Consider the following 288358-nt stretch of genomic DNA (forward strand, 5'->3'; position numbering starts at 1 on the left):
TCTTCTGAAATGGGCCGAGATTTTCCTTGCCTGCCGCAAGATGTCCTGGACCCCAGGGTATTTGACAAGGAATCGCTGCACGACCAAGTTTAAGACGTGTGCCATGCACGGCACGTGCGTGATTTTGCCCTGTTTCAATGCGCTAAGCAGATTGGCACCGTTGTCACACACCACTTTACCAACTGTCAAATTGAGCGGTGTTAGCCACTCATCTGCCTGTGAACGCAAAGCTGAAAGGAGTGCCGGGCCAGTGTGGCTCTTTGCTTCCAGGCACAACAGACGCAGCACGGCATGGCAACGTCTCACCTGGCATGTGGAATAGGTTCTGGGGAGCTTGGGCGGTGCAGTGGAAGAGACGCTAGCAGCGGAAAAGGAGGAGGCAGCTGAGGAGGAGAGGGAGGAGGATGGAGTAGGAGGAGGAGAAGAAGAGTCAGGCCTGCATGCAATCCGTGGCGGTAAAACCAAATCTACACGGGTGCCACGGGTTACATGCTTGACGGCCGTCAGAAGGTTCACCCAGTGGGCAGTAAAACTGATATACCTTCCCTGCCCGTGTTTGCTAGACCACGTGTCTGTGGTCAGATGTATCTTGGCACCGACACTGTGTGCCAGAGATACATTCACTTGCCGCTGAACATGGCCATATAGCTCTGGGATGCCCTTCTCTGAGAAATACTTCCTTCCTGGGACCTTCCATTGTGGTGTTCCAATGGCCACAAATTTGCGAAAGGCCTCCGAGTCCACCAGTTTATATGGCAGTAGTTGGCGGGCTATGAGTTCTGACAAGCCAGCCGCCAACCGTTGGGCAAGAGGGTTATCCGGCGTCATCATTTTTTTACGCTCAAACATTAGGCCCACGGAAGCCTGCCTTTTTGCAGAAAAATGTGAGCTTGGCGTGATGGAAGGTGGAGTGGAGGACAATTGTGAGGAGAGAGGAGAAGGAGAAGTAGAAGACGAGGCTGGACGGTGAGAGCCTGCAGTGTGGCTTTGTGTGTTCCGTTGCTCCCACTGGGCTCGGTGATGGCTGCTCATGTGCCTTCTTAAGGCGGTCGTCCCTAGGTGAGTATTGGGCTTACCGCGACTAACGCGTTGACTGCAAAGATTGCAGATGGCAACGCTATTGTCAGCAGCGGACACGTTAAAAAAAGCCCACACTGCGGAGCCATGTGCCGGTGTCCTGGGAGCGCCAGATGTGACCGTACATGGTCGATGACTCGCTCCTGATACATTTGCAGTCTGCTTTGTCCCTGCTGTGCAATGTAAGTCATTGCTGCTTCTCCTCCCTATCTGCTGGTCCATATCTCCCTCTGAACTCCCCTCCTCTTCCTCTCTTGTGGGCACCCACGTGACATCACTAGACACGTCATCATCAACGTCACCTTCCCCACCGCTATAAGTAGAGTAGGCAGCAACACCGGGGACCAACCTCCTCCTTGGGCTGATCTGGGTACTGGCGTCAGACTGCTGAGTAGCGCTTGTTGCTACCTCCTCTTCCTGATCCAATACCAAGAGTGGCTGCGCATCAGAAATGTCCTCTTGATATGGATCGGAAAATAATTCCAGTGACTCAAGCGGAAGGTATGTGGTGGTGGTGGTGGTGGTCGTGTTGTTGGTGGTAGTGTCTTTGGGGGTGCACATAGCAGAGAGTGAAGAAGAGGGTGCAGATCGAGAGGATGAGGAGGGTGCAGAAGAGTAAGGCTGAGCGAGCCACTCAACCAAGTCTGGTGCATCCTTTAAAGTAATTGAACGCACCTTCTGCAACTTCCCACTTTGGCTCAAGCCTGTTGCTCCTGCCCTACCCCTACCACCCCTGCGGAAGGGCCTGCCTCTTCCTCTGCATGTCATTTTTTAAATGACCCTGTGACAAAACTCTTAGTCCCTATACCGCTGAAGGACTGCTGCAGTATAGGTGAGCGGTCAGCAGTGGTGCACGTCAACCCTATCTATTGTGGACCTATAGCGGTCCTTACAGAACAGCAGACTGTACCGCACTCAAGCCTATGTACCGTAGCACCCTATACCAAGTTACCAGTCCTTATAAGAACTTTTGTGGACCAAGCAGGTTGTGTATTAGTGTTTAGCAGACTGTACGTCAGTCCCTATACCGCTGAAGGACTGCTGCAGTATAGGGCAGCGGTCAGCAGTGGTGCACGTCAACCCTATCTATTGTGGACCGATAGCGGTCCTTACAGAACAGCAGACTGTACCGCACTCAAGCCTATGTACCGTAGCACCCTATACCAAGTTACCAGTCCTTATAAGAACTTTTGTGGACCAAGCAGGTTGTGTGTTAGTGTTTAGCAGACTGTGCGTCAGTCCCTATACCGCTGAAGGACTGCTGCAGTATAGGGCAGCGGTCAGCAGTAGTGCACGGCAACCCTATGTATTGTGGACCGATAGCGGTCCTTACAGAACAGCAGACTGTAACGCACTCAGGCCTATGTACCGTAGCACCCTATACCAAGTTACCAGTCCTTATAAGAACTTTTGTGGACCAAGCAGGTTGTGTGTTAGTGATTAGCAGACTGTACGTCAGTCCCTATACCAATGAAGGACTGCTGCAGTATAGGGCAGCGGTCAGCAGTAGTGCACGGCAACCCTATGTATTGTGGACCGATAGCGGTCCTTACAGAACAGCAGACTGTAACGCACTCAGGCCTATGTACCGTAGCACCCTATACCAAGTTACCAGTCCTTATAAAAACTTTTGTGGACCAAGCAGGTTGTGTGTTAGTGTTTAGCAGACTGTGCGTCAGTCCCTATACCGCTGAAGGACTGCTGCAGTATAGGGCAGCGGTCAGCAGTGGTGCACGTCAACCCTATCTATTGTGGACCGATAGCGGTCCTTACAGAACAGCAGACTGTACCGCACTCAAGCCTATGTACCGTAGCACCCTATACCAAGTTACCAGTCCTTATAAGAACTTTTGTGGACCAAGCAGGTTGTGTATTAGTGTTTAGCAGACTGTACGTCAGTCCCTATACCGCTGAAGGACTGCTGCAGTATAGGGCAGCGGTCAGCAGTGGTGCACGTCAACCCTATCTATTGTGGACCGATAGCGGTCCTTACAGAACAGCAGACTGTACCGCACTCAAGCCTATGTACCGTAGCACCCTATACCAAGTTACCAGTCCTTATAAGAACTTTTGTGGACCAAGCAGGTTGTGTGTTAGTGTTTAGCAGACTGTGCGTCAGTCCCTATACCGCTGAAGGACTGCTGCAGTATAGGGCAGCGGTCAGCAGTAGTGCACGGCAACCCTATGTATTGTGGACCGATAGCGGTCCTTACAGAACAGCAGACTGTAACGCACTCAGGCCTATGTACCGTAGCACCCTATACCAAGTTACCAGTCCTTATAAGAACTTTTGTGGACCAAGCAGGTTGTGTGTTAGTGATTAGCAGACTGTACGTCAGTCCCTATACCAATGAAGGACTGCTGCAGTATAGGGCAGCGGTCAGCAGTAGTGCACGGCAACCCTATGTATTGTGGACCGATAGCGGTCCTTACAGAACAGCAGACTGTACTGCACTCAGGCCTATGTACCGTAGCACCCTATACCAAGTTACCAGTCCTTATAAAAACTTTTGTGGACCAAGCAGGTTGTGTGTTAGTGTTTAGCAGACTGTGCGTCAGTCCCTATACCGCTGAAGGACTGCTGCAGTATAGGGCAGCGGTCAGCAGTGGTGCACGTCAACCCTATCTATTGTGGACCGATAGCGGTCCTTACAGAACAGCAGACTGTACCGCACTCAAGCCTATGTACCGTAGCACCCTATACCAAGTTACCAGTCCTTATAAGAACTTTTGTGGACCAAGCAGGTTGTGTATTAGTGTTTAGCAGACTGTACGTCAGTCCCTATACCGCTGAAGGACTGCTGCAGTATAGGGCAGCGGTCAGCAGTGGTGCACGTCAACCCTATCTATTGTGGACCGATAGCGGTCCTTACAGAACAGCAGACTGTACCGCACTCAAGCCTATGTACCGTAGCACCCTATACCAAGTTACCAGTCCTTATAAGAACTTTTGTGGAACAAGCAGGTTGTGTGTTAGTGATTAGCAGACTGTACGTCAGTCCCTATACCAATGAAGGACTGCTGCAGTATAGGGCAGCGGTCAGCAGTAGTGCACGGCAACCCTATGTATTGTGGACCGATAGCGGTCCTTACAGAACAGCAGACTGTACTGCACTCAGGCCTATGTACCGTAGCACCCTATACCAAGTTACCAGTCCTTATAAAAACTTTTGTGGACCAAGCAGGTTGTGTGTTAGTGTTTAGCAGACTGTGCGTCAGTCCCTATACCGCTGAAGGACTGCTGCAGTATAGGGCAGCGGTCAGCAGTAGTGCACGGCAACCCTATGTATTGTGGACCGATAGCGGTCCTTACAGAACAGCAGACTGTAACGCACTCAGGCCTATGTACCGTAGCACCCTATACCAAGTTACCAGTCCTTATAAGAACTTTTGTGGACCAAGCAGGTTGTGTGTTAGTGATTAGCAGACTGTACGTCAGTCCCTATACCAATGAAGGACTGCTGCAGTATAGGGCAGCGGTCAGCAGTAGTGCACGGCAACCCTATGTATTGTGGACCGATAGCGGTCCTTACAGAACAGCAGACTGTAACGCACTCAGGCCTATGTACCGTAGCACCCTATACCAAGTTACCAGTCCTTATAAAAACTTTTGTGGACCAAGCAGGTTGTGTGTTAGTGTTTAGCAGACTGTGCGTCAGTCCCTATACCGCTGAAGGACTGCTGCAGTATAGGGCAGCGGTCAGCAGTGGTGCACGTCAACCCTATCTATTGTGGACCGATAGCGGTCCTTACAGAACAGCAGACTGTACCGCACTCAAGCCTATGTACCGTAGCACCCTATACCAAGTTACCAGTCCTTATAAGAACTTTTGTGGACCAAGCAGGTTGTGTATTAGTGTTTAGCAGACTGTACGTCAGTCCCTATACCGCTGAAGGACTGCTGCAGTATAGGGCAGCGGTCAGCAGTGGTGCACGTCAACCCTATCTATTGTGGACCGATAGCGGTCCTTACAGAACAGCAGACTGTACCGCACTCAAGCCTATGTACCGTAGCACCCTATACCAAGTTACCAGTCCTTATAAGAACTTTTGTGGAACAAGCAGGTTGTGTGTTAGTGATTAGCAGACTGTACGTCAGTCCCTATACCAATGAAGGACTGCTGCAGTATAGGGCAGCGGTCAGCAGTAGTGCACGGCAACCCTATGTATTGTGGACCGATAGCGGTCCTTACAGAACAGCAGACTGTAACGCACTCAGGCCTATGTACCGTAGCACCCTATACCAAGTTACCAGTCCTTATAAGAACTTTTGTGGAACAAGCAGGTTGTGTGTTAGTGATTAGCAGACTGTACGTCAGTCCCTATACCAATGAAGGACTGCTGCAGTATAGGGCAGCGGTCAGCAGTAGTGCACGGCAACCCTATGTATTGTGGACCGATAGCGGTCCTTACAGAACAGCAGACTGTAACGCACTCAGGCCTATGTACCGTAGCACCCTATACCAAGTTACCAGTCCTTATAAGAACTTTTGTGGACCAAGCAGGTTGTGTGTTAGTGATTAGCAGACTGTACGTCAGTCCCTATACCAATGAAGGACTGCTGCAGTATAGGGCAGCGGTCAGCAGTAGTGCACGGCAACCCTATGTATTGTGGACCGATAGCGGTCCTTACAGAACAGCAGACTGTACTGCACTCAGGCCTATGTACCGTAGCACCCTATACCAAGTTACCAGTCCTTATAAGAACTTTTGTGGACCAAGCAGGTTGTGTGTTAGTGTTTAGCAGACTGTGCGTCAGTCCCTATACCGCTGAAGGACTGCTGCAGTATAGGGCAGCGGTCAGCAGTAGTGCACGGCAACCCTATGTATTGTGGACCGATAGCGGTCCTTACAGAACAGCAGACTGTAACGCACTCAGGCCTATGTACCGTAGCACCCTATACCAAGTTACCAGTCCTTATAAGAACTTTTGTGGACCAAGCAGGTTGTGTGTTAGTGATTAGCAGACTGTACGTCAGTCCCTATACCAATGAAGGACTGCTGCAGTATAGGGCAGCGGTCAGCAGTAGTGCACGGCAACCCTATGTATTGTGGACCGATAGCGGTCCTTACAGAACAGCAGACTGTAACGCACTCAGGCCTATGTACCGTAGCACCCTATACCAAGTTACCAGTCCTTATAAAAACTTTTGTGGACCAAGCAGGTTGTGTGTTAGTGTTTAGCAGACTGTGCGTCAGTCCCTATACCGCTGAAGGACTGCTGCAGTATAGGGCAGCGGTCAGCAGTAGTGCACGGCAACCCTATGTATTGTGGACCGATAGCGGTCCTTACAGAACAGCAGACTGTAACGCACTCAGGCCTATGTACCGTAGCACCCTATACCAAGTTACCAGTCCTTATAAGAACTTTTGTGGACCAAGCAGGTTGTGTGTTAGTGATTAGCAGACTGTACGTCAGTCCCTATACCAATGAAGGACTGCTGCAGTATAGGGCAGCGGTCAGCAGTAGTGCACGGCAACCCTATGTATTGTGGACCGATAGCGGTCCTTACAGAACAGCAGACTGTAACGCACTCAGGCCTATGTACCGTAGCACCCTATACCAAGTTACCAGTCCTTATAAGAACTTTTGTGGAACAAGCAGGTTGTGTGTTAGTGATTAGCAGACTGTACGTCAGTCCCTATACCAATGAAGGACTGCTGCAGTATAGGGCAGCGGTCAGCAGTAGTGCACGGCAACCCTATGTATTGTGGACCGATAGCGGTCCTTACAGAACAGCAGACTGTAACGCACTCAGGCCTATGTACCGTAGCACCCTATACCAAGTTACCAGTCCTTATAAGAACTTTTGTGGACCAAGCAGGTTGTGTGTTAGTGATTAGCAGACTGTACGTCAGTCCCTATACCAATGAAGGACTGCTGCAGTATAGGGCAGCGGTCAGCAGTAGTGCACGGCAACCCTATGTATTGTGGACCGATAGCGGTCCTTACAGAACAGCAGACTGTACTGCACTCAGGCCTATGTACCGTAGCACCCTATACCAAGTTACCAGTCCTTATAAAAACTTTTGTGGACCAAGCAGGTTGTGTGTTAGTGTTTAGCAGACTGTGCGTCAGTCCCTATACCGCTGAAGGACTGCTGCAGTATAGGGCAGCGGTCAGCAGTAGTGCACGGCAACCCTATGTATTGTGGACCGATAGCGGTCCTTACAGAACAGCAGACTGTAACGCACTCAGGCCTATGTACCGTAGCACCCTATACCAAGTTACCAGTCCTTATAAGAACTTTTGTGGACCAAGCAGGTTGTGTGTTAGTGATTAGCAGACTGTACGTCAGTCCCTATACCAATGAAGGACTGCTGCAGTATAGGGCAGCGGTCAGCAGTAGTGCACGGCAACCCTATGTATTGTGGACCGATAGCGGTCCTTACAGAACAGCAGACTGTACCGCACCCAAGCCTATGTACCGTAGCACCCTAGACAGACCAAGTTACCAGTCCTGATAAAGAGCTTTGTGGAACAAGTGAGTTGTGAATGATTAGCAGACTGCAGCAGAAGGGCAGCAGTCAAGTATAATATTCTTTCTATATTTGGAAGAAAGAATATTATACGTGTACAAGCCTATTACCGTACCACTGATACCAGTCCTGAAAAGAACCTTTGTGGAACTAATAGTAACAGCAAGTCTTTAAAATTATCCTCACTGCCTGACACACTGCTTCCTGCCTGTCCCTATACAAATTGGCAAAAAAGAGTAGGCTGGAACGATTAGCTGGAACAGCTCTTTTGTGGACCTGATAGTAACAGCTAATGATGATGATGATGATGATGATGAAGAAAGACTAATCTGGCTGAGCTGTCCCTAAAATAGCAGCATACAGCGCTCTGTCCCTTTATCTAAACTGACAAAAGAAACTCAGGCTGCTGACCTAACACCTATACCAGTCCTGAAAAGAACTTTTGTGTACCAAATAGCTAGCGTTTTCTCTGTCCCTACTCCACACAGGATCCTTTCCCTACAGTGACAGAAGAAAGAATGTAAAATGGCCACCGGATCGGGTGTATTTATAGGTTAGGGGGAATGTCCAAGTGTCCATGAGCTGTCATGTCTCAATTGGTTGTCCTGTAACACATGATAAACGTGTCACGAAAGGTTAAAGTTCTTGTATACATTAAACACGTAAGTCCGCCGGGGCGAACGACGGAAAAAGGCGTTCGAACCCGCGGACGGCGAAAGTCGGAAATTCGCCGCGAAACGACCGCCGGGCGAACCGTTCGGCCATCACTACACTCGGGCACTGCCCGAGGGCCCCGTGCCACTAGGGGGCCCCATCAGGGTTGCCAGCCTCAGTAAAACCAGGGAAAGTATGTAAAAATCTGTGTTTTTTTTTTAACATCTGTCTCTGAAATGTCCCTTACCGACATCATTTTGGTCTAAAAATCCCGAGATTATAGCTGCCCCACCTCTCCAGTACCTTCTCAGCCAATATTATTATTATTATTATTATTCAGGATTTATATAGCGCCAGCAATTTACGCAGCGCTTTACAATATAAAAGGGAGACAATACAGTTACAATACAATGAAATACAAGAGGATTAAGAGGACCCTGCTCAGAAGAGCTTACAATCTAAAAGGGTGGGGCAGGTGGTACAGAAGGTTATAATTGTTGGGAATGAGTTTATGGAAGTGGTAGGAGATTAGTTTGAGACGTGATAGGCTTCCCTGAATAGATGAGTTTTCAGGGATCGTCTGAAGGTAGCAAGAGTAGGGGATAGCCGGACCGGTGGAGGTAGCGAGTTCCAGAGGATTGGAGAGGCTCTGGAGAAATCCTGGAGACGAGTGTGGGAGGAGGAGACAAGAGAGCTTGAGAGTAGGAGGTCTTGAGAAGAACGGAGAGGACGGTTTGGGTGATATTTGGAGACAAGATTGGTGATGTAGCTCGGGGCAGAGTTGTGAATGGCTTTGTATGTGGTGGTTAGTATTTTGAATTTAATTCGCTGGGTGATTGGGAGCCAGTGTAGGGATTGGAGGAGAGGGTCGGCAGACACTGAGGGGTTGGTAAGGTGGTCGGCAGACACTGAGGGGTTGGTAAGGTAACATGTCTGTGTATACTGCGTGATTGTATAGTGTGTGTGTGTGTGTGTTTGTGTATACTGTATGGCCCCATAATGTCTGATTGCCTGGGGGCCCCACAATCTCCTATTGCCCGGGGGCCCCATGAGTTGTCACTCCGCCTCTGAGTATAGTGCAGCTTTCTGCTGTCGGAAAGCACAACAAGCATAAACGGGTTAAATAAGTCAATAAGGCCATTAGAAATCATGGGCCCCTATACAGACTGTGTGACAGTCCTCCCCACAATATCTCACTATACACTTTAAAACCTCTCCTTGCCCAATGTCCCCCTCATTACCTAAATCTTCAAATTCTACATTGCGTTTCTCTCACCCAGGATCCAGATTATAAGTACTTGGAACCTCCTTTGTTCCACCGCCTACTCTTCTTTGCTTTGTGGGCATTGAACTCAGGGCCACCGATAGGTGAGGTAAAAATGGGGTCTGTAGAGGTAGATCTGGGTAGTTGACCACTGGCCAGTGCCATCAGCTCTGGATGGTGATTTTTAAGAGATCAGCCCTGTTTTATTAGGGGGCTGTCCTCTACAAGGTGAAAGACATGTACTGTAGGTTGGTACGGGCAGGACAATGGGCCAGCATCGCTTGTAACCCTCCAGTCATGGCAATACAGACCCATATGCATGGTGTGCTGGTATTTTTGGTAGATTGAATTAAAAAGTAATTGATGTTGTTTAAGAGGATCTGTCACTTTGCCCATGTTTTCTTGGAAACGCCCTCTAGCTGCAGATTATCACCTTTGCTGTAACCCCCCGCAGCTTTGATGCTCCATCAGATTGGTCAGTATAGGTAATAACGTGACCTTCTCATTGGTTGCAGTGCTCAAGCCTGTGTGGCCAATCACCAGGCCTAGACACTGTCACCTGACAAGAAGGAAATTAAAGTGAAAGCTCTAACTCCAGCGATAGGATGAGGACTTCCGAAAGGAGGAAGAGAGTGGCGGAGGAATTATAAGCTGTGGTAAGGAGGTTCCTTCAAGATAACCTGTTGATTTTCCCTGAATGGGCACAGTGATAAGAATATCTTATAATGATATAAATACTAGAATGACTCCCTTGCCAGATCCGTAGATTTGATTTGAAACAAAATAAAGAGGAACCACTGGGTCGGACTTTAGAGGCAAACTGGACCGCGATATTTATATTAATAAAGTCCATATTTTATTCATGGAAATGAACATGTTTAGTGGTTAATTTTATTCCTTTTTATTTTTTAAGTCTTTTTCTCTCTCCCCCCTCTCTATTTCTCTATCTACACTATATTGTCAAAAGTATTGAGACCCCTGCCTTTACACATACATGAACTTTAATGGCATCCCAGTCTTAGTCCGTAGGGTTCAATATTGAGTTGGCCCACCCTTTGCAGCTATAACGGCTTCAACTCTTCTGGGAAGGCCGTCCACAAGGTTTAGGAGTGTGTCTGTGGGGATGTTTGATCATCCTTCCAGAAGCACATTTGTGAGGTCAGGCACTGATGTTGGCCGAGAAAACCTGGCTTCCAGTTTCCACTCCCAAAGGTGTTTTATTGGGTTGAGGTCAGGACTCTGTGGATGCCAGTCTCCCCAAACTTAGTCATCCATTTCTTTATGGACGTTGCTTTATGCACTGGTCCAAATCATGTGGTGGAGAGGGGATTATGGCTTGGGGTTGTTTTTCAGGGGTTGGGTTTGGCCCCTTAGTTCCAGTGAAGGGAACTCTTAAGGCGTCGGCATACCAAGACATTTTGGACAATTTTATGCTCCCAACATTGTGGGAACAGTTTGGGGATGGCCCCTTCCTGTTCCAACATGACTGCGCACCAGGGCACAAAACAAGGTCCATAAAGACAAGGATGAGCGAGTTTGGGGTTGAGGAACTTGACTGGCCTACACAGAGTCCTGACCTCAACCCGATAGAACACCTTTGGGATGAATTAGAGTGGAGACTGCGAGCCAGGCCTTTTTGTCCAACATCACTGCCTGACCTCACAAATGCACTTCTGGAAGAATGGTCAAACATTCCCTTAGACACACTCCTAAACCTTGTGGAAGGCCTTCCCAGAAGAGTTAAAGCTGTTATAGCTGCAAAGGGTGGGCCAACTCAATATTGAACCCTACGGGCTAAAGCCCCATACACACAGTCGGAAATTCAGACGCAAAAAGTCCTATTGGATTATGTTGTCGGAAAATCTGATTGTGTGTGGGCTCTATCGGATTTTTTCTGTCGGAATTTCCGATGGAAAAAGTTTGAGAGCTGGATCTAAAATTTTCCGACAACAAAATCTGATCCGACTTTTTAGGATCGTGTGTAGAGAATTCCGACGCACAAAGTGCCACACATGCTCAGAAAAAATTTGGAGACAAAAGCTATTACTACGTAGTCCCGCCGTATGTTTTGTACGTCACCTCGCTCCAAATGATCGGATTTTCCAACAAATTTGTGCGACCGTGTGTATGCAAGACAAGTTTCGGCCAAAATCCGTTGGAAAAAATCTCATGCATTTTGTGGTTGGAATGTCCGACCGTGTGTATGGGGCATAAGACTGGGATGCCATTAAAGTTCATGTGCGTGTAAAGGCAGACTTCCCAATACTTTTGACAATATAGTGTACCGTATATACTCGAGTATAAGCCGAGATTTTCAGCCTCTTTTTTTAGGCTGAAAGTGCCCCCCTCGGCTTATACTCAAGTCACCGCCGTCTGTCTACCCGATCAGTGTGTCGAGCAGACAGACGGCGGCCATTCCACTATTCAAAAGCCGCGCCTCCCTGTCTGTGATAGGCGGAACACTCAATTTCCCAGCAGTCAGTGGTCCGCCTATCACGGACATCCGCTCATCCTCATACTACGGACGAGGATGAGAGGATGTCCGTGATAGGCGGAACACAGACTGCTGGGAAATTGAGTGTTCCGCCTATCACAGACGGAGGCGCGGCTTTTGAACAGTGGAATGGCCGCCATCTGTCACAGACGAGAAGAGGTGCGGCGATCCTGGCATGGCCGCCGTATGTGCAGAAGGACACAAGCTCAGGACACAGGCTCTGGACACAGGCTCAGGACACAGGCTCAGGACACAGGCTCAGGACACAGGTAGGCTGGACACACAGGGATGGACACACAGGGCTGGACACACAGGGATGGACACACAGGGATGGACACACAGGGATGGACACACAGGGCTGGACACACAGGGATGGACACACAGGGATGGACACACAGGGCTGGACACACAGGGATGGACACACAGGGCTGGACACACAGGGATGGACACACAGGGCTGGACACACAGGGATGGACACACAGGGATGGACACACAGGGATGGATACAGTGATGGACACAGGGATGGACAGGCATGTCTCACCCTCGGCTTATACACGAGTCAATAAGTTTTCCCATTTTTTTTGTGGTAAATTAGGGGCCTCGGCTTATATTTGGATCGACCTATACTCGAGTATATACGGTATATATAATATTTGTTTTACAAATAAACATGTAATATACGAGAAATGATTCTCAGAGCACTGTGGGCTAGATAATAAAACAACAGATCAGAAGTATTTTGCTTTGAGGCTTCCATTCTCTGATTGAAACGTCAGCCCTGTTGCCAGGAGCATGTAGTGCTCTTGATCCTTCACAGCTGCTGGTCTCATTCCAGCATCCTGGTTTTGGTTGCGATACATTCTCTGTCAGTCCACCTGCAAGGGGATTGATGTGGCCAGTCTTTGGGTGGAGACCAAACCTGATTTAAGCCAGCCAAGCCTGCAGTCTCATGCTTGTGATATTGCATTTGGAACACATGCTCCAAGCTCTCTGCCTGTCTGTCCTGCTCTGCTGTTTAGATTCCCTCATTGGTGACCTCAGATTGGATATCGACTACTCTCTGAACTCTGCCTGCCTTTTGACTACAAATTTGACCCTGACTATTCTCTGAACGGTGCCTACCTTTTACCTGTACTGTCAATGAACCATCCTGCCTGTCTGCCAACCGGTGTGGTAGTTGGGCACTATAGCATCGTGTATAAGTCCTGGGGGCAACCAAGTACCGGTGGCCTGTTTGCCTTATAGGAAAGGGGGCTGCTATAGATGAAGACCACAAGAGCTGGCTATAGTGTCTGACCAGGGGTAAGTATGATACCTGTGATATGGGAGGAGTCACTACTGTGACACTGTATATCTTTTTGCACAGCTAAGAGTGATACACTGCTTCACATGTGAAAAGAAGACTAAAGCACCACCTACTGGATGGATAGAAGATTGCATTATATCAATATGCAATGATTCATGTTTAACTTTAAAAAAAAAAGGAAAGCAAATTTAAAGTTTTTTTTATTTTTTTATTCTGTCCATGACAAAAAATATAGAGCTTGGTCCATCGTGTTTTTTTGTCTACAGGTTTCACTTTCTTGCAAATTGCCTTTGGAAACATGGGCTGAGATTTTGGAACTTATTAGGTCTCCCGGAGTCATCTGACAGTGACATAAAACGTAGCCGAATTTTTCTGTTCCAGATCGGTGCAGTTTCCATAGAGCGGCTCTGTGCGCCTGCCAGAACGGAGAGGTTATAAATGTGCTGGGATACATAACAAAGCGCGCGCGCCGCGGTGCGTGCCGGGGTAATCTGGTGTTCCTGCCCCCAGTGACACCTCTCGGCTCTGATCTAACAGTCAGCCTTTAAAAACTCCATATAAATCATTTCAAAATGTTTAAATGGATCTACGAAGCCGGCATCCACTTACCAATTAGATTTTATAGGCGGTGGAAACCTATAATATGTCAGATCCATTAAATGGTCGTTTGGTGGAGCAGCTTTTTCTTTCTTTTTTTCAGATAAACGGAAAGTGTTTTTTTTTTCAGAAACTCACTTTATGGGCCTTGATATTATAAAGCGCTGTTGGCACTAGATAAATCCTGTATTATAATAATAATAATCATAATGATAATTATTAACTTCAGTAAATTTGCAGGTCATTAAGAATAAAATCACATGACATATCACATTATACTGCAGTGGTCTCTAAATTGCAGCCCATGGGCCGAATGTGCCCCTTTGCTGGCCTTTAGCCAATCCTTGGTGCACTATTCCTCCCACTGACACCAACTATGGGGCAATATTCCTCCCACTGACACCAACTATGGGGCACTATTCCTCCCACTGACTCCAACTATGAGGCACTATTCCTCCCACTGACTCCAACTTTGGGGCACTATTCCTCCCACTGACACCAACTATGGGGCACTATTCCTCCCACTGACTCCAACTATGGGGCACTATTCCTCCCACTGACACCAACTATGGGGCACTATTCCTCCCACTGACACCAACTATCGGACACTATTCCTCCCACTGACACCAACTATCGGACACTATTCCTTCCATTGACACCAGTGATGGGGTACTATTCCTCCCACTGACACCAACTATCGAAAACTATTCCTCCCACTGACACCAATGATGGGGCACTATTCCCCCCACTGACTGCAGTGATGGGGTACTATTCCTCCCACTGACACCAATGATGGGGCACTGTTCCTCTCACTGACACCAACTATGGGGCACTATTCCTCCCACTGACACCAATGATGGGGAACTAGTCCTCCAATTGATATCAATAATGGGGCACTAGTCCTCCCATTGATACCAATGTTGGGGCACTAGTCCTTCCACTGACACCAATGATGGGGCACTATTCCTTCCCTTTGATACCAATGATGGGGCACTAGTCCTCCCATTGATACCAATAATGGGGCACGAGTCCTCCCATTGATACCAATGATGGGGCACTAGTACTTCCACTGACACCAATGATGGGGCACTATTCCTTCCCTTTGATACCAATGATGGGGCACTATTCCTTCTCTTTGATACCAATGATGGGGCACTATTCCTCCCACTGACACCAACTATGGGGCACTATTCCTCCCACTGACACCAGTGATGGGGCATTGTTACTGTCACCAGGACATTTTCTTCTCTGACTGGCTACAGCCCGACCCCTATAATGTCTGAACGATAGTAAACTGGCCCCTTTGCTTAAAAGGTTTGGAGACCCCTTCGGACTCAGCTGATCACAGATTGGGGTAAAGGGCCAGTCATAGCAGCCCTTTACCATGTGATCAGCTGTGTCCAATGACAGCTGATTACGGAATAAAACACAAGCCGGTTATTGGCTTTTCTTTGCTCATGCTGACAGCATGAGGAGGGGAGAGGAGAGCCGATAATCGGCTTGTGCTAAAGGGACATTGGCACTGATTATCAGCTCAGTCCCAACAGTGCCAACCAGTGCGGACAATCAGTGCCCGTCAGTGTCACCTATCAGTGCAGCCTATCGTGCCCTTCAGTACCGCCTATCAGTACCCAACAGTGCTGCCTATGAGTGCTCATCAGTGCCACCCACCAGTGCCTATCAGTGTCGCCTACCAGTGCCTCTTTATCAGTGCCCATCAGCGCTGCCTCATCAGTGCCCATCAGTGCTGCCTCATTAGTGCTCATCAGTGCAGTCTATCAGTGCCCATCAGTGCAGCCTAATCAGTGCAGCAGTGAAGGAGAAACATTTTATGTTTGCAAAATTTTATAACAAACTATAATTAAAGGGGTTTTTTTCAGAAAATTTCGGTCTTTTTTAGTTAATTTAGCAAAAAAATAAATACCACCAAAAGAAAGCTCTACTTGTGTGAAAAATTATAAAAGTTTCATATGGATACAGTGTCACAGAAACTGTCATTCAAAACACTGAAAGCTGAAAATTGGCCTGGGCAGGAAGAGGGTGAAAGTGCCCGGTAGGCAAGAGGTTAAAGCGGAGGTCCACCGGAAAAAAAAAAATATTAAAAGCCAGCAGCTACAAATACTGCAGCTGCTGACTTTAATATATGGACACTCACCTGTCCAGGGAGCCCGCAATGTCGGCAGCTGAAGCCGATCTGTCCGTTGGCTCTCGGCTACTGCCGCCACCTTCCTCTGTAAGGGAATCAGGAAGTGAAGCCACGTGGCTTCACTTCCTGGTTCCCTACTGGGAATGCGAGAGTCGCACTGCGTGTCCTCACTGGTCCCTGCTGTGTTCCGGGACCTGTATGTCTCCCTGAATACAGCGGGGGAAGACAAAGTAGGCGCCGGAAGTGGCGTAGGTCACCGCGAACGCCACGTGATCTATGCCAGGAAGTGGGAGCAAATACCTGTATTAGACAGATATCTGCTCTCTCCTCCCCCCCCTTGAAAGGTGCCAAATGTGACACCGGAGGGGGGGGGGGGGGGATTCCAAAAGTGGAAGTTCCATTTTTGGGTGGAACTCCACTTTAAATAGCGTTTTCAGTTTGTGGTTCTCAGATACGGTTTCCTTCCGCTTTAAGAGAGCCGACGTGGTTAATAAGTAATTCAGCTAGTGATATTTTTTCTTTAAGCCTCCAGCTTATTGTTGAAGGGAGGTCCGTGGTCATCACACCCGGCCTCACGTGGTGACAGGTCCACTTTAAGCTGAGTGGTTGCCGAATGCGAAAAAAAAAAAACGCGAGAAAAACGAACGGCGGCTGAAAGCAGAGACACATGTTGAGCTCTTTCAGCTTGGAAACTCAGCAGGAGCCAAAATCCCAATTGCCGTGCCGTGGAAATTAGCAGATAAAATTAGTGCCTCTAGGATTTGGCAGGAAGGCTGGAAAAAGGCGAGAGAGGTCTGGAGCGCCTTCAAAGCTTCCGAGCTTTATTAACGCCAACGCTAAAAGTTTGTACAAAAAAAATAAATAAATAAAGGAAGTGCTTTAAAAAAATAAGGCGCATTAAAGGCACAATAAGGCGCTGCTGTTTATGCAGGGAATTGTAGCGTGTATGTTCTCCTTCAATGACTTTCCCGTATATTGGCGGCGGAACGTATAGAGACATCATGGAAGGGTTTCTTCATGGCACAATAACTTCATAATTTCCTGCTTATGGGAGAAGTGTGAAAGAAAACTCCCCCCCCCCCTCCCCGGCTGGAATGTGGAATCTACAATTTGTATTGGATCGTATTATAAGCTTGCAATTGCGGTCGATCTATAAAACGCGTTGATATGTGTAGAATGGTATGTAAGCCGGTGATGTGAGTTTGTTCTGCAAATTGGAAATAAAGCAAAGAGTTTCATCGTCTTCCGAATGTTGGAATAATAGAAAACGTCTTTATATTTTTCAGATTTTTAGGCCTCATGCACACAGGACATCAAAAAACACACTTTTATTCTGGCCAATAGAATGTGTTTACTCCAAACGGGGCATAAACGCGCATAAGTTGTGTTCTCCTTCCCTGGAGCCAAAGGTGTCCGGGGGAAGAAAAATAAGGATCTTGCGTGCGTAAGGCCTTGGGGTCCATGAACTTCCTTGGGGTCCTTTGGTTTGAAGATGTCTCACTTATTAGCCCTACAAATAGGCAGAAATGGATAACTGGATTCACCGCAACTTCAAACTCGAACCAAACCCGGGATAATTCGTTCATCTTTCCTGATCACAAATCAACCCATTGGGTGCTGTACGCCCTGGGGAGCAGGCTTGGTGGCTTGGTGGAATTAAGATGGAACTTAACTCCCAAAATGTTAGTTTGCTCCAGTTAACCCCCCCCCCCCCAGCAGAATTGTGTGTTTATTTTTTTTGTTAAACATTTATTTTTCCGAAAATAATAAACATGTTATACTTGGCATTGTACAGAGCAGCCCCAAACCTCCTCTACTGGAGTCCTCCGCTAGAGCTCTTTGCTCCTCCTCCTCTTCTCAGCGTATCTCCATAGGAAGCCACTTTCTAAGGGGAGCGCTCATGCAGGCTCGTTCCTGAGCTGTGTGTCCATAAACACACACAGCATGATTTGGTCCCTCCCCCTACTCTCTCTCTTGTCTAAAAATTTTCCTAGCCATTTATTATCATTTCATTATTATAATTTTTTTTTGTATAATTTATGCATTTTTATGTATAGCCATATTTATTCGAATTTATTCTAGCAATTAAAAAAAATGTATTTATATTATTTCTGCATTATTATTATGTATAGGCATTTTCTATTAGAATTTATAATCCAACAGAAAAAGTCAGATAGAGCCCACACACGATCGGATTTTCCGACAACATAATCCGATCGGACTTTTTCCATCAGAATTTCCAAACGTGTGTACAGGGCATAAGAATGCATTCACGTATTCACATATAAAAAGTGCATATCCGCTTCTCCAGGAACTTTGGGCCAAATTGTTAACGTCCCTTCTTATATTTTATTATTATTATTATCTTATTTTTTATTATTATTATTATGTACAGCCATTTTTTAATTACAATGTATTCTAGCCATTTTTTATTAATATTATTTATATGTATTTATTTTTATTATGTGTGTATTATCTTTATTTATAGCCATTATGCACTATTATTATGTATAGCCATATTTATTAGAATATATTCTAGCTATTTATTATTATTTGTATTTATTTGGTATTATTTATGCCTTTGTATTATTATTATTATTATTATTATTATTATTATTATTATTATATTGTAGTATTGTTATTATTATTTGTATTATTATTATTATTATTATTATTATTATGATTATTATATTGTATTATTATTATTATAGCCATTTTTTTATTATATTTTTTTAGTCATTTATTATTATTATTATTATTATTATTATTATTTATATTTATTTATTTTTATTATATATTTATTATCTTTATTTATAGACATTTATTTATTAGAATTTATTCTAGCCATGTATTTTCATTATATATTTATTATCTTTATTTATAGACATTTATTTATTAGAATTTATTCTAGCCATGTATTATCATTTATTATTATTGTTATTTTTTTATATATATTTATGCATTATCATAATAGTATGGCCATTTATTTATTAGAATTTATTCTAGATATAAGAATGCATTCACGTGCATTTTATGCGCTGCAACACATAAAAAGTACATATCCACTTCTCCGGGAACTTTGGGCCAAATTGTTAAAGCCCCTTCTTATATTTTATTATTATCTTATATTTTATTTTTGTTATTATTATGTATAGCCATTTTTTTAATTAGAATGTATTCTAGTCATTTCTTATTAATATTATTATTTATATGTATTTATTTTTATTATGTGTGTATTATCTTTATTTATAGCCATTATGTACTATTATTATGTATAACCATATTTATTAGAATATATTCTAGCTGTTTATTATTATTTATTTGTATTTATTTTGTATTATTTATGCCTTATTATTATTATTAATAATATTATTTTTATTTTATTTTTATTTTTATTATATATGTATTATCTTTATAGCCATTTATTTATTCAAATTTATTCTAGCCATGTATTATCATGTATTATTATTATTATTTTTTTTTTTTTTTATATATATTTATTTTTATTATATATTTATTATCATTATAGTAAAGCCATTTATTTATTCGAATTTATTCTAGCTATAAGAATGCATTCACATGCATTTTATGCACTCCAACACATAAAAAGTGCATATCCACTTCTTCAGGAACTTTGGGCCAAATTGTTAACGCCCCTGAACGCACCATGCAGATACATTTATGTGAATGCGTAGATGCACATGGGTACATTAGCTAACATGCAGGTGCGTTCACAGGAATAAAAAGATGGCGGGCACCTCTGAAAGCGGCATTTTCTATGCCCATGAGCATGAGACTAAACGTGCGCTCCCTGACCGTACAATGCGTCGGTGGCATATCTGGAGAATATCTCGTTCCCTTCTATATCACACTATTTAGCAGACATGGGCCGCACTGCAGAGACACATCTGCTGCTCACACCAACAACGATGTTGCAATAAACAACGAATAAAAAAAAAGAGAAAAAAAAAAAAAACATTCCTTGAATGCTTTTTTGGAGAGATCATGGGGGAATTGTTTTAATAAACATCAAACGCTATTATTTAGAAAAGTGAGGATTCTTCCTCTGCGGCCTCAGCGGCGAGTCGTTGCGTAAATTAGGGCGTTTCTGCGGTTTTGGCGGAAGTTATAATTCAGCGTTATTGTGGGTGGTGATGGAGGAGAACAACGCTTCCACCTACGACCCGATGGAATAAAGGGAGAAATAAAACATAACTGCACAGCGGGCCGCCTTCTGCTGGGATTATCCCGGCACTTGATGTCCAACGGAACCCGTCGATCGTCGGTAAAACACACAGAATGGAGATCTGTCAACAAGGCCGATCTCTCCCCTCTGATGGGGGGGGGGGGATGTAAGGAAAAAAAATCCAGCACTTCTCTTAGTAAAAGCAGAACACACAGTACACATAAACACTGGCTAGGCACACATTTAACCCTTTGATCACCCTTAGACATTTAAAGTGGTTGTAAACCCTTACAACCAACTTTGACCTACAGGTAAGCCTAGATTAAGGCTTACCTGTAGGTCCAAGAAATATCTCCTAAACCTACACAGTTTAGGAGATATTGGCCGAAAGACAGGCACCGCTGTCTACGGCGCATGCGCCGCAGACAGCGGCGCGCAGGCGCACTGAGCGCGCTGCGGTCAACGGCGATATGCCGCGAGTGTCGGCTCCCGTGCGCATGCGCGGGAGTGACGTCATCGCGGCTTTGCCGAATGACAGCGGCGGAGCAGCGAGACTCACCAAGAAGATGGATGCTCCAGACTACAGGGGACTTCGCTGGCTCCTGTGTCAGGTAAGTGACACATAATGGACTACTATGCGCTGCGATGCATAGTAGTCAATTATGCTTTACTTTTGCAGGGAATCAAAGAGGAAGTAACACTCATCAGGGTTTACTTCCTCTTGAACCTCTTGCTTACCGGGCACTTAAACCCCCCTCCTGTCCAGACCCATTTTCAGCTTTCAGCGCTGTCGCACTTTGAATGACAATTGCGCGGTCATACAACACTGTACCCGAATTAAATATTTATCATTTTTTTCCCCACAAATAGAGCTTTCTTTTAGTGGTATTTGATCACTTCTGCGGTTTTTATTTTTGTTAAAAAATTTTTTTAAAAAGCCCAAATATTTTTAATTTTTTTTTTATATTTTATTATAAAATTTTGCAAACAGGTAATTTTTCTCCTTCGTTGATGTACGTTGATGAGGTGGCAGTGATGGGCACCGATAGGTGGCAGTGATGGGCACTGATGGGTGCCAATAATGGGCACTGATGGGTGACAATAATGGCCACTGATCGGCACTGGTTGGTTACACTGATAGGCAAGCACTGCTAGATGGCACTGATTGTCACCACTGGTGTGTATTGATAGGTGGCACTTGTGGGCATTGATAGGTGTCACTCATAGGCATTGATAGGTGGCACTGGTGGGCACTGTGGGCACTGGCAGGTGGCACTGGCAGGGGGTACTGGTGGCACAGATGAGGCAGAATTGCCTCTTCCTCTTCAGGTTCGATGTCCTTTGCAGATAAGCCGTTGAGCTCAGCTGTTATTGGCTGACAGCTGATCACGTGGTAAGGGGTCGGGACCAGCCACTTACTCGGATCTGTGATCACCCGAGTCTCAGTGACTCGGTGATCACAGCGTGTGCCCTGCAGGGGGCGCGCGATGCCCATGCAAAGGGGAGGCCATCATATGACGGCCTCCCGGAAATTCAGGTCCGCGCTGTGGCCGTCATTTGGCTATAGCACAAACGGTAAGAGGTTAATCCCTTCGCTGCCAGTAGGGATGGGCCGAGCGACCCCCCCCCCCCCGTTCTGTTCGCACCAGAACTTTCGAACATTCGCAAAAGTTCAGAACCGGATAACAAATCCCATTGAAGTCTATGGGACCCGAACGTGAAAAATCAGTGTTTATTTTGAAGTCTTGTATGCCTGTAGTCAGGCATACAATGGTTATGGGGGTCCGGGTCCTGCCCTGGGGGACATGTATCAATAAAAACAAAGTTTGTAAAATACGTAATTTTTAAATGAGCAGTGATTTATTGATGCTTAAAGTGAAAGTATAAAAATGAAAAAATCCTTTCAATATGGTAGTGCCTGGGGGAGGGGGGGGGGGGGGTCCACTTAGTCCACCTGTAAAGTGGCACATCTGTACTGTGTATAGAAGCTGCTGCAGAAATAATTGCATTTATAAAGCCCAAAAAAATTAAATTTTCCCTGCAAGCTGCCTTTATTTTGTAAGTGGTTTGGGGATCCCGTGTGTATGATGAGGCCACAATGTAGTGCACGGGGAACAAGATTAGAGATTTTTTGGATAAATTCTGGTGCCTCTACCACAGACTTTGGATTTCTACTTCTGTATCGGGTGCGGAAAAAATGTTCTTTGGGTGTCGTGGAGCCTTCACACCGGTACCCCTATACAGCAGTGGCCTCCAAACTGTGGCCTGGGGGGCCAGATTTGTCCTGTGCATGCCTTTATCTGGCCCTTGGGGCACTATTTCACCAACTGACACCAATGATGGAGCACCATTCCCCCTACTGACACCATTAATGGTGCACTATTCTTATTGATGTCACCAATGGGGCGCTTTTTCCTCCCATTAAAACCAATGAAGGGGCATTGATACCGGGGCCTTTTCTACTCCCACTGGCCACAGTTTGAACCCCCTAAAGCCTGAAGGACAGTAAACTGGACCTTTGCTTAAAAAGTTTGGAGACCCCTGCTATAGCAGTACTCTTGATGAAAGCAAGAATTGGCCTTGCTGTCAAAAATTGCAATGATATGAAAAAATTGGTCTTTTGGGTGTTAATTGTGCCCATGAAACCTACACCAAAAACATTTTTCCATATGGTATTAACCCCAGCCAGCCTAGAAGTCCTGCAGAGATTCCACATCCCAAAAACACTAGTGGACAGTGTAGTGTAGTGGACAGTATAGTGGTGAGCGTAGTGTAGTGGTCAGTGTAGTGTAGTAGACAAAGTATTGGTCAATGTAGTGTAGTGGTCAGTGTAGTGTAGTGGTCAGTATAAGAATATTGTAGGTAGGTCACTGTAGTGTGAAGTGTAGTAGACAGTGTAGTAGTCAATGTAGTGTAGTGGTCAGCGTAGTGTAGTGGACAGTGTAGTGTAGTGGACAGTGCAGTGGTCAGTGTAGTGTAGTGGTCAGTGTAGTGTACATGAGTGTAGTGCAGTGGTAAGTATAAGAATGTTGTAGGTAGGTCACTGTAGTGCATAGTGTAGTGGACAGTGTAGTAGTCAATGTAGTGTAGTGGTCAGTGTAGTGTAGTGGACAGTGCAGTGGTCAATGTAGGGTAGTGGTCAATGTAGTGCAGTGGTCAGTGTAGTGTAGTGGTCAGTATAAGAATATTGTAGGTAGGTCACTGTAGTGTGTAGTGTAGTAGACAGTGTAGTAGTCAATGTAGTGTAGTGTAGTGGTCAGTGTAGTGTAGTGGTCAGTGTAGTGGACAGTGTAGTGTAGTGTAGTGGACAGTGTAGTGGTCAATGTAGTGTAGTGTAGTGGTCAGTGTAGTGTAGTGGACAGTGCAGTGGTCAATGTAGTGTAGTGTAGTGGTCAGTTTAGTGTAGTGGTCAGTGTAGTGGACAGTGTAGTGTAGTGTAGTGGTTAGTGTAGTGGACAGTCTAGTGGTCAGTGTAGTGGTCAGTGTAGTGGACAGTATAGTGTAGTGGTCAGTGTAGTGGACAGTGCAGTGGACAGTGTAGTGGTCAGTGTAGTGTAGTGGACAGTGTAGTGTAGTGGTCAGTGTAATGTAGTGGCAGTGTAGTGGTCAGTGTAGTGTAGTGGTCAATGTAGTGGACAGTGGAGTGTAGTGAACAGTGTAGTGGTCAGTGTAGTGGTCAGTGTAGTGGACAGTGTAGTGGTCAGTGTAGTGTAGTGGTCAATGTAGTGGACAGTGGAGTGTAGTGAACAGTGTAGTGGTCAGTGTAGTGGTCAGTGTAGTGGACAGTGTAGTGGTCAGTGTAGTGTAGTGGACAGTGTAGTGGACAGTGTAGTGTAGTGTAGTGGTTAGTGTAGTGGACAGTCTAGTGGTCAGTGTAGTGGTCAGTGTAGTGGACAGTATAGTGTAGTGGTCAGTGTAGTGGTCAGTGTAGTGTAGTGGACAGTGTAGTGTAGTGGTCAGTGTAATGTAGTGGCAGTGTAGTGGTCAGTGTAGTGTAGTGGTCAGTGTAGTGGACAGTGGAGTGTAGTGAACAGTGTAGTGGTCAGTGTAGTGGTCAGTGTAGTGGACAGTGTAGTGGTCAGTGTAGTGTAGTGGTCAATGTAGTGGACAGTGGAGTGTAGTGAACAGTGTAGTGGTCAGTGTAGTGGTCAGTGTAGTGGACAGTGTAGTGGTCAGTGTAGTGTAGTGGACAGTGTAGTGTAGTGTAGTGGTCAGTGTAATGTAGTGGCAGTGTAGTGGTCAGTGTAGTGTAGTGGTCAATGTAGTGGACAGTGGAGTGTAGTGAACAGTGTAGTGGTCAGTGTAGTGGTCAGTGTAGTGGACAGTGTAGTGGACAGTGTAGTGTAGTGGTCAGTGTAGTGGACAGTGTAGTGGTCAGTGTAGTGTAGTGGACAGTGTAGTGTAGTGGACAGTGTAGTGTAGTGTAGTGGACAGTGTAGTGTAGTGTAGTGGTCAGTGTAATGTAGTGACAGTGTAGTGGTCATTGTAGTGTAGTGGTCAATGTAGTGGACAGTGGAGTGTAGTGAACAGTGTAGTAGTCAGTGTAGGAATCAGGTAGGTCAATGTAGTGGTCAGTGTATTGGACAATGTAGGAATCAGGTAGTGTAGTGCTCATTATAGGAATCAGGTAGGTCAGTGCAGTATTCAGTGCAGTGTTCAGTGTAGTGGTCAGTGTAGTGGTCAGTGTAGGGATCAGGTAGGTTAGTGTAGTGGCCAGTGTAGGAATCAGGTGGTCAGTACTATTGTAGGAAGGGAAGGCACTCGGGGAGTGATAAAAGTCTGCAGATTAGGGGGAGCAAATTAATTGCCTTGCCCCCGGGCGCTGACAACCCACGCTGGGCCACTGGGTTGAATGGCAATGGCCATCAAAGTGATGACATCCAGCGCAGATAAAAGTACGGCGGGGGAAATCTCTGGATTAAGGCCCAGTTCACACTGATGCGAATCTGATGCGATCTGAAAGGCATAGATTCACATGTCATCTGAAAATACATTGTTTTCTATAAAGGCCCTTCACATCGATGAGGACCACTCGCAGACCCGGCTTTTTCTGGAACTTTTTTTTACAAGTTTAAATCTGTATTTTTTGCTAGAAAATTGCTTATAACCCCCAAACATTATATATATATTTTTTATAGCTGACAGCCTAGGGAATAAATTGGCGATCGTTGCAATTAGGGATGGGCCAAACGGAGCCCTGTTCGGTTCGCACCAGAACTTTCGAACACAGCGAAAGTTCAGACTCGAATATCGAACCCCTATAAATTGAATGGGACCCGAATGTCAAAAATCAACCCATTTTGAAGGATTATATGCAAGTAATTGGGCATCCGATGGTTATGGGGGTCCGGGTCCTGCCCTGGGGGACATGTATCAATAAGAAAAACATTTGTGAAAAACGTCATTTTTAAATCAGCAGTGATTTTTGGATTTTTAAAGTGAAAGCAATAAAAAATGAAAAAAATCCTTCCAATATAGTGCCTGGGGGGTCCTCTTAGTCTACCTGTATAGTGGCAGATCTGTACCATGTGTAGAATCTGCTGAATAATTGCATTTATAAAGCAAAAAAAAGAAATTTTCCCTGCAAGCTGCTTTATTTTGCTCAGCAACAGCTGGGGATCCAGTGTGTATGATGGGGCCACAATGTAGTGCACTGGGAACAAGAGTAGAGATTTTTTGGATACACTCTGGTGTCACTTTGACTTTGGATAGAAGTAATGGGTGCGTAAAAATTGGTCTTTGGGTGTCAGTGGGGCCTTCCCACCATAACCCTATAGAATAGAGGTACTCTTGATGAAAGCAAGAATTGGCCTTGCTGTAAAAAATTACAATCATATGCACCTGTCAAACAGGTGCAGAAAAATTACTCTTTGGGTGTCGGGGACGCCTTCCCACTGTAACCCTATAGAGGTGCTCTTGATGAAGACAAAAAAAAATGCAACGATATGCACCTGCCAAACAGGTGCTGAAAAATTGGTCTTTGGGTGTTAATTGTGCTTATGAAACCTATACCAAAAACATTCTTCCAGATGAAATGATTGAACACCCTCAAAGCTAGGCAGCCTCGATATCCTGCAGAGATTCCACATCCCAAAAAGACTTAATCAGTGACATCAGCATTAGGGGCTTCATAGCTGTTAATCCAGGACTGATTCGTTTTTATAAAAGTCAAACGGTCCACGGAGTCTGTGGACAGACGCGTTCTATGATCAGTAACGAAACCTCCTACAGCACTGAAAGCCTTTTCTGAAAGCACGCAGGATGCAGGGCAACCCAACAACTCAATAGCATGCTGGGAAAGTTCTGGCCAGTGGTCTATTCTCATGACCCAGTAAGTCAGTGGAAAGTTCTCCATCTCTGTTTTGGCCCCGTGATAATCGTTCACCATGTGATGCAGACACTGCCAACAGGATGTGGAAGCTGATGGCCCTGGGCGGCGAGTGACTAAAAAAAAATCCGAAATGCCTCACTTAGGTGGATGCCTTCTCCAATGCTCCTCTCTTGACCAACAGAAGACTCAAAACTATGTTTTCCACGACACTGTAACCTACTGGAGTCAGGAAAAACGTTCAATAAGATCCTCTTTATCGTGTCCTCAAGAGATTTTATCTTCTGCACTCTCTGTGGGGATGGGATGAGTTCTAAGACCTTCCCCTTATAACGGTGGTCAAAAAGGGTTGCCAACCAGTAATCATCCTTCTCCTTTATGCCACGTATTCTTTGGTCTTTTTGCAGGCTCTGAAGCATGAGGTTGCCCATGCACCTCAAATTGCCGAGGCTTGAGAAGCAGACTCCTCTGGGTCACTCAGGATGGCAGCATCTGGAACTTCCTCCTCCCAGCCACATACTACTCCTAAGGATCCTGGGGTTGGAATGTCATTGCTTACAGATTGATGCATGTCTTCCTCTTCTTCAAAGCCTATGAAAGTGCCAGAATCCTCCTCCTCATCCTCCTCCCCTCTCTCCTCCTGTGTGTTCTGTGACATAGGAATGATGGTGTCTGGATAAAGTGGGCCTTTAGAGGAAAGGAAGTCCTCCTCTTCCTCCTGCTGCTCTGCCTCCGGCGCCCTGTCCATAATGCCATGCAGAGTCTGCTCCAGCACGAACACAACAGGGATTATGTCACTGATGCATGCACTGTCACTGCTCACCATCCTTGTGGCCTCCTCAAATGGTGACAGTACAGTACATGCATTCTTAATGATCATCCAGTAGCCTGGGGAAAAAAAGCCGAGGCGGCCTGAGCCTTTTGTCGTGCCGTATTCGCACAGGTACTCGTTGACGGCCCTCTGCTGCAAGATAGCCGCTGCAGCACTGACAAAGTCGAGTTCCACCTGGTGGTCATGTCACAAATCAGGCGGTTTACAGGCAGATGGATTTCCGCTGAATTTCAGCCAACCGAGCACTGGCTGTGTATGACCACCTGAAATGGCTACAGACTCTTCTGGACAGGTTTAGCACATCTTACAACCCTGGGTACGTATTTAGGAAACTCTGCACCACCAAATTGAGGACATGTGCTAGGCATGGCACATGTGTCAACTTTCCCTGTCTAAGGGCGGACAGGAGGTTTGAGCCATTATCGCACACCACCATTCCTGGCTACAGCTGGTGTGGTGTGAACCACCTCTGGGCCTGTCCCTGCAGAGCTGCAAGAATCTCTTCTCCGGTGTGGTTCCTGTCCCCAAAATACACCAGCTGAAAGCACTGTATGGCACCCTTTAGCCTGACTCTGGGAGTAGCTCTTTGAACGCTTAGGGGGTACCTGATGTTCATAGGACAATTCTGCAGAGGAGGGCATGGAGGTGGTGGCGGAGGAGGAGGGGGTAGAGCTCACAGGTCTGGCATCATCATCACCACCACCAGCTGTATGGGGATGTGGGGGCACAACAAGCTGCAGCACCAAGCCCTGTCCTGCATCCTTTTGAGTTGCAAGTAGCGTTAACCAGTGTGCTGTAAACAAAATATATCGTACCTGCCCATGCTTGCTGGACCACGTGTCAGCAGTAAGGTGGATTTTACGTCTGACTGTCTTGCCCAACGGTGCCAGAACATTCTCTTCAATGTGATAGTAGAGAGATAGAACGGCCTTACGTGAAAAGTAGTAGTGTCTGGGACTCTGCCATTGTGGTACAGCACATTCATGGAATTCACACTAAACTAATATTCTAAACTGACAATTGAAGCAAAACAGCACAGTATAGCACACTAACTAATAGCACTGAACAGAGCCCTGTTCTATGTTCTATGTCGCGAAATCACACTGAAAATGGCTGCCATTGAAAGAATACTTTTATACTGTGGGGCGGGAATGAGCCATGATTGGATAAAGTCATGATGACAGTGTCCAATCATGACTCTGACTGTTCTCTGTGCCCTGATTAGTTGACGCTTTCACTGCTTTCACCCAATCAGGGCTTACAATGCACTGTTCAGCGCCACAATGCATTGTGGTCGGTTTGGGCCGTTTGTTTGGCTGTTCGCCAAATGTCCGAACAATGAAAGTTCCGCCCAAATGCTCGGGCCCAACCATTCACCCAACCCTAGTTGCAATCTTTTATGTCGCATGGTATATGTGTAGCGGTTTTGCACACGCATTTTTTTGGGGAAAAAATACTCTATTGAATTAACCACTTAAAGCGGGATTCCACCCTAAAGTGGAACCTCCGCTGATCGGATCCCTCCCCCCCTCCGGTTTCACAATTGACACCTTTCAGGGGGGAGGGGGGTGGAGATACCTGTCAAAGACAGGTATTTTCACCCACTTCCGGGCATAGACTCCCGTGGGAGTCTACGCCATTTCCTGCCCCGCCGCGCTGTCTGCTGGGACACACACTTGTCCCAGTGACAGCGCGGAGATTTCCTATTGCGCGGCGCGGCTCACGCATGCGCAGTAGGGAACCGGGAAGTGAAGCCGATTCACTTCACTTCCTGATTCCCTCACCTAGAATGGTGACTGCAGCAGCCGAGGCCCGAGCGATCGATCGGCCTCGGCTGCCGGCATCGCTGGAACCCGGGACAGGTGAGTGTCCATTTATTAAAAGTCAGCAGCTGTAGTATTTATAGCTGCTGGCTTTTAATATTTTTCTTTTTGGTGGAATCCCTCTTTAAAGACCGCCTCCCGCAGATATACTGTGGCAAGGCGGCACTATTGCGCAAAACAAAGTACCTGTCCATCATTTTGTGCAATTGATACTGGGGGCGCATGCTGATTGGACATGGCGGGAGCCAATCAGCGGGTCTAGCGGACCCCATGTCCACCGGCCACCCACAATCGCTCCCCAGAGAGGCAGAGCACCGATTTGCCTATGTAAACAAGGCAGATCGCCGTTCTGACAGGGGTGAAGATAGAGATCTTCCTGCTAAGCAGGCACACTGGATCTCTGTCTTTCCCCAGTCAGTTCATCCCCCACACAGTTAGCAAGCACCTTCCAGGGACACAGTTAACCCTATGATCGCCCCTGATGTTAACCCCTTCCCTGCCAGTGTCATTAGTACAGTGACAGTGCATATTTTTAGCACAGTTCACTGTAATAATGCCTAGACATGTGCATAACAAAAAAAAAAAAAAAAATGTGTTTAGTTTTGTTTAGTTTTGATTTGTTAATCTAGTTATTTTGTTTAGTTCAATTCGGTTGATTCCTATTCGGAATTTTTCGAATTTTCTTTGAATTTATTGATTTTTTTCGATTTGAATCGATAAATTTTAGAATTGGTCGAAATGAAAATGTTATATTTTTTGGGCATTTGAATGCAGCAAAGTGAACAAACAAAAGGAAAATCTTCATCAAATGATTACAATGACTCTTTAAATCACCTTTAGCTTAACAAAAACAGTATTGTTTCGAAATGGTACTCTAATAACACACAGTCTTTTATTTCAGCATTAGGTATAGTTAGAATTGGACTGGAGTTCAATGTAAAATTCGATACAAATTTCAGTCCGAATTTCCGAAATGCGGATGAATTTCGTTACGTTATTTGGAGCATTCGGTAAAATTTGTTTATATTGTAATTCGGGTATTCGGATATATACAAATCTCCAAGTAACAAAAAATTTGTCCGAATAATTATTTGGGAACGAAATGAGCCTCACATGTCTAATAACATCACTGGTCCCCAAAAAGTGTCAAAAGTGTCACTTAGTGTCAGAGTTGTCTGCCGCAATGTCGCAGTCCTGCTATAAATCGCTGATCGCCACCATTTCTCGTAAAAAAAATAATAGTCTAAAACTATCCCCTATTTTGTAGACGCAATAACTTTTGTGCAAACCAATCAATATAAGCTTATTGTGATTTTTTTTTTCTTACCAAAAACATGTAGCAGAATACATATTGGCCTAAATTGATGAAGAAATTCGATTTTTTTTACATTTTTTTTTATATTGGATATTTTATAGCAGAAAGTAAAAAATATAGTTTTTTCTTCAAAACTGTCGCTCATTTTTTTTTTGTTTATAGCGCAGATAATAAAAACCGTAGAGGTGATCAAATACCACCAAAAAAATCTCTATTTGTGGGAAAAAAAGAACATACGTATGCATTTGCTTCTGCGCGTGAGCATGGAGGGATGGGGTGCTTTAAAAAATTTTTTATTATCATTTCTTTTACTTTTTAATTTTTACACTGTCCATTTATTTATTTTTTTAGTATTTTTTTTTTTTTCCCTATTACACGGAATGTGAACATCCCTTGTAATAGAAATAAGGGATGACAGACCCACAAAAAGACCCCAGATGTCTCATTTACCTTTAAAAGCAAAAGATCCCAAAAAATTTTTTTTTTGATCTTTCGCTTTAATTTTCTTTTTTTTTCCTCTTCCTGCCTGGACCAGGCATGACGTCATGATGTCACTCCGGTCCTCCAAGGCCATAGGTTTGATGAAAGAGTGTTAACTCTTTGATCGCCTATGGGAGCAGACTGGTCCAAATCATTCGGTGGAGGGGGGATTACGGTGTGGGGGTTGCTTTTCAGGGGTTGGGCTTGGCCCCTTAGTTCCAGTGAAGAGAACTCTTAAGGCATAAGCATACCAAGACATTTTGGACAATTTCATGTTCCCAACTTTTGTGGGAACAGCAGGCATGTACTGGCCATCGGGACTACCGGGAGATTCCCGGTGGGCCGATGGCTCAGTGGGCCGGTCTGGTGCAGTCTTGGAGCCGCTCCGCTCTGACAGTGAGTGATCTCGATTTCACTCCTGTCAGGAGGAGCAGTTTCTGTGATATGCTGGAGAGAGCATTAAGCTTTCTGCTCCCTCCAGCCTGCAGGGGGAGATAGACACTGTCAGCAGACTTTCCTTCCTCTCTCCCCTATCACTTGTTATCACATGACTGGAGAGGGGAAGAAGAGAGGCTGCCTTTAGAACTGTGAGTACATGTGGGAGGGGGACACTCTGATGTAAGGGGGCTGGTGGTGGGACTCTGATGTAAGGAGCTGGTGGTGGGACTCTGATGTAAGGGGGCTGGTGGTGGGACTCTGATGTAAGGGGCTGGTGATGGGACTCTGATGTAAGGGGCTGGTGATGGGACTCGGATGTAAGGGGCTGGTGGTGGGACTCTGATGTAAGGAGCTGGTGATGGGACTCTGATGTAAAGAGCTGGTGATGGGACTCTGATGTAAAGAGCTGGTGATGGGACTCTGATGTAAGGAGCTGGTGATGGGACTCTGATGTAAAGAGCTGGTGATGGGACTCTGATGTAAAGAGCTGGTGATGGGACTCTGATGTAAAGAGCTGGTGATGGGACTCTGATGTAAAGAGCTGGTGATGGGACTCTGATGTAAGGGGGCTGCTGATGAGAATCTGATGTAAAGGGGCTGCTGATGAGAATCTGAAGTAAAGGGGCTGCTGATGAGAATCTGATGTAAGGGGGCTGCTGATGAGAATCTGATGTAAGGGGGCTGCTGATGAGAATCTGATGTAAGGGGGCTGGTGATGGGACTCTGATGTAAGTGGGGCTGGTGATGGGACTCTGATGTAAGGGGCTGGTGATGGGACTCTGATGTAAGGGGGTGCTGATGGGACTCTGATGTAAGGGGGTGCTGATGGGACTCTGATGTAAAGGGGTGCTGATGGGACTCTGATGTAAAGGGGGTGCTGATGGGACTCTGATGTAAAGGGGCTGGTGATGGGACTCTGATGTAAGGGGGCTGCTGATGAGAATCTGATGTAAAGGGGCTGGTGATGAAAATCTGATGTAAGGGGCTGGTGATGGGACTCTGATGTAAAGGGGCTGGTGATGGGACTCTGATGTAAAGGGGCTGGTGATAGGACTCGGATGTAAGGGGGTGCTGATGGGACACTCAAAACGTAAGTGGGCCGGTCTGGATGACGTCCAGGGCCGAATTTCTGTCCCAGTCTACCGCCTGTAAAAGAGCTAGAAGAAGGCGCGGTGGCCCGGCAGAAGAACCGAAGAGGGGGACAAGACGTCAGAAGTCAGAAGAAGAGAGCGGCGGCGGGGAGGAAGAAAGCCGGGCTCCTCCGCTAGCAAAAGAGCTAGCAGAAGATAGCGGAGGAGTCCGGCGAGAAGACCCCCAAAGATGGAAGACCCCCGGAGCTGTGCAATAAACTATTTTAACCCTGTGTTGTGTTTTTTTTTACTTTATTTTACAGGTGAATGGGTAGGGGTACATTGTACCCCATACTCATTCACATAGGGTGGGGGGGCGGTATCCGGGGGCCCCCTTATTAAAGGGGGCTCCCGGATTCCGATAAGCCCCCCGCCCACAGACCCTGACAACCAACGGCCAGGGTTGATGGGAAGAGGCCCTTGTCCTCATCAACATGGGGGCAAGGTGCTTTGGGGTGGGGGGGCCACGCGGCCCCCTTCCCCAAGGCACCCCCCATGTTGAGGGCACGCGGCCTGGTACGGCTCAGGAGGGGGGGGGGGGCGCTCGCTTGTCCCCCCTTTCCTGGCTGGCCGGGTAGCGTGCTCGGACAAGGGTCTGATGTGGACCTGGGGGGACCCCACGCCGATTTTTTCGGCGTCGGGGTTCCCCTTTAAGTCCATACCAGGTTAGCTGGACCAGCGACGTCTCCTTCGTGGGCCCCGTCTACCTGGAGACGCACTCAAAATGAGCGGACTTTCCTCCGCGTGTGTGGGCGAGTCCGTTCATTTAAAAAGTACGGCGGATAGTACGGCGGACTTAGTACGCCGTATTAGTCCGCTGAAAAAGTGCCGTGTGTGGGTAAGTAGCCCGTTCGGAAAGTCCGACGGACAGTCCGGCGGGAAGTCCGCTGGATAGTCGGCTACGTGTGTACGCGGCATAATGCTGGAGGTGTGTTACTGGCCAGATCACCAGGTGAAAACAGAGGGGATAAAAGCCTAAAAAAAAAAGAAAAAAAAGAAAACGAATGCAGCCACCACATCTAATGATTGGTAAGCTGGTAATATATTACATTTTTGGTTTTAGGTTTAATATCGCTTTAAGGATGGGGACCTCCTCCGATTACCCTTTTCGTATGATGAAATCAGCTTCACTTTCCCGACTTACTCATTGTGGAGAAAGTCCATCTGTCACAAGAGCAACTTTCACCGGCTGAGTAACCATTTCATTATTTAAGTGGAGAAGCTCTCAGCTCCCTATTCCGGGGATTTCTCGGGAATTGGTTGGAAAATTCCGGATGAAAGAATGTGGATTATCAGTAGAGGAATCGGGAAATGTGGGGGGAGGGGGGGGGGGTTTACAGTAAGCAGCATCCCAACTCCGTGCAATCTTCTTTCTACTTGAGAAATTCATTATTGGCGGTTCTCCCCGAGGCGCACACATGAGAGTGATTCCAAAGCGAGGGAAAGTGCCCCTGACCTCGGAGGGCCAAGCAACAATTAGAAGTGGAAATTAAGATCGCTGGAATCCCGAGCATTCCCCTGAAGAAATCTAAAATTCTACGCCGCGCTTTGATGGTTGGCGTTTCCCAAAGATGTGACGTCAGCAGGCCATGGGATTGCTGTAAGATCTCGCATGCAATGTTCCCAAACTTATCATTGCTGCTGCACGTCAGCAAGGCTGGATAACTCAATTAAATAAACTAGAGCAGGAATAAATCACGATTGTACGGTTGGATCACCGGACCACCTGCAAGCACAGATATTTCTGCAATCGCTCAACTGACACTTATAAACCTCTCTAGCTGATGGTCCCAATGCCTGTGGTGTGGTAGAGAGAGCTTTACACCACCGAGCAGTCTTTTCTATCTCTCAGGAACTCTATTAGTGACATCCATGCACAGAGTTTCCAGGTCTCCACCCCTGCTGTGCCCATAATGAGGGGTTCCCACCATCCCTCTGCTGAGCTCCCGGGTCTGCACACCTTCTGTGCCCATTATGAGGGGTTCCCACCATCCCTGTGCTGAGCTCAGAGGTCTGTACTCCTGCTGTGCCCATTATGAGGGATCCCTGTGCTGAGTTCCTTGGTCTGCACACCCGCTGTGCCCATTATGAGGGGTTAATTTTGTTTATTGAAAATCTTACAAACAACTTATATACAATAAAACCATAATAAATAAATAAAACATATTTACAAAATAATTGAATATGACTATACAAACCAGAAAGAACAAGAACAAAATAAATGGTGCAAACTAAATTGCGCACAACATAATCCCTACGGGAGAGCCAGACTAAGGAACATCACCGTCACCATGCATGGAGCCTTTTATCAAAATTGTATTTGATCTGAAAATCTAGGGGAGTGAAAGAAGAATACAAAGAAAGCCGCACACCCCGAGATCAACAGGCAGCAGCTACAGAGTCCTGATATTCCTCCACGCCCTTATCCAGGCCTCCTGCTGCCACCTGTCTTTCTCCAGACCCCGAATCTTCCCAACCTCACCCAGAATGTTCTGTATCACCACTTCCACAGGGAGGATTTTACCCCGTAAGTGTACCTGACACCGTGCACTCCACGTGAAATAACGGACTACTAAACTAACTTAAAAAAGTGTTTCCAAATAATTATCCAGACGAGTCTGGAAAGCCCCATACACCCACTCTGCATAACTCATATGGGGGAGGAAGGGTATACTCAGAGCCCTCCCCACATTCTTGTACACCGCAATATTAAAAGGGCACTGAAGTAGAAAGTGATCCATGGACTCCACCACTCCTCCACACTCCTCTCTCGGGCAGCCCGATCACTCATGGAAAGAAACTTCAAGTTGCCCTTCACATATAGTTTTCCATGAAAGGCAAGCCAAGCCTGATCCCTAAACTTCATTGGGATTCTCTCCAAATTAATCAACCGCAAACCCACCCCCAAAACCAGGCTTGGGCAATCCCTCAAGGCCAGTGGCTCACAAAAAGCAGAGCTCATGATCCGCTTCTCAAGAAGTTTCCTTGGAAGAGATCTGACTTCTCCTGCTGTTACTTGCCACTGTCGGAGTACTTTCAAACACGGGGCAACATAAGCCGGGAGCTTATCATGCTTGACCCTCAGGCTTTTCACTTGTCCACCATTTTCGAAGTCTCGCAGAAAGGGCCTAAACCAGGACTGAAAAATACCAACCCACCCAGGCAGTCTCTCTGCCAACATGTTACCAAGATTGTACTTCACAAACATCAGAGAGAAAAAGACTACAGGGTTGATCATCCCTAGACCACCCTCCCACCTAGAAAAGTAAGTCACATTCCTTTTGACAAGGTTTATTCTGTTCCCCCATAACAGCTGGAAGAAACAACTACAGACCCTGGTGTAGAGAGAAACTGGCAAAACGCAAACAAAACTGACATATAGAAAAATCGGAATCAGGTAAGTCTTGATCAGATCAACCTTTTCCCTCAAGGAAAGCTGCCAACCTTTCCAGCTTGCCACCTTGGCATCGGCATTTTCCAGCCTGTTCACCCAATTTGCGTGACCATTGTCACCTCTGCCAAATTTAATGCCTAGAACTCAAATTTTTTGCTGGGGCTCCGGGAAGTCATCCGGGAGAACAAAGCTCTCACCTTCCACGCCCATCCAGAAAACTTCACACTTGTCCTGGTTGACCTTTGAATCTGATGCCTCTGTATACTGCCTTATCACTGAGACCACCTCCTGCGCCTCCCCAGTGCCAGAGACAAAAACAGAAACATCATCAGCATAGGCCACAACCTTCAAAGGAGGCTCACCAGCGATGCTCAAAGGTACCCCACACAATGATCCATTCTCTAGCCTTCTAATGAAGGGGTCGATTGCAAACACATATAACAGAGGACTCAATGGTACCCCTGACGCGCACCCGAGCCAACCACAAAGGGTTGCCCGACCCAAACATTAACCAGAGGAAAGCTTTTAGCCCCTTTGTACAGAATCTTGAGCCAATCAATGAAACCCCCCTCCAGGCCATATCTGCCAAGAAGGAGCCATAAGTACTCATGATTAACCCGATCAAAGGCCTTAGCCTGATCCAATGTCAGCAAAAATGTACCCCAACCAGTAGCCCTACAACGGTCCAAGGCCTCCCGGACAGCTAACACTGCTGAGAAAGTGCTTCTACCTTGGACTGAACAGTGCTGGTGGTGGGATAACAAACTGCCTGTGTCTTTGCCAGTATCTTTCTATCAACATTAAGAAGGCTAATGGGGCGCCAATTCTCAATCATCGAAGGATCTTTACCCTTTGACAGATGGATCACTGCAGATTGCCTCATGGAGAACCCTCATACAAACAGTCATTAAAAACCTCTGCAAGGTAGGGAGCCAGGATCGTCTTAAAACATTTATAAAATTCAGCTGTCAAACCATCTGGCCCAGTTTATCAATAGCCTGGACTACCTCATCTGCAGTGATTTCATCTGTCAAATTCATCAAAGGAACATTACTTTCAAGTCCTGATGTAGAGTCCAAAAAACCCAACCCAAAAAACCCAACATCCTTGTCCGATCAAGGTTCCTTCCTCCCAGGAGATCGGCATAGTATGACCTGACAACCTCCAGGATCCCTGACCTAGACTTCGTCAGAGAGCCCGTACTGTCCTTCAGGCCATTGACCGTCTTAACTGCTACGCTTTGTTTGTAGTTCTGGTAAGGGTCGGGTGAATGGTATTTCCCATAATTCCTCTCCTGAACCAAAGAGGCGTGCCGGTCATATTCATGTCTCCTAAGGAGGAGCTTCACCTCAAAGATCGCCCCAGAATCTCCTCCATTTGAAACAAGGCGATCAAGTTTCCTCTGCAAACGCTGGTAGGTGATATACTTATCTTGCTGCTTCTTTTCTTCCTATGGCCTTGAAAAGCCTTGAAAAAACAGTCTGCTGTTTTACAAGCTCCCACCATTCTGACTTGCTGTTGCAAAAGTCTAGGATTGTTACCTGTGCTTGAAAAAAATCCTCAAAGGATTGTCTTACTCTCTCGTCTTCCAGGAGGGCCGCTGTGCCTGGTCCAGGCAAAGTCTCTGTATTGTACATGGACCTCTCTGCAGACTGAAGCTGACAGTTCTTAGCAGATGTTATTGCTTGCTGTATATTGTCTATGGGTCTGGGCTGACTGTCTGTAGTACTACAATCCTCAGCAGGCCCATTGTCATTAAAGTTCCCACCATCCTGCACACATACTGTACCTGCACCTGCTCTCTCCACAGGTCTTTCTTCCACAGGGCTAGGAACGGTGTCCATCTTCTCCTCACCATCCTGGGAAACTGTATCCGGACTGGACTCCAGTTTATTGATGAAATCCAGCATTCCAGAACCTTCAACCTCCTGCTCAGATGTTCCACATTGCTGGGAAGGGAAGGGGACAGAGGTCTCCGCCATTGAGGGCTCAGCAGATGTCTGAGGTGTTGAAGAGCTGGGCTCATCCTCCGGGCCCACTTTCTCACTCTCTGATGTCTGTACCTGCATCTCCTCACCCTCCATGCAGGAAGAGGCTCCTCTTCTCATTTGGCTAAATCTTTCTTCATTTCTGTATTTTTCCTTAAAGTGGTTGTAAACCCTTACGAAACACTTTGACCTACAGGTAAGCCTAGATTAAGGCTTACCTGTAGGTCCAAGAAATATCTCCTAAACCTACACGGTTTAGGAGATATTTACTAAAAGACCGTGACAGCTGTCAGGCGCACTGAGCATGGCACCGTCAACGGCGAATATGCCACGTGTGGCGGCTCCCGTGTGCATGCGCGGGAGTGACGTCATTGCGGCTTCGCCGAATGACAGTGGCGGAGCAACGAGACCCACGAGAAGATGGATGCGCCGGACTACAGGGGACAGCGGTGACATCGCTGGCTCCTGTGTCAGGTAAGTGACACATAATGGCCTACTATGCGATGCATAGTAGTCCATTATGCTTTACCTTTGCAGGGAATGAAAGAGGAAGTAAACTCATCAGGGTTTACTTCCTCTTTAAATTCTCCACTATTCTCCTTCAGAGAACTCACCAATTCTTTCTGCTTCTGCAGAGCTTGTTCCAGATCTTTTAATCCAGGCCTCAGAGCCGGTCTCTTCTTGCTGAAGACTTTAGCACAAATCTGCTTTTTCTTTTTAAATTCGGCTTTCAAAGCTACCGACTTCTCCTCTTCCTTCTCAATCCGCTTCAGCGTTTCCACAATCCTCCGTCTAAAGGCAGACAGAGATTCATCTTTCCTTGGGCCAGGCCTAGAATCTTCCACAGGCTGAGGCCTAACCAGGGGGCCACTGCCAGGGTCCTCCCCAGGATCCAGCATCCTTCCTGAGGCAGAGAAGTAACTCTAGCCCCTGGTCTCTGGAAGCACAGGAGCAAAGGAACTAGCAACCTCACACCTCGCTGTCAAGGAGAGGAATGGCAGTTTCCCACCATCCCTGTGCTGAGTTCCCGTGTCTGTACACCCGCTGTGCTCATTATGAGGGGTTAATTTTGTTTATTGAAAATCTTGCAAACAACAACTTATATACAATAAAACCATAATAAATAAATAAAACATATTTACAAAATAATTAAATATGACTATACAAACCAGAAAGAACAAGAACAAAATAAACGGTGCAAACTAAATTGCGCACAACATAATCCCTTGCGGGAGAGCCAGACTAAGAAACATCACCGTCACCATGCATGGAGCCTTTTATCAAAATTATATTGGAAAATCTAGGGGAGTGAAAGAAGAATACAAAGAAAGCTGAACACCCCGAGATCAACAGGCAGCAGCTACAGAGTTCTGATATTCCTCAACGCCCTTATCCAGGCCTCCTGCTGGCACCTGTCTTTCTCAACTACCCCGAATCTTCCCAACCAAACCCAGAATGTTCTGCATCACCACTTCCACAGGGAGGACTTTAGGATTATGAGGGGTTCCCACCATCCCTGTGCAGTGTTCCTGGGTCTGAACACCTTCTGTGCCCATTATGAGGGGTTCCCACCATCCCTGTGCTGAGTTCCCGCGTCTGTAGACCTGCTGTGCCCATTATGAGGGGTTCTCACCATCCCTGCGCTGAGTTTCCGGGTCTGTAGCCCTGCTGTGCCCATTATGAGGGGTTCCCATCATCCCTGTGCTGAGTTCCCAGGTCTGCGCACCTGCTGTGCCCATTATGAGGGGTTCCCACCATCTCTGTGCTGAGTACCCGGGTCTGTACACCTGCTGCGCCCATTATGAGGGGTTTCCACCATCCCTGTGCTGAGTTCCCAGGTCTGCGCACCTGCTGTGCCCATTATGAGGGGTTCCCACCATCTCTGTGCTGAGTACCCGGGTCTGTACACCTGCTGCGCCCATTATGAGGGGTTTCCACCATCCCTGTGCTGAGCTCCCAGGTCTGTACACCTGCTGTGCCCATTATGAGGGATCCCTGTGCTGAGTTTCTGGGTATGCACATTTGCTGTGCCCCATTATGATGGGTTACCACCCTCCCTGTGTTGAGGTCTTGGGTCAGTACAGCTGATGAGCCCACTATGATAGGCTTCCACCATCCCTGTGCTGAGGTCTTGGGTCAGTACAGCTGATGATCCCACTATGATAGGCTTCCACCATCCCTGTGCTGAGGTCTTGGGTCAGTACACCTGATGAGCCCACTATGATAGGCTTCCACCATCCCTGTGCTGAGGTCTTGGGTCAGTACACCTGATGAGCCCACTATGATAGGCTTCCACCATCCCTGTGCTGAGGTCTTGGGTCAGTACACCTGATGAGTCCACTGTGATAGGCTCCCACCATCCCTGTGATGAGTTCCCAGATCTTCACACCTTCTTTGTCAATTACCGGGGGGGCTTCAGCTATCCCTGTGCTGAGTTCCCGTGTCTGCACACCTGCTGTGCCCATTATGAGGGGCTCCCACCATCCATACATTGAGTTTAAGACTCTGCACACCTGTTGTGCCCATTATGAGGGGACACCCACAATCCCTCCACTGAGTTTCTAGCTCAGTAGTTATATCATTGGTGGGTGCCTAATGGGCAAAGCAAGAAAATTTGAGATCCCGGGAGAGGAGAAGGTGGTGTCGGTCAGGTGGGGAGCTCTGACTTAGCACCGCATGGACCTCGCACAACCCTCTGAGAAAAGCCATAATTTGCAACTATGCTGTCCATACAGCTAATGCTGGCCTTTCTCCTTGTACTTTAATTTGGCTTTACCACCAAACACAACAGTGAGGCCTATATATTATTATTATCATTATTGTTCCTATATTTACTGCTACTATTATTTTATCCAGAGGAATGGAAAGTCAACCTCTCATCTGTGAAATGCCCCCCAGGCCAAAGGTGACACTCTGCATTTCAAAAGTGCCACCTTGCTGCCAGCCTAATCCTGATCTCATCAAAGCCACCTCCTCCCCCCATTCTACTGATTTATCGTTCTTATGTAAACCATGGACACCCATTACCGGGCTTCCTGCTCCAGGCTCTGTAGCCTTTTGATCCACCTGTAGAAAGGTGAAAGGGCGGAGGAACCCGGGAACAGGAGAGGTGAGGAATGCGGGAGGATGGACGGCTAGACAGATGGAAGGCATGATGAGTGGGAAATTACTCATTAATCAGTCAGTACTAAATATGTGCAACCTCATCTAACTGTGGCATGGCCTCATTTATTAAATGTGACAGGAAGAGCAGATGTCCACCTAACGTGAACCTGTCACAAGTATGCAGATCAAGAAAGACCTTATACTTGTTCTAGGTCAGTGACTCAAATCATTGAAGCCTGTTACCTATGAAAAGTAATTAGAGTAGCCTTTCTTAGCCTTTTTAACCCCAGAGGAACCCCTGAAAAATGAATTCATTGGGGAGGAGGGAAGAATGGCTCCCTTAGACTGGTGGTCAATGGAAAGAATGATCCTTAGATTGGAGGTCAGGCGGAACAATGCTCCTTACATTAGTGCTCAGTGGGAAGAAGGAGGAGGAGGACACACCAAAGGAGCCCTCTCTGAGAACCAGCCTTTTTCAAGCCTGGGCCTTGCCTGCTAGCTTGGCCCAGGAATGATGCCTGATCCTGGGGAAGGCCCTGGGAGGGATCCCCCTGATGACACGGGGCCCAGTGAGGAGGAAGTGGAGGATCTGACTTTGGGTCCAGGCCCTGGTGTGGATGCAAATGTCTTCAGTCAGAAGATTATGAATCGTTTTAGGGCGATTGGAAGTTCTGAAGAAAAACTTTAAGTTTTGAAGGCTAAACACAAATCCTTCAGAGCCACATACTGCCAGATCTGGAGTAAAAATCGTTTGGCCATGAAGTCTGTGTTGTAGGAATTGGAAGAAAAGGTGAAGAAACAATCTTTATTATTGGAAAAGCTGAAAGACAGAAGTGGAGCGTTTAAAGAAAAGTTTGATAATGAGAGGAAATTTGCCAGCCAGGCCTCAGCAAGTTCCATGGATCAGAAGCCTCAGGTAATGGATGACCCGGGTCCACCTGCCTCTGCATCTCTCCCCCCATGTCAGGGCTTGGAATCGCCAGTGGCAACCAGCCAAGGGGTTGAGAGTGAGCATGGCACCCTGACCTTCATCCAGCAGATGGAGTCACCCCTGAGAGCAGAAAAACTTGCTTTTTCTGATGATCCATCAGAAGTCTCTGAAGATGAGCAGAGGAAATACAAACCAGCAAAGCCAGTACAGTAGAAGAGATCCCAGTACAGCACGCTGCCTTCCACTTCCAACATGTCTGCCTCACTTGCTGTGGTGAGGGGTGGGAGAAGTTTAAGAGGAAGAAAAAGAAGAAGAGGAAGACAAGTAAAGTGGTAATTTTTTCCTCAGAGTCGGACCCAGGAGGGGTTCCTCTTGGTAATACTTTTTCAGTTTTGTCAGGTGATGGGATGTCTGATATATCCTTCTCTTTATCATCCATGCATGAGGGGGAGTCACGTAGTCTGAAGAGAGTTTCTGGTGATGATAGTGTGGTAAAGGTTAAGAAACGACTACCCCAATCATCCTGATGGCAGTTCCCACTCCGATAAAGGTGGCGACCATTAATGTCGCCAGCATTAAATCTGCAAGAGCTCATGATATTGCCTTATTTTTGCTCAGTAAGTTTGATGCCGAGATTTTATTTTTGCAAGAAACCTGGCTCAATACTTTGGCCGATGTCCATCTAGCAAAAAGGGAGTGGAGATGCGGTCCCTCCTTTCGGTATCTTGCGGCTGAGCCCTACAGTGGTGTTGCGGTTCTGTTTAAAACCGATATGGTAACGTGCCGGCGGTAATTGAGGTAGAGATTTGGAGATGCATGGTCTTGGACGTCTCTGTTGGGGGGCAGGACCTGCGCCTGATTAATATCTATGGACCGCAGTCAAAATGGGGCAGGAAATGCCTCCTCACAGAGATCAAGCCCTTCCTTTTTACGTCCCAGCAGGTTGTCTTTGGAGGTGACTTTAACACCATAATTAGGCCTGAAGACAGGCGAGGCTCCATAGACAGGCTGGCGTATGATAGCGTTTTTCTTAGAGATATGGTGAGACAAGCAGGCCTGGTAGATGTGCATATTAAGCACTGCCCTGGCAGCACGGGATTCACATTTCAGAGAGGGAATAGTCAGAGTAGGATAGATAGTTTTTTTTAAAGGAGAACTCTGCTTTCTCGGCTCCTGAGTTGAGGGCGGTGGAGTTCTCTGACCACTGTATGCTCTCTGTGACTCTGAATGCCTCGGACACTCCACCCAAGGGAAGGGGTACCTGGAAACTGAATTCGGCTCTCCTGGAAGATGTAGAGGTAAGACAATCCTTTGAGGATTTTTTTTCAGGCACAGGTTTCTATTCTGGACTTTTGCAGCAAGTCAGAGTGGTGGGAACTTGTGAAACAAAGGGCGATTGGACTTTTCAAGGCCATAAGTAAGAAGAAGCAGCTTGGTATGTACATTGCCTACCAGCATTTGCGGAGGAAGCTTGATCATCTTGTCTCGTATAGAGGAGATCCAGGGGAGATCTCTGAGGTGAAGTTTCTTCTTAGAAAGTGTCAATACGACAGGCATGCCTCCTTGGTTCTGGAGAGGGATTATGGAAAATATTACTCGACTGATCCTTACCAGAACTGTAAGTAAGGCATAGCAGTTAAGACGGTCATAGGCCTGAGGGATAGTACGGGTTCCCTGGTGAAGTCCAGATCAGGGATCCTGGAGATCTTCAGATCATATTAGGCAGACCTTCTAGGAAGAAAGGACCTTTGTCGGGACAGGATGGAAAGCTTTCTGGATTCTACTCCAGGATTGCAAAATGGTACGTTGTCTTTGATAACTGTTATGGGGAAATAGGCTGAACCTGATCAACTTACCTTTCTAGGCGGGAGGGTGGCCTAGGAATGGTCAACCCAATAGTTTTCTTTTCTCTGCTGTTTTTAAAGTACAATCTTGGTAACATGCTAGCAGAGAACCCGCCGGGATGGGTGGGTATTTTTCAATCTTGTTTTAGGCCTTTTATGCAATGCTGGGAAGATGGCGGGCTAGTGAAAAGTCTGAGAGTCCGACATGGCAAGCTCCCGCCTTATGTTGCCCCGTGTCTGAAAATACTTCAGCAGTGGCAGGTGACAGTGGAGGATATCAAGTCCCTCCCCAGGAAGCTTCTGGAGAAGAGGATTTTGAGCTCTGCTTTCAGTGTGTCACTGGCCTTAAGGGATTGCCCAGGCTCTGTAATGAGGGAGGGGTTGCGTTTTAATCAATTTAGAAAGAATCCCCTTGAAATTTAGGGATTAAGCCTGGCTCACTTTCCATGGAAGGCTCTATGTGAGAGGGAACCTGAAGCATCATCCTGTGGATGATCGGGATTGTCCTAGAGTAGAGTGGTATTGGTACAGTGGAGTCTATGGACCTCTCTTTGCTGCAGTGTCCCTTTAACATAGAGGTGTATAAAAGGGTGGGGAGGGCTCTAGGCATCCCCTTTTTCTATCGCATGAGTTATGCGGAGTGGGTGTATGGAGCATTCCCGCCTCGCTGGGATTTTGATTTCGATACACACAGTTAGTATAGCTGTCAGTTACTTCACATGGAATGCACGGTGCCAGATTACCCTGCGGAAGAAAGTCCCCTCTGTTGAGGTGGTGGTGCACGATATTCTGGGTGAGGTTGGGAAAATGTGGGTTCTTAAGGGCAGGGAGCCTCGGATGGTCTGGAAAAGGGTGTGGAGGAATGTCAGACCTGCCTTTGGGGAACTGCCCATCTCTGGGTGAGGAGCTCTTTTCTTTTTCTGTTTCTTTCACTCCCTTAGCTTTTGTTGGTTAGTATCTTCTTTTTGAAGAAGGGCTGCGAGCATAATGGGTGCGGGTTTGTTTCTTGAACTCACAAGTTTGATGTCTGGTGTAATGGTGTGAGTCGTAATGATATTTTATCTTCCCCAGTAATCCAGTAATGACATGATTGTTTGAGATTTTTTTGCTTTTGCTGCATAATCTTTCTTTGTTTGAGAGCAGATTTGTTATATTAATTTTAATTTTTATGTAAATATGTATATATCTCAAAAAAAAAATATATATACATATATATACATATATATATTTGGTGATCAGTGAGAAGAATGTTCCTTACATTGGTGATTAGTGAGAAGAATGTCCCTTACATTGGTGATCAGTGGGAAGAATGTTCCTTACATTGGTGATCAGTGGGAAGAATGCTCCTTACATTGGTGATCGGTGAGAAGAATGTTCCTTACATTGGTGATCAGTGAGAAGAATGTTCCTTACATTGGTGATCAGTGAGAAGAATGTTCCTTACATTGGTGATCAGTGGGAAGAATGTTCCTTACATTGGTGATCAGTGAGAAGAATGTTCCTTACATTGGTGATCAGTGGGAAGAATGTTCCTTACATTGGTGATCAGTGAGAAGAATGTTCCTTACTAGTGATGGCCGAACAGTTCGCCCGGCGGTCGTTTCGCAGCGAATTTCGGCTGTTCGCGGTCCGCCAGTTCGGCGGACTATTGGCGTTGTTCGCCCGGCGGACTTCCGTGTTTTTACTGTGTAAAGGAACTTTGACCTTATGACACATCCATCATGGGGTACAGGACAGCCAATTGAGACATGACAGCACATGGACACTTGGACATTCCCCCTAACTTATAAATACACCCGATCCGGCAGCCATTTTACATTCTTTCTTCTGTCACTATAGGGAAAGGTTGCTGTTTGGAGCAGGGACAGATAAAACGCTTGCTATTTGGTACACAAAAGTTCTTTTCAGGACTGGTATAGGTGTTAGGTGTATATAGGTTTGCTGTGCTACTGATTGTTGCAGCAGCCTGAGTGTCTTTTGTCAGTTTAGATAAAGGGACAGAGCGCTGTGTCTGCTGCTATTTTAGGGACAGCCAGATTAGTCATCATCATCATCATCATCATTAGCTGTTACTATCAGGTCCACAAAAGAGCTATTCGAGTAACCAGTAATTGTTCCAGTCTCCTCTTTTTTGCCAGTTTGTATAGGGACAGGAAGGAAGCAGTGTGTCAGGCAGTGAGGGTCAGTTTAAACAGTTGCTCTTACTATTAGTTCCACAAAGGTTCTTTTCAGGACTGGTATCAGTGGTATGGTAATAGGCTTGTACACGTATAATATTCTTTGTTCCAAATATAGAAAGAATATTATACTTGACTGCTGCCCTTCTGCTGCAGTCTGCTAATCATTCACAACTCACTTGTTCCACAAAGCTCTTTATCAGGACTGGTAACTTGGTCTGTGTAGCGGTCCTTACAGAACAGCAGACTGTACCTCACTCAGGGACAGGAAGGAAGCACACAACCTACTTGGTCCACAAAAGTCCTTGTAAGGGCTGGTCTGTAGCACCCTACACAGACCAAGTTATCAGTCCTGATAAAGAGCTTTGTGGAACAAGTGAGTTGTGAATGATTAGCAGACTGCAGCAGAAGGGCAGCAGTCAAGTATAATATTCTTTCTATATTTGGAAGAAAGAATATTATACGTGTACAAGCCTATTACCATACCACTGATACCAGTCCTGAAAAGAACCTTTGTGGAACTAATAGTAACAGCAACTGTTTAAACTGACCCTCACTGCCTGACACACTGCTTCCTTCCTGTCCCTGAGTGAGGTACAGTCTGCTGTTCTGTAAGGACCGCTATCGGTCCACAATAGATAGGGTTGAGGTGCACCACTGCTGACCGCTGCCCTATACTGCAGCAGTCCTTCAGCAGTATAGGGACTGATGTAAAGTCTGCTAATTACTCACACACAACCTACTTGGTCCACAAGAGTCCTTGTAAGGGCTGGTAAGGTATATAGGGTGCTACAGTACATAGGGTTGAGTGCGGTACAGTCTGCTGTTCTGTAAGGACCGCTATCGGTCCACAATAGATAGGGTTGAGGTGCACCACTGCTGACCGCTGCCCTATACTGCAGCAGTCCTTCATTGGTATAGGGACTGACGTACAGTCTGCTAATCACTAACACACAACCTGCTTGGTCCACAAAAGTTCTTATAAGGACTGGTAACTTGGTCTAGGGTGCTACAGTACATAGGGTTGAGTGAGGTACAGTCTGCTATTCTATAAGGACTGTTATCGGTCCACAATACATAGGGTTGAGGTGCACTACTGCTGACCGCTGCCCTATACTGCAGCAGTCCTTCATTGGTATAGGGACTGACGTAAAGTCTTCTAATCAGTCACACACAACCTGCTTGGTCCACAAAAGTTCTTATAAGGACTGGTAACTTGGTCTAGGGTGCTACAGTACATAGGGTTGAGTGAGGTACAGTCTGCTATTCTATAAGGACTGTTATCGGTCCACAATAGATAGGGTTGAGGTGCACTACTGCTGACCGCTGCCCTATACTGCAGCAGTCCTTCATTGGTATAGGGACTGACGTAAAGTCTGCTAATCAGTCACACACAACCTGCTTGGTCCACAAAAGTTCTTATAAGGACTGGTAACTTGGTCTAGGGTGCTACAGTACATAGGGTTGAGTGAGGTACAGTCTGCTATTCTATAAGGACTGTTATCGGTCCACAATACATAGGGTTGAGGTGCACTACTGCTGACCGCTGCCCTATACTGCAGCAGTCCTTCATTGGTAGGAGAATGAAGAGGACGACATTATCCTGGATGATGAGCAGGAGCCAGGCCACCACACCGCTTCCACTTTAGTGCAAATGGGGGCCTTCATGCTCCAGTGTTTTAATAGGGACCCCCGTATAAAAAGCATAAGGGTCAAGGACCAGTACTGGCTGGCAACGTACTTAGACCCCCGGTACAAACACAAAATGGCGGAAATGTTACCGCCGTCGCAGAGGGCTGTCAGAATGCAGCACTTCCAGGCCTTGCTTCGAGAAATGCTGCATTCTGCTTTTGCGTGCGCTGGCAGAGGAGCAATTCCCACTCCCAGAGAAGGAGTTGCGGGTACCAATCCAACAGCGCCTGCAAGAAGAGGCCGGTTTGAAGATGTGTTGGTGACTTCGGATATGAGGTCATTCTTTCAGCTGACCCATCGACAGGTGTCATCCGGATCCAGCATCAGGGAACGCCTAGACCATCAGGTGTCCGACTACATTGGGTTAACGGCCGATGTGGACGCTCTGAGGAGTGATGAACCCCTGGACTACTGGGTGGGCAGGCTTGACCTCTGGCCAGAGCTTGCCCAATTTGCAATCAAACTGTTGGCTTGCCCCTCGTCCAGTGTCCTGTCCGAAAGGACGTTCAGCGCAGCAGGGGGTATCGTGACCGATAAGCGTACTCGCCTAGCTCACGACAGTGTTAACTACCTCACATTTCTAAAAATGAATTAGGCATGGATCTCGGAGGAATTCAACACATGTGACCAGTAGACCATGTATATGTCTATAAACTATTTTTTTAATCAAGCACACAGACCTTCTTTCTTCATTTGGCTCACTTACTTGTCCCAAAAAAGCACACCGTACTATATGCCCCTACCCTCCTCTTTGAAGAGGTTGAGTGGTGTCATATTTCTACTGGGGCTGCTTATGAGGGGATCACACCATCCCTGTGCTGTGCTGACTTCCTCCTGGGGGTTCTTATTATGAGGGGATCACACCATCCCTGTGCTGTGCTGACTTACTCCTGGGGGTTCTTATTATGAGGGGATCACACCATCCCTGTGCTGTGCTGAGTTTCTCCTGGGCCTGCTTATTATGAGGGGATCACACCATCCCTGTGCTGTGCTGACTTCCTCCTGGGGGTTCTTATTATGAGGGGATCACACCATCCCTGTGCTGTGCTGAGTTTCTCCTGGGGGTTCTTATTATGAGGGGATCACACCATCCCTGTGCTGTGCTGACTTACTCCTGGGGGTTCTTATTATGAGGGGATCACACCATTCCTGTGCTGTGCTGAGTTTCTCCTGGGCCTGCTTATTATGAGGGGATCACACCATCCCTGTGCTGTGCTGACTTACTCCTGGGGGTTCTTATTATGAGGGGATCACACCATCCCTGTGCTGTTCTGAGTTTCTCCTGGGCCTGCTTATTATGAGGGGATCACACCATCCCTGTGCTGTGCTGACTTCCTCCTGGGGGTTCTTATTATGAGGGGATCACACCATCCCTGTGCTGTGCTGACTTACTCCTGGGGGTTCTTATTATGAGGGGATCACACCATCCCTGTGCTGTGCTGAGTTTCTCCTGGGCCTGCTTATTATGAGGGGATCACACCATCCCTGTGCTGTGCTGACTTCCTCCTGGGGGTTCTTATTATGAGGGGATCACACCATCCCTGTGCTGTGCTGAGTTTCTCCTGGGGGTTCTTATTATGAGGGGATCACACCATCCCTGTGCTGTGCTGACTTACTCCTGGGGGTTCTTATTATGAGGGGATCACACCATCCCTGTGCTGTGCTGAGTTTCTCCTGGGCCTGCTTATTATGAGGGGATCACACCATCCCTGTGCTGTGCTGACTTACTCCTGGGGGTTCTTATTATGAGGGGATCACACCATCCCTGTGCTGTGCTGAGTTTCTCCTGGGCCTGCTTATTATGAGGGGATCACACCATCCCTGTGCTGTGCTGACTTCCTCCTGGGGGTTCTTATTATGAGGGGATCACACCATCCCTGTGCTGTGCTGACTTACTCCTGGGGGTTCTTATTATGAGGGGATCACACCATCCCTGTGCTGTGCTGACTTACTCCTGGGGCTGCTTACGGTGCTGCTGTCAGTGCTGTATATCACGGTGCTGGTGTGAGTGCTTAATGTCACGCTGCTGCTGTTAGTGCTGTATATCACGGTGCTGATGTCAGTGCTTAATGTCACGCTTCTGATGTCAGTGCTCTCTATCACGCTGCTGCTGTCAGTGCTGTATATCACGGTGCTGATGTCAGTGCTTAATGTCACGCTTCTGATGTCAGTGCTCTCTATCACGGTGCTGCTGTCAGTGCTGTATATCACGGTGCTGATGTCAGTGCTTAATGTCACGCTTCTGATGTCAGTGCTCTCTATCACGGTGCTGCTATCAGTGCTGTATATCACGGTGCTGATGTCAGTGCTTAATGTCACGCTTCTGATGTCAGTGCTCTCTATCACGGTGCTGCTGTCAGTGCTGTATATCACGGTGCTGATGTCAGTGCTTAATGTCACGCTTCTGATGTCAGTGCTCTCTATCACGGTGCTGCTGTCAGTGCTGTATATCACGGTGCCGATGTCAGTGCTTAATGTCACGCTTCTGATGTCAGTGCTCTCTATCACGGTGCTGTTGTCAGATGACTCTATCACGGTGCAGGTGTCATTGCTGTATGTCACGCTGCTGGTGATCATCTCCTGCACCCTCTTCTTTGCCTACTCTGGTCCCTGACCTTCCGTCTCCTCCATTGCCTTCATGTGCTCCACAGTCCTGAATTGTCAGAACAATTTCCCATATAAAAAAAGAATGCTTGTAGTTATCGATCCCAAATTCACCTCATACATGTGTTATGTCATTGGCCAGGTGGTGGGACTATGTTTGCCCAGCTAATAATTATTTTGTGGCTGCAAATTTGGCCTAAAGGTTTGCGAAGTTCGCCTCCCATTGAAGTCAATGGGGCCCGCCGCGAACTTTACGTTTCGCGAACTATCGGCCGCGTTCGCGGTCCGCATTCGCGAAACGTCCCGTCGGAAGTTCGTCCATCACTATTCCTTACATTGGTGATCAGTGAGAAGAATGTTCATTACATTGGTGATCAGTGAGAAGAATGTTCCTTACATTGATGATCAGTTAGAAGAATGTTCCTTACATTGGTGATCAGTGAGAAGAATGCTCCTTACATTGATGATCAGTTAGAAGAATGTTCATTACATTGGTGATCAGTGAGAAGAATGCTCCTTACATTGGTGATCAGTGAGAAGAATGTTCCTTACATTGGTGATCAGTGAGAAGAATGTTCCTTACATTGATGATCAGTTAGAAGAATGTTCCTTACATTGGTGATCAGTGGGAAGAATGTTCCTTACATTGGTGATCAGTGGGAAGAATGTTCCTTACATTGATGGTCAGTGAGAAGAATGTTCCTTACATTGATGGTCAGTGAGAAGAAAGGGTTTGTACAGCACAGAATGACCAATCTATATGCCCACCCAGGAAGAGCTCCCGTCCCATCTACCTGACGGGGACCTTTAAGAATCCTTTATAACTATAATATTTATATGAATTGAGTGGGCTCTCTGGCTCTCTGTACTCAGCACAGCTGCAGCTTTTCTGCATAGCGCAGAGGATTTTGCGTGCTGCCTGATGTTGCTTTTTAAGTATGCTGACTCAGGAATACTTCTAGGGGTCCTCTGGAACTGGGAGGTGAACGTGCTCCTGCCAGTAAGTGGGATGAGCTCCAAGTCCTTTGCCAGAACAGCGAAATCGCAACTAATGAAAACTAAACAAACAGTGCCAAGGGAAGGGATACATCATTTCATGCACAGAACATTACAGGGTCCCGGAGGAGGGGGAGGAGGGTGTACATTAGGGAGTCTTTGATCTTACACAGAGCGCAGCCCTTGTTAGCGAGGCAACAACATCTTTCCAAAAAAAAAATGCATTTCATGAGGCGGATAAAACTTATGGCTCTGCTGGGGAGCTACATCAACTTTTGGTGAAAAATGTGAATTTGATTGGTTGCTGGGAGGTAATACAGACAGTGGACGTGATTTACTAAGGCAACGATCAATCATTATGGTACCCGTGCATCGCAGGACCGCATATCCGCAAAGAAAGCAATGGCAGCCCCGGAAGGCTCATATATAACGAGACACTCCCAAAAAAAGGCATCTTATAAAATAAAATAAAAAAAACAAGAAGCAAAAAGAGCACCTCACTAATGAGCAAAGCGTCTGCAATTACTGTATATTTTATTCAATAATCATAGTGACACAAACGCGTTTTTGACACTCCTTCATTAGAGGCTGGTATACTGAATTAAACTGGTAGCGGCAGATTTACATGGTATATGTTTACAACCATTACCTTTCATTTTAAACAAGTCCAGCCATATCAGAAATGAGAAATACACAAGCCCTGATGAAGGGGGAGTCCACCCCCGAAACACGTTGGCTGTTTTTCTAATTTTACTGAACAATGTATTTTTTTGGCTCTTTGACCATTAGTGTGGTATAGTAAATACAGTGCTGAAGCTGTGCATGCACTGGTGTTTATCATCGGAATCTCTATTCTGAACACCAGTGAATAAAATCGTGTATTCATCCCATACACTTTTCTATGATTTCCTGAAGTACCTCAATATTTAGTAAAATAAAATAGTAATAAAATCTGTTTTCCCTTTAATTTTTTTTTTTTTTTTAATCTTTTTTTTAAAGACTTCTGTGAAGTGTGTGGCTGACGTTGGCTTTTGTCAGTTTGATGGAATAACATGGTGTATGTTTACAGCCATTCCCTTGCAATTTAATTAAGTCCAGCCATATCAGAAATACACAAGCCCTGATGAAGGGGGAGTCCGCCCCCGAAACATGTTGGCTGTTTTTCTAATTTTACTGAACAATATAATTTTTGGCTCTTTGACCTTTAGTGTGCTATAGTAAATACAGCGCTGAAGCCGTGCATGCACTGGTGTTTATCATCGGAATCTCTATTCTGAACACAAGTGAATAAAATCGTGTATTCATCCCATACACTTTTCTATGATTTCCTGAAGTACCTCAATATTTAGTAAAATAAAATAGTAATAAAATCTGTTTTCCCTTTAATTTTTTAATTTTTTTAAATTTTATCTTTTTTTTAAAGACTTCTGTGTAGTGTGTGGCGGACGTTGGCTTTTGTCAGTTTGATGGAATAACATGGTGTATGTTTAGAGCCATTCCCTTGCAATTTAAGTCCAGCCGTATCAGAAATACACAAGCCCTGATGAAGGGGGAGTCCGCCCCCGAAACATGTTGGCTGTTTTTCTAATTTTACTGAACAATATCATTTTTGGCTCTTTGACCTTTAGTGTGCTATAGTAAATACAGCGCTGAAGCCATGCATGCACTGGTGTTTATCATCGGAATCTCTATTCTGAGCACCAGTAAATGAAATATTTGTATTCCTCTCATACACGTTTGTTTATAATTTTCTGAAATATCTAAGTATTTTGTAAAAAATAAATAAAAAAAAGTAATAACATCTTTTTTCCCTTTCATTTTTTTTTACATTGTCTTTTTTTTTTTTTTTTAAAGACGTCTGAAGTGTGTGAAGGACGTTGGCTTTTGTCATTTCGATGGATTTACATGGTATATGTTTACAGATTTTTCCTTACAATTTAATTAAGTCCAGCCATATCAGAAATACACAAGCCCTGATGAAGGGGGAGTCCGCCCCTGAAACACGTTGGCTGTTTTTCTAATTTTACAGAACAATTCAATTTTTGGCTCTTTGACCATTAGTGTGGTATAGTAAATACAGCACTGAAGCCGTGCATGCACTGGTGTTTATCATCGGAATCTATATTTCTTTATCTATATACTTTTTTTTTCTTTCAAACCAATTGCGCATTATCTACCTTTCTACAGCTTGCTGGAAATATTCCACACCTTTGGTAACCCTCCAGCCACTGGAGATTTGTACAGGCAGACCCCACTTTTAAATACACAATGGGGTTTATTTACTACAGCTGGAAAGTACAAAATCAGGCTCATTACTGCATAGAAACCAATGAGCTTCCAGGTTTTATTACCAAAGCTTAATTGAACAAGCTGGGGTTAGAAGCTCATTGGTTTCATATATAATTGTATATTATGTTTTATATTTTTTTGTATGGAAATTTTTTTTTTAAATAAAGATTAAAAAAAAAAAAAAAAAAAAAAAAAAAGAAGCTCATTGGTTTCTATGCAGAAGTGAGCCTGATTTTGCACTTTCCAGCTTTAGTAAATAAACCCCATTGTGTACTTAAAAGTGGGGTATGCCTGTACATGAGGCCTATCCCACCTGAAGGTATCTTGTATGAGGCCGCGTACACACGGGCGGACTGTTCGCCCAACTTTGTCCGCTGAACAGTGTTTGGGCGGACAGTCCGCTCGTGTGTGGGCTTTCAGCGGACAGTTTCAGCGGACAGTTTCAGCGGACAGTTTGACGGACAAGGTTTTTCGGAAATTCCGTAAAACTGTCCGCTGAAACCTTGTTTCAGCGAACAGTCCGCTCGTGTGTAGGCTTGTTCGTCAAACAAAGTTGCGCGCATGCTCAGAAAGGATTTTCACGCCGAAAGCTATAATGCAGTGTATAGGACGTCGTATTTTTCGTCCCGTCGTACGTGCCGTTCACGTCATCGCGCACGGTTTCAGCAAACTGTTCGTCCGTCGTGTGTGGCCATGTCCGTCCATGCTAAGTTTGAGCGGACTGTTTGCCGAAACTGTTTGACGGACAAAGTTGGGCGAACAGTCCGCGCGTGTGTACGCGGCCAGACTCTATGTGTCTTTGTCCCTTCCTGTTTTTCTTAGATGGTTTAGCATACGCTTTTTAATGGAATATATATATATATACGTGTTGTGTTGGATTTTAATTGGAATATATCTCATTTCAGATATTGTGGGATTCGCCTTCCCCCTTTTTTTTTCTTTGTTACACCTCTGAACCTTGATCTTCCTGAAGAAGCCTTATGGCGAAACGCGTAGATGCACAAGGGCTCATTGTACAAATTGTATCATTTTCATATGATTTTTAATCTTTTTGCATACTGTAATCATACTGTGTACTTTTTTCAATAAAGTGTGGTATAGTAAATACAGCGCTGAAGCCTGCACTTTTTTATAATTTCCTGAAATATCTCAGTATTTACTTAAAAAAAAATATATATATTTTTTTTCCCATTTCATTATTTTTTCTATTATCTTTAAAAAAAAAAAAATAAGTCTGTGAAGTGTGCGGAGGACGTTGGCTTTTGTCATTTTGGTGTATTTACATGGTATGTGTTTACAGCTTTTCCCTTGCAATTTAATACAGTCCAGCCATATCAGAAATCAGAAATACACAAGCCCTGAAGAAGGGGGAGTCCGCCCCCGAAACATGTTGGCTGTTTTTTCAAATTTTATTGAACAACATAATTTTTGGCTCTTTGATCATTAGTGTGGTATGGTAAATACAGCATTTAAGCCCTTGTATGCACTAGTGTTTATCATCAGAATTCCTATTATTCTGAGCACCAGTGAATACAATTTTGTATTAATCTCATACACTTTTTTTTAATTTCCTGAAATATCTCAGTATTTACTTTAAAAAATATATATATTTTTTCCCATTTCATTTTTTTTCTATTATCTTTAAAAAAAAAAAAAAATAAGTCTGTGAAGTGTGCAGAGGACGTTGGCTTTTGTCATTTTGGTGTATTTACATGGTATGTGTTTACAGCTTTTCCCTTGCAATTTAATACAGGCCAGCCATATCAGAAATCAGAAATACACAAGCCCTGAAGAAGGGGGAGTCCGCCCCCGAAACATGTTGGCTGTTTTTTTCAAATTTTATTGAACAACATAATTTTTGGCTCTTTGATCATTAGTGTAGTATGGTAAATACAGCATTTAAGCCCTTGTATTCACTGGTGTTTATCATCAGAATCCCTATTATTCTGAGCACCAGTGAATACAATTTTGTATTACTCTCATACACTTTTTTATAATTTCCTGAAATATCTCAGTATTTACTAAAAAAAAAGAAAAAATAAATAAATATTTTTTCCCTTTTTCATTTTTTTTCTCTTTTTTTATTCTCTTTTTTTTTTTTTTTTTTAAAAGACATCTGTGAAGTGTGCGGAGGACGTTGGCTTTTGTCAGCTTGATGGATGCTCTGCCGCCGACTTAATTAAAGGTCGCTTTCTCTCTAACGAATAGACAAGAACAAGATTAAAGCTTGTCTGAGATATACAAACACAGCAAATGAAAAAGTTACTCCTTCCTCTAAAATTCCCTTAGTCAGAGCACCAATAAATGCAGTGATGTATGAGTTTATAGAGTGCCTTGCAAAAGTATTCACCCCCCCCCCCCCCCCCCCCCCTTGGCATTTTTCGTGTTTTGCAACCTGGAATTAACAAGGATTGTTTGAGGATTTGCATCATTTAATTTACAGAACATGCCCACAACTTTGAAGATGTTTTTTTTAATTTTTTATTGTGAAGCAAACAACAAATAGGACAAAAATAACAGAAAAAGTCACTGTGCATAACTATTCACCCCCCTAAAGTCAATACTTTGTAGAGCCGCCTTTTGCGGATATCACAGCTCCAAGTCGCTTTGGATAAGTCTCTATGAGTTTTGCCACATCTTACCACTGGGATTTCTGCCCCATTCCTCCTCCTTGCAGAACTGCTCCAGCTCCTTCAAGTTGGATGGTTTGCGCTTGTGAACAGCGATCTTTAAGTCTGACCACAGATTTTCTATTGGATTGAGGTCTGGGCTTTGACTAGGCTATTCCAACACATTTACATGTTTCCCCTTAAACCACTCAAGTGTTGCTTTAGCAGTGTGTTTGGGGTCATTGTCCTTCTGGAAGGTGGACCTCCGTCCTAGCCTCAAATCACACACAGAGTGCTACAGGTTTTGTTCAAGAATATCCTTGTATTTATCACCATCCATCTTTTCCTCAACTCTGACCAGTTTCCCAGTCCTGACTGCTGAAAAACATCCCCACACCATGATGCTGCCACCACCATGTTTCACAGTGGGGATGGTGTTCTCTGGGTGATGTGATGTGTTGGGTTTGCGCTAGACATAGCGTTTTCTTTGATGGCCAGAAAGTTACATTTTAGTCTCATCAGACCAGATCACCTTCCTCCAAACATCAGACCAGATCACCTTCCTCCATACATCAGAGCAGATCACCTTCCTCCATACATCAGACCAGAGCCCCTTCCTCCATACATCAGACCAGATCACCTTCCTCCATACATCAGAGCAGATCACCTTCCTCCATACATCAGACCAGATCACCTTCCTCCATACATCAGACCAGATCACCTTCCTCCATACATCAGAGCAGAGCACCTTCCTCCATACATCAGACCAGAGCACCTTCCTCCATACATCAGACCAGATCACCTTCCTCCATACATCAGACCAGATCACCTTCCTCCATACATCAGACCAGATCACCTTCCTCCATACATCAGAGCAGAGCACCTTCCTCCATACATCAGACCAGATCACCTTCCTCCATACATCAGACCAGATCACCTTCCTCCATACATCAGACCAGAGCACCTTCCTCCATACATCAGACCAGATCACCTTCCTCCATACATCAGACCAGAGCACCTTCCTCTATACATCAGACCAGATCACCTTCCTCCATACATCAGACCAGATCACCTTCCTCCATACATCAGAGCAGAGCACCTTCCTCCATACATCAGACCAGATCACCTTCCTCCATACATCAGAGCAGATCACCTTCCTCCATACATCAGACCAGATCACCTTCCTCCATACATCAGAGCAGAGCACCTTCCTCTATACATCAGACCAGATCACCTTCCTCCATACATCAGACCAGAGCACCTTCCTCCATACATCAGAGCAGAGCACCTTCCTCCATACATCAGACCAGAGCACCTTCCTCCATACATCAGACCAGAGCACCTTCCTCCATACATCAGACCAGATCATCTTCCTCCATACATCAGACCAGATCACCTTCCTCCATACATCAGAGCAGATCACCTTCCTCCATACATCAGACCAGATCACCTTCCTCCATACATCAGACCAGACAGTGGCGTAACTAAAACCTTCAGGGCCCCGATGCAAGAAACCATGAAGGGCCCCCCCTGAACCCCAGCTAGGGCCCTTCCCTCCGAGTCCGGTGGTGGAACTCCAGGGCGTGGTCATAGGTATGCCCTTTGTGAGCCCTGTAGTTCCACCACTGGTATCAGTATTTATTTTTTATTTTTTTAGGTGTCCCATTGGGGGACTGTCCCTAGGCAGGATGGGGTCCCCATCCCCAGAAGAGATGAGGTCCTTTTCTCCAGGGCAGATGAAGTTACTGCCCTCAGGTGAGAAGGGGTCCTTGTCCCCAGGGGAGGTGGGGGTCCCTGTCCCCACATGAGAAGGGGTCCCTGTCCCCAGGGGGAGATGGAGGGGGTATGTAATGGTGTGTGGGGGATGGGGTCCTCTCACTCACCATGACCAAGCTGTAGGCCGCGCACTCATCCATGTTGGCCTGGGCTCCATCCAGTGTGCTTGACGGGCGATCAGCATATCTCCCAGAAAGACCTTTCATCATCTGTGTATGACGGGGGAGGAGGGAGGCTGGCAGACAAGCCTGCAGTGTCCTCCGGGGAGCTCTCATAGGGCTGCACTGCATCTGTGTGCTTAAAGCTTGTTTACCAGGGATAAGTATGCAGTGCAGTGTGGGCCGGACTCGGGGTGGGCGGGACTCTGGCTGGGGAGAACAGACATCGGACTGAGCGGCAATGCATGGAGCAGAAGAGGAGTACTCTGAGGAGCCGGCTGAGGACACAGGTCATGCAGGTAATGCACAACTAAAGAGCAGCCATATGTAGAGGGGGCTGCATGGGCCCCCTGCATCACAGGGCCCGGTTGCGGTTGCAACTGCTGCACCCCCTATAGTTACGCCCCTGAGACCAGATCACCTTCCTCCATACATCAGACCAGATCACCTTCCTCCATACATCAGACCAGATCACCTTCCTCCATACATCAGACCAGATCACCTTCCTCCATACATCAGACCAGAGCACCTTCCTCCATACATCAGACCAGATCACCTTCCTCCATACATCAGACCAGATCACCTTCCTCCATACATCAGACCAGATCACCTTCCTCCATACATCAGACCAGAGCACCTTCCTCCATACATCAGACCAGAGCACCTTCCTCCATACATCAGACCAGATCACCTTCCTCCATACATCAGACCAGATCACCTTCCTCCATACATCAGACCAGAGCACCTTCCTCCATACATCAGACCAGATCACCTTCCTCCATACATCAGACCAGATCACCTTCCTCCATACATCAGACCAGATCACCTTCCTCCATACATCAGACCAGAGCACCTTCCTCCATACATCAGACCAGATCACCTTCCTCCATACATCAGACCAGATCACCTTCCTCCATACATCAGACCAGAGCACCTTCCTCCATACATCAGACCAGATCACCTTCCTCCATACATCAGACCAGATCACCTTCCTCCATACATCAGACCAGATCACCTTCCTCCATACATCAGACCAGATCACCTTCCTCCATACATCAGACCAGAGCACCTTCCTCCATACATCAGACCAGAGCACCTTCCTCCATACATCAGACCAGAGCACCTTCCTCCATACATCAGACCAGATCACCTTCCTCCATACATCAGACCAGATCACCTTCCTCCATACATCAGACCAGATCACCTTCCTCCATACATCAGACCAGATCACCTTCCTCCATACATCAGACCAGATCACCTTCCTCCATACATCAGACCAGATCACCTTCCTCCATACATCAGACCAGAGAACCTTCCTCCATACATCAGACCAGATCACCTTCCTCCATACATCAGAGCAGATCACCTTCCTCCATACATCAGACCAGAGCACCTTCCTCCATACATCAGACCAGATCACCTTCCTCCATACATCAGGCCAGATCACCTTCCTCCATACATCAGAGCAGATCACCTTCCTCCATACATCAGATCACCTTCCTCCATACATCAGACCAGATCACCTTCCTCCATACATCAGACCAGATCACCTTCCTCCATACATCAGACCAGAGCACCTTCCTCCATACATCAGACCAGATCACCTTCCTCCATACATCAGGCCAGATCACCTTCCTCCATACATCAGAGCAGATCACCTTCCTCCATACATCAGACCAGAGCACCTTCCTCCATACATTTTGGGAGTCTCCCACATGCCTTTTCACAAACTCAAAATGTGCCATTTTGTTTTTTTTCCTGAAAGTAATGTCTTTCTTCTGGCCACTCTGCCATGAAGCCCAACTCTATGGAGCGTACGGCTTATTGTGGTCCTATGTACAGATGCTCCAGTCTCTGCTGTGGAACTCTGCAGCTCCTCCAGGGTTACCTTAGGTCTCTGTGCTCCTCTCTGATTAATGCCCTCCTTGCCCGGTCTGTGAGTTTTGGTGTGTGGCCGTCTCTTGGCAGGTTTGCTGTTGTGCCATCTTCTTTCCATTTGGTTATGATTGATGGGAGCACCATCAAATCTAAGATTTGGATATTTTTTTTTATAACCTAACCCCGACTTGTACTTCTCAACAACATTGTCCCTTGCTTGTTTGGAGAGTTCCTTGGTCTTCATGGCAGTGTTTGGTTCGTGGTGCCTCTTGCTTAGGTGTTGCAGCCTCTGGGGCCTTTCAGAAAGGTGTGTCTATGTAATGACAGATCACGTGAAACTTAGATTGCACACAGGTGGACATCATTTCACTAATTATGTGACTTCTGAAGGTAATTGGTTGCACCAGAGCTTTTTATAGGCTTCATAATAAAGGGGGTGAATACATACGCACATGCCAATTATTTTTTTATTTCTGAAAAATAGTTTTATGTATATATTTTTTCTAATTTTTCTTCACCAACTTACAATATTGTGTTCTGATCCATCACATACAATTCAGATTAACAAAAAAAAATTGAACTAAAGGCTGTAATGTAACAAAATAGGTAAAGCCAAGGGGGGTGAATACTTTTGCAAGGCGCTGTAGAATGCAGATTATCTATTTGGTCTTTAAAAATATTTAAAAATAAAAAATTTAATAAGCAGCCAATGTACCCAGAAAAATAGAAACCCTCCATTCTCAGTATGCTGGGATCTGAGAGTGACTCTGCTCTGCCCCTCCAGAGCTCACTGGAAGGCCAGAGGCGGTGGAGGGGACAGGAGCCGCTGTCCCCTCCAGAGCTCACTGGAAGGCCGGGGCGGTGGAGGAGACAGGAGTTGCTGTCCCCTCCAGAGCTCACTGGAAGGCCGGGGCGGTGGAGGAGACAGGAGTTGCTGTCCCCTCTAGAGCTCACTGGAAGGCCGGGGGGTGGTGGAGGGGACAGGAGCCACTGTCCCCTCCAGAGCTCACTGGAAGGCCGGAGGCGGTGGAGGGGACAGGAGCCGCTGTCTCAGGCTCTCAGCGGTGCTCTGAGAGGCTGAGCCAGCTTCTGACCAGGCATCTGGGCAGATCTCAACATTACTTTCGGGATCATCCCAGAGCCTGGATCGGTTCTTTGATGTCAGCCAATCGTGAGCTTTAGCCTGCTGTCAGCTGATTCTGGGTCGTAGGAGAGCAAGTGCACTCCTCTGACCCACCATAGAAATATGACGAAAAAAATCTTTGGCTATACTTTTCTTTTAAAGCAGAGTTTCAGCCAATAGTCCATTTAAAGATGACGCAACAAGACCAAACCTTGCTACATTACTCTCCTCTAATCCAGAGATTTCCCCAACTGTACTTTTTTCTGCCATTACAGTGCAATGAAAAAGTATTCAAACCCCTTGAAATTTTCCAAATTTTGTCATGTTACATCCAAAAATGTAAATGTATTTTATTTTATTGGGATTTTATGTGATAGACCAACACAAAGTGGCACATAATTGTGAAGTGGAAGGAAAATGATAAATGGGTTTTCCTAATTTTTCATAAATAAATATGTGAAAAGTGTGGGGGGGGGCATTTGTACTCAGCCCCCTTTTACTCTGATACCTCTAACTAAAATCTAGTGGAACCAATTGCCTTCAGAAGTCACCTAATTAGTAAATAGAGTCCACCTGTGTGTAATTTAATCTCAGTATACATACAGCTGTTCTGTGAAGCCCACAGATGTTTGTTAGAGAACCTTAGTGCACAAACAGCATCATGAAGGCCTAGGGACACACCAGACATGTCAGGGATAAAGTTGTGGAGAAGTTTAAAGCAGGGTTGGGTTATAAGAAAATATCTTTGAACATCTCACGGAGCTCTGTTTAATCCATCATCTGAAAATAGAAAGAGTATGGCACAACTACAAACCTACCAAGACATGGCCGTCCACCTAAACTGACCGGCCGGGCAAGGAGAGCATTCATCAGAGAAGAAGCCAAGAGGCCCATGGTAACTCTGGAGGAGCTGCAGAGATCCACAGCTCAGGGGGGAGAATCTGTCCACAGGAAAACTATTAGTCGTCTCTCCACAAATCTGCCCTTTATGGAAGAGTGACAAGAAGAAAGACATTGGAGAAAGACAGTCATAAGAAGTCCCGTTTGCAGTTTGTGAGAAGCCATGTGGGGGACACAGCAAACATGTGGAAGAAGGTGCTCTGGTCAGAGGAGACCAAAATTGAAATTTTTGGCCTAAAAGCAAAACGCTATGTGTGGGGGAAACTAACACTACACATCACCCTGAACACACCATCCCCACCGTGAAACATGGTGGTGGCAGCTACGTGTGGTGGGGATACTTTTCTTCAGCAGGGACAGGGGAACTGGTCAGAGTTGATGGGAAGATGGATGGAGCCAAATACAGGGCAGTCCACACGAACGGACCAAAGTCTGTTCATTTTGAACATGATGACGTACAACGGCACTATAAAAGGAAGTTCAATAGCCAGTAGCCAATAGCTTCCCTTGAGTCGTATTTGGTCCATCGGACTAGCATGCAGACGAATGGTTTTCCTGATAGAAATATGATTCCGTCAGACAGATTTGAATCATGTTCTTTTTCTAGGTCCATCTGAATTTTTGAAGGAAAAAAGTCAGATGAAGCCCCACGCACGCTCATAATGACCGACGGAATGATTTTGTCTGACCTTTTCTGCCGGAAAGTTCGGTCGTGTGTACGCGGCATCAGAAGAAAACCTGTTAGAGTCTGCAAAAGACTTGAGACCGGGGTGGAGGTTCACCTTCCAGCAGGACAACGACCCGAAACATCCAACCAGAGCTACAATGGAATGGTTTACATCAAAGCATATTCATGTGTTAGAATGGTCCAGTCACAGTCCAGACCTAAATCCCATTGAGAATCTGTGGCAAGACTGGAAAATTGCTGTTCACAGACGCTCTCCATCCAATCTGACAGAACTTGAGATATTTTGTAAAGAAGAAGAATGGGCAGAAATGTTCCTCTCTAGATGTGCAAAGCTGGTAGAGACACCCCCAAAAAGACTTGCAGCTGTAATTGCACCATACAAATGCACCCCAGACTTTTCATATATTTATTTGTAAAACATTTTGAAAACCATTTATCATTTTCCTTCCACTTCACAATTATGTGCCACTTTGTGTTGGTTTATCACATAAAATCCCAATAAAATACATTTACGTTTTTGGTTGCAACATGATAAAATGTGGAAAATTTCAAGGGGTATAAATACTTTTTCGAGGCACTGTCCTCAGTCTGATTGGCAGCATCATTCCACCCATTTCCTCTAAGCTCAGGTCATCCCGGACAAGCCCCCTAACTAGTGACTGGATAGTGAAAGGAAAAGCTGCACAGCGATGAGCTCATCTCTCAACATGCTCATCACCTCAGTATACTTCTTGTCAGCACATGAAATGATTGGTTTCTTGTGCTGCTTCTTTGTCCTTTACTCCAACCTCGCTGTACAGAGGCTGGAAGAGGCTGATAGCAGGCCATATTCAAGTACTTACACTGCTTGCATTTAACAATACATTTCTTGTTGAATTATTGATTACAGACTTTCATTTATTTCTTTTTTTTTATATATATCGGTCTGTTTTTTGCCAAAAGAGTAGTTGATGCCTGAGACAGACTTCCAGCAGAGGTAGCGAGTTTAGTCAACAGCAAGGGTTTTTCTATAAAACAGTGAATGTGACTTTCAGCAAACATTAGTGGTGGGTCAATCACTGCCATGTAAAATACATCCTCCTGGAAGATTCACCGGCATTGAATGTTGCTGAATGTCATATTACTGCTTTATAAGTAAATTCCAAAAATACAAAGAACAAACATAGATACAGTGGCGGCCCGTGCATTGTAAGCGCACGGGCGCCGCCCCCACTTACACCTCCGCCTCCCTCCCTATTCATGTGCCCGGCCCCTTTCAGGACACCGGACACGTGAAATACTATGGCGGGGGGTGTGCATTTTGAAGCATGTGATTAGAGCCAGAGGCTCTAATAGGCTTCAAAATAAGGTGGGATCGGGGCGCAGAGCACTGCGTCCCGATCCCACCCTGTTGTGTGGCATAGAGAATAAATTTTCGCTATTTTCACACTAATGTTCCTCTCTGCCAATCAGCAGGCAGGTCAGTGAGACCTGTCTCCCGATTGAGCAAAGCATTAGGCGATCCTATTGGATGCCTTAGGGTCGGTTCACACTGGGACGACTTGTCAGGCGACTTAGCCACCTGACAAGTAGCATCCCGTTCTGTACAATGGAACACTTCTAATCGGAGCGACGCAAGTCGCTCCGACTTACAAAAAGGTTCCTGTACGACTTTGGGGGCGACTTGAGGCGACTTGCATTGACTTCTATACAGAAGTCGTTTTGCAAATCGCCGCAGCGGTCGCGCCCAGGTCGCCTGAGGCAGTCGCACTGTAAGTCGTGCTGCCTCAGTGTGAACCGGACCTAATTCTTTGGCGGAAGAGGAGATGAGTGGACACAGATGCCGCAAGTGCCGCTTCCCGCCAAGGAGGAGAGCCACCAAGGAAGAGAGCCGCAGAGGAAGAGAGCCGCAGAGGAGAAGAGCCCGCCGAGGAGGAGAGCCCAGAGGAAGAGAGCCGCCGAGGAAGAGAGCCGCCGAGGAGGAGAGCCACCGAGGAAGAGAGCCACTGAGGAGGAGAGCCGCCAAGGAGGAGAGCCGCCGGTTACCGCCTAGGAGGAGAGCCCCGCCACTCCAGGAGAGGAGCAGTAAGTTCCGCCGGATTGGCTGCGTGGGGGGGGCACAAATGGCTGCATTTGATTGGCACATGTGGCTGAATTTACTGGGCACAAGTGGCTGCATTTGATGGGCACAAGTGGCTGTGTATGATGGGCACAAGTGGCTGTGTATGATGGGCACAAGTGGCTGTGTATGATGGGCAAAGTGGCTGCATCTGATGGGCACAAGTGGCTGTGTATGATGGGCACAAGTGGCTGCATCTGATGGGCACAAGTGGCTGCATCTGATGGGCACAATTGGCTGTGTATGATGGGCACAAGTGGCTGTGCATGATGGGCACACGTGGCTGCATCTGATGGGCACAAGTGGCTGTGTATGATGGGCACAAGTGGCTGCATCTGATGGGCACAAGTGGCTGTGTATGATGGGCACAAGTGGCTGCATATGATGGGCACAGTGAGGCTGCAATTGATAAAGAATGAAAAATGGATACAGTGTTGTATGACCGCGCAATTGTCATTCAAAGTGCATCAGCGCTGAATTCCTGCCAAAAATAAGATACAAACTGATGGCCCACTTGGTCTATTTCTGCCATCACTCTTCTGCCAATATTACAATACATTGCGAATCCCTATACTGGTTATTATGCCACACAATTGTATTGTGATGTCAATTGTTGTACATTGAGCTGGTGACTTCCAATTTTGGACTGAACCATCCAACGCCTTCCCCATGACTTCACCAAAGGCCATCTTCCCCAAGTGTTTGTGTTGTGGTCTTTTCATTGCTCAGATACTATTTTCTCCTCCACCCTGGCTCAACAAACCACATACTTACCTACAGTCATAGATGTGCGTACAGGGTGTGTCGGGTGTGCCTGGGCACACCCTAATCACCTTGTGCGGTGCATATTCCCCTACTGCCCATCCCCCACCTTTTCCTGTTTCCCCCTCCCCCCACGCAGCGCTTCTGGCTTCCCTCCTCTCCTCTCCAAATGGCTGCTGCTGGGTACACACACAGGGGTAGGTTTCAGGATGGAGAGTGGGGGAAATGGTCGGTAAATACAGTATGTCATTTACTGGCCCCTTCCTTTTCTCAATGAATACAGTGAGTAATCTGTGCTGATCACTCACTGTGTTCATTTATAACTGAAGCATAGGAAACAGTGTTTCCTATGCTTCAGTTTGTGAATGAAAAATAAACTACTGACACTGTCCACTGCCCTACTGACACTGTCCTATGCCCTACTGACACCATCCACTGCTTTACTGACACTGTCCACTGCCCTACTGACACCGTCCACTGCCCTAATGACACCGCCCACTGTCCTACTGACACCATCTCCTGCCCTAGGGACACATCCACTGTCCTAGTGACACCGCCCACTGCCCTACTGACACTGCCCACTGCCCTACTGACACCGTCCACTGCCCTAGTGACACCGCCCACTGCCCTACTGACACCGTACACTGCCCTACTGACACCGTCCACTGTTCTACTGACACCATCCACTGTCCTACTGACACCATCTCCTGCCCTAGTGACACCATCCACTGCCCTACTGACACCGTCCACTGTCCTACTGACACCGTCCACTGCTCTACTGACACCGTCCACTGCCCTACTGACACCGCCCACTATCCCACTGACACCATCCACTGCCCTAATGACACCACCGTTCACTGTCCTACTGACACCGTCCACTGTCCTACTGACACCACCGTTCACTGTCCTACTGACACCGTCCACTGCCCTACTGACACCACCGTTCACTGCCCTACTGATACCATCCACTGCCCTACTGACACCGTCCACTGCCCTACTGCCCAGAATAACAAAAGGTCGGAATCTGCAACAAAGTTTGTTAAAATCCTTGTAATGTACACAGATCACCCAGAGGGGAGGAAGGGGTTTTTTTCTCTTTAAAATTCCCAAACATAATATTATTTCTGAAAGCAGTTGCCCTGGAGAATAAAATAATGGCAGTTCAAATTTTTTACATCACACGATATTAGCGCAACATGTCATTAAAAAATACACTAAAAAAGTTAATTTTAGCATAAACAAATGCAATATATTACCCAATTTTTGGGGTAAAATATCAGGTGTGGTTATGCCGAGCAAATAGATACCCAACAGGTCAATCCTTAAAACTGCATGCGCCTGTGAAACAGCGACAAGCATCGGTACCTTATTTTTTTTATTTTTATACGCATCACTTTCAAAGCCCCTACAGGCCATTCGTTTAGAACAGGGGTCTCCAAACTGTATAAACAAAGGGTCCTGTGTACCGTCCTTCAGACTTTGGGGGGGCCGGCGTGGAGAAAATGTCCTGAAATCAGTGGGAGTAAACAATGGGGGTTATTTACGAAAGGCAAATCTGCTTTGCACTGCAAGTAGACTTGGAATTGCGGTCGCTCTAAATCTGATGGGTAGATCTGAAATGAGGGGAAGCTCTGCTGATTTTATCATCCAATCACGTGCAAGCTAAAATTAGTTTTTTTATTTTCCTCGCATGTCCCCCCTCGGATCTACAGCGACTTTACTTCCAAGTGCACTTGCAGTGCAAAGTGGATTTTCCTTTAGTAAATAACCCCCACTGCTCTATCATTTAGTATTAGCCCTTGTACACGCGGCCGGACATTCCGGTGGAAAATGTCCGATCGGACCGTGTTGTCGGATAATCCGACAGTGTGTGGGCTCCATCGGACTGTTTCCGTCGGAATATCCGACCGACAAAGTTCTAGAGCTGGGCTATAAAACTTTCCGACAACATGATCCGATCGGACTTTGTCTGATTGTTTGTAGCGAATTCCGATCGGACAAAGTGCCACGCATGCTCAGATCAAATTCCTACACCAAAGCTATTGGCTACTAGCCTGAACGTAGTCCCGTCGTAACTAAATTACATCATCACATTCAGAACGATCGGATTTTCCGACAACTTTGTCTGACTGTTTGGACAAAATCCGTCGAACAAAATCCGACGCATTTTGTTGTCGGAATGTCCGACCGTGTGTACAAGGGCTAAGACATCTTTCACACTGAGGCGCTTGAAAACTGCCTATAAAATGGCGAGCGCTTTTACTGCGCTTTTCAAGTGCTTTTCAGGCGCTTTTGAGGAGTTAGCGGTGCGCTTTTTTTTGAAGGTCGCGTGACTCAAAAAACGACTGCAAGAGCCACTTTGAGGCGCTTTTGAAGAGCTTTTCAGGAGCTTCTCATTTATTTCAATGAGCGCTCCAAAGATGTTTCAAAGATGCTGCTTGCAGGAGATTTTTCGACCTTTGTGCCAGCACACCGCCCCCAGTGCGAAAGCGTCCATTGATTTTAATGGGAAGCAGTTTTCACAAGGTTTTCAGGCACTTTTTTAAATGCAAGAGCGCTTGAAAAACTCCTCAGTGTGAAAGTGGTCTAAGCCCTTGTACACACGGTCGGAGATTTCCGACGGAATGTGTCCGATCGGACCGTTTTGTCGGATATTCCGACTGTGTGTGGTATGCATCGGACTGTTTCCGTCGGAATATCCGACGGACCAAGTTTTCCAACTTGTTGGTAAAATTTTCCGACAAAATGCTCCGATCGGACATACTCCGATCATGTGTAGAGAATTCCGATCGGACAAAGTGCCACGCATGCTCAGATCAAATTCCTAGACCAAAGCTATTGGCCACTAGCCTGAACGTAGTCCCGTCGTAACGAAATAACGTCATCACGTTCTGAAAGATCGGATTTTCCGACAACTTCGTCCGACCGTGTGTATGCAGCAGTTTCGGACAAAATCCGTCGGATTTGGTTGTCGGAATCTCCGACCGTGTGTACAAGGGCTTACACCCCTCACACACTGGGGTGCTGTACAGTGCCCCGAAAGTCTCCCACTGGAGTGGTGCGCTGGCAGGACGCTAAAAAAAGTCCTGCTAGCAGCATCTTTGGAGCGGTGGAGGAGCGGTGTGTAAATATATATCGCTCTTCACCGCTCCTACCCATTGAAATCAGTGGGGCAGCGCGGCTATAACACCAGCGCTCCACTAGCGGCTGAAAAGCGCAGTGAAATTAACGGTAAAGCGCTGATACCACCAGCGCACCCACCGCCCAGTGTGAAAGGGGCCTTAGGGGAAGGAATAGTGCCTCATCATTGGTGTCAGTGGGAGGAATAGTGCCTCATCATTGGTGTCAGTGGGAGGAATAGTGCCCCATCATTGGTGTCAGTGGGAGGCATAGTGCCCCATTATTGGTGTCAGTGGGAGGAATAGTGCCCCATCATTGGTGTCAGTGGGAGGAATAGTGCCCCATCGTTGGTGTCAGTGGGAGGAATAGTGCCCCATCATTGGTGTCATTGGCAATAATAGTGCCACATCATTTGGCTTTCTTTTTGTCTGTTGTTCACATGCGATAATAAAACAATGTTTCCATAGCACCAGCCTTTCTCCTTTCTTGAATGGACTACATGGAGCTTTACAGAGACTTCACAGGCTGAGTGCTGTGTTCTTGAGGCTCACCAGGCATTGCACAGGAGGTAGTAGCTCGGATGCACCTGTCCCAGTGTCTCATCATTGGTGTCATTGGCAGGAATAGTACCCCATCATTGGTATCCGTGGGAGGAATGGTGCCCCATCATTGGTATCAGTGGGAGGAATAGTGCCCCATCATTGGTATCAGTGGGAGGAATGGTGCCCCATCATTGGTATCAGTGGGAGGAATAGTGCCCCATCATTGGTATCAGTGGGAGGAATAGTGCCCCATCATTGGTATCAGTGGGAGGAATAGTGCCCCAATCATTGGTATCAGTGGGGAGGAATAGTGGCCCATCATTGGTATCAGTGGGAGGAATAGTGCCCCATCATTGGTATCAGTGGGAGGAATAGTGGCCCATCATTGGTGTCAGTGGGAGGAATAGTGCCCCATCATTGGTATCAGTGGGAGGAATAGTGGCCAATCATTGGTATCAGTGGGAGGAATAGTGCCCCATCATTGGTGTCATTGGCAGGAATAGTGCCCATCATTGGTGTCAGTGGGAAGAATAGTGCCCCATCATTGGTATCAGTGAGAGGAATAGTGCCCCATCATTGGTGTCAGTGGGAGGAATAGTGCCCCATAATTGGTATCAGTGGGATGAATAGTGCCCCATCATTGGTATCAGTGGGAGGAATAGTACCCCATTATTTGTATCATTGGCACAAATAGTGTCCCATTGTTCATGGGGTTTAAGTGCTTGGGTAGAACTTTTCTACACTTTTATATAAATAAAATTCCGTTCATCACATAGGGGCAAAATGTCCCATTTATGATGATTTTTTGGTGACAGGTTCTCTTTTATGAGACATCAGGGGTTGATATCTCACCTGCCCTCCAATGAAGCGCAGATTGTGCTCCATTAGCTTCTCCTCTGGCCATACTGGCTGGGGAAAGTGACAGCAGGACCCGTAAAGGGAGGACCTCCATTTGTGATCTCTGTTCCTTCTACTAGCGGGGTCCGCCAATGGACTCCCCTGATGTTTGTATTTGTGTTCATACATGTGTGTATGTGTGTATGGGGGGGGGGGGGGGGTTACGTGCTTGGGTGGAACTTTCATTTTTTCATAATTTTCTTTCACTAAACTTTACTTTTCCATCACATAGGGGGCAAAAAGTCTCCTATGTGATGATTGTTTTGGTGACAGGTTCTCTTTACAGGTCTAAAAGACCCCTGATGTCTCAGCTGCCCTCCAATGAATCGAATGAACTGCAGATTGTGCTCCATTACCTTCTTTCCTGGCCATACTGGCTGGGCAAAGTGACACCAGGACCCCGAAAGTGGGGTTTTGCACATTCCTTTTCGGGTCAGTAGAAGGAACGGGAGAACTTGCGTTTTGTGACCTCTGTCCTGGAAACACCCCGCCATGCTGGTCCCCGGGTCCGCCAATGGGCGCACGGAGCCCAGGAGATAGGGGGGGCCTGTGTCCGACAATTGTGGGCACAGCAACCACAGTTTGAATGATTGAGTCATCCCTGAGTTTAGGAAGTAGTTGGTGGCACTGAATGATGCCGGAACAAAGATGGTGCCAACCTTCTGGAAAGAAAAGTGTTTTTTCAGGAGGAATACTGACACATTACTGACCATGCATGTTCTTAACATGAAACATATATGATGGTGGTAGGTCCACTTTAAGAGATTTAAATATACCCCCCCCCCACTGAAAATTCTTTGGGCCCCCCACTGGAAATTCTTTGGGCCCCCCCCACTGGAAATTCTTTGGGCCACCCCCGACTGAAAATTCTTTGGGCCCCCCCCCACTGGAAATTCTTTGGTCCCCCCCCCCCACGAGGTTGTGGGCCCCGGACTACCGGCAACCTTGCCTTGTTATTATCCATGTTGCACCACCATGCTGGTCCCAGGGTCCGCCAATGGGCGCACGGAGCCCAGGGCCTGTGTTTGACAATTGTGGGCACAGCAACCACAGTTTGAATGATGCCGGAACAAAGATGGTGGCATCCTTCTGGAAAGAAAAGTGGTTGTCAGGAGGAATACTGACACATTACTGACCATGCATGTTCTTAACATGAAACATATGTGATGGTAGGTCCACTTTAAGAGATTTAAATATACCCCCCCACTGGAAATTCTTTGGGTCCCCCCACTGAAAATTCTTTGGGCCCCCCCACTGGAAATTCTTTGGGCCCCCCCCACTGGAAATTCTTTGGGCTCCCCCACTGGAAATTCTTTGATCCACCCCCCACTGAAAATTCTTTGCCCCCCCCCCACTGGAAATTCTTTGGTTCCCCCCCCACGAGGTTGTGGGCCCCGGACTAACGGCAACCTTGCCTTGTTATAATCCATGTTGCACCACCATGCTGGTCCCCGGGTCCGCCAATGGGCGCACGGAGCCCAGGGCCTGTGTCCGACAATTGTGGGCACAGCAACCACAGTTTGAATGATGCCGGAACAAAGATGGTGGCATCCTTCTGGAAAGAAAAGTGGTTGTCAGGAGGAATACTGACACATTACTGACCATGCATGTTCTTAACATGAAACATATGTGATGGTAGGTCCACTTTAAGAGATTTAAATATACCCCCCCACTGGAAATTCTTTGGGCCCCCCCACTGAAAATTCTTTTGGCCCCCCCCACTGGAAATTCTTTGGGCCCCCCACTGGAAATTCTTTGGCCCCCCCCCACTGAAAATTCTTTGGGCCCCCCCCCACTGGAAATTCTTTGGGCCCCCCCCACTGGAAATTCTTTGGGCCCCCCCCACTGGAAATTCTTTGGACCCCCCTCCACTGAAAATTCTTTCCCCCCCCCCACTGGAAATTCTTTGGTTCCCCCCCACGAGGTTGTGGGCCCCAGACTACCGGCAACCTTGCCTTGTTATAATCCATGTTGCACCACCGCCATGGCTAAGAAAGCTACACAAGGCTACACTTTCTTTGTCAGTTTATATTTCTAAGCCTTAAACGTTGTGCGTCGGTTGTGACCGGGGGTCTCCCTCTACCTCCAGCCGCCCCCCCCCAATCGCCACGCCTCGGTTCAGCGCGGGGTCAGACATCACAGAATCCGTACTTTGGCTGCAGCTCTCCAGTCAGATCTTGTTCGGTGATTACCACAGATCGAGTTTCCACTTTTGCACATTAAAGGAGAAAAACTTTTAAAAGGGTCCCTTTGTGGAGCTCCAAACACACAGCCCCCCCCCCCCCCCCCCGGCCACGCTCGGCGTCCCCCGTTTGAACAAAATAACAGTTAATGGCTCAGAACTGGTAAATGGCGAGCTAAAAATTAAAGCGAAAACCCCGCCCGCCGTTTTTTTTCTTTTTCCGAGGCGTAATGACGGCTGTCCGCGGGTCATTAGGAGCTCAGCGCTACATTAAAGGCATGGAGCAAAGTGCATAGAGAATATTTGTTCAGTGAATTGGCCGACCTCGGAGATGTGACGGGAGGGGGGGGGGGGGGGGCTGGGGGTCCCGCAAAGCACTTGTTGCCCTTACATCTGGAGCTGTGCTCACCGACATCTGGAGGAGATGTGTGCGAGATACGCTTGGGATCTTCCACATTCGAATGTCGGATTTTTTTGGGCTCATTCACATCAGCTCCTTTGGATTGCATTGGGAACATTGCTCAATATGGTCACCTGACTCGCCACCATCCACAGGCAGCTTAACCCCCGCCAATTCTGCCATTTCTCTCTAATTTTTTTGCTATAAAATTATTCAGAACCCCAAACAATATATATATATATATTGTGACATCAACCCATGTGACCAACCCATGTGACATATACCATGTGACCCCGCCCCATTGTCACTATATAAGTGGCAACGCAGGGCGGCTCTGGCATTCCGGCCGGAGGGAGCGACGTGTCAACATCTCCTGGAAGAAGAACAAGAAGAAGAACACGAACGGAAGGCGGCGACGGCGACAGAAGACCGGGCCACCGCCTGTAAAAGAGCTACAAGAAGGCGCGGTGGCCCGGCAGAAGAACCGAAGGCGGCGACAGAAGAACGGAAGACGGCGACAGAAGACCGGGCCACCGGACCAGGCGCGGTGGCCCGGCAGAAGAACCGAAGAGGGGGACAAGACCCCCGAAGTCGGGAGAAGAGGCCGGCGGCGGGGAGGAAGAAAGCCGGACTCCTCCGCTAGCAAAAGAGCTACACACACATAGCGGAGGAGGTCCGGCGAGAAAGACCCCCGAAGACGGAAGACCCCCTGCTGTGCAATAAAATATTTTTTCCCCTGTGTTGTGTTTTTATTTGTACTTTATTTCACAGGTGAATGGGTAGGGGTACATTGTACCCCATACTCATTCACATAGGGTGGGGGGCCGGTATCCGGGGGCCCCCTTCTTAAAGGGGGCTCCCGGATTCCGATAAGCCCCCCGCCCGCAGACCCCGACAACCAACGGCCAGGGTTGTCGGGAAGAGGCCCTTGTCCTCATCAACATGGGGACAAGGTGCTTTGGGGTGGGGGGGCCGCGCGGCCCCCCCTTCCCCAAGGCACCCCCCATGTTGAGGGCACGGCGGCCTGGTACGGCTCAGGAGGGGGGGCGCGCTCGCTCGCCCCCCTTTCCTGGCCGGCCGGGTAGCGTGCTCGGACAAGGGTCTGGTGTGGACTTGGGGGGAACCCCCACGCCGATTTTTTTCGGCGTTGGGGTTCCCCTTTAAGCCCATTCCAGGCGGCGGAGCCCGCGACGTATCCTTCGCGGGCCCCGCCTACCTGTACACGCGCTCGAAGTGGGCGGACTTTCCGAGCGGGAACAGTCCGCTCATTTCGAAAGTACAGCGGACAGGCGCACACACGGGCGGACTGTTCGCTCAAACACAGTTTCAGCGGACAGTTTTTCGGAATTTCCGAAAGACTTTGTCCGTCCAACTGTCCGCTGAAACTGTCCGCTGAAAGCCCACACACGAGCGGACTGTCCGCCCAAACACTGTTCAGCGGACAAGGTTGGGCGAACAGTCCGCCCGTGTGTACGCGGCCTTAGGCTCAGTTCACACAGGGGCGACTTGTCCAGGCGACTTCGCCGCCTGACAAGTCGCGCTCCGTTCTGTACTACGGAACCGTTCTAATAGGAGCGACTCAAGTCGCTCCGACTTAGAAAATAGGTTCCTGTACTACTTTTGCGGCGACTTCGGGCGACTTGCATTGACTTCTATACAGAAGTCGTTTTGCAAGTCGCCGCTGATCGTGTGCAGGTCGCGGCAGGTCGCGGCGCTGCAAGTCGTGCCGCCCGCTGTGTGAACCGAGCCTTACAGACCACTTTTTGCTACAGGTAAGCCTAGAATACGGCTTACCTGTAGCTACCCTGGATATCTCCTAAACCTGCACGGCTTAGGAGATACCGCCTGTATTTGCATGTGCCGACGTCATTGGCACACGCGCACTGAAGCAAACTGAAGCAATGGCACGTACGTGCAATGGCCGTTTGCTTCAGTGAGTGTGCTGTTACCGACGGCTCCCGCGCGAATGTTGCGGGAGTGAAGTCATCGCGGCTTTCCGGCCAGTCACAGCGCCGGAACGGTGTTTGGTGGCAATGTCGGCCGCCGGAACGGTGTTTGGTGGCGGCTGTGGGGGCTTCGATCTCTGGTAAGTAATTCATAATGAGCTAGTATGCTATGCATACTAGCTTATTATGCTTTTGTCTTGCAGGTTTTTTTTTGGTTTGTTTTGTCCTAGGATTTACAACCACTTTAATGTCTAAACTGCTGGCAACAAAAGTGAGTACACCCCTAAGTGAAAATGTCCAAATTGGGCCCAATTAGCCATTTTCCCTCCTCCGGTGTCATGTGACTCATTAGTGTTAGAAGATCTCAGGTGTGAATGGGGAGCGGGTGTGTTAGATTTGGTGTTATCGCTCTCACTCTCTCATACTGGTCACTGGAAGTTCAACATGGCACCTCATGGCAAAGAAATCTCTGAGGATCTGAAAAAAATAATTGTTGCTCTACATAAAGACGACCTAGGCTATAAGAAGATTGCCAAGACCCTGAAACTGAGCTGCAGCACGGTGGCCAAGACCATACAGCGGTATAACAGGACAGGTTCCACTCAGAACAGGCCTCGCCATGGTCCACCAAAGAAGTTGAGGTCACGTGCTCAGCGTCATATCCAGAGGTTGTCTTTGGGAAATAGACGTATGAGTGCTGCCAGCATTGCTGCAGAGGTTGTAGGGGCGGGGGGGTCAGCCTGTCAGTGCTTAGACCATACGCCGCACACTGCATCAAATTGGTCTGCATGGCTGTCGTCCCAGAAGGAAGCCTCTTCTTAAGATGATGCACAAGAAAGCCCAGAAACAGTTTGCTGAAGACAAGCAGACTAAGGAAATGGATTGCTGGAACCATGTCCTGTGGTCTGATGAGACCAAGATAAACGTATTTGGTGTCAGATGGTGACAAGCGTGTGTTAATATTTATTTTATTTTTATACTTTCCCTTTTTTTGATTTTTTGATCACTTTTATTCCTATTACAAGGAATGTAAGATCAAAAATTCGATTTAAAAGAACTTTTTTTTAACTCAGGCTTTCAAGCAAAAAATAAAAAAGGCAGTATTTACATCTGCCAGAGCCGGAAGTGACATCAGGACAATCCAGCAGCTAAACAAGCGGTATTAAAACCCGAGCGTCAACATTTATTATATTGGAGCTTACCAATTCTTAAGCCGCGTACACACGGGCGGATTGTATGGCCTACTTAGTCCGTCATACAATCCGACGGACAGTCCGTCATACTTTTGAATGAACGGACTTGACCACACACGGATGCACAAACAGTCCGCTGAAAGCTTGCGTGATGACGTGTACAGCACGTACGACGGGACTAGAAATAGGAAGTCCAATACACAGCAATGCAACCTTCGGCTGTGTAAATCCTTTCTGAGCATGCGCCATTCTTAGTCCATCGAAATAGCCTACTGACGAGCGGATTGTCCGCTGAAACCAAAGTATGATGGACAGAATTTCGAAAAATCCGAAATACTTAGTACGCCAGACTGCACGCTGAAAAAGTCCGCTGAAGCCCACACACGAGCGGACTGTCCGCTGAAATGTGTTTCGACGGACTAAGTAGGCCATACAGTCCGCCCGTGTGTACGCGGCATTAGATGTGATGGCGGCATTTGTTTTCCATTTTAGGCTTTCTCTCTTTTATTTTCATCTGGTGATCCGGCCAGTAAATATGTTGTTTTTTTTTATAACAGAACAAGCTCTCCTACAAATGTATCAGTTACAGGGGTGAGACAAACCATCAAACCATTTACCGCTGGCAGGGGTGCTTATAATGATCAACTTTTGTTTATTCTTATAAAACCTTTATCCCAAAAGGAGCAAAACGGTGTTGCTGTAACTGATTACAAAGCATCAGCTGGAGTTTGGCTTAATTTTGTTAGTGTAGCTAAATCTGCTAATTAGGGTTGCGCCGATGCCGAGTATTTTCACGAATGCATGAGAAAATTCTCTGATACCTTTAGTGGTGCAATTTGAGCCCATGCCAAATGAATGGGCTCAGATCGGGTACTGCGGACTCAATGTCCACTGGCACCTGCTGGCCGCGCACATTCACAGCTGCTACCCGGAAGTGCGGGATAACATATATATGTGTATATATATATATATATATATATATATATATATATATATATATATATATATACACAATGCCTTGCGAAAGTATTCGGCCCCCTTGAACTTTTCAACCTTTTGCCACATTTCAGGCTTCAAACATAAAGATAAAAAATTGTAATTTTTTGTGAAGAATCACCAACAAGTGGGACACAATTGTGAAGTGGAACGAAATCTATTGGATAATTTAAACTTTTTTAGCAAATAAAAAACTGAAAAGTGGTGCGTGCAAAATTATTCGGCCCCCTTTACTTTCAGTGCAGCAAACTCACTCCAGAAGTTCAGCGAGGATCTCTGAATGATCCAATGTTGTCCTAAATGACTAATGGTGATAAATAGAATCCACCTGTGTGTAATCAAGTCTCTGTATAAATGCACCTGCTCTGTGATAGTCTCAGGGTTCTGTTGAAAGCGCAGAGAGCATCATGAAGACCAAGGAACACACCAGGCAGGTCCGTAATACTAAGACCTGGCCGTCCCTCTAAACTTTCAGCTCAGACAAGGAGAAGACTGATCAGAGATGCAGCCAAGAGGCCCATGATCACTCTGGATGAACTGCATAGGACAACAATCAGTCGTACACCGCACAAATCTGCCCTTTATGGAAGAGTGGCAAGAAGAAAGCCATTTCTCAAAGATATCCATAAAAAGTCTTGTCTAAAGTTTGCCACAAGCCACCTGGGAGACACACCAAACATGTGGAAGAAGGTGCTCTGGTCAGATGAAACCAAAATCCAACTTTTTGCCCACAATGCAAAACGATATGTTTGGCGTAAAAGCAACACAGCTCATCACCCTCAACACACCATCCCCACTGTCACACATGGTGGTGGCAGCATCATGGTTTGGGCCTGCTTTTCTTCAGCAGGGACAGGGAAGATGGTTAAAATTGAGGGGAAGATGGATGCAGCCAAATACAGGACCATTCTGGACAGGGCTGGACTGGGACAGAAATTTGGCCCTGGACTTCATCCAGACAGGCCCACTTACATTTTGAGTGTCCCATCAGCACCCCCTTACATCAGAGTGTCCCATCAGCACCCCCTTACATCAGAGTGTCCCATCAGCACCCCCTTACATCAGAGTGTCCCATTACCAGCCCCCTTACATCAGAGTGTCCCATTACCAGCCCCCTTACATCAGAGTGTCCCATTACCAGCCCCCTTACATCAGAGTGTCCCATCAGCACCCCTTACATCAGAGTGTCCCACTGAGTACCCCCCTTATATCAGAGTGTCCCATCAGCAGCCCCCTTACATCAGAGTGTCCCATCAGCAGCCCCCTTACATCAGAGTGTCCCATGAGCACCCCCTTATATCAGAGTGTCCCATCAGCAGCCCCCTTACATCAGAGTGTCCCATCAGCAGCCCCCTTACATCAGAGTGTCCCATGAGCAGCCCCCTTACATCAGAGTATCCCATTACCAGCCCCCTTATATCAGAGTGTCCCATCAGCAGCCCCCTTACATCAGAGTGTCCCATCAGCAGCCCCTTACATCAGAGTGTCCCATCAGCAGCCTCCTTACATCAGAGTGTCCCATCAGCAGCCCCCTTACATCAGAGTGGCCCACTGAGCCATCGGCCCACCGGGAAACTCCCGGTAGTCCCGATGGCCAGTACATGCCTGATTCTGGATAAAAACCTGTTGGAGTCTACAAAAGACCTGAAACTGGGACAGAGATTTATCTTCCAACAAGACAATGATCCCAAACATACAGCAAAATCTACAAAGGAATGGTTCACAAATAAACGTATCCACTTGTTAGAATGGCCAAGTCAAAGTCCAGACCTGAATCCAATCGAGAATCTGTGGAAAGAGCTGAAAACTGCTGTTCACAAACGCTCTCCATCCAACCTCACTGAGCTCCAGCTGTTTTGCAAGGAAGAATGGGCAAGAATTTCAGTCTCTTGATGTGCAAAACTGATAGAGACATACCCCAAGCGACTTGCAGCTGTAATCGCAGCAAAAGGTGGCTCTACAAAGTATTAACGCAAGGGGGCCGAATCATTTTGCACGCCCCACTTTTCATTTTTTTATTAGTTAAAAAAGTTTAAATTATCCAATAGATTTCGTTCCACTTCACAATTGTGTCCCACTTGTTGGTGATTCTTCACAAAAAATTAAATTTTTATATCTTTATGTTTGAAGCCTGAAATGTGGTAAAAGTTTGAAAAGTTCAAGGGGGCCGAATACTTTCGCAAAGGCCCTGTATATATATATATATATATACACACACACACACATGATCTGGCACAGAGTGGCCACCCTGTAGCAGTAAAACTGCTATAGGGCGGTCGTGAAATGGTTAAAGCGGAGTTACCCCGATTTATTTTTATTTTTTTAAGTCAGCAGCTACAAATACTTTTAAAATAAGGACACTTACCTGTCCCAGGCGCCCGCGACGTCGGCACCTGAAGCCAATCTCTCCCTCGGCTCTCGGGTGGAGGCGCCGCCATCTTCGGTAAGGGAATCAGGAAGTCAAGCTTTGCGGCTTCACTTCCTGGTTCCCTATTGCGCATGCGCGAGTCGCGCTGCGCATTCCCACTGGTCCCTGCTGTCCTAGAAGACAGCAGGGGGCGGGGGGAGTGGCATTGATACCCGCGGGTGGCGCAGGTATCTATGCCCACAAGTGGGAGCAAAATACCTGTATTAGACAGGTATCTGCTCCCCCTCCCCAACCGGAAAGGTGCCAAATGTGACACCGGAGGGGGGGGAGGATTCCGAAAAGCGGAAGTTGCATTTTTGGGTGGAACTCAAGAGAAGTACTGAGGCCGGGTGCTGGGATGTTCTCAGGAAGCTATGTACAGCACCTGATGGCTCCTCCCACCATCCCTGCCTGCCCCTCCCACCATCCTTGGTATGCCTGCATTGCACAGAGAAGCACAGAGGCCCAGTCATGCCATGTATTTTAATGCTAAAAAATGTAGCCTTTGTTGTAAAAAAAAAATGATGCGGCTTATACGGGCTTCAATGTTACGGAAAGGTCCTCCTTTAAGGTCCAAGAGAAATGGGAATAATTCTGCCTTCTGGTGGGCAGTTTGAATGATCTCATGGAAAAGCCATCTGACTGTTGATATTCCTTTTTTTTCTTTTGATTGCATTTTATTTACTGCCCAGCTGCCTCAGTGAGTCCTGTTTTCCTCGCCCGGTAAAGTTTTCTTTTCTTCGGCAAACATGAACTTTGCCATCACACGTGCAAAGCAACTTGACCTCCCGCCTCCCCGATGCGGCACTCCGGCTGATTTTGGTCTGGTGGTCTCAGGAGAGCGCCGGGTATACTCAATTAAATCAAGATGTTCCCGGCGTGTTTGTACAAGTAAACAGTGCTGGCGCGCTCTGGAAGGGCCGAGTGCCACATGAGACACTCCATGGCTTCCCTTTTGGGATTTTTCTTTTTCTTTTTGCACAGTCAGAGAATTTCGTGATCTGCCCATAAATTGTCAGGAACGTCAAAGAAAATATCTCAGGGGGGCTTTTTGGTCCTCCCCATGCAACCAGCTAATAGCTCGGCTGGAGACACAGCGATGGAGGCCATTGGCGTGGTGTAAGGGCAAGTCAATCATGTTGTCTTAGCCAGTGGAAAGGTCAATGGACTTAGGAACCCCCAGAGCCTATAGTTGGTTTATGCTCAGCACAGGCGCCAGCAAGAGGCAGCTTAGGCAGCCGCCTTAGGGCACTGAGCTGGGGGGTAAAATCCAATGGCTGGGATATACATTTTTTTTAATACCTGGCTCCCTTACCCCCCAGCAGGCAAACTGAAACGTCCACGCTGTGCCGGGTAGGAGAGAGGGCACATTATAGAATTTTTGGATTCTCTGCTGTCAGACAGAGAATGGCGAGTGCAGTAGACAGGCAACGCAGTGTGCATGTCCCGCTGTCAGAGCGGACATGCAAGAATTCAGAGGGGGTGGGAGGGGCGGGAGGGGTCAGGGTGGGTTAGGTCGGGGGGTGCCAGCAGAGGGCACTGTGGAGGAGGATGAAGAAGAGGAGGAGGTCACAGTGGAGGAGCCCCCAGATTTTTACTGCAGATGCTGCTGGAGATCCTGACATGCCTGCCTGGCACCAGATCCTCTCCATTGACACCATATAGAGGAGCTACGGCAGGACTGGTGTGATCTTGGAGGATTAGTCATTTCCATGCTGTATGTGATCAGAGTGACACTGCCCCCTCCTGTCCTGCTGCCCTCCTCCTGTGACACTGCTCCCTTCCTGCCCCACTGCCTCCCTCCTATCTCACTGCTGTCCTCCTGTCCCACTGCTCTCCTCCTGTGAAACTGCCCTCCTCCTGTGGCACTGCCCCACTCCTGTCCCGCTACCCCCTTTCTATCCCACTGCCCCCCTCCTGTCTCACTGCCCCCTCCTGTCCCACTGCTCTCCTCCTGTGACACTGCCCTCCTCCTGTCCTGCTAACCCCTTTCTATCCCGCTTACCCCCTCCTGTCTCACTTCCCCCTCCTGTCCCACTGCTCTCCTGTGACACTGCTCTCCTCCTGTGACACTGCCCTCCTCCTATCCTGCTACCCCCTTTCTATCCCACTTCCCCCCTCCTGTCTCACTGCCCCCTCCTGTCCCACTGCTCTCCTCCTGTGACACTGCCCTCCTCCTGTCCTGCTAACCCCTTTCTATCCCGCTGCCCCCCTCCTGTCTCACTGCCCCCTCCTGTCCCACTGCTCTCCTCCTGTGACTCTACCGCCCTCCTGTGACACTGCCCCTCTCCTGTCTCACTGCCCCCTCCTGTCCCACTGTCCCCCTCCTGTGACTCTGCCTCACTCCTGTTTCACTGCCCCCCTCCAGAGACACTGCCTCTTTCCTGTCCTGCTGCACCCCTCCTATGACTCTGCCCCCCACTCCTGTGTCAGGGGGTGCCAGCAGTGGGCACTGTGGAGGAGGATGAAGAAGAGGAGGAGGTCACAGTGGAGGAGCCCCCAGATTTTTACTGCAGATGCTGCTGGAGATCGTGACATGTCTGCCTGGAACACGGCTACCCCTCCTGGCACCAGATCCTCTCCATTGACACCATATAGAGGAGCTACTGCAGGACTGGTGTGATCTTGGAGGATTAGTCATTCCCAAGCTGTATGTGATCAGAGTGACACTGCTCCCCCACCTCCTGTTCTACTGCCCCCCTCCTGTGACACTGCTCCCTTCCTGCCTCCTTCCTATCCCATTGCCCTGCTCCTCCTGTCCTTCTACCCCTTTCCTGTCCCGCTGCTCCCCTCCTGTCCAACTGCTCTCCTGTGACACTGCTCTCCTCCTGTGACTCTGCCTCTTTCTTGTCCTACTGCCCCTCCTGTCCTGCTGCACCCCTCCTATGACTCTGCCCCCCCTCCTGCGATGCTGCCCCCCCCCCCCCCAAATGCCTCCAAAATGCCTGCGTAGGCAAAAATCCTTGCACCGACCCTGTTCATGCCAACATGCCATCATGTAAAAGCAAGTATGTTCCTATAATTTCAAGAGTACCCATCACCCATACATGGATACACGGGAAGAGACTAAGGAAAATGATGTCAACAATAGGTGAATCACTTCATTTTACATGAATAACACCACTCACCACTTTTAGGTTGTTAAGTGATTGGGGGTGCAATTTGCTGAAAATTCTTAAAAAAGTGAAAGTTCCAGTTCAGCAGCGTCAGCTTTTTCTAAATAGGTTGAGTACTGGGGATGAGTAAGTTTTCTAAATAGGTTGAGTACTGGGGATGAGTAAAACCGAAAGTTTCCATTTCCTCTGATATTTTGGTAAAAATAAAGAGATTTGGCACCAATGGGATGCTCCTTTCAAATATCCTGGACCTTTTACTGAGTCAATTGTTTACTGGGAAAATGGCATTAGGTATCCTAAAGAATGGAGGAAGACTTACTCTAATGCTAACCCTACTACTAGCATCTCAAACCCCAATGCTAACCCTACCAAAAAACATGCTATCACTATTTTTAACCCTACTACTAACACTACCCTGTTTCCCCAAAAATAAGACCTAGCGTGATTGTCAGTGATGGCTGCAATATAAGCCCTACCCCCCAAATAAGCCCTACCCTGTTTCCCCGAAAATAAGCCCTATGAAAATAAGACCTACAAGGACTTTAACTGGGGCTTATTTTGGGGGTAGGGCTTATATTGCAGCCATCACCGACAATCACGCTAGGTCTTATTTTCGGGGAAACAGGGTAACCCTAACTCTAACCCTAATGCTAAACCTACTCTACTACCAACATTAACCTTACCTCTAACCCTAATGCTAACCCTACTGTTAACACTATTATTAACTCTAATCCTAATGCTAACCTTACTACTAACACTATTTATTATTATTATTATTATTATTATAATACAGGTTTTTTTATAGTGCCAACAGTTTGCGCAGCGCTTTACAACATGAGGGCAGGGGCGGACTGACCCATCGGTCACTCGGCCACGGACCGAGGGCCCGTGCCGCTAGGGGGCCCGTGAGAGCCTCTGCATCTGCAATACATGCTGACATGCAGCATCTAGCAGGGATCACGACGTGTCTGTGTCTCTCACAGTGCGCTGCTCCTTTCCGGCTCCTCCTTCCCTTCCGTCCACCCCAGGTTCTTGTACATGACATCACCTGGGATGGCTGAGAAGAGAGGAGAGGCCGGCGGGGAGCAGCGCGCTGTGAGAGGTATTCAGGCATCGGGTGACCATGAGGCGCTGTTTTTCTTTGCTGGAGTCTGAAGGTACCATGGCTGCCACCGCGTGGCGGGAGTGGGCGGCAGGCAGTACAGGTGGTGTAGGGGGCCCGGGCCACAACAGGACCGCAGGAGGCCATGATATTCTCCCGGACCTCCCGTGTCCTCTCCCCCCACAGTGTTCTCCAGACCTTCCCCCACAGTGTCCTCCAGACCTCCAGCCAGTGTCCTCCAGACCTTCCCCCACAGTGTCCTCCAGTCCAGACCTCCAGCCAGTGTCATCCAGACCTTCCCCCACAGTGTCCTCCAGACCTCCAGCTAGTGTCCTCCAGACCTTCCCCCACAGTGTCCTCCAGACCTCCAGCCAGTGTCATCCAGACCTTCCCCCACAGTGTCCTCCAGACCTCCAGCCACAGTGTCCTCCAGACCTCCAGCCACCATGTCCTCCAGACCTTCCCCCACAGTGTCCTCCAGCCACAGTGTCCTCCAGACCTCCCCCACAGTGTCCTCCAGACCTTCCACCACAGTGTCCTCCAGACCTTCCCCCACAGTGTCCTCCAGACCTCCAGCCACAGTGTCCTCCAGACCTTCCCCCACAGTGTCCTCCAGACCTTCCCCCACAGTGTCCTCCAGCCACAGTGTCCTCCAGACCTCCCCCCACAGTGTCCTCCAGACCTTCCCCCACAGTGTCCTCCAGACCTTCCCCCACAGTGTCCTCCAGACCTCAAGCCACAGTGTCCTCCAGACCTTCCCCCACAGTGTCCTCCAGACCTTCACCCACAGTGTCCTCCAGACCTCCCCCACAGTGTCCTCCAGACCTTCCCCCACAGTGTCCTCCAGACCTTCCCCCACAGTGTCCTCCAGACCTCCCCCCACAGTGTCCTCCAGACCTTCCCCCACAGTGTCCTCCAGACCTTCCCCCACAGTGCCTCCAGACCTCCAGCCACAGTGTCCTCCAGACCTTCCCCCACAGTGTCCTCCAGACCTTCCCCCACAGTGTCCTCCAGACCTCCAGCCACAGTGTCCTCCAGACCTTCCCCCACAGTGTCCTCCAGGCCTCCAGCCACAGTGTCTCCCTGTGTCCTCCACCCACTGTGTCCCCCTGTGTCCTCTACCCACCCACGGTATCCTCCACCCACCCACGGTGTCCCCCTGTGATCTCCCCCCATGTGCCCTCCAGTGTCCTCCACCCACCCACAGTGTCCCCCTGTGTCCTCCATCCACCCACAGTGTCCCCCTGTGTCCTCCACCCACCCACTGTGTCCCCCATAGTGTCCCCCACCCACCCACTGTGTCCCCCCCAGTGTCCCCCACCCACCCACTGTGTCCCCCCAGTGTCCTCCACCCACCCACAGTGTCCCCCTGTGTCCTCTACCCACCCACGGTGTCCCCCTGTGTTCTCCACCCTCCCACAGTGTCCCCCTGTGTCCTCTACCCACCCACGGTGTCCCCCTGTGTTCTCCACCCACCCACAGTGTTCCCCTCTTTTGTCGACCCCCCACGGTGTCCGCCTGTGCCTTCTACCCCCATGGTGTCCTCCTGTGTCTTCTCCCCCCCCACCCGCAGTGTCCCCCTGTGTCCTCCACTCACCCGCAGTGTCCCCCTGTGTCCTCCACTCACCCTCAGTGTCCCCCTGTGTCCTCCACTCACCCGCAGTGTCCCCCTGTGTCCTCCACTCACCCTCAGTGTCCCCCTGTGTCCTCCACTCACCCTCAGTGTCCCCCTGTGTCCTCCACTCACCCTCAGTGTCCCCCTGTGTCCTCCACTCACCCGCAGTGTCCCCCTGTGTCCTCCACTCACCCGCAGTGTCCCCCTGTGTCCTCCACTCACCCTCAGTGTCCCCCTGTGTTTTCCACCCACCCACGGTGTCCCCCTGTGTCCTCCACCCACCCACAGTGTCCCCCTGTGTCCTCCACCCACCCACGGTGCCCCCCTGTGTCCTCCACCCACCCACGGTGTCCCCCTGTTTTGTCCACCCCCCCCCCCCCCCGACGGTGTTTGCCTGTGCCTTCTACTCCCATGGTGTCCCCCTGTGTCCTCTCCCCTTACGGTGTCCCCATGTGTTGTCGTCCCCCCCACGGTGTCCCCCTGTGCCTTCTCCCCCCCCCCGGCTGCCCTGAGAGACACTGTGCTGAGTCTGGAGGATCCCAGTGCTCTGCTGTGTGCACTGTGTTTTGGTTTGTGCCCTGCTATTTGCCCTACTGCATGGCCTGTGATGTGCCCCATGCCCAGTGATGTACCCTGCTGTGTACCCCCCAGATGTGCCACATGCCCTGTGATGTGTCCTTTGCTCTGCTATGTGCCGCATGTCCTGCTGTGTAAAGCCTCTACTGTGTACCTCATGCCCTGTAATGTGCTGTGTACTCCCTGATGTGCCCTACTATGTGCCCCATGCCCTGTGATGTGCCCTGCTGTGTACTACCTAATGTGCCCTGTGACCCATTATGATCCCTACTGTGTGCCCTGTGATGTGACCTACTGTGTGCCCTGTGATGTGCTATGTGCCCTGCTGTGTACTCCCTGATGTGCCCTGTGATGTGCCCCATGCTTTGCTGTGTACCCCCTGATATACCCTACAGTGTGCCCTGCTGTGTACTGCCAATTGTGCCCTGTTTCCAATGATGTGCCCTGTGCTCTGCTGTGTGCCCTACTATGTGCCACATGCCCTGTGATGTGCCGCATGCCCTGCTGTGTACCTCCTAATGTGTCCTGCTGTATTCCTCATGATGTGCCCGGCTGTGTGCCCAATGCCCTGCTGTGTACCCCCTGATGTTCCTTGTGCCCTCTGCGATGCACCATGCATTGCTCAATAATGTGTCCTACTGTGTACAGCATAATAATAACGCCTGCTGTGTGCCCCGTGATGTGCCCTGCTGTGTACCCCCTGATGGGCCCTGTGATGTGCCCTACTGTGTGTCCTGTGATGTGCCCCATGCCCCTGTGATGTTCTCAGTGCCCTGCTGTGTACCGCCTGATGTGCCCTTTGCCCCATGATGTGCCTTCTTGTATGCCCTGTGATGTGCCCTACTGTGTGCCCCTTCTGTTGTTCCCTGCTGTGTACCCCTTTATGTGCCCTGCGGTGCGCCTCATGCCCTGTGATGTGCTTGTGCCCTGCTGTGTTCCCCAATGATTTATGTAGGTGGGGCTTTGTGTAGGTGTGGCTTGCGTGTGGGTGGGGACACAGGGGGCCCCATGATCTACTTTTGCCCAGGGGGCCCATGAGTTGTCATTCCGCCCCTGGGTATGGAGAAAGCATGGAGAAACATTTTTTCCAGGAAAATTTTATCACACGTCTTTTATCACCCTTCATTTACTAATCTTAGCAAGACTGTTCAAGATTCTGCTTTGAACCCTCCTTGGAATTCCCGTCACTTAGTATTTTTCAATGTTGCATGAGCAGAAAGAGCCATCTTACTGAATATTCTGGCCCTTTGGAGGAGTTTACGGTCATCTTTGACCTTCGCCTTCCTCCTGTCCCCTTGAAAATCCTTCTCGTAAAGTATTAAAAGTGAAACATTTGTGGTTGTGACAAGGATTACATTGACATCTTTGCCGTCTCCATTTCCTATGCAGACATACAGTACAAAGGATAATCAGTTCTGGTTATTGCCACACAGTGACATATTTCATTGCTATAATGGAGGTCACACACAAAGCTTTGGACTCATTGCTGGAACAAATTTTAGGAATACAGTAAAGCCTTGGACTGCGAGCGTAATACGTTCCGGAAACATGCTTGTAATCCAAAGCACTTGTATATCAAAGCAAATTTTCCCATAAGAAATAATGGAAACTCAAATGATTCGTTCCACAAACATTTATTCATAGGTCCTTGAGTTTATAGTCCATATAAAAAGATTATAGCAATGTGATAACCATAAAATGTCCATCCACACATGGAAGCCTCCACAAGGGGATTAGAAGCAAAATCCAGCAGGAGCTCCAGAGTATAAAAGAGAAGAGAGGCGCCTCTAAGTGCAGCAATATGTTGCTAAATGTTGTACCTTCATTAAATGTAACCATATTGCTACACTTAGAGGCGCCTCTCTTCTCTTTTATACCCAGTTGTGACATGACGCTACTTGTATATCAAGACATCGCTTGTGTATCAAGTCAAAATTTATTTTAAAATGTTGTTTGTCTTTCAAAACGCTCTCAAACCAAGTTACTCTCAAACCAAGGTTTTACTGTACCGAGAATAGGAAGATTTCCTTTCAAAGAGACTTTTTTTTTTTTTTTAAAGAATCAATCTTACCTAGGTGGATACTGCATCTGTCCCCCGTCACCTTTAACACTGAGAACTGAGTGATCGAACACCGCTGATCATTCGGTTCTGTCAGTCACCAGCTCACTGCTCACCCCCCGTCCACCCTCGCTCACTGGGCTGTGGAGGGGGTGGGACTGGGTGGCTCAGGCTCGGCCGGTTGCCGGTCCAGGCATGTGGGCAGATTTCAACTCCATTGTCGCGATCTTGCCCGAGCCTCTAAACCAGTGGCAGGAGAGCAGAACGAACCGCACTCCTGATCCACAGGAGAAGTACAGCCAAACTTTGGCTGTACTTCTCCTTTAAGTCTAAGGCCGCGTACACGCGGGGACTGTTCGCTCAACTATGTCCGCTGAACAGTGTTTCGGCGGACAGTCCGCCCGTGTGTGGGCTTCAGCGGACAGTTTCAGCGAACAGTCTGCTGAACAAAGTTTTTCGGAATTTCCGAAAAACTGTCCGCTGAAACTTTGTTGCTCCCCCGCTGAGACCACCGCCTGTGGAAGGGAATTCCACATCCTTGCCGCTCTTACAGTAAAGAACCCTCTACATACTTTTCTAATTTTATTGAGTGGCCACGTGTCTTGTTAAACTCCCTTCCGCAAAAAGGTTTTCTCCTTATTGTGTGGGGTCTCCAGTACAGTGTTTGTATATTGTGGGGTCACCAGTGCGGTGTTTGTATATTGAAATCATATCCCCTCTCAAGCGTCTCTTCTCCAGAGAGAATAAGTTCAGAGCTCACAACCTTTCCTCATAACTAATCTCCTCCAGTCCCTTTATTAGCTTTGTTGCCCTTCTTTGTACTTCGCTCCATTTCCAGTACATCCTTCCTGAGGACTGGTGCCCACAACTGGACAGTATACTCCAGGTGCGGCCGGACCAGAGTCTTGTAGAGGGGAGAATTATCGTTTTATCTCTGGAGTTGATCCCCTTTTTAATGCCAATATTCTGTTTGCTTTGTTAGCAGCAAATTGTCATTTCATGCCATTGCTGAGTCCATCATCTACTAGGACCCCCCAGGTGCTTTTCCATCCTAGATCCCCCCCCCCCCCAGAGGTTCTCCCCCCAGTCTATAGATTGCGTTCATATTTCTGCCACCTAAATGTATTATTTTTCATTTTTCTACATTGAACCTCATTTGCCATGTAGTAGCCCCTCCCCCATTCATTTGTTCAGATCTTTTTGCAAGGTTTCCACATGCCAAGTAGTTATGTCAACTGGCATCTACAGATACATGATCATGAGATAATGGTGGAGCACAATGGTCATGGGTGAAGATTACAGCAGTGGTTTGTACTTAATTTCGTGTGTGTCAAACATCCATCATGGAGGCTGCTCATGAAAAGGAGCGCCTTTGGTGTTTTCTGCCAATTAATGTGCCCGACTACTCTGTTTGTTTCATTCTGGAGCTGACATTTCCATGGATACTCTTATTGTTAACTGCCTGCCCTTACTTTTGCTATGTTCTTTAATACCTCCACTGTCTGCTGCCTGCCATGACCTTTGCTTGTATTTGGATACATTGACTGCCTGCTGCCTGCCCTGAATTTTTCTACATTCTTAGATATTTCTACTGTCCGCTACCTGCCCCGACCTTTACTTCATTCATGGATTATGCCCGCTGCCAGACCAGACTACACCAGAGTGCTATCCATTCTGTTTCTTCAATCGCTGTATGGCACATTTACCCTCTTGAAACATTCTACAGCCAGAGTATATAGCCTCCTGCATTGTGTCCTGGGGGAAACCTCGTACCTGTAGACCTGCTTGCCGTAAGGAATGGGGGAGCTGCTAAAGGTACGGCTGCCCTCACCCACTATATATACTCTGACTGGAGTGTTTGCAGCAGGACCTCATATCTCCGCATAGATGTTACCATTGCTTGCCTAGTTATACTGGATGGTTTCATTTTTAAAAGTGATAATAAATAAATAAATAAATATATATATATATATATATATATATATATATATATATATATATATATACTGAATGAATGTATATATCTAGATAGATAGATAGATAGATAGATAGATAGATAGATAGAGAGAGATCTAGATAGATAGATAGATAGAGAGAGATCTAGATAGATAGATAGATAGATAGATAGATAGATAGATAGATATCTATGTACAGTGCCTTGCGAAAGTATTCGGCCCCCTTGAACTTTTCAACCTTTTGCCACATTTCAGGCTTCAAACATAAAGATATAAAATTTTTATTTTTTGTGAAGAATCACCAACAAGTGGGACACAATTGTGAAGTGGAACGAAATCTATTGGATTTTTGAAACTTTTTTAACTAATAAAAAAATGAAAAGTGGGGCGTGCAAAATGATTCGGCCCCCTTGCGTTAACACTTTGTAGAGCCACCTTTTGCTGCGATTACAGCTGCAAGTCGCTTGGGGTATGTCTCTATCAGTTTTGCACATCGAGAGACTGAAATTCTTGCCCATTCTTCCTTGCAAAACAGCTGGAGCTCAGTGAGGTTGGATGGAGAGCGTTTGTGAACAGCAGTTTTCAGCTCTTTCCACAGATTCTCGATTGGATTCAGGTCTGGACTTTGACTTGGCCATTCTAACACCTGGATACGTTTATTTGTGAAGCATTCCTTTGTAGATTTTGCTGTATGTTTGGGATCATTGTCTTGTTGGAAGATAAATCTCCGTCCCAGTTTCAGGTCTTTTGCAGACTCCAACAGGTTTTCATCCAGAATGGTCCTGTATTTGGCTGCATCCATCTTCCCCTCAATTTTAACCATCTTCTCTGTCCCTGATGAAGAAAAGCAGGCCCAAACCATGATGCTGCCACCATGTGTGACAGTGGGGATGGTGTGTTGAGGGTGATGAGCTGTGTTGCTTTTACGCCAAACATATAATTTTGCATTGTGGGCAAAAAGTTGGATTTTGGTTTCATCTGACCAGAGCACCTTCTTCCACATGTTTGGTGTGTCTCCCAGGTGGCTTGTGGCAAACTTTAGATGAGACTTTTTATGGATATCTTTGAGAAATGGCTTTCTTCTTGCCACTCTTCCATAAAGGGCAGATTTGTGCAGTGTACGACTGATTGTTCTCCTATGGACAGACTCTCCCACCTCAGCTGTAGTTCTCTGCAGTTCATCCAGAGTGATCATGGGCCTCTTGGCTGCATCTCTGATCAGTCTTCTCCTTGTCTGAGCTGAAAGTTTAGAGGGACGGCCAGGTCTTGGTAGATTTGCAGTGGTCTGATACTCCTTCCATTTCAAAATGATGGCTTGCACAGTGCTCCTTGGGATGTTTAAAGCTTGGGAAATCTTTTTGTATCCAAATCCGGCTTTAAACTTCTCCACAACAGTATTACGGACCTGCCTGGTGTGTTCCTTGGTCTTCATGATGCTCTCTGCGCTTTCAACAGAACCCTGAGACTATCACAGAGCAGGTGCATTTATATAGAGACTTGATTACACACAGGTGGATTCTATTTATCACCATCAGTCATTTAGGACAACATTGGATCATTCAGAGATCCTCGCTGAACTTCTGGAGTGAGTTTGCTGCATGGAAAGTAAAGGGGCCGAATAATTTTGCACGCACCACTTTTCAGTTTTTTATTTGCTAAAAAAGTTTAAAATATCCAATAGATTTCGTTCCACTTCACAATTGTGTCCCACTTGTTGGTGATTCTTCACAAAAAATTAAAATTTTATATCTTTATGTTTGAAGCCTGAAATGTGGCAAAAGGTTGAAAAGTTCAAGGGGGCCGAATACTTTCGCAAGGCCCTGTATATATATATATATATATATATGTGTGTATGTGTATATATATATATATATATATATATATATATATATATATATATATATATATATATATATATATATATATATATATATATATATATATATATATATATATATATATCCTGCCTGGTGTTATTCTTGAATTCTAGGGGCCCCATGTGGCTGGTTCATGACCTGGTCCCCTCAGCTAGCACTCCATTACAATAATAGGTGGCTTAGTGTTATTTATAGGCAGAGTTGGGATTGATGGGCTGAATAGAGCGCAGTGCAGGGAGTCTGTTTTATTCCTTTTCACCAGGGAGGGGAATGCCATTTAATCTGTAATTTATAACAACATTTTTCTTGTGCCCAAAAGTCATATGACACCGGGAGAGGAAATCACCATGATCAGTCACGATATTCGTCAAGATAATCTGGAGCTGATTGGACTGAAAATTCATCATGCCTGTCCCCCCCAACCAAAAGAGTTAGGGAATGTGCAGAGCTAATGGTTCTGTTCTTGAAGGAAACCTTCACTAAGGAAGTATGAAGGCTGACTGCATTTCTCTCATTTATATATATATATGACCAAAAGTATTGGGACACCTGCCTTTACACGCACATGAACTTTAATGGCATCCCAGTCTTAGTCCGTAGGGTTCAATATTGAGTTGGCCCCGCCCTTTGCCACTATAACAGCTTCAACTCTTCTGGGAAGGCCGTCCACAAGGTTTAGGAGGGTGTCTATGGGAATGTTTTACCATTCTTCCAGAAGCGGATTTGTGAGGTCAGGCACTGATGTTGGATGAGAAGGCCTGGCTCGCAGTCTCCACTCTGGTGCAGGCCAGTCACATTCTTCCATGTCTTTATGGACATTGTTTTGTCCTCTGGCACACAGTCATGTTGGAACAGGAAGTGCCCATCCCAAAACTGCATGAAATTGTCCAAAATGTCTTGGTATGCTGATGCCTTAAGAGTTCCCTTCACTGGAACTAAGCAGCCAAACCCAACCCCTGAAAAACAAACCCCACACCATAATCCCCCCTTCCACCAAATGATTTGGACCAGTGCACAAAGCAAGGTCCATAAAGACAGGGATGAGCGAGTTTGGGGTGGAAGAACTTGACTGGCCTACACAGAGTCCTGACCACCTTTGGGATGCATTAGAGCTGAGACTACAAGCCAGGCCTTCTCGTTCAACATCACAATTGCACTTCTGGAAGAATGGTCAGACATTCCCATAGACACACTCCTAAACCTTGTGGACGGCCTTCCCAGAAGAGTTGAAGCTGTTATAGCTGCAAAGAGCGGGGCCAACTCAATATTGAACCCTATGGACTAAGACTGGGATGCCATTAAAGTTCATGTGTGTCCCAATACTTTTGGTTATATATATGTATATATATATATATATATATATGTATATATATATATGTATATATATATATATATATATATATATATATATATATATATATATATTTATTTATTTATTTATTATCACTTTTAAAAATGAAACCATCCAGTATAACTAGGCAAGCAATGGTAACATCTATGCGGAGATATGAGGTCCTGCTGCAAACACTCCAGTCAGAGTATATATAGTGGGTGAGGGCAGCCGTACCTTTAGCAGCTCCCCCATTCCTTACGGCAAGCAGGTCTACAGGTACGAGGTTTCCCCCAGGACACAATGCAGGAGGCTATATACTCTGGCTGTAGAATGTTTCAAGAGGGTAAATGTGCCATACAGCGATTGAAGAAACAGAATGGATAGCACTCTGGTGTAGTCTGGTCTGGCAGCGGGCATAATCCATGAATGAAGTAAAGGTCGGGGCAGGTAGCGGACAGTAGAAATATCTAAGAATGTAGAAAAATTCAGGGCAGGCAGCAGGCAGTCAATGTATCCAAATACAAGCAAAGGTCATGGCAGGCAGCAGACATTGGAGGTATTAAAGAACATAGCAAAAGTAAAAGAGCGAGTTTGGGGTGGAAGAACTTGACTGGCCTACACAGAGTCCTGACCACCTTTGGGATGCATTAGAGCTGAGACTACAAGCCAGGCCTTCTCGTTCAACATCACAATTGCACTTCTGGAAGAATGGTCAGACATTCCCATAGACACACTCCTAAACCTTGTGGACGGCCTTCCCAGAAGAGTTGAAGCTGTTATAGCTGCAAAGAGCGGGGCCAACTCAATATTGAACCCTATGGACTAAGACTGGGATGCCATTAAAGTTCATGTGTGTCCCAATACTTTTGGTTATATATATGTATATATATATATATATATATATATATATATATATATATATATATATGTATATATGTATATATGTATATATATATATATATATATATATATATATATATATATATATATATATATATATATAAATATTACAATTAACCATAATAATTTTATATGATCGTAAGTTTTTCTATGCTTAGTCTGATTACATGCGGTGTTTTCTGTTTAAATTGGTTGTAAACCCCTTTTTTGGAACTTCTACCTATAGGTAGGCCCAGAATAAGGCTTACCTATAGGTAGTGAAAATATCTCCTAAACATGCGCCGTTTAGGAGATATTTCCCTTGTAGTCCACCGATAAAGTGAACGGCGCATGCGCGGGGGAAGAAACGAAACTCCGTGCCGTTCCTTCCCTAGCATGTGCCGTTACTGTGCGCATGCGCGGGAGTGACGTCACGCGGCTTCCGTCCGTATCACAGAGCCGGAGTCACCTGCCTGGAATTTACGAGGGGCTTGAAGATGGACGCTGCCTACACAGGGGACATCGCTGGATTTCTTTTGCAGGTAAGTGTCACATAATGGGCTAGTATGAGATGCATACTAGCCCATTATGCTTTGAATTTGCAGGCTATACAGGGGGCAAAAGAGGAATTAAAACCCATCAGGGTTTACTTCTTCTTTAACCGCTTCCTGCCCGCCCTATAGCCGAATGACGGCCTTAGGGCGGGCGGCTTCCCTCGCCTGGCCGTCCCTGGACGGCCTGGTGTTTACTTCCGCAATGCGCGCCGCCGCGGGCGCGCATCGCGGAAGTTCTGTGTTTGCCGTGTCCCCCGGGGACAGGCAAACACAGATCGCTGTAAACGGCCAATCACAGCAGCCGTTTACAGCGTGATCGGCGTGTCCAATGGGAGATGATCTCATATGTAAACATATGAGATCATCTCTCAGCGCCGCTCTCCCTCCTCACACAGACAGCGTGTGAGAGGGGAGAGAAGAACGGCTGCAGCAGCCGTCAGTGTAAAAAAGAAAAAAAAAAAAAAAAAGTAAAAAAAAAGTTAAAAAAAAAGTGCCATCCTCCCCCAGAGCCATCCTCCCCCAGAGCCATCCTCCCCCAGTGCCACCCCCCCCCCAGTGCTATGCCCCCCCCCAGTGCCATCCTGCCCCAGTGCCATCCGCCCCAGTGCCATCCGCCCCAGTGCCATCCGCCCCAGTGCCATCCTGCCCCAGTGCCATCCGCCCCAGTGCCATCCGCCCCAGTGCCATCCACCCCAGTGCAATCCACCCCACCCCAGTGCCACCTGCCCGCAGTGCTATCTGTCCCCAGTGCCACCTGTTGTCAGTGCCATTTGTCCCCAGTGCCATCTGTCATCAGTGCCACGTATAAGTGGCATCTGTCATCAGTGCCACGTGTTATTAGTGCCACATAGTGCCATCTGTCATCAGTGCCACGTATTAGTGCCATCTGTCATCAGTGCCACGTATCAGTGGCATTTGTCATCAGTGCCACCTGTCAGTGTCACGTGCCATCTGTTGTCAGTGTCACGTGTCATCAATGCCACTTATCAGTGCCATCTGTCATCAGTGTCACGCGTCATTGGTGCCACGTATTAGTGCCATCTGTCACCGGTGGCACGTATTAGTGCCACGTGTCATCAGTGCCACGTATTAGTGCCACGTGTCATCAGTGCCACATATTAGTGCCACGTGTCATCAGTGCCGCGTATTAGTGCCACGTGTCATCAGTGCCACGTATTAGTGCCACGTGTCATCAGTGCCACATATTAGTGTCATCTGTCATCAGTGCCACGTGTCATCAGTGCCACGTATAAGTGTCATCATTGCCACGTATCAGTGCCATCTGTCATCAGTGTCACGTGTCATTGTCCTGGTATTTCAAAAGTGTAATAAGTAGTCAACAAGTTAGATGTGTAATTTATGCTTCTAGAACACGTGATGGCGCTCCCTGCATGTTGGGCCTCTCTATGTGGCCAGGCTGTGAAAAAGTCCCACACATGTGGTATTGTAATACTCAGGAGGAGTAGCAGAATTTTTTGGGGGTGTCATTTGTGGTATACACATGCCACGTGAGAGAAATAACCTATTACAATGACAATTTTGTGGAGAAAAATAAAGAAAATGAAAAATCTTCATTTTGCAAAGAATTGTGGGAAAAAAATGACAACATCAAAAAGCTCACCATGCCTCTTACTAAATACCTTGGAATGTCTACTTTCCAAAAAGGGGTCATTTGGGGGGTATTTGTACTTTCCTGACTTGTTCGGGTCACAAGAAGCGAGATAGGCCACCAGTACATCAGATGTGATCAATTTTGTGCGATTCGCACCACAGCTTGTAGACTCTCTAACTTTCACAAAGACCAAATAATATCCACTAATTTCGGTTATTTTTACCAAAGACATGTAGCGGTATAAATTGTGGCCAAAATTTATGAAGAAAAATTAATAATTTGCATAATTCTGTCACAGAAACAAAGAAATATGCGTTTTTTTTCAAAATTTTCGGTCTTTTTTCATTTATAGCGCAAAAAATAAAAACCCCAGAGGTGATCAAATACCACCAAAAGAAAGCTCTATTTGTGGGAAAAAAAGGACACAAAATTCATTTGGGTACAGTGTTGCATGACTGAGTAATTGTCATTCAAAGTGTGAGAGCACCGAAAGCTGAAAATTGGTCTGGGCAGGAAGGGTGTTTAAGTGCCCAGTAAGCAAGTGGTTAACAATGCAGCAAAAAAATAATAATAATTTCTTTAGCAAGGATATTTTATTCTAATACAAATGAGTGTGTGCTCCAACATGGCTCCTGTTTCTGCTTGCTGGTGGCGGCCATTTTGCCGAAGCCCAGAGACACTAAACAGCAGTAAATCTGTAGGCTGTCAGCAGATCGGCCTTACTGATATGATTGGCTCACTGCAATTTCCAGACAAGGCAGAGCCTGGGGTCAGATGAAAAGGTATTTCTGTTTTAGATCATTCATAGTACGAGTCTCCATGAACAGAGCCAGTATCCTCATTGGACGTGGTGTATATGGAGACCTAGACCCCATAGACAGTGCCTGGATAATGACAGCGCAGATAAGAAATGAGGCTTGTTGCAATAAAAAAAATTAAAAAAAAGTTAAACATGAAATTTAAATCACTTGGATCAGATTTAAAGTGATTGTAAAGGCTCTTTTTGAAAAAATAAAAATAAAATAACGAACCTGTTATACTTAAGTGCCGTGTTGTAGTTGGTTTTGCACAAACATTGCTCCTGTCTGAGCAATGTTTATAAACAATGTTACTCTGTAGCTCTCTATTTCCTATCTGATCACTGTTTCTACACAATATTACTTTGCATCTCTAGATCTCCTGTCTGAGCAATGTTTATAAACAATGTTACTCTGTAGCTCTCTATATCCTACCTGATCACTGTTTCTAGACAATATTACTTTGTATCTCTAGATCTCCTGTCTGAGCAATGTTTATAAACAATGTTACTCTGTAGCTCTCTATTTCCTACCTGATCACTGTTTCTAGACAATATTACTTTGTATCTCTAGATCTCCTGTCTGAGCAATGTTTATAAACAATGTTACTCTGTATCTCTCTATTTCCTACCTGATCACTGTTTCTAGAAAATACTACTTTGTATCTCTAGATCTCCTGTCTGAGCAATGTTTATAAACAATGTTACTCTGTATCTCTCTATTTCCTACCTGATCACTGTTTCTAGACAATATTACTTTGTATCTCTAGATCTCCTGTCTGAGCAATGTTTCTAAACAATGTTACTCTGTAGCTCTCTATTTCCTACCTGGTCACTGTTTCTAGACAATATTACTTTGTATCTCTAGATCTCCTGTCTGAGCAATGTTTATATACAATGTTACTCTATATCTCTCTATTTCCTATCTGATCACTGTTTCTAGACAATATTACTTTGTATCTCTAGATCTCCTGTCTGAGCAATGTTTATAAACAATGTTACTCTGTATCTCTCTATTTCCTACCTGATCACTGTTTCTAGACAATACTACTTTGTATCTATAGATCTCCTGTCTGAGCAATGTTTCTAAACAATGTTACTCTGTATCTCCCTATTTCCTATCTGATCAATGTTTATAGACAATATTACTTTGTATCTCTAGATTTCCTGTCTGAGCAATGTTTATATACAATGTTACTCTGTATCTCTCTATTTCCTATCTGATCACTGTTTCTAGACAATATTACTTTGTATCTCTAGCTCTCCTGTCTGAGCAATGTTTATAAACAATGTTACTCTGTATCTCTCTATTTCCTATCTGATCACTGTTTCTAGATAATATTACTTTGTATCTCTAGATCTCTTGTCTGAGCAATGTTTATATACAATGTTACTCTGTATCTCTCTATTTCCTACCTGATCACTGTTTCTAGACAATATTACTTTGTATCTCTAGATCTCCTGTCTGAGCAATGTTTCTAAACAATGTTACTCTGTATCTCTCTATTTCCTATCTGATCACTGTTTCTAGACCATATTACTTTGTATCTCTAGCTCTCCTGTCTGAGCAATGTTTATAAACAATGTTACTCTGTATCTCTCTATTTCCTATCTGATCACTGTTTCTAGACAATACTACTTTGTATCTCTAGATCTCCTGTCTGAGCAATGTTTATAAACAATGTTACTCGGTATCTCTCTATTTCCTATCTGATCAATATTTCTAGACAACATCACTTTGTATCTCTCCATCTCCTGTTTGAAGCATGTTTATAAACAATATTACTTTGTATTGCTGTGTCTCCTGTCTGAGCAATGTTTATAAACGATGTTACTTTGTATCTTTCTGTCCTGGTTCACACAGGAGCGACTTCAAAGTCGCCCGACTCTGAAGCCACCCCGCATAGCGCGGCTTGCAAAACGACTTCTGTATAGAAGTCAATGCAAGCTACTTACCAAAGTCACCCCAAAAGTAGCACAGGAACCTTTTACTAAGTCGGAGCGACTTGAGTCACTCCCATTAAGAACGGTTCCATTGCAATGCATGGAACGTGACGGCTCAGTCGCCTGACAGGTCGCCCCTGTGTGAACCGGCACTCTATCTCCTGCTTGAACAATGTTTATAAATAAATAAATGTTTATAAACAACATTACTTTGTATGGCTATATCTTCTGTCTGAGCAATGTTTATAAACAATATTACGGCATGCGCAGCATATAGGGTTGCCACCTTTTCTTCAAGCCAAACCCGAACACTTTGGGTGCCCCAAGGAAAGTAGTAAATGGGGTGCACATCGCGTGCCGCAGCAAAATGTGGGTGTGGCCAAATGGCTTTTGCTGACAGCTGTCTGGGGGGGGGGCGAACCTGCCCCCAGACAGCTGCCCCATAGCTCCTCCATAGCAACAGATTTATGTGTGTGACATATCTCGGTCACATGGGAGAGCCACAGCCCGGTCTGATTAAATGTGTCCGGGTTTCAGTCCACCCGAAACCCGGACAGATGATTTAAAACCCAGACTGTCTGGGTGAATCCTGGACAGGACTAGGGACAACCTTAGTAGCATATCCAGTGTCCATTACTGGTTCTAAATAAGTCAAAATCAAAGCAAACTGGCATCTTATTGGATGAAGTAGAGTAGATGACTACCCTGGATGGTGCCTGATGAGGAAGGAGCTGAGGAAAGCTGATGGAAGCACATCATCTGTGATCTCTATGAGAGGTAATAATAACCTGGAAGAGAACTTTAACCACTTGCTTACTGGGCACTTAAACCACCCTCCTGCCCAGACCAATTTTCCGCTTTCAGCGCTGATGCACTTTGAATGACAATTGCGCGGGCATACAACACTGTACCCAAATGAACTTTTTATCATTTTTTTCCCACAAATAGAGCTTTCTTTTGGTGGTATTTAGTTACAGCTCGGAGTTTTATTTTTTGCTAAACAAACAAAAAAAGATGCGAAATAAAAATAAAAATAAAAATCATGTTTGATAGTTTGTTATAAAATTTAGCAAACAGGTCATTTTTCTCCTTCATTGAAATGCGCTGATGAGGCGGCACTGGTGGGCACTGATGGGCGGCACTGGGGGGCACTGATGGGCGGCACTGGTGGGTACTAATAGGCACAGTTAAGGCGACACTAATAGGCACAGATAAGGTGGCACCGATAGGCACAGATAAGGCAGTACTGATGGGCACAGCTAAGGCGGCACTGATGGGCACGGATGGGTGGCACGGATGGGTGGCACGGATGGGTGGCACTAAGGGGCACAGATAGGTACCACTGATAGATGGGACTGATGGGCACTGATAGGTGGCACTGATAGGTGGCTCTGCTGGGCACTGATGGGCGGCACTGATGGGCACTGATGGGCACTGGTAGATGACACTGATGGGCACGGATATGTGGCACTGAGGTGGAGCAATGTTGTTGAGGCAGATTGTGGGCACTGATAGGTGGCACTGTGGGCACTGATGTATGGCACTGTGGGCACTGATGTATGGCACTGCTGGGTGGCATTATGGGCACTGATGGGTGGCACTGCTGGGTGGCACTTTATTTATGCTCTGGGGGTTACTGGCAGGGGGCAGGTGGGCACTGATACACTGGCCGTGATCGGGACTGATGTCCCGATCACGGCCGCCGGTGATCGGCTTTTTTTTTTCTCTAAAATAGCCGATTACCGGCTCTGTTTTGTCACATGATCAGCTGTCATTGGCTCACGTGGTAAAGGGTGGGGATTGACCCCTTGCTCGGATCGGTGATCAGGTGAGTCTCATTGACGCAGGCCGCTCGTGCACGGGACGACATCAATAGACGTAGTCCCGGCAAAGGAGGTCCGCGCTGTAGCCGTCATTCGGCGATGGCGCGGGTCTCAAGTGGTTAAAGCAGAGGGGCTTCCAAAGCTCTAAATACATAAAGGTTCTCCTAATATGATATCGTGTTGTTTGGGAAAATGTTTCCAGAGTTCTTACTGGACATGAATTCATCTCTGAAGCTAATATTAGACAGCAGAATTCTTTCCTGGAAGGCGAAGTCTCTGCACTTTTTCCCATGCAATGAGCGCGTCACGTGACGTCAGAGATACATTTGCATGGGAAACGTTTGTGGAGGTTTCATATTTTCCTGCAACTTAATATCCGTATTCGCAAAAAATTCTGTCTTTGCTGTGCAGCACAGCGAATTCCGAAGACGTTGGGTTGATGCCCCGAGTTCTAGATGCCAAGCGCTTGCGGAAAGAAGAAAGTGACTCACCGAAACCAGGACCAGCTGCGGGACGTGGCCCACGGGGCCAAGACCTTTAATGTGGAGATGTACGATGAGCAGCATGGGCGGGTGGCTCGCCAAGATTGATGGGCTGAAAGACATCTGCTTCTCCACGAACCCACCAACCGGAGTCCATCTGTGGTGGGACGTGGTCAGTGTTGTGTATCAGCAATGCACACAAAATCAAAGATCTGTGCCCTTTATGCGGTGATGTTAAAGCAGAACTCCGGTCTTCCCTTCAGTCTTGCACAGTTGTACCGGTTTCTCGCCTGGACTGAAATGGATTACTGTGATTTCACTGCACACTGTGAGCTTCTCACAACGTGCGTTAGAAACTGCAGTCATTTTTACAATTGGGGTTAATCCAAAGGGGGAGAAAGATGGGCAACGCATCCTAAAGTGATGTCAAGAACTACACTGCTTTTGTAGTAATGGACTTTTAAAGAAGATCTTCACTGCACCTCAGCACCACAAACCAAAAACACGTTTTAATCCATTTTTAATATTCACAGCAAACACCTCCATCCATCCATGTCTCCATCCATCCATGTCTCCATCCATCCATGTCTCCCTCCATCCATCCATGTCTCCCTCCATCCATCCTTGTCTCCATCCATCCATCCATGTCTCCATCCATCCATCCATGTCTCCCTCCATCCATCCTTGTCTCCATCCATCCATCCATGTCTCCATCCATCCATATCTCCATCTATACATCTATGTCTCCATCCATCCATCCATGTCTCCACCCATCCATGTCTCCATCCATCCAGCCATGTCTCCATCCATCCATGTCTCCCTCCATCCATCCATGTCTCCATTCATCCATGTCTCCCTCCATCCATCCATGTCTCCATCCATCCATGTCTCCATCCATCCATCCATGTCTCCATCCATCCATGTCTCCATCTATACATCCATGTCTCCATCCATCCACGTCTCCATCCATCCATCCATGTCTCCACCCATCCATGTCTCCATCCATCCATCCATGTCTCCATCCATCCTTGTCTCCACCCATCCATGTCTCCATCCATCCATCCATGTCTCCATCCATCCATGTCTCCATCCATCCATCCATGTCTCCATCCATGTCTCCATCTATCCATGTTTCCATACATCCATCCATGTCTCCATCATCCATCCATCCACGTCTCCATTATCCATCCATCCATGTCTCCATCCATCCATCCATCCATGTCTCCATCCATCCATGTCTCCATCCATCTATCCATTCATGTCTCCATCCAGCCATGTCTCCATCCATCCATCCATCCATGTCTCCTTCCATCCATCCCTGTCTCCATCAATCCATCCATGTCTCCATCCATCCATGTCTCCATCCATCCATCCATGTCTCCATCCATCCATCCATGTCTCCATCCATCCATGTCTCCATCAATTCATCTATGTCTCCATCCATTCATCTATGTCTCCATCCATTCATCTATGTCTCCATCCATCCATCCATCCATGTCTCCATCCATCCATGTCTCTATCCATTCATCCATCCATGTCTCCATCCATCTACGTCTCCATCCATTCATCTATGTCTCCATCCATCCATCCATCCATGTCTCTATCCATCCATGTCTCCATCCATCCATCCATGTCTCCATCCATCCATGTCTCTATCCATTCATCCATCCATGTCTCCATCCATCTACGTCTCCATCCATTCATCTATGTCTCCATCCATCCATCCATGTCTCCATCCATCCATGTCTCTATCCATTCATCCATCCATGTCTCCATCCATCTACGTCTCCATCCATCCATCCATGTCTCCATCCATCCATCTATGTCTCCATACATCCATCCATGTCTCCATCCATCCATGTCTCCATCCATCCATGTCTCCATCCATCCATCTATGTCTCCATCCATCCATCCATGTCTCCATCCATTCATCTATGTCTCCATCCATCCATCCATGTCTCCATCCATTCATATATGTCTCCATCCATTCATCCATGTCTCCATCCATCCATGTCTCTATCCATCCATCCATCCATGTCTCCATCCATCCATGTCTCTATCCATTCATCCATCCATGTCTCCATCCATCTACGTCTCCATCCATTCATCTATGTCTCCATCCATCCATCCATGTCTCCATCCATCCATGTCTCCATCCATCCATCCATGTCTCCATCCATCCATGTCTCTATCCATTCATCCATCCATGTCTCCATCCATCTACGTCTCCATCCATTCATCTATGTCTCCATCCATCCATCCATGTCTCCATCCATCCATGTCTCTATCCATTCATCCATGTCTCCATCCATCCATGTCTCTATCCATTCATCCATGTCTCCATCCATCCATCCATGTCTCCATCCAACCATGTCTCCATCCATCTATCCATTCATGTCTCCATCCAGCCATGTCTCCATCCATCCATCCATGTGTCCATCCATCCATCCCTGTCTCCATCCATCCATGTCTCCATCCATCCATGTTTCCATCCATCCATCCATCCATGTCTCCATCCATCCATGTCTCCATCCATTCATCTATGTCTCCATCCATTCATCTATGTCTCCATCCATCCATCCATGTCTCCATCCATCCATCCATGTCTCCATCCATCCATGTCTCCATCCATCCATGTCTCTATCCATCCATGTCTCTATCCATTCATTCATCCATGTCTCCATCCATCCATCCATCCATGTCTCCATCCATCCATGTCTCCATCCATCCATGTCTCTATCCATCCATCCATGTCTCCATCCATCCATCCATGTCTCCATCCATCCATCTACGTCTCCATCCATCCATCTATGTCTCTATCCATTCATCTATGTCTCCATCCATTCATCTATGTCTCCATCCATCCACCCATGTCTCCATCCATTCATCCATGTCTCCATCCATCCATCCATGTCTCCATCCATCCATCCATCCATGTCTCCATCCGTCCATATACGTCTTCATCCATCCATGTCTCCATCCATCCATGTCTCCATCCATCCATCCATGTCTCCATTCATCCATGTCTCTATCCATTCATCCATGTCTCCATCCATCCATGTCTCCATCCATCCATCCATCCATGTCTCCATCCCACTATCCATTCATGTCTCCATCCAGCCATGTCTCCATCCATCCATCCATGTCTCCATCCATCCATCCCTGTCTCCATCAATCCATCCATGTCTCCATCAATCCATCCATGTCTCCATCCATCCATGTTTCCATCCATCCATCCATGTCTCCATCCATCCATCTACGTCACCATCCATTCATCCATGTCTCCATCCATCTACGTCTCCATCCATTCATCTATGTCTCCATCCATCCATCCATGTCTCCATCCATCCATGTCTCTATCCATCCATCCATGTCTCCATCCATCCATGTCTCCATCCATCCATCTACGTCTCCATCCATTCATCTATGTCTCCATCCATTCATCTATGTCTCCATCCATCCATCCATGTCTCCATCCATTCATCCATGTCTCCATCCATCCATCCATGTCTCCATCCATCCATGTCTCTATCCATTCATCCATGTCTCCATCCACCCATGTCTCCATCCATCCATCCATGTCTCCATCCTTCCGTGTCTCCATCCACCCATCCATGTCTCCATACATCCATCCATCCATGTCTCCATCCATCCATGTCTCCATCCATCCGCGTCTCCGCACTTTATTTTGCTGAGAAATCACTCTGAAAAACAACCCCTTAGCATTTCTGGCAGTGGGCATCTTGAATAAGGGCAAATGATTTGTGTAGCATTTACTTCCTGGAATCCATCTGCCCTTAGCTCAAGCATGCGTGTAGGAGAGGGTACGCTTAGCTGAGAAAATCCCTCCTCCTATCCTGAAGACTCCTGGAATGTATGACATCATTTGCCTAGGCCAGACACCAGGAAGTAACTGAAGAAATGTAAAAAAAAAAAAAAAGTTTAAGGGCCAGTTCACACCATAAAAGCGCAGTCTGGATGCTTTCCAGATGCTTTTTTTACATGCATATTTTTGACGCGTTTTCATGCAATCCAGTGCATTTTTTATGCATTTTTGATGCAGTCCAGTGCATTCCCCTGCCCCTCTTTTTTTCTTAACCCTTGGGGCCAGTTCACACCACATGCAGTCCAACGCATTGGAAAGTAGGTTATATGATTTTCAATGGCATAGTTCACACCAGTGCTTGCAGTTCCAGTGTGCTCCAGTTCCAGAAAAAAAAGTAGAACCTGCTGCATTTTTCCTGCACTGGACTGTACTGGAACATAAAAAAAATGCACCGGAACGCACCGCAACGCACATGTCCTTAGGACTGCATGTGGTGTGGCCCTTAAGGTTAAGAAAAGAGGGGGGGGAGCACTGGACGCACCAAAAACGCATTAAAAATTACACATAACATGCAGTAAAAAAGCTTTTAAACAAGCCATCACTGACCTCTCCAGCTATGTGCACTGTGAAGTAATTCATTCTCAAAGATCACAACAAAGACTCTAAAGTTGGGTTTCATTTGTTTCTAAATACTTGCTCTTTGTTTACTAGGACCTTTTCTGGCACTTTTTGTTTACACGTAAGGGCTCATGCACACAGGACGTTTTAAAAATGGCAGCGCTGAAAACGTCTTTAGTTGCGTTTTTACATTTTTTACATTTATATATATAATGTTTGGGGGAGGGGGCGCTAAGAAATTTCCTAGCAAAAAAAATACTGCACACGGGACGTTTTTACAGCTGCTGTTAGGAGCGTTTGGCGTTTTTTTTTAACCGCCGCTAAACGCCCCTCCATGTTAGCCTGTATGTCCATGCACACATAAACTGTCAGAGGTGTTTGAAAGCATAAGTGTTTAGGGGCAGTAAAAACAAACAAACAAACAAAAAAAAAAAAAAAAGTGGAAGCAAAAAAAAAAAAAAAGAATGTACACACGATCGGACATTCCGACGTCAAAATCCGTCCGATTTTTTTTTCCGACGGATTTTGGCCCAAACTTGTCTTGCATACACACGGCCGCACAAAGTTGACTGGAAATCGTTCAGAACGAGGTGACGTAAAACACGTACGACGGGCCTATAAAGAGGGCAGTAGCCAATAGTTTTTGTCTCGTAATTTATTCCCGAGCGTGCGCGGCACTTTGTGTTGCGTCGGAAGTTGTCCACACACGATCGGAAATTGAAACGATCGGATTTTGTTTTGCCGGAAAATTTTAGATCCAGCTCTTAAACTTTGTGTGTCGGAAAAATTACGACTGAAAAAGTCAGAGGGAGCCCCCACACCACGATAGGAATTTCCGACAACGCGGTCCGATCGCACATTTTCCGTCGGAAAGTCTGACCGTGTGTATGGGGCATTAAAATGAAAAACGCAAAAAAACAAACAAACAAAAAAACGCAGCTAAACGCATCTAAATGCAGCTAAACGCGTTTTACATTATATGGTAGTGTTTTCAATAATAATAAAAAAAAACGCCAAAAACGCAGGTAAAAAGCGCACAAACGTGGGAAAAATTTATATATTTTATATGAACCTTGATGTTTATTTTGAAGACGCCTACAGTTTGATGACTCTCGGGGCTGTGTGACATTTGGTGTTTCATTTACCTCTATGTGGACTTTTTCTGACTTTATTTTTTGTCTGATTTTAACCACTTGCAGACCGGACCATTTTGCTGGTCAAAGACCAGACCACTTTTTGCAATTCGGCACTGCGTCGCTTTAACTGACAATTGCGCGGTCGTGTGACGTGGCTCCCAAACAAAATTGACGTCCTTTTTTTTCCCACAAATAGAGCTTTCTTTTGGTGGTATTTGATCACCCCTGCGGTTTTTATTTTTTGCACTATAAACAAAAATAGAGCGACAATTTTGAAAAAAACGCATTATTTTTTACTTTTTGTCATAATAAATAAATAAATATCCCCCAAAAATATATAAAAAAAAAATTTTTCCCTCAGTTTAGGCCGATACGTATTCTTCTACATATTTTTGGTAAAAAAAATCGCAATAAGCGATTATTGATTATTGGTTTGTGCAAAAGTTATAGCGTTTACAAAATAGGGATAGTTTTATAGCATTTTTATTAATAATTTTTTATTATTTTTTTTTTACTAGTAATGGCGGCGATCAGCAATTTTTATTATGACTGCGACATTGTGGGGGACCCATCGGACATTTTTGGGACCATTGTCATTTATACAGTAATCACTGCTATATAAATGCAGTGATTCCTGTGTAAATGACACTGGCAGTGAAGGGGTTAACCAGTGGGTGGCAGTGTAGGGGTTAAGTGTTCCTAGGGGTGTGTTACTAACTGTGGGGGGGGGTTGGGCTTTCATTTAGTGAACACTGATCTCTGCTCCAATCACATGGAGCAGAGATCAGCGTCACTAGTTGCTAGGCAGAATGGAGAAATGTTGTTTACACAGCATTTCCTCCATTCGGCCGCTCCGTGAGACGATCGCAGGGATGCCCGCGGCGATCGAGTCCGCGGGTCCTGCGACCGGACTCACGGGGGTCCCGACCAGCGCGGGAGCCGATGGCAGGGCGGCATTGAATATTGGACGTACCTGTACGCCAATATGCCTGCCCGTGCCATTCTGTCGACGTACATCGTCGTGCGCTGGTCGGGAAGTGGTTTTAATCTCACTCACAAGTTTGCACTGTTTATGTTTGGTTTAGCGCTACATATTCACCACTATTACTGAAGTGTTTAGAAAGAACTGAAACCCAACTGTAGAGTCTTTGTTGTGATCTTTGAGAATGAATTACTCCACAGTGCACATAGCTGGAGAGGTCAGTGATGGCTTGTTTAAAAGCTCTTTTACTGCATGTTGGCAATATGTAAAAGCTTTATTATCCATCGTCCATGCACAGGCGACCAGTGTATACAAGTCCAACCCAATTTGCTGAAGGGCTCCTACGGAATTGTGCATTTCCTAAAAAAAAAAACAATTAACTCGTCAGCAAATGGGAAATGCGAAAATTTGGCGCTCAGACGCTGTACCTTGCTGGTTGGCCTTCGTTCAAACTCCCAATGTTTTTACAGCTTTGTGTATTCTTTCCCATTAGGTCCACCCTATAAGCCAGCCTGGCGCAGCAAACCGTTTGATGAATCACTTCATCGGAGGCTCATAAAATCCCGTGTAAATCCATTTATGGGAAGACGCGGGGCTAAGCCTCTCAACCCCCTTCTCAAATGTGTGCTTCTCCTGAAAGTGTTTCTAAAACTTTTTCTTTATTCTTTTAATTCTAAAGTATCAGTTTGAAGAATTACAGAATCAAAATGATTTGTTTAAAATTTTACCGCAACAGTTTTATAATTAAAGTTCAACTTCAGGCAGAAATTAAAGAAATAAAGTCATGGAGCTCTGTATTTATCAATTCATGATTCAGTGGCGGCTGGTGCTCCAAATAGTTTTTTTTTTTGGGGGGGGGGGCAAACAAACTGAAAACTTCTGAAAAATACTGAAACAAAAACATCAATTGCAGCCTCACTGTGCCCATCATATGCAGCCACTATGCCCATCATATGCAGCCACTGTGCCATCAAATGTAGCCAACTGTGCCCATCATATGCAGACTCCGTGCCCAGTAAATGCAGCCAACTGTGCCCATCATATGCAGCCAACTATGTCCATAATATGCAGCCACTCTGCCATCATATGCAGCCAACTGTACCCATCATATGCAGACTCTGTGCCCAGCAAATGCTGTCTCCTGTGTCCATCATATGCAGCCATCTGTGCCCATAATATGCAGCGACCTGTGCCCATAATATCCAGCCAACTGTGCCCATCATATGCAGCCTCACTGTGCCCATCATATGCAGCCTCACTGTGCCCATCATATGCAACCACTGTGCCCATAATATGCAGCCACTGTGCCAATAATATGCAGCCACCTGTGCCCAGTAAATGCAGCCAACTGTGCCCATCATGTGCACCCAACTATGACCATAATATAAAGCCACTTTGCCATCACATGCAGCCAACTGTACCCATCATATGCAGACTCTGTGCCCAGCAAATGCAGCCACCTGTGCCCATCATATGTAGCCAATTGTGCCCATAATATGCAGTCACCTGTGCCCATCATATGCAGCCAACTGTGCCCATCATATGCAGCCTCACTGTGTCCATCATATGCAGCCACTGTGCCATCAAATTTAGCCAAATGTGCCCATCATATGCAGACTCTGTGCCCATCATATGAAGCCTCACTGTACCCATCATATGCAGTCACTGTGCCCATCATATGCAGCCACTGTGCCATCAAATTTAGCCAAATGTGCCCATCATATGCAGATTCTGTACCCAGTAAATGCAGCCAACTGTGCCCATCATATGCAGCCACTCTGCCATCATATGCAGCCAACTGTACCCATCATATGCAGACTTTGTGCCCAGCAAATGCAGCCACTTGTGCCCATCATATGCGGCCAGCTGTGCCCATCATATGCAGACTCTGTGCCCAGCAAATGAAATGCATCCACCTGTGCCCATCATATGCAGCCAACTGTGCCCATAATATGCAGCCTTTGTGCCCATAATATGCAGCCACTGTGCCCGCCCGCCGTCTGCCCAGCACTTACCCCATCATGGTGGTGTGTTAGGCAGCTGGACAGGCGGTGAGCTGTGGGACGGTAGTGCAGGCGATGGCCCTGTGTACTCTGACTCCTCCATGCCTGTCTTGTTCCTGTTATTCTTGGCACCAATGGGATCGCCTCTGTCTTCAGCCAATCAGATGCCTGATATTACATCCGGGCCTCCTGGTTGGCTGAGAGGCGGTTCTGTGTTAGCAAAGTAAATATTAATTTGCTTTACTAGCACACCTGGGTGCACTGCATAGCCTGAAAAGGGGCGGGACGTCAGGTGACGGATGGCCCCGCCCTCCTAATATAAGAAACGTCAGCGCTGGGATCCCCGCAGTGTCTCCGCACTGGAGACAGAAGACGGATGTATGGACAGCGCTGGACTGAGAGATCCCCCGTCGCTGGATATGATCATCCATCGCTGGACCCCGGAGATCCGTCGCTGGATAGCAAGAGTGGATTAGCACCGCTGGAATCTTTTTTTTATTTTTTTTATTTTTAATAAAGGAATTTTTCAAAAGTGTGTTTGTCTTATTTAACCATTTTTACACTTTCTTTGTGAACTGGTAGGGGTACTTTTGTACCCCCTTACCATTTCAAACAGGGGGGGGCCGGGATCTGGGGGTCCCCTTGTTAAAGGGGGCTTCCAGATTCTGATAAGCCCCCCGCCCGCAGACCCTCACAACCACCGGCCAGGGTTGTGAGGATGAGGCCCTTGTCCTCATCAACATGGGGACAAGGTGCTTTGAGGGGTCACAGACCCCCAAAGCATCCTCCCAATGTTGAGGGTATGTGGCCTGGTACGGTTCAGGAGGGAGGGGGGCTGCTCTCTCGTCCCCCCCTCTTTTCCTGCGGCCTGCCAGGTTGCATGCTCAGATAAAGGGTCTGGTATGGATTTTTAGGGGGACCCCCACGTCAATTTTTTTTTTAATTTGATGCGGGGTAACGCTTAATATCCATATCAGACCTGAAGGGTCTGGTATGGATATTTAGGGGGACCCCCACGTACATTTTTTTTTTAATTTGACACGGGGTTCCCCTTAATATCCATGTCAGACCTGAAGGGCCTGGTAATTGAATTTAGGGGAACCCCCACGCTTTTTTTTTTTTTATCAATGAATGAATGAATTGTCGGCTAATACAGAGAACACTCATTGAGTGTTCTCTGTATTACGGGGAGCCGACAATTTAGCCGCAAGTGATTTTAAAATACTTTTTTTTCCTGCACAAATGACACTTTGTGCAGCGACAGTTCTAAGCACCAGAAACATGCGCCCCTTCACAGGCATACTATAGATACCCCCCAGCTACGAAATTTAAAGGAATATCACACTTTTATTGTTTCACTTTAATCATTATTAAAATCACTGCTCCTGAAAAAACGGCCATTTTTAAAACTTTTTTTTGCATTGATCCATGTCCCCTGGGGCAGGACCCGGGTCCCCAAACACTTTTTAGGACAGTAACTTGCATATTACCCTTTAAAATGAGCACTTTAGATTGTGAACGTTCGAGTCCCATAGACTTTAATAGGGTTCTAAAGTTCACACGAAGTTTAGGTCTGTTCACAGGTTCTGGTGCGAACCGAACAGGGGGGTGTTCGGCTCATCCCTAGACACCAACCCTTATCTATACTACCTAATGCTCTATGGACATTTACTCTTATCTATATTACCTACTGCTCTATTGACACCTACCCGTTGCTATACTACCTTCTGTTCTATGGACATCTACCCTTCTCTATACTACCTACCTACTGCCCTATGGACATCTACCCTTCTCTATACTACCTACCTACTGCCCTATGGACATCTACCCTTCTCTATACTACCTATCTACTGCTCTATGGACATCTACCATTATCTATACTACCTACCTACTGCCCTATGGACATCTACCTTTCTCTATATTACCTACCTACTGCCCTATGGACATCTACCTTTCTCTATATTACCTACCTACTGCCCTATGGACATCTACCCTTCTCTATACTACCTATCTACTGCTCTATGAACATCTACCGTTATCTATACTACCTACTGCCCTATGGACATCTACCCTTCTCTATACTACCTATCTACTGCTCTATGAACATCTACCGTTATCTATACTACCTACTGCTCTATGGACACCTACCCTTTTCTTGTACAAAGGGTTTTATTGAAAATTCACATTGACAGAATAGTACAAAAACAATGGTGGACACATCATGGACTAACAGGTATAATACTGCAGGTTTCAGGAAGGTTAATCTGAAGTTCAAAAACTTTGAGCCAGCCCTTACAAGTTCCGAGGGCAGGCGTAGGTGACCTGCAAACGGGTATCTGTACCCTTTTCTATACCCTTTTCTATACTACCTACTTCTCTATGGACATCTACCCTTATCTATACTATCTACTGCTCTATGGACATCCACCCTTATCTATACTACTTACTGCTCTATGGACACCTACCCTTTTCTATACTACCTACTGCTCTATGGATATCTACCCTTCTCTATACTACCTACTGCTCTATGAACACCCACTCTTTTCTATACTATGGATACCTACTCTTTTACAGTTTATTGGAATCTACCCTACGATAAGCTTCTTGTCTCTTTGACACCTACTACCCATCTCTGTACTAGCTTCTGCCTTTTGGATTTCCCCCTTTTTACTTTCCTATTCTACTATTCTATGGACACCATCCCAACTCTGTTCTAGGTATTGCCTTATGGGCTGCAGGAGGGGGGGGGAGAACCTCCTGGTGTAGTATGGGGGAAATAGGAGAACCTCCCTCTCTCTTTCTCTCTAGAGAGAGCTCTAATATGAAGAGGTGGAGCCTAAAGAGGAAGGGGTGGAGATAATAGTTGGAGGGGTGAATATTAAACAGGAAGGGGTGGGACAAATTTATATGTGGGGTGCGCCCCGATTTTAATTTTGCACCTTTGCCCTGGGCACTGGATGACCTTGTCCCAGCATCTGGTGACAGCTCCACTGTGCAATATGACTGGCGTTGTCACCATATTACAGGAAGTGGATAAATAGATTCACTGGCAGGATCAAAAGCTAATAAAATGATATGACAGAAGGGAACGAGAAAAACAAAAACTGCTGTGTTACGCTGGTACTGCGAATGACAGTTCTGAATCATACCGGTCATTTGTTTTTACATTTTGTTACACAAGAGTTACTTTTTAACAACAAGCTTTTATATTGACCTCCTTCCAAAAGTTCTATGAAGCAGCAATCAGTGTTTAAGATATTTTATATTCGGACTGACTTATCTGGCTTACGAATCCGCAGCAGAAGACGGGACTCCGAGGCACAAACCTGCTTTCCTGCAATTCCCCTGCGATGGATCCAGTCTCTGATTCTCCTCTCTTGGAAACGTTGAATGTTAGTCTGGGCGACCTTAAATGAACTTCTTATTTTACGGCATGAAAGAACATAACAAATTGGGGAAAGTGAAAGACTATTTAACTGTGATGGATTAAAAAACACAAGCAGAACACGGAATATGCTGATCAGTAGCACTGAATAGATTTAGCATATTGAATTAAAGAGGGTCTAATAAAAAAAAAAAAAAGAAAAAAAAGTCTCATGACATTACATGGCGGTTCTGGATTCCTGACACCTAACAATTCCCCCGAGACTTCAACTTCACACAAAATGTTTTTTTTTTTATTCAGTTTTGGATCTAGCATGAAAATGTTGGATCCTTTGTTGGGTTACATGGGTGATTCTGGATTCCTGATACCTTACAATTCCCCGGATTGGTTTGTAGGTGCTGGGCTGGGACCCAAGGTCTACATGGAGTCGTGGTATTGATCGGTTCAGTACTGCCATAACTCCCATTGGCATTTGCCCAACTTCAGGAAAAGGTTTTTTGTTTTTTTTTCAGTTTTAGATGTAGCATGGAAGGTTTGGACCTTCTTTCAGGATATGTGATGATTCTGGATTCTTGTCACCTTACATCTCCCTGGGATTGGGTTGTAGATGCTGTCCTGGAGCCCAAGGTCTACATAGAGTCAATGGTATTATTCTATTTAATACCACATATAATAATAATTAACAAGGGTCTTTGCCCAAATTCAGAAAATTATTATTTTTTTGTATAGTTTTGGATCTAGCATGGAAGGGTTAGATCAGTTGTCAGGTACAGTGGTGTGAAAAAGTGTTTGCCCCCTTTCTCATTTCCTTTTCCTTTGCATGTTTGTCACACTTAAGTGTTTCGGAACATCAAACCAATTTAAACAATAGTCAAGGACAACACAAGTAAACACAAAATGCAATTTGTAAATGAAGGTGTTTATTATTAAAGGTGAAAAAAAAATCCAAACCATCATGGCCCTGTGTGAAAAAGTGATTGCCCCCCTTGTTAAAACATACTATAACTGTGGTTGTCCACATCTGAGTTCAATTTCTCTAGCCACACCCAGGCCTGACTATTGCCACACCTGTTCACAATCAAGGCATCACTTAAATAGGAGCTGCTTGACACAGTAAGGTCCACCAGAAGATCCTTAAAAGCTACACATCATGCCGAGACCCAAAGAAATTCAGGAACAATTGAGAAAGAAAGTAATTGAGATCTATCAGTCTGGAAAGGGTTATAAAGCCATTTCCAAAGCTTTGGGAATCCAGCGAACCACAGTGAGAGCCATTATCCACAAATGGCGAAGACATGGAACAGTGGTGAACTTTCCCAGGAGTGGCCGGCGGCCCAAAATTACCCCAAGAGCGCAGCGACGACTCATCCAAGAGGTCACAAAAGACCCCACAACAACGTCCAAGGAACTGCAGGCCTCACTTGCCTCAGTTAAGGTCAGCGTTCATGCCTCCACCATCAGGAAATCACCAAAAATGGCCTGCATGGCAGAGTTCCAAGGAGAAAACCACTGCTGAGCAAAAAGAACATCAAAGCTCGTCTCAATTTCTCCACAACACATCTTGATGATCCCCAAGACTTTTGGGACAACATTCTGTGGACCGATGAGACAAAAGTGGAACTCTTTGGAAGGTGTGTGTCCAAGTATATCTGGCGTAGAAGGAACACTGCATTTCATAAAAAGAACATTATACCAACAGTAAAATATGGTGGTGGTAGTGTGATGGTCTGGGGCTGTTTTGCTGCTTCAGGAGCTGGAAGACTTGCCGTGATAAAAGGAACTATGAATTCTGCTGTCTACCAAGAGATCCTGAAGGAGAATGTCCGACCATCTGTTCGTGTACTCAAGCTGAAACGAACTTGGGTTCTGCAGCAGGACAATGATCCTAAACACACCAGCAAGTCCACCACCGAATGGCTGAAGAAAAACAAAATGAAGACTTTGGAGTGGCCTAGCCAAAGTCCTGACCTGAATCCTATTGAGATGTTGTGGTATGACCTTAAAAAGGCCGTTCATGCTCGAAAACCCTCTAATGTAACTGAATTAGGACAATTCTGCAAAGATGAGTGGGCCAAAATTCCTCCAGGACGCTGTAAAAGCCTCATTGCACGTTATCGCAAATGCTTGGTTGCAGTTGTTGCTGCTAAGGGTGGCCCAACCAGTTATTAGGTTTAGGGGGCAATCACTTTTTCACACAGGGCCATGATGGTTTGGATTTTTTTTCACCTTTAATAATAAACACCTTCATTTACAAATTGCATTTTGTGTTTACTTGTGTTGTCCTTGACTATTGTTTAAATTGGTTTCATGTTCCGAAACACTTAAGTGTGACAAACATGCAAAGGAACAGGAAATGAGGAAGGGGGCAAACACTTTTTCACACCACTGTACATGGTGATTCTGAATTCCTGACACCTTAAAAATTCCCCATGATTCGTTTGTAGGTGCTATCAGGTCAAAATAGTGTTATTAGTTTTAATTTGGCTCAATATCACCCTAATTTTCACTGGCCTTTGCCCAACATGAGATAATTATTTTTTTCAGTTTTGTATCTATCATGGAAGTGTTGGGTCCTCTGTCAGGTTACGTGGTGATTCTGGATTCCTGACACCTTATAATTCCCCCCGGGACTGTTTTTTTAGGGGTAGTCCTGGGGCACAAGGTCTACATGGGGTCATTGGTATTAATCCATTCAATCCTGCCTTAATTCTCACTGGCCTTTGCCCAATTCCAGACAATTTTTTTTTCAATTCTGGATCTGGCATGGAAGAGTTGGATCCTTTGTCAGTTTTTATAATACCTTACAATTCCCCATGATTGATTTGTAGGTGCTGTCTTGGGGCACAAGGTCTACATGGGGTCATTGGTATTAATCCATTCAATACCACCCTTTTTCTCAATGGCCTTTGCCCAACTTCAGACAGAATGTTGTTTTTTTTAGTTTTGGATTTAGCATTGAAGGATTGGGTCCTTTGTTGGGTTACATGGGTGATTCTGGATTGCTGATACCTTACAATTCCCCCGGGATTGGTTTGTAGGTGCTGTGCTGGGACCCAAGGTCTACATGGGGTCATTAGTATTAATCGGTTCAGTACTGCCATAACTCACATTGGCCTTTGCCCAACTTCAGCAAAAAGTTTTTTTTTTTTTTCAGTTTTAGATCTAGCATGGAAGGTTTTGACCTTCTTTCAGGATATGTGATGATTCTGGCTTCTTGTCACCTTACATCTCCCTGGGATTGGGTTGTAGGTGCTGTCCTGGAGCCCAAGGTCTACATAGAGTCAATGGTATTATTCTATTTAATACCAACCTAATTTTCAAGAAAGTGTTGGATCCTCTGTCAGGTTACGTGGTGATTCTGGATTCCTGACACCTTATAGGGGTAGTACTGGGGCACAAGGTCTACGTGGGGTCATTTTATTAATCTGTTCAATCCTGCCTTAATTCTCATTGGCCTTTGCCCAATTCCAGACAACGTTTTTTCAATTCTGGATCTAGCATGGAAGAGTTGGATCCTTTGTCAGGTTTTATAATACCTTACAATTCCCCGTGATTGATTTGTAGGTCTGTCCTGGGGCACAAGGTCTAAATGGGGTCATTGGTATTAATCCATTCAATACCGGCCTAATTCTCCATGACCTTTGCCAAACATCAAGTAGAATGTTGTTTTCTTTTAGTTTTGGATTTAGCATTGACGGGTTGGATCCTTTGTTGGGTTACATGGGTGATTCTGAAATCCTGACACCTTACAATTGCCAAGGATTAGTTTGTAGATGCTGTCCTGAGGCCCAGAGTCTACACGGGGTAATTAGTATTAATCCATTCCATACCACCTTAATTCACATTGGCCTTGGCCCAAATTCAGACAAAAAGTTTTTTCAATTTTGGATCTAGCATTTAAGGATTGGATCCTCATTGGATCTAGCATCTAAAGCCGCGTACACACGGACGGACTGTCTGGCCAACTTAGTCCGTCGAAACACATTTCAGCGGACAGTCCGCTCGTGTGTGGGCTTCAGCGGACTTTTTCAGCGTGCAGTCTGGCGGACTAAGTATTTCGGAATTTCCGTAATATTGTCCGTCGTACTTTGGTTTCAGCGGACAATCCGCTCGTGAGTAGGCTAGTTCGACGGACTAAGTATGGCGCATGCTCAGAAAGGATTTACACGGCGAAAGGTTGCATTGCTGTGTATTGGACTTCCTATTTCTAGTCCCGTCGTACGTGCTGTACACGTCATCGCGCAAACTTTCGACGGACTGTTTGTGCATCCGTGTGTGGTCAAGTCCGTTCATTCGAAAGTAGGACGGACTGTCCGTCGGATTGTCTGACGGACTAAGTTGGCCATACAGTCCGCCCGTGTGTACGCGGCTTTAGGATTGGATCCTCTTTGGATCTAGCATCTAAGGATCGGATCCTCTTTGGATCTGGCATCTAAGTATGGGATCTTCTTTGGATCTGGCATCTAAGGATTGGATCCTCTTTGGATCTGGCATCTAAGGATTGGATCCTCTTTGGATCTGGCATCTAAGTATTGGATCTTCTTTGGATCTGGCATCTAAGGATTGGATCCTCTTTGGATCTGGTATCTAAGGATTGGATCCTCTTTGGATCTAGCATCTAAGGATTGGATCTTCTTTGGATCTGGCATCTAAGGATTGGATCCTCTTTGGTAGTGATGGACGAACTTCCGACGGGACGTTTCGCGAACGCGAAACGCGAACGGACACAAACGTTCGCGAAAACGACCGTTCGCCGCGGGCTCCATTGACTTCAATGGGAGGCGAATTTCGCAAACCTTTAGGTCGAATTTGCGGCCACGGGGTAATTATTAGGGGGTAGCACGTAGTCCCACCACCTGGACAATAGCATAATACATGTATGAGGTGAATTTGGGATCGATAACTACAAGCATTTTTTTTTTATTTGGGAAATTGTTCTGACAATTCAGGACTATGGAGCTAATGAAGGCAATGGAGGAGAGGGAAGGTCAGGGACCAGGGTAGGCAAACAAGAGGGTGCAGGAGATACAGAGCACTGACAGCAGCACCGTAATACAGAGCACTGACATCAGCACCGTGACATACAGCGCTGACAGCAGCTCCGTGACATACAGCGCTGACAGCAGCTCCGTGACATACAGCGCTGACAGCAGCTCCGTGACATACAGCGCTGACAGCAGCTCCGTGACATACAGCGCTGACAGCAGCTCCGTGACATACAGCGCTGACAGCAGCTCCGTGACATACAGCGCTGACAGCAGCACCGTGACATACAGCGCTGACAGCAGCTCCGTGACATACAGCGCTGACAGCAGCTCCGTGACATACAGCGCTGACAGCAGCTCCGTGACATACAGCACTGACAGCAGCTCCGTGACATACAGCGCTGACAGCAGCTCCGTGACATACAGCGCTGACAGCAGCACCGTGACATACAGCGCTGACAGCAGCTCCGTGACATACAGCGCTGACAGCAGCTCCGTGACATACAGCGCTGACAGCAGCTCCGTGACATACAGCGCTGACAGCAGCTCCGTGACATACAGCGCTGACAGCAGCTCCGTGACATACAGCGCTGACAGCAGCTCCGTGACATACAGCGCTGACAGCAGCTCCGTGACATACAGCGCTGACAGCAGCTCCGTGACATACAGCGCTGACAGCAGCTCCGTGACATACAGCGCTGACAGCAGCACCGTGACATACAGCGCTGACAGCAGCTCCGTGACATACAGCGCTGACAGCAGCTCCGTGACATACAGCGCTGACAGCAGCTCCGTGACATACAGCACTGACAGCAGCTCCGTGACATACAGCGCTGACAGCAGCTCCGTGACATACAGCGCTGACAGCAGCTCCGTGACATACAGCACTGACAGCAGCTCCGTGACATACAGCGCTGACAGCAGCTCCGTGACATACAGCGCTGACAGCAGCTCCGTGACATACAGCGCTGACAGCAGCTCCGTGACATACAGCGCTGACAGCAGCTCCGTGACATACAGCGCTGACAGCAGCTCCGTGACATACAGCGCTGACAGCAGCTCCGTGACATACAGCGCTGACAGCAGCTCCGTGACATACAGCGCTGACAGCAGCTCCGTGACATACAGCGCTGACAGCAGCTCCGTGACATACAGCGCTGACAGGAGCTCCGTGACATACAGCGCTGACAGCAGCACCGTGACATACAGCGCTGACAGCAGCTCCGTGACATACAGCGCTGACAGCAGCTCCGTGACATACAGCGCTGACAGCAGCTCCGTGACATACAGCACTGACAGCAGCTCCGTGACATACAGCGCTGACAGCAGCTCCGTGACATACAGCGCTGACAGCAGCACCGTGACATACAGCGCTGACAGCAGCTCCGTGACATACAGCGCTGACAGCAGCTCCGTGACATACAGCGCTGACAGCAGCTCCGTGACATACAGCACTGACAGCAGCTCCGTGACATACAGCGCTGACAGCAGCTCCGTGACATACAGCGCTGACAGCAGCTCCGTGACATACAGCACTGACAGCAGCTCCGTGACATACAGCGCTGACAGCAGCTCCGTGACATACAGCGCTGACAGCAGCTCCGTGACATACAGCGCTGACAGCAGCTCCGTGACATACAGCGCTGACAGCAGCTCCGTGACATACAGCGCTGACAGCAGCTCCGTGACATACAGCGCTGACAGCAGCTCCGTGACATACAGCGCTGACAGCAGCTCCGTGACATACAGCGCTGACAGCAGCTCCGTGACATACAGCGCTGACAGCAGCTCCGTGACATACAGCGCTGACAGCAGCACCGTGACATACAGCGCTGACAGCAGCTCCGTGACATACAGCGCTGACAGCAGCTCCGTGACATACAGCGCTGACAGCAGCTCCGTGACATACAGCACTGACAGCAGCTCCGTGACATACAGCGCTGACAGCAGCTCCGTGACATACAGCGCTGACAGCAGCACCGTGACATACAGCGCTGACAGCAGCTCCGTGACATACAGCGCTGACAGCAGCTCCGTGACATACAGCGCTGACAGCAGCTCCGTGACATACAGCGCTGACAGCAGCTCCGTGACATACAGCGCTGACAGCAGCTCCGTGACATACAGCGCTGACAGCAGCTCCGTGACATACAGCGCTGACAGCAGCTCCGTGACATACAGCGCTGACAGCAGCTCCGTGACATACAGCGCTGACAGCAGCTCCGTGACATACAGCGCTGACAGCAGCTCCGTGACATACAGCGCTGACAGCAGCACCGTAAGCAGCCCCAGGAGGAAGTCAGCACAGCACAGGGATGGTGTGATCCCCTCATAATAAGAACCCCCAGGAGGAAGTCAGCACAGCACAGGGATGGTGGGAGCCCCTCATAATAAGAACACCCAGGAGGAAGTCAGCACAGCACAGGGATGGTGGGAACCCCTCATAATAAGCAGCCCCAGTAGAAATATGACACCGCTCAACCTCTTCAAAGAGGAGGGTAGGGGCATATAGTACGGTGTGCTTTTTTGGGTCAGGGAAGTGAGCCAAATGAATTAAGAAGGTCTGTGTGCTTGATTCCAAAAATTGTTTATAGACATATACATGGTCTACTGATCACATGTGTTGAATTCCTCCGAGATCCATGCCTCATTCATTTTTAGAAATGTGAGGTAGTTAACACTGTGGTGAGCTAGGCGAGTACGCTTATCGGTCACAATCCCCCCTGCTGCGCTGAACGTCCTTTCGGACAGGACACTGGATGAGGGGCAAGCCAACAGTTCGATTGCAAATTGGGCAAGCTCTGGCCAGAGGTCAAGCCTGCCCACCCAGTAGTCTAGGGGTTCATCACTCCTCAGAGCGTCCACATCGGCCGTTAACCCAATGTAGTCGGACACCTGACGGTCTAGGCGTTCCCTGATGCTGGATCCGGATGACACCTGTCGATGGGTCGGCTGAAAGAATGACCTCATATCCGAAGTCACCAACACATCTTCAAACCGGCCTCTTCTTGCAGGCGCTGTTGGATTGGTACCCGCAAATCCTTCTCTGGGAGTGGGAATTGCTCCTCTGCCAGCGCACGCAAAAGCAGAATGCAGCATTTCTCGAAGCAAGGCCTGGAAGTGCTGCATTCTGACAGCCCTCTGCGACGGCGGTAACATTTCCGCCATTTTGTGTTTGTACCGGGGGTCTAAGTACGTTGCCACCCAGTACTGGTCCTTGACCCTCATGCTTTTTATACGGGGGTCCCTATTAAAACACTGGAGCATGAAGGCCCCCATTTGCACTAAAGTGGAAGCGGTGTGGTGGCCTGGCTCCTGCTCATCATCCAGGATAATGTCGTCCTCTTCATTCTCCTCTCCCCATCCTCGCACAACAGGGATCCCAGAAAGGTTTAAAGCATGCTCTTCTTGCTCCTGCTCATCCGCCCCGGCACCATCCTCCTCTGACTCCTCATCAGACTCCTGTTGTTGACTTGTCTCAGATAGAGTAGCCCCCCCTGGGAATTCATCCAGCATTGCGACTTCCTCATCTTCCCGCTCCTGCTCCTCCACAGCCTGATCAATGACACGACGCAATGCACGCTCCAGAAAGAAGGCATAAGGTACCATGTCACTGATGGCGCCATGGCTGCGACTGACCAGTTTGGTGATCTCCTCAAATGGCCGCAGAAGTCTGCATGTGTCGCGCATGAGCAGCCACTGGCGCGGTGAAAAAAAACCCAGCTCCCCAGAACCGTTTCTTTCGCAGAGTTCATACAGGTAGACGTTAACTGCACGTTTCTGCTGGAGCAGCCTATCAAGCATATAGAAGGTTGAGTTCCATCGCGTCGGGCAATCGCAAATAAGACGTCTGACCGGCAGATGGTGTCGCCGCTGAATGTCAGCAAGGCGAGCCATGGCCGTGTAAGATCTTCTGAAATGGGCCGAGATTTTCCTTGCCTGCCGCAAGATGTCCTGGACCCCAGGGTATTTGACAAGGAATCGCTGCACGACCAAGTTTAAGACGTGTGCCATGCACGGCACGTGCGTGATTTTGCCCTGTTTCAATGCGCTAAGCAGATTGGCACCGTTGTCACACACCACTTTACCAACTGTCAAATTGAGCGGTGTTAGCCACTCATCTGCCTGTGAACGCAAAGCTGAAAGGAGTGCCGGGCCAGTGTGGCTCTTTGCTTCCAGGCACAACAGACGCAGCACGGCATGGCAACGTCTCACCTGGCATGTGGAATAGGTTCTGGGGAGCTTGGGCGGTGCAGTGGAAGAGACGCTAGCAGCGGAAAAGGAGGAGGCAGCTGAGGAGGAGAGGGAGGAGGATGGAGTAGGAGGAGGAGAAGAAGAGTCAGGCCTGCATGCAATCCGTGGCGGTAAAACCAAATCTACACGGGTGCCACGGGTTACATGCTTGACGGCCGTCAGAAGGTTCACCCAGTGGGCAGTAAAACTGATATACCTTCCCTGCCCGTGTTTGCTAGACCACGTGTCTGTGGTCAGATGTATCTTGGCACCGACACTGTGTGCCAGAGATACATTCACTTGCCGCTGAACATGGCCATATAGCTCTGGGATGCCCTTCTCTGAGAAATACTTCCTTCCTGGGACCTTCCATTGTGGTGTTCCAATGGCCACAAATTTGCGAAAGGCCTCCGAGTCCACCAGTTTATATGGCAGTAGTTGGCGGGCTATGAGTTCTGACAAGCCAGCCGCCAACCGTTGGGCAAGAGGGTTATCCGGCGTCATCATTTTTTTACGCTCAAACATTAGGCCCACGGAAGCCTGCCTTTTTGCAGAAAAATGTGAGCTTGGCGTGATGGAAGGTGGAGTGGAGGACAATTGTGAGGAGAGAGGAGAAGGAGAAGTAGAAGACGAGGCTGGACGGTGAGAGCCTGCAGTGTGGCTTTGTGTGTTCCGTTGCTCCCACTGGGCTCGGTGATGGCTGCTCATGTGCCTTCTTAAGGCGGTCGTCCCTAGGTGAGTATTGGGCTTACCGCGACTAACGCGTTGACTGCAAAGATTGCAGATGGCAACGCTATTGTCAGCAGCGGACACGTTAAAAAAAGCCCACACTGCGGAGCCATGTGCCGGTGTCCTGGGAGCGCCAGATGTGACCGTACATGGTCGATGACTCGCTCCTGATACATTTGCAGTCTGCTTTGTCCCTGCTGTGCAATGTAAGTCATTGCTGCTTCTCCTCCCTATCTGCTGGTCCATATCTCCCTCTGAACTCCCCTCCTCTTCCTCTCTTGTGGGCACCCACGTGACATCACTAGACACGTCATCATCAACGTCACCTTCCCCACCGCTATAAGTAGAGTAGGCAGCAACACCGGGGACCAACCTCCTCCTTGGGCTGATCTGGGTACTGGCGTCAGACTGCTGAGTAGCGCTTGTTGCTACCTCCTCTTCCTGATCCAATACCAAGAGTGGCTGCGCATCAGAAATGTCCTCTTGATATGGATCGGAAAATAATTCCAGTGACTCAAGCGGAAGGTATGTGGTGGTGGTGGTGGTGGTCGTGTTGTTGGTGGTAGTGTCTTTGGGGGTGCACATAGCAGAGAGTGAAGAAGAGGGTGCAGATCGAGAGGATGAGGAGGGTGCAGAAGAGTAAGGCTGAGCGAGCCACTCAACCAAGTCTGGTGCATCCTTTAAAGTAATTGAACGCACCTTCTGCAACTTCCCACTTTGGCTCAAGCCTGTTGCTCCTGCCCTACCCCTACCACCCCTGCGGAAGGGCCTGCCTCTTCCTCTGCATGTCATTTTTTAAATGACCCTGTGACAAAACTCTTAGTCCCTATACCGCTGAAGGACTGCTGCAGTATAGGTGAGCGGTCAGCAGTGGTGCACGTCAACCCTATCTATTGTGGACCTATAGCGGTCCTTACAGAACAGCAGACTGTACCGCACTCAAGCCTATGTACCGTAGCACCCTATACCAAGTTACCAGTCCTTATAAGAACTTTTGTGGACCAAGCAGGTTGTGTATTAGTGTTTAGCAGACTGTACGTCAGTCCCTATACCGCTGAAGGACTGCTGCAGTATAGGGCAGCGGTCAGCAGTGGTGCACGTCAACCCTATCTATTGTGGACCGATAGCGGTCCTTACAGAACAGCAGACTGTACCGCACTCAAGCCTATGTACCGTAGCACCCTATACCAAGTTACCAGTCCTTATAAGAACTTTTGTGGACCAAGCAGGTTGTGTATTAGTGTTTAGCAGACTGTACGTCAGTCCCTATACCGCTGAAGGACTGCTGCAGTATAGGGCAGCGGTCAGCAGTGGTGCACGTCAACCCTATCTATTGTGGACCGATAGCGGTCCTTACAGAACAGCAGACTGTACCGCACTCAAGCCTATGTACCGTAGCACCCTATACCAAGTTACCAGTCCTTATAAGAACTTTTGTGGAACAAGCAGGTTGTGTGTTAGTGATTAGCAGACTGTACGTCAGTCCCTATACCAATGAAGGACTGCTGCAGTATAGGGCAGCGGTCAGCAGTAGTGCACGGCAACCCTATGTATTGTGGACCGATAGCGGTCCTTACAGAACAGCAGACTGTACTGCACTCAGGCCTATGTACCGTAGCACCCTATACCAAGTTACCAGTCCTTATAAGAACTTTTGTGGACCAAGCAGGTTGTGTGTTAGTGTTTAGCAGACTGTGCGTCAGTCCCTATACCGCTGAAGGACTGCTGCAGTATAGGGCAGCGGTCAGCAGTAGTGCACGGCAACCCTATGTATTGTGGACCGATAGCGGTCCTTACAGAACAGCAGACTGTAACGCACTCAGGCCTATGTACCGTAGCACCCTATACCAAGTTACCAGTCCTTATAAGAACTTTTGTGGACCAAGCAGGTTGTGTGTTAGTGATTAGCAGACTGTACGTCAGTCCCTATACCAATGAAGGACTGCTGCAGTATAGGGCAGCGGTCAGCAGTAGTGCACGGCAACCCTATGTATTGTGGACCGATAGCGGTCCTTACAGAACAGCAGACTGTAACGCACTCAGGCCTATGTACCGTAGCACCCTATACCAAGTTACCAGTCCTTATAAAAACTTTTGTGGACCAAGCAGGTTGTGTGTTAGTGTTTAGCAGACTGTGCGTCAGTCCCTATACCGCTGAAGGACTGCTGCAGTATAGGGCAGCGGTCAGCAGTGGTGCACGTCAACCCTATCTATTGTGGACCGATAGCGGTCCTTACAGAACAGCAGACTGTACCGCACTCAAGCCTATGTACCGTAGCACCCTATACCAAGTTACCAGTCCTTATAAGAACTTTTGTGGACCAAGCAGGTTGTGTATTAGTGTTTAGCAGACTGTACGTCAGTCCCTATACCGCTGAAGGACTGCTGCAGTATAGGGCAGCGGTCAGCAGTGGTGCACGTCAACCCTATCTATTGTGGACCGATAGCGGTCCTTACAGAACAGCAGACTGTACCGCACTCAAGCCTATGTACCGTAGCACCCTATACCAAGTTACCAGTCCTTATAAGAACTTTTGTGGAACAAGCAGGTTGTGTGTTAGTGATTAGCAGACTGTACGTCAGTCCCTATACCAATGAAGGACTGCTGCAGTATAGGGCAGCGGTCAGCAGTAGTGCACGGCAACCCTATGTATTGTGGACCGATAGCGGTCCTTACAGAACAGCAGACTGTAACGCACTCAGGCCTATGTACCGTAGCACCCTATACCAAGTTACCAGTCCTTATAAGAACTTTTGTGGACCAAGCAGGTTGTGTGTTAGTGATTAGCAGACTGTACGTCAGTCCCTATACCAATGAAGGACTGCTGCAGTATAGGGCAGCGGTCAGCAGTAGTGCACGGCAACCCTATGTATTGTGGACCGATAGCGGTCCTTACAGAACAGCAGACTGTACTGCACTCAGGCCTATGTACCGTAGCACCCTATACCAAGTTACCAGTCCTTATAAAAACTTTTGTGGACCAAGCAGGTTGTGTGTTAGTGTTTAGCAGACTGTGCGTCAGTCCCTATACCGCTGAAGGACTGCTGCAGTATAGGGCAGCGGTCAGCAGTAGTGCACGGCAACCCTATGTATTGTGGACCGATAGCGGTCCTTACAGAACAGCAGACTGTAACGCACTCAGGCCTATGTACCGTAGCACCCTATACCAAGTTACCAGTCCTTATAAGAACTTTTGTGGACCAAGCAGGTTGTGTGTTAGTGATTAGCAGACTGTACGTCAGTCCCTATACCAATGAAGGACTGCTGCAGTATAGGGCAGCGGTCAGCAGTAGTGCACGGCAACCCTATGTATTGTGGACCGATAGCGGTCCTTACAGAACAGCAGACTGTACTGCACTCAGGCCTATGTACCGTAGCACCCTATACCAAGTTACCAGTCCTTATAAAAACTTTTGTGGACCAAGCAGGTTGTGTGTTAGTGTTTAGCAGACTGTGCGTCAGTCCCTATACCGCTGAAGGACTGCTGCAGTATAGGGCAGCGGTCAGCAGTAGTGCACGGCAACCCTATGTATTGTGGACCGATAGCGGTCCTTACAGAACAGCAGACTGTAACGCACTCAGGCCTATGTACCGTAGCACCCTATACCAAGTTACCAGTCCTTATAAGAACTTTTGTGGACCAAGCAGGTTGTGTGTTAGTGATTAGCAGACTGTACGTCAGTCCCTATACCAATGAAGGACTGCTGCAGTATAGGGCAGCGGTCAGCAGTAGTGCACGGCAACCCTATGTATTGTGGACCGATAGCGGTCCTTACAGAACAGCAGACTGTACCGCACCCAAGCCTATGTACCGTAGCACCCTAGACAGACCAAGTTACCAGTCCTGATAAAGAGCTTTGTGGAACAAGTGAGTTGTGAATGATTAGCAGACTGCAGCAGAAGGGCAGCAGTCAAGTATAATATTCTTTCTATATTTGGAAGAAAGAATATTATACGTGTACAAGCCTATTACCGTACCACTGATACCAGTCCTGAAAAGAACCTTTGTGGAACTAATAGTAACAGCAAGTCTTTAAAATTATCCTCACTGCCTGACACACTGCTTCCTGCCTGTCCCTATACAAATTGGCAAAAAAGAGTAGGCTGGAACGATTAGCTGGAACAGCTCTTTTGTGGACCTGATAGTAACAGCTAATGATGATGATGATGATGATGATGAAGAAAGACTAATCTGGCTGAGCTGTCCCTAAAATAGCAGCATACAGCGCTCTGTCCCTTTATCTAAACTGACAAAAGAAACTCAGGCTGCTGACCTAACACCTATACCAGTCCTGAAAAGAACTTTTGTGTACCAAATAGCTAGCGTTTTCTCTGTCCCTACTCCACACAGGATCCTTTCCCTACAGTGACAGAAGAAAGAATGTAAAATGGCCACCGGATCGGGTGTATTTATAGGTTAGGGGGAATGTCCAAGTGTCCATGAGCTGTCATGTCTCAATTGGTTGTCCTGTAACACATGATAAACGTGTCACGAAAGGTTAAAGTTCTTGTATACATTAAACACGTAAGTCCGCCGGGGCGAACGACGGAAAAAGGCGTTCGAACCCGCGGACGGCGAAAGTCGGAAATTCGCCGCGAAACGACCGCCGGGCGAACCGTTCGGCCATCACTACTCTTTGGATCTGGCATCTAAGGATTGGATCTTCTTTGGATCTGGCATCTAAGGATTGGATCCTCTTTGGATCTGGCATCTAACGATCGGATCCTCTTTGGATCTGGCATCTAAGGATCGGATCCTTTTTGGATCTGGCACATAAGGATTGGATCCTCTTTGGATCTGGCATCTAAGGATTGGATCCCCTGTCAGGTTACATGAGAGATTCTTAATTTCTTACACCTCACCATTTCACATCATCGGTTTGTAGGTGCTGTCCTGAGGCCAAAGGTCTACATGAGGTCATTGATCTAAATCTAAACCCTTACAAACCACTTTGACCTACAGTAAGCCTAGATTAAGGTTTACCTGTAGATCCAAGAAATATCTCCTAAACCTACACGGTTTAGGAGATATTTACTAAAAGACAGGCACTGCTGTCTAAGGCGCATGCCACTGCTAATGGCGATATACCATTAGTGGCGGCTCCTGTGCGCATGTGCGGGAGTGACGTCCTCGCTGCTCCGGCACTGTGAGTGGCCGGAGCAGCGACACCCGGAAGAAAATGGACGCTCTGTACTACAGGGGACAGCGGTGACATCGCTGGCTCCTGTGTCAGGTAAGTGACACATAATGGGCTACTATGCGATGCACAGTAGTCCATTATGCTTTACTTTTGCAGGGAGACAAAGAGGAAGTAAACCCATTGGGGTTTACTTCCTCTTTAATACTGATGAAATTCACATTGCCCAACTTCAGACAAAAAGGTGTTTTTTTTTTTTTTCGGAAGGGTTGGATCCTCTGTTTGCTTTTTATTGCCACATACATGAAGTGTCAAACAAGCATCCAAGGTTTGTCATGATAGAATTAATTCATAGCAGAAAAAAAGCCAACATGTATCCAGGGGCACCACCTCCTTCATCAGGGCTTAAGACTTTTGACTTTGCTTAAATGAACTCAGCTGAGCAGACGCCAGATAGATTTGCACTGTAATTTACTGCTTGCCAGTTTCAGGAGGGCAGGTTAAGCCAATGTTAGTGAATGTAGAAAATGTGTTTTTTTTTCACAATGATGTCCAAAACAAAGCAAAGACCTGCAATAAAAATGTTAACTATTCTTTGTTATATGAAAAGTTGGAAAAACATTTTTTGGCTGGAGTTAGGTTTTAACTTAATATTAGTGAGATGTCCACTGGCACCAATGCTGGTGCTTATTTATGCATCCACTGACACCAATGCTGGGGGTTATTATTTCATCCACTGACACCAACGCTGGGGTTTATTTTGGCATTCACTGACACCAATGCTGGGGGTTATTATTATGTCCACTGATACTAATGCTGGTGGCTTTTATTGCGACTACTGACACCAATGCTGGGGGTTATTATTGCATTCAATGACACAATGCTGGTATTTTTATTGCATCCATTGACACCAATGCTAGGGGTTATTACTGTGTCCACTGATGCAAATGCTAGAGGTAATTATTGCGCCCACAGACACGGATGCTGGGGGTTATTATTGTGTCCAGTGACATCAATGCTGGGGGTTTCATGCTGCATTCCCAGACACCAAAGCTGGGAGGTAATTGCACCTATTGACTTGAAAGCTGGGCATATTATTGTATCTACTAATGCCAATGTTAGGAGTTACTGTTACCAGCCCTCACAATTTCCACTTACCTGCTCGCATTTGGCGAGTGGAAATTAGTGGAGGGCGAGTGAGGAGTAAGGGGGGACAGTTTTGCTGACTGATTGCTTCTGGCAGAAGTGGTGCAGCCATCAGAGCATCTAAGGAGGATCTTCATGGGAGGAGGATCTTTCTCAGCTAAGCACACCCTCTTGCCTACATGCAGTGGCGGGACAAGGTCATCTAAAGCCCAGGGCGAACCTGCCAAATTGTACCCCCCCAAATCCCCCCTCCTAGCACAAATCCTCTGCTCCCATCCCCCTTCCCAACACAACCCCCCCCAAATCCCCCCCCTCCTAGCACAAATCCTCTGCTCCCATCCACCTTTCCAACACAAAGTGCATAGGTGTGCGCACGGGACCCATCCCCATACACGGACAGGAGAGGAGAGAGGGCTTGATCTGCTGTTCCTCCTCCCACCCCTACCCCCCTCTGTCTGCCAACCCACACTCCAATGCTCTGTGTTCCATGGCTTAGAAAGGAGATGTGTGGGTTGGAAATTTGAAGCTCAGGAACCGGAAGGTACATTGTGGATGAAAGGTGTCGATGCCTGAGCCTCTGTCCTTGGGTGAGTGAGCTCACCGTCCGATGTCTGTGACAGGAGTCTCCCCCCTCCTTCCCTTCTCTCGCCTGCCTCCGAGTGAGTGAGTACACAAAGGTAAGAAGGACTCAGATATATGGGGGCCCCTGTGGACTCTGATGTAAGGGGGGCTTTGGGAACCCTAATTTAAAGGGGGAATGCTGGGAACTCTGATGTAATTGGGAGGTTTGGTGAGCAGAAACCTTCTTCCTCAAAGTTCTCCTTTACATCAAAGTCCACAGCGTTCCCCCTTAACCTCTTACTTACCGGGCACTTAAACCCCCCCTTCTGTCCAGACCAATTTTCAGCTTTCAGCGCTGTTACACTTTGAATGACAATTGCGCGGTACCCAAATGAATTTTTTATAATTTTTTTCACACAAATGCAGTTTTCTTTTGGTGGTATTTAATCACTATTGGAGTTTTTATTTTTTGCTAAACAAACAAAAAAAAGACAGAAATTAAAAAAAATAAAAAAATAAACATGTTTCATAGTTTGTTATAAAATGTTGCAAACGGGTAATTTTTCTCCTTCATTGATATTCGCTGATGAGGCTGCACTGATGGGCTGCACTGATGGGCACTGATGGGCTGCACTGATGGGCACTAATGAGGCTGCACTGATGGGCAAAGATAAGGCAACACTGATAGGCACAGATAAGACGATACTGATAGGCACTGTAGAGATGGCACTGATGGGCTGCACTGATGGGCACAGATAAGTCAACACTGATAGGCACAGATAAGACGGCACTGATGGGCTGAACTGATGGGCACAGATAAGGCAACACTGATGAGGCTGCACTGATAGTCACAGATAAGGCAACACTGATAGGCACAGATAAGACGATACTGATAGGCACTGTAGAGATGGCACTGATGGGCTGCACTGATGTGCACAGATAAGACGACACTGATGGGCACTGTAGAGACGGCACCGATGGGCTGCACTGATGGGCTGCACTGATGGGCACAGATAAGGCAACACTGATAGGCACAGATAAGACGACACTGATGGGCACTGTAGAGATGGCACTGATGGACACTGATAAGATGGCCCTGATGAGCCCTGATTGGGTGGCACTGATGGGCACTGGTAGGTGGCACTGATGGGCACTGGTAGGTGGCATTGGTAGGCAACACTGTTAATGACACACTGATTGGTGATTTATAGGCAACACTATGGGCACAGATAGGTGGCACTGATAGGTGACACTAAGGACACTAATAGGTGACATTGAGGGCACTGATGGGTGGTAGTGTGTGCACTGGTAGGTGGCTCTGGTGGGCACTGGTAGTTGATGCTGGTCACTTTCCAGGATCGGGACTGATGTCCCTCTCGCAGCCACTGGTGATCGGCTCTATTTTCAACAAATGATCAGCTGTCATTGGCTGACAGCTGATCACGTGGTAAGGGGTCGGGATCGACCCCTTACCCCGATCTGTGATCAGGCGAGTCTCATAGACTCGCTGATCACAGAGCGTGCCGCCCTGCAAGCAAAATAGGACGTCCAGGGACGCCCTCCCGGAAAATTAAGTCCTTGCTGCAGCTGCCTTTCAGCTATAGAAACGGACGGCAAGTGGTTAAAAAATGTTTTTACGTGCGCCACACTAAAGTGTTCAGGTTTGGCTTGAAGAAAAGGTGGCAACCCTACCCACCACACATGATACCACAGTGCCCAGGGCAGCTTCCCCTCCTGCCCACCCTTTGTCCCAGCCCTGCCTGTATGACTGAGCTAAAGGGAGATGGATTCAAGGGAGTAAATGCTACATAAATCATCTTACTTAAGAAATGCTGGGGGAGGGGTGTTTTTCAAAGTGATTTCTCAGCAAAATAAAGCATGAAGACATGGAAGGATGGGCGAGTTTGCTTTGAATATTTAAAATGAATTATATAGCGGTGCTCAGATACAGTTTTGTTCCACTTTAAACAAAGAAAACTTTATCTACAAAATGAAAAGGCGTTAATATGTGCAAAATGAATGGCACATCTCTGTGGCTTGGCCGTGAGCTGCATGACTACCAAAGAACTACAGGACCCACCATGTCTGGAAGGGACTGCTTATACTTGTAGTTCCTCAATCCCTGCACCTCATTCTATACTATGCTCGCCACATTTTATTTTTTTCTCTTTTATAATTAAGGAGTAAAAGAGATGATTGACTTCCTCAGACAAAGAGGAAAAGGCCCCGGCTGAGCTTGGAAGCTGTCCCCCCACCGCGCGGACCAGCCAGGAGGACAGGTTTTTTGTATTGTTATTTTTGGCCGAGGGGTTTGCAGACCTGCAGTTTGAATTTGGCTGTGCAGGAAAACTCAGAGTCCAGAGGACTATCCTTCCTTCATAGCAAGGGGTGCCTAACAGGCCCTGACTGACACTCCAAAAAAGATTTTTTTTTTTTTTTATGAAGAAACTCTATAGGACAGGCTGAAGAAAACTGGATTTCAAAGCAAGATTAGGCAGCTGATGCAAATTGTATATAGCAGCTACTTCTGCTTCTCTGAGGCTGTAAAATGAGACTGAGGCCCTCGACTGATCCGAGACCAGCACGAAAAATGTATAATGGAAATAACATCCCCGCACTTCAATGCTTTTCAATTGCCAGGAATTGAGCTTGCTTATTTGTAGGTGGCTCTTTACTGATGTTATACATTCCATCAATGCCTACGGGGGATGCAGATTATACCGATCGACATTATTAAAACTTCCTAAACATTTACTAAGCAGAATAGAACTCCTAAATTAAAATGGGAAAAAAACGATGAAAAGAGAAAAGAAATTGAAATACTAAAAACTAATGAATCGATAGGCTGCATTATCAGTGATTTCACCGGTCTCTAGTGAATGGATAGGCTGCACTCTCAGTGATGTCACCGGTCTCCAGTGAATGGAGTGGCTGCATTCTCAGTGATGTCACCGTTCTCTAGTGAATGGATAGGTTACACTCTCAGTGATTTCATCGGTCTCTACCCAATGGATAGGCTGCATTCTCAGTGATGCCACTGGTCGCTAGCCAATGGATAGGCTGCACTCTCAGTGATGACATCAGTTTCTAGCCAATGGATAGGCTACATTCTCAGTAATGTCACCAGCCTCTAGTGAATGGATAGGCTGCACTGTCAGTGATGCCATTGGTCTCTAGCCAATGGATAGGCTACATTCTCAGTGATGTCACCAGTCTCTAGCCAATGGATAGGCTACATTCTCAGTGATGTCACCGGTCTCTAGTGATTGGATAGGCTGCATTCTCAGTGATGTCACCGGTCTCTAGTGATTGGATAGGCTGCATTCTCAGTGATGTCACTGGTCTCTAGTGAATGGATAGGCTGCATTCTCAGTGCTGTCACCGGTCTCTAGTGAATGGATAGGCTGCATTCTCAATGATGTCATAGGTCTCTAGTGAATGGATAGGCTGCACTCTCAGTGATGTCACCGATTTCTAGTGAAGGGATAGGCTGCATTCTCAGTGATGTCACCGCTCCCTAGTGAATGGATAGGCTGAATTCTCAGTAGAGTATTTTGCAAAAGCTTTTACAATCTGCAAAGATATCAGTACAACTTTACATATCTAATGGCGCATACACATTTTCATCAGAAAATGCGACCGTGTGTACGCTCCATCGGAATTTAGCTGTCCGAATTTCCGCCAGCCAAAAACTGATAGCATGTTCTCAATTTTCCCAACGGAACGTGTGTATGCAATTCCGACACGCCAAAAATCACGCATGCTCAGATTCAACTACGAGACGGTAGCTATTGGCTACTGGTTATTGAACTTCCTTTTTCTAGTCCCGTCGTACGTGCTGTACGTCACCGCGTTATAAACGATCGGAATTTGGTGTGACCGTGTGTAGGCAAGACAGCTTGAGCCGAATTCTGTCGGAATTCCGTCGGGAAAACCATCAGAGCTTTTTCCCGACGAGAATTCCAATCGTGTGTACGCGGCATAAGTTTTCAGGTCAAATGTCTACTGCTTTATTTTCGATAATTTAGTACACGTACAAAGCAGAAGTTGTAAGTCGATCAGAGTATAAATATGTACAGAAAATTAGAAACAAAGCACAGAACACAAAATTGTTGTCACCAATTTCTTCCCTCTGTTTAAATTGCTATCCGGCTCATTCAGAAAACCAAATAATACAGAGAGGACACTGAGCCAAAATCTGGTTTACCATCATTTAGAATTAAGAATCCAGGGGAACTAAGAAAACAGTCACAGCTCGTGACTAGCAAAACAAGCGAGCGAATATTGGCGCGATCGCGTTACTGGTTACAAGTTGTCCCCGGAGAGATGTTCACTCTGTATAATTATATTTGTTTCTTGGAATGAAATGTTACTTGTTGTGCAATGCTGGGCACCAGCAATCATATTCACCGTCGACTTGAGCAACAATTATTATGTAGTTACTGCTAACTTTTACTGCTAAATTTGAGTATGAATATACACTCAACGGCCACTCACACCTTGCTAGTACCCCCTTTTGCCTTCATTCTTCTTGGCATAGATACAACAAGGTGTTGGAAGGTTCCTCAGAGATTTTGCTCCATAGTGACCTGATAGCATCACGCAGTTGCTGCAGATTTGTCGACTGCACATCCATGATGCCAATCTCGCACTCCACCACATTCCAAAGATGTTCTATTGATTGAGATGTGGTGAGTGTGGAGGCCAGGGCCATCTTTAACCACCTCAATACAGTGCAGTTACACCCCCTTCCTGACCAGACCAATTTTCAGCTTTCAGCGCTCTCACAGTTTGAATGACAATTACTCAGTCATCCTACACTGTATCCATATGAAACTTGCATCCTTTTTTCCACACAAATAGAGCTTTCTTTTAGTGGTATTTAATCACTAGTGGGTTTTTTATTTTTTGTGCTATAAATAAAATAAAACGTAAATTTTGTGAAAAAAATGCCTTTTTCTTCGTTTCTGTCATAAATTTTTGCTAATTAGTAATTTTTCTTCATAAATTTTGGCCAAAATTTATACTGCTACATATCTTTGGTAAAAATAACCCACATTAGTATATATTATTTGGTCTTTGTGAAAGTTATAGAGTCTACAAACTATGGTGCCAATCGCTGAAAATTGATCACTTCTGATCAGGCCTTCAGTACATCAGGTGTATCTCATTTCTTGAGACACTAACAAGTCAGGAAAGTACAAATACCCCCAAATGACCCCTTTTTACAAAGTAGACATCCCAAGGTATTAAGTAAGTAGCATGGTGAGTTTTTTTAAGTTGTCATTTTTTCCCACAATTCTTTGCAAAATGAAGATTTTTTATTTTTTTTTATTTTTTTTTACTAAATTGTCATATTATCAGGTTATTTCTCACACACAGCATATGCATACAACAAATTACACCCCAAAATACATTCTGCTACTCTTCCCGAGTACGGCAATACCACATGTGTAGGACTTTTACACAGCCTGGCCACATACAGAGCACCAACATTGATGTAGTACCTTCAGACGTTCTACGAGCAAAAATTACGCATCTCATTTCTCAACCACCTATTACACTTTTGAAGGCCCTGGAGTACCAGGACAATGGAATTTCCCATAAAATTACCCCATTTTGGAAAGCAAACACCCCAACGTATAATCTGTGAGGCATAATGAGTCTTTTGAACAGTTCATTTTTTTCCAGAAGTTTTTGGAATATGTGGAAAAAAATTAAAACGCATTTTTTTTTTTACACAAAATTGTCAATTTATAAGATATTTCTAACACATAGCATGTATATAGCAAAAATTACACCCCAAAATACATTCTGCTACTCCTCCCGAGTATGGCGATACCACACGTGTAGGACTTTTACACAGCCTGGCCACATAGAGAGGCCGAACATTGAAGTAGTGCGTTCAGGCGTTCTAGGAGCATAAATGACACATCTCATTTCATTCCTACCCATCACACTTTTGAAGGTCCTGGACCACCAGGACAGTGAAATTACCCACAAAATGACCCCATTTTGGAAAGCAAACACCCCAACGTATATTCTATGAGACATGGGCTGGAGATAGGTACTCGGGTACTCTGATGGCCTGGTGACAGGTACTCGGGTACTCTGATGGCCCGGTGACAGGTACTCGGGTACTCTGATGGTCTGGTGACAGGTACTCGGGTACTCTGATGGTCTGGTGACAGGTACTCGGGTACTCTGATGGTCTGGTGACAGGTACTCGGGTACTCTGATGGTCTGGTGACAGGTACTCGGGTACTCTGATGGTCTGGTGGCAGGTACTCGGGTACTCTGATGGCCTGGTGGCAGGTACTCGGGTACTCTGATGGCCTGGTGACAGGTACTTGGGTACTCTGATGGCCTAGTGACAGATACTCGGGTACTCTGATGGCCTGGTGACAGGTACTCGGGTACTCTGATGGCCTGGTGACAGGTACTCGGGTACTCTGATGGCCTGGTGACAGGTACTCTGATGGTTTGGTGACTGGTATTTGGGTACTCTGAAGGGCGGTGACAGGTACTCATATGGACTGTGACAGGTACTCGGGTACTCAGATGGACTGTGACAGGTACTCTGGTACACAGATGGACTGGAACAGGTACTCGGGTACTCAGATGGGCTGTGACAGGTACTCGGGTACCCTGATGGACTGTGACAGGTACTCGGTACTCTAATGGACTGTGACAGGTACTCGGGTACCCTGATGGACTGTGACAGGTACTCGGTACTCTAATGGACTGTGACAGGTACTCGGTACTCTAATGGACTGTGACAGGTACTCGGGTACTCTGATGGGCCGTGACAGGTACTCGGGTACCCTGATGGGCCGTGACAGGTACTCGGGTACCCTGATGGGCCGTGACAGGTAATCGGGTACCCTGATGTGCCGTGACAGGTACTCGGGTACTCTGATGTGCCGTGACAGGTACTCGGGTACTCTGATGGGCTGTGACAGGTACTCGGGTACCCTGATGGGCCGTGACAGGTACTCGGGTACTCTGATGGGCCGTGACAGGTACTCGGGTACCCTGATGTGCCGTGACAGGTACTCGGGTACTCTGATGGGCCGTGACAGGTACTCGGGTACTCTGATGTGCCGTGACAGGTACTCGGGTACTCTGATGTGCCGTGACAGGTACTCGGGTACTCTGATGGGCTGTGACAGGTACTCGGGTACTCTGATGGGCTGTGACAGGTACTCGGGTACTCAGATGAACTGTGACAGGTACTCGGGTACTCTGATGGGCTGACAGGTACTCTGATGGGCTGTGACAGGTACTCGGGTACTCTGATGTGCTGTGACAGGTACTCAAATACTCTGATGGACTGTGACAGGTACTCTGATGGACTGTGATTGACAGGTACTATGAGGGGTGGTGACAGGTCCTCTTTATTGGGGGGGGGGGGGGCAATCAGTATGTTTGGTGTACACTGTATGCGGTAACGAGATGTTACCGCAATCTCCTCCTCACACACGATCGGTGTGTGAGGAGGAGAACCCGGTAACATCCCGTTACCGCAGTTTGTTTACATTTTTGTGATCGGCTGTGAAAGGATCACAGCCGATCACGTGGGTAAACAGCCGGCCAATGGCTGTTTACCAGCGTCGGTGACGAGCAGTGTTCCCGGGGAACACACCGCCACCGACGTGCACGCGCGGCGCGATCGCGCGCATGCGCCGTGCACGTTGGGGGTGTGACCATCTGTGATCGGCCGTGACTTCATCACGGCCGATCACGTGGTAAACAGCCATAACGAATGGCTGTTCACCCCCTTCGGTGGCGAGCGGTGTCTCCGTGACACGCCGCCACCGAAGAAACAGGGATGCGCGCGCACGATCGCGCGCTTTCCCTGTTTAAACGGGAGGCCGTCATATGACGGCCTCCCACCACAATAGGTGCGCCGCCTGGCCGTCATTTGACGGCCGGCGGTCAGCAACTAGTTAATATTGATTGGACCCCCGGCAAAAAAAAATTTGCAGGCGCCCCCCCCCCATGCAATTTCACTCTCCACCTGCTCTGAGACATACAATAAATAAAAGCTAGACTTAAAATCAGTTTACTGTATCAGATCAGGCAGCAATTGTGATTGGTTGCCAGCAAGTTACAGCATATCATTACTGCTTACTGACTGGTTGCTAGAAGTTACAGCACACATTATGGCTCACTGATTAGTTGCTAGAGGTTACAGCAAATGATTTCTGCTTGTTAGTTAGTTGCTAGAGATTACTTTACAGTAATACTGCTCACTGATTCGTTGCTAGAGGTTACAGCACATCATCTTCTCACTGCAGGGAAGCATGATATACATATGAATGCCGCCTTTATTTACATATCAATGTCACTGGCCACATCTATTTGCTGGCCGGGGTCCAATCAATATTAAAGATGGCCCTGGCTTCCACACTCACCACATCTCAATCGATAGAACATCTTTGGAATGTGGTGGAGTGCGAGATTGGCATCATGTGTGTGCAGTCGACAAATCTGCAGCAACCGAGTGATGCTATCAGGTCACTATGGATCAAAATCTCTGGCATTTACATATGAATGCCAGTTATTTACCTGTAAACACAGGGTCTGCAGGTGAGTCATCTGTACACAACAATAGGGCAGAGCTGGGCAGTATTAGTAGCAGCACTTCACACTGAGATATCGGGACACAGCACAGGACTAAAACTTCAAGGGACAATGGAATTTAAACTGGGATAGTTGGCAAGTATGAGGCAGCTGCTTTGGGCCCCACAACAATGACAGGGCCCAGGGAAGCTGCCCCTTTTGCCCTGCCTTAAAGACGGCCCTGGTGGAGGCCATTGGAGTACAGGGACCTCATTGTCCAGTGGTGAGATGATTTGGAGCTTTGTGACATGGTGCATTATCCTGCTGGAAGGAGCCATCAGAAGATGGGGACACTGTAGTCATAAAGGGATGGACATGGTCAGCAACAATACTCAGGTAGGCCGTGGCATTCAAATGATGCTCAATTTGTACTAAGGAGTCCAAAGTGTGCCAAGAAAATATTTGGCTTGTTACCCCCCTACTGATGAATGAAGCTTGCTGCTCATGCCCTTATTACCACTGAATGCCACTGACACCATGGATTCCCATGTGTAATTTAATTCTCCCATGGGTGGAGGTTGGCTTTTGTTGCTTAAGCTTTCAAGAAACAAGGGACATTATTGGTTTCTTCATCAAAAATACAAAAAAAAAAAAAATAGTACTGAAGTCCAGATATAACCTATTAATTACAGTACCTGTTAAATATTCAATTCCTTTGACGGGTTTTGAGCACCTCCCTTCGTCAGGACTACATTATAACACACAACGTGTACCTTCAATTAGCAACAAAATAGCGACTGCACTATATCTGATCAATAACAATAAAGCATCCCTGGAAGAAAGATAATTGGGGTCAGCAGTATCTTATGTTGTGCTCTCTGCAAATATTCAGCTTGGTACCACCAACCCAACCCCCATACAACACCATCACCTCTACTGATGAGTAAAACTTGCTGATCATGCCACTATTGTCACTTGAGTTCCACTGACACCATGGATTCCCTTGTATAATTGAATTCCCCCGGAAGGGAATGGGGGTGGCTTTTGGTGCTGAAGTTTCCCAGAGGCATTGTTAGGCTCTTAGGTCAAGGTATCAAAAATACAGGAAGGGGAGTGCCAGACAAATATTGAAGTCCAGATAATAATTTATTAATCCACAGTATCTGTTAAAAAGTCAACTCATTTTGAGTACTTTGAGCAACCGCTGTAATCGGGGCTATAGTATTACTTGTAGCACGTACATTGAATTTGCAATAAAATAGTATTATGTACTTTATCTAATCAATAGTAATAAAGTATCCTTGGAGAAAAGATGATTAGGGATCAGCGGTATCTTATGTTGTGCTCTCTATAGATATTGGCCACCATTGTCACCAAGAACCACCATAGATTCCTTGGCGTAATTGAATGCTCCCATGGATGGGGGGTGGCTTTTGATGCTGACACTTTCAAGAGACAAGGGCCATTGGTTGGGTCTTGGATCAAGGTATCAATAATACAAGAAGGAGAGTGCCAGACAGGTATGGAGATCCAGATATACAATGTTAAATACAGTATATCTTAAACATCCATCTCATTTAAGAGTTTTGAGCACATTCCTTCATCAGGACTATACTGTAACATACGGCATATACCTTGAATGAGAAACAAAATAGTAACATGTACTGTACCTATCAGTAGCAAGAAAGTATCCTTGGATGATATTAAGAGACAGCAGTATCTTATGTTGTGCCCTCTGCAGATATTTGGCTTGTTACCCCCCAACCATCATCTCTACCATCACCACTACCACCCCTAATGATGAATAAAGCTTGCTGTTCATGCCACCATTGTCACTGAGTGTCACAAAAACCATGGATTTCTTGGTGTAATGGAATTCCCCCGTGGGGAGAAGTCTGTTAAAGATACAACTCATTTTGAGGTTTTGAGCACCTTCTTTCATCGGGACTATACTGTAACATACAGCATATACCTTGAATTAGCAACAAAATAGTAACGTGTACTGTACCTATCAGTAGCAAGAAAGTATCCTTGGATGAAAGATAATTGGAGACAGCAGTATCTTATGTTGTGCCCTCTGCAGATATTTGGCTTTTTACCCCCCTTACTGTGTTTATGGACTAATAAAAGTCCATAAACACAGTCCATATAATAGCCAGGTGGGTAATTGCTAGAGGGGAGATGAAAATGATGCCCCCCAAAAGGCCCCTACATCCATTATTTTATATCATGATAATTAAAAATAAAATTGGATTTATCAGGAAGTCAGAGTTACCCGCAAAAGCATCTTGTCTATGTGCAAAATGATATGACATACCATTATATTCATTTCCAAGGGCAGGCTAGGGCAGTATAGGGCCAGGCAAGGGCAGTATAGGGCCAGGCAAGGGCAGTAAAGGGGCAGGCAAGGGCAGTATAGGGCCAGGCAAGGGCAGTATAGGGGCAGGCAAGGGCAGTATAGGGGCAGGCAAGGGCAGTATAGGGGCAGGCAAGGGCAGTATAGGGGCAGGCAAGGGCAGTATAGGGCGCCCCTGACTTTGTCATTGATGACAAAACGCATAGGGAGGAATCAGAGACGTGTGACGCGACTCATATCCCGGGATTTTGTGGGTTCGAAAACGCCAGACCTTTCTACTATGCACGTTTTTATTCCTGTAAATGTGAGGTTATACATTGGATATTACTACAAAAAATCAACTTTTAATGGGATATCTGCACTATGAGGAGTCTTTCCTTTATGTTTAATTGAGACTTCGGGGTGCTATGGTGGAGACACTGAAGTTTATCCCTGCTGCTGGTGGAGCTGACATTTGGTTGATAACCCATGAGCTATTATTCCACCCGAGGGTAAGAAGCAGTGCGTTTGGGTGATGGTGGCGGACGGTCTCTCTGCACTTATGACACATGATCTCGGCTCTAGCAATTACTCACCTGGTTATTATATGGACTGTGTTTATGGGCTTTTATTACCATTAACATACAACATATACCTTGAATTAGCAACAAAATAGTAACAGGTACTGTACCTACAGTATCAGTAGCAAAAAAAGCTTTAAGATTATTGGAGTCAGCAGTATCTTATGCTGTGCCCTCTGCAGATATTTGGCTTTATACCACCCCGCCACCAACAACCCACCACTACCACCACTAATGATGAATAAAGATGGCTGCCCATACCACCATTGATACTGAGTGCCACAAGCACCATGGATTTCTTGGTGTAATGGAATTCCTCTGGGGGGGGAGTCTGTTAAAGATCCAACTCATTTTTGGGGTTTGAGCACCTCCCTTCCTCTTCCTTCTTTTTTCTGTGCGGGCTGATGTGAGCAAAGCCCTTAATGAATCACAATATGGTCAAACTGTGAAATAACATTATGTGCTGCTTCTTGTGAACCAAAAAATACTGTGGTGCACCGTGCACCTGTTGACAGATACAGTTAGATTGCCTAGCTGGCTCGGTTGCCATTATGGTGTGGGGAAAGTTATAAGCAGGTGTTAGCTCCCCTTCTGGAGAAGTACCTCATATAGTGATGTAATGGGTGGAGTTACAGTAGTGCCCATATAAATATCAGCCCAGTGTAGATAGGGTATGGGAACTGGACACCCCAGAGCTGCTAACATATAGTCCTATACGGAGCTAAATCTAAAAAGGTGAACTAAAGAGCCCTTTGCAAGGCTGTATTCCCAGGCAAGCTGAAACAGATCATGTGAGGAGAAGCTGTAGTCACCCCAGGATGTATGCATAGTTGATAGCCCCTGTGTCCACCTGCCAGACTTTGCAGACTTTTACAAATTCATGTATTCTACTTATTGGTGTTATTTATGCACTTAGCTTCAATTGACATACCAACTGTCCTGATGAAGCAACTTATTTGCGAAAACGCGTTGATGCTTTCTGGAACTGGAGAAGCTTACTCTGCTACTACTCATTGCATATTCGTCCAAAACTACCACATTGGATTATATACTTCCCTACCCCCTGTCCAGTTATGGGTATTGTCTGTATGCTTTAATAAGAAACATCCATGACACCTTCTATTTAGAAACATCTAAAAGGCAAGGTATATATATATATATATATATATATTATTTTTACAATTTTTTAGGGATGGTGTGTGAGCGGGAACGCAAAAAAACACATATAGTGGGGTTTTTACAAATTTTAACCACTTCCCACCCAGCCTATAACAATATGACAGCTGGGCGGGCCTCTCAGCGATTCTTGACTTCCTAGCCATCCATTGTGTACAATTGTGTTGCTAGCTGTGTTTGGTCAGTGTGATTACATGGTACAGACAGGGCTAATCACAGCCCAACTGTACCATGTGATTAGCTCCAGGCCAATCACAGCTAATAAAATCAAAACAAACTGAATGAATTAGTTGCATTCAGTAAAATGCTTGCTTATAGCAATCTAATGCAATATAACAATATAATAATAATAATAATAATAATTCCCCAGAGTAGTACAATGTTACTATGGTAACATTATATTGCCCTGGTCACAGTGTGTTAAAAAAAAATTGTAACATAAATTTTCTTTTATAAAGAAATATAAAATTTTCAAAATATAAATATATGTATAAATATATATATATATATATATATATATATATATATATATATATATATATTGTATTTTTTTCCGTACTGTTGTCAGTGTCCCTGATCCCCGCCACACCAGTTATATGATAATGCTGTACTGCACTGGTGACAGTATTTCTAAATTGAAAAAAAAAATAATGACAAAAAAATTTCAACTACAAAAAACTCACCATGCCTCCTACTAAATACCTTGGACTGTACACATTCCAAAGAGGGGACATTTGTAATTTCCTGGAATTTTTTGGCCTCAAGAAAGGAGATAGGCTATTAGTACATCAGGATTGATCAATTTTTATATACTGTATACTGTGTATACCATCGTTTGCGGACTCTATAACTTTCACACAGACTAAATAATATACACTGATTTTGATTATTTTCACCACATAAATGTAGCAGAATACATTGTGGCTGAAATTTGTGAAGAACAATTAATTATTTGTAAAATTTTATAACAGAAACAAACTTTTCAGTCTTTTTTTCTTTATTTAGCAAAAAATAAAAAAATCCAGTGGTGATTAAATACCAACCAAATAAAACTCTATTTGTGTGAACAAAATTATAAAAATTTTGTTTGTATACAGTGTTGTTGTCAGAACCGGATCCACGACATCAGGCCGAGACAGAAGTACAGTTAAATCACACTTGTTTAATAATAAAAGTAAAAGGAACAAACGTAGTCAAACATAGCCAAAGATCAGTAACCAGAACAGATAGTCAGCCAAGCCAGAAATCAGGGATCAATGTAGTGGAGCAGCAAGCAGGATCTGGAGCCAAGAGATAGTTTCTGTGATGTAGACCAAGGTGGAGGCAGGGAACCTCTGGACTGGACGGCTTAAGTAGGCAGGACGGACGAGCAGGAGTAACTGTGGAGAGATAGGAGCTGGCAATTAGCCGCCCCCTGAGCAGCCAGCTCTGAGAAGGAAGGGCTGAGCCCAGCCCTGACAGTTGCATGACCGCGCAATTGTCATTCAAAGTGTGACAGTGCTGAAACCTGAAAATTGGCCCAGGCAGTAATGGGGTACAAGTGCACGACATTGAAGGGATTAGGGCCGTAGCAGTGAGGAGTTTTGCACACACTCTCGCAAGCAGCAGCCAACTGTCTACAAGCCAAATGTTGGTTTTCTACTGAATTCGAATTGGAAAACGATTCAAATTCGCAATGTATTCAAAAGCGATTTGAATTCGAATTTTGTCCAAATTTTTTTTTGTTATTTTGGATTAGTTTAAGTTCGGTACTATTCTAATTCTGAGATTTGGATACATCTGAATTTCCAAATAACGAAAATTTGTCTGAATTTTGATTTAGAACGAAACGAACCGCACATGTCTATCATCAAGTTTAGCGAGAGAGACTGGGAGCTCAGTGGAGTGAAGATCTACAAGAAGTGATTGTAGTGGAAGTACAGAAGTTTGTTACAACTAATCAACCAATCAATGATGGGAGAATCGTGCGAGAAATGTAATAAGAAAAGAAAATGTACGGAGATAAAAGAAAATTTACGGAGAGAAAAGAAGATTCCCGGCCAAGAAAATTGTTTTCTGTAGCAACATGAGGTGAAATTGAAGGCTTGGTCGGCCGAATTTCGAAAATCAATGGTGGCATCATCGGATCACAAAAAAACAAATTTTCTAATTTTGAAAAGAAAATTAGTGTATGGCCTGCATTAGTCAGCTGTTGATGATCCTGCTCGTCAGTCCTGCCTACTTAAAGCGGAGGTCCACCCTAAAGTGGACCTCCGCTCATCGGAACCCTCCCCCCCCTCCGGCGCCACAATTGGCACCTTTCAGGGGGGAGGGGGGTGCAGATACCTGTACAGTACAGGTATTCTGCACCCACTTCCGGGATAGCTCTCTGCGGAAAGGGGCGTAGATTACGCCCCTTTCCGCAAGTGCCCGTCCCTTTCCGCAAGTGCCCCGCTGCCTGCTGGGAAACACACAGATCCCAGAGGCAGCGGGGACCGTCCTTATTGCGCAGCGTGATTCGCGCATGCGCAGTAGGGAACCGGGAAATGAAGCCGAAAGGCTCCATTTCCTGATTCCCATACCCAAGATGGCGGCGGCAGCACCCGACAGACGATCTAGAGATCGGCTTCGGGTGCCGACATCGCGGGCGCGCTGGACAGGTAAATGTCACTATTTTAAAAGTCAGCAGCTGCAGTATTTGTAGCTGCTGGCTTTTAAAAAAAAAAAAAAAACGCGGAGTCCCGGTGGACTCCCGCTTTAAGCTGTTCAGCTCAGTGGCTCTCTGCCTTTGCCTTGGTCAACATCACAGAGACTATCTCCTGCGTTCCTGTTCAAAGACTTGCTTTGCTGATATCCCTTCTGGCTCCAGATGCTGCTTGCTGTTCCACTACATTGATCCCTGACTTTCTGGCTTGGCTGACTATCCATTCCGGTTACTGAACTTTGACTATGTTTTGAATAAGTTTTTTTCTTTTTACTTTTATTATTAAACAAGTGTGGTTTAACTGTACTACTGTCTCGGTCTGATTTAACGGTTTCTGACACTTTGCAACTACTCAAGGGTGTCCTGGCCCTGACCCGCTCTCCCACAGTTCTCTTCAAGAGACAATAAATCTCTTTGCATTGAGGAAGTGTCTGGCGCCCATGAATCTACCTTGCATTACACCCACCATGCCTTGTAATTCACTCTACAGCTACCTCTGGAGGTAACTATTAGGCCTAAAGAGGCCCGGGACCCTTCTATACAAATAGTCTGCGATTAATTCAGGGAACCCTAACAGTGTCACACTGTTACTATAGACCTCGCTTGGTTTCCTTGCTCAGGAAATGTAAAAATTTTCTTCTGCATATTTGTGCATTTTTACAGATCGGTCAAAATTGCCGGCCTTTGAGGTGACGTTCAGAATAACACACACACATAAAACCCGGAGATTAGGTGCCTAGAATGGCGTCCTGGATTGATTTGGTGTGATGTTGCTTGTTTAATGCGTTGCGTGTCTGGCGCACACCCCATTAATTTGCCAGGAAAATATATCCATCCGTATCTTACAAAAAAAAAAAAAGACTTTATTTTTCTTTTTTTATACTTTTTTTTCTTTTTTTTTTTATTCTTTTTTTTATTTTACATCACAGCTGTAAATGTAACTATCTGGGGACCGAAGGCCTTTTGTAACACTATTTCTGCAAAAAAAAAAAATATTTTTATGAATAGAAGATCCGATTACCCGATGTAGGTACTTCAGACAAGATTTATTTCGAGGGAACAGGATATTCTGCACCTGTGGATTCAATTCATTGCGTTTTATGTGTGTGGAGTATCCGACGTAAGGCAGGCGCAGCGTTTTTAGCGGGTCTGGGAGAGGCGCTTATAGGAGCAAAGGTTTCACTTAGGGGCCGAGCTGTGAAACTGCTAACCAATATTCCATGTTCATTAACCACTTGACCTCCAGAAGGTTTTGCGCCCCCCCCCTCCCTCCCTTCATGACCAGGCCATTTATTGCGACACGGCACTGCGTTTTTTTAACTGACAGTTGCGTGGTCGTGCGACCCTTTACCCTAATATTTTTTTTTTTGTCCCTCCCCCCCACTAATAGAGCTTTCTTTTGGTGGAATTGGATCAAAAACAAAAAAAGACTGACAATTTTGGAAAAAAAAAAAGAAACAATATTTTTTTTTACTTTCTGCTATAAAACACATCCAATAAAAACATTTAAAAAATTGAATTTCTTCATAAAATTAGGCCAATATGTATTCCGCTACATATTTTTGGTAAAACGAATTCCCAATAAGCATATATTGATTGGTTTGCACAAAAGTTATAGTGTCTACAAACTATGGGACATTTTTATTTATTTTTAATTTTTTACTAGTAATGGCGGCCATCAGCGACATATAGCGGGACTGCGATATTGCGACGGACAAATCGGAAACCTAACTGACACTTTCTACACTTTTTGGGGACCAGTGACACTAATACAGCGATCAGTGCTAAACAAAAAGGCATCACTGTACTAATGACACAGGCTGGGGAAGGGTTAAACATCAGGGGTAAGCCCAACCTGTATGCCTAGGTTGTGCTTACTCACCGTTGGGGAGGTGCTTTGACTAGGGGAAGGCAAAGATCTGTGTTCCTGCTATGCAGAAACACAGGATCAATACCTTCCCCTTCTGACAGAATGGCAATCTGCCTTGTTTACATAGGCAGAATGTCGATCTGCCAGTGTCCTGTGTAATCGGTGTGTACCCGCCACTGGGTTGCCGCTGTGTCTAATCATAGTGGGACCGGGTTGTCGTCGGTGTGCGTGTGCACCCCTGAACCGCAAGTATCAGATCACGTACTAGGCACGTAATCTAGCGCAGAGCGGCCACTTTGCCGCAGTATATGTATGGTGGGCGGTCAGCAAGTGGTTAAGAGAGATGAGCTGAACTGCCCTGAGTCTGTGTGCCATTTTTATTTTTACAAAAAAATAAAATAAAAAAACTGGCAATCAAATGTCATTTGCCAGCAATTTAACCCTTTAGCAGTGGCGGCTGGTGCAAGGCAATTGCAGCCTCACTGTGCCCTGCCCATCAAATGCAGCCACTGTGCCCATCATAGACAGCCACTTGTGCCCATCAAACGCAGCCAATGTGCCCATCATATGTAGCCACTTGTGCCCATCATATGCAGCCACTGTGCCCCATCATATGCAGCCATGGTGTCCCATCATATGCAGCCAATTTGCCCATCATATGCAGCCACTGTGCCCCATCATATGCCGCCACTGTGCCCCATCATATGCAGCCACGTGTGTCCATCATATGCAGCCACTGTGCCCCATCATTTTATTTTTACAAAAAAAAAAGAAAAAAAACTGGCAATCAAATGTCATTTGCCAACAATTTAACCCTTTAGCAGTGGCGGCTGTTGCAAGGCAATTGCAGCCTCACTGTGCCCTGCCCATCAAATGCAGCCACTGTGCCCATCATATGCAGCCACTTGTGACCATCGTATGCAGCCACTGTGCCCCATCATATGCAGCCACTGTGCCCCATCATATGCAGCCACTGTGCCCCATCATATGCAGCCACTGTGCCCAATCATATGCAGCCACTGTGCCCCATCATATGCCGCCACTGTGCCCCATCATAGACAGCCACTGTGCCCCATCATATGCAGCCACTTGTGCCCCATCATATGCAGCCACTGTGCCCCATCATATGCAGCCACTGTGCCCTATCATATGCAGCCACTGTGCCCCATCATATGCAGCCACTGTGCCCAATCATATGCAGCCACTTGTGCCCCATCATATGCAGCCACTGTGCCCAATCATATGCAGCCACTTGTGCCCCATCATATGCAGCCACGTGTGCCCATCATATGCAGCCACTTGTGCCCATCAAATGCAGCCACTTGTGTTTTGAAGTGGACCCTGTTTTGAAGCCTATTAGAGGCTCTGGCTCTAATCATGTGCTTCAAAATACACACCCACCGCAAATACCTGCAATAGTATTTCATGTGTCCGGCGTCCCTTAAAGAGGTCGGGCACATGAATAGGGAGGGCAGCGGAGGTGTCGGGGGGGCGGGCGCCCACAGTGCACCACTGCCCTTTAGTTCTGTTTTTCCTTTGTAAGTGACACTTTTGCTGTAGCACATCCTACAGCAAGAATGAAAAAAACCCTTTGAGTCTGGTATGGATTTTAAGAAGGTATCCCCATGAAATCTTTTTAAAAAAAATGCATGAGGTCCCCCAAAAAAATGTATATCAGGCCCTTAATCTGAGCATGCAGCCTGGCTGGCCAGGAAAGGGGGGGCACTCCTGAACCATAACAGGCAACTTGCCTTCAACATTGGGGGTGCCTTTTTAATGAGGACAAGGGCCCACTTCCCCACAACCCTGGCTGGTGGTTGTGGGGATCTGTAAGCAGGTAGCTTATCACCATCTGGAAGCCCCATTTAAAAATTAGGTGGCGCCAAGTTACCAGCCCCTCCCCCCCATGTGAGGGGGTACAAAGTACCACTACTCATTCACCAAAAAAATAAAAATAAAATGTAACCTAGAAATAAAGATACTCAAATGCTTGACAGGTCCTTTATTAAAATTGTAAAAATCCCAAAATGTCACACATTTTAAATATGTCATCAATCACGATGCCTCTTTCCGCCATGTTGGCGCAATTAAAAACCTGACAAACTGGTACACACACCCGATCCCAGTGGTACTGCTCACCAAATGACAGCTGCCTTAAAGTGAAGTTCCACCGCAAAAAAAATAAAAATAATAATGTGCTTAAAAAAATTAAAAACAAAGCATTAGGAGAAAAATGTTTTTTTTTTTTTACTCACCTCTAAATGTCTGTTGCTAGGGGGTCCCTCGTAGTCTGCCTCCTTCGGCGCCTGGGCTCCCGACGTCACTTCCCTCGGCCCAGGAAGGGAGATCACCTCTCCCCCCCTCCCTCTTGTCAATCATCGGGGACACGTGACAGGTCCCAGATGATTGCGCGGCCAGTGACGGTGAACGGCTCGGCTTGCACATGCGCAGTGGGTGCCCGGCTGTGAAGCCACAACCAGGCACTCACAGTTAAAATGGCGGCGCCACCGAGCGGAGGGGGGACGAGTGGGGCTTCGACCCCCGTATGGCTGGACCCTGGGATAGATAAGTGTCCGATTATTAAAAGTCAGCAGCTGCAGTATTTGTAGCTGCTGACTTTTATTTTTTATTTTATTTTTTAAAGTGGTAACCCAGCTTTAGCAAAAGAAAAAAAAGAAATGCTGTTTCTTACCTTTTACACCCCAGTGCTCTGTGCTGGCAGAGCTGAGTAACAGCCACACCTCTCAGCAGATGCATCCACTCACGTACCTGTCCTTCAGAGGAAGAGAGGGGCGTGTCTAACCGTTACAGAGTCCTTTATAATGAGTGCTTATTACTGAGTGATTATTACTGAGTGATTATTACTGAGTGCTTATTACTGAGTGCTTATTACTGAGTGCACTGGTTCCTACTACGGTGCCTACTGACCTGCCCATCATCACATACCCCACACTGCTGCTATATCAGGAAATTGATGCAAACGTGAAAATTTAGGCTTCTGCTATTAGTATAATATACAGTAATAGCTTTGGGGGGAAAAAACGCATGTAAGAAGCTAGAAAAAGGAATAAAGTAGCCATAAACCTATAGAGGTAACCATGAACTATGCTTTAGCCATTGAGATTTTAATAATATTTGATGCGTCTCTAGATTTACTTTTGTTAAAAGAAAACAATAGCTGTCTAGAGAGGACCTGATCTGAGCAAAATATGTAGGCATTGAGGATTATAGTGAGTATATTTGCTTCGGTCCAGGTGTGAGATCTGAGTCCTAATCCAAGATTAGCACCTTCTTGACAATGACCAGAACCTGGGACTCTCAGATCCCATAAAAGATTCCCCGCTGAAGAACTGACTGTCACAGGGCTGAGAACAGTTAGTAGAAGTGTCAAATCTTTTCTTTCATCCAAAATAAAGAGATTAGTCTTTATGGGTCTGAAAGTGTGGAGTATTAGAATGTGTATTCCTTCCTCCCATCCTTCCCTTAATCCCGTCTCCTCCCCACCTTCTTTTTCCTCTTCTCTCCATCAGTTACAGCGCTTCCTTCATCATTCCTTCCTCCATCTTTTACCTTCATTCCTTCCGTCTTTCCTTTCTTTCTTCCTCCCTTGTGCCCCTTCATCAATTCTCCTTCCCATCTCCCTCTTTTACTTCTTCCCTCCATCATTTCCTCCCATCAACCAACCATCCTTCCTTCCTCCAGCATTCTGTTTTCACCTCCAACCTCCCTTCTTCCTTCCTTCTTCTAACTTGTCTTCTCCTTTTACTTATTTCTGTCTACCTTTTATTTCTGCCAATCTTCCTTTTTCTTTCTTTCGTTCTTTTTTTGTTTCTTTCTTTCTGTTAATCTTCCTTCCTTTTTCTCTCTTTCTTTCTATCAACCTTCCTTTTCCCCTCTTTCTTTCTATCTTCCTTCCTTTTTCTCTCTTTCTTTCTATCAACCTTCCTTTTTCTTTCTTTCTTTCTTTCTTTCTTTCTTTCTTTCTTTCTTTCTTTCTTCCTTCCTTTTCCCCTCTTTCTTTCTTTCAATCTTCCTTCCTTTTTCTCTTTCTTTCTTTTTCTTTCTTTCTTTCTTTCTGTTAATCTTCCTTTTCTCTCTTTCTTTCTATCAATCTCCCTTCCCTTTTCTTTCTTTCTTAGTGTCAATCTTTCTTTCTTTCTTTCTTTCTTTCTTTCTTTCTTTCTTTCTTTCTTTCTTTCTTTCTTTCTTTCATTCATTCATTCATTCATTCTTTCTTTCTTTCTTTCTCTCTTTCTTTTTTTTCCCTCTTTCTTTCTTTTAATCTTCCTTCCTTTCTCTTTCATTCTTTCTTTGTTACTTTTTTTCTTTAAATCTTCTTCCTTTTTCTTTCTTTCGATGTTCCTTCCTTTCTTTTCTTTCAATCTTCTTTCCTTTCTCTTTCTTTTTTAGTGTCAATCTTTATTTCTTTCATTATTTCTTTCTTTCTTTTCTTCCTTTTTCTTCCTTTTTCCCTTTTTTCTTTCTTTCTTTCTTTCTTTCTTTCTTTCTTTCTTTCTTTCTTTCTTTCTTTCTTTCTTTCTTTCTTTCTTTCTTCCTTCCTTTTTCTTTCTTTCATTCTTTCAATCTTTCTTCCTTTCTATTTCTTTCTTGCTTTCTTTCTTGCTTTCTTTCTTTCTTTCTTTCAATCTTCCTTCCTTTTTCTTTCTTTTTTCTTTCTTTCTTCCTTCCTTTTTCTTTCTTTATTTCTTTGTATCTTCCTTCCTTTTCCTCTTTCTTTCTGTCAGTCTTCCTTCCTTTTTCTTTCTTTCTTATTGTCAATCTTTCTTTCTTTCTTTCTTTCTTTCTTTCTTTCTTTCTTTCTTTCTTTCTTTCTTTCTTTCTTTCTTTCTTTCTCTATCTTCCTGTCAATCTTTCATCTATGTTCTATTGTAAAACATGCACTCTTTAATTCTAAGACCCCACTGATTGGCTTCTTTCTTTCTTGTTACAACCAAGGTATGCAGGATACCATCTCTGAAAGCACAACATATCCAACCTTGAAACAAATGGGCTACAGCAGCAGAAGACCACACCGGGTGCCACTCCTGTCAGCTAAGAACAGGAAACTGAGGCTACAATTTGCACAGGATCACCAAAATCGGACAATAGAAGATTGGAAAAAAGTTGCCTGGTCTGGTGAGCCTGGATTCCAGCTGCGACATTCAGATTGTAGGGTCAGAATTTGGCGTAAAAAAACACACAAAAGCATGGATCCTCAGGCTGGTGGTGGGGGTGTAATGGTGTGGCACACTTTGGGCCCCTTCGTACCAATTGATCATGGTTTATACACCACGGCCTACCTGAGTATTGTTGCTGACCATGTCCATCCCTTTATGACTACAGTGTCCCCATCTTCTGATGGATCCTTCCAGCAGGACAATGTCACAAAGCTCCAATCATCTCACCACTGGACAATGTGGTCACTGTCCTCCAATGGCCTCCACACTCACTAGATCTCAATCCAATAGAGCTCCACACTCACCAGATCTCAATCCAATAGAGCACCGTTGGAATGCGGTGGAACGGGACATTCACATCATGGATGTGCAGTCGGCAAATCTGCAGCAACTGTGTGATGTTATCAGGTCACTATGGAGCAAAATCTCTGAGGAACGTTTCCAACACCTTGTTGTATATGTGCCACCAAGAATGAAGGCAAAAGAGGGTCCAACCTGCTACTAGCAAGGTGTTTCCAATAAAGTGGCTGGTGAGTGTAAATGTTTCTATGAGTGGTTGCGCCAATATTTGTGGACTTTATTCGTTCACCAATTATTTTTTTTACATTGTGCTTTATTATTTTATTGATCCATACGGTTGTGTATTATCATCATATTTGCACCTTTCACAATACTAGCTTGCTACTTGGAGAATAGCACTGCCTTTCATTGCACACATATATACTTTTTCATTCCCTACATTCATATGATACACAATAGCCCTGCTGGCTCTTTCCCAGATTTCCTGATCCCTCTGCCCCTTTAAGACTTAATAGAAAACCATTTGGCTGCGGCTCAGAGCCGGCAGAGTAACCTGTAGAGCAATGTTCACATCAGACCTTCCTTGTGATATTCTGGACTCTGTGTAATTCTACCCTCCGTACAGCTCAGGACGCGGCGTTCGTTCGCTCACATGTATTCTGTTACATAGATTAGCTCCTTCAGTGCATTGTAAAATCTCAGAATATTTATATGTGTGATGGTTAAACCATTGTGCGCCTACTGTAAGCTTCCTCGGTGATTTCCCTTAAAGGAGTCGTCCCCGGGAAGGAGCTAAAATGGATTTTCTATGAAAATATTTACAAGTTTTCTTGGAATTTATACAAAGAAACTGATAGGTAGGTCTGTTTATTGCAGGAAGTTGGATTAGCCGCCTTTAGCTTTGTAAAACTTATAAACTAAAATGTACGTATAGCCAAAAATATTTTTTTTTTCTTTGTTTTAGGTAGAGTAAAAAAAATGGTTGGTTTATTGTTTTCTGCCTGCCGCCCATTGGGGAGATTTGCCTGAACTTCCTGTTTCATTGGCACAACAGGAAGCGAGAGGAAATCTCAGCAATAAGAGGAAAAATCCCCTCATAGACCATTGTCACCAGAATCGATGTCACCGCCGAAAAGATTTCCCCTGCCCTCTAGTGCTTATGACAGCTCCAACATTTTGGACAATGGTCACCAGAACACATGGAGAGGGCGTACCTCCCTAGCGGGGATACAGACAGCAATAAAAAGGTTTGAAAGTCATTGTGAAACGCACGCTGAAAGGATAGCATACTGGACAGCTGACCACCCTCCCTTGGTAATCCACAGCGACCCCGACAGAATTCTGAAGACCCCAGTGACACACACAAGCATCACCTCCTGGGTTCGGGCACCCTGTCTTTGTTGGCTGTTTATTGCTATTTTTTGGAATAAAATCGTTGGAAGGTTCCTGTGGTGTGCAGCTGTTCTTTCTTTCCTAGCAATAAAAACTAGACAGGGGATCTAATAATACCTTCACACTCCAGAAACATTAAAAAAAAAAAAGGTTCTGGTTAGACATTGAAACGGTTTTGGTAAGACAACTTAAAAATTACAGAGGGGCTCAAGACTTTGAGGAGACCACGCAATAGCAGCGTATTTCCATGCATTGAGGTGCATTAAATCAAGTTAGCCCCCCAGCATTGGTAACAGAGACTACAAAAACAACCCCCAGCATTAGCGTCAGAGACCACAATAGTAACCTCTAGCATTGGTGTAACAGATCCCAATATTAACCCACAGCATTGGTGTCCGCAATCCCAAAATAAACCTCCAGCATTGGTGTCAGAGTCCACAATAATAACCCCCAGCATTGCTGTCAGAAACCATAATAATAACCTCCAGCATTGATGTTAGTGATCACAATAATAATCCCTAGCATTGGTGTCAGAGATTCCAATAATAACCCCCAGCATTGGTATTAGAGACCACGATGATAACCCCCAGCATTTATGTAAGAGACAACAACAATATCCCTTAGCATTATTGTCAGCAATCCAAATAATAACCCCCAGTATTGGTGTTAGAGACCACAAATATAAACCCCAGCATTTGTGTCAGAGACAATAATAACCCCCAGCATTGGTGTCAGAGACCACAATAATAACCCCCAGCATTGGTGTCAGAGACCATAATAATAACCCTGAGCATTGATGTCAGAGACCATAGTAATAACCCCCAGCACTGGTGTCAGAGACCACAGTAATAACCCCCAGCATTTGTGTCAGAGACCATAGTAATAACCCTCAGCACTGGTGTCAGAGACCACAGTAATAACCCCCAGCATGTGTGTCGGAGACAACAATAATAACCCCCAGCATTGATGTCAGAGATCCCAATAAGAACCCCCAACATTGATGTTAGAGATATCAATATTAACGCCCAGAATTTGTGTTAGAGACAGCAGTAATAACCCCCAGCATTGGTGTCAGTAATCCCAATAATAACCCCCAGCATTGGTGTCAGTTTCATTACTATAAACCTCCCTCCACACTGATGGTCAGTGGCAGTGCTGTTCATCATCTCCCCCCCCCCCCACCCCCCACAGGTAGTAGTCAGTGTCAATGTCTTCTAATCTGTCCCTCATTGGAGGTCAGTGGCTGTGAAAGTCAAACCCCCAGCACTGGTGGTCACGTACTACCGTGCTACAGCCTCTCTCTCCCAGAGGCCAAGACATGTACTGTGGGTGGAGATCACTCTGTTGGTAAAGAGTGTTCCAACGACTGGCACCCCGCTTCTGCTGTGCTGCTCTCTGGTGACCAATAGATGGCAGACTGCATGAAGCACTGGTTTAGGGATGCACTAATTACCTAAAGAGGAGCTTCACTTATTTTTTTTTAATATGAATAGAGAGCAGCTACAAATACTGTAGCTGCTGACTTTTAAAAATCAGGTACTTAGGTCCAGGTCCATGGAGTCCAGCAGTTTCCTCTCGCAGCTGATTATTCTCACTGCTACGGGTCCCAAGTGCTGCCATCTTGAATTTGGGAGCTTGTTGTAACTTCCTGAGGAATCACAGCTAGCTTCCCATTGACTCCACAGTGCACTGAGGCTGGTCCTGCAGCCTCCCTCCTTGGACAAATGATGTACCCCAGGAGGCAGGGAGTGGCTTGAGCAACATCATTCTCGTCTAAGGGAGAATTGAGGCAGTGGGTGTGGGCAACTGTCAAAAAAGGTACCTGCTGCCTGTTAGAAAAAAGTGGGGTAGGGGAGGTGGATGAGTGGTACTTTTAATTTTGAGTGAAGGTCCATTTTAATACTGAAACAGGAGGACATTTCACAAATTTGAGGCTTGGTAAATGGAATGCCCGATAACTTGAGAAAGAGAGTTCTAGGAAAGGGAGAGGCAACCTCATGGTGTGCATGAGAAGTGGGTATCAAGGGTATAGAGAAATGTTTTATAAGTAGCAGGAAGGCTCCGTGTGGGCACCATTCTCAGAGGCTTTGTAGGCTACAGTTTCATGACATTCCCATGCTCTGGACATGATGCCAAAATGTGGTTTGCAGGATAAACAAGATTGGGCACCAGCTTGGTTGGTGTAATATCAAAACAAGGTCTGTGTTGGCCAGCGGTCATGCGGTTGGTTGCTTCATCAGCAACAGCCAACAGACCGAAAATATCTGTTTACATCCTTAGAATGTCTCCATTATTTATTATAGAGGTTGATATGTCTCCCCCTCGCTCTGCTTCCAATACAAACAGGAAATTCAGGCACAGACTGACTACTAGAGTGAAAATTCATATGCAGACACCCCAACAGAAGACATATTAATTGTCCACTCTGTGCAAAACAAGTGACTTTGCAGCATACTGTATAGAGCAGAAGTAGGAAAGGCGTTGATCTAAAAGCTACGCTAGTTAAGATGGAAGAAAAATATTGCCAACCTTCTGCTCACCTAGCTAAACCCCCAGTAGATTATCTTCAAAATAGTCATGAAATTAAACCTTAAAAGGTGCAAACCAGTGTATTCCCTGATTTCAGCTCCTCCTATTCTCAGAGCTTACTAAAGGCACCACATATACACTGGAACATGAGAGGGTCATGTTGGAGGGTGTGATCATGTGATGTTACATTGAGTAATTAGAAAGGTAGAAGGTGAAAAGTAGAGTATTTTCTACCTTGCAGAGGGTAATATTGGGTAGTGTGATATCCGAGAAGGTGAAAAGCAGAGTATTTTCTGCCTTGCAGAGGGTAATATTGGGTAGTGTGATATCCGAGAAGGTGAAAAGCAGAGTATTTTCTGCCTTGCAGAGGGTAATATTGGGTAGTATGATTTCCCAGTGGTTGGTGTAATCATAAAGGTAGAGATAAGGCCAGGAGCAGAGTATTTTCTACCATATGAAAGGTTATGTCAGAGCGTGTGATGTCCCAGGGGTGGGTGTAATCATAAAGGTAGAGTGAAAGTCTAGAGCAGAGTACTTTCTAACTTATGGAGGGTCATGTTGGAGCATGTGATGCCACGTTGACGAGTAATTAGTAAGATAGAGAGAATGTCAGAAGCAGAGTACTTTCTACCTTTTGTGGGGTCGTGTTGAAAGCAGTGATGTCCAAGTGGTGGTGTAACCAGAAAGGTAGAGAAAAGGTCAGATTTTTTTTTCTATCTTATGGAGGATCATGTTGGAGAGTGTGAATCTCACGTTGATGACTAATTAGAAAGGTCAACAGCAGATTATTTTCTACCTTATGAAGGTTTACTTCCAAGGGTGTGATGTCCCGGTGATGGTGTAATTATAAAGGTAGACAGAAGGTCAAGAGCAGGGTATTTTCTAACTTATGGAGGGCCATGTTGGAGGATGTGATATCACATTGATGAGTAATTAGAAAGGTAGAGAGAAGGTGAAGAGCAAAGTATTTTCTACCTTGCAGAGGGTAATTTTGGAGGGTGTGATATCCCAGTGGTAGGTGTAATCATAAAGGGGGAAAAGAAGATCAGGAGCAGAGTATTTTCTACCACATTAAAGGTTATTTCAGAGGGTGAGATGTACCGGTGGTGGGTGTAATCATAAAGGTAGAGAAAAGGTCCAGGGCATTTTCTTTTTCTATCTTATGGAGGGTCATGTTGGAGGGGGTGATATCGCATTGATGAGTAATTAGAAAAGTAGAGAGAAGGTCAGGAGCAGAGTATTTTCTACCTTATAAAGGGTTTACATCAGAGGGTGTGACATCCTGGTGTTTGGGTAAAAGAGGTAGAGAGAAGGTCAGGGGCAGAGTATTTTCTACCACATGACAGGTTATATCAGAAGGTGAGAGGCCCCGGTGGTTGGTGTAATCGTAAAGGTAGAAAAAAGGTCTGGGGCATTTTCTTTTTGTATCTTATGGAGGGTCATGTTGGAGGGGGTGAAATTGCTTTGATGAGTAATTAGAAAGGTAGAGGGGGGGCGTGGCTTGGTGCCTGAGGAAGATGGACGCTCGATTCTAAGCTCTCTCTCCCAGAGGTCCAGCTATTTGTCTATCGGGTATCTATCTCACCGAAAAACATGGGGAGCACACCGCAAAACCCTTCTGGTTTACCCTCCCGTTCATCCAGAAGCCAAGACGCCGTTACAAACCAACATATACCGGAGATATTCCGCGCGCGGCCTAGAGGAATGGCGTCTGACTCGCTCGCTACATCGCGCGACGATTCACCTCATGGCAAAGGGCCTAACAGATCCAGAAGCCGGAGCCCACAATCTCAACCCACGGACCCACCGTCGTCTCCGTCGCTCAGCCTTGCGGATTTGAAAGCTATGACGGCGGATATCAAAGGAGCACTCGCGGCTGCGGTCTCCGAATTACGTGCGGACTTTCAGTCAATGATGTTGAGGGTGGAAGACATAGAAGACACACAGGCCCGCCATGACACTACCCTATGCCGATTGCAGCAAGTCTCGGAATCACACGCGGTTCACTTCAGAGACATTAACCGTCACTTGGAAGACCTCGACAACCGCGGAAGACGACACAACGTCCGACTACGAGGTCTTCCAGAGTCCGTGGAACCTTCACAACTAACCCGCGTGGTAACGGCCATTTTTAATGGTCTCTTAGAAAGGCCCCCTGATACGCCTATTGTTCTGGAACGCATCCATCGAGCCCTTCGACCCAGAGGAAGGGATGCTGATCCCCCCAGGGATGTCATATGCTGCATAGCAGATTATATCCTTAAGGAAGAAATTATGCGGAGGGCGAGAAATGGAGGACGGACACTTCACCATGGCGCTGAAATTAAACTTTTCCAAGATCTGTCGGCCATTACTCTTCAGAGAAGAAGAGAGCTAAAACCGATCCTGGATCTCTTGAGAGCCCGCGCTATTCCGTACAGATGGAAATTCCCGCTTTGCCTCTCAGTCAACCATAATGGTCATTCGACTAACCTCAGAGTACCAGAAGACCTTGAGCATTTTTGTAATACTCTCAATTTGCCCCACGTCGAAGTGCCTGACTGGTACAGTGACTTTCGTCTCCCCGTGCTACAGAGAGCGGACTCTATGGAAGGCATTGCAGAAGCAGGCAACTTCAACATTGGCAGACGCAGAAGGAGCCATCCTCCTGCTCCATCACCGAGAGTTCATGGTAACGCGCGCAATCTCAGCCCTACAGCATCGCCGGATCACCGAAAACCTAGGAGATCGTAAAGTCTCTTTTCCCTGAATTTCAGTCTTGTTGACATGTTACGCCGCAAATCTTGTTCTTTGTTTTTCCCGGTTAACTAAGTTAAGTGCGGTTCTACAAGATAACTGGAACTTAATCTGTCATGCAGAGTTATACCTCTTTTTTCCTTCGTCAACCGCTATAGACGTTTGGGAAATTTCGCGGTTTACCGCCCTGTATTATGCCTCGGATTCGCTCCCATGCAGTCGGTTACCACGACTGGTATCCTGCATCCTCACCGCCTCACCCACAGAACCTAATACACTGTATTGGACTTCGTACGTAGCACCTGCTGGTAAGCTGTCTGTCTGGACACTAGATATGCCCACGATGCGATCCTTCAGAATTGGAGAATTTGCATTTGGACTTGGACATCATCTCCTGACTTACTCTACTTTTTTTTCCTTTTTTCTTTCTTCCCTTTTTACTCTTATTTTTCTCTTTTATATATATATGATGATCCAATGCTAACTTACTTTTTCTTTCCTAGTGTCTGGTGTACTGTTTCTTTTTTTTTCTCTTTCTTTTTTCATTAGCTTTCTTTCAGATTTTATTGATTCTCTAGATACCTGATAAACCAGATGCAGGATGAGTGTATCCGTTCAGTTTGCAATAAGATATAACTTTTCGATTAATGCTGTTTGTTTAATAACCTTGTCGTTTGATTTATACTGCCATACTGCATAACACTATATGTTCAATGAATGTCTGGCTTCGCCACTTATTCTCTTTGAAAAAGCCTTACTAGAAGATTCGATCCCACTCCATTCCTTGAATATATAGTTAACTTGCACTTCAATGTGTATACTCCTTGATCCTGAATACCCGCTTCGAGCGTAGTTACGAAGAATGCCTTTGCTTTTCATGGTTATGTTCTCGGTTGAATTGTTAGAGTACGTTATTAGGAATTTACGTCCGATCCCTTCTAGGTGTATTGTACAGCTTCCTGATCAGCAGTGCCTTTTCTTGTGATCTATCTGTAGACTATACCCAATCCCTGTATCTTTATCTTTACATGACAATTTCTCCATTTCCTCCCATGTCTGTTTATCTCCTCTCCCGTTATTGTTGTCGCCACAAACGAACCAATACCCCTCCCTATCCCTTCTCGACCTCAAGGGACTAGGAGCATACCCCGTCTTACTTGGGTTACCGAACACTCTCCACCTCAGGAATCTCTATGAGATTCATCTGACCCTTACTGGTACTTGTTGTCGGGAAGTTTTTGATAAATACTTCCGGACCCCAGTTGTATTTACACCCCTCCCTCTCTCTCCTCTCTTTCTCTTCTTTCTTTCTTTTCTTTTCTTCTTTTTTTTTCTCTTTCTTCTTCTTTCTTTTCCTTTCTTCGTAGCTTAGTACCCTGCCCTTCGCACTCCCTTTTACACTTCATTAGGTTTTCTGCTACTCGCCGTCGTTTTTCTAATAGTCGCTTACGAATTTGCTCATCATGTCCTCTCAAAATTTGATACGCACGCCACAATTCCGTTCTCTCAAGATTGTTTCTCTAAATGCGAAAGGTCTGAACACACCCGAAAAGAGATCTCAACTTTTAGCACATATGAAATCTATGAAAGCTGATATTATTTTTATTCAGGAAACCCATTTCAGCTCTCAGGCCACACCTAAATTCTCAAACTTACACTACCCTCAGGGTTATCACTCCACTACTCCGAATTCTAAAACGAAGGGTGTATCCATTCTCATATCCAAGCGGACTCCCCTACAAATAATTGATACAAAGATCGATGATCATGGGAGATACATTTTTCTTAAGGGCTCAGTACATGACAAACCGATTACATTGGCGAATATATACAGCCCTAACTCGACGCAAGTCCCCTTCTTTAGATTGATCTCGAATCAACTGGCCACTTTTCAATCGGGTATGCTGATTCTAGGTGGCGACTTTAACGTTCCCCTAGACCCTCTGATCGACACATCGACTGGTTCCTCTACTCTCCCCTACAGAGCCCTAAAACAAATTAGACTGTCACTACAAGATTTACTTCTCCACGATACTTGGAGAACCCTTCACCCGACCGACAAAGACTTCACCTTTTACTCTAACCCTCACGACAAATACTCAAGACTTGACTACCTTTTCTTAACACAGACGGATCTACCCTATCTTACACGAGCGACTATAGAACCAATGGTTCTGTCGGACCATCACCCGATTTCCATCACTCTGCAATTTCCTGAGCATCATGACTACACATATATATGGAAACTGGATCCAAGTATCCTGACGGATACTATTCACACCTCTCAAATCCAACAATGTCTCACTGACTATTTCTCTGAAAACACCACCCCAGATACCTCTTCCATCACTCAATGGGCAGCTCACAAAGCTGTTATCAGAGGGAAACTCATTTCCATTTCTGCTGCGATCAATAGGGAACGAAAACTTTGTCTATCCGATCTTTTCACACGCCTTAAAAAGCTAGAGACAGCACACAAATGTACACTGGCTGAGCAAACCCTCCACGATTTACAAGCAGTTCGTTCCTCCATTCGTGAAGAATTGGGGAAGTCTATCCGGAAAAAATATATGCTCTCTCAGAAACTCTTTTACCAGTTCGGCAATAAAAGTGGACACCTTTTGGCCCAAGCCTTGAAAGCCAAACGGTCGAAGACAAATGTACATTCCATACATGCTTCCACAGGTCAGAAACTTACCTCGAACAGGGAGATAGCCAAAGAATTTGAATGCTTCTACTCTAATTTATACAACCTTAAAAACTCCGATATACCCCCCTTAACTGAAGGTAATAGACAACGAACGATGGAGGGATTTTTACACCAATTCTGTCCCAAAATCCTGAACCCAGAAGTTTTATCCTCTCTTGAGGCTCCGATTACTCCTTTAGAATGGAAGACCGCCCTTAAACAGACCAAAACTGGAAAGAGCCCAGGCCCAGACGGACTGCCTGCGGTTTATTACAAAACCTTCTCAGACGTTCTCTTAGATCCCTTCTGTAGAGCCTTCAATTCCATTTCAGACACTACTCCCCTCCACCAGGATATGCTAGAAGCACATATAGTGGTGATTCCGAAGGGTGACAAAGACCCAACTAAAGTTGAAAATTACAGACCTATATCGTTACTTAATGTTGATTTGAAACTTTTCTCTAAAATTCTTGCTAATAGAATTCTTCCTCTCATTCCTACACTGATCTCTGGTGATCAAGTCGGATTCGTCCCTGGCCGTGAGGCTCGGGACAATACGATTAAAGCCATTAACTTGCACCATTTGATCAAAATCTCTGGACAAAAGAGCTTTTTTCTTTCCCTTGACGCGGAGAAGGCATTCGATAGGGTTGCATGGGACTACATGCAATGTGTTTTGAAAACCATCGGATTGGGGCCTCGCTTTCTCCGCTTTATTGATGCTTTATATCTTAATCCGAGGGCGAAAATCAGAGTGAATAATACCTTGTCGAATGCCTTCTCCATACGGAATGGGACACGACAGGGATGCCCCCTGTCCCCCATTTTGTATATTCTCACCTTGGAACCCTTCTTGAATAGTTTAAGATGTAACCCGGATATCACCGGAATTAAATCAAAAACAAAAGAATATAAAATCGCAGCATACGCTGACGACATTTTACTATTCCTCACCAATCCCCTTATCACGATTCCGTCCCTTTTAAAAGCATTTGATTCATTTAATAATTTGTCTAATCTAAAAATTAACTTTAGTAAATCCCATGCCCTCAATATCTCTTTACCCCATGAATTAGTCGAACAATGTAAACTTAACTTCCCGTTTCATTGGACGAATGAGACTATTACCTATCTGGGCATACAACTCCCAAAAAATCTAGACGACCTATACGCCAAAAACTATCTACCACTACTACATAAAATATTGTTAGACCTAAAACTATGGAACAAACCAATTTTTTCGTGGTTCGGTAGAGCTGCTATTCTCAAGATGAACATTCTCCCCCGCATTCTGTATCTTTTACAAGCTGTCCCGATTAAACTCCCCGTAGCCTTTTTTAAATCGTATAAACGAACCTGTACAAATTACCTGTGGAATGCGCGCAGACCCAGAATTAACTATCACCAACTTTCCCTACCCAAAGACAAAGGTGGCATAGGTCTCCCTGACATCGCTAACTACTACAAAGCCATTCATATGACGAGAATTATTGACTGGAACATACATTCACCTTACAAAGATTGGGTTGCTCTTGAAGCTTCGTTTGTAGACTCTCCGCTTAGACATCTTCCTTGGGTACAGCGCTCACACATGCTCGCCTCGACCAAATCCCACCCATTAATAGCTCCAACTTTACATTGCTTCTCTACTATATGCGCTCGAAAGGAAATATCATCTAATCCTGGACCACTGACTCCACTGAAATTGAACCCACTCTTTCCGCCAGGCATGCACGAATCCTTCCTGATTCAACATTGGAATAATGACCCGATTCTCATCCACTCCTTTTACAACAAGGGCAGAATGCTCACGGCACGACAAATAGCAGAAAACTTACAAATGCCTCCAATCTCCATGTGGACTTACCAACAAATCAGACATTACCTGCAATTCACGACTAAACAAACTGACTGCTCTAGACCCTTGACTCCCTTCGAGAAACTCTGCACCTCACGGACTCCCCTGACACACCTCGTCTCCTTGACTCATTCACTTCTATTCCAAAATTATAATCCTGGCGCTTCGTTGGCTTGCAAGGCTTGGGAGAAAGACCTGAATTCTTCCTTTTCACAGGAGGAATGGGAACGTATCTTTCTACATATTCACAAAGGTTCACTGAACGTATCAACGCAAGAAAATGGATATAAATTACAATGTCGCTGGTACCGTTCTCCTGCTTTACTCCATTCCTGGGATGCAGAAACTCCGGATACATGCTGGAGATGTCACAATTCGGGTGGCACCCTCCTACATCTGTGGTGGCTTTGCTCAGCCATACGTCCTTTCTGGCAGCTAGTACATAGGAACATTGAAAAACTTACGAGCTCGACAATCCCCTTCTCTCCAGCACTCTTCTTGCTACATCATGATACCCACTCTAGCACGTCTTACCGAAAATCTCTTACAATTCACTTAATCAATGCAGCGAAGCAATGTATCCCAATACATTGGAAATCCTCTGTTATCCCTTCCATTACAGAATGGCTCCGTAGAGTGGACAAGATAGCACACATAGAAGAACTGATTCACATCCATGCTGACACTCCGACGAAATTCAGCTCCAAATGGGCACCTTGGATCCACTTTCGAACTACTACTGACTTTCATGACCTGCTTCACAATCCCCCCTGAATAACCTTCGCATATTTCCATACCCGCACTCAGCACAGAGTACCCCCTGGGTTTTCTACCACACGACATTTCATCCGGCCACTTTGAAAAAGTGTTGATTCGTAGACGGCGAGTAGCAGACCTCCTACACCCCCTTTCTGATTTCTTTACCTGAAGACACATCCTCCCTTCTCTTTACCCTTTTTCATTCATTCTTTATCTTATCTCTCTTTAACCAAGGTCCCCTTTCCCCACTCTCCTCTCGATGAGGGGATACATCTCCAGAATAAAAGATATAAACATATCACATATCCCCTCATCTCCGTATCCATCTTTACTTATCTTGACACGTTCTTTGTTGTCACGATCGGGCTATCCACCTCTAGACCTGTTGATCATAGTACAACTTTATATTTACACGATTAAATGAACTAATTTTATTTGCATGAGGAATTTTTCCCACAAATTTTAGCATTTTATTGAAACTGTTTACTGAGACCTAAGATTCCATTCTACATTTACTGTACAACTATATCCAATTTGTTTGGTTGTATTATTACTGCTCAACATGGATTGCCTACCTTTTATATATATCTAGATATATACATTTCTATGTGTCATTATTGCATTGTTTGATGTATTTTGAAAACCAATAAAAACCTTTGAAAAAAAAAAAAAAAAAAGAAAGGTAGAGAGAAGGTCAGGAGCAGAGTATTTTCTACCTTATAAAGGGTTTACGTCAGAGGGTTTGATGTCCTGGTGTAGCTGTAATAATAGAGGTAGAGAGAAGGTCAGGTTCAGAGTATTATCTAACTTATGAAGGGTCATGTTGGAGGGTGTGATATCACATTTGTGAGTAATCGGAAAGGTAGAGAGAAGGTAAAGAGCAGATTATTTTCATTCTTATGGAGGGTCATGTTGAAAGGTGTAATATCACATTGACAAGTAATTAGAAGGGTAGAGTGAATGTCAGGAGCAGAGTACTTTCTACCTTTTGTGGGGTCATGTTGGAGGGTGTGATGTTCCAGAGATGGTGTAATTATAAAGGTAGAGAGAAGTTCAGGAGCAGAGTATTTTATAACTTATGAAGGGTCATGTTGGCGGGTGTGATGTTCCAGAGATGGTGTAATCATAAAGGTAGAGAGAAGTTCAGGAGCAGAGTATTTTATAACTTATGGAGGGTCATGTTGGCGGGTGTGATGTTCCAGAGATGGTGTAATCATAAAGGTAGAGAGAAGTTCAGGAGCAGAGTATTTTATAACTTATGGAGGGTCATGTTGGCGGGTGTGATGTTTCAGAGATGGTGTAATCATAAAGGTAGAGAGAAGTTCAGGAGCAGAGTATTTTCTACCTTTTGTGGGGTCATGTTGGCGGGTGTGATGTTTCAGAGATGGTGTAATCATAAAGGTAGAGAGAAGTTCAGGAGCAGAGTATTTTATAACTTATGGAGGGTCATGTTGGCGGGTGTGATGTTTCAGAGATGGTGTAATCATAAAGGTAGAGAGAAGTTCAGGAGCAGAGTATTTTCTACCTTTTGTGGGGTCATGTTGGCGGGTGTGATGTTTCAGAGATGGTGTAATCATAAAGGTAGAGAGAAGTTCAGGAGCAGAGTATTTTCTACCTTTTGTGGGGTCATGTTGGAGGGTGTGATGTTCCAGAGATGGTGTAATCATAAAGGTAGAGAGAAGTTCAGGAGCAGAGTATTTTCTACCTTTTGTGGGGTCATGTTGGCGGGTGTGATGTTCCAGAGATGGTGTAATCATAAAGGTAGAGAGAAGTTCAGGAGCAGAGTATTTTATAACTTATGGAGGGTCATGTTGGCGGGTGTGATGTTTCAGAGATGGTGTAATCATAAAGGTAGAGAGAAGTTCAGGAGCAGAGTATTTTCTATCTTATGGAGGGTCACGTTGTAGGGTGTGATGTCACACAGATGAGTAATTAGAAAGGTAGCGAGAAGGTCAGGAAAAAAGTATTTTCTACTTTGTGTTGGGTCATATTGGAGGGTGTTATGTCCCGGAGGTGATGTAATCATAAAGGTAGAGAGAAGGTCAGAGTATTTTCTACTTTATTAAGGGTCATGTTGGAAGGTGCGATATCCTGGTGGTGACTGTAATTAGAAAGGTAGATGGAAGGTATTTTGAACCTTACAGACGGTCATATCGAGGGCCTGCAGCATTGCACGTACTGGCATATCCTGTAATCGCCTTGACTGGAAGCCATGGTGAAATTCATAGCTCCTAGGGTGCCGGAGCTCTGCAGGTTTCCAATGACTGTTCTAAAGCAAAATATTAAAGTTTAACAAGATTGCAATCCACAAACATCACAGCTCAATGCGGAGGGGATTAATATCACCCAGAGGTCTAACATTATTGCCGAAGTTTAATATGAAAAATAGACACCCATAGAAAAAGCAGAACCTGTTTTCTTATCATATTTTCATTTCAGTCCGATCTCCAGTGTGAATCTCTTGGCAGCTGAACAGATTACACAAAAAAGAAAACAGTTCTATTTATATTTTTATGTCTGAAATGAATGTCTTTGGAATTCAGGTCTCGTTTGCTGTTTGTGTAACTGATAACAGCAGAGTACAGCTGTGCGGGAGCGAACATTGTGATGTCACTCTGCTGGGGCCTCGATTGAATAGATTCCCAAATCTTACAAAGAAAGTCCATCTACTGCATTGTTATTAGATGGAAAATATACAAAATCTTTGTATTTTATACTGTGGCTACCATCAAGGTTTTGCATAGAAAGTGCTCTGTTAAATTAAAAACCAATGCAAGGTCCAAAAAACAAAACATGGCCTGACTTTTACCTATAACAATAATTGAACTATGTACTTCTACAAAGTGCTAGATATAAACATGAGCAAATTATAAAATACTGTATACAGACACAAAACACCACATCCCCCCAACAAAATTAACTGCCAGATGGGATCATAATAGAATCCTACTACACTCTATACCAGACGTTCTTAACCAAGGTTCCTATGAACACTAGAGGTTGTTAGGCATTCCTTGAGCTGTGGCTAATTAACCTCCCATGTAATGGTGCTTGCATAGTTCTGGGGTCAACCGTCAACCGTCAATGCCACTTGGAAAGGGCAGCTGTATAAAGCCAATCATCTTTTTAGCTGTCCACACGGATGGCATTCTGACCACCACTGTAAGCAGGACATTCTTCCCACTTGCCACTAATGTAAGGGGAATTATTCCAACTAACCATCAATGATTTAGCTTTTGCAAGGGTTCCCTGAGATGAGAAAATGATTTCAGGCGCTCTTAAAAAAAAAAAAGGTTGAGAAAGGTTGGCCTATGTGTAGGACACTACAACCCCAACATGAGAGACCACTGGATAGGATCATAATACAATTCTATTACACTCTATACACAGAACACTACACCTCCTGCATGGCCGACCACTGGACGCCATCATCATATAATTCTATTACACTCTATACATAGAACACTACACCCCCAACACGACCCACCACTGGACACCTTCATCATATAATTCTATTACACTCTATACATAGAACACTACACCCCCAACACGACCCACCACTGGACACCTTCATCATATAATTCTATTACACTCTATACATAGAACACTACACCCCCAACACGACCCACCACTGGACACCTTCATCATACAGATCTATTACACTCTATACACAGAACACTACACCTCCTGCATGGCCGACCACTGGACGCCATCATCATATAATTCTATTACACTCTATACATAGAACACTACACCCCCAACACGACCCACCACTGGACACCTTCATCATATAATTCTATTACACTCTATACATAGAACACTACACCCCCAACACGACCCACCACTGGACACCTTCATCATACAGATCTATTACACTCTATACACAGAACACTACACCTCCTGCATGGCCGACCACTGGACGCCATCATCATATAATTCTATTACACTCTATACAAAGAACACTACACCCCCAACACGACCCACCACTGGACACCTTCATCATATAATTCTATTACACTCTATACATAGAACACTACACCCCCAACACGGAACACCACTGGACACCTTCATAACACAATTCTATTACACTCTTTACATAGAGCACTACACCTCCAACGTGACCGAACATGGGATATGATCCTAATACAACCCTATTACACTCTATACAGATGATGGCCAATCATGCAGTAGTTGCCTTCAACAAGGACATAATAAACAACATCCAAAGAAAGAGGAGTCTACAGCTCCAACCACTGGACATGATCATAATACATTTCTATTACATTCTATAAATAGAACACTACATCCACAACATGACCCAATACTGGACATGATCATAATACAATTCTATTACACTCTATGCATAGAACACTACACCCCCAACGTGACCGGCCACTGGATACCATCACAATACAATTCTATTACACTCTATACATACAACACTACACCCCCCCCCCCCCCCCAACATGGTCAACCATTGGACATGATCATCCGATCACCATACAATTCTATTACACTCTATACATAGAACATTATACCTCCAACATGACCGGCCGTGGGATATGATCCTAATGAAACCCTGTTACACTGTATACAGATGATGACCAATCATACAGTAGTTGCGTTCAACAAAGACATAATAAACAACATCCAAAGAAGGAGGACTCTACAGCTCCAATATGGCCAACCACTGGACATAATCATAATACAATTCTATGATACTATATACATAGAACACTGCACCTCCAACACGACCCACCACTTGACATGATCATAATACAATTCTATTATACTCTATATATAGAACACTACACCACCAACATGACTGACCATAGGATATGATCATAATACAATTCTATTACACTCTATATATAGAACACTACACCTGCAAAATGACTGACCACTGGACATGATCAACTGATCATCATACAATTCTATTACACTCTACACAAGAACATTACACTTCCAACATGGCCGACCACTGGACATGACCATAATACAATTCTAATATACTCTATACCAGTGATGGCAAACCTTGGCACCCCAGATGTTTTGGAACTACATTTCCCATGATGCTCAACTACACTGCAGAGTGCATGAGCATAATAGGAAATGTAGTTCCAAAACATCTGGGGTGCCAAGGTTCGCCATCACTGCTCTATACATAGAACACTACATCTCCAACATGATCCACCACTGGACACGATCATCATACAATTCTATTACTGTCAGGTGGGCTCACCCCTTCCTTCTCTAAGCTGGCCACTCAGCTGTTGGCTAATTGCCAGCTCCCATCTCTCTCCACAGTTACTCATCTGTTGTTGATATCCTGCTCGTCAGTCCTGCCTACTTAAGCCTTCCAGTCCAGAGGAGCTCTGCCTTCACCTTGGTCAACATCCCAAGAAACATCTCCTGCTTTCCTGTTTAATGACTGGCTTTGCCGACATTCCTTCTGGCTCCAGATCCTGCTTGCTGTTCCTCTACCATTGTTCCCTGACTTCTGGCTTGGCTGACATCCGTTCCGGTTACTGAACTTTGGCTATGTTTTGACTACATTTGTTCTTTTTACTTTTATTATTAAACAAGTGTGATTTAACTGTACTTCTGTCTAGGTCTGATTTCATGGTTTCTGCCAATTAAACTCTACACTTCCAACATGACTGACCACTGGACATGACCATAATACAATCCTATTGCACTCTATGCATAGAACACCACACCCCTAACATGACCGACCACTGGACATGATCATAATACAATTCTATTAGAAATGTGATTACTTACTTTTTCAAGCTGGCTATAACCTCAACTATTTCTGAAATGTAATTGTTTTAGATCGGCCGTCCAAACTGCCAACAGCTCAGCTGCCGCCAGTTTTGTTCACTTGATAAAGCCATCCATAAAAGCAGGAACTTTTTTACTTCGTCAGATCTGTCCAATAATATTTATGTGAGGAATTTGATTCTGAATGCTGTGGTTTCTTTGTAGCCCACCAAAAATAACGACCCCAGACTTTCAGATCTGTACAGCCCAGATAAGGAGCAGTCTAAACAAATGTACAGTGATGATATTTCATAAAAATACATAGATAAACTATTCAGTGTGAACTGACGATAGTAAATAAAGGCTTTAAAGGGGTTCTCCAATCAAAATGAAATGCTTAGTTCTTCTTAATCCAATTTGGTTTGGGATTAATAAAGGTGAATACATTTGCAAGACTCTGGAGATGTGCATTTGAAGTAGAACAATGGCCTCCCATTAAAGTAAAATATACTACTGTGCAAACGTTTTTGGCAGGAGTGCAAAAAATGCTGTCAATGAAGAATGCTTTCAGAAATAGAAGTGTTAATAGTTTATTTTATCGACAAAATGGAAAGTTAATGAACCGAACAGAAATTCAAATCAAATCAATATTTGGTGTCACTATCCTTTGCCTTCAAACCTAGGTTTTTCCAAACATGTTGGAGAACTAAGCGCAGATCCTCTGTGGATGTCGGCAGCCTTCAAACCTTCTGTCTCTCCATGTGATCCCACACAGACTCCATGATGGGGAGATCAGAGCTGTTGGGGGCAAACCATCACTTCCAGGACTCCTTGTCCTTCTTTACTCTGAAGATAGTTCCTAATGACATTGGCTGTATGTTTGGGGTGGTTGTCCTGCTGCCGAATAAATATGGGGCCAATCACATGTCTCCCTGATGGTATATCCATGATGGATAAGTATCTGCCTGTATTTCTCAGCATTAAGGACACCATTGATTCTGACCAAATCTCCAACTCCAAGTGCAGAAATGCAGCCCCAAACTTGCAGGAAACCTCCACCATGCTTCACTGTTGCCTGCAGACTCTCATTATTGTACTGCTCTCCAGCCTTTACCCCCCCCCTCCCCCCAACAAACTGACTCCCGCTACAGTCCAGAGCATTTTTCTGCACCCCAGTTCCTATGTTTTCCTGCATAGTCGTGTCTGTTAGCCTTGTTTCTGCATCGGAGGTATGGCTTTTTGGCTGCAATTCTTCCATAAAGACCACTTCTGGCCAGCCTTCTCCAGACAGTAGATTGGTGTACCTGGGTCCCACTGGTTTCCACCACTTCTGTGTTGATGGCATTGCTGTACATCTTCTGAGGTGGAAGGGAAGTAAGCACGATGTGTCTTTCATCTGCTGCATTAAGTTTCCTTGGCTAACCACTGCGTCTATAGTCCTCAATGTTGCCTGTTTCTTTGTGCTTCTTCAAAACAGCTTGAACAGCACATCTTGAAACCATCTTTGCCTGGGAGACCTCGACCTTGTGTCTTGTTGCTGTGCTCAGCCCCCCCCAGGATCCGGGCCCTTGTTCCTTTTATAGCACACAAGACCAGAGGGTCGGAACCCAAGAAAAACTGATCAACAAAAACCTAGAAATATAGTTTACCCCTTACTTCCCACTGGGGCAGCAGTAACCTCTACCTGCCTACAAGCACCTGCTTGGCATAATTGGTTAATCATACACCTGACTCTAATCCTACAAAATCCCAGACTTATTGCAAGTGTAAGAATTGATGCTGGTTTGAAACCAATAGGTGATTACATCAAATATTGATTGGATTTAGATTGTTCTTCTGTTCACTCACTTTGTATTTTGTAAATTGATTACACTATACTGTCAAAAGTATTGGGACATTTGCCTTTATACGCATATGAACTTTATTGGCATCCCAGTCTTATTCCGTAGGGTTCAATGTTAAGTTGGCCCACCCTATGCAGCTATACCAGCTTCAACTCTTCTGGGGAGGCCGTCCACAAGGTTTAGGAGTGTGTCTATGGGAAAGTTTGACCATTCTTCCAGAAGCTAATTTGTTAGGTCAAGCACTGATGTTGGTATTATATCGGGTTGAGGTCAGGACTCTGTGTAGGCCAGGCAAGTTTCCTCCATTCCAAACTCGCTCCTCCATGTCTTTATGGACCTTGCTTTGTGCACTGGTCCACAGTCATGTTGGAGCAGAAAGGGACCATCCTCAAACTGTTCCCACAAAGTTGGGAGCATGAAATTGTCCAAAATGTCTTGGTATGCTGATGCCTTAAGAGTTCCCTTCACTGGAACTAAGAGGCCAAGCCCAACCCCTGAAAAAAACAACCTCACACCATAATCCCCCTTCCACCAAATGATTTGGAGGGGTGTTCTAATACTTTTGGCAATATAGTGTGGATGAGCGAGCTTAGGGTGGAGAAACTTGACTGGCCTTCACAGAGTCCTGACCTCACAAAGACGCTTCTGGAAGAATGGTCAAACCTTCCCATAGACACATCTCCTAAACCTTGTGGACGGCCTTCCCAGAAGAGTTGAAGCTGTTATAGCTGCAAAGGGTGGGCCAACTCAATATTGAACTCTACGGACTAAGACTGGGATGCTATTAAAGTTCACGTGCGTGTAAAGGCAGATGTCCCAATACTTGGAACGTGGCCTTCATACTGAAAAATGTAGAGACCCATGTTCTAATGGATGAGCTGCTCCAACTCTTTAAAAATAAAACATGAATCATTTGTAAACATAATACCATCAATTTTCTTTTACGTTTCTGTTGAATCGTCCAATCTATTCTCCAAAGACACAACGTGCTCCAATGATGTCAGTTTTTACTGGGATCTGTCAAGGTAAAGGAGGGGGGGAGGGGATGTAAAGTTTATATCTCTTTCTAGGAAACATTAATTTCTTTCTGTGTAGAAGTTCAGGCGAAATCTATGACACAAACATATGATCTCGGATTCCTCCTGCCAAGTCCTGGTTTGCTCATCTTTACAATGTGAGATTCATTCTTGCCACGTTCCAAAAGTTTTCCTATAAGAAGAAATAGTTTGCGGGAGGTTGGGGAGCTGCAATCCTTTCTCCCTCGGTGACAAGAATTTTTACGAGCAGAAGCCACAAATATGTAAACAAGGTTCATGAATAAAGATATATTTGTCACCCCCCGAGAGAAACAGAATGGCGGGATTGTGAAAACACGCTAAAAAAATACATTTTTATTCCTCTCCGAGAACGCCATTTATGGGTGTCGAGAATAATATTTATTGCACTTATTTCATTGGCGTTGATATGTAGATTTTATTTTTCTACCCAAAACACTGACACTAAGGCTCCATTTACATCTAATGCCGCGTACACACGGCCGGACTTTCCGGCAGACCGGAGTCTGGCGGACAATTCGATCGTGTGTGGGCTCCAGCGGACTTTTTTTTTCCAAAAGTCAGGCGGACCTAGAAATTAAACATGTTTCAAATCTATCCGACTGACTCAAGTCCGACGGACTAAAAATCGGGAAAACCGTCCGTATGCTGGTCCGACGGATCAAATACAACGCAAGGGCAGCTATTGGCTACTGGCTATTAACCGCTTCCCGACCAGCGCACGACGATGTACATCGGCAGAATGGCACACACAGGCATATGGGCGTGCAGGTACATCCCTTTGAATTTTCCGCTGTGCCATCATGTGCGCGCCGCCGGCCGGGACCTCCGTGAGTCCGGTCGCGGGTCCTGCGGACTCGATCGCCGGGGGGGATACCCGCGATCGTCTCACGGGGAGGGAGATGTCGATGTAAACAGCATCTCCCCGTTCTGCCTAGAAAAAAGGGACACTGCTCTCTGCTCCCTGTGATTGGAGCAGAGATCAGTGATCTGTAAAACACAGCCACGCCCCCCACAGTTAGCAACACGCCCCTAGGACACACTTAACCCCTACACTGCCCCCTAGTGGTTAACCCCTTCACTGCCAGAGACATTTACACAGGAATCAGTGCATTTGTATAGCACTGATTGCTGTATAAATGACAGTGGTCCCAAAAAATGTGTCAAAAATGTCCGAGGTGTCCGCCATAATGTCGCAGTCACAATAAAAATCGCTGATCGCCGCCATTACTAGTAAAAATATTAATAAAAATGTCATAAAACTATCCCCTATTTTGTAGACGCTATAACTTTTGTGCAAACCAATCAATAATCGCTTATTGCATTTTTTTTTTACCAAAAATATGTAGAAGAATACGTATTGGCTTAAACTGAGGGAAACAAAATGTTTTTTATATATTTTTGGGGGATATTTATTATAGCAAAAAGTAAAAAATATTGCGTTTTTTTCAAAATTGTCGCTCTTTTTTTGTTTAAAAAATAAGCAACGCAGAGATGATCAAATACCACCAAAAGAAAGCTCTATCTGTGGGGAAAAAAAGGACATAGATTTTGTTTGGGAGCCATGTCGCACGACCGCGCAATTGTCAGTTAAAGCGACGCAGTGCCGAATCGCAAAAAGTGGTCTGGTCTTAAGCCAGCAAAATGGTCCGGTCTGAAAGCGGTTAACTTTCTTGTTTAGTCCCGTCTTACGTCATCACTTTCAAAATGAACGGACTTTCGAACGGGCTTAATCCGGTCGTGTGTGGCCAAGTCCGTTTCGCTCAGAAATTCCATCGGACCTTTCGACGAAAGTCCGGTCGCGTGTACGCGACATAAGTGTTCCGTAAACATGTGCAAAAACGCCCATTTTCATGTGCGTTCACGTAACGTGCGCGTTTTCAGCGCCATTCATTGTTAACCACTTGACCTCCAGAAGATTTATGCCCCCTTCATGACCAGGCCATTTTTTGCAATACGGCACTGCGTTATTTTAACTGACAATTGCGCAGTTGTGTGCCGCTGCACCCAAATAAAATGTACTCCCTTTTTTTCCCCACAAATAGAACTTTCTTTTGGTGATATGTGATCACCTCTGCGTTTTTTATTTTTTGGGCTATAAAAAAAAAAGACAGACAATTTAGAATTTTTTTTTTACTTCCTGCTATAAAACATATTCAATGAAAAAATAGAAATTTGTATAAACGACAATTTTGTGCATTCTTTAGTGCCACATCCGGTAATAAAATTTTAAAACAAAAACAGTGGTGGCTTATATGTTAATGTATTTTCCATGTTTTTATGATATTTCATAATTAATAAATTATTACTGTTTTTCTGTATCCTATTATATTTTTTTTTTACTTGATTTGTGCCTTAAAAGTCAATTTGAGGGTTTTTTTTGTTTTTGAATTCAATGAAATTTTTTTAAAAAAAATCATATTTCTTGATCAGTTTGGGTCAATATGTATTGATAAATATTTTTGGTAAAAAAAAAAAAAAATTCCCAATAAGCGTATATTGTTTGGTTTGCGCAAAAAGTTATAGCGCCTACAAACTATGGGATAGTTTTATTTATTTATTTATTACTAGCAACGGCGATAGAATAAACAAGAAACTAAAATGGGAGTTTTGAGGTGCAAAATAAATTACTTCAAGAAACAATAACAATTTCATCAATTTTATTTAGACGAAACATAGTTAAAAAATTCAATTTAAAACAAACACCAATAAAGGTAGGCGGTCAAGATACGAAAGTGGGTAGCCTCTACATGTTTCGCCATATTTATGGCTTCTTCCAGAGCTTTTGTAAGACCCTATGTGCAAAATCACCCGAAACAGAGAAAGAAACTCCAGAGGACCATCAAGGCCTTGAGGCTTCAAAACGCGAGACCACATGTGAATTGTTAGATGGAAAAGATTTGTGAACCCTCTATTGGATATGGTGCTATACTGTATTTTTTATTTTTTTTACATTTGTACAATAAACCTCATCTATATAGTTGTTTTTTTAAAAACAATAAAGTTTTATTTGTATTCAAAATTAACAGGCGTACAATCATACTAACATTTGTACATGAGGTTTGGATTGTAAGGTAAGTACTTAGTATAACTAAATTCAATGATAGAGTATTTTTAATAAAAGAAACATTATTTAATGTTGCGCCAATATCTACATGCCCTCTAAAGTCAGTGGCCACAATCATTTTGGTGTCTTATGTAGGGGGTGCACCGATACAATTTTTTTTTTTTTACAATGAGTACGAATACCGATACGTTTATTTTAGTACTCACTGATACCAATTGCCAAGACCTACCGCAACTGTTTTGTTTACACTTCAAGCTTTCAACAATGGCAGAACGCATTGGAAAAGTTATTTACAAACTAAATACATTTTTATTTTATTTTTATACGCTTTTTTCAATGTGAAACGTGTAAATATATGTTAAAGGTGTAAAAAATATTAACAAACAAAGCAAGAAAAAAGTTGAAATTATTAATAGTTTACAAAATAGAAGTCAACAAAATAGTTTACAAAAAAGAAGTAAAAAAAAAGACTCAGTAGGAAAATAATAATCAAATGGCGAAGGAGAATAAGGCTGATTATAATAAATGTATTATAAGTTTATTATGGGGTTAAACAGAGGAACATTCAATAAAAAAAATAAAAATAAAAAAAATACCTGCAGCAACTGTTTTGTTTACACTTCAGCTGTCAGCAATGGTACAAAAAGCATTGAAAAATTATTTACAAATGAAGTACATTTTTTTTTTTTTTAATGTGGAGCTTTTCTCAATGTGAAATGTGTATATATATTTTAAAGGTTCAAAAATATTAACGGACAAAGCAACAAAAAAAATTACAATTTTTAATAGTTTACAAAACAGAAGTCAACAAAAAAAAATCAGCAGGAAAAAAATAATCAAATGGAGAAGGAGAATAAGGCAGATTACAATAAATGTATTATACGTTTATTATGGGGTTAAACAGAGGAACATTCAATAATAAAAAAAAATACCTACCGCAACTGTTTTGTTTACACTTCAAGCTTTCAACAATGGCAGAACGCATTGGAAAAGTTATTTACAAACTAATTACATTTTTATTTTATTTTTATACGCTTTTTTCAATGTGAAACGTGTAAATATATGTTAAAGGTGTAAAAAATATTAACAAACAAAGCAAGAAAAAAGTTGAAATTATTAATAGTTTACAAAATAGAAGTCAACAAAATAGTTTACAAAAAAGAAGTAAAAAAAAAAAAAAAGACTCAGTAGGAAAATAATAATCAAATAGCGAAGGAGAATAAGGCTGATTATAATAAATGTATTATACGTTTATTATGGGGTTAAACAGAGTAACATTCAATAAAAATAAAAAAATTAAAAAAATACCTACCGCAACTGTTTTGTTTACACTTAAGCTGTCAGCAATGGTACAAAAAGCATTGAAAAATTATTTACAAATGAAGTACATATTTTTTTTTTTTAATGTGGAGCTTTTCTCAATGTGAAACGTGTAAATATACGTTAAAGGTTCAAAAATAATAACGGACAAAGCAACAAAAAAATTAAAATTTTTAATAGTTTACAAAACAGAAGTCAACAAAAAAAATCAGCAGGAAAAAAAATTATCAAATGGAGAAGGAGAATAAGGCTGATTATAATAAATGTATTATATGTTTATTATGGGGTTAAACAGAGGAATATTCAATAAAAAAAAAAAAATACCTACCGCAACTGTTTTGTTTACACTTCAGCTGTCAGCAATTATTTACAAATGAAGTACATTATTATTATTATTATTTTTTTAATGTTGAGCTTTTTTCAATGTGAAACGTGTAAATATATGTTAAAAGTTAAAAAATATTAACGAACAAAGCAAAAAAGTTTTAGTTATTAGTTTATAAAATACTAGAAGTGAACAAAAAAAGAAATCGTCAGGAAAATAATAATTAAATGGAAAAGGAGAATAAGGAGTAAATTAAGGCCAATTAGAGCAAATTAAGGGTTAATAAGGGGTTAAACTGAGGAACATTTAATAAAAAAAATGTTTTACTTCACAGGTTGCTTTAAACTGACTTCATCTGCAGATCGAAGTTCATCCCATTGATCTGTTGATTAATAAACAGAAAAATATAAAAAGAAACCATGTCGACATTTATTGAAATTAAAATGGTGATGGAAACACTCACAAACGAGCGGTATAAACCAGCATAAATAACGGGGTCATCCGCGCTGTCCCGGAGGTTGCCGGGTGTCGCTGGCTAGAATGGCTGGTGTAGATGTCCGTTATCCGGTTGTACTGGAGGTGCTCAGCGCTCCCGGAAGGCTGGGATGGAGTTCAGCGATGCACTGTGTACATAGTACAGGGACAGTGCAAGGTGACGTCACTTCTGGGTACAGGGTCAGCGGGGAGGTGCGCACGTTCGGAGCATGCGTGCTCCTTCCTCAGGCTCTGCTGGGGGCCATTTTTGAAGAGGGTTTATATACACTACATTCAACAGAAGACCAAGTGGCTGACTGAACAGGTAACCTTTGGGAACATATAAACGCTGAAGCATAATACGATTCCAAGAACTAAGAATACTATTAGACAATTACACATAAATATACATAAAAGCACTAATAAAATTGATGAATATAAAAAATAAAAATAATAATAAATATAAATAAATAATAATGTATTAATAAATAATAAATATAAATAATAAAATAATATAATAAATATAAATAATAAAATAATATAATAAATATTAAATATAAATAATAATCATAAAAAAAAATCCTGAATTGATAAGCTACAAAACTTACAAATAGCGACCATTAAGTCCTTGATCTATAGTTGTACAAATCTATAAAAAAAATTAAAAAGTGTATTAAAAAATATATGTTAAAATTGCTATATTAGATATATATTGGATTTGTTGTATATACTCAAAACAGGACACCCTTAGGGAACCGAAAAGTATAATTAATATTAGAAGAGAATTAATTGTACTAGATGGGGAAATAATAATTATTAGAAGTGTATATGTTATTTATTTATTGATTGGGGAATAGTGATACATCTATAATATAATAAATATGAAGGGGTGAAAACTATAATGGCCCAATTATGAAACAGATACGGTTATAGTAAAATTTTCATTTCAATGCCTTCATTGTGGCCCCAAGGTGATAAGTTATCTAAAGTGTAGATCCAGTAATTTTCCCTCTCACATAACCATTTGTAATGTTCTGCTTTGGGAAAATGATTGGGTATGGCCTCTATAACCCAAACGCGTAGCCCTAAAGATGACTGCTTGTGAAACTCCTTAACCACTTCAATATCGGGGGGCACTTATACACCTTCCTGCCCAGACCAGCTTTCAGAGCTGTCGCACTTTGAATGACAATTGCGCGGTCATGCTACATTGTACCCAAACTAAATTTTTATCATTTTGTTCCCACAAATAGAGCTTTCTTTTGGTGGTATTTGATCGCCTCTGGGATTTTTATTTTCTGCTAAACAAATATAAAAAGACAGAAAATCTTGAAAAAAAAACATGTTTTTTTTGTTTCAGTTACAAAACTTTGTAAATAAGTACGTTTTCTCCTTCACTGATGGGCACTGACGGGGCTGCAGTGACGGGCACTGATAAGGTGGCACTGATGGGCACAGATGAGGTGGCACCAATGAAGTGGCACTGATAGGCAGTACTGATAGGTGGCACTGATATGCCACACAGATAGACACTGATAGGTGGCACAAATAGGCACTGATAGGTGGCATGGATTGTCATGGATAGGTGGCATGGATTGGCATGGATGGGCGGCATGGATAGGTGGCACAAATGGGCATGGATAGGCGGCACGGATGGGCATGGATAGGTGGCACGGATGGGCGGCACGGATGGGCATGGATAGGCAGCATGGATGGGCACTGATAGGCGGCTAGGATGGGTACTGATAGGCGGCATGGATGGGCACTGATAGGCGGCATTGTAATTTAAAGTATTTTAGGGATGGATGCCAATCAGTGCCAAACAATAATGCATGCCAATCAGTGATGCCCATTGTGGGCACTGATTGGCATCCATTGTGGGCACTGATTGGCATCCATTGTGGGCACTAGCTGGCATCCCTGGTGGTCTAGGGGGGCATACCTGGTGCTGGGCATCCCCTGGTGGTCTGGTGGCGTCCCTGGTGGTCCAGTGTGGGCATCCTTGGGGGGCTGTGCTGATAATCGATCAGCACAGACCCCCCCTGTCAGAGGAGCAGCCGATCGGCTCTCCACTACTCACGTCTGACAGACGCAAGTGATCACCGGCTCTTCCTATTTACACTGTGATCAGCCGTGATTGGACATGGCTGATCACGTGGTAAAGCGTCTCCGTCTGAGACTCTTTACCAAGATCGTAGTTGCAGGGTGTCAGATTGACACCCCGCAACAACGATCGCCGCGATGCGCGCCCTCGGGGGCGCGCAGCGGCTTAATACCCTGATCACGTCATATGACGTCCGGTCAGGATATTAAAAACACTTTGCCACCATCATTTTGCTATATGGCGGGCGGCAAGTGGTTAAAGTGCATCGGCACACTATGTTTGTCCAAACCCTTTTCAACAAAGTTGCGGTGCTCACCGAACCTTTCGCGGAGAGTACGAATAGTGCAGCCTCAATCCAGTATTCTGCATGGACAGGTCAAGCAGTGCACAACATACTCAGATGAGCATGTAAAATAATCCGGTATGATATACTTACTTTCCTTTACATGCAAAATCTCTTTGCCTATGTGTCACGTGTTTACACACAAGACGTAGCCTTTTTTTACATTGATACATCCGCTTGATGTTGAAGAATGTTAGGGGAGCACTAGCAATAGAGCATGATGGTTTTATTTTACTAGGAGCTATTTTGGCTTTAATATTTTTTGCTCTTCTATAAGTTACTAGAGATCGGTCAGTTAGTGTGGATTTTAGATGGGGATCCTCGCTTAGTAGGGATCAGTGTTTGTTTTTGTTTCCTTTCTATCTTCCTAAATTGAGTCTGGAACTGTGTGACGAAACGTATTGGTTGCGCACTGTCCTCTTCTTTAGCTGTTCTGTCACTCTTTACATCTGTGTGGAGATAGTGTTGAAAGGCATCACCAACAAGATCATCAGGGTATCCTTTCTCTTTAAATTTAGTCTTAAGTATCTGACCATGGGCACTGTAGTCCTGTGTACAAGTGCAGTTATGCTTCAGATGGCAGAATTGACTCCTCGGGATGTTGTTCACCCAACGTGGATGGTGACAACTCTTACAGTGCAAATAAGAGATGCCAGAGGTGGGTTTTGTGCAATTCTGTGCGCAAATGATGTTGTCATGATGGAACATTTCCAGGTCTAAGAACACAAGCTTATTGTCATCAGATACTGAAGTGAATGACAAGCCCATGGTGTTGGTATTGCAATGTTGTAAGAATGCCAGTGTTCTGACGAGAAGTGTCCCCCCATCGGCTAGAGTCCGCCCTATACTGCGCTTGTGCAGTACGGAGGACAAAGGATACGCCGAAAGTCTCCGAAGATGAACGGCTCCTGCGCACTCAATAGTACCTTCCTTTCACACGCTCCGATGTTGTAAAACAGCACTTTTTAACAGGGCCCCTCGGGGGTTCGCTTCACTCTGCATTTTTTTATTCTAGCTGTATGTCCACTTGGATGGTGGGGCTTGAACCTGGACTGAGGGCAGAAGGTACTATTAAGTGCACAGCCGCCGTTCATCTTCGAAGACTTTCGGCGCCTCCTTTGTCCTCCATACTGTGCAAATGCAGTATAGGGCAGACACTATCCAAAGGAGGACAGTTCTCGACAGGACACCGGGATTGAGGTATCTGGACCATCCCAAATGATGACCACGTCTTCGATATAACGTCCATAAAATACTAGGTGGGAGGCATACGGGTTGTTCTGCCAGATATGGAGATGTTCCCAATAGCCTATGGTAAGATTTGTATAGCTGAGGGCAAAATGTGCCCCCATAGCTGTGCCCTGGGTCTGAATATAAAAATCACCATTGGTTTCAAAATAGTTATGTGTCAGACAGTATTCCAAAATTTCTAGAAGGAAAAGTATCTGACGAGGATTGAGTTGTGGGTCCTCATTGAGGAAGTACTGCATAGCCTGTAACCCAACATTATGCAGAATGGAGGTGTAGAGGGAAACATCTAACGAGAGCCAACAATAGGAAGGTTCCCAGTGATATTGTTGTAGCATATTTAATAGTTGAATACTATCCTTAATATGGGAAGGGAGATTGTGTGCTATGGGCTGAAGGAAGTGATCAATACATATTGAGAAATAACTCGTAACACGTTCCATGGCCGCAATGATCGCTCTACCAGGTGGGTTAGCTAGGTTCTTATGAATAATAGGGAGGTGATAAAAGTAAAGCCTTTTGTAAAATTCATGTTTGAGGGATGCTACTTCTGATGTGGTGATGAGACCCCCAAAGAGTAAGACAACATTAAAGCTGCTGTTTAATCTCCTTATATGTTGCCTACCCCAGTCCCCCCCTTCCCGCATCAGCTACAAGCTAAGGAAATGTTTTAAAATAAAATAAATAAATAAAACAAACATACCTTATTTTAGAGGCAGGGATGTAATTGCTGGATCCCTATGTTTTTCTATGCAGTGCAGCCAGATCATGGCTGGTGGGAGGGGCTGGCGAGGTGCTGTACTTCGCTTCCTGAACACATCCCAGCACCCGGCCTCACTACCCCTCTAAAGAGCCCTCGGCCCTGATGCAAGCAGTGGGCGGGCTCCTGGGAGGAGTTATGCAAATACCAAAATGCCTTGAAAGGTGTCAGTCTGGGGGAGCGGGCGTTCCTAGGCAGGCTGCATTTGCATAGGTAACGCCCACATGTGATGCTGAGCCTCCATGGTTGGAAGAACTGAAACCCAATGAATGAAGGGGGTGGGCCAAGACAGTCAGGCCGGGGAGGAGAAAGCTAGATGATGCTGGACGCCCTCCGCCCAGGAAAATTAGGTCGAGGCTCACAGCCCCCCCCCCCCCCCCCCCCCCACAGTTAGAATCACTCCTTAGGACACACTTAACCCCTACAGCACCACATAGTGGTTAATCCCTTCACTGCCAGTAGCATTTACACAGTAATCAGTGCATTTTTAATTGCTGTATAAATGTGAATGGTCCCAAAATCACGCCAAAAATGTCTGATTTGTCCTCCATTATGTCGCAGTCACGATAAAAATCGCTGATCGCCACCATTACAAATAATAAAAAATAAATAATAAAAATGCCATAAAATTATCCCCTATTTTGTAAATGCTATAACTTTTGTGCAAACCAATCAATAAATGCTTATTTTGATTTTTTTACCAAAAATATGTAGAAGAATACGTATCGGTCTAAGGAAATTATTTTTTATATCTTTTTTGGGGATATTTATTATAGCAAAGAGGAAAAATGTATGTGTTTTTCTTCAAAATTGTCGCAATTTTTTTGTTTATAGCGTAAAAAAATAAAAAAACGTAGAGGTTTTTTTTTTTGAGGTATCAAATACCACCAAAAGAAAGCTCTATTTGTGGGGAAAAAAAAGGATGCCAATTTTGTTTGGGAGCCACGTCGCACGACTGCGCAAGTGTCAGCTAAATCGACGCAGTGTCGAATCGCAAAAAGTGCTCTGGTCTTTGGCCAGCCAAATGGTCCGGGGCTTAAGTGGTTAAACTGACTTCAACTGCAGATCAAAGTTCACCCTATTGGTCTGTAGATGAATAAACAGAAAAATACAAAAAGAAACAATGTTTCTTTTTATCTTTCTGTTTCAGTGGCTGAGCAATGTTTTTCATAAACATTGTCCGGCTGTTTTTTTTTGGGGGTTTTTTTTTTGACAGGCGCAATTGCCGGGACTTCGTTTACAGGGGAACCCCACTGACAGCTGCATGAGTTGTTTGTTGGTTGATAAGAACCCTGCGGCTCCGCTCCTTTACAACTGATAATTGTCTTTTTTTTTTTACATTTCAGCCATTGGGGTGGGGGGGGGATTGCATGGGTGCATTCACACCCAATGCCATCTGATTCATGTCCGAACTGTCAGTTCACAGTGTGCGATATGCGAGCTGAAATGGGGGTGTCATTAACTTTGTATTGACACTGCCAGCAGTTCGCAGATGGCAGTATGAACTGCCTTGCGAGTCCAATGGGATGCCGGAACCCGCAGTGGATTCGCAGGCTTCCCGCATCGCACCAGTGTGAACCGGGACTTAAAGACTCCATTTGGTGAAGACTGAAGGGGGCCAGATTAATGGTTCTGGTCGTATTTGGGGTGCAATCAACTTAACCGTTTCGCGATCGGGGCACGATGATGTACGTTGGCAGAATGGCATGGGCAGGCAACTTAAGCTCTATTTGTGGGGAAAAAAAGGACGTCAATTTTGTTTGGGAGCCACGTCGCACGACCGCACAATTGTCAGTTAAAGCGATGCAGCGCCGAATCGCAAAAAGTGCTCTAGTCTGAAAGTGGTTAAAATGGCTCCTGAGGGTTACAGAATCTTCCTTCATCTGTTCTGGATTTGTTTGTGTGCCAAAAAGCAACCCCTGATAGCTGGGAACATGATGTTATACACTCAATGGCCACTTTATTAGGTCTGCCTTGCTAGTAGCGGGTTGGACCCTCTTTTGCCTTCATTTTTCGTGGCATAGGAAAGGTTCCTCAGAGATTTTCCTCCATAGTGACATGATGGCATCACACAGTTGCTGCAGATTTTGTCGGCTGCACATCCAAGATGCCAATCTTCCATTCCACCACATCCTAAAGGTGCTCTATTGGATGGGATGTGGTGAGTGTGGAGGCCATTGGAGGACAGGGACCTCATTGTCCAGTGGTGAGATGATCGGAGCTTTGTGACATGGTGCATTATCCTGCTGGAAGGAGCCATCAGAAGATGGGGACACTGTAGTCATAAAGGGATGGACATGGTCAGCAACAATACTCAGGTAGGCCGTGGCGCTTAAACGATACTCAATTGGTACTAAGGGGCCCAAAGCGTGGCAAGAAAATATCCCCCCCACACCATCATGCCGCGTACACAGGATCGGATTTCTCGTTGGAAAAAGATGTGGCGGTTTTTCCGACGGGATTCTGCTCAAGTTTGCCTGGCATACACGCGGCCAAGCAAAAGTTTGCTGAAATTATGACCGTCAAGAACGCGGTGATGCGCAGCACTACGACGAGCCAAGAAAATGATGTTCAATGCTTCCGAGCATGCGTCGAATTGTTTCTGAGCATGTGTAGGAATTTTGCAAGTCGGAATTGCCACAGACAATCGCATTTTCGGATAGGAACTTTTCCCGACTGAAAAATTGAGCACCTGCTCTCAATCTTTTGCTGGCTGGAATTCCGCCATCAAAAGACCGATGGAGCATACACACGGTCGCATTTTCCGAAGAAAAACCTTAAATCGGTCGAAATTCGGAAATTCCAACCGTATGCACGCGGCATTACACCCCCACCACCAGCCTGAACCGGTGATACAAGGCAGGATGGATCCATGCTTTCATGTTGTTTACTCCAAATTCTGACCGCACCATCCGAATTTCGCAGCTGAAATTGAGACTCATCAGATCAGGCAACGTTTTTCCAAACTTCTATTGTCCAATTTTGGTGAGCCTCTGCGAATTGTAGCCTCAGTTTTCTGTTCTTAGCTGACAGGAGTGGCACCCGGTGTGGTCTTCTGCTGCTGTAACCCATCTGCTTCTAGGTTGGATGTGTTGTGTGTTCAGAGATGGTATTCTGCATATCTTGGGTGTAACGAGTGGTTATTGCAGTTACTGTTGCCTTTCTATCATCTGGAACCAGTCTGCCCATTCTCATCTGACCTCTGACATCAGCAAGGCATTGTCCTCCCCATAACTGCCGTTTACTGGATATTTTCTCTTTTTCCGACCATTCTGTGTAAACCTGAGAGATGGTTGTGCGAGAAAATCCCAGAAATACTCAGACCAGCCCGTCTGCCACCAACAACCGTGCCACGTTCAAAGTCACTTAGATCCCCTTTCTTCCCCTATTCTGATGCCCGGTTTGAACTTCAGCAAGTCATTTTCACCATGTCTAGTTGCTGCCGTGTGATTGGCTGATTAGCAATTTGTGTTACCAAGCAACTGAACGGGTTTACTGAATAAAATGGCCGGTGAGTGTATATTGATTTCATTCATTATTAATCTGTATTTAGCATTAGTCAGTTCTGGGCAGCAATGGAAGGTGGCTGTGGGTAGGTCACTGCGGTTTATAGAGCGTTGCGATCTGCCTTTTGCTTTATGGGATTAGGATAATATTATGATGAGCCTCTTAAGTGCCATTTGACATATTTTAGAGGGAAAAAAACCTGCAAGGATTCTATATCATTCACGTTGTATGTGGGCCCCGGGCTCTCCGGTAGCTCACGCAGTAAATCTTGCGCTACGGTCCCTGGAAGGAAAGTCGTTTAAGTGATTAATTCTGTGCAAACAGCCGAGTTGTGGGGATCCACTATAAATTGTCTTATGGCTTCCTTCCCCTGAATGCTAGAGTCATTGAGGCTGCCCACGGACCCTCTCCAGCATTGAAACTCGGCCCTGACGTATCTTCATCCCCAAAGGGGACTGTGTGCTAAGCAATTCAATATGAAGCTGTAAATTCTGAACCTTTCACAAGTAACCATTTGGTCTAAAATAGAGTCACGGAAGAATTGTCGGTGTGTTATGGATCCACTTTCCGGTTTGTCCTGTAAAACGATGTGAAAACACGTTCAGATGCACAGTTCATAAATGACTTATGTTTCATAAAGTGAGCTTAAAGTGTATCTAAACCCAGGGCCACCGATAGTGGAGTAGAGCCAACTCTCCTGTACCGGGTCTGGTCCCTCGTGGTTCAGCAGGCGTGTAGGCAGGGTGCAGTCTTTACTCCCTACTGCAGATGACACTCACCCGAAGCAACAATGCAAAAGGGGAAGGACGTTGTGGGGAACTTGGTTACATAGTTACATAGTTAGTCAGGTTGAAAAAAGACACATGTCCATCAAGTTCAACCACAAAAAAAAATTATAATAATATCGTACAATCCCATATACCCAATTCTATACCCACAGTTGATCCAGAGGAAGGCAAAAAACCCCAGCAGAGCATGATCCAATTTGCTAAAGCAGGGGAAAAAATTCCTTCCTGATCCCCCAAGAGGCAATCGGATTTTCCCCGGATCAACTTTACCTATAAATGTTAGTACCCAGTTATATTCTGTACACTTAGGAAATAATCCAGGCCTTTCTTAAAGCAATCCACTGAGCTGGCCAGAACCACCTCTGCAGGGAGTCTATTCCACATTTTCACAGCTCTTACTGTGAAGAAACCTTTCCGTATTTGGAGATGAAATCTCTTTTCTTCTAGACGTAAAGAGCGCCCCCTTGTCCTCTTTGTTGACTGTAAAGTGAATAACTCAACACCAAGTTCACTATATGGACCCCTTATATATTTGTACATGTTGATCATATCCCCCCTTAATCTCCTCTTATCAAGAGAGAATAAATTCAGTTCTTCTAATCTTTCCTCATAGCTGAGCTCCTTCATGCCTCTTATCAGTTTGGTTGCCCTTCTCTGCACTTTCTCCAGTTCCCCGATATCCTTTTTGAGAACTGGAGCCCAAAACTGAACTGCATATTCCAGATGAGGTCTTACTAATGATTTGTACAGGGGGGCAAAATGATATCTCTCTCTCTGGAGTCCATACCTCTCTTAATACAGGAAAGGACTTTGCTTGCTTTGGAAACCGCAGCTTGGCATTGCATGTTATTATTGAGCTTATGATCTACCAAAACTCCCAGATCCTTCTCCACTATGGATTCCCCCAGTTGTACTCCCCCTGGTATGTATGATGCATATTCTTAGCCCCCAAGTGCAGAACTTTACATTTATCAACATTAAACCTCATCTGCCATCTGCCACATCGTCGCCCAATTAGACAGAGCATTGAGGTCGGCTTGTAAATTGGAGACATCCTGTAAGGAGGTTATTCCACTGCATAGCTCGGTGTCATCTGCAAAGACTGAAATGTTACTTTTGATCCCAGACCCAATATCATTTATAAAGATATTAAAAAGTAAGGATCCCAGCACTGAACCTTGGGGTACACCACTGATAACCTTAGACCATTCAGAGTAAGAATCATTAACCACGACTCTCTGAATTCTGTCTTTTAGCCAGTTTTCTATCCATTTACAAACTGATATTTCCAAACCTGTAGACTTTACCTTAAACATGAGCCGTGTGTGCGGAACTGTATCGAACGCTTTCGCAAAATCCAAGTATACCACATCCACCGCCACCTGTGGTCACAAGGAGACAGCTGTCCGATTGAACACTGGTGCCCTATGTGGCTCCAGCTGTCATCTTGGTTCAGGCAAGACTCCCGCTTTCGGGTTTGGCCACGCTCTATGTGAGTGGCAAGTGTAGGGTCAAGTTCCTCGTCTGACAGGGACAGTACTTAGGGGTAGGGAAAGGTTCCAGAGGAGTAGGGACAGTGCAGGGACTATGCCTACTTCACTCCTGGAAGAATTCCCTTTTTTGGTTTTAATCGGCCAGGCCGCATTCCGTTCCTCATTGCAGACACTGTTGGCGTCTTGCCATCTACAGACCACTGTCACAGTTCGTAGGTGGCTCTGGACGAATGTGCCTACCCACCAGGCCTGGTTGAGTTGTGTTGAACCTTTCTAACTTGGACTGTGTGTGTTCACTGCCTGCCACACTATGCTGCACCTTGGTCACCGAGGGCCAGGGGGGGGGGGGGGGGGGGGCTGGGGAGTACTGAGGAGCGCCTGATATAAAAGTTAATCTCTTTTGAAGGACTTTTTGAAACATTTGATGGTTAAGAGTATCAAATACAACCAATGCATTTTGGGGGAAAAAGTATCCCCTACCCTCATTCCTCTGTATAGGACTCAATGGTTCTAGGGCTCTAATGTTCCTCCAGGGAGCCTGGGACCACGGTAAAATGCCCCTACCAATTATTTGGAAGGAGATTGAGGAACATCTGTTCCCCAATCTCCCCTGCCGTGAAAGAACCCTGGAGCAACGTATATTACATCACTGAGTTCACAGTTGTCATCCCTTGGCTACTATAGCTGAGAATGCAGCTAATGAAGCACGATACCCAAACCTCTGGATATGACGCTGAGCATGTGCACTCAACTCCTTTGGACGACCATGACGAGGCCTGTTCTGAGTGGAACCTGTCCTGTTAAACCGCTGTATGGTCTTGACCATCGTGCTGCAGCTCAGTTTCAGGGTCTTGGCAATTTTCTTATAGCCTAGGCCATCTTTATGTAGAGCAACAATTCTTTTTTCAGATCCTCAGAGAGTTCTTTGCCATGAGGTGCCGCGTTGAACTTCCAGTGACCAGTATGAGAGAGTGAGAGCGATAACACCAAATTTAACACACCTGCTCCCCATTCACACCTGAGATCTTGTAACAATAACGAGTCACATGACACTGGGGAGGGTGTCGTTTTTCACTATTTAAGGGCATGCAATTTTAAGGCTAGACATGATTGGTATTTATTTATTTGACTCTACCCCTTATTTTATATTTTACCAACAAAAATCAGCACCATATTGTAGCGCTTACTCTGGTAGAGCCGCCGGATATGATGGGTTTTCTGTTCTGCTATGGCTCTTTAAGCTGCTCCCCACTGACTCACCTGTGTAAAAGTTAGTATGCTATCACTCTATAATAATAATACAGAAAATAGGCCACAAGGAATTGGATGGTGCATTAGATGGATGTATTATGGCAAAGCAGTTAAACAATGCAGGAATCCATAAACAGGCAATTGAACATGTTTAAAGATGCTGTACTGGATAATGTGAACACTGACCCAGAATATGTCAATCATTGAACTGTAGTAATGCTAAACCCAATTTAACTAATGCAAACAGGTTTAAAATGATTGGCAATAACTAATTCATGTGCTCACAGCACATACAGCCCCAATAGTGGGTGGGTGTGTGTGTTGCTGACAAAGGGATACCCTGAACTTGGCTTGAAAGTACCTGACGACAAACTGTCAATATTAGCAGGCTATCATTGGGGCCCTTCTTTAAGGTGGTGCACATGAAGCTACTCTTTTAAGACTATGCAATGGATGGCTAATGGGCTTCTAAGTAGGGGGGCGATCTTTATTTGCCTTCGCTGTGTGTGGCAAGGGTTTAAACTAGGTAGTTCTGCTTACCAGTCCTGGTCCACAACAGACTCGGTCCAGATCATTTGGCGTCACAGAAGTCCCAGTCCTCACGATCTGGTGCTCACGATCATGCTCTCACTGTTTCCGTCCTTCTTAACAAGCAACCTTACATTGGCTAAGTCCTCTGGCTTTCTGGTCACACAGAACACCAAAAAAGGGCACCTGGGTTCCATGCAGGCAACCCATACTGGAATGCCCAGACTTCCAGTAAATTGCCCACAAAAAGTTCTATCCTCGCCTCCTCTGTTGTGCAGAGATCTCTGGGTAGTGAAATCTCAGCCCATTAGCCTCCATTCACTTGCATTGTACTGTGCCCCTTGGGGAATGTCCCATGATCTATTGCGGCAGACTCTCCACCGCTGCTGCCAAGAGGGTGTGGGATTGGTGAGTGGGGGCTTCACACAGCTGGCAGGTAGCCAGCTGCCCAATGTTTTTGTACCAAAAATTTATTTTAGCATATTTTTTTCCTAAAAATGCCCATTTAACCACTTCAGCCCCGGGAAAAGACTTATGCCCTTCATGACCAGGCTATTTTTTGCGATGCAGCACAGCGTTACTTTAACTTACAATTGCGCAGTCATGCGACGCTGTACAAAATTGTAATTTCAGTTCTTTTTTGCCCACAAATAGAGCTTTCATTTGGTGGTATTTGGTCACCTTTGCGTTTTTTGTTTTTTTGTGCTATAAACAAAAAAGGACCGACAATTTATTTTTTTTAAAACTTTTTTTTTACTTTTTGCTATAGAAAATGTAAAAAAAAATTGAATTTCTTCATCAATTTAGGCCAATATGTATTTTGCTATATATTTTTGGTAAAAAAAATCCCAATAAGCGTATATTGATTGGTTTGCGCAAAAGTCTACAAACACGGGAAAATATTTATGGAATTTTAATTAATTAATTAATTATTTTTATTAGTAATGGTGACAATCAGCGATTTTTAGTAGGACTGCAACATTGCGGCGGACAAATCTGACACATTTTGGGGACAAGTGACACCAATACAGTGATCAGTCCTAAAAAAAAATGCGCTGCCACTGCACTAATCACACTTTCAGTGAAAGAGTTAACATCAGGGGCGGTCAAAGGGTTAAATGTGTACCTAGGGAGTGCTTTTTAACTGTGTGTGGGGGAGGTGCTTTGACTGGGGGGGAAGACAGAGATCTGTGTTCCTGCTTAGCAGAAACACAAGATCTCAATTTTTCCCCTCTGGGAGAACGGCGATCTGCTTTGTTGACATAGGCAGACCACCGTTCTGCCTCTCCTCAGAACGATCGGCGGGTTCCGGTGGACTTCACGTCTGCCAGACCCGCTGATTGGCTCCCGCTGTGTCCCATCACAGTGGGAGGGGGTCGTCGGCAATGTGCGTGCCCCAGGCCCTATGCATGAATTCACATACGGGTATGTGATTTTGCGCAGGAGGTCCGCCCTGGATATTCCCCTCGGTATGTGCCGCTGACTGCAGCGGCACATGCGCACAAGGGGATTCTCGGCCTGAAAATCCGGCAGTGGCTGGCCGGCCGGAATGAAATCTCCCGCGCGCATGCGCGGGAGTGACGATATCACGGCTCCGGCCACTCACAGCGCCGGAGCCACGATACCCGGAAGAAACGCCGAGGGAGCATGTCAGCTCCCTCGGCGTGGATCAGACCAAATGTCGGGGCTTCGTTCTAAGGTAAGTATTTCATAATGAGCTAGTATGCGGTGCATACTAGCTCATTATGCCTTTTGCTTTGCAGGTTTAAAAAAAAAAAAAAAGAAAATGCGGGTTTACTACTGCTTTAAAGCACACCTCCCAACATTTTGAGATGGGAATGAGGGACACCTACTAACAAATGTACTTAGGCATAAGACACGCCCCCTGCCACACCCCCTTAAAGGAGAATTAACCCCAAAAAGGGTTAATGAAATCCACAAGGACTTTTTTTTACCACTACTATTCCTTTATATTGGCTTTTAAAATGTACAAATGCAGCAATTTAAAAATCGGATGAAAGGTTTAGCGCTGGGAAACACTTTTTGAAAGATATAAAAAGTGCATTTTATATACAACTATATAGATCAGACCAACATGAGGGACAAATGAGGAGGAAAGAAGGACAGAGGGACATTGCTCCAAATCAGGGACAGTCCCACGAAATCCGGGACAGTTAGGAGCTATGGTTAAAGTAATTTTCTAGCAAAAAAAAATGAAGATTTTGACACATGTGCAAAAAAATTTACAAAATAGCCCAAATAGACAAAAAAATATTGATATTCGGGGAACAACATGTAAAAGTACAGATGTCTGTTGTAAATTTCTTACCTGGAAGATTGTTTGCAGTCTTCTAGGTAACAGATAATATAATTCATTTCTCTCACCTGTTTAACTTCACAGCTGACACTATTTCATCTGCATTGTTTTCTATTTTCAAGCTAACAAAAATTACCTCCCCCCCCCCCCAGCACTCCAGCCTCTAAGGTGTGCTGCAATCTTGGGAGAATGAATTGAGGTGAGAGTGAAGGCGTACAGTAACACCGAGGAGCCGCGCGCTTGGCCGTAAAATCACATTTTTTTTCTTTCTTCCCTGCAAAGGTGACAGCCGGCAATAATTTTAATGAGCTTAGAGGTCCCTTTATGTCGCACCGAAAGCCCTGATAAAGCTGAATTCTACATCTGGGCTCTGGATCTGGGAAAATAAAGAGCTCATTAAGAAACAAACACATGTGTGAGCCTGATATATACAAGAGAATGTAGACTGGATCTGAGAGCAAGGGAGATCGGGTGTGCGTGTATGTGTGTGTGCGTTTATTTATTATCACTTTATGTTCATAAATATTAGTCAGTTTTAAATTACAACTGCTGGTGGGGGGGGGAGAAACAAAGAAAGAAAGAAAGAAAGAAGGAAAGAAAGAAAGAAAGAAAGAAAGAAAGAAAGAAAGAAAGAAAGAAAGAAAGAAAGAAAGAAAGAAAGAAAGAAAGAAAGAAAGGAAAGAAGGAAGGAATAATGGGGAAAGTTAAGAAGAAATGGAGGAAGTGAAGAGGAAAGAGAGAGAGAAAGAAAGAAAGAAAGAAGGAAGGAAGGAAGGAATAATGGGGAAAAGGTAAGAAGAAATGGAGGAAGTGAAGAGGAAAGAGAGAGAGAAAGAAAGAAAGAAAGAAAGAAAGAAAGAAAGAAAGAAAGAAAGAAAGAAGGAAGGAAGGAATAATGGGGAAAGGTAAGAAGAAATGGAGGAAGTGAAGAGGAAAGAGAGGGAGGAAGAAAGAAAGAAAGAAAGAGAAAGAAAGAAAGGTAAAAAGACATTAAAATGGAAGAGAAGAATGGAAGGAAGGAAAGGAATGGGAGAGGAAGAAGGGGAGGGAAAGAAGAAGGTGGGCAAAAAGGAATAAAAGAAGGAATGAAGAAGGGGAGAAAGGAAAGAAGAAGGGGGGCAGGAGAAAGGAGAGAAAAAGGGGAGAGAGATCAAAAGAAGGAAGGAAGATAAGAATTCATTTTTAAAAAGAAGGGAAGAAGGATGGAATAAGAGTGAAAGGGTAGGAATAAAGGGAGGTGAAGTGAAGGGGAAAGAAAGGGAGGAAAAAAGGGATGAAGGAAGAAAGAAAGAAAGAAAGAATGGAAGGGACAAAGAAATGAAAAAAAAAGGAGGAAGGAATAAGAAGGAAAAGGTAAGAGGATAGGGAGGATATGAAGGGGAAAGTGAGGGAGGAAAAACAAGATGAAGAAAGAAAGAAAGAAAGAAAGAAAGAAAGAAAGAAAGAAAGAAAGAAAGAAAGAAAGAAAGAAAGAAAGAAAAAGAAAGAAATGAAGGAAGGGACAAAGATGAAAAAAGGAAGGAAAAAAATCAGGAAAAGGTAAGAAGAAATGGAGGAAGTGAAGAGGAAAGAGAGGGAGGAAGGAAGAAAGGAAGGTACACAGAAATAAAAAAAGGAAGGGAAGAAGGAAAGAATAATCGGGAATCGGTTGAGGAAAAAGGGGAGAGGAAGAAGGGGAGGGAGGGAAGAAGGTGGGTAGAAAGGAATAAAAGAAGGAAGAAAGAAAGAAAGAAAGAAAGGAAGGGAGGAAGGAAGGTACAAAGAAATAAAAAAGGGAAGGGAAGAAGGAAAGAATAATGGGGAAAAGATAAGATGAGGAATGAGGAAGTGATAAGGAAAGAGAGGGAGGAAAAAAGAAAGAAACAAACAAAGAGAAAGAAAAAGAAAGAAATAAAGGTAAAAAGACATTAAAGTTGAAGAGAAGAATGGGAGGAAGCAAAAGAAAGGGGAGGGAGGGAAGAAAGTGGGTAGAAAGGAATAAAAGGAGGAAGGAAGAAGGGGAGAAAGGAAAGAAGAAGGGGGGAGGAAGGAAAGAAAAAGGGGAGGGAGATTGAAGAAAGGAAGGAAGGTACAAAGAAATGAAAAAAAGGAAGGAATAAGTGGGAAAAGGTAATAAGAAAGGGAGGAAGTGAAGGGAAAGAGTGGGAGGAAGAAAGAAAGGTAAAAATACGGGTCACAGGAGTGCAATTAATTTTGCCCTCCTGTGACCTGTTTCCAGCAGAGAACAGTCTTAAGTCCTCTCTGCTGACGTCACAGGAATCAGTCCAGTGTCATCACGACAATGGAAGTCGAGATCCGCCAGGTGCCTGGATTGATGGCAGGCTCAGCCTCTCAGCGAGCCGCTCCCTGCCCCTCCACAGCTCAGTGCTCTAATGAGCAGAGAAGGAGAGCTGCCAATTGACAGTCAGCAGCTCTCCTCTTGGGGATCTGTGAGAACCGAGCCTTCAGTGGTATACGATAGCTTGGTTCTCAGTGCAGAGGCAGGGGGGACAGATGTAGCATCCACCTAGGTAAGATTATGGGGGGGGGGGGGATCCCATACTTCTCTTTTAAAACGAAAGAGAAGAATGGGGGGAAGGAAAGAAAGGGGAGAGGAAGGGTAGGGAAGGAAGAAGGTGGGTAGAAAGGAATAAAAGAAGCAAGGAAGAAGGGGAGAAAGGAAGGAAGAAGGAATGAAGAAGAGAATGAAGGAAAGAAGGACAGGAAGGGAATGAAGGAGAGGGGAGGAAGGAGAAAAGAAGAATAGAGGAAGGAAAAGAGTGGAGAGGGAGGAAGAAAGGAAGAAGAGAAAAGATGGAAGAAGGAATATAAAGAGAATTGAAAACTGGAAGGGAAAAAGGAAGGAGGAAGGGGAAGGGGAGGGAAGGAAAGAAAGGGGGAAGAGAGCAGTAGAGGGAAAAAGGGAAGCAAGTTAGGAAGGAAAGAAGTAGGGGACCGAGTAAGGTGGGAAGAAAGAAAAGAAGGAAGGTATAAATGAAGGAAGAAATAAGGGGAGGAATAAAAGAAGAAGAACAAGGAGGCCAGGAGGGAGGAAGATAAAAATTTAAAATGTAAGGGGAGAAGGGAAAAAAGGAAGAATGAGAGGAAGGACTGAAAGGGGGGATGGAAGAATGAATGTGAATAAAAAAGGCAGAAAGGAAGGAAGAAAACAAAAAGGAGGATGGAAAGAAAGAAAAAATAAAGAAAGAAAGGTAAAAAGAAGAAGAAAACAATGAGGGAAAGAAGGGAGGAAGAAAAATAAAGGTTGAGGGGGGAATGATGAAAGAAAAAACAGAAATAAAGAGGAAGGGATGTAGGAAAGAAGGATGGAAGGAAAAGAGGGAGGGCAGAAGAAAAAAAGGAGGAGGAGGGAGGACGGAAGGTACAAAAAAATGAACAGTAAAGAAGGAAGAAATTAAGCTGGTAGGGAAGATGTAGGAAAGACAGAAAGGGGGAATGAATCAGGGAAGGAACGGAAGCAAAGAAGGAAGAAGGCAAGAAAATAAGTAATGGTTTAAATGGAGGAAGGATAGATGAAAGAAAAGAAGGAAGGTACAAAGCAAGGAAAGAGGGAAAAAAGAAGGGGACAAAAAAAAAAAAGAGGGAAAAAGATAGAATAGAAGGTAGAAAGAAAGCAAAGTAAAAGGGAAGAAAACAAAGAAAGAAGAAAGCTAACCAATGGCATTCCAGAAAGAACAGACTGTGGAGTGGTTTAACTGAATTATTATATTTATATGGCTGACCCGTTCTTTGGGGATTATAGGACAGCTAGGCAAGTGTGTGATACCTTACTCCCCCCCCCCTTCCCAACACACATATTATATTATATTATATTATATATGAAATAATATTTAATCAGTAGCCCAGAGCATCTGATCCAGCGAAGGGATGGGTGAGTATTCTCCTGAGGTGAAGAATGTACCTATTAAGTGGCCTCCATCCATCAGTAGCTGGAAATGGATCTGAATTTGTGCGGAGACGTCTCTTTATCATATCTACATTCCGAGACTCGGCTCCTCCTATCAGACAGGTATTGTCATCAGCTCAGGTCGGGATCACAGAGCGGATTGTTCCCGGCTATTCTCCCAGACGCTCATTATGATGAGGCCCTGAGATATGTTTGTCACACGGAGACTATTTCTGATTTTATTTCTCTGCTGATGGAAAATCTAAGTACGGTGTACAGGACCTGTCGTTTGGTCCTAACTAGCACGGGAGGGAAGTGGATGTTGTACTTGTTCTTCTAAGGTTTTAGTTTGTTTTGCAAATGTCAGTTTAAATTGGACCTAATATCAGATATATGTTTTCATGTTAGGTACATAAATGCAAGTAATGTGAATGTTATGCCTGCAGCAGATTGGCTGCAGTCGCTGTTCCGCTGACAATTTTATGTCTGGCTCCTTTGAGAAAAGCCCATTGGATAATCTACATTTGTTGAGTCGGCAGGGCCACCAACTGTTAGGATTATGGTTGATTCAGAGGAATCAGCTGAAATTATTATTTTTTTTTTAATTCAAATGTAATTTATTGTTGTCAGAGTAAATACAGTATACCCATTGATATAATGCATAACACATTCATGCCAAGCAAACACTTCGAGTAAGGGAATAGAGGTAATGTGAACATTGCAGGCAGTGAATTGTCAATTGTCCATAGTATAGAGTAGAGAGAGCAGGTTTACTAGCAGGAAAAATACAGACATATATAATTAGTAACAATGATGAAAGCATATCACCCATGGGGAATTTAGCTAGTGGACCAAGGTGCCCAAACTTTATAGTATTTCCATTGACAAACCTTATTGATGTAAGTAATCCTATACATAGGCAGGGCTGCATCTATCTGTGCCTCCCAAGAAGAGAGGGTCAGGGGAGAGGTTGATATCCACTTCAGCAGAATCTCCTTCATCAGCTGAACTTCTAACAGTCTATGGCCAACATAGACTGCCCTTGCAAATTGCCCAGTTTATTTGCATTTAGTAAATCAACCCAGATACATCCATAGACCAAAAAGTAGATATATCCATAGACCAGAAAGTAGACATATCTTTAGACTATAAAGTAAACATATAGGGCCATAGACCATACAGTAGACATTACCATAGACCGTAAAGTAGACCTATCCATAGACCATAAAGTAGACCTATCCATAGACCATAAAGTAGACATATCCATAGACCAGAAAGCAAGCATATCCATAGACCAGAAAGTAGACATATACATAAATCATAAAGTAGACATATCCATAGACCAGGAAGTAGACATATCCATAGACCAGAAAGCAGATATATCCATAGATTATAAAGTAGAAATGTCCATAGACTAGAAAGTGGATATATCCATAGACCAGAATGCAGACATATCCATAGACCAGAAAGCAGACATATCTATAGACCAGAAAGCAAGGATATCTATAGATCAGAAAGTAGACATATCCATAAACCAGAAATTAGACATATCCATAGACCAGAAAGTAGACATATCCATAGACCAGAAAGTAGACATATCCATAGACCAGAAAGTGGATATATCCATAGAGCAGAAAGTAGATAAATCCATAGACCAGAAAACAGATATATCCATTGACCAGAAAGTGGATATATCCATAGACCAGACAGTGGATAAATCCATAGACCAGAAAACAGATATATCCATTGACCAGAAAGTGGATATATCCATTGACCAGAAAGTGGATATATACATAGACCAGACAGTAGACATATCCATGGACCAGAAAGCGTATATATCCATAGATTAGAAAGTATAAATGTCCATAGACTAGAAAGTAGACATATCCATAGAGCAGATATATATATAGACTAAAAAATAGACATATGCACAGACCCGGATATGGATATATCTATAGACCAAAAAGTAGATATATCCATGGACCAGAAAACAGACATAGCCATAGACCAGAAAGTAGACATATCTGAAAAACCAGAAAGTAAACATGTAGAGCCATAGACCATACAGTAGACATATCCATAGACCAGAAAGTAGCCATATCCATAGTCCATAAAGTAGACATATACATAGGCAAAAAAGTAGACATATCCATAGACCAGGAAGTATACATATCCATAGACCATAAAGCAGGTATATCCATAGATTAGAAAGTAGACATATCCACAGACCAGAAAGTGGATATATCTATAGACCAGAAAGTAGACATATCCATAGACCAGAAAGGAGACATATCCATAGACCAGAAAGCAGACATATCTATAGACCAGAAAGTAGACATATCAATAGACCAGAAAGCAAGCATATCTATAGATCAGAAAGTAGACATATCCATAAACCATAAAGTAGACATTGCCATAGACCAGAAAGTAGACATATCCATAGACAAGAAAGTAGACATATCCATAGACAAGAAAGTAGACATATCCATAGACCAGAAAATAGACATATCCATAGACCAGAAAGTAGATATATCCATAGACCAGAAAGATATATCCATAAATTAGAAAGTAGAAATGTCCATAGACTAGAAAGTGGATATATCCATAGACCAGAAAGCATATATATCTATAGACTAAAAAAGTAGACATATGCACAGACCAGAAAGTGGGTATATCCATAGACCAGAAAGTAGACATATCCATGGGCATGTCCATAGAACAGAAAGTGGATATATCCATAGAGCGGAAAGTAGACATATCCATAGACCAGAAAGTAGATGTATCCATAGACTAGAAAGTAGATATGTCCATAGACCAGAAAGCGGATATATCCATAGATTAGAAAGTATAAATGTCCATAGACTAGAAAGTAGACATATCCATAGAGCAGATATTATTATTATTATTATTCAGGATTTATATAGCGCCAACAGCTTGCGCAGCGCTTTACAATATGAGGGCAGACAGTACACTTACAATACAAATCAATACAGGAGGGATCAGAAGGCCCTGCTCGTTAGAGCTTACAATCTAGAAGGGAGGGTCAAGTTGAAACAAAAGGTATTAACTGTGGGGGGATGAGCTGATGGAGAAAATGAAAATACAGTTAGGTGTGGGTGGGGTAGGCTTCTCTGAAGAGAAGTGTTTTCAGGGATCGTCTAAAAGCTAATAAAGTAGGAGATAAGCGGACAGATTGGGGTAGGACATTCCATAGAATTGGGAAGGCTTTGGAAAAGTCCTGGAGGCGAGTATGGGAGGAGGTGATGAGGGAGCTAGAGAGCAGGAGGTCTTGAGAGGAACGAAGAGGACGAGTAGGTTGGTATTTAGAGACTAGGCTAGTGATGTAGCTGGGGGCAGAGTTGTGGATGGCTTTGTATGTAATTGTTAGTATTTTGAATTTAATTCTTTGGCTGAGCGGAAGCCAGTGGAGGGATTGACAGAGAGGAGTAGCAGACACCGAGCGATTGGTAAGGTGGATGAGTCTGGCAGCGGCATTCATAATGGATTGAAGAGGTGATAGACTATGTAGAGGTAAGCCAATGAGAAGGGAGTTGCAGTAGTCGAGGTGAGAGATGACCAGCGAGTGAATTAAGAGCTTTGTTGTCTCATTGGTTAGAAAGGGGCGTATTTTGGAGATGTTGCGGAGGTTGAGGCGGCAAGATTTGGACAGTGATTGGATGTGTTGCTTGAAGGAGAGTTCAGAGTCCAGGACTACACCTAGAACCTTGGCGTGAGGGGATGGGCTTATGGTTGTGCCAACAATTTTGACAGTGAGATCAGGGGAAGGGGCATATGGGGGAGGAAAAATTATATTAGATATATCCATAGACTAAAAAATAGACATATGCACAGACCCGAATGTGGATATATCTATAGACCAGAAAGTAGAAATATCCATAGAACAGAAAGCAGATTTATCCATAGACCAGAAAGTAGACATATCTATAGACCAGAAAATGGATATATCCATAGACCAAAAAGTAGACATATCCATAGACCAAAAAGTAGACATATCCATAGACCAGAAAGTGGATATATCCATATACCAGAAAGTAGACATGTCCATAGACAAGAAAGTAGACATAATCATAGACCAGAAAGCAGACGTATCCGTAGACCAGAAAGTAGACATATCCATAGACCAAAAAGCATATATATCTATAGACAAAGTTTCTTGAAGCCAATATCTCAAGCGAGGAAAATACTCTAATTTAAAGTTTTCTTTTCTTTGCATTTCAGCTTACTTAGTAAAATTAGATTATAAGAAGAGCGGGGAGTTTGTGCAGACAGAGTTTGTATAGTGTCATCTTCAGCATTAACCTCCCTGCGATCCCTATATTAAAGCAGAGTGTATACATTGGACTTAGTCCAAGACGATTAGATTGCCTGCACACTAACAGCCAACCTTGATGGTATCTACATTTAACAATATTAAACTGGAACCTTCAGGCTGAACAATTTGTGTGCATTTTCCTCAAATATATTCAGTTTCAGTAAAAAAAAAAAAGTATTATAAATGTATTTTATATTATGGAACAGAAGGAGTGGAAGCTCTCAAAGGTGGACGGGAATGCCCCACACTCTCAGGTATATGCGAATGGAGCCAGAACTGTTAGCCCTTGTACACACGGTCGGACATCCTGACAACAAAATCCGTCGGATTTTGTCCAACGGATTTTGTCCGAAACTTGTGTTGCATACACACTGTCGGACAAAGTTGTCGGAAAATCTGATCGTTCGTAACGTGATGACATTATTTCGTTACGACTGGACTTTCAAGCTAGTATCCAATAGCTTTGGTCTAGGAATTTGATCTGAGCATGCGTAGCACTTTGTCCGATCGGAATTCTCTACAAGCGATCGGACACAGTCCGGTCGGATCATGTAGTCGGAAAATTTTGTAGCCCAGCTCTAAAACTTTGTTGGTCGGATATTCCGATGGAAACAGTCCGATGGAGCCCACACACGGTCGGATTATCCGACAACACGGTCCGATCGGACATTTTCTGTCGGAGTCTCCGACCGTGTGTACAAGGGTTTAGAGATCTCACCACTGGAGTCCACAAGAGATATGTTGGCTCCCAGTGAGATGACAAAGCTACAAACAAGAACAAAATGAATTATGTTCATTTATGTTCCAAAAATAGTATAACCCTTAAATCAAACCTAAGAACAAAAATGTAACATTTGTAGCTGACATTCCTTAGATTTAGTGGCTGCATTCCTTATGTTTATTTTTATCCAACCAAAGAACATTTTCAGAAAATACAGAATAAACCTGTTTTTCCTGCCAAAAGTGCAATGTCGTTGTCACTTCCTGTGAGCTGTACAAAAGAATATCTTCCTTCCTAACTATCTTCTGTAACTTGCCCTATCCTCCATGTGATAGAGTTGAGATATGGACATGTTGATAGAACATATCAGGAGAGCAGACTAGTAGGACAACCATGGCTCTTTCCATAGATACAGTGGAGGAGTAACGTAGCCACCCAAGAACAGGAAATGTGTTATTTGTAGGATTACCAGGTGAAAAGAAAGCAAAACATATTTGAAAAAATAAATAAATCTAATGCAACCACCACACTAAGGACTAAGAAAACTGCTCCCATCTTCTAGGGTGGCCGACCGCTGAATGCCTTCTCCGCACTATGACAATTCATATATAGGTCAAGGGTGGGGCCACCTGGCAACGTCACCTGATGACCACGCCAGCTTGTGACTAGTGATGGACGAACTTCCGACGGGACGTTTCGCGAACGCGAAATGCGAACGGACCCAAACGTTCGCGAAACAGAACGTTCGCCGCGGGCCCCATTGACTTCAATGGGAGGCGAACTTTGCAAACCTTCATGTCGAATTTGCGGCCACGTGGTAATTATTAGGGGGTAAAACGTAGTCCCACCATCTGGACAATGACATAATACATGTATGAGGTGAATTTGGGATCGATAACTACAAGCATTTTTATTTTATTTGGGAAATTGTTCTAACAATTCAGGACTATGGAGCTAATGAAGGCAATGGAGGAGAGGGAAGGTCAGGGACCAGGGTAGGCAAAGAAGAGGGTGCAGGAGATGATCACCAGCAGCGTGACATACCGGAATGACACATGCACCGTGATAGAGGCATCTGACAGCAGCACCGTAATACAGAGCACTGACAGCAGCACCGTGACATACAGCGCTGACAGCAGCACCGTGACATACAGCGCTGACAGCAGCACCGTGACATACAGCGCTGACAGCAGCACCGTGACATACAGCGCTGACAGCAGCACCGTGACATACAGCGCTGACAGCAGCACCGTGACATACAGCGCTGACAGCAGCACCGTGACATACAGCGCTGACAGCAGCACCGTGACATACAGCGCTGACAGCAGCACCGTGACATACAGCGCTGACAGCAGCACCGTAAGCAGCCCCAGGAGGAAGTCAGCACAGCACAGGGATGGTGTGATCCCCTCATAATAAGAACCCCCAGGAGGAAGTCAGCACAGCACAGGGATAGTGTGATCCCTTCATAATAAGAACCCCCAGGAGGAAGTCAGCACAGCACAGGGATATCATAAGCAGCCCCAGTAGAAATATGACACCGCTCAACCTCTTCAAAGAGGAGGGTAGGGGCATATAGTACGGTGTGCTTTTTTGGGTCAAGGAAGTGAGCCAAATGAATTAAGAAGGTCTGTGTGCTTGATTAAAAAAATAGTTTATAGACATATACATGGTCTACTGGTCACATGTGTTGAATTCCTCCGAGATCCATGCCTCATTCATTTTTAGAAATGTGAGGTAGTTAACACTGTGGTGAGCTAGGCGAGTACGCTTATCGGTCACAATCCCCCCTGCTGCGCTGAACGTCCTTTCGGACAGGACACTGGATGAGGGGCAAGCCAACAGTTCGATTGCAAATTGGGCAAGCTCTGGCCAGAGGTCAAGCCTGCCCACCCAGTAGTCTAGGGGTTCATCACTCCTCAGAGCGTCCACATCGGCCGTTAACCCAATGTAGTCGGACACCTGACGGTCTAGGCGTTCCCTGATGCTGGATCCGGATGACACCTGTCGATGGGTCGGCTGAAAGAATGACCTCATATCCGAAGTCACCAACACATCTTCAAACCGGCCTCTTCTTGCAGGCGCTGTTGGATTGGTACCCGCAAATCCTTCTCTGGGAGTGGGAATTGCTCCTCTGCCAGCGCACGCAAAAGCAGAATGCAGCATTTCTCGAAGCAAGGCCTGGAAGTGCTGCATTCTGACAGCCCTCTGCGACGGCGGTAACATTTCCGCCATTTTGTGTTTGTACCGGGGGTCTAAGTACGTTGCCACCCAGTACTGGTCCTTGACCCTCATGCTTTTTATACGGGGGTCCCTATTAAAACACTGGAGCATGAAGGCCCCCATTTGCACTAAAGTGGAAGCGGTGTGGTGGCCTGGCTCCTGCTCATCATCCAGGATAATGTCGTCCTCTTCATTCTCCTCTCCCCATCCACGCACAACAGGGATCCCAGAAAGGTTTAAAGCATGCTCTTCTTGCTCCTGCTCATCCGCCCCGGCACCATCCTCCTCTGACTCCTCATCAGACTCCTGTTGTTGACTTGTCTCAGATAGAGTAGCCCCCCCTGGGAATTCATCCAGCATTGCGACTTCCTCATCTTCCCGCTCCTGCTCCTCCACAGCCTGATCAATGACACGACGCAATGCACGCTCCAGAAAGAAGGCATAAGGTACCATGTCACTGATGGCGCCATGGCTGCGACTGACCAGTTTGGTGATCTCCTCAAATGGCCGCAGAAGTCTGCATGTGTCGCGCATGAGCAGCCACTGGCGCGGTGAAAAAAAACCCAGCTCCCCAGAACCGTTTCTTTCGCAGAGTTCATACAGGTAGACGTTAACTGCACGTTTCTGCTGGAGCAGCCTATCAAGCATATAGAAGGTTGAGTTCCATCGCGTCGGGCAATCGCAAATAAGACGTCTGACCGGCAGATGGTGTCGCCGCTGAATGTCAGCAAGGCGAGCCATGGCCGTGTAAGATCTTCTGAAATGGGCCGAGATTTTCCTTGCCTGCCGCAAGATGTCCTGGACCCCAGGGTATTTGACAAGGAATCGCTGCACGACCAAGTTTAAGACGTGTGCCATGCACGGCACGTGCGTGATTTTGCCCTGTTTCAATGCGCTAAGCAGATTGGCACCGTTGTCACACACCACTTTACCAACTGTCAAATTGAGCGGTGTTAGCCACTCATCTGCCTGTGAACGCAAAGCTGAAAGGAGTGCCGGGCCAGTGTGGCTCTTTGCTTCCAGGCACAACAGACGCAGCACGGCATGGCAACGTCTCACCTGGCATGTGGAATAGGTTCTGGGGAGCTTGGGCGGTGCAGTGGAAGAGACGCTAGCAGCGGAAAAGGAGGAGGCAGCTGAGGAGGAGAGGGAGGAGGATGGAGTAGGAGGAGGAGAAGAAGAGTCAGGCCTGCATGCAATCCGTGGCGGTAAAACCAAATCTACACGGGTGCCACGGGTTACATGCTTGACGGCCGTCAGAAGGTTCACCCAGTGGGCAGTAAAACTGATATACCTTCCCTGCCCGTGTTTGCTAGACCACGTGTCTGTGGTCAGATGTATCTTGGCACCGACACTGTGTGCCAGAGATACATTCACTTGCCGCTGAACATGGCCATATAGCTCTGGGATGCCCTTCTCTGAGAAATACTTCCTTCCTGGGACCTTCCATTGTGGTGTTCCAATGGCCACAAATTTGCGAAAGGCCTCCGAGTCCACCAGTTTATATGGCAGTAGTTGGCGGGCTATGAGTTCTGACAAGCCAGCCGCCAACCGTTGGGCAAGAGGGTTATCCGGCATCATCATTTTTTTACGCTCAAACATTAGGCCCACGGAAGCCTGCCTTTTTGCAGAAAAATGTGAGCTTGGCGTGATGGAAGGTGGAGTGGAGGACAATTGTGAGGAGAGAGGAGAAGGAGAAGTAGAAGACGAGGCTGGACGGTGAGAGCCTGCAGTGTGGCTTTGTGTGTTCCGTTGCTCCCACTGGGCTCGGTGATGGCTGCTCATGTGCCTTCTTAAGGCGGTCGTCCCTAGGTGAGTATTGGGCTTACCGCGACTAACGCGTTGACTGCAAAGATTGCAGATGGCAACGCTATTGTCAGCAGCGGACACGTTAAAAAAAGCCCACACTGCGGAGCCATGTGCCGGTGTCCTGGGAGCGCCAGATGTGACCGTACATGGTCGATGACTCGCTCCTGATACATTTGCAGTCTGCTTTGTCCCTGCTGTGCAATGTAAGTCATTGCTGCTTCTCCTCCCTATCTGCTGGTCCATATCTCCCTCTGAACTCCCCTCCTCTTCCTCTCTTGTGGGCACCCACGTGACATCACTAGACACGTCATCATCAACGTCACCTTCCCCACCGCTATAAGTAGAGATCTCGGAGTAGGCAGCAACACCGGGGACCAACCTCCTCCTTGGGCTGATCTGGGTACTGGCGTCAGACTGCTGAGTAGCGCTTGTTGCTACCTCCTCTTCCTGATCCAATACCAAGAGTGGCTGCGCATCAGAAATGTCCTCTTGATATGGATCGGAAAATAATTCCAGTGACTCAAGCGGAAGGTATGTGGTGGTGGTGGTGGTGGTCGTGTTGTTGGTGGTAGTGTCTTTGGGGGTGCACATAGCAGAGAGTGAAGAAGAGGGTGCAGATCGAGAGGATGAGGAGGGTGCAGAAGAGTAAGGCTGAGCGAGCCACTCAACCAAGTCTGGTGCATCCTTTAAAGTAATTGAACGCACCTTCTGCAACTTCCCACTTTGGCTCAAGCCTGTTGCTCCTGCCCTACCCCTACCACCCCTGCGGAAGGGCCTGCCTCTTCCTCTGCATGTCATTTTTTAAATGACCCTGTGACAAAACTCTTAGTCCCTATACCGCTGAAGGACTGCTGCAGTATAGGTGAGCGGTCAGCAGTGGTGCACGTCAACCCTATCTATTGTGGACCTATAGCGGTCCTTACAGAACAGCAGACTGTACCGCACTCAAGCCTATGTACCGTAGCACCCTATACCAAGTTACCAGTCCTTATAAGAACTTTTGTGGAACAAGCAGGTTGTGTGTTAGTGATTAGCAGACTGTACGTCAGTCCCTATACCGCTGAAGGACTGCTGCAGTATAGGGCAGCGGTCAGCAGTGGTGCACGTCAACCCTATCTATTGTGGACCGATAGCGGTCCTTACAGAACAGCAGACTGTACCGCACTCAAGCCTATGTACCGTAGCACCCTATACCAAGTTACCAGTCCTTATAAGAACTTTTGTGGACCAAGCAGGTTGTGTATTAGTGTTTAGCAGACTGTACGTCAGTCCCTATACCGCTGAAGGACTGCTGCAGTATAGGGCAGCGGTCAGCAGTGGTGCACGTCAACCCTATCTATTGTGGACCGATAGCGGTCCTTACAGAACAGCAGACTGTACCGCACTCAAGCCTATGTACCGTAGCACCCTATACCAAGTTACCAGTCCTTATAAGAACTTTTGTGGAACAAGCAGGTTGTGTGTTAGTGATTAGCAGACTGTACGTCAGTCCCTATACCGCTGAAGGACTGCTGCAGTATAGGGCAGCGGTCAGCAGTGGTGCACGTCAACCCTATCTATTGTGGACCGATAGCGGTCCTTACAGAACAGCAGACTGTACCGCACTCAAGCCTATGTACCGTAGCACCCTATACCAAGTTACCAGTCCTTATAAGAACTTTTGTGGAACAAGCAGGTTGTGTGTTAGTGATTAGCAGACTGTACGTCAGTCCCTATACCGCTGAAGGACTGCTGCAGTATAGGTGAGCGGTCAGCAGTGGTGCACGTCAACCCTATCTATTGTGGACCTATAGCGGTCCTTACAGAACAGCAGACTGTACCGCACTCAAGCCTATGTACCGTAGCACCCTATACCAAGTTACCAGTCCTTATAAGAACTTTTGTGGACCAAGCAGGTTGTGTATTAGTGTTTAGCAGACTGTACGTCAGTCCCTATACCGCTGAAGGACTGCTGCAGTATAGGGCAGCGGTCAGCAGTGGTGCACGTCAACCCTATCTATTGTGGACCGATAGCGGTCCTTACAGAACAGCAGACTGTACCGCACTCAAGCCTATGTACCGTAGCACCCTATACCAAGTTACCAGTCCTTATAAGAACTTTTGTGGAACAAGCAGGTTGTGTGTTAGTGATTAGCAGACTGTACGTCAGTCCCTATACCGCTGAAGGACTGCTGCAGTATAGGGCAGCGGTCAGCAGTGGTGCACGTCAACCCTATCTATTGTGGACCGATAGCGGTCCTTACAGAACAGCAGACTGTACCGCACTCAAGCCTATGTACCGTAGCACCCTATACCAAGTTACCAGTCCTTATAAGAACTTTTGTGGAACAAGCAGGTTGTGTGTTAGTGATTAGCAGACTGTACGTCAGTCCCTATACCGCTGAAGGACTGCTGCAGTATAGGTGAGCGGTCAGCAGTGGTGCACGTCAACCCTATCTATTGTGGACCGATAGCGGTCCTTACAGAACAGCAGACTGTACCGCACTCAAGCCTATGTACCGTAGCACCCTATACCAAGTTACCAGTCCTTATAAGAACTTTTGTGGACCAAGCAGGTTGTGTATTAGTGTTTAGCAGACTGTACGTCAGTCCCTATACCGCTGAAGGACTGCTGCAGTATAGGGCAGCGGTCAGCAGTGGTGCACGTCAACCCTATCTATTGTGGACCGATAGCGGTCCTTACAGAACAGCAGACTGTACCGCACTCAAGCCTATGTACCGTAGCACCCTATACCAAGTTACCAGTCCTTATAAGAACTTTTGTGGACCAAGCAGGTTGTGTATTAGTGTTTAGCAGACTGTACGTCAGTCCCTATACCGCTGAAGGACTGCTGCAGTATAGGGCAGCGGTCAGCAGTGGTGCACGTCAACCCTATCTATTGTGGACCGATAGCGGTCCTTACAGAACAGCAGACTGTACCGCACTCAAGCCTATGTACCGTAGCACCCTATACCAAGTTACCAGTCCTTATAAGAACTTTTGTGGAACAAGCAGGTTGTGTGTTAGTGATTAGCAGACTGTACGTCAGTCCCTATACCGCTGAAGGACTGCTGCAGTATAGGGCAGCGGTCAGCAGTGGTGCACGTCAACCCTATCTATTGTGGACCGATAGCGGTCCTTACAGAACAGCAGACTGTACCGCACTCAAGCCTATGTACCGTAGCACCCTATACCAAGTTACCAGTCCTTATAAGAACTTTTGTGGAACAAGTGAGTTGTGAATGTTTAGCAGACTGCAGCAGAAGGGCAGCAGTCAAGTATAATATCCTTTCTATATTTGGAAGAAAGAATATTATACATGTACAAGCCTATTACTGTACCACTGATACCAGTCCTGAAAAGAACCTTTGTGGAACTAATAATAACAGCAAGTCTTTAAAATTACCCTCACTGCCTGACAACACTGCTTCCTTCCTGTCCCTATACAAATTGGCAAAAAAAGAGAACGATTAGTGGTTACTGGAACAGCTCTTTTGTGGACCTTGATAGTAACAGCTAATGATGATGATGATGATGATGATGATGAAAGACTAATCTGGCTGTCCCTGTAGCATACACCGTCCTTTCCCTTTCTCTAAACTAACAAAAGACACTCAGGCTGCTGCAAGAATCAGCAGCACAGCAAACCTATCAACACCTAACACCTATACCAGTCCTGAAAAGAACTTTTGTGTACCAAATAGCTAGTGGTTTATCTCTCCCTACTCCACACAGGAACCTGTCCCTATCGTAACAGAAGAAAGAATGTAAAATGGCCACCGGATCGGGTGTATTTATAGGTTAGGGGGAATGTACAAGTGTCCATGTGCTGTCATGTCTCAATTGGCTGTCCTGTATCACATGATAAACGTGTCACCAAAGGTTAAAGTTCTTGTATACATTAAACACGTAAGTCCGCCGCGGCGAACGACGGAAAAAGGCGTTCGAACGTGCGGACCGCGAATGTCGGAAATTCGCCGCGAAACGACCGCCGGGCGAACCGTTCGGCCATCACTACTTGTGACATCACTGTCCCACTGTCCCTTGGCATTCACTGGTCTGTAACATCACAAGGTGCCAGGTGGCCCTGCCCTTGACCTATATAAGAACTGTCAATTCGGCAGTCCGCTGTCCTAGACGACAAGAGCTTTTTTTTCCCTCGGGTGTGGCCAGCAACAATGGATATGGGGGACACTGTTTTTTTATTTTTTAATAAAGAATTTGTCAAAAACTTGTCTCCTGTTTTTTTTTTTTGTACACATTTTGGTAAATAAGTAGGGGTACAATGTACCCCATACCTATTCACACAAAGGAAAACCAGGATCTGGGGGCCCCTTTGTTAAAGGGTGCTTCCAGATCCTGATAAGCCCTCCGCCCGCAGACCCTACAACCACTTCCAGGGTTGTTGGGAAGAGACCCTTGTTCCCATCAACATGGAAACAAGGTGCTTTGGGGTGGGGACCCAGCACCCCCACCGTGTTGAGGACATGTGCCCTGGTATAGCTTGCTCACCCCACCCCACACCTTTCCTGACATGCCCGGATAAGGGTCTGCTATAGATTTTAGGGGGGAACCCACGCCATTTTTTTAAAAATACCTGTGGACTGGTACTGGTACTGAACTTTTTTTATCCCCATGGGATGCTTTATGTTGTACATTTTATCTTTTTTTTTTTTTATCCCCATGGGAGTCTTTATGTAGTACAGTTTATGCCCTTTTTTTTATCCCTATGAGAGTCTTTACATTGTACAATTTTATTTTTTTGTTTTTTTTTTATCCCTATGGGAGCCGTTACATTGTACATTTTACGCTTTTTCTATCCCCATGGGATTCTTTCTATGTTGTACATTTTTTTTTTATTTGTTTTTTAATCTGTGCATTTTATGTTTTTTATTTTAATCCCTATGGTAGACTTTTTTTATCTCCATAATAGTTTTTACATAGCACATTTTATGCTACCCCATGAAAGTTTTTACATTGTACATTTTATGTTTTTTTCTATCCCCATGGGAGTCTTTATGTTTTTTTTGTTTTTTTTGTTAATCTCCATTGGATTCTTTATGTTGTACATTTTATTTATATATATATATATATATATATATATATATATATATATATATATATATATATATATATATATATATATATATATTTTTTTTTTTTTTATCCTCATGGGAGTCTATACATTGTACAATGTACTGTTTTTTTTATTTATCTCCATGTAAGTCTTTATATTGTACATTTTATTTAATTTCAACCCCATTGGGTTCTTTACGTTGTACATTTTGTATTTTTTTATCCCCATGGGAGTCTTTACTTTGTACATTTTATGTTTTATGTTTAAATCCCCATGGGAGTCTTTACATTGCATATTTTATGGGGGTTTTTTTTAATACCCATGAGAGCGTTTACATTGTACATTTTATGTTTTTTTCTTTTATCCCCATGGGAGTCTTTATGATGTACATTTTATGTCTTTTTTTATCTCCATGGGAGTCTTTACATTGTACATTTTTGTTTTATATATATATATATCCTATTAGAGTCTTAACGTTGTACATTTAATGTTTTTTTTATACCCGGTATAAATCCAAGGGGGATCGGAGATTCGCTTTCCAAGGGCCTCAGCTATGGAATGCTCTACCAATCAACATCCGCCTGGAAGAAAATCACGTGGCTTTTAGGAAAAAACTCAAGACCTTCCTCTTTTAGCAGATGATCAAAGCTCGCCACAGCGCCTAGAGGCGATTCAGTTCGCATTGTGCGCTATACAAGTATTTCATTCATTCATTCATTCATACCCATGGGAGTCTTTACGTAGTACATTTTATTTTTTATTTTTTTATCCCCATGGGAGTCTTTACATTTTCTTTTTTTTGTTTTGTTTTTTACATTGAAATTCCACCTGACCATATTGAAACCACGACGTGGCATGGTCCCATTAAGTTAAAAAGAGTGTGTTTAGAATGTGGCACCGCCTATCAACAGGGACACGCTGTATAACATTTGCCGCACCATACATACCCCACGTCATAAAAAACTGACTACCTTCTGAGCTATTGTATTCTAATGGAAACCTCCCCCCTCCCCCAGTCAGAATGCACAGATCAGCACTTGCAGCCATTGGCTGTGAGCACTGATCAAATGTTGGTTTTCAAGCAAAACCGTCTGACAGAAGCCGATCATAAAAATTTGACAGTAGCTTCCTGTGATAAAGACCAGTCACTGCTGCTCTCCCTCCTTGTGCGGGGTGACTGGTCTTGCCTCCGCCCCCTCCTGTAGTTTTCTGCAGGCAGTCTAAAGTGGGTGGAGCCTGTTGGGCCCTTCCCACAGCTCTTCTCTGTGTAGCTCAGGGTAAGCCTATTCAGTACAGGCAGGGCTGCTGTTAGAAATCACAAGGGCCCCAAACAGTCCACTTGGCAGGGCCCCCCTTTCCCCGACTGAAAGTGACTGAGGACATATATTACCAATTCAGCTCCGGAAGGTTTACCCCTACCCCCTTCATGACCAGGCTATTTTTTGTGATACGGCAATGGACGAATACAACGAACAACGAATACAAATTTATCTGAAGTTACGAATTATCCAAAATAACGAATGCCATATCTAAACAAATGGAACATAACTAGATAAGAATAATAAATAAGAATAATAACAATATTATTATTATTATTCCATTTGTTTAGATGCAGCATTCGTTATTTCGCATAATTTGTAACTTCGGATAAATTCATATTCGCTGCGTTCACTAACAGACAAATTTGAAAGGAAGTTCCAATACCTATAATTTAATAGTTAGTTATTATTAGTTAGTTAGTTATTATTTTGAATTTTCGGATTTTCGTTCTTTTGAATCTTGCAGATTTTTGAATTTTTACGCATTTACGACTTTACGAATTTAGGAATTTTTCGCATTTTTAAATTTACAAATTTTCTAATTTATGAATGTATGAATTTTTCTAAATTTTTAAATCTACGAATTTACGAATTGCGATCATAACGAATGACCCGAAAAACGAAAAAATAAAAGAAACAAATTAAACTAAAACTAACAAATTTTTCAGCAGCGCATACGTCTAGCTGACAGCACTGAAGGGGGAGGCAGAAGAGGATCGGCGTCTGCAATAAAACAGTACAGCCGACCCTCCTGCTCAGCTGGTACCTGCCCCCCCCCCTTTTAAACTGATGGGGCCCGAGCCCATGTACTGTCTTATTAGCGGCCCTGAGTACAGGGGAGGAGCCTGTACAATTGTGTAAGCCCCTGTACACACGGTCGGAGATTCTGCCAACCAAATCCGTCGGATTTTGTCCATCAGATTTAGTCTGACGGATTGTGTCCGAAACTGTTGCATACACACGGTCAGACTAAGGCCGCGTACACACGGGCGGATTGTCTGCCCAACTTAGTCCGCTGAACCGTGTTTCAGCGGACAATCCGCTCGTGTGTGGGCTTCAGCGGACTTTTTCAGCGGACAGTCTGACGGACTAAGTCTTTCGGAATTTCCGTAATTTTGTCCGTCCAAACTTGGTTTCAGCGGACAGTCCGCTCGTGTGTAGGCAAGTTGGACGGACTAAGTATGGCGCATGCTCAGAAAGGATTTACACGGCGTTTTTCTAGTCCCGTCGTACGTGCTGTACACGTCAACGCGCAAGTTTTCAGCGGACTGTCTGTTCATCGTGTGTGGTCAAGTCCGTTCATTCAAAAGTTGAACGGACTGTCTGTCGGATTGTCTGATGAACTTAGTTGGGCAGACAATCCGCCCGTGTGTACGCGGCCCAAGTTGTCGAAAAATACGATCTTTCAGAACGTGATGACGTAATTTCGTTACGATGGGACTAGATTCAGGCTAGTAGCCAATAGCTTTGATGTAGGAATTTGATCTGAGCATGCGTGGCACTTGGTCCGATCAAAATTCTCTACACATGATCGGATTACGTCCGACCGGCCCAGTTGGTCGGGAAATATTTCCAACATGTTGGAAAATTGGGTCGGACGGAGATTCGGACCGAATCAGTCCGATGCATACCACACACAGTCGGATTATCTGACGACATGGTCCGATAAGACGAATTCCGACGGATTCTCCGACCGTCTGTACGCGGCTTAAGAATGAAGCGGAGGCTGGAAGTCATTCTTGGGTGGATTGGCCATTTAAGAGGGGGCTTTCTTTAAGGCCACCCTTCACCTTGGGCAAAGGTCTCCCATGGCAAAGGTCTCCACTCTTGTTTGGCGTTTTTTTTCTTTCTGTCCTCCGTACAGTAGCGCTTCCACGTCTTTCTCCATAAACTCTCCGGTTATGTAAGTGTCCGCGGCTGGAAAACATGACACAAGCTTTACATCTCCAGTCTGTTTTCAGATTATAAAGTTCATCTTGATCTCACTTCGGGGATTTGCGTTTGCAGAGCGATGATGTGATTGTTGCTGTAAGGAATCTGAAGTTTAATAAGCTGATGTTTTCCTCGTCCTCCTCGCTCGGTAACGAGACATCTGGACTGAGTTTGATAGCGAGCCCGCCACGCAGCGCACGGCACCTGAAAAGTATTAGCCCTCTGCTCCGCAGATAAAAATCGCCTTTCGAAGAAAAGCCGGCGTGCGACAATGTAACTGGAGAGGCGACATTTAAGACCTCGGGGTGACTGGAAAATGCGGCGCTCGCCGGGGAATACGGGGCGCACAGCTAAAACCCAAGCGGAGTCTAATTTCAGCTCAATGTCTATAGATCTTATTTATGGATACAATGTATCTCCACTGAGGGTATCCAAATTGCTCAGCTACCGGACTAAAACTAAAGAGAAAAATGAAAAGTCCTTTAGCCCCTTCCTAGGGTCTTAAAGTGATTGTAAACCCTTTACAACCACTTTAACCTACAGGTACGCCTAGATTAAGGCGTACCTGTAGGTTCTTGAAATATCTCCCAGACCTGCACGGTCTAGGAGATATTTGCGAATCGCGGTACGGCGATTTCTTCTGCGCATGCGCCGGAGTTAGAAAGTGCACGCTGTGCCGTTTCTAGCTTGGGTCATGCCGTTAAAGGAGGCTCCCGTGTGCATGCACGGGAGTGACTTCACGCGACGTCACGCGACGTCATGCGACTCCGGCCAGTCACAAAGCCGGAGTTTGCGGCCCCGGAAGGAAGAGGGGTAAAAAATGGACGCTCGCAACTAGTGAGGTAGACTAGACAGGGACATCGCAGGCTTCTCCTGCAGGTAAGTGTCACATAATGGGCTACTATGCGATGCATGGTAGCCCATTATGCTTTACCTTTGCAGGGAAACAAAGAGGAAGTAACACCCATCAGTGTTTACTTCCTCTTTAAGGCCGAGGGCGGGACAGCTTCCCTGATCCCGACCACTGTGATTTGTGAACAATAAGTGTAGCGCTCAAAATAAATCTCAGAATAAACTGAAAAATATTATACATATACATAACAGTGCACATAAATAATCTAAGAAAAAACTCCAAAGAATATATATATGTAGTGTGTAAATAAACACTGAAATATGTGTGTACAGTAAACCAAAAATAAAATTGATATACTATGTGAAATTCAAAATATAAGTGAATGATGTCCAATAATGTAAAATAAAAATAAAATAAAAATAAAAATACATTTTAGTCCTTAGTGTTTGGACAGGTGAACCGCACAATAAATTGTAGATATCCAAAAGATGGTTCAAAATAACTGACCCTTGAACTGGATAATGACCCGACAAAGGAAAACGTGCCCAAACTTGATGATAAGTGATCCACCACCAGAGGGTCAAAAGGCTTACCGGAGCGATTGAACCCAAGTGGGTACATACCCAATGGGTCCATCAAGCTTGTAGGGCTAAACACCCAAGGGGAACTGTCACAGAGGACACGGCTTCCAGCCACAAGACCAACTCCAACAATGGACCTCAATGGGATAGGTAATAAACAGAGAACCACATGGATAGTTTCTCCAATGGGACAAATTTATGAAAAAGAAGAAGTAGGCACATAGTGTTATCCCATTTAAAAAGAAGTAATTTATTTAGTATAAAAGGAGGAAATACACTAGTGGATAAAAAAGCGCTTTGGAACAAAACATTGACTTCCTCCCAGATGATGTCTTGTAAGACAAAACACAACCATCACCCCAGCCTCCCCCATCAGCAATGTTATATCTGTGAAAAAATATAGGAGATATAATATACTCCCTTTGAATGAACACAGGCTTACCAGTCCAACTGCACCGTCCAGGGATAGAAACAAAGGATAGTACCACCAATGCCACCACAAGGCCAAATGACCTACCAAACCACCCTATATACTCCCCACGGGAGAAAACGCACTGCCCCCACCAGTATTCCATCCAGTGCACTGTGCTCATCCAGATAAAGACCCATAGCAGAACCAATGACTGCTGTTCTTGAGAGAGGGCAGGGCGGTGGCATCCTGAGCTCCAGATATTGGAGCCAACAGGGAGTGTGGGACAACCTGTCTGCATGACCCCAATGACCCAGGCATCCAAAAAAATAAAAAAATACAATGACAGGGACTACTGTAGTTCAAGGTCAAACCAGCGGCCGTGGCTGCACCCTAGACGGCTGCCTAGTTCACCTAGCGGTAACACTGGCCCTGTTAGAAACAGCGGGAGGGGTCAACCTCCCCGTCACTTTCTGGTGGTTCTCAGGCTTACCTAGATAATCAGTGGCCCCAGGAACTGATCCTTAGCTGAGGAAAGATGGCCTCCGCTAATTTCTATGGTCTAGGGGCAGTGGTTTCCAAACTGCGGCCCAAGGGCCGGATGTGGCCCTTGGCTTACCTTTTTCTTGCCCTTGGGGCACTAATCCTCCCAATGATACCATCGATGGGGCACTATTCCACCAACTGACACAATCGATGTTGCACTATTCCTCCCACTGACACCATTGATGGGGCACTATTCTTCCCATTGATACCAATAATGGGGTACTGCTCCTTCCATTCAAACCAAACATAGGGCATTGTTTATGCCCACTGATGCCAGGACATTTTCTGCTCCCACTGGTCACAGCCCCCCCCCCCTCCCCAAGTCTGAAGGACAGTAATCTGGAATAGGAGGACAGGAGCAACGCCATGACGTAATGTCTGGTTCTGGCCCGATAAAAACATTGCCATTAAAAAAGCATGGTGAGGATCCTGAGTCTTTTGTGAAACGCGTTGCTTCCAGGTGCCAATACAATCATTTTCGACCCATTGATCTTTGTGTTTTTAGATATAATTTTTGTTTTATATGCATTTTACACCTTCATATGCAATAAAAGCTTGATATTTTTAATTTTGTGTGCCCCCAATAGAAGTGAAAGAGTGTGGGGTATTTTTTTTTTTTCGGTCTAAATTTGGGATGGTGCCCACTGGGAAATAAATATGTAATTAATCTATCACAAACAGAGCATCTCCTTATATATTTAAAAAAATATTTTTTTCCCTTTCAAAAGAACACAGTTATTTGTTCCTACAACTCTTCCAATGGTTTTCCAGCACTGGTCATTAAAAAAAACTAAAAAAAAACAAAACAATTCAGGATGTTATGACAACCTGGCGGTCAAGGGCGGCCATGCTTTTCTTTGGATAGTGCCAAGGCAAGAAAAACCTTTCCCTCAGAACAAAGGGAGGCTTTTCTGAGACTGGCTTTGAGCTTCAGCCTTATCTGTCAGGAAAACCAGGCAAATATTTTATTAAGTTGGAAAAGCTTATTTGGAGGACCTGAAAGGACCTCGTATATCCATCATTGTCATCCGTAATCGCGGCTAAGAGCCGAACTTGAAGTCTGTAGCCTGTCAGCCTCACGGACAGATGTGGAGGTGATATGAGAGAAGCGCGGTGATTGAGTTCTCAGAAGTGCGATATACAATACTCTCCGACAAGATGGGGTTTCCACCGTCCCGAAACGTATATATGTTGTATGAAATGCCTAAATTACTTATTATACCGGCCCATCCCAGGCCTGTCACAGCGTAATAAAAAATAAAAAGTTGCAGGTGATTTCCATAAAGGAAATAGAAGACCTCCTTTTAGACGATGGAATATTTTAAATAGGACATTCCACAATTGTATCCATTTTGACATTCAGTTTGGTATTTTTAGATTAGTTTGTCACTAAGTGTAACATGTTCTTGGCCAAAACAAAACTGTGTGTTCTACTTTTTTCTTATGAGTGATTGGTTCCCTTGTTGGTGCGCTACCGGTGTTTGGCTGGTCTTGCATGTTTTCGGCTGTTTCCAATCACGAATGCACAGGACTTTCTTTTTCTTTTTTTTTTTTTTATACATTTTTATTAAGAAATCTAAGTTCATTTTTACAAATGGAGATACAGAATTCTACATCAGTGGTCTCCAACCTGCGGCTTGCGGGCCAGATGTGGCCCTTTGCTTGGACTTTATCTGGCCCTTGGGGCACTATTCCTTCTGCTGACACCAATGATGAGGCAGCATTACTTCCCACTGACCCCAATGATGGGGCGCTATTATTTCCACTGACTCCAATGATGGGACACTATTCTTCTCGCTAATATCAATGATGGGGCACTATTCCTCTACTGACACCAATAATGAGACACCATTCCTTCCCACTGACACCAATAATGAGGCACCATTCCTTCCCAATGACACCAATAATGAGGCACCATTCCTTCCCACTGACACCAATAATGAGGCACCATTCCTTCCCAATGACACCAATAATGAGGCACCATTCCTTCCCAATGACACCAATAATGAGGCACCATTCCTTCCCAATGACACCAATAATGAGGCACCATTCCTTCCCACTGACACCAATAATGAGACACCATTCCTTCCCACTGACACCAATAATGAGACACCATTCCTTCCCACTGAAACCAATAATGAGGCACCATTCCTTCCCACTGACACCAATAATGAGGCACCATTCCTTCCCAATGACACCAATAATGAGGCACCATTCCTTCCCAATGACACCAATAATGAGGCACCATTCCTTCCCACTGACACCAATAATGAGGCACCATTCCTTCCCGCTGACACCAATAATGAGGCACAATTCCTTCCCACTGACACCAATAATGAGGCACCATTCCTTCCCACTGACACCAATAATGAGACACCATTCCTTCCCGCTGACACCAATAATGAGACACCATTCCTTCCCGCTGACACCAATAATGAGACACCATTCCTTCCCGCTGACACCAATAATGAGACACCATTCCTTCCCACTGACACCAATAATGAGGCACCATTCCTTCCCACTGACACCAATAATGAGACACCATTCCTTCCCGCTGACACCAATAATGAGACACCATTCCTTCCCGCTGACACCAATAATGAGACACCATTCCTTCCCGCTGACACCAATAATGAGACACCATTCCTTCCCGCTGACACCAATAATGAGACACCATTCCTTCCCGCTGACACCAATAATGAGGCACCATTCCTTCCCACTGACACCAATAATGAGACACCATTCCTTCCCGCTGACACCAATAATGAGGCACAATTCCTTCCCACTGACACCAATAATGAGGCTCCATTCCTACCCACTGACACCAATAATGAGACACCATTCTTTCCCGCTGACACCAATAATGAGACACCATTCCTTCCCGCTGACACCAATAATGAGACACCATTCCTTCCCGCTGACACCAATAATGAGACACCATTCCTTCCCGCTGACACCAATAATGAGGCACTATTCCTTCCCACTGACACCAATAATGAGGCACCATTCCTTCCCGCTGACACCAATGATGGGGCACAATTCCTTCCCACTGACACCAATAATGAGGCACCATTCCTTCCCACTGACACCAATAATGAGGCACTATTCCTTCCCACTGACACCAATAATGAGGCACTATTCCTTCCCACTGACACCGATAATGAGGCACCATTCCTTCCCGCTGACACCAATAATGAGGCACCATTCCTTCCCACTGACACCAATAATGAGGCACTATTCCTTCCCACTGACACCGATAATGAGGCACCATTCCTTCCCAATGACACCAATAATGAGGCACCATTCCTTCCCAATGACACCAATAATGAGGCACCATTCCTTCCCACTGACACCAATAATGAGGCACCATTCCTTCCCACTGACACCAATAATGAGGCACTATTCCTTCCCACTGACACCGATAATGAGGCACCATTCCTTCCCAATGACACCAATAATGAGGCACCATTCCTTCCCAATGACACCAATAATGAGGCACCATTCCTTCCCAATGACACCAATAATGAGGCACTATTCCTTCCCACTGACACCGATAATGAGGCACCATTCCTTCCCGCTGACACCAATAATGAGGCACCATTCCTTCCCACTGACACCAATAATGAGGCACTATTCCTTCCCACTGACACCGATAATGAGGCACCATTCCTTCCCAATGACACCAATAATGAGGCACCATTCCTTCCCAATGACACCGATAATGAGGCACCATTCCTTCCCGCTGACACTAATAATGAGGCACCATTCCTTCCCGCTGACACTAATAATGAGGCACCATTCCTTCCCACTGACACCAATAATGAGACACCATTCCTTCCCGCTGACACCAATAATGAGGCACAATTCCTTCCCACTGACACCAATAATGAGGCACTATTCCTTCCCACTGACACCAATAATGAGGCACTATTCCTGCGACTGATACCAATGATGGAGTACTATTCCTTCTACTGACACCAATGATGGGGCACTATTTCTCCCACTGATACCAATGATGGGACATTATTCCTCTGACTGATACCAATGATGGGACACTATTCCTTCTACTGACACCAATGATGGGGCACTATTCCTTTCACTGACACCAATAATGAGGCACCATTTCTTCCCACTGACACCAATGATGGGGCACTATTCCTCCCACTGACACCAACAATGGGGCACTATTCCTCCCACTGACACAATAATGAGGCACCATTCCTTCCACTGACACCAATGATGGGGCCCTATTCCTACCACTGACACCAATGACGGGGAACATGTGACCTGAGAAAGGGGTTAATCCCCGAAACGTAGTCTCTGCACTGTTCAAGATCAGCATTCACACCTGGTCCTTTCCTCTCCCTGCTCTCTGACTGTGGGAACATCTCTTATCTCTGGAGCCTGTTGGTGGAACACGGGAGGACCACGCCCAACCCCCCCCCCCCCCCCCCCCGCTTTCATAGCACCCAAATGTCCCTGATTTTGAGGGACTGTCCCAGATTTGGAGCAATGTCCCTCTGTCCCTCATTCCTCCTCATTTGTCCCTCATCTTGGTCTGATCTATATAGATGTATATAAAATGCACTTTTTATCTATCAAAAAGTGTTTCCCAGCACTAAACCTTTCATCTGATTTCTAAAATGCTGCGTTTGTAAATTCCAAAAGCCGATCTAAAGGAATAGTAGTGGTAAAAAAGCACTTGTGGGTTCAACACAACCAATCTTGTTTTTGTACATTTCTCCTTTAAGGGGGCGTGGCAAGGGGGTGTGTCCTATGCCTGCATACTTTTGCTGATAGGTGTCCCTCATTCCCATCTCAAAAAGTTGGGAGGTATGCTCTTTTGCCACTCAGATCGGGTGCCTCTTTCTTGGCACCCTTAGGCTCCGCCACTTTAGTGGCATTGTGAATTCCCCATTGGAGGTAGGTCAGTCACCTTTCCACCACTCCTGGCCCCTGTGTGCCCCTGCATTAAATGTGAGTTACGGTACATGTGCCAGTAAGTTTTTACAGATACTGTATACTGTATACATTTTATTATCTACTAACAATTCATCATTGAACACCATTTTTTCTGGTTTTTAAGTAACTGTTGACAGTTCCAAACCAAGTTTTGTGCGAATAAAGAATATTTATCATATTGGGGAACTCTCATATGATTTATTCATCATTTTTTGGGATCAGCGCTCCTTCCCTTGTGTCTATATGTTTTTGCTCATTTGGTCTTCTGAGTTTTGGAAGCTACGGCCGAAGTTTGGTTACTACTCCTATTATTAATGTTTATATTTTTATTATCTTTTTTTATTATTATTTGTTTACTTAGGCATCCTAGTTTTTGTTGTTTATTCCTCCCACTGACACCAATGAGGGGCACGATTTCTCCTACTAACACCAATAATGGGGCACTATTCCTCTTAAGCCCCGTACACACGAGAGGACTTATGTTCGACAGACTTCCGAAGGAGTTCCGGCGGAGTTCTGCCGGAGTTCCGACGGAGTTCTGACAGACTTTTCGGCCGAACGGACTTGGCCACACACAATCACACTAAACTCCGACGGATTCGAACGTGATGACGTACGACTGGATTCGAATACGGAAGTTCATAGCCAGTAGCCAATAGCTGCCCTAGCGTCGGTTTTAGTCCGTCGGAGTAGCATACACACGAGCGGAGTTTTCGAAGGGACCGGGTCCGGCGGAGTTCCGTCGGGAAAATTTGAAGCATGTTCCATATTCTAAAGTCCTTCGGACTTTGGCGAGTCAAAAGTCCGTTGCAGCCCACACACGATCGAATAGTCTGACGGACTCAGTCCGTCGGACTTTGGATGTTGAAAAGTCCGCTCGTATGTACGCGGCATTAGTGACACCAACAGGGTTGCCAACCGGCCAATAAATTTACTGACAGTTTGTAAAAATCGTGATTTTTTTACAACTGCCAGTAAATATCAGGGGCTGATAATTTCATGCTGTGTTGACTTTTTAAGTGTAAATCAAGCAAATTACTTTGTTATAAGTATTGTCAGTGTTTCCATATCATGGTTTATACTGTTTAAATATTCACTGTGTTAGTTTTCAATGGAAGTTCTGTGATTTCTCAGGTGACCAGTAAAAAATGTGCTCCGTCAGTAGATTTTCCATGTTTTGTCAGTAAAAAAATGTTGCGGGAGGTTGGCAACCCTGGACACCAATGATAGGGTACTATTCGTCACACGGACACCAATGATGGGGCACTATTTCTCCCACTGACACCAATGATAGGGCACTATTCCTCCCACTGACACCACTGATGGGGCACTAGTCCTCCCTCTGATATCTATGATGGGGCACTATTCCTCCCACTGATATCAGCGATGGGGCACTATTTCTCCCACTGAAACCAATGATAGGGCACTATTCCTCCCACTGACACCAATGATGGTGCACTATTTCTCCCACTGAAACCAATGATGGGGCACTATTCCTCCCACTGACACCAATGATGGGGCACTATTCCTCCCACTGAAACCAATGGTGGGGCACTATTCCTCCCACTGACACCAACGATGGGGCACTATTCCTCCCACTGACACCAATGATGGGGCACTATTCCTCCCACTGACACCAATGATGGGGCACTATTCCTCCCACTGACACCAATGATGGGGCACTATTCCTCACACTGAAACCAATGATGGGGCACTATTCCTCCCACTGACACCAATGATGGGACACTATTCCTCCCATTGACACCAATGATGGGACACTATTCCTCCCACTGACACCAATGATGGGGCACTATTCCTCCTACGGACACCAATGATGGGGCACTATTCCTTCTCCGATCTGGCGGGGGAACAGCCCACTTAAGCACCCCCCCTAGATCTGGCCATGATATGAACAGGTTCTGTTGGCAAATGCATTATGCCAGATTAGCCAGGTTGGCACTATGAGGATGACAATTAATGAGTGATTGTAAGACCCATTAAATGTGACAGGTGAAGAGAGATCAAAAAGGAGAGAATAAAGCCCCCATACACACTATCAGATTTTCTGCTGATTTTTGTCTTCAGATTTACCAAAACCATGTAGTGCAAGGGCCGGCCTGATTGCATACACATTGAAACTCTTAAGGTTTGACCTCCTATTATATGGTTTTGGTAAATCTGAAGACAAAAATCAGCAGAAAATCTGATAGTGTGTATGGTGCTTAAAAGAAGCGTATTAGGAGACGCCGCATCTCCCATTAGTGGCGACTGATCGATGACATGACCTCACTTTTGCAAGTGACAGTTGATAAGAAATTACACGACACTTTACAAGTGGCAGTTGATGAGCGATAACATGACATATTCCTTGACGTTGATAGCAGAAGCACTCAAGAAAGAACTTGAGTCTGAATTTCTTAAACCGTATTCATACCATTCTTTTGAAACGACCTTTAAACAACTTAGGAAATTGTATTTTTGGAACTCAAACCTCTCCGCTGCCTTTGTGTCATTTCAATCTGCAGCACAATGATGATTACAGAAGACCACAAGATTAAATAATTCCACAGCCTATTAAAAATAATGTTGCAGCAAATGTACTTCTGTTATTTTCCGGAGGAAATGATAAAAGTAGCGACAGAGCAAAAAAACGAGCTTAGTGGCCTACCATGGAAAGCTGGCAAATTGCACCCAATTCAGCACGGACACGGGCTGTAAAAACGATTTAGTGAATATACAAGGCCGTGATGGCAATGGCAGTTGTACCAACATGTCGGGTCATTTACCTGGCCAATAACAGCAAAGACCTGGCGGCTCTCCTAATTCCAGGTCTGCAAGGAGTTTGCTTTGCTGTGTTTCGGCCAGTCAGCTGTTGACAGCTGTTTCCTAAAAGCCAGATCGGCTTCCCGAGTGCACAGTGTTTTTAGCATCTCAGGAACATTTTTTGCATGTGAACTTTTTCAGTTTCTAGATGGATTATTATAACGTAGTGCTCCGTTTTCTGGCTTGCAGATCCAGCACTAATACTTTGGAAGTTCATGGCCAACATTTATAGGTCGTTTCTGGAGATACTGGAAATCAAGCTGAAGTTTCTAATGACATTGTCTATTGAGGTCTCCAAAGACTGGTGTATTACATTTTATGGCCAATTTACCCAGCAGTCTGCCATTTTTTTTTTCCGCTTAAAATTCCATTCCATTTACAGTGGTTTTCATCCATTTGCAAGAGATTTTCTCAAAGATTTGACCACCTCATCCTCTAATAAAAGTCTACCAAGAATTTTTGTAGAAGAAATCTTTTGTGCCCAAATTCACTGGGAGAATTGCTCACATAATGCTTGATAAACCGAGCCCATGGAACACTATCACAAGGATCTGAGAACAGTGGCGTGACTAGAATCTTCAGGGCCCCGATGCAAGAAACCATGAAGGGCCCCCCCTCAACCCCAGCCAGGGCCCTTCCCTCTGAGTCCAGCGGTGGAACTCCAGGGCGTGGTCACAGGTATGACCTTTGTGAGCCCTGTAGTTCCACCACTGGTATCAGTAGTTTTTTTTTACATTTTTAGGTGCCCCATTGGGGGACTGTCCCTAGGCAGGATGGGGTCCCCATCCCCAGAAGAGATGAGGTCTTTTTCTGCAGGGCAGATGAAGTTACTTCCCCCAGGTGAGAAGGGGTCCCTGTCCCCAGGGGAGGTGGGGGTCCCTGTCCCCACGTGAGAAGGGGTCCCTGTCCCCAGGGGAGGTGGGGGTCCCTGTCCCCACATGAGAAGGGGTCCCTGTCCCCAGGGGAGGTGGGGGTCCCTGTCCCCACGTGAGAAGGGGTCCCTGTCCCCAGGGGGAGATGGAGGGGGGGTATGTAATAGTGTGTGGGGGATGGGGTCCTCTCACTCACCATGACCAAGCTGTAGGCCGCACACTCATCCATGTTGGCCTGGGCTCCATCCAGTGTGCTGGACGGGCGATCAGCATATCTCCCAGAAAGACCTTTCATCATCTGTGTATGACGGGGGAGGAGGGGGGCTGGCAGACAAGCCTGCAGTGTCCTCATAGGGCTGCACTGCATCTGTGTGCTTAAAGTTTGTTTACCCGGGAGAAGTATGCAGTGCAGTGTGGGCCAGACTCGGGGGGGGGGGGGCTGGGGAGAACAGACATCGGACTGAGCGGCAATGCATGGAGCAGGAGAGGGGTGCTCTGAGGAGCCGGCCGAGGACACAGGTCATGCGGGGAATGCACAACTAAAGAGCAGCCAGTGCGATAGTCGAGCATGGAGCTCTACTAGTCACCCTCCACCTCCAGCCACCCGTGTGCATGGTGCACTGGTACCCCTAGCTGCCTATGCTGCTGCCGGCCATATGTAGAGGGGGCTGCATGGGCCCCCTGCAGCACAGGGCCCAGCTGCGGTCGCGACTGCTGCACCCCCTATAGTTACGCCCCTGTCTGAGAATTAAAGTCTTGGAAGGTTGAATTGTCAAATCCTTGTGAAGGTGTTCTGTGGAATCTGTTTAGCAATGATTCCGTAAGCAATTTGCCCATTGAATTTGGGCGTAAAATATTTTTACACAAATTCTACTTTGACTCTTAAGCCAGCCATAGACTGAGCAATCTTCATCAACCTCGAGTCTCATGGGGCCCCCAGGGCAATAGGAGATTATGGGGCCCCCCAGGCAGTCAAAGATAATGGGGCCACACAGTATACAATAACACACACACACAGTATACAATCACACAGTATACACATAGTATACACAGGCATGTTTCTATTGGCTGAGAAGGTACTGGAGAGGATTTTTACATACTGTCCCTGGTTTTACTGAGGCTGGCAATCCTGATGGGGCCCCCTAGTTGCCGGGGGGCCCTCAGGCAGTGCCCAAGTGGCTGAATGGTCAGTCCGTCCCTGCGGGCGGGGTTGGGGTTGCTAGAGAAAATCTGACAGGCTGGTTGTACCCAAGTGTTGATCAAATCAATCAACTTGGGTAGAGTCATCCTACCTACACAGGGGTCTTGGCTGCTGAAACGGCCAAGATTCCAATCATCTGTGACCTGCTTTAGAAGCTGGTCAAATCTTTGAGCAAATCTGGTTCCAATTGTTTCAGATTTTGAATAACTGTCAGCCATGGTGAAAAGGGAAGTTTTTGGTCTGATATCCATTCTAGCAAAAGCTACAGTATGTCGATGAACAACCAGGTTTGGATTGCAGGTTCTTGAAACTTCTTTAGCAGATTCTTGGCAAAGATATCCAGAGGGAACCTGTCCTGCGATAGAAAATGATGATGGTAAGAACAACGTTTAAGTTCTGTACCTGGTACCTACAAATACTTATGTTGGCCTTCAGTAAAGTCTCATTAGATCCTATAAATGGCTGTACACATGGCCCCAACTTTTCTCAAACTCAAGGTTGCTAAAACCTGATTTTATCTCCAATATTCCTACCTGCGTTAAGCAGTATTACTCCTCCTTAAAGACTTTCTTACCTTTAAAAAGTATGATTATCTCATGAGCATTCACCTGCACCAGGAGAACAGCTATGGGCAATTAACAAAACATGTACAGGAATGTTAAGATAATGTGTGTAAGTTTTACAATGCATGCATGGCGTATCACAAAGAACAGGGCTTAATAAGGGGACAAGACAAGATAGAGAAGATGCAGTACAAATGCCTAATGAACAATGAAGCAATTGAAAGGAGGGTATACTGCAATTATTGAGTGCCTATGCAGCCAGCCAGTCAGGGAGCAGTGGCTTGGCAAAGGTGACGGAGGATCCTGTAGTGAAGGAGCTTTTGTGCTTAAACTCCATCCCTAGTCATCAGAACTCTAATACTGGGGCCAACATCACGGCACAAGGCATCTTAGGGACCTAGCCTGGGAGTCACGGACTCAGGAGTTAATAAGCATGGGATATGTACAAAAGTTCAGCTTACTAGTATTCAAATGTATTATATTAATCAAGTGAGGTGGAGGGTAACTGGGCTGGTGGAGTTTGGTGCAAGCTCAGCGGTACCAGCGCAGAAATGCTGCACAATACAGAGAGAAGAGTAATGAAGTGTATTGAGGAACTGTTATCCGTAGTGCTGGTAGTGGTGGACCTTCTCTGAGGGCATTCTCTGTGGTTATTCTACTTGTGGGGACCCGAGGGCTTTCGCACTGTAGTGGTACGCTGGCCGGGCGTCAGAAAAAGTCCTACCAGCAGATTCTTTGGAGCGGTGAACTCACAGCACCTCCACCGCTGCTCCCCACTGAATTCGATGGGGGGGTGCTGCGATACTGCTGGCAAAACGCCGCTCCGGCAGAGTATTGTGGGCAGATTTAACCCCTTTTTGGCTGCTAGAGGGGGGGACTTAAAACCGGCCCCGCTAGTGGCCGAATAGCGCTGCTAAAATGATGGTTAAGCGGCACTTAAAATAGCGCAGTCTACCGCTGATGCCCTAGGCGGCTCGGTGTGAAAGGGATCTAAGTAAATAACCCCCATTGTGTTTTTTTCAAAATTGTCGCTCTTCTTTGGTTTATAGTGCAAAAAATAAAAACCACAGAGATGATCAAATACCACCAAAAGAAAGCTCTATTTGTGGAGAAAAAAGGACATTAATTTTGTTTGGGTACAGCGCCGCAGGACCGCGCAATTGTCAGTTAAATCGACGCAGCGCCGTATTACAAACAATGGCCTGGTCATTCAGCAGCCAAATCTTTCCGGGGCTGAACTGGTTACCAGTACATTTGACTCTGCCTGGAGTAAAGCTGTTTTTTTCTAAGAATGTATAATAATAATGGAAGACGTTGATCACATTACTGTACATATTTGAAGCTGCAAAAAAGGCCCTCGGTTGAAATCTGAGATTATTTTAGCAATTCTCCATCGTGTTCAGCAGAATAAGGCCCCCCCCCCGATTGGTCTCTTTGAAGAAGGCCATTTCCTCGGACCTGGAAAATCTCTGCCTTATGAAATGCTCACTCGTCAATGTCTGCACTTCGTCCCGGTCCGAGCTCTGAACCTACGATCGGCCCAGCCAAGCCTGTTTGGTATTAAGCTCTCCGCTCTCTCCAAATTGAATCGCGCTTGTCCACCCCGCAAACGTACACCTCCATGAGCGATGTTATGTTTACTATCACCGAATGTAAGGAAATAGAAGGGGGTCGGGAGGGTCAAGTGCGTAATTCTAAACTTGCTGTAAAAGGCCAAACACAAGTTTAAGAATTATGGGAAGGAGATCCCGTCTCCGGGGCACTTTAGGCCTCCTTTGCAAACATGGCCAAATCCAAAAGGGAATCGAACGTGAGAAAAAAAAAAAAATAACCCTGCACACTGTTACTTTCTAAAAAAAAATAAAAAAATGAATCCATTACTTGTATGGCTGGAGAAAATTTTTCTTTTTTTTGTGACAGGGATCAATTTAAGGGCACGCTTCATTTTTGTGACATCACCGCACGTGTTATAAATTATGCCATGAATTGTTTTCCCTATAGATTGCGGAGCAGGCATTGCATGTGGCTTGGGTAATGCGTGTTACGTGTATCGAAGCAACCGTATCTATGTATAAACAATACATAATATCGCTTAGTCGTATTGTGATAATAAACATGCACGCTGCGTTTACAGAGGCTCCGTATGTGCTGAGTGGGTCTGTACTAGAGTTGCACAGTTCTGGCTAAAATGAGAATCACGATTTTTTTTTTGCTTATGCCGTGTACACACGATCGGAATTTCGGCCAGCAAAAGACAGATGAGATCTTTTCATCGGAAAATGTGACAGTGTGTACGCTCCATCGGAATTTAGCTGGCCGAATTCCCGCCAGCAAAAATTTGAGAGCATGTTGTAAATTTTCCAGACGGAAAAACTTTCTATCGGAAATTCCGATCATGTGTATGCAATTTCCGACGCACAAAAACTCACGCATGCTCAGATTCAACTATGAGACAGAAGCTGTTGGCTACTGGGTATTGAACTTCCTTGTTCTAGTCCCGTCGTACGTGTTGTACGTCACCGCATTCTAGACAGTCGGAATTTGGTGTGACCGTGTGTATGTAAGCCCTTGTACACACGATCAGAGATTCCGACGGAATGTGTCCGATCGGAGCGTTTTGTCGGATATTCCGACTGTGTGTGGTCTGCATCGGACTGTTTCCGTCGGAATATCCGTCGGACCAAATTTTCCAACTTCCCGGAAATATTTTCCGACAAAATGCTCCGATCGGACATACTCCGATCATGTGTAGAGAATTCCGATCGGACAAAGTGCCACGCATGTTCAGATCAAATTCCTACACCAAAGCTAATGGCTACTAGCCTGAACGTAGTCCCATCGTAACGAAATAACGTCATCACGTTCTGAAAGATCGGATTTTCCGACAACTTTGTCCGACCGTGTGTATGCAACAGTTTCGGACAAAATCCGACGGATTTGGTTGTCGGAATCTCCGACCGTGTGTACAAGGGCTAAGACAGCTGGAGCGGAATTCCATGGGAATTCAGTCGGGAAAACCATCAAAGCTTTTTCCGACCAAAATTCCGATCGTGTGTACGTGGCATTAGAACAAAGATCACAATTCTCTCATGATTCTCATGGTGTAACATCTTCTTTCACATTATACATTAAAAAATTTAAAAATTGAATTGAAACTTTACTGTTTCGTTTTTTTTTTTTTTTTATGAATTTAAGTGTATTTAAAAAAAAAAATATTGCGTTTGAAAGACCCCTGCACAAATAGGGTGTGACAAAAAATATTGCAACAACCACCATTTTATTCTCTAGAAAAAATATATCATGTTTGGGTGCTCCAAGTAATTTTCTATCAGAAAATAATGATTTTTACTTGTAAGCTACATGTCAGAAAAGGTTTGGTCTTTAAATGTTTAAAGGGGTTGTAAAGGTAAATGTTTTTTCACCTTAATGCATTCTATGCATTAAGGTGAAAAAACATCTCACACTGCTGGCGCACCCAGTCCCCCCGTTTTACTTACCTGACCCCTCGAAAATCCCGCGCTCGCCCCCGCCGTCCTCTTCGCCGCTCAGCCTGGCCGCTGATTGGCTGGAGTGGATGGATTGAAAGCAGCGCAGCCATTGGCTCGCGCTGCTGTCAATCACATCCAATGACGCAGCGCGCCGGGGGGCGGGGCCTTGTGATACAGCGAGCGGCTATAGCCGCCGGCTGTATCACGGGAGCGCGCCCGCAGTGCTTCTCACCAATGCGAGGGAGCTCGCATTAACGTGAGAAGCACCTGCGGGAGGAAGCAGAGACAGCCGCTGAGGGACCCCAGAAGAGCAGGTTCGGGGCCACTCTGTGCAAAACGAGCTGCACAGTGGAGGTAAGTATAACATGTTTGTTATTTTAAAAAAATAAAAAATTTTACTTTACAACCCCTTTAAACTTTCCTCAGTTCTTTCCTTTGATAAAAGAAAAAAAAAAGATACTTTGTTTCTACTTATTGGTGTGTTGTAATAAAACTTGGCAGGCTGCCTGGATTTTTTTTTTTTTCAGCTGTGAGAACTCTCTGCACTTGTTAGAAAGATCCTGACATGCTGTTTTGAAGATCGGGAAGGGAAAAAAAGATTTGTGATTTTGATTCTTAAGGCCCCTTTCACACATGCGGATGATATGTCCGTATTTCATCCATCCGTTTGCGGATGAAATACGGACATCCATTCATCCCTATGGGATAGCGGGTGTCTGCGGATGAGCATCCGCAGACACCCGCAAATGTCCGATTCTGCAGACGGAGGAAAATCCTATTTTTCTATCCGTCTGCAGAGCGGATCGGATGAACACGGACACACGGTCCGTGCTCGTCCGATCCCCATAGAGGAGAGCGGAGAGCTGACAGGGCGGTCCCCGCACAGTGTGCGGAGACCGCCCTGTCCGCAGCCGGCTCAGCGGGGACAACGGAGCGATCCCCGCTGAGCGAGCGGATCATCACGGGGCGGATCATTACTGATCCGCCCCGTGTGAAAGGGGCCTAACAATTAATCGTGCAGCTCCAGTTTATACTATTGATAAAAAAGGATCCGTCCTTCCAAAAACTGGTCATTTTTTTTGTGGGGGAGGGTGGTTTAACCACTTACAGACCCGCCCACAGCAGTTTTACGGCGGCTGATTGAAGGAGGATATCGTTGTTATGGCAGCAGCTAGCTCTCTCTGGGGTTGGTATTGTTTTTCGGTAGACCTCCCAGCGAACGGGGCCCGCCTGGTTTTGACCAGGTGGGCCAGTGAGTACCTCAGTCCCTGTCAGGACCCTTGCACCCCGGGGGATCGGGATAAGGGTCCTTCCTCTTCGGAGGAGGACCATGTGTACACCCTGTGCACTTTTTTGTGTTCTCACTTTTATGTGTGTACTTATTTTTGCACCGGATGTTAAGTTTTCGAGTGTGTGTCACGGCACCATGGGACTTTAAAAAATACATTTAAAAAATTACCCTGGAGAGGTCTTGCTCCTTGCCCCCATCTGCCGATCTCCCGTTTATGACCCTGGCCTGGCTATGTTTACGATTCTGGTATTCCTCATCTATTGTATGTACCTGTTTTGTCTGTTGTTATTTGTGGGTCACTGTCTGCCCTGTGCTGCAGGGGGGCCCATGCAGCCCCCTCTACATATGGCCGGCAGCAGCATAGGCAGCTAGGGGTACCAGTGCACCATGCATACGGGTGGCTGGAGGTGGAGGGTGACTAGCAGAGCTCCATGCTCGACTATTGCACTGGATGCTCTTTAGTTGTGCATTCCCCGCATGACCTGTGTCCTCGGCCGGCTCCTCAGAGTACCCCTCTCCTGCTCCATGCATTGCCGCTCAGTCCGATGTCTGTTCTCCCCAGCCAGAGTCCCGCCCCCCCGAGTCCGGCCCACACTGAACTGCATACTTCTCCCAGGTAAACAAACTTTAAGCACACAGATGCAGTGCAGCACCATAAGAGCCCCCCGGAGGACACTGCAGGCTTGTCTGCTAGCCCCCCCTCCTCCCCGTCATACACAGATGATGAAAGGTCTTTCTGGGAGATATGCTGATCACCCGTCCAGCACACTGGATGGAACCCAGGCCAACATGGATAAGTGCGCAGCCTGCAGCTTGGTCATGGTGAGTGAGAGGACCCCATCCCCCACACACCATTACTTACCCCCTCCATCTCCCCCTGGGGACAGGGGCCACTTCTCACGTGGGGACAGGGACCCCTATCTCCCCTGGGGACAGTAACTTCATCTGCCCTGGAGAAAAGGACCTCATCTCTTCTGGGGACGGGGACCCCATCCTGCCTAGGGACAGTCCCCCAATGGGGCACCTAAAAAAAAAATAAAAAAAAATAAAAAAAATACTGATGCCAGTGGTGGAACTACAGGGCTCACAAAGGTCATACCTGTGACCATGCCATGGAGTTCCACCGCCGGACTCAGAGGGAAGGGCCCTGGCTGGGGTTCAGGGAGGCCCTTCATGGTTTCTTGCATCGGGGCCCTGAAGGTTCTAGTTACGCCACTGCCGGGGAGGGGGGGTGACTATGGGTGCATTGTTTTCCGCCCCCCCCCCCCAAAATATATATATACCACCAGCTGCCACTGAGGAGAGGAAAGGGGAGAAGGGAGTGAAGGGGGAAAGGAGAGGGGAAGAGAAGAGCAGATTGTAAAGCTACCCTGGCAAGGGGAGGCTCTACTCATAGGAATGTGTTCTGAATATTGCAAATCTGGTTTCTATTATTCATTCACTTGTCCGCATTCTGTTAACAAATTACCATTTACTGTAACTTTTGCTGATAAATGTTAAAAAGAGTAGCAAAATGCAAAAAACTTCAATATTTAGCATGAATTTGTAAAATTAAAACCTAAACAAAGTAATAATTAAATTGGGGGTCACAAAATAGTACTGACATGTCATAAATCACAGTTAATATGAACAAGGTTATTTAAAGAACTGCAAATTCAACCACAAGTCAGCAGTGAATCCCCGGCCATTCCACCAGGATTATATGGTATCAGGCACAGCAGCTGTTCAAGCCAAAAGGAATTATTACTGGGATGTATTCAAAAGTTCATATAGAGACTATGAATTGGCGCACTTGTAATCTATCAATGGTTTTAACTCCACCTTAGTTCAGAAAAAAAAAAATCCTCTCCAGGGTAAATTTTTTTATTTATTTTTTAAGACCCACGGTGCCGTGACACACACTCGAAAACGTAACACCCGGTGCAAAAATAAGTACAAAAGTGAGAGCACAAAAAAGTGCACAGGGTGTACTAGCTCATTATGAATAACTTACCTTAGATAGAAGCCCCCCAAAGCGACCCTCGTTGTCCTCCTCCTCCGACTGTGACTGGCCGGAGCCGCGATGACGTCACTCCCGCTCCTCCTAGACAGTCCCACCCCCCCTCCGTAAACAGCGGTGCCTGTCTTTTGCAAATATCTGCTAAACTGTGTAGGTTTAGGAGATATTTCTTGTACCTACAGGTAAGCCTTAATCTAGGCTTACCTGTAGGTCAAAGTGGTCTGTAAGGGTTTACAACCACTTTAATAACTATGTATTTTCACTTGCTGACCACCCCATAGCAGATTGACTGCTACAGGGCGTTCCGCGCTGTGCAGAATCACTTATATATACATGATTTTGCACTTCTGGGTGGGGCACCGCTTCTGCTATGGTCTGTCACAGCAGAAGCCAATCAGTGGGTACCAGCCAATAAATGTCTGCGGGCACCCACCGATCATTGGGAAAACACACATGGAACGGAGCTCTGCCTATGTAAACAAGGCAGGGCTCCATTCTGACCGGGGGAAAGCGGTGGATTTCCTTTCCCTGCAAAGACAATCCATCACTTCCCTTAGTAAAAGCACCATACACAGTACACATAAACACTGGATAGGTGCACATTTAACCCTTTGATCGCCCTTGATGTTTAACCATACATATGGGCCAAAATTTATAAAGAAATTAATTTTTTTTGGATATGTTTTATAGCAGAAAGTAAAAAAAATATATATTTTTTATTATTATCTAACCACTTGCTAAACTGGGCACTTAAACCCCCCCTCCTGCCCAGACCAATTTTCAGCTTTCAGCGCTGGTCGCACTTTGAATGTCAATTGCGCGGTCATACAACACTGTACCCAAATGAATCCCACAAATAGAGCTTTCTTTTGGTGGTATTTGATTACCTCTGGGGGTTTTTATTTTTTGTTAAAAAAATTTAAAAACCGAATTTAAAACAATATATATTTTTTTTATATTTTGTTATAAAATTTTGCAAACAGGTCATTTTTGTCCTTCATTGATGTACGCTGATGAGTCGGCACTAATGAGCACTGATGGGTGGCAGTGATGGGCACCGATGGGTGCCACTGATGGGTGGCAATAATGGGCAATGATCGGTTACACTGATAGGCAGCACTGCTAGGTGGCACTGATTGGCACCACTGGTGGGTATTGATAGGTGGCACTGATCGGCACCACTGGTGGGTATTGATAGGTAGCACTGATTGGCACCACTGGTGGGTATTGATAGGTGGCACTGATTGGCACCACTGGTGGGTATTGATAGGTGGCACTGATTGGCACCACTGGTGGGTATTGATAGGTGGCACTTGTGGGCATTGATGGGTGAAACTGTGGGCACTGACAGGTGGCAATGGCAAGTGGCCCTGGCAGGGGGTACATGTGGGCACAGATGAGGCAGAATTGCCTCTTCCTCTTCGGGACCGATGTCCCTTGCACATAAGCCGGTGACCTACTTTTTTTTTTCTCCTCATGCTGTCAGCGTGAGGAGAAAAAGAAAAAAAAATTCAGAGCTTTTGTTTACATCATGTGATCAGCTCTCATTGGCTGACAGCAGATCACGTGGTAAGGGGCCAGTGTCCTATCATATAAGGTCCTCTATCCAAAAGTGTCCGCTGTGTACTGCGCATGCGCAGTACACAGCAACACAGATTCCGAAAATTGTCGAGGATGAATGGCGCCTGCGCCGTGAGTCCAGGTTCTATCCCCACTATCCAAGTGGACATAGAGTAGGAATAAAAAAGAGCCGAGTGCAGCGAGGCCGAGCCCGAAGCGTGGCGAGCGAAGCTCGCCCGCGAGGGGCCCTCTAATATTCACAACCCTATGTCCGCTTGGATGGTGGTGCTACCACCTCCACTCATGGCGCAGGCGCCGTTCAGCTTCGGAGATTTTCCGAAGCTTCGTCTGCTCCGGGGCGGACACTATATGATGGCCGGACACAATATGGCAGAACACCGGGACCGGATCTGTGATCGCCCGTGTCTCAGTGACTCGGTGATCACAGCGCGTGTCGCAAAGGGGAAGGCGTCAGATGACAGCTTCCCGGGAAATTCAGGTCGTCAGGTGGCCAGAATTTCGGCTATATCGCGGATGCCAAGAGGTTAAATTGTCAGTATTTTTTTTGTTTTTAGTGCAAAAAAAAAAAAAATGCAGTGGTGATTGAATGGTGTTTGTGAAAAAAAAAAATACATAAATATTATTTGGGTACAACATTGTATCACCGCACAATTGCCAGTTAAAATAACGCTTTGCCGTATCGCAAAAAATGGCCTGGTCCTGAATCTTTCGGAGATCAAGTGGATATTCAATAGACTTTAACATTAGAAATTTAAGAATGCTTTCTAAACTGTCATACATGCATCTATTTTTAAAACTTTACATAAATATATATATATATTAAACAGTACAAAATGATATAAAATACAATGTTGCAGCCTGTAGACAGAACCAAAGAGACCAAAATTGGTTATACTTTCCCTTTAAAAGTTAAAAGCCTATTTTATGACATATTATAGTTCCAGGATCGGGAGGGGAGGGGGGGGGAGCGGGGAGCGGGTGGGGGGGGGGGGGGCAAGGGATTATGTTGCACAGAATTTGGCTGAATTCTTGATATAAATGAGTGTAATTATGGAGGGAATATGCGTTAAATGAAAGTTAAGGAGCTATTAAATGTACACATATATCCAGTTTTAATATAATTTCTGGTTGGGCAGGAAGTAAAAATTATAAACAATATTTTGGTAACAGAGGCCCCCATTGTGCGCCGGCCCCCTCCATTGTACATTAGATGCCTCTTGACCAGTAACAACGTTTCATTGTGAACTTCTCAGTGTTTAGAATTGATATTTAATTTTTCCCGTGTCGCCGCAGCGGAAGGAAATGACAGCGAAATGGTTTCTTTCCACTCCGGTAGAGTTTCAGCTTTCTGCTGTTGGATGGAGGCGAAGTTCCGCAAAGGTCCTTCTGATAAAACCGGCTGCACAATTCACTGGATATATAATAATATAATACAAGAATTTCATGGAGGATTTTACATTTCACGTTTTCTTTTTTTACTATCACCCACATCGTTTCTATTGACCCCATTTTATACCCTGTTTCCCCCCAAAATAAGACCTATCGTTATTGTAGGTGATGGCTGCAATATAAGCCTTACCCCCCCAAAATAAACCCTAGTTAAAATCCTTTTAGGTCTTATTTTCAGGGTAGGGCTTATTTTCGGGGAAACAGGGTAGGGCTTATTTGGGGGGTAGGGCTTATATTGCAGCCATCACCGACAATCACGCTAGGTCTTATTTTCGGGGGAAACAGGGTAGATTTGTATGGAGAGAGTCAGTGATGGGAGGTCCTTCAGACCCAACAGTTGCTTCCCTATCAAAGTTATGTTGTCTTTTGGTTCTTCAGCATGTGTAAATGGTTGGACATTCCTACAACAAAATCCGTCAGATTTTCAGGTCGGATTTTCCGACAACATAATCCGATCGGACTTTTTCCGTGAAAATTTTGTCCGAAACTGGTGTTGCATACACACAGTCAGACAAAGTTGTCGGAAAATCCGATCGTTCGGAACGTGATGACGTTATTTAGTTACGACGGGACTACGTTCAGGCTAGTAGCCAATAGCTTTGATGTAGGAATTTGATCTGAGCATGCGTGGCACTTTGTCCGATCGGAATTCTCTACACATGATCGGACAAGGTCCGATCGGATCATGTTGTCGGAAAATGTTTATATTCAGCTCTCAAACTTTGTTGGTCGGACATTCCGACGGAAAAAGTCAGATGAAGCCCACACACGGTCGGATTATCCGACAACACGGTCCAATCGGACATTTTCCGACGGAATGTCCGACCGTGTGTACAAGGGCTAACAGTATTATGCCCCGTACACACGATCGGACATTCCGACCACGAAATCCGTCGGAATTTTTTCCGACGGATTTTGTCCGAAACTTGTCTTGCATACACACGGTCGTACAAAGTTGGCGGAAAATCCGATCGCTTAGAACGAGGTGACGTAAAACAAGTACGACGGGACTACGTAGAGGCCAGTAGCCAATAGCTTTAAACTCTTTCTGAGCATTGTGTGGCACTTTGTGCATCGGAATTCTCTACACAAGATCGGAAAAAGTCCGATCGGATTTTGTTGTCGGAAAATTTTAGATCCGGCTCTCAAACTTTTTCCGTTGGAAAATCCGACAGAAAAAGTTCTGATAGAGCCCACACACGATCGGATTTTCCGACAACATAATCCAATCAGACTTTTTCCGTCTGAATTTACGACCACGTGTATGGGGCATTAAAGCTGTAGTTTAACCACTTCCCGACCAGCGCACGACGATGTACGTCGACAGAATGCCACGGGCAGGCATATTGGCGTACAGGTACGTCCAATATTCAATGCCGCCCTGCCATCGGGAGCGCGCCACTGGCGGCGCGCTCCCGCGCTGGTCGGGACCCCTGTGAGTCCGGTCGCGGGACCCGCAGACTCGATCGCCGCGGGCATCCCCGCGATCGTCTCACGGGACGGCTGAATGGAGGAAATGCCGTGTAAACAGCATTTCCCCATTCTGCCTAGCAACTAGTGATGCTGATCTCTGCTCCATGTGATTGGAGCAGAGATCAGTGTTCACTAAATGAAAGCCCAACCCCCCCACAGTTAGTAACACACCCCTAGGAACACTTAACCCCTACACTGCCACCCACTGGTTAACCCTTTCACTGCCAGTGTAATTTACACAGGAATCACTGCATTTATATAGCAGTGATTACTGTATAAATGACAATGGTCCCAAAAATGTGTCAAAAATGTCCGATGGGTCCCCCACAATGTCGCAGTCACAATAAAAATCGCTGATCGCCGCCATTAGCAGTAAAAAAAAAAATAATAAAAAATTATTAATAAAAATGCTATAAAACTATCCCTATTTTGTAAACGCTATAACTTTTGTGCAAACCAATCAATAATCGCTTATTGCGATTTTTTTTTTACCAAAAATATGTAGAAGAATACGTATCGGCCTAAACTGAGGGAAAAAAATGTTTTTTTATATATTTTTGGGGGATATTTATTATAACAAAAAATAAAAAATAATGCGTTAACGCTCTATTTTTGGTTATAGCGCAAAAAATAAAAACCGCAGGGGTGATCAAATACCACCAAAAGAAAGCTCTATTTGTGAGGAAAAAAGAACGTCAATTTTGTTTGGGAGCCACATCGCACGACCGCGCAATTGTCAGTTAAATCGGCGCAGTGCCGAATCGCAAAAAGGGGTCTGGTCTTTGACCAGCAAATTGGTCCGGTCTGCAAGTGGTTAAAGGATACAGAAAGTGGGACTTTTAAGCTGCCAATAGAAAAAAAAAAACAATATATATATATTTTTTTAAATATGATTTTTATTTGATTATTATTATTATCCAGGATTAATATAGCGCCAACAGTTTACAATATAAAAGGGAGTCAATACAGTTATAATACAATAAAATACAAAGGATTAAGAGGCCCCTGATCAGAAGAGCTTACAATCTAAAAGGGTGGGAGAGGTGGTACAAAAGGTTGGGGAATGAGCTGATGGAAGTGGTTAAAGATTAGTTGGAGACGTGATAGGCTTTCCTGAAGAGATGAGTTTTCAGAAATCGCCTGAAGGTAGCAAGAGTAGGGGATAGCCGGACAGGTGGAGGTAGCGAGTTCCAGAGGATGGGACAATAGACAATATATTTTAAAAGAATATATTTAATGTTCAGTTATACATTTTATACACTAATACAGCCACTTTTACTCAACATGTTTCGCTCTACAAGAGCTTCTTCAGGAGATTTATAGTGCTGCATGAAGTTTAATACTGTGAAGAGAGTACATAACATTACCATTAAAACATCATTACAAGTCAATTCAATAATTATAATCAATTTTACATTTCAAAAGATGATCAAATTATTATCAGACTGAGAGAAAAACCTACCTATTAACCTAAAATCAATTATTGTAACGAATGAACCAAGATCTAGGTCAAGACACTATGTATATTTTTCTCTCGTCCTCATAATAATTTGATGATATTTTGAAATGTAAAATTGATTATTATTATTATTGAATTGATTTGTAATGATGTTTTAATGTTATCCATGATTGGTAATATTATGTACTCTCTTTACAGTATTAAACTTCATGCAGCACTATAAGTCACCTGAAGAAGCTCTTGCAGAGCGAAACATCATTTCAAATCAATTCAATAATAATAATCAATTTTACATTTCAAAATATCATCAAATAATTATCAGACCAAGAGAAAAATATACTATATTCAGGAGATTTATATATTTATACATTTTTTTAAATATTTTTCAAGTTCAAAAAGTTTTCGAATTCGAAATGTTTTCCAATTTCCAAAGAGAATTCTATTCAATTCAAATCGATTCTATTTAAATTTTGGAAAATGGTTATATTATTTCTCTTCTATTCTATTCTATTGTTTTAATTCTATTCTTTTCTATTCTATTTGAATTTCAGAAAATGGTTATAATCTTTCTATTTATTTATTTTTTTATTCTATTCTATTCTATTCCTTTCTATTCTATTCCATTGTATTCTGTTCTTTTATTTCCTATCCTATTTTGTTCTGTTTTACTCTATTATATTATATTATTTTCTATTCTATTCTATTCCCTTACATTCTATTCTTTTATTTTCAGTTATATTCCGTTCTAGTCTATTCTATTTTTTCTATTCTATTCCTTTATTTTCTATTCTATATTATTCTCTTTGGAAATTCGAAAACTTTTAGAATTCAAATTTGAAAACTAAAACGATTCAAATTCGAATTTTGTCCAAATTTTTTTTTCGTTATTTCGGATTCGTTTAAATTCGGTACTGTTGTAATTTGGAAATTTGGATGCATCCGGATTTCCAAAAAACTAAAATTTGTTGAATTTTAAATTGGAACGAAACAAACCACACATGTCTACTACTGAGCCCTGAGCAGGGTGTTGTCCCCGCTAACACCACCAAAATACCTCGGCCAGGTGACTCCCTGGCTATCACACAGAGGATAAACAGGTATGGACTAGTGAGATAAATGTTTAACTTGTATATGTTGTAATGTCACGGAAATGGCAAAAGAGGCCAAAGGTAACAATTAGCTGCGTCCTCCAAATGGTAGAACACCAATGAGAAAAGGCAATATAAACACAATACAGTAGCACTTTAAGCCACTCTCATGCGTTCTGAAGATTTTAAATGTTAGGTCCCAAATGAGCAAATGAAAATGAGAAGAAAAGAACAAACACAGGGCTAGCTCACTTGTGGACTCTCAGTAAGAAGAGTCAGGGTTTAACTCTCAGAAATTTAGGTAAATACATTGTCCATACGGTACCCTAAGCACGTGCCGGCTAGTTGGGGCCCATACAGTACATTGGTGCACAATAGTGATGTAGTCTCTTTTAGGAGAAACAGAGTTGCCCAAGGGATAGTAAAATAGCCAGCAAAGTTCCCCTTTAGTAACTAGAACGAGTCACTTTAAGGACATCAGATAGTAACAGAGGTTGCTTTGGAAGGAAAGGGGGAAAACACTCTTTGGCATGTCCCTTTCAATGGAAATCAGAACTTGAGAAGAAAATCTCTTCCTGAATACTGTAGAAGACACATTAGCAGGTTTGTGCTACCCGACAGCATGATGAAGGAGGTGACTGATAGACAGTGTGGCGACTAAAGCCGCGTACACACGTAGCCGTCTGTCCGACGTACTTAGTCTGGCGGACTTCCCGCCAGACTGTCCGTCGGACTTCCTGAACGGGCTACTTGCCCACACACGGCACTTTTTCAGCGGACTAATACAGCGTACTAAGTCCGCCATACTATCCGCCCTACTTTTGAAACGAACGGACTCGCCCACACACGCGGAGGAAAGTCCGCTCATTTTGAGCGCGTCTCCAGGTAGGCAGGGCCCGCAAAAGGAGACGTCGCTGGCCCCGCCGCCTAGTATGGACTTAAAGGGGAACCCCAACGTCGAAAAAAATCCGCGTGGGGATCCCCCCCAAGTCCACAACAGACCCTTGTCCGAGCACGCTACCCGGCCGGCCAGGAAAGGGGGGGCGAGCGAGCGCCCCCCCCCCCCCCGAGCCGTACCAGGCCACATGCCCTCAACATGGAGGGTGCCTTGGGGAAGGGGGGCCACGCGGCCCCCCCACCCCAAAGCACCTTGTCCCCATGTTGATGAGGACAAGGGCCTCTTCCCGACAACCCTGGCTGTTGGTTGTCGGGGTCTGCAGGCGGGGGGCTTATCGGAATCCGGGAGCCCCCTTTAATAGAGGAGCCCGGCATTCTTCTTCGTCGCCGCGGCCTCTTCTTCCGACTTCGGGGGTCTTGTCCCCCTCTTCAGTTCTTCTGCCGGTCTTCTGTCGCCGCCGCCGCCGCCTTCCGTTCTTCTTCTCCTGGAGATGTTGACTCGACGATCTCTCCGGCCGCAATGCCAGGGACGCGCTATGCTGCCACTTATATAGGGACAAGGGGCGGTGTCACATAGGTTTATGTCACATGGGTTTGTGTCACATGGTGACCCCGCCCCCTTACGATGTCACAGTCCCGGAGGATGCTGGGACTGTCGCCATGTGACATCAACCCATGTGACCAACCCATGTGACATAAACCCATGTGACACCGCCCCTTGTCCCTATATAAGTGGCAGCGCAGCGCGTCCCTGGCATTGCGGCCGGAGAGATCGTCGAGTCAACATCTGAAGAAGAAGAAGAAGAAGAACAACAACGGAAGGCGGTGGCGGCGGCGACAGAAGACTGGCCTGAAGAAGGCCGCGGTGGCCTGGCAGAAGAATCGAAGAGGGGGACAAGACCCGCGAAGTCGGAAGAAGAGGCCGCGGCGACGAAGAAGAATGCCGGGCTCCTCCGCTAGTAAAAGAGCTAGAAGAAGATAGCGGAGGAGTCCGGCGAGAAGACCCCCGAAGACGGAAGACCCCCGGAGCTGTGCAATAAATTATTTTATCTTGTGTGTTGTGTTTTTTTTGTACTTAATTTTACAGGTGAATGGGTAGGGGTACATTGTACCCCATACTCATTCACATAGGGTGGGGGGCCGGTATCCGGGGGCCCCCTTATTAAAGGGGGCTCCCCAATTCCGATAAGCCCCCCGCCCGCAGACCCCGACAACCAACGGCCAGGGTTGTCGGGAAGAGGCCCTTGTCCTCATCAACATGGGGACAAGGTGCTTTGGGGTGGGGGGGGCGCACGGCCCCCCCTTCCCCAAGGCACCCCCCATGTTGAGGGCACGCGGCTTGGTATGGCTCGGGGGGGGGGGGGCGGTGCTCGCTCGCCCCCCCCTTTCCTGGCCGGCCGGGTAGCGTGCTCGGACAAGGGTCTGTTGTGGACTATGGGGGGACCCCCACGCCGATTTTTTCGGCCTTGGGGGTTCCCCTTTAAGTCCATACCAGGTGGCTGGGCCGGCGGTGTCTCCTTCGCGGGCCCCGCCTACCTGGAGACTTTTCCACCCGCTTGTTTGATTGTGTGTACGCGGCATAAGACACCAGAGAGGCAGAAGAAAGGAGGTCTAATGCCGCGTACACACGATCAAACAAGCGGGTGGAAAAGTCCGGCAAACTCAAGTCCGCCGGACAATCCCCCCGTGTGTAGCCTCCGGCATACTTTTTTGACCTCAAAGTACGGCGGACTTAGAATGCCGTGTTGCACTCCAATCTTCCCGCCGGACTCGCATTTCGGCGGACAATCCGGCCGTGTGTATGCCAGTCCGCCGTACTTTTGAAATGAGCGGACTTTTCCCGCCCTGGCATTGCGGCCGGAGAGATCGTCGAGTCAACATCTCCTGGAAAAGAAGAAGAAGAAGAACGGAAGGCGGCGGCGGCGGCGACAGAAGAACCGAAGAGGGGGACAAGACCCCCGAAGTCGGAAGAAGAGGCCGCGGCGACGAAGAAGAATGCCGGGCTCCTCCGCTAGTAAAAGAGCTACAAGAAGATAGCGGAGGAGTCCGGCGAGAAGACTCCCGGAGCTGTGCAATAAATTATTTTATCTTGTGTGTTGTGTTTTTTTTTGTACTTTATTTTACAGGTGAATGGGTAGGGGTACATTGTACCCCATACTCATTCACATAGGGTGGGGGGCCGGTATCCGGGGGCCCCCTTATTAAAGGGGGCTCCCGGATTCCGATAAGCCCCCCGCCCGCAGACCCCGACAACCAACGGCCAGGGTTGTCGGGAAGAGGCCCTTGTCCTCATCAACATGGGGACAAGGTGCTTTGGGGTGGGGGGGCTGCACGGCCCCCCTTCCCCAAGGCACCCCCCATGTTGAGGGCACGCGGCCTGGTACGGCTCAGGAGGGGGGGCGCTCGCTCGCCCCCCCTTTCCTGGCCGGCCGGGTAACGTGCTCGGACAAGGGTCTGTTGTGGACTTGGGGGGGACCCCACACCGATTTTTTTCGGCGTTGGGGTTCCCCTTTAAGTCCATACCAGGCGGCGGGGCCAGCGACGTCTCCTTCGCGGGCCCCGCCTACCTGGCGATGTTCTCGAAATTAGCAGACTTTCCTCCGCGTGTGTGGGCGAGTCCGTTCATTTTAAAAGTAGGGCGGATAGTACGGCGGACTTAGTACACCGTATTAGTCCGCTGAAAAAGTGCCGTGTGTGGGCAAGTAGCCCGTTCGGAAAGTCCGACGGACAGTCTGGCGGGAAGTCCGCCAGACTAAGTACGTCGGACAGACGGCTACGTGTGTACGCGGCTTAAGGTAGCAGCTGAGGTGTAAGGTCCCTAAACTGTTCCTCCTCCACCAAAATCTTTCCCTATTTTGACACACTCTCTCTCACAAGCAGGTTCCAGTCCCTGACCTACCCACTTCGCAAATGCACTTCCTGATAACATAGTAAAGCTTTACTTTTTAAAGACAACTGCGGTTACAGAAATAGATTTTTTGTGGAGTCCAATATACTTCAATAGATAAAGGAGTATGGCCGCACTGTCCAGGACACTCTGGAAGACCTGGTCAGACATGTCCCCTCAACTGACCTGCACTGAATAAGGAAGCCTATGCTGGAGGGTTGTATCCAGAAACACGAAGTGCTACAGTTAGTATGCCCGTGTAAGAGGGTCTTAATGGTTGGCTGGTTGTTTTTGGTGCACTGACAAAAAAAAAAAATTGTTTCATTCTTTTTGCTTTTTTCGAAAATTCGGAAATCTGAATTATGAATTTTCGAATTTCTGAATTTTGAATTTTCAGATTCCGAATTTTCGATTCTCCGAATTTAGAATTTTCGAATTTCGAGTTTTGAATTTTCGGATTTCCGAATTTTCAAATTTTGAATTTCCACATTCCAAAATTTCCAAATTTTTCGGATTCTGAATGTCCGAATTTTTCGGATTCCGAATGTTTGAATTTTTCGGATACCGAATGTCTGAATTTTCAAATTCCTAATTTCCGAATACAGTACATGTAGGCCCTGGACAGGGCAGGAGGCCGGGTGGATTGGACCTGTAAATACAGTAGGAAGAGTGGACTGTAATCTTTTTGTCCGTTATGGAGGTGGGGTTCAGGACGGATTGCAAAAGGTCTTTTAGGCCTGCAGTGTTTCCGGTAGAGATGTACTTAGCAATTAGGTGAAGTGCAGAGTGCACAGTCCTGTGAGTTACGAATTATCTGAAATAACAAATGTTGCATCTAAACAAATGGAATGGAACAAATTAATAATAAATAATAATAATAAAAATGTTTTTATTATTATTATTGTTATTTATTATTATTAGATTGTTACATTCCATTACTTTAGATATGGCATTCGTTATTTCAGATAATTCGAAACTTCAGATAAATTCATACTCGTTTCGTTCACTAACAGCCAAATTTGAAAGGAAATTCCAATACCTATAATTTGGGTTTTCAAATTTTCAGATTTTCATTCTTATTTCCCAATTTCCAAAATTTCTAATTTTTGAATTTCTGAATTTCCAAAATTTTGAAATTCCGAACTTCCAAATTTCTAAAATTTCGAATTTCCAAATTCTAATTTTTCAATCTTTAAATTTACAAAATTTACAAATTTCCGAATTTCGAATTTCTGAACTTTCCAATTTACGAAATTTCTAATTTCCGAAATTTTGCATTTCTGAAATTTCTAATTTTCCAATTTCAAAAATTTCGAATTTCCGAATTACAAATTTTCAAAATTACAAATTTAAAAAATGTCAAAATTCAGAAATTTGAAAATTCTGCAATTTGAAATTTAGAAATTTCGAAATTTTCGTAATTTCAGAATTAATGAATTTTGTCAAAATTCATTAAAAAATGAAATTGGAACTAAACGAATTGCACATGTCTAGTGTCAAAACAATCCCTACCCTCACCTCAGTCCTGCTAGAACATGATACCTCCTGCTGAGGCCGAACCCTCCTCCATCTTGTGCCCTGCTCCTTGCTGTAGGCCTCCATACAACATTTCCAGCTGTTGACCTTCATATTTCCAAAGGAAGGAATGTCCATACAAGAGATAGCTTTCTATACATTACTGGTGGTGTTCAGGAAACAGCATTACAGTCACATCACAAGAACATACATTCCGGAAGTCACTTGACATTACGCAATTAATCACATTTAGTGGACAGTGTGCAGTAGTCACAAGTGAAAGCATGTGTAGCATCTCAGCAGTCATCTCCCTTTTAGTCTCTCTTCTGCCTGGAATCATTAGTACTCACAGGACTGTGCTCTCGGCAGTCACCTCATTGCTAGGTACATCTCTCCCGGAAACCCTGCAGGGAAGCAATCCGTCTGTTGGAAGGCAACAGGGTTTAATGTAATATTTCTGGAGTTTCTACATATCTGTTTCCTATTCCCAAATATCAGCCATGCTGATACTTGCAGTTCCATGGCTCTAAAGGGTAAAGGTTTGAGTTTCTTTCTGCTTGATACAACCAAGCATTTGCTTTCCGGGGGGGGGGGGGCAGACTGGAATGTCGTTTCTCAGCTCTTGGCTCCGGACCGTCTGTTGCTATAATGCAAACTTGAGAGGGACCATAGCTGACAAGATGATTGATGAATGTCCTGCTACAGAAGATCAAAAGATCAAAGGCATTGAAGCTTGATCTAGGAAACAGATACATGATACATGGACAATGCTGCCCCTAGAGGCCAATACAGCAGGACGGACAGTAATATAATCCCCATATATACTGATTCGTCAAAAGTCTAGATGGGATGGCACTGGGGTTGGGTTTGGATGGTGTATGTTCGAAGAATAAAAGACTGAGAGAGTGAGAGAGCTACCTTTTTGCCTCTACCCTTATCGCTCTTGGCTTGTGCCTGGGCCGCGTGGCTCTATCCACCATTTTTGAGCCTCTCTTTATGGCTCTCTCTTTACCATCTGAGACTGATTATGCAAAGCCTCAAGGAAAGCATTGTGATAAGTATCTTTGATATTCTTGTATTATGTGTTCTATTGGTATATGTTATATGTAATATCTTTCTTTAGTATTTTTATGTTAGCGTTTCCTATTTTCTTGAGAAATAAATACGACTTTGTTTTATTAAGCTGTGTGCTTGTTTTCATAGCTAACCTTGTGTTATTTTGATATCAACAGTAACATGTGATCAGAGTTTTAATAGACTAGCTAACTAGGGGAATAGACAATATAATACATAGGTGCAATAGATATAGGGAATAACCACCCCAAATAATAGTTATTTGCACCAATTACCGTATTTATCGGCGTATAACACGCACTTTTTCCCCCTTAAAATCAGGGGAAAATCATGGGTGCGTGTTATACGCTGATCCCCCCGCTGATCTGCTGATCTGCGCTGTCTGTGGAGCGCCACCGACATTTACTCGGCTCCGCTCTCAGTCACGCCCAGTCCCGCCTCTTAGCCTTTACGTCCTGCCATTGGCACGGTGATGTGTCCATCACAGGAGCCAGGACAAGGGGCGGGACGGGGGCGTTACTGCGAGCAGAGCCGAGTATCCTCGGCTCGGCTCGGTCTATGTCGGCGGCGGGAGGAGCCAAAGATCTCGGCGGTGGCGGCGGGAGAAGCCGAAGATCTCTGCGGCGGCGGCGGGAGGAGCCGAAGATCTCGGCGGCGGTAAATTTAAAACTAAACCATGCTGCAATTTTGGGAAAGGCTGCAGGGGGACAGTGGAAGGCTGCAGGGGGACAGTGGAAGGCTACATTGATGGGCATTTAAAATGTAAGTTTTTTTTTCCTTAAACGTGCCTCCTAAAAGTTTTTTCCCTTAAACTTCCCTCCTAAACTTGGGGTGCGTGTTATACGCCGGCGCGTGCTATACGCCGATAAATACGGTACTTCACCCTCCTAACCCCCACCTCCATAAGAGACAAAAGTATTACAACCAGCTCCTCCTACTGTATTTATAGGTCCATTCCACCCTGCCTCCTGCCCTGTCCAGGGCCTACATGCACTGGCTACATTGTCACAGATATGAGGTTACTACCTCCCATGCCCCGGGAGAGTGTATGGCCCTCCCTACCTGACTTATATATGGGTGCTATCTGACCCCTGATCTCACTGCGGAAGGGCTTTACCTAAAAGGGGCCTAGTACCTAAAGACCTTACTTAGTGTAACTAGACACTATTCTGATACAGAGCCACCCAGTGGCAAAGTAGCTAGCGGCACCTGCCTACACCCGTACCGGGCCAGGGTCTCATTAGGTCAGCAGGAGAGGCCAGCTGTCCCCCTGATGCCGCTGCTGCTGGATCACAGCTCAGTATTGCTCTCCTTTGACATCATCCTCAGGCCGTCTGACATTCTTTCTGCTACAACGTAGCAAGAAAAGGAGCAGTGGACATAAACCCCACCACCTTGAATCATGTCTCCTAGCTACCACTCTCCTGGTAACAAAGGGGTAAACATACATATACAGCGCCATAACCAAAGCCAGTGAGATAGCACTCCCCAGCAGCAGCTTACAGCTTTATCCTTAGGGTTTTATGAGACTTAGGGCCACAGTGCATTATCATGACCCCCAATATAACCCTGTTGATTTTGAAGTTCATCGCTGAATTATAAAGTCTTCCTTCACCTGGATGAGGGGTTTTAGGTAGGTTGGGGGGAGGCTATTAGGTAGGATGTTGTCAGGGATCTTCATGGCACATAGATGTGAGCATGCGCATGGAAACGCACAAGCCGGTGTTCGGGCACTTGCACGCATGCACGGCCATGCATGCTAATGCCACTGGCGCCAAAAGACTCCAGCTAAACCTTCCAGCTGAAAAGAGACTTTTCTGTCTGATCTGCAGCTTGTACCTGTGAAATCCTGTTGCGGAAATCCCGATCTGTTTCCTGTGTTTTACCCGGCTAGCTTGACTATGTTGCTCTCTGTTTTCCTGACCCCGGCTTGCCTATTGACTACACTTACCTTTCCTATCCTGTTGCCAAACCTTGCCTGTCTCCTGACTATTCTCTGCCTGTCGTTATATCTGCTTGATCGTCTGTTACTGAACCCGGCTTGTCTGACCATGCATCCAGTGTCGCCACAACTCTGAACTTACCTTCTTCCTGTTCCTGCTTCCTGTCTGCATTAGCTGAGCTGACTAGACCTGCCGTTAACCTGCTACTCTACTCGGGGGAAGACATCCACTGCACGGAGGACGATCCAGGCATCCATACACCACCCGGCCCTGGTGACCACTGTTCCCAACATCGGTGGACCTTGAACAGCGGTTGTACGTGAGGCTTTCCCACTACACGTCAGGCTCGCCCGTCAGATACGTGACAGGTGTGCAGGGCCCATGATTTCAAAGGGTAGCCCAAGTTGTGTCCTTTACTCATCTCCGCCAGCGTGATCATGACCCCCAATACCCCTATATGACCCTGCTGGGGATTTCAAAGTCTTACTTTGTCCGGCTGAGGGGCTGTAACTAGGTTGGGCGGGGTGGGGATGCAATAAGGTAGGATGTAGATGGCCCATGATTTATAATAGTAGCCCTGGTTGTGTCCTTTACTCATCTCCACCAGCGTTATCATGACCTCCAATTGCTTATATGACCTTGTTGGGGATTTTGAAGGCCATAGCTGATTTAACCACTTACATACCGCCGCACGCCGATATACGTCCCAACTTTGAAGAGGAATATCGTTGTTAGAAGAGGCTAACCCCGGTATCCTCTTCTTCGGCTGGTAGTCCGCTTTCTGATAATAGTGGTCTCTGCGGTGGATTCACCACGAGATCACTTGGCGGCAATCACATCCTTTTTACGTTAGTGGCACCCGTCTCCATACCATTGCAGGGCAGAAGCGACGTCAAAATGTCACTTCCGCCCATAGCTTTTAAAGGGCCATTTAAAAAAATAATAATTGTATTTATTTTTTAAATGACAATTTTTTTTTATTGCATTCTTAGTGTAAATATGAGATGTGAGGTATTTTTGTCCCCAGATCTCATATTTAAGAGGTCCTGTCATGCTTTTTTTTCTATTACAAGGGATGTTTACATTCCTTGTAATAGGAATAAAAGTGACACCATTTTTTTTTGTTAAAAGAACAGTGTAAAAATAAAAAATAAAAGGTAAAATAAATAAGAAATAAATTATATCTTTTTTTAAATGCGCCCTATCCCGTCGAGCTTGCATGCAGAAGCGAACGCATACTTGAGTAATGTCCGCATATGAAAACGGTGTTCAAACCACACATGTGAGGTATCACCGTGATCATTAGAGCGAGAGCAATAATTCTAGCCACAGACCTCCTCTGTAAATCAAAACATGCAACCTGTATGAATTTTTTAAACATCGCCTATGAAGGTTTTTAAGGGTAAAAGTTTGTCGCCATTCCATGAGCGGGCGCAATTTTGAAGAGTGACATGTTGGGCATCAATTTACTCGGCGTAACATTATCATTAACAATATAAAAAAAAAAATTGGGCTAACTTTACTGTTTAATTAAAAAAAAAAGTGTTTTTTTTTCCAAAAAAAGTGCGCTTGTAAGACCGCTACGCAAATACGGTGTGACAGAAAGTATTGCAACGACCACCATTTTATTTTCTAGGGTGTTAAGGGTAAAAGTTTGTCGCCATTCCATGAGCGGGCGCAATTTTGAAGAGTGACATGTTGGGTATCACTTTACTCAGCGTAACATTATCTTTAACAACATAAAAAAAAAAATTGGGCTAACTTTACTGTTTAATTTAAAAAAAGTGTTTTTTTTTCCAAAAAAGTGCGCTTGTAAGACCGCTACGCAAATACGGTGTGACAGAAAGTATTGCAACGACCACCATTTTATTTTCTAGGGTGTTAGGAAAAAAAATGTATATGTTTGTGGGTTCTAAGTAACTTTCTAGCAAAAGAAAAAATGTTTTTAAATTGTAAACAACTAATTTCAAAAACAGGCTCGGTCCTATTAAGTAGGATGTAGATAGCCCCTGATTTCTAATGCCGCGTACACGCGACCTGACTTTTCGGCAGAATAAACTCTGACGGTGTTTCCGACGGAGTTACCGAAACGGAACTTGCCTACACACGATCACACCAAAGTCCGTTCGTTTAGAACGTGGTGACATACGACGGGACTAGAAAAGGACGTTCAAAAGCCAGTAGCCAATAGCTGCCCTTGCGTCGTATTTGGTCCATCGGAATAGCATACAGACGAACGTTTTTCCCGATAGGAATTGATTCCGTCTGAAAGATTTAAAACATGTTCTATTTCTAGGTCCGTCAGAATTTTTGAAAAAAAAAAAGTCAGATGAAGCCCACACACACGATCGGAATATCCGATGAAATGATTCCGTCTGACCTTTTCTGCCAGAAAGTCCGGTCATGTATCTTTGCGGCATAGTAGTAGTCCTGGTTGTGTCCTTTACTCACCTGCACCAGCGTTATCATGACCCCCAATTCCTTCATATGACCTTGTTGGGGATTTTGAAGGTCATAGCGGATTTAAAAGTCTTCCTTCACCTTGCCGAGGGGCTGTAGCTAGGCTGTGGGGGGGAGGGGGGGCTATTAGGTAGGATGTACGGGGCCCATGATTTCTAATGGCAGGTCTGGTTGTGTCCTTTACTCATTTATGTCCGCATAGAGCACTGGGGTGAAAGTGCAGGAGGAGCATTTCCATTTTCACTTTTAGCAAAAAAAAAATATTATAGCAAAGTTTTTCATAAATGGAGATTTGGATACTTAAATATCCCGATCGGTTTGTATTGTTATACGGCCGGTTTACTAACTTGATTATTTTGCGACACTGACCCCGTTCGAATGTTTAATACTTCCGGTGGTTAGTATACTAAGCCCGTGATGGGGCGTTCGTTTTAACCTATGGCATGGCTCCTTTCCTTACCAGTAGGCTATAAAAAGCTTTGGCACAATGGTGTGGGTGTACCCCTGATGACGTCAGACCTTTGACGAAACGATCGTCGGGTAGCCACGCTCACACCTATTGTGCATCTGCATTCGCATTATTAACTCATGTTGATGAGTTTTTTTTACCTTGCTAGCATTTTTTTTTTTTTTTTTTTAAACATTATCTGTATCTGTATCCTCATACGACTCGGTGGAGTCATTTTAAGCGCTTGACTATTCGGTTTAAATAAATCCTGTTGAGACTATATCACACGATTTGGCGCATTTTGTTTCTCTATGGTGATATGTCGTTTGGAGGCGTGCTGAGAGTATCCGAGCGGATCTGAAGCTCACGTGACATCCGAACGATTTCCGGCATCCTGCATCGAGACGTCTATGTGATTCATGATCGAATCTGCGCAGTTTGACCTTCCCTAACAGGGGGTCACTGAGGATCTGGTAAGCCTCCATCTATTAGTGATGTTTAGAGGTGAAGGGTCCACGTGGTCAAGTATCATTTTTAAATAAACAAGTTTAGCTACTTTTGCTTTATATTCACATTGGACATTATTTATATTATTTTGTTGCATCAATTTATATATGGTTATTTGAATTCACAGTTTGTTTTTGATTTCATTGGACACTTGAGTTTCAGAAGCATTTTTCATTAACATTTTTTCATAATATTTGTGTATTTGACTTCACAGTTCTTTTGTTTTATATTTATATTTGTTAGGCCACATTCACATTTAGTGGCCAAGCGCTGCACTTTCTTTCTTTCTTTTTTTTTTTTTTTTTACCAAAAAAATATATATTTAAAGGGGTTGTAAAGGTAAATTTTTTATTTTCTACATAGGTTCCTTTAAGCTAGTGCATTGTTGGTTCACTTACCTTTTCCTTCGATTTCCCTTCTAAATGTTTTTTTTTCTTTGTTTTCTTTGTCTGAATTTCTCACTTCCTGTTCCTCCTCAGTAAGCTGTTCAGTAAGCTGTTCTGGCTGACTAACCACCGCTCGGATGATGGTGAGAAGTTTACTGAGGAGAAACAGGAAGTGAGATATTCAGACAAAGAAAAAAAACATTTAGAAGGGAAATCAAAGGAAAAGGTAAGTGAACCAACAATGCACTAGCTTAAAGGAAACTATGTAGAAAATAAAAAAAATTACCTTTACAACCCCTTTAAGACATTTCCAAGCCAAAAGCAAGTAAAAATCATCTGTCCTCCATCAGTACAGGTCTATAAAGAATAAAAATAAAGAGATGAGAGAATTCCGTAGGACTTTAAATAGCATATAGTGAAACAGGAACCGACTTTCAGAACTTGGCCTTGTTAAAAGTGACCAAAAAAATTGACCAGTGCTCTGGTTCAACCCGTACGATCCGATTCACAAAGTTCAAATCCAGGGCGGAGCGCGTTCGCAGATCACTACTCCTGATACCATATGAGAAAGGAATTAATGTCCCGTACACACGATAGGATTTTCCAACAACAATTGTTGGATGTGAGCTCGTTGTCGGAAAATCCGACCATGTGTATGCTCCATAGAACATTTCTTGTCAGAATTTTCGCCAACAAATGTTTGAGAGCAGGTTCTCAAATTTTCCAACAACAAGACTTGTTAGGGAAGAAAAGGGTGTCACCGCTCCAGGTGGGTCTAACGAAAGTAAGCCTCTCCACCAGTTTAGAAGCCACAGGTGCTGCCAATGCATAAAGCAATGTATAGAAAGTAATTCTGGACCTCCGCACTCCAAAAAAAATATTTGCCTTTTATTCAAAATGCAAGATCAAAAAATAAATGCCACAGCAGAACGGACAGAAACACTGACGCGTTTCATACTACAAATAGTGCTCAATCATAGCTAAAGATTAAGCACTATTTGTAGTATGAAACACGTCAGCTTTCTGTCCGTTCTGCTGTGGCATGTATTTTTTGATCTTGCATTTTGAATAAAAGGCAAATATTTTTTTTTTGGAGTGCGGAGGTCCAGAATTACTTTCTATACATTGCCATATGCATTGGCAGCACCTGTGGCTTCTAAACCGGTGGAGAGGCTTACTTTCGTTAGACGCACCTGGGGCGGTGACACCCTTTTCTTCCCTAACAAGTCTTGTTGGAGTGCGGCGGTCCAGAATTACTTTCTATCCATTAACATGTTGTTGGAAATTCATCCATATATGTAGATCCATAAGACTTGTTGTTGGAAATTCCGAGCGCGTGTACACAAGCCCGACGCACAAAAGTGCCACGCACGCTTGGAATCAAGCAGAAGAGCCGCACTGGCTATTGAACGTCATTTTTCTCAGCTCGTCGTATGTGTTGCACCGCGTTCTTGACGTTCGGAGTTTCCGACAACATTTGTGTGACCGTGTGTATGCGAGACAAGTTTGAGCCAACATCCTTCGGAAAAAAAAATCCATGGATTTTGTTGTCAGAATATCCTATCGCTATTCGGCCCCCTTGAACTTTTCAACCTTTTGCCACATTTCAGGCTTCAAACATAAAGATATAAAAATTTTATTTTTTGAGAAGAATCACCAACAAGTGGGACACAATTGTGAAGTAGAACGAAATCTATTGGATATTTTTAACTTTTTTAGCAAATAAAAAACTGAAAAGTGGTGCGTGCAAAATTATTCGGCCCCTTTACTTTCAGTGCAGCAAACTCACTCCAGAAGTTCAGCGAGGATCTCTGAATGATCCAATGTTGTCCTAAATGACTGATGGTGATAAATAGAATCCACCTGTGTGTAATCAAGTCTCTGTATAAATGCACCTGCTCTGTGATAGTCTCAGGGTTCTGTTGAAAGCGCAGAGAGCATCATGAAGACCAAGGAACACACCAGGCAGGTCCGTAATACTGGTGTGGAGAAGTTTAAAGCCGGATTTGGATACAAAAAGATTTCCCAAGCTTTAAACATCCCAAGGAGCACTGTGCAAGCGATCATTTTGAAATGGAAGGAGTATTAGACCACTGCAAATCTACCAAGACCTGGCCGTCCCTCTAAACTTTCAGCTCAGACAAGGAGAAGACTGATCAGAGATGCAGCCAAGAGGCCCATGATCACTCTGGATGAACTGCAGAGAACTACAGCTGAGGTGGGAGAGTCTGTCCATAGGACAACAATCAGTCGTACACTGCACAAATCTGCCCTTTATGGAAGAGTGGCAAGAAGAAAGCCATTTCTCAAAGATATCCATAAAAAGTCTCGTCTAAAGTTTTCCACAAGCCACCTGGGAGACACACCAAACATGTGGAAGAAGGTGCTCTGGTCAGATGAAACCAAAATCCAACTTTTTGCCCACAATGCAAAACGATATGTTTGGCGTAAAAGCAACACAGCTCATCACCCTCAACACACCATCCCCACTGTCACACATGGTGGTGGCAGCATCATGGTTTGGGCCTGCTTTTCTTCAGCAGGGACAGGAAAGATGGTTAAAATTGAGGGGAAGATGGATGCAGCCAAATACAGGACCATTCTGGATGAAAACCTGTTGGAGTCTGCAAAAGCCCTGAAACTGGGACGTAGATTTATCTTCCAACAAGACAATGATCCCAAACATACAGCAAAATCTACAAAGGAATAGTTCACAAATAAACGTATCCAGGTGTTAGAATGGCCAAGTCAAAGTCCAGACCTGAATCCAATCGAGAATCTGTGGAAAGAGCTGAAAACTGCTGTTCACAAACACTCTCCATCCAACCTCACTGAGCTGTTTTGCAAGGAAGAATGGGCAAGAATTTCAGTCTCTCGATGTGCAAAACTGATAGAGACATACCCCAAGTGACTTGCAGCTGTAATCGCAGCAAAAGGTGGCTCTACAAAGTATTAACGCAAGGGGGACGAATAATTTTGCACGCCCCACTTTTCATTTTTTTATTAGTTAAAAAAGTTTCAAAAATCCAATAGATTTCGTTCCACTTCACAATTGTGTCCCACTTGTTGGTGATTCTTCACAAAAAATAAAAATTTTATATCTTTATGTTTGAACCCTGAAATGTGGCAAAAGGTTGAAAAGTTCAAGGGGGCCGAATACTTTCGCAAGGCACTGTAGCCTTAGGCCGCGTACACACGCGCGGACTGTTCGCCCAACTTTGTCCGTCCAACAGTTTCGGCAAACAGTCCGCTCAAAATTAGCATGGACGGACATGGCCACACACGACGAACGAACAGTTTGCTGAAACCGTGCGCGATGACGTGAACGGTACGTACTACGGGACGAAAAATACGACGTCCTATACACTGCATTATAGCTTTCGGCGTGAAAATCCTTTCTGAGCATGCGCGCAACTTTGTTTGACGAACAAGCCTACACACGAGCGGACTGTTCGCTGAAACAAGGTTTCAGCGGACAGTTTTTCGGAAATTCTGAAAAACCTTGTCCGTCAAACTGTCCGCTGAAACTGTCCGCTGAAAGCCCACACACGAGCGGACTGTCCGCCCAAACACTGTTCAGCGGACAAAGTTGGGCGAACAGTCCGCCCGTGTGTACGCGGCCTTAGAATTCTTATAGAGGGTTCATAAAGTTCCACCAAAGAGCAGAGCTTCCACCTGCCATGACAGTTTTATGTGTCCCTCCTTTGTCTCCTGGAAGCCGCTGACAGTGGCCCCGGATCCATCGCCATTCCTGCCTGTCAGCGCATTTACATTTTCCGTATCAACACGCCGCTGCTCTCCTCCTTCTTGGAAAGCGTGCGGGTTTATTTTCGCTGCCCTGCATAGTGGTGGAGACCTGAAAAGCTGTTGAAGATTAGAAGGGACTTCAAGCCCAATGACAAGAGGACGATGCAAAGCCGAGCCCTGATGGAAACAGTATAGGGCTCACGTTTATTTATTTCTGTACATCCATGTGAGGATAGAGTGCGAAGTGGATTATTAATATTCCCATCGCCAGTTGTTCTGCGTCTATTTGTGGTAATGGAACGGCGTGCTCTATAGGATAGATCATCATGATGAAAGCTATTAGAAGGCAAAGCAAGTGATGGGGATCAGGTTTGGGTCATTGCAAGGAGAAGCACAGCTCCGATGATGACCAGAGCCAAGCTACGGGACACCTGTCATGACTTTAAACATAATACGGTAACGTTTTCTGAGCCGTTCTGTATCTGTAGGTCATCCTCAACCACTTCAGCCCCCCGGAAAAATTTACTCCCCTCCCTGACCAGGCCATTATTTTAAAGCTACGGCACTGCGTTATTTTAACCACTTAAAGTAGGGGTGCCCCCTAAAAAATAAAATGTAAAAGTCAGCAGCTACAAATACTGCAGCTGCTGACTTTTAATAATCGGACACTTACCTGTCCCAGGGTCCAGCGAAGCGGGGGAAACGAAGCCCCCCCCCTCGTTCTCCGCTCCACCGGGCACCGTGATACGCCGCACAGTCATCTGGGACACATGACAGGTCCCAGATGAGGGGGAAGGGAAAGTGATGTCACCAGCCCGGGCATTGACGAAGGCAGACTACAAGGGACCCCCTAGCAGGGCTAGGACAAGGGGTTGGCAGAAGGGACGGCTGCCCCTGGCGCAATGGTATATTGCAGGGGTAGGGGGCACCCTGAGCCTAACCCTAAGGGAAAGGGGGGCGCAGTTTGGCATCTTTGGCGCTGAATGACTTTGTCCCAGCACTGCCCCATAGCAACAGGCATTTAGAGGTGAGTAAATTTTTTATTTTTTTTCCAATTATTTTTATTTATTTTTTTTATGAATTTTATGCTATTTCTTTTTTATTATTATTTATTGGTGGCAACACCACTTTAAGCCCTGCACCATTTTGCAGCTAAAGGACCAGGCCCCTTTTTGCGATTCGGCACTGCGTCCCTTTAACTGACAATTGTGCGGCCGTGCGACGGGGCTCCCAAACAAAATTGGCGTCCTTTTTTTCCCACAAATAGAGCTTTCTTTTGGTGGTATTTGATCGCCTCTGCGTTTTTTTATTTTTGCGCTATAAACAAAAATAGAGTGACAATTTTGAAAAAAAATAATATATATTTTTTACTTTCTGTTATAACACATATTCAATAAAAAAAATGTAAAAAATCGAATTTTTTGCTAAATATTTTTTGGTAAAAAAAAAATAAAAAATTCCCACTAAGCCCCTGTACACGCGGTCGGAGATTCCGACGGAATGTGTCCGATCGGAGCGTTTTGTCGGATATTCCGACTGTGTGTGGTCTGCATCGGACTGTTTCCATCGGAATATCCGTCGGACCAAATTTTCCAACTTGCCGGAAATATTTTCCGACAAAATGCTCCGATCGGACATACTCCGATCATGTGTAGAGAATTCCGATCGGACAAAGTGCCACGCATGCTCAGATCAAATTCCTACATCAAAGCTATTGGCTACTAGCGTGAACGTAGTCCCGTCGTAACGAAATAACGTCATCACGTTCTGAACGATCGGATTTTCCGACAACTTCGTCTGACCGTGTAACAGTTTTGGACAAAATCCGTCTGACAAAATCTGACGGATTTGGTTGTCGGAATCTCCGACCGTGTGTACAAGGGCATAGTGTACAGTGGTGTGAAAAAGTGTTTGCCCCCTTCCTCATTTCCTGTTCCTTTGCATGTTTGTCACACTTAAGTGTTTCGGAACATCAAACCAATTTAAACAATAGTCAAGGACAACACAAGTAAACACAAAATGCAATTTGTAAATGAAGGTGTTTATTATTAAAGGTGAAAAAAAATCCAAACCATCATGGCCCTGTGTGAGAAAGTGATTGCCCCCCTAAACCTAATAACTGGTTGGGCCACCCTTAGCAGCAACAACTGCAACCAAGCGTTTGCGATAACGTGCAATGAGGCTTTTACAGCGTCCTGGAGGAATTTTGGCCCACTCATCTTTGCAGAATTGTCCTAATTTAGTTACATTAGAGGGTTTTCGAGCATGAACGGCCTTTTTAAGGTCATACCACAACATCTCAATAGGATTCAGGTCAGGACTTTGGCTAGGCCACTCCAAAGTCTTCATTTTGTTTTTCTTCAGCCATTCGGTGGTGGACTTGCTGGTGTGTTTAGGATCATTGTCCTGCTGCAGAACCCAAGTTGGTTTCAGCTTGAGTACACGAACAGATGGTCGGACATTCTCCTTCAGGATCTCTTGGTAGACAGCAGAATTCATAGTTCCTTTTATCACGGCAAGTCTTCCAGGTCCTGAAGCAGCAAAACAGCCCCAGACCATCACACTACCACCACCATATTTTACTGTTGGTATAATGTTCTTTTTATGAAATGCAGTGTTCTTTCTACGCCAGATATACTTGGACACACACCTTCCAAAGAGTTCCACTTTTGTCTCATCGGTCCACAGAATGTTGTCCCAAAAGTCTTGGGGATCATCAAGATGTGTTGTGGAGAAATTGAGACGAGCTTTGATGTTCTTTTTGCTCAGCAGTGGTTTTCTCCTTGGAACTCTGCCATGCAGGCCATTTTTGCCCAGTCTTTTCCTGATGGTGGAGGCATGAACGCTGACCTTAACTGAGGCAAGTGAGGCCTGCAGTTCCTTGGACGTTGTTGTGGGGTCTTTTGTGACCTCTTGGATGAGTCGTCGCTGCGCTCTTGGGGTCATTTTGGGCGGCCGGCCACTCCTGGGAAGGTTCACCACTGTTCCATGTCTTCGCCATTTGTGGATAATGGCTCTCACTGTGGTTCGCTGGATTCCCAAAGCTTTGGAAATGGCTTTATAACCCTTTCCAGACTGATAGATCTCAATTACTTTCTTTCTCAATTGTTCCTGAATTTCTTTGGGTCTCGGCATGATGTGTAGCTTTTAAGGATCTTCTGGTGGACCTAAGGGTCCTTTCACACGGGGCGGATCAGTTCTGATCCGCCCCATGGATGTCCGTTTGCTCAGCGGGGATCACTCCGCCGATCCCCGCTGAGCAGGGAGATGACAGGTCTGTCTCTGCACACTGTGCAGGGACGGACCTGTCACAGCGCCGCTCTCCCCTATGGGAGATCGGATGACGACGGACCGCAGTGCCCGTCGTCATCCGATCCGATCCGCAGACGGATGGAAAAATAGCTTTTTCCTCCGTCACACTTTTTCGGATCGGAGCGGGTCGGATGTCAGCGGACATGTCACCGCTGACATCCGACGCTCCATAGAGCTCTATGGAGCACCCGTTCAGGTCCGCCTGAAAAACTGACAGGCGGGCCTGAACGGCACGTTGGTGTGAAAGAGGCCTTACTGTGTCAAGCAGCTCCTATTTAAGTGATGCCTTGATTGTGAACAGGTGTGGCAATAATCAGGCCTGGGTGTGGCTAGAGAAATTGAACTCAGGTGTGGACAACCACAGTTATAGTATGTTTTAACAAGGGGGGCAATCACTTTTTCACACAGGGCCATGATGGTTTGGATTTTTTTTCACCTTTAATAATAAACACCTTCATTTACAAATTGCATTTTGTGTTTACTTGTGTTGTCCTTGACTATTGTTTAAGTTGGTTTGATGTTCCGAAACACTTAAGTGTGACAAACATGCAAAGGAACAGGAAATTAGGAAGGGGGCAAACACTTTTTCACACCACTGTATATTGATTGGTTTGCGCAAAATTTATGGGGTCTACAAACTATGGGATAAATTTATGGAATTTTAATTTTTTAGTTATTTTTTTCCTAGTTATTGTGGCGATCAGCGATTTTTAGAGGGACTGCGACATTGCAACAGACACATCTGACACTACATGACACTTTGGGTACCAGTGACACTAATACAGTGATCAGTGCTAAAAAATATGCATTGTCACTGTACTCTCATGAATGATCGGCGGGTCTCAGCAGACATCGGGATCTGCCAGACCCAGTGATTGGCTCCCGGTGCATCCAATCACAGCGGGATTGGACACAGGAAACCCAGAAGAGGTGATCATGCACGTGATTTCGCCTGCAGGAGCCGCCGCCTAGCAGTATATGTACGTCGGTCGGCAACCTGTTAAAGTGGAAGTCCAAGCTGTTTCACAGCTATGCTTACATTTTCTCCCACCCACTTCTAAAGCCTTTACTATCTACCCTGTGAAAGGATACTTACCTATTCTGAGGGTGCTCTGGTCTGGTCACATGATTTTCCCAGAAGGGGAGAGGAGGGACAGCGAACAATGGCTGTAATGCCTATAAGGTGACATCACCCATAGGCTTACTATGGAGCATTTGTTGTCAGTTGTCCCTCCTCTCCCCTGAAGCTGCCCCATCATTGGTGTCAGTGGGAGGAATAGTGCCCCATCATTGGTGTCATTGGAAATAATTGTGTCCCTTTGTTGGGGTCAGTGGATGGATTAGAGCTCCAAGGGCCGATTAAAGGAAAGTAAAGGGCCACATCCTGCCCCAGTGCCACAGTTTGGAGACCACTGATCTATAGCAAACCCTTATTATAGATGAGGGACTCATATATAGCAGATGTTGACGAGGGATCCCCCCACAAAAAAAATTGCAGGAGGCCCTACCCAAATCATAGCAAGCCGTTCAGATCTGGTATGGAGTTTAAGGGCGGCCCTGCACGAAAACCAAGAAAAATAAAGGCATGAGGTGCCCCAGAAATCCTCTCCAAGCCTTTATCCGAGCATGCAGCCTGACAAAAGTCACGATGAGCATCCCTCCCCCCTTCCCAGTTCCCAAACCATACCAGGCCGCATGTCCTCAACATGGGGGGGGGGTACCTTGTCCTTATGTTGATGAGGACAAGGGTCACTTCCGTGGCCCAGTGGTTGTTGGTGAGTGGATTGAACCTTAATCTCATCCTGATTAATTTCCTATGATCATCAGCTCCATCTAGTGGCCATAATGCGGTATTTCCCGGAAATACTTCAATCAGGAAAATACCACATTATGACCACTAGAGGATGCTGATGATCATTGGAAATAAACATATTAGGGGGGATTATTCAAAGCGGCGGTGTGATTGCTGATCCACTCACACACTGACTTTAAAAAAAAAAAAAAATGTCTCCTAAATGTGTCCCATGGCCTGTTTTCCTGGAATTGGGCATGAGGTGTAACTCCTAAGTGTTTTTTTATTTATTTTTTCTCCAAAGACACCTAAGTGCAAAAAGACACACAATTTCACCATTCAATTGCTCTGTTTATAAATGAAACCGTGGCGTATATTAGATATTAATGGGGATAAACGCTTGCCCCAGGCTCTATTTTGATCCACAGAGGAATCATTATCCCCCCTCCCCCCCCCCCAAAATAATATATTTTTATAAGTAGATCCTTTAAGTTGAGCGCAGAAACTAAATCAGTCAAGCTGTAGAATAGAAATTGAATTAATTGCTTGTTAAAACAGAAAGCGTATCTTTTCCATCTGTATCAACATGTAGGAGGTTAAGTGGATTATCTGGACGAAACGTGTTGGGTATTGGGGCCATATTTCACAATGCCGATCTGTCAGTCTTGGAAATTCGGAGGGGTGAGCAGCCAGAGAGGCCCCAGAAGTACTTAGCGTAATTGCAAATGAGATGTTTGGAAAAGTTTGGATTTGTTTTGTAATGTTTGTTGTTTTTTTTTTTTTTGCTAAACAGATATTTTAGTTTAAGTGGAAGAGATTACCCCCCACCCCCCGTGGGGCGAGCGTCCTGCGGAATACCAGAGGGGGTATTACTGATAATAATTATGTTTATACTGGTTGGGGTGAAGATGGAACTGGACGGGGGGGGGGTAAAGATTCCATTTGTACCTTCAGGAGGGACAGAAGGCCCTATAGACTATTCAGTTTAGGATTTAATATGTAGGAGCTTCGATTTAAATGGTGCCTCATAGGGGACATATAGGAAACAGTTAATGGTTATTTATAAAAACTTTTCGGTAGGAAGACCACATCATATACACTATATTATAGAAAGTATTGGGACACCTTCCTTTACATGAATTTTAATGGCATCCCAGTCTTAGTCTGTAGGGTTCAATATTGAGTTGGCCCCGCCCTTTGCAGCTATACCAGCTTCAACTCTTCTGGGAAGACCGTCCACAAGGATTAGGAGATGTGTCTATGGGAATGTTTGACCATTCTTCCAGAAGAGCATTTGTGAGGTCAGACACTGATGTTGGACGAGAAGGCCTGGCTCGCAGTTAAAGCTCTAATTCCTCCCAAAGGTGTTCAATGGGGGTTGAGATCAGGACTCTGTGCAGGCCAGTCAAGTTCCTAAACCCCAAACTCGCTCATCCATCCACGTCTTTATGGACCTTGCTTTGTGCACTGGTGGGCAGTCATGTTGGAACAGGAAGGGGCCATCCCCAAACTGTTCCCACAAAGTTGGGAGCATGAAATTGTCCAAAATGTCTTGGTATGCGACGCCTTAAGAGTTCCCTTCACTGGAACTAAGGGGCCAAGCCTAACCCCTGAAAAACAACCCCCACACCATAACCCCCCCTCCACTAAATGAACCCCCCCCCCTCCCCCGTGTTCATTTTGGCAGCAAATTTCGATTTAGTTTTAGTCTTATGCTGCGCACACGCAGCGGAGGTCCAACAGACTTTCCGAAACAACCGGTTTGGATGTGATGACGTAAGACGAGACTAAACAAGGAAGTTCAATAGCCAGTAGCCAATAGCTGCCCTTGCGTCGTATTTGGTCCTTCGGACTACCCTGTTTCCCCTAAAATAAGACCTAGCGTGATTGTCGGTGTTGGCTGCAATATGAGCCCTACCACCCAAATAAGCCCTACTCTGTTTCCTCAAAAATAAGCCCTACCCTGAAAAGAAGACCTACAAGGACTTTAACTAGGGCTTATTTGGGGGGTAGGGCTTTTATTGCAGCTATCACCGACAATCACACTAGGTCTTATTTTAGGGGAAACGGGGTAGCATACAGACAAACAGATTTTTCGACCGGACTCGAGTCCATCGGAAAGATTTGAAACATGTTTTATTTCTAGGTTCGTCTGATTTTTTTTTCCCGAAAAACGATCGGACTAACCCACACACGATCGGATTGTCCAATCGACTGATCCCGTCGGACCTAGTCTGCCAGAAAGTCCGGTCGTGTGTACGCGGCATTAGTCTGTTGCCTTGTACACACGGTCGGAAATTCCAACGGAAAAGGTCCGATCAGATTATATTGTCGGAAAATCCGATCGTGTGTGGGCTCTATCGGACTTTTTCCCTTGGAAATTCCAACGTAAAAAAAATTTGAGAGCAGGATCTCAAATTTTTTCAGACAAAAAAAAATTCGACCTGAGTTTTTCCGATCGTGTGTAGAGAATTCCGACGCATGCTCAGAAAAAATTTGGAGACGAAAGCTATTGGCTACTGGCCTCTACGTAGTCCAGTCGTACTTGTTTTACGTCGCCTCGTTCCGAACGATCGGATTTTCCGACGACTTTGTGCGACCGTGTGTGCGCAACACCAGTTTAGGACAAAATCCGTCGGAAAAAATCTGACTGATTTTGTGGTCGGAATGTCCGACCGTGTGTACAAGACATTAGGACTAAAATGGCATTTTAATTTTAGTCCCATTTTAGTCTTCTGCAATTGTTTTAGTTTTAGTCGTATTTAGTTGAATAAATCTCCAGTCTAAAATCGAATGGGTGTAATTAAATTGTAATGCATTAGTTAACATTTCTCTATAATTTCCAAACTCATATATGGCTGGAGTGAAAAATCTCATATAGTATTTAACCACTTGAGACCCGCGCTATAGCCGAATGACGGCTACAGCGCGGACCTCCTTTGCCGGGACTACGTCTATTGACATCATCCCGTGCACGAGCGGCCTGCGCGCCCCCTGAGGGGGCCCGACCCCTTATCACGTGATCAGCTGTCAGCCAATGACAGCTGATCATGTGATACAACGGAGCCGGTAATCGGCTATTATTCCTCCTCGCGCTGCGCGAGGAGAAAAAAAAAGAGCCGATCACTGGCGGCCGTGATCGGGACATCAGTCCCGATCACGGCCAGCCCTGCCACAGCCCACCTGCCCCCTGCCAGTGCCACCTCATTAAAAAATAAGTGCCCCCCGTCAGTGCCACCCAGCAGTGCCCACAGTGCCACCCAGCAGTGCCACCCAGCAGTGCCCACAATCTGCCTCAACAAAGGTGCTGCACCCCAGTGCCACATATCCGTGCCCATCAGTGTCATCTACCAGTGCCCATCAGTGCCCAGCAGTGCCGCCCATCAGTGCCCAGCAGTGCCACCTATCAGAGCCACCTATCAGTGCCACCTATCAGTGCCCATCAGTCCCATATATCAGTGGTACCTATCAGTGCCCCTTAGTGCCACCCATCCGTGCCACCCATCCGTGCCATCTTATCTGTGCCCATATTTGCCCGTCAGTGCCGCCTTATCTGTGCCCATCGGTGCCGCCTTATCTGTGCCTATTAGTGCCGCCTTAACTATGCCTATCAGTGCCCACCAGTGCAGCCTATCAGTGCCCACCAATGCAGCCTATCAGTGCCCACCAATGCAGCCTATCAGTGCCCACCAGTGCAGCCTATCAGTGCCGCCTCATCAGCGCACTTCAATGAAGGAGAAAAATGACCTGTTTGCAAAATTTTATAACAAACTATTAAACATGATTTTTTATTTTTATTTTTTTGCATCTTTTTTTGTTTGTTTAGCAAAAAATAAAACTCCGAGCTGTAATTAAATACCACCAAAAGAAAGTTCTATTTGTGGGAAAAAAATGATAAAAATTTCATTTGGGTACAGTGTTGTATGACCGCGCAATTGTCATTCAAAGTGCATCAGCGCTGAAAGCTGAAAATTGGTCTGGGCAGGAGGGGGGTTTAAGTGCCCAGTAAGCAAGTGGTTAAGGTAATTGAGGTATGAACATGCACTACAGACCAGTGTTCATTTTTAAGTCAAATTTCAATTTAGTTTTAGTCTTAGTCTTTTGACTAAAATGCCATTTTAGTTTTAATCATATTTTAGTCATCTAAATTGTTTTAGTTTTAGTCGTATTTTAGTAGACTAAAATAGTATTCGTTTAGTCGACTAAGTCATTTTAGTCAACAAAATTAACGCTGATCCCCCCCTCCACCAAATGATTTGGACCAGTGCACAAAGCAAAGTCCATAAAGACATGGACAAGCGAGTTTTGGGTGGAGGAACTTGACTGGCACCTCATTTGCCACCTTTTGGGGGAGGGGGGGGGCGGATACCTGTCTTTGACAGGTACCCTGTTCCCACTTCTGGGAGTCAAGGCTGCGGCGAATTACATCAGCAGCTCGGCTTCCTCCTCCTCGCTTCTCCTTTCCCTGCCGCCGGGCCAATAGAAGAGCGCAGCGGTGCCTCGCACATGCGCAGTAGGGACCTGGCGTGAAGGCTATACTGGCGGGTTCCCTTACCGGAAATGGTGGCGGCAGCACCCAATGGAAATATCAGCTGCGGTGCCGACATCACTGGACTCCAGGACAGGTAAGTGTCCGATTATTAAAAGTCAGCAGCTGCAGTATGTGTTTTTTTGCAGGGGTGAGCGGACCTCCACTTTAAAGTTTACGTGTGTGTAAAGGCAGGTGTCTCAATACTTTTGACAATATAGTATATTTAAAAAATATTTATAGGCCTAAAAAAAAAAAACAGTTTTACTTGGAGCTTTTTTTTGTAATCAATATGATATAACTCATAGCAACAAAGAAAGAACTTCATTAAAACAAAGCAAAGAAAAACCAAGTAAACTTGAGCCAATCAGAGCCTACCCCTTACATCATAGTCCCCGCTTATATTAGAGTACCCATCAGTACCCATCAGAACCCCCCTTAACCGCTGCGATACCGGAACCCTTTTACCCCCCTCCTGCCCAGGCCAATTTTCAGCTTTCAGCGCTGTCACACTTTGAATGACAATTGCGCGGTTATGCTACACTGTTTCCATATGAAATTTTTATCATTTTTTTCACACAAATAGAGCTTTCTTTTGGTGGTATTTAATCACTACTTTATTTTTTATTTTTTGCTAAATAAACAAAGAAAACACTGAAAATGTTTAAATAAAAATGTATTTCTTTGTTTCAGTTATAAGATTTTGCAAATAAATAATCTTTCTTCATAAATTTAGGTCAAAATGTATTCTACAACATCTCTTTGGTGAAAATAACCCAAATCAGTGTATATTATTTGGTCTATTGGAAAGTTAAAGAGTCCACAAACTATGGGATGTATCTGAAAATTAGGGCTGTTACTGATTACATTTTTCATGTTCGATTAGTCGATTTTTTTTAAAATCGACTAATTTCGATTAATTATAAAGCACATACAGTTTTTACAATTTTTTTTATTAACCACTTGCTTACTGGGCACTTAAACCCCCCTCAGTCCCAGAGCAATTTTCAGCTTTCAGCGCTGATGCACTTTGAATGACAATTGCGCGGGCATACAACACTGTACCCAAATGAAATTTTTATCATTTTTTTCCCACAAATAGAGCTTTCTTTTGGTGGTATTTAATCACTACTTTATTTTTTATTTTTTGCTAAATAAACAAAGAAAACACTGAAAATGTTTAAATAAAAATGTATTTCTTTGTTTCAGTTATAAGATTTTGCAAATAAATAATCTTTCTTCATAAATTTAGGTCAAAATGTATTCTACAACATCTCTTTGGTGAAAATAACCCAAATCAGTGTATATTATTTGGTCTATTGGAAAGTTAAAGAGTCCACAAACTATGGGATGTATCTGAAAATTAGGGCTGTTACTGATTACATTTTTCATGTTCGATTAGTCGATTTTTTTTAAAATCGACTAATTTCGATTAATTATAAAGCACATACAGTTTTTACAATTTTTTTTATTAACCACTTGCTTACTGGGCACTTAAACCCCCCTCAGTCCCAGAGCAATTTTCAGCTTTCAGCGCTGATGCACTTTGAATGACAATTGCGCGGGCATACAACACTGTACCCAAATGAAATTTTTATCATTTTTTTCCCACAAATAGAGCTTTCTTTTGGTGGTATTTAATCACAGCTCGGAGTTTTATTTTTTGCTAAACAAACAAAAAAAGATGCACAAAAAAAAAATCATGTTTAGTTTGTTATAAAATTTTGCAAACAGGTCATTTTTCTCCTTCATTGAAGTGCGCTGATGAGGCGGCACTGATAGGCTGCACTGGTGGGCACTGATAGGCTGCACTGGTGGGCACTGATAGGCTGCATTGGTGGGCACTGATAGGCTGCACTGGTGGGCACTGATAGGCATAGTTAAGGCGGCACTAATAGGCACAGATAAGGCGGCACAGATGGGCACAGATAAGGCGGCACTGATGGGCAAAGACGGGCACAGATAAGATGGCACGGATGGGTGGCACAGATGGGTGGCATGGATGGGTGGCACTAAGGGGCACTGATAGGTACCACTGATAGATGGGACTGATGGGCACTGATAGGTGGCACTGATAGGTGGCTCTGATAGGTGGCACTGCTGGGCACTGATGGGCGGCACTGCTGGGCACTGCTGGGCACTGATGGGCACGGATGGGCGGCACTGCTGGGCACGGATATGTGGCACTGGGGTGCAGCACCTTTGTTGAGGCAGATTGTGGGCACTGCTGGGTGGCACTGTGGGCACTGCTGGGTGGCACTGCTGGGTGGCACTGTGGGCACTGCTGGGTGGCACTGTGGGCACTGCTGGGTGGCACTATGGGCACTGCTGGGTGGCACTGACAGGGGGGACACATTTTTTATTAATGTGGCAAAGCAGGGGGCAGGTGGGCACTGGCAGGGCTGGCCGTGATCGGGACTGAAGTCCCGATCACGGCCGCCGGTGATCGGCTTTTTTTTTTCTCCTCGCGCTGTCAGCGCGACAAGGAATAATAGCCGATTACCGGCTCCCTTATATCACATGATCAGCTGTCATTGGCTGACAGCTGATCACGTGATAAGGGGTCGGGATCGACCCCTTGCATGGATCGGTGATCAGGCGAGTCTCGTAGACTCGCCGATCACAGAGCGCGCCGCGCGCGCCCCTCAGGGGGCGCGCAGGCCGCTCGTGCACGGGACTATGTCAATAGACGTAGTCCCGGCAAAGGAGATCCGCGCTGTAGCCGTCATTCGGCTATAGCGCGGGTCTCAAGTGGTTAAACTTTAAGAAAAACATAGAAAGTTCGTTTAACTTTAACTGTACTGTCCATATCTTCCCACATCTCCCCCATACCTTAATATTCACGATTGTCTGCTCTGTCCGGAATAGACAGCAGGCAGACCCGTCCATCCTCAGAGTAGACGGCACAAGCAGGCGGGCGATGATGACATCAGCTGCCGTCGGGTGGACCAAGATGGCCGCGGCTCCGGAGCTAGGCCAAAGCCGCGACCTTTCCTATGGGCTCACTCCGCGGATCGTCCTCAATCAAAATTATTTTGATCGATCAAAGAAATTAATCGTTAATTTCCACAGCCCTACTGAAAATTGATCAATCCTGATGTACTGACAGCCGATCTCATTTCTCGAGGCCTGAAAATGCCAGGACAGTACAAATACCCCCCCCCCCCCCCCCGAATGACCCCCTTTTTGTAAATCAGACAGTCCAATGTATTTATTAAGAGACATAGCAAGTTTTTTTTTTCTTTTTTATTTAATGTTTTTTTTTTTTCTTTTTACACACTGTTACCAGAGTAATACACTATTTCCATAGTAACATTGCACTACTCTGGGGAAGTGATCAGGATTTTTTTAAACACATTATAATTGTTTATACCAGTGAATTTCACTGGTATAAGCAACCATTTTTTTTTTTTTACTGAATAAAAATAAGATTAATTCTGTCTGTTTTGTTGTGATTAACTGTAAATGACCACAGCTAATCACACGGTACAGATGGGTTGTGATTGGCCTTGTCTGAACCTTATGATCACTGTGACCAATCACAGCTAGCAACACAATTGTACACAATGGATGGCATGAAACTAAGCCATCCATTGTTTACAATTGTCATGTGATCTGCTATGATTGGTTACAGTGATCACATGGTACCAGCAGGGTGGCTGGGACAAGGGGTGGGCAGGAGGGACAGCTGCCCTGGGCATTGTGGTATCATGTTAGGTGGGGGAGGGGGGGAGGCCACAAGGAGATTGGAGGGAGGGGATTTGTGTTGGGAGGGGGAATTTGGGGTGCGGCAGTAAGTATTGCTCTTGGAGGGGAAATTATTTGGGGGGTGTGCTAAGAGTGGATTTAGGGGGATTTGTGTCAGGAGGGGGGATGGGGGGAAGAAGATTTGTCCTGGGGGGGATTTGGGGGGAATGTGTACTAGGAGGGGACATTTTAGGGGTAAAGGATTTGTACAAGTAAGGTTGACTTTGTAAGGGGGAATTTCAGCAGGGGGACAGATATGTACTGAGAGGAGGGGGGGGGGGGATTGTACTTAGGGGGTAAGCATGCAGATTAGTGCTCAGAGTTATTTTGGGGGGGATTCTTGCTGATACATAATACTCATGCATCTTGGGGGGTGCAGTTTGACATGTTTGCCCTGGGCTTTAGGTGACCTTGGGTACAGTGATCAGTCATCCGCTCTTTCCAATAGAAACAGCCTGTGACAGATCACGTGGTACCATCTGAGAGGATGTTAAATAAGGGCCCCATCAGACTCCCCTTTACATTGGAGTTCCCATTAGAGTTCCCCTAGTATCAGGGTTCCCGTCAAGGACCCTCCTTACTTGAGAGTACACTTTAGAACCCCCCTTATATCAGAATGCCCATTAGAGTACCCCCTTATAGCAGGGTTCCTACAGTCCCCCTTTTGAGTTTTCCCCTTTACTTTAGAGTCTTCATCAGATGCCCCCTTACATCATAATCCAACTCTTACATCAGAGAACCCATCAGAACCCCCCTTACATCAGTGTCCCCATTACAGTCCCCACTTATATCAGGGTCACCATCAAAGACCTCCCTTACATGAGAGTCTTCATCAGAGTCCCCCCTTATATCAGCGTCCCCTCTTACATCAGGGTCCTCTGAGTACCCCTTCAGAGTTTCCCCCTTACATCATAGTCCCCATCAGAAACCCTGTTATGTCAGAGTCCCCTTTTTAAATGGCGGCCAACAGCGGCGGCTGGTGCTCCATTTTTTTTTAGGCGGGGGGCATCAAACAAACCAAACGACCCCCCCCCCCCGGTTGGTCAATCGATCAAAACCCCCAAACCCCCCCCATTACGATCGGCGAACAAACACCACCCCTCCCTGGCTTACCTGTCCGCCCACCAGCCCTGCAGTTACCCCGTCCAGGCCACCGCTAGCTTTGGCTTCCCTCCTGCTTCTGCTGCCAGCCAATACGATCGCTGCTCCTCACGGCCAATCAGGACCCACTTCCTGATTGGCCGGGAGAAGAAGTAGGAAGACAATAGTGAATATTAATTCGCTATTGTCATACAAGTAGGTGAGCTCTGAGCCCACCCTTTTTGAAGCCAATTAGAGCCTCAGGCTCTAATCGTGTGCTTCAAAAAAAATAGACCCCCATTGAAATCCATGCATCCGGCGCCCCCGCTTGTAGATTAGGGGCACATGTATTAGGGGGTGGGGTGGCACTCCTGCGCCCCTAATGGAGTGACCGCCACTGCTGGTCAATCAAAATCTCCAAACTTTGGTCAGTCGGCACAAGCCTTGTCAGCGGCTGGTTCGGCAGGTTTGATCGATTTAAATACAAATCTATTAACTCACCTATTTGGACCTGATACATTCTTTGAATACACTTTATTCATTTAAAACTTCTTTTTTTACACGCTATAAAAATTTGAAACACTGTATCATTTTCTCATTGTCAGCAGTAGCACAATCACGTGTGCACAGCTAATTAAACGAATTGAATCAATTAAATTAAATTCATTCACCACTTAATGAATTACAGTATTTATTCTTTTAGTTTCGGATGGAGTTGCCCTTTAAATGATGACTACAAAAACACTTGCAGAACAGACACAACTTGTAACACTAACATGTCAGAGGTTTGCTATCTCAGTTTGATTAATGTAGCTTCTGTTGTAGTTTTCATGTGTGACATAGTCACCCCCCCCCATCCGCCAAACACCCCCCCCCCCCCCCCCCGCCCCCCATCCAAACATCAGGTCAGGCAGCCTGTGTACTGTCTGGTCTGTAATCTGTGCTGGTGGAATCATCTAATCAGTCAAGAAGTTGAGTAACAGGGGGGAGAAGAGGGGAATCCAGGTCACATTGGGGGTATGGAATAAACGCTCAGCACTATAGGTTATATCAGGTAAATTTTAAGAGTTCTCATATGGAAAATAAAAATTCCCAGATCATTCTGGCTACGCAGTATCTGTGTGCACAGGAAAAAAAAAAAAAGAATAATGAAAAATAACATATCGTACCAATTGTGGCATTTATGTGTAGTTGGAAAAAATATGAATATTTTTAATATTTCAGTCAATTGTATTAGCATTTAATTTTTTTTTCTAATGTATGTGTTTATAAACTGATTTTTAATGTATTTATTTTTTAAATATATAGCATCTGTTTCACAAGTAAGGCCGCGTACACACGCGCGGACTGTTCGCCCAACCTTGTCCGCTGAACAGTGTTTGGGCGGACAGTCCGCTCGTGTGTGGGGCTTCAGCGGACAGTTTCAGCGGACAGTTGGACGAACAAGGTCTTACGGAAATTCCGAAAAACTGTCCGCTGAAACAAGATTTCAGCGGACTGTTCGCTCGTGTGTAGGCTTGTTCGGCCAACTAAGTCTCGCGCATGCTCAGAAAGGATTTCCACGTCGGAAGGTTGCATTGCAGTGTATAGGACGTCGTATTTTTCGTCCCGTCGTACGTGCCGTTCACGTCATCGCGCACGGTTTCAGCGGACTGTTCGTTCGTCGTGTGTGGCCATGTCCGTCCATGCTAAGTTTGAGCGGACTGTTTGCCGAAACTGTTGGACGGACAAAGTTGGGCGAACAGTCCGCGCGTGTGTACGCGGCCTCAGCATTAAATACACGACAAAGGTTTCACAGAGCGCCATGCAATTATTAACTTTCAGGCAGGCTATGTCTAATTGAAACCTTTGATTAGAGAGTAAGTGGGAGCAGCCACTAAACTTTCTCGTTTTCTTATGGTTGTAGCTCTTGAGCTTTAGTAGTTGATTTACCAAAGGCGAAAAATAGACTGTTCACTGTGCACAGCAATTTTTTTCCCAGAGCTTAGTGAAAGAGGTGAAGCTCTACCTACTTTCACCATTCAATCATGTGCAAGAATAAAATGCTGTTTGTGTGTGTATATATATATATATATATATATATATATATATATATATATATATATATATATATATATAGATAGATAGATATACATATATAGATAGATATACATATACGTATAGCTCTATCTATCTATCTATCTATCTATACATATATCTGTATATATATATATATATATATAATTTATTTATTTATTTAGATTTTTTTGAGAATAGATCTGTGTTTGTCCCTTTTTTATATTTTTGTTTATATAATTTTTTATGTTTTAATTTTTTTTATTATTTAGTTAATAATGTTTATGTTTTTTGTTCGAGTGTAGATCTATGTTTGCCCCATTTTTTTAATTTTTATTTATAAAATTTTCAAATGTTTTAAAATTTTTATTATTCATATTTTTTTATAATTTTTTTTGTCTGAGTATAAATTTATGTTTGCCCTTTTTTCATTTATAATATATATAATTATATATATATATATATATATATATATATATATATATATATATATATATATATATATATATATATATATATATTATTTATTTGTATATATATATATATATATATATATATATATATATATATATATATATATATATATATATATATAAACATGAACAATAAACCCCTTGGTTTTTCTGCCATCATTCTTCTATGTTTCTAGATTGACACTACTATTTTTATCTTTTTTTGTATAGCATTTTCCCTGTTTTCATTTATATATATATATATATATATATATATATATATATATATATATATATATATATATATATATATATATATATATTTATTTATACACACATAGTATATACTTTTCTATTATTATTTATATTTTTATATATATATATATATATATATATATATATATATATATATATATATATATATATATATATATATATATATATATACACATATATGTAAACATAAAAAACATAAACATAAAAAAATGGGGCAGACTCAATAAACCACATGTTTTTTTTCTGCTGCCATTCTTCTATGTTTCTAGGTTGACACTACTATTTATTTAGTGGAGCTTTCCATTAGTTCCTGCCTGCTCTGTTTCCAGACATTCATCATAGGGCTGTGGTCCACCTGGGTTCTTCTTCTGTAACCTACCCATGTGCCTACCTGTTAGCTCCCAGTGCCTGAAAGCAAAAAAATCTACCTACTACCTACTACACACTTCAGATTTAGACTGGCTTTGTGGATGCATAATCTAAATGCCAAATGATGGTTTACAGGAAATATTCATGTTTTCATTGAGTGAACTTGAAAAGGTTCAACGAGAAGATGACAGGGTTGGCAAGGGCTTACAGCAAAGATAAAAGTCTATGTGAACATACTTATCTGGGGGGGTGCAACAAATTCCTGATTGGTTCTTGGTGATGATTTTGCTTTATTCAAGTAGATAAAGCCGCACATCTGCTGCATCTTTTTTTCTTTTCTTCTCCTTGTAAATCATTATTGTAACATGGATGAGTTCACAACATGATGTGGCGGAATTGCCCTCCTTCAGACCTCGCTCCGTCATATCCTGGGGTGCGATGCAACAGGGAAGAAAGGGCAATGTCTGCCCAATGTACTTGGATGGATGTTGTGAACTCGTCTATGTTACAGTAAAGTTTTTTGAGGAAAAAAAAAAGAGACAAGGCAAATGTGCGGCTTTCCTGACAAGTCGGGAAAGGATGGACCCAGTTTATTCAGCACCGTGGTTGGTGGAGGTGAGCCAGAAGACCGCCTGCTTTCCTCTTTGCGGGGGTTTAAAAGAAGAAGAAGACAAGTCAAACCCTATTTTAAAATGGAATTATTTTTAATCCCGTATAATGGGACCAAAGGGGCGTGTGCAAATATTTTTTCCTGGAGTTTCAATTTAATTCTAAATTCGCAACCAAAAATAATTACACTGTTGACATTTGGGGATTTTATTAAATGACCTCTGAGCATATGGTGTCCCGCTGGTAACATAAGCGAGCAAGTTCATTTCTCATCGCACACATCTGGGATTCATCCCACCAAATCTGCCCTTGGAGAGAAGAGAGCACTCTTTACATGCAGGCCCCAGAGAGCGCCAGACGGAGAAGAGCACACATTCCTGACTCGCCAACATCCATCTTTTTTACATGTGTCCAGTAACGCTCTCCGGTCCTCTGTGCCGAATGCAAAACAAATGATGAAAGTGATGACTTCAGACCTCACGTGAGGTCTCTGGAATGTGGTGGAAGAGGCCTTCAGATTCTTGTGAAATGTCCAAAATTCGCTGCACTTACCACTCTATGGTGACTTCCACTGTATGCCAAAATGTTAAGGTTTATATTTCTCAACCATCACCGCGATAGTCATATAACGCGATGTAAGATAATAATAGGGAAATGTCAGGGTTGGATTTCAGCAACCAAAAGCCGTGGCCTAGGGCAGAAGGAAATCCAAAATGTTACAGTTGTCATTGTTCCAAGTGAGACAACTGTTCTGGTCACAACGAAGAGGGGATTTGCAGTGGCGTCACTATGGGGGTGCGGACCAGGGACGTGCAGTCAGGGGAGGCAGGCGAGTCAGGGCCGCACACAAGTCCGTCGCACAAAAGTTCACGCATGCTCGGAATCAAGCAAAGGGGGGCTGCACTGGCTATTGAACTTCCTTTTCTCGGCTCGTCGAACGTCTTGTACGTCACCACGTTCCCACGTTCGTAATTGTTGGCCAACATTTGTGTGACCGTGTGTATGCAAGACAAGTTTGAGCCAACAAACTTTCGAACAAAAATCCATAGTTTTGCTGGCGGAAAGTCCGATCGCGTGTACGCAGCATAAGTCCTACCCCACCAATGGTAAACATTTGGGACTCCTATGACCTATGGTTCCTGAGATACGTGGGCTCCTTGCACAGCCTGTCAGAAGCTACATACAGAGCGGACACTTTAAATACAATAAAAATGTCTTTTAGGCACATGCCCCCTTCTATGAGACTGCATTGAGAGGCGTGCCTCCACTGCAGCATTTTTGTTCGACAGCTGGGACCAATGGTACTTTACCATTGGTCCAAGACTCCAAGCTGTCCATTGAGCTCTGTGCTTCTGACAAGAAGTGAGGAGAGGCACTGTGAGCTCATCCTCTCATGCCGCGTACACAAGACCGGACTTATCGGCAGAAAAGGTCCGACGGTCTTCCCGACGGACTTTCGACGGAGTTACAACGGACTTCAAAACGAACGGACTTGCCCATACACGACCGGACCAAAGTCCGTTCGTTTTGAACGTGATGACGTACGACGGGACTAGAAAAGGAAGTTCAATAGCCAGTAGCCAATAGCTTCCCTTGCGTTGTATTTGGTCCGCCGGACCAGCATTCTGACAAACGGTTTTCCCAATAGAAATTAATTCCCGTCGGACAGATGTGAAACATGTTCTATTTCTAGGTCCGTCTGAATTTTTGAAGAAAATAACAAAAAAAACAAAAAAAATAAACAAACAAAGTCTGACCTTTTCTGCCAGAAACTTTGGTCGTGTGTACGTGGCAAAAGAGGGTGAGCTCACAGTGCCTCTCCTCACTTCTTGTCAGAAGCACTGAGCTCAATGGACAGCTTGGAGACTTGGACCAATGGTAAAGTACCATTGGTCTCAGCTGTCCAATAAAAATGCTGCAGTAGAGGCACGCCTCTCACTGCAGTGTCATAGAAGGGGGTGTGTCTAAAAGACAAATACTCCCTTCCAGCCCAGCCCTCTTATCTACAAGGAAGAAACGTGTTTATGTGTATAAGATTTGCCCACAATCCCGTGTTTTTCTCACACAGTTAAGAGGGAGAATGAGAATCTTCTGCTGCTGAAAAGGTACAAGATAAATCATATATTATTATGCTATATGTTATAAGATAATAATTTATCTATTTACTGTGAAATTACTGGTTGGAAGTTATAACTTAAGTGCTGCGTAAATTGACGGCGCTATATAAGTACCTGAAATAATAATAACTAAAGTAATTTGTCTGTTAAGCCACCTGCTTGAGTAGTTTTTGAAAATATAGTAAATTACCTTAAAAACAATATATAATAATTATTTGTATATTACTTATGGTAATAACCCCTTGTCACCCAGGCCAATTCTGACGCTTCTCTCCTACATGTAAAAATCATTATGGGGGGGGGGGGGGACTGTTTCATCAATGAAAAAAAAAAAAAAAACAACACTAACATTAGCCCAATTTTTTATATAATGTGAAAGACGAAGTTACGCCGAGTTAATAAATACCTAACATGTCACGCTTTAAAACTGCACACACTTGTGGAATGACGCCAAACTTCTGTACTTATAAATCTTTATAGGAGACGCTTTAAATTTTTTTACAGGTTCCATGTTTAGAGTTGCAGAGGTGGTCTAGTGCTAGAATTATTGCTCTCACTCTAACGGTCTCGGCGTATGTAACCTGTGTGTTATCTGGCTCTGATACTAGCCAGTGCTTCACCAGACACTCACCTCACCGCATGTCCCTCGTGCGGACCACGCCTGGGTGACACCCGCCATCAATGAAGCGGTGACAGCGGGCTCTTTTCCCCGCCAAGTTCGCCAGAGAAAAGCAGTGCCGCTGTGACTGGTGAGAGGCGAGCTGCAGGTTGTAAGAGTGTTTTTCCGCACTTGCCCCCGGCTTTCTCCTGTCAGCGGTGCAGGAGAAGAGAGAGCGGCTCTCATCTGATTCGCTGCCCAGTCTGTTTCCCTCCCCATTGGCCACATCATAAGAGACTAGGGGAGCATCATGGGACATGTAGTCCTGGAAGATTGGTGGCCCCATTGTTGTCCACAGGGAGCAGACTACCGCCCCCAGCATGCACTCTGGAGGTAGAGATTGAGAGCCTGAAACCTGGGAAAAAGCTGAGGTAGTGAGTGCTACAGAAAAAGAGAGGACTGTGCTGGGAGAAGCCAGAGAGAGCCACACGATACTCGCACCACCAGAGAGAGAGTCACACTATACCCGCACTGCCAGAGAGAGAGAGCCACACTATACCCGCACTGCCAGAGAGAGAGCCACACTATACCCGCACCACCAGAGAGAGACCCACACTATATTCACACCACAGAGAGAGAGCCACGCTGTACCCGCACCACCAGAGAGAGAGCCACGCTGTATCCACACCACCAGAGAGAGAGCCACGCTGTACCCGCACCACCAGAGAGAGAGCCACGCTGTATCCACACCACCAGAGAGAGAGCCACGCTGTATCCACACCACCAGAGAGAAAGTAACACTGTACCTGCACCACCAAAGAGAAAGTCACACTGTACCTGCACCACCAGAGAAAAAGTCACACTGTACCTGCACCACCAGAGAAAAAGTCACACTGTATCTGCACTACCAGAAAGAGAGCCACACTGTACCCACACCACCAGAGAAAGCCATGCTGTACCCGTGCCACCAGAGAGAGAGAGCCACACTGTACCCACACCACCAGAGAGAGCCACACTGTACCCGCCCCACCAGAGAAAGAGCCACACTGTACCCGCACCACCAGAGAGGGAGAGCCACACTGTACCCACACCACCAGAGAGAGAGCCATGTTGCACCTGCACCACCAGAGAGAGAGCCATGCTGTACCCACACCACCAGAGAAAGAGCAATGCTATACCCACACCACCAGAAAAAGAGCCATGCTGTACCCACACCACCAGAGAAAGAGCCATGCTGTACCTGCACCACTAGAGAGAGCCACGATGTACCTGCACCACCAGAGAGAAAGCCACGCTGTACCTGCACCACCAGAGAGAAAGCCACGCTGTACCTGCACCACCAGAGAGAAAGCCACGCTGTACCCGCACCACCAGAGAGAGCCATGCTGTACCTTCACCACCAGAGAGAGAGCCACACTGTACCCATACCACCAAAGAGAGAGCCATGCTGTACCCGCACCACCAGAGAAAGAACCACACTGCTGCCCAGCACCTGACCAGAGTCAGCTTGGGCAACCTAGGGTGAGTGAACGTCCAGCCGGAGAGATCACTGCTGCTTTTCTGGGTCTGGTAAGAGGGCCTGTGGCCATTATCCATTACTGCTCCTACTGACTGAGCCATTAGGAAGTGCCAGACCTGCTATCCTCTAGGCCTTTCTTGCCCGCTGCAACACGCAGCAACATGCTCCAACGCTGGGCTGCTGGCTGAGCTGCCTGCCTGAAAATAGAAGGGGGGAAGTGGCACCATGTTTTAGTGCACCAGGTGACACCAACCCTAGTGGCACCACTGGGGATTTGTCTTCAGGACAGGAAACAAATGGCAATCTCCTGCACTGGACACAAAAAAAAATCAAAAAACAAGGGCTTAAGGTCCCCCTGTATGCTGATCAAGAGGAGGATTTTCCCTACAGTGGGGAGATTCCTACCTACTGACTGGCTGATGCCATATAAGAGCGATTAGTCAGGTTCCTTGGGTGGTAGTCATTGCCGAGGTATATACTTGCCGTGCAGGTTTTAGAAGGAACCGAGCAGTAGTATATGGTTTGGGCCCTGTTGAATCAATTGCTGCGCAACTGTGTGTAAACGCAAAACACATAATACGTTATTGATGCATTTTTGCTGCATGTGCATTTTTCCCTGGACACATAAATGGACAAAGCACTTCCCACAGGCACATTGCGTTTTTTGATGCGTTTTTTGCTGCAGTTTCCATTCATGTAAAACAAAAGGTGCGTTTTCTGAGCTTTTTTTAATTAACTGCAGCAAACATTCACCAAAAATACAGCAATCAACGCAACTGAAACACAACGGAACAGTGTGTGAGTTCCACAGGATTCCACAGGATTTAAAGGAATGCATTTTTCGCCTGCTTTTTTTTACTGACCAAAAACTGACCAGTGTAAAAGGGCCCCTTTTGCACTGGATTGAACATGGAAGGCACGGTTAAGGCGGTGTTTGCTGATTTTTAAGGGCGCAATGGGCTTTGAACGGATACCGAAGGATACAGAATTTCCTTTCAACTATCGTGGAACTTGTTTTTGTGCCAAAAAGGCCCCTCATTAGTCTCCTTATATTACAATTTTCTTTCTCAAAAAAGAAAACACAGACATCGAAAAAAAAATTTTTTCCAATTTTACCAAATTCCCTTAGCCCTAAGATGTAAGGAGGAGGGGGGAGCTTTGGGTTAAACATGAGTTTGACCCAAACCCAGCTTGCCATGGGCTACACCTGCCTGAAACCTAGGATCCCAGTCTTTGGATTTACAAGCTGGAATCTGCCCAGGGATCTGACAATCAGCAGCGGGAGCATTTTTAATTTTTTTTTAATGTTACTTTTAAAGGAATACATCATACTGGAGTGTAACTTCACGTAAAGGTTTAAGGGATCCCCAAAGCATGTTAGGAATTGTTTTTTTTTAATGTTATCATGAAATCCTAATTAAAGGCTGCTAAATGGTATTTTAATAAATGTTTTTTTTTGCATTGGTACATGTTCCCTATGGCAGTGCCCAGTGCCCAGCTGCTCATGCCCCTTTCTTAACAAAAGCTTGCAAATTAGCCTTCAAAAAGGACAGAAAAAAATTACAAGAGTCTGTTCCTGCAGACGTCAGCGGGGTTCGGGCGATATGTTTTGGGTTCGAGGAATTGCCACTGACTGAACTTTGTTCAGTTTAATCACAACCCCCAGCATTCACACATCCTGTACCTTGAAGCATTAGTTCAATATAATCTGCTATCATCACAAGCAATTTGCAAAAAGTACACCGTGGTATAAGATCCAATTCGAAATGCAATCAATGTGTTTCAAATACCTCAAAAAAAATGCTCATGTCAAAAGCATATCGTAAATGGCTGTGTACAGAGACTCTTGTGAATGATCCCATTAAAATGGCAGCCTGGGAGGAGACCATGAGCTGAAAAAAGCATGGTGCTCTTGGTACAATTAATCCACCACTGGCCGCACCTCTTGCAGTGCCAAGAGCTTGGCTTCTGAATGCCCCTTGACATTAGGGAGAAGGGTTCCTGGCTGCTGGAAAGATCCTTACACGGGATATCTTTAAGGCAGCCTTTCCCAACCTTTTTACTCCAGAGGAACCCCTGAAATAATGTTCAGGTCTCAGGGAACCCTTACTTAAACCAATTCATTGGAGGATCAATGGAAGAAATGCCCCTTACGTTGATGATCAGTAGGATGAATGCAACCCATACAAAGGTGATCAGAATGCCCCCCTTTTAGACAGCTAAATAGATTGTTGGTATCATGCTAATGTTTTTGTGGGTTGGCTCTGGAATTATGCAGGCACAATCAGATGGCATGACCAGTGTAGTTCAGAGGTACCCAACTTGCCTCTTACTGCTATACCACTTGTACTTCAACATCCCCATTTCTTACCCTTCTAAAATGATGAGACCACACCTTCATTTTGGAGTACAAACGGCTATAGCAGCCTATTTATTATTCACATCATATAAATAACTCCAATATCAAATATATACCAAAATATCACCTCCATAACAACTTGTTCAACTCCAGTCTGTTGGTCTTTGACGGCACCCCCCAACTCCAACACATATTCCACCAATACACTGCGGGACCTTTTTCCACACAATAGGCCTCCAGTGGATAATCAGCTCGGAGACAGCCCCCTTCACAACCATTACAGTATTCCATCAAACCTTTCGCTGGAATACACCGGAGGTTCACATACTACCGATGAGCCCCCTACCCCTTTCCATCACATATGTTTACCGCCACCGTCAAAGACCAACAAAACACCGCCAATCCACAGCTGCCATGATGACTATCTGCCATGCTCTTGAAAGAAAGAAAACACATATACCAACAAACACAGACAACATATAGGGAGGGTGGGTGGGAAAAACTGCCTCCTCCTTTCTTTCTCCACAACTTTCTGTTCCCCAGCCCAGTCCCACCTCCTCCTTATATATTACCACTCCCCCTTGGACTTTACTCACTGTCCCCTCCCCTCTTTTCTCTTCATATTAACCCATGCATTGTCTCCGCTAAACACACTGTCATGCCCGGCCCTGCACTACTTCCTCACTGGACAATTAAATTAACCTCGGCTCAAGGAACTCCTTACAACCTCTGGAGGAACCCTAGGGTTCCATGAAACCCTGGTTGAAAATGGCTGCTTTAATGGATACTTGCCCTCCCCTCAGACTACCCAAGTGAAAGAATTAAAAGGTCAAGATTGGTCAAGGCCAAATGGGTGTGTGGAGACCTTAAAAGACCCAAATGGTGGGGACATTGACCTCTTCAGATAAGACCTGCCAACAAGCACGTTTCCGTTTACCCTCCCTACTTCAATACAGTTTTGTTGGTGCTTTTTGACCGTGTCAGCTGAAAATTGTTGGCGTTGTAAGTCCTACGAGTCCCTTGTCATTGGACATCTGCCTGGAACTTATGGTGAAGATAGGTGTTTAGACAATGTTATAATAAGGTAATGCCGGGGGCCCACAGAATACCTGTGATCAACACCAGGTTATGACATTGTTTATAGATGTGGTTTTTGAGTCTAATAAAGCTGTGGCCTTGCCCTTCCAACAAAATCTGTATCCATTATAATTTCATGAAGACAAGGTCACACGCGATGGCGTTAAATGTTCTACCACGGATTTTACACCTTTGCTTCTCAGCAGTCATGAAGGCCTCTTGATCCCTTTAGGGAAAGAGAGCCTTGACTGATGGGAAATGGCCAGGAGCTGAGTGGTGGAAGGATTTGGTAAAGTGGTCACAGAGGACTGGATAGGGGCGATGGGGCTGGTTCTGAGCTTATAAAAGTTCCGCCCCAGGGAATTCTGGGCCTTTTAGAACACACGTGGCTGGAAGAGCTGCCCACCCTCCCGCCCCTTTGAATGGTCTGTCACAGATTTAGCTGTGATTTTTTTAACCTTTATTGGATGTTGGAATTAGTCTGTCTGTCCAGCACTTATGGTAAGGACAGGCCCCCTTAGTTCATGTTAAAGCGTGCTCACAGTACAACTGTGACTGGCACTGGTTAAATGTGTTTACATGTTCTGTGTTAGAAGTTAAAGAGGAAGTAAACCCCAATGGGTTTTACTTCCTCTTTTGCTCCCCGCAAGCAGTGTTAGTTTAGTCGTCTAAAATGATTAAACATTTTAGTCGACTAAATGAATACTATTTTAGTCGACTAAAATACGACTAAAACTAAAACAATTGAGATGACTAAAATACAACTAAAACTAAAAGCCATTTTAGTCAGTAGACTAAAATGAGACTAAAACTAAAATGCCATTTAAGTCAAAAGACTATGACTACGACTAAATTGCAATTACTGAAATGTACTGGAGATTTTAGTCGACTAAGCCCTTGTACACGCGGTCGGAAATTCCGATGGAAAATGTCCGATCGGATCGTGTTGTCGGATAATCCGACCGTGTGTGGGCTCCGTCGGAATGTCCGACCAACAAAGTTTGAGAGCTGGATATAAAATTTTCCGACAACACGATCCGATCGGACTTTGTCCGATCGTTTGTAGAGAAATCCGATCATGCCAAAGTGCATGCTCAGATCAAATTACGAGACCAAAGCTATTAGCTACTAGCCTGAACGTAGACCTGTCGTAACGAACGAACGTCAAGTTTCGGACAAAATCCATCTGAAAAAATCAGATGGATTTTGTGGTCGGAATGTCCGGCCGTGTGTATAACGTATGACATTTTAGTAGACTAAAATGTACTGGAGATTTAGTCGACTAAATACTACTAAAGCTAAAAAAATTGCAGAAGACTAAAATGGGACTAAAACTAAAATGGCATTTTAGTCCGAAGACTAAAATTAACACTGCCCCGCAAGGCCTGCAAATGAAAAGCATACTAGCCCATTATATGACACTTACCTGCAAACGAAGCCCGCGCTGTCCCCTGAGCAGGCTGCGTCCTTCCGGGGCCACGGACCTGGAGCCGTCAATCACGGGACACACGCTGGGGGAAGAAACGGCATGGTGGTCCGTTTCTTCACAGCGCATGCTCCGATGATGACATTGGTGCACTACAAGTGTAAAGACTATAAGGATCCAGTTAAAGCACACAGCCATTCACACAGCATCTTCTTCACTCTTCCATTGGCTCAAACAGAACAGTCTAGGGGTGTCTTTTTTTGGGGGGGGGCTTTTATTATACTTGATGAACTTGGATGGCGGTAAAGGGAACCTAGGATGCCGCAAAACTGGTGAGCTGAACTCTTTCAGGACTTTCCATCTAACTTGCTGAGCTGCACAAAAATTTCCCTACAGAATCTCTAATGCTGACAGGTGACTGGGACTTTCCAAAGAGACCAAAGCTACACACACAATCAATAACTTCCAGCATCTGGGTCATCTACTCACACAGCCACAGGATCATCAGTTGTCTCCTTCCAATATCCACTAGACATGTGCATTTTGTTTCATTCCGAATCTAAATTCGGATGAATTTTCATTACTCGGATATTCGGATGCATCCGAATTACCGAATTACAATGCTAACGAATTCAAACGAAATTCGAATCAAATTAGAAAAATTACATTTTGTGACCCGAATTTGGGGCCACATATCTCGGGGCCACTTATAGCTAAAAATCCCTAATTTGGTATGCAAACACAGTAGAACTAGCACTGCAACATCTCTAAATTTGGGGTTTCTAGCACCAAGTGACCCTGAGATACATGGACCTAAACTCGGGTCGCTAAATATTTTCGAATCCGGTTGAAATAGTTTCGAATGCGGTTGAAATAATTTAGAATCATGTTGAAATCATTTCGAATTCGGTAGAAATATTTTCGAATTTGGTTGAAATATTTTCGAATGCGACCGATTTTTCGAATTCGGTAGAAAACTAAACGATATCTGAAAACGACCCACCAGGCACTCCTCAGTGAGGGAGATACAGACTTACACCGTCATAAGACAGCTGGACACCTTTCCCCCCCAACTTCCTCCTGGTACTCTCCAGTGTGCTTCTCCAAACCCAGACTCCAGGACTGAGCTTTGCAAATAGGCCCCCCATCTTAAGTGTCAGCTGGGACCTCAATGTCTTCTCGATGGCCTTCAATAAACCTGTCACATATGTCTCCTCCAGTAGGAATGGACCCAGGAACTCTCTCTCTCTGCCTCAGTCTTTTTATGGGCTCTCCAGCCACCTACTGAGCACACCTCCCCAGGGATTGGCTGGATTCCCCATAAATATGCAGGCTGCCCACTCCGTTCTTCTTCTCACTATGATTCTAGAATCCTCCAGAATGCAGAAGGAAGTAATCAAAGCAGCAGCCTGTGAGACAACGAACAGACCTGAACAATCAACCCCTGCTCCGCTGAGGAACTAAACTAAATTTAGCAATCAACCTACACTAACTAACCAGGAGGGTGCCACCAATCCATTGTCTTCCCTGTGCCCATTCCTTGCCTCTGGGAACGAAGGCACAGATTATTACAACCAGGGCCGTCTGTAAGGCAGGGCAAAAGGGGCAGCTGCCCTGGGCCCTGTCATTGTTGTGGGGCCCAAAGCAGCTGCCTCATACTTGCCAACTATCCCAGTTTAAATTTCCTTGTCCCTTGAAGTTTTAGCCCTGTTGTTGTGTACAGATGACTCACCTGCAGACCCTGTGTTTACATGTAAATAACTGGCATTGATATGTAAAAAGCAGCAGCATTACTAAGCAAAGAGCTGTGGCCATCTGCATTGATATGTAAATAAAGGTTGCATTCATATGTATATCATGCTTCCCTGCAGTGAGAAGATGATGTGCTGTAACCTCTAGCAATCAGTAAGCAGTATTACTGTACAGTAATCTCTAGCAACTAATTGACAAGCAGAAATCATTTGCTGTAACCTCTAGCAACTAATCAGTGAGCCGTAATGTGTGCTGTAACCTCTAGCAACCAGTCAGTAAGCAGTAATGATATGCTGTAACCTCTGGCAACCAATCGCAATCGCTGCCTGATCTCATACAGTAAACTGATTTTAAGTACAGCTTCTATTTATTGGATGTCTCAGAGCAGGTGGAGAGTGAAATTGCATGGGAGGGGGCCCCCAAATTTTTTATTGCCCCGGGGTCCAATCAATATTAACCACTTGCCGACCAGCGCACGACGATGTACGTCGACAGAATGGCACGGGCAGGCAAATGGGCGTACATGTATGTCCCTTTAAATTTGCCACCCTGCCATCGGGAGCGCGCCGCCGGCGGCGCGCTCCCACGCTGGTCAGGACCCCCGTGATTTCAGTCGCGGGACCCGCGGACTCGATCGCCGCGGGCATCCCCGCGATCGTCTCACGGAGCGGCCGGATGGAGAAGTGCCGTTGTAAACAACATTTCTCCATTCTGCCTAGCAACTAGTGACGCTGATCTCTGCTCCATGTGATTGGAGCAGAGATCAGTGTCCACTAAATGAAAGCCCAACCCCCCCACAGTTAGTAACACACCCCTAGGAACACTTAACCCCTACACTGCCACCCACTGGTTAACCCCTTCACTGCCAGTGTCATTTACACAGGAATCACTGCATTTATATAGCAGTGATTACTGTATAAATGACAATGGTCCCAAAAATGTGTCAAAAATGTCCGATGGGTCCCCCACAATGTCGCAGTCACAATAAAAATCGCTGATCGCCACCATTACTAGTAAAAAAAAAATAATAAAAAATTATTAATAAAAATGCTATAAAACTATCCCTATTTTCTAAACGCTATAACTTTTGCGCAAACCAATTAATAATCGCTTATTGGGATTTTTTTTACCAAAAATATGTAGAAGAATACGTATCGGCCTAAACTGAGGGAAAAAAATGTTTTTTTATATATTTTTGGGGAATATTTATTATAACAAAAAGTAAAAAATAATGCGTTTTTTTCAAAATTGTCGCTCTATTTTTGTTTATAGCGCAAAAAATAAAAACCGCAGGGGTGATCAAATACCACCAAAAGAAAGCTCTATTTGTGGGAAAAAAAGGACGTCAATTTTGTTTGGGAGCCACGTCGCACGACCGCGCAATTGTCAGTTAAAGCGACGCAGTGCCGAATCGCAAAAAGTGGTCTGGTCTTTGACCAGCAAATTGGTCCGGTCTGAAAGTGGTTAAAGATGGCCCTGATTACAACCCGACCCAGCAAGGTAGATCTTAGCCCCGGCTCCCTCGGACCTATCAGTGGTAGGGCTCACCCTACCAGTCATAACATTTCTACGAAGTGAAAAATAAAAAAAAATCTGTAGAACACCAAACAGAACCTAAAACAAACATCGATGTCAGCGCCGGGAGGGCGGTAAGTGGTCTTATATTTCACAATTATTTTTGAAAACATCATGTAGCAATCTACTCTGGGGGGGGGGGGGGCGGGCTTGAAAAAAAAAAAGTTTCAATTGCACATTGAGGTCCTCCTGCTGTGCCGCGGCCCGCTGACCTCCCCGCCGCCGCTTTATTATCCGCGTTTTATATCTCAGATCATCCCTTGTCTAAGAGTAATTACATTGTCTGCTTTGATACGATCGACCTGAAATGAAAAATTAGCGTAGAACTCAGCTAAGACAAATATAATATGACACACACAGACCACATTTCTCGTCAAATCACCACCATCTGTCCCCGTTGCTTGGAACTCCAGTATCAATTTCAAAAACGTATTTAAGTGCGGTTTTAAAAAAAAATAAAAAATAAAAAAAAAAGGTCTCACAGGAGACGAGAGAGAGAGAGAGAGGTATAGAACAATCGTACTGACATAATTAGATCTGTCATGATCTTAGCATGTTGCCTGCGCCCTGTATGGTAATTAATGAGAATAGAAATTATTAGGGTTCACATGGCAGATGTAGAACGGGGAGTTACTGCAAATATCAAATTCCTTGGGAAGCAGAGTAATCAGAGCGGGAGGCGGGGGGGGGGGGGGGGGTGTCATGGAACCAGGGTGTGCCACAGCTAAAAGGCTTTTTTTTTCCAGTGCCAGGGTGTGCCAGGGCAATTTTGCAGATGTGAATTGGAAACAGATTCATTAAAAGTTCACAGAGTAAGGTCAATGCACCCAGCAGAGCGAGTCAGCAGTCGTGGACAGGCCCAGTTCATTATCCATCCTGTTTTAGGTAGACCAAGTTGCTCAGGAATTATGAAAGATACTTTTTATAGAATACTATTTTTTTCTAGCATAAAGTAAATATTTAAAGTGTTTTTTATACTTCTTAAAAAAAATAATAGTTATTGGTGCCATTAAACCACTCTTTACAGCCATGTTTTCAAATAAAACAAAATATTTCCTTAGATTTTGAAGTATATTATTTATTATACAGATTATATTATATACACTTTAATGGCATCCCAGTCTTATGCCCCGCACACACGAGCGGATTTTCCGACGGAAAAGACGTGGCTGTTTTTTCCGACGGAATTCCGCTCAAGCATGGCTTGCATACACACGGGTCACACAAAAGTTCTCTGAAGAACGCGGCGATGTACAGTAGATATTGTGTTTCCAGCGCGATGCCCGTGAAGCCCGTGATGTCCACGCTGGTGGCCGCATCCATCTTCGTCCCTCCGGGGCCTACTCTGTGATTGGCCGGAGTCGCGTGACGTCACTCCCGTGCAT

The sequence above is a fragment of the Lithobates pipiens genome, unplaced genomic scaffold (genome assembly GCF_037356315.1).
Source record: "Lithobates pipiens isolate NorthernLeopardFrog02 unplaced genomic scaffold, aLitPip1_a1.2 Scaffold_23, whole genome shotgun sequence".
Classification (NCBI taxonomy): Eukaryota; Metazoa; Chordata; class Amphibia; order Anura; family Ranidae; genus Lithobates; species Lithobates pipiens.